This window comes from Rhamphochromis sp. 'chilingali', assembly GCF_963969265.1.
Source record: "Rhamphochromis sp. 'chilingali' genome assembly, chromosome: 3".
Lineage (NCBI taxonomy): Eukaryota > Metazoa > Chordata > Actinopteri > Cichliformes > Cichlidae > Rhamphochromis > Rhamphochromis sp. 'chilingali'.
The window spans coordinates 46,307,167-46,579,910 of record NC_137931.1 but is presented as its reverse complement, the minus strand read 5'-3'; the positions used below and the strand labels follow the sequence as shown (position 1 = coordinate 46,579,910).

Here is a 272,744-nt window from a genome sequence, read left to right as displayed (position 1 = left end):
CTGCTAGTCTGAGTTTTAAGGCTATGTTGGGCTTTGCAGCAAGATTTCACAGTGGTTATCCTCCTCTCGCATCCGTCTCAAACGCAGTACTTCCAGAAGCAGGCTACAGGCAAAAAGACAGCATTTTGTACAATGAGCTCATATTAAGTATATTTATAGTGTAATGATTGTAAATGTTAGAGCTTACGTTCTCCGCGTTTCCTTGTTATGGATTTGCCTTCTACCATATTAGCTGTAATCTTCCTCTCCAGCTCCAGGTCCTCCCTCAGCACTCTCAGCTAGAAATACAGATCAAAGTGATTATAACACATCGAGAGAGGTTTTCCAATGTTTTTGTGAATTACTGTAACAACTTTTGAGAATTTGTAACAAAAAATTAGTGCGCCATTTATACACGAGCAGCTTGTTCACATTATAATAACATCGAAATCACATTTTATTAGTGCCAGTTAAAATAAGCCTTACCTCCTCGATCTCAGCTAATTTATTAGCCAGCTCAACACCTGCAGAAAGGAGACCCAGTTAACCAAAGCAGAAATGTACCTGTGCATGTTATCACAGGCATTTGTTTGTAGGTCTCACCCAGAGGATCATCCTTTTCCACTGGGACCAAGCTTTTGTGCAGTAATAGTGCCAGAATCTTGCTCTGGGAATCTGTGTCTTCTTTCTGACTGAAAGCAGGGTTTCCTGGATGTACCAAAGCAAACACACAGTGAGTTATATGCTTATTATCTCTCAATATGTTGAAATTTGATAAAACTGTAGTGATAGACAAAGCATTTAATTAGCAGTTGCATGCATTTGGCATTCTAATTCAAATAAAATGTGCTGTTTTGCACACTCACCTGGATTAAATATGCTCCTCCCGTCTACATTGAGCAGTAGAAACAAACTCAGGAGTCCTAAACAGTAGCTCACAGCTGTAACCCTGTCCATGGCATTCAATGTAATGTTTCAAGCGGATTTCGCACTGTGAGCACTCCTTCGAGCAAGGCTAGATGTCCACTTGCTTAAAACCATCCCGTCAATATATTTATACTTCTCCGAGCTGGGAGGAGGGGCCTGTCGGCCCCTTGATTACTAAATTCACTTCTCGTCACTGTGGACTTCGTCACTGAGCCACCTTCTCACGGGGCCCGTGAATCGTCTGAATGAAATACAGCGATCTGACGCGGACGTGCGGCCCAGAAACCCTACATCACTCTGACACGGGTAAATCAAAAAGAGAGGATGCTATTAATCAGCCTGTTGGTTGTGAACCAGGATCAGATGTTCTTGGCACTCGCAAGTCTTTTTCTTTTACTTTAATTGCTTCCTAAAATAGGTACGCAGGAGTGGGTTGGCCTAGGGAAAGAGTGGCAAGTAAATTGATTCGGTCCTTAAGTGCACCATAACCAGAGACGGGCTCTTCAATCTTGGCTTCAGGACTGCTTTGGAGGTGAAGAAGCATCCATCACTGAGGCAACGCCAAACATCCCACACCTCCCATTTTACCGTATCCTATTCTATGAATCAAGGAAATCACATTTCATACGTCAGCCAGAGGAGCGCACACAGCGTTTGTGCAGGCTAAGGGAAATGAACTGCTTGAACCTGCTAAATTTGGCTGTTATTATAAGAGTCCTTTGAAATGAGACTTGCATACAGGGGGTTTCCACAAGCTCGCTCCTTTAGCCACTCATCTTCTAAATACACAAATAAAGAGACTACAAACACGAAAGCTAAAGAATCAGGAAAGACTGTGCTGAGGGGATCTTCAGGGTCTGTAAATGAAAACCAAATGTACCGATAAAGAACTGAAACTAGGCTACTGAGTCTGCAGGAGGCAGTCACTGTTCACGCCAACTAAATATCATTTGGATGCACTTAAAGACCTTACGATGCATTCGTAACTCTGTAACAGCATAACCCAAGCAGTTTAAGCACTCCTCAGAGCCCCACAGCCTCCAGTCCAGCTTCTGTTCTATTTCATCTTTAACATCAGAGGTCAGGCCTTTGTTGACCTCATTGTATTTCACTGAAAAACTAAACAGTAAAACTGCTTTGCTTAAGCATCACTTAAGGAAGCCGTCTGTGCACGCGACCACAAACAATCCCATTGATTTATCTGCAAATGGACCGCTACCATCGACTTATTTTAGGGATGTTATCTCAATTGGAAGCGGTTGTGGTAGAGCTGAACACCAGAGGGAGCAATTAGATTATCATAATCAAAAGAGCAGCTGCAGTGAGCGTGTATTTTATAGAAGGCATGACGCGTGTAAATGCGGATCCATTCACTCAGTCTGCCTTGACGGTTCCCACACATGAATCGTTGCTCGCGTGCACCGTAGTGATGACCCACGGTTGCTTCGTGGTGAAGACTTTCCGAAGCTGCACATGCAGCACACGTCTACAGCAGCTGAACCTCGAGAAGAGGGCTGCGTCAATTCAAAGCCTCTCGTAAGTCAGCCGCAAGTAGTTAGAAACCAACCGGAAGTGTGCTCACTCACTTTTCAGCTTAAAGCAGACGTTAATAGCAGCAGTGCATTCTTATGTCCCTGAATTTATAAACGGAGCAGTTGTATCATATGCTGCTGACTTGTAATGATCACTATGAAAATATACACTTAAAACTGCAGCACTTTCGTGTACTAATCATGCCAAGTTTAGAAAATCCACAATTATTACTAGCTTATTTTGGTGATGTATTTCAGCTATTTATAATGTAAGGGTTTAAATTCAAATAGTCTCATTTTCCGAAACATAAGTGTATTCTTAGACAATTTTTTACCTCAATGGAGAGCTTCGTTAAACGTTTCTTTTAGTTTAATAATATATTCAATAAATGTTTGGGAAGCTGGCTGTATGTAAAGGTACATTTCAAAAAACCTAAAGTATAAAGCTAAATCTAAATGTTGGCTTTTGCACAGTCAAAGGTTAAAGTTATACTGGCTGGGCTAAGTTCGTAAGCATGTAGGTCTGGTGTAGTCAGTAGCATGGTTCAGTTGTATTTCTTTATTTATTGTGTCACGAATATATAAATATTTTTAATTAATATTTATAAATAAATAAGGGAACTCTTGAACAATCTTCACTTTGATTTTCTTTTCTTTTTATTCGAGTGTGTGTGTGAGTCGCCTTGAGGCGACTGTTGTTGTGATTTGGCGCTATATAAATACAATTGAATTGAATTAAATTGAATTGATTTATTTTTCCTGCACAAGTCTTGCGAACGCTGGTATTTTATTCTGAAAAATCTAGACAGGAAATATCCTCTTACTCCGTTGGCCGGGTGTAGAAGGGAGGGAGGGACGCTAGCAATCTGACAGGCAGCTAGCTACAGCAGAGTAACAGCCTGGCAATTACAGCGGCGACGTATCAGGAGAGGGTGGTTACCGAAACTAATCAAAGGGTCGTCCAGCACCTGAACCATCAATCGGGTTTATGAGTTAAGGCGATCAATCAGGCTGCCGTTAACCTTCGGAAAAAACGCTGAAGTGTAATTCACCGTCAACGGGTTTTTTTCTTTTCTTTTTCTTGTTTTTACTTATTATCCGTGACAACATGGCTGAATGTAACGTTAGCATCGACCAGAATAAACTACCTGGAGTGAAAGAGGGTAATGTCCACATAACATGTTTCCTGGAAAAATATAAAGCAAGCTAGCTCTTAAACAGCCAGCCTGTTAGGTTAGGATAACTCTAGCGAGGCTAATGTTAACCGAGTAAACGCAGGTGTTTATTTGTTTGTCTCATGCACTACGGCTAATGTGGCTCTTAGCACACGCTGCTAGTGGATGCTAGCACACTTACTGGTCTTTTCAGGCTGGAGTTAGATGGTCAGTCTGGGTGCAGGTGTCATCCAGGCAGGTTTACAGTGGGAAACACCGTTTTATGTGTTGTGTACATGTTGACACAGTGAGAGCCGCCTCATATTAAACACAGTGCTGGGCTGGTGAAATGTGCTGTGTTTACATGACTTGTAACTTTGTCACCTGAGTTGTTTTCCTGTTTTAAGGTATGTGGTCCAGCCAGAGTTTTGAACACAAGCTCTGTTTGAGTTTTGTTTGTTGTTTTGCCCCCGGTCTCATATTCTCTGGTGCCATTTCCTCCTGCTTCTTATGACTGTTCAGAATATGAATCCCACGAGCTCTTTGCCACATAGACACCCAGAACCAGGTCTGCTATTGTTTGTGGATTTGAAAAGCAGAATGGAAACGGGGGTGTTTATATGGAAAAGCATTATGGATGGGATGCTTTGCTGGTGGGAAGCACCTGTTAGTGTGAAGCAGCTGCTGGGCAGGATGTTTGTTATTCTGGTCAGAGAGAGAAGAATCCTGCACTGCTTGTCTAGTCTGCATTGGGAAGGGATGGACTCTACAAAACTGCTGGAAAAGTTAGAAAACAGTAAAAACAACGAGGTGCAGAAATGAACTTGAAATATTTACTTATATTTAGATGTTCTTGTGGTTTATTAAACGCAGAAGTGTCCATCTATTTGCATAGTGCACACATGTTAGACCTATTTTCTATTTCAGGTCCTGAAGTGAATGATGGTGTGAAAACCTAAACCGTGAGTGCAGCTGTAACCCGTCTTTCACTTGTGCTGAATTCTTCTGAAGTCTGTTTAAAAGCAACTGTTAAAGTACTGTTGACGTATAAAGCAGCAGCAGCCACGATACAGTCTCTTTGCTAAGAAGATTAAGCATATGGTTGAGAAAATGCTCGGTGGAGGTGTCGTCATCCTCCTTCAAAGCATCTGTCATTAGCCATCGTGCACAACGAGGCAGTCTGGATGATTTATCAAGTGTGTTTGCCTAATGGTGGTCGATTCCCTCCCAGCGATCTCTACAGTCACACAGTCACAGGCAGTTACTGGTTATTAATATTTCATGTGGCTGAAGTAATCTTTGGACTGTAAGCTTAACAGGGGTGAGGAGACAGTGTGAGCTCCACAAACTGATCGACACTGGTGAATATGTATGATGCCAGATTGCTTTTGCTTTGTTGAAGCGATCTGGTGCCAGCTCCACACTTCTGAAGGCTTTTTGTTTGATGAAGCCATGACCGAGTATTCTGTTTATATGATGCTATGGTAAGTTGCTAAGTAGGGGGAGTTAAGCTACGCTGACAGAACTTTTAAGTCCACATTCATGTTTAGCTGAGGTTGTGAGAAAGGCCTAAAACCGCCTCCTTAGTTCTTCTTAACAGGAAACCGTCTGCTGTTAAAGATCTGGAGCAAACGTGAAGAGACACGAGCTGTGTGCGTCGTTGAGAAGGATCAGGTGGATGTGTCGGGATGACGTTTGGTGCTGGGGGGTTTCGGAGGAAAAAATCCCCACCTACTCCATCAGCCGAAACTGTTGTTTTCAGGATGAATCTTTTGGCAGCACCAGTGATACCGAAACCAAGCCTGGAAAGTTTGCTCTCGGGTTATCTGTAGATATGGAAAATGAGCAGTTCATATTTTTTTCTTTAAGAAAACATTTTTATTCTCTTCCTACAGAGCTGAGATTGTGGCTGGTGGACTTTTAGTCTTTGGCCAGGCCTGAAAACGACAGGAAAAAAGTCCTGCGTCATAAAAACTCAGCTTAGATAGAAAATTCAGGTTAATCTTACTTTACTTACTGTAGCTTATTTGGCTATACACAAACACGTTTCGTTTTACTGCCTTTGGGATGTGTTTTCTGCTAGATGAGCAACTAAATGTTGCCTTTTGAATTGCACTTTAGGGCAGCAACAAAACGTTTTCTCACTTCTTCTCACCTTAAAATAACTTGTCAAGATAAAAAACCCTGAGCGCTTTTTTTAGTCTGAGTGCAGAGCGCTTCCTCTTTCACTTTCAGTTCATCTCAGATCCAAAAACAAATTCCAGAAGGTCAGACAGGATCTAAAATCACTTTGTGTAGCTAAGAATGATGTGCTCATTGTGCAGCGAGGCACTCTGCTCAGCTTATCAGATTAAAAACAGTTTTAGGAGTAGTTTCTCAGTATCGTGACACATTTGATTCCCTGTTGGTGGAATCCTGACACTTTGCCTTCCGTCATGACTTTAAATTCATTTTTATTGATTAAGCACATGAGGGAAGACGTGCCAGATGTTAAACGGGGAAACCGTGAGAAGTCTGATTCAAATTGACGTCTCTTCTTCCTCAAGCTTGTGTTTAACTGGGAGCATAGCTCTGTGTTTGAATACATGGGGCTGTTTGAATGATTGTAACGTTTGCTACACTTTCCAGCACTCGTTTTTAAATGAAGCCTGTTTTTCTTCCTTTCTTTAGTGTGCCGAGACTTTGCCGTGCTGGAGGACCACTCCCTGGCCTATAACCTCCAGGAACAAGAAAGTAAGCATCTACACATTAGTCATGTTTGGGGTTTTTCTTCATCCTAAGGCAGTGGTTCTCATTCATTCTCACATTCAGCTTGACTCTTGATAAAATGAGTTTCTACTCCTGAGGAGTGTCACGGGTAAAACAAGCATTTGACAAACAGTGCTGCCTTCTCCCTCCTTCAGACGTTTGCTTTCCCTGACTGTGTTCAGGCAGACGAAAGTGTGGCTGCGTTATTCACGTGACAGAAATCCAAGTTTATACAGAGAGGTCTGTATGTGGAGAGTCTGTTTAAACACTTGGTGCCATTTATTATTGCACTGTTTTCTGCATTGGGATTTTTCTGTAACTGCAGATTGTTTCTTTCCTAAATCATTTGGTATCACTTTGCTAAAAATCAAGCTTTGAATTATGTTTTATTTGTAGCAGTAAAAGCATGCATGCAGCCCACGATGCTCCACTTTGCTATTTGCAGGGCAGAGCGCGGCGTCAGTGGCTGCAGTCTGATTAAGCCCGTATAAACCCTGGTACACAATTAGTCGAGCCATGTTGCGGGACGCCACAAAGCTCTGCATCAGAGCAGTGAGGTGGCTTTTTTGTGTGCAGCAGCTGTAGCACAGAAAGCTCTGATTGTAGAGCTGAACACACTGCATCTGTGTCTCCTTTTACGCTAGCTGGTACTTTAATGTGAGCACATATGCAAGTAATTAGAGTCATTATAGAGGGCTCCGTTCCCTCGCATCAAGATAAGTTGTTGAAATCTCACATCAACATCTTTTTCAGGTTCTTTCCGTGCATCAGAGACGGGCTGCTGCTGTATTATTATCGAGTCTGGTGAACCTCTGCACTAAGTTTAGAGTGTGAACCGAGAGAACGCGCTGCTGTAGAGGACACTAGTTTGTCTTTCCGTTTCCTCCATTGTAAAACCATATAAAGGTAAATTATGCCACGAGCTCTGCTAAATAAGAGGAAGGCAGATGTCATCCAGCCACACTCTCAGTGCAGATTAGCTGTAATGAATGTGATTGTGCCCTTTTAAAGCTGTAGGGATCTACCACCAAGGCTCATTTCCATTTGCTCCTTTGTTGCCACAGTAACTGATCAGGTTTGTGTTGGCAGAGTGTTCTTTCAACTTTGACCCTGGAAGTCAAAAGGGAGGATGCCATTTAATATATTTCAGTAGTTCTCTAAATATGCAGTGCCCTCCCCCCTGTTTTGTTTTTCTTCATGGATCACATCAGCAGATGGCGTCCAAAAGAAGATTTTAAGCACTTTGAGTTTGTGTTCATGTGCAGATACAGCTGGCTTTTGTTCCCATTCAAAATGTTGAGCATGCGGAACAGCAAAGTGTCCAAATGTCACATGGAAACATTTCTGCAAGGCCGTGTCAGCACTTGGCATCTTCCGTTTCTGTGTTTGCTTCTTTTCACCGTGCAGATTTCCACTCGTGTCTGTTCTCACAGCTCAGCGTTGTTTCTTTTCCTGAATGGCCCGAGGCCTCTTCAGAGGATGTGTTTTATGAACAGATTTCACAATGTCCATTTTGTTTCCTTGAAAGATGAATCCAGATTGCTGTTGACACGGCAAACATGGCAGTGGATAAATGTCCTTCATTTTACGGTGTGACTTCAGTTATACCTTCAGACTTTTTTTTTTTTTTTTCATGGGCTGTCAGCACGTGAAAAATTAATCCCAGCGTCATTCAAGAGAACCCCCCAAAAATCGATGTCAGTCCCTCGACTCTTTATCATGATGGCACAGCTGTGACATGGTTTCCTGTTTCCATCCCACCGATCACAGACACAGACCTTATGGAGCTCCTCGCGTACAAATTGCCAAATGTAATTTTGTCCCGGATCAATAACAAAGTGAACAGAACTGAGCGAGTGAGTGATGCGCTGCTTACAAAGTGCTAGAAGTGCGTCAGCAAGCAGGATTTCTCATCTGTTATGGTCGACTGCATGCCGTCACACAACCTTGGAACGACGCCTCAGCCGCCAACATTCATTCCTCAGCGACTGAGAGCGCAGTCTGTTGAATAGCAGAGGCTGAAACGGCCGCGGCGTTTCTCTTGTCCTCAGACGCTGATGTGTAGACCTGCAAATAACCTCTGCTGTTCAACATTTATGTTATCTCACTGATAGTCAAGCCTGTGTGTGTGTGTCTCTGTGTGTGTGTCAACAGTTGAGAGCCACTTGGCCTCCAATGTCTATAAGAGCCGTCTGGTGCAGAACGACCTGCAGGTGGCCAAGAAGCTCCAAGAGGAGGAGGATGAGAGGGCCAAGATCAAGACTCAGAAAGAGAACGTTGCCATGTAGGTGTCCCTCACACGTCAGCCTCATACACACCTGTTAAATGTAAGAAGAGCAGGAATTCCTGGAGATGTGGCTGATGGCTCAGATAAAGTCCAAATCAATAATGCCATGGAGCACATTTATTCATTGAGCTTTGTGCTAATGAAAAGTCATACTAGAGTCAGCAGTTGCATAAAAGCATGCGCCTGGTTATAGTTGTGCATATGAGCAACATTTGTCCAAGTAGAAAAATAAGGATCTGCTGGTTGGATGTTTGGTTTTTGAAATGATGCACCTCGAGGACTTTTAAAGCCATCAGATTACTCAGCAGTACTCGCTGTGAGCGTTATTAGTTACTTTGATGATGGCATCTGTTTCCAATTAGTCTAATCTCATGTAATTACTCCCAAACCCCGTCCTCGGACAGATTTGTGCTTCAGCAGCGAGGTCAGCCAGCGCAGCGCTCTAGGTGACTCCTGCTGAGTGATTGTTCAGAGTAGGTTTAACACTGTTATTGTTATAAATGAGAAGATCCTGTCATTCAGTATGCTTTCAATCTTGTTTTTGCCAAGGAGCAATCATGAGGTTTGGAGCTGGTTCTGCTGACCAGCTGGTTTTCAGATTATTTAAGAGCAGATGTTGCTGAGCCATGCGTCAATTAGGCGTAGGATGTAACAGACTTCCTAACAGGTCTGTGCTAAAGACATGTTATATCTGTGTTAGGAGACTCATAGACTCAAGCTAACCTACAAAATGCTTTCAGTCTTTATCCTGCTTTAGAAACATGCAGAAACAAACTGCATAAGCAGATCTTCTTCAGTTGTTATGGAGTCTGTGTGGTGTCTTTGTCACCGCTGATGTATAATTATATTCCCCGAGGGGTTTGGGTTGCTTCCAACTGCATGTCCAAAGCAATGCAGCATGTACACTTACTAACCACAGTGGCCTGATGCAGAAACATAAATCTGGCTCCGCTGAACATAGCAGAGAGCTCTGTTGTCTCTGTTTCAGCCCAAAGCAGCAGTTGCATCCCAAGTGTGCAAAAAGGCACTTGGAGTCTTTCTGTGCTCTGCAGTTTTAATCATCATAAAAGCGCTGACTCGCCGAACCCACTTATTTTAAACACACATAAACATGCAGGGCTCGAGTAGAGGGATTGCACTCCCTGGGTGCCAGATGCCTCACCGACGCATGCAGGCCGGTGCTGCCGGTCTTGTTCCAAGCTCACCGTCTATCCCACACTCTCCACTTAGACACCGGACTAAACAGCATCACTTCTTTCTCAGCACGTACTGTTTCAAGACGCTCAGGTGCAGCAGTTTGTTTACATGTGCCACTTTAATTCATCCTAAGCCGTTAACCACTCGGGTCAAATCCAGGTACGGCGTGGGTTGTATAAGCTCCTCCTTCTGTTAGTAAGATTTCACACTCAGGTGCGTCTGCACACACTGTAAGGATTTTCACACACCAGCCCTGCAGGCAGATGGTGTTTTTGACTAAATCGTGCAGCTTCAAAGATGAGCGTGAGCCAAGGCGCTAGTGAGATCAACCCTGCAGTGAGCTAAGATCCTCCTGCTCCTGCCTGAGGCGCGCTGACCATCATTCACAACATGCTGGATGACTTCAAAGCTGAGGGTTCGGGTGTTGACTCCCCTTATGAAACAGAATTACTGAAAACTGTAAGTGACAAAAAAGTGCATCATTTTCACAGTGTTGAAGTCAGTGAGGCTTTTAAACCTTTATATACACAACAATCTAACGTGTGTAGTACCAGAGCCGGTTTCAGCACCACTGTGTGAGTTTGTCGTCAGAATAATTGAGACTTGAAAAGTGTAATAAGGCTTATTTAACAAATGTGTCAGTGTAAATATGCATCTTTAAGCAAAGCTGTGAATTTAAAAATGTCCTTCCATTACATCCCTGCTGTAACATTTTCCCGCTTCTTCTCTTCGTACATGCTTGCAACACATGTGAACCCCAGCGAGCGGCAAGATAACGAGATCGCCCAGGAGATTCAGGAGGAACTGGTCCGACAGGCAGAGCGACAGCGACAGCAAGAAGAGAAAGATGCGGTAGGAAGTGGACCTGAGGCAGTGCTGCTTGTTTCTACCCCTCAGTTGTTTCTAGTCTTCCTGTTTTGGGCGGGTCATTCTTTTCCAATCATTGCGCCTTTGTTTCCACTTTTATTTTATTTTATTTTATTTTTAAGTAATTGGGACCTTTTTTTTTCTTTTTTTTTAAACATTACAATGACATTGTTGATAAATGGGAAAGCTGAGAAATCCTAGATTCTGTTTCCCAATCAGCAACACTGTTTGTGTTAGATTAGTCAGAGTGAGCTAACTTGGGTCAGATCGCCTCCTACGTGCTCCATAAGGTGTACGAAGCATGTGCTAATTGGCCTGAGAAGCGAGCTACTGTACGTGCACCCAAAGAAATATGACCTTTGTCTAAGTGGGACATTTCTATATTGATGCGGGACGACGTGCTTACTGTTGCGTTGTTTTGTTGCAGGCCATCGCTCGTAAGCTGCAGGAGAAGGAGATGAAAGAGGACAGGAGGAGACATAAGCAGCTGGAAACGCGCTTTGATGAAGATCATGGAGGTGAGGAGAGCACCGCTGACTTATGTAAATGCCTCATTTATGTTGACTTATGGCTGTCGGAGCAAAGCTAGTTTTCTATCTGTAAAACGGCTGACCGTTGTATGAGCGGCCCTTTGGCGACAGTGGGAAGGAAAAACTCCCTTTGAACAGGAAGAAACCTCCAACAGAACCAGGCTCAGGGAGGGGCGGGGCCATCTGCTGTGATTGGTTGGGGTGAGAAAAGGAAGACAGGATAAAGACATGCTGTGGAAGAGAGACAGAGATTAATAGCAGATATGATTCAATGCATCATGGGAATCCCCGGCAGCCTACGTCTATTGCAGCATAACTAAGGGAGGATTCAGGGTCACCTGGTCCAGCCCTAACTATATGCTTTAGCAAAAAGGAAAGTTTGAAGCCTAATCTTGAAAGTAGAGATAGTGTCTGTCTCCTGAATCCAAACTGGAAGCTGGTTCCACAGAAGAGGGGCCTGAAAACTGAAGGCTCTGCCTCCCATTCTACTTTTAAATACTCTAGGAACAACAAGTAGGCCTGCAGAGCGAGAGCCAAGTGCTCTAATAGGGTGATATGGTACTACAAGGTCATTAAGATAAGATGGGGCCTGATTATTTAAGACCTTGTATGTGAGGAGCAGGACTTTGAATTCTGGATTTAACAGGAAGCCAATACAGGAGAAATCTGCTCTCTCTTTCTAGTCCCTGTCAGGACTCTTGCTGCAGCATTTTGGATTAGCTGAAGGCTTTTCAGGGAGTTTTTAGGACTTCCTGATAACAATGAATTACAGTCGTCCAGCCTGGAAGTAATAAATGCATGAACTAGTTTTTCAGCGTCACTCTGAGACAGGATATTTCTAACTTTAGAGATGTTGCACAAATGGAAGAACGCAGTCTTACATATTTGTTTAATATGTGCATTGAAGGACATGTCCTGGTCAAAAATGACTCCAAGGTTCCTCACAGTGTTACTGGAGGCCAAGGTAATGCCATCCAGAGTAAGAATCTGGTTAGATACCATATTTCTAAGCTTTTCAGGGCCGAGTACAATAACCTCAGTTTGATCTGAATTAAGAAGCAGAAAGTTAGCGGCCATCCAGGTCTTTATGTCTTTAAGACGTTCCTGCAGTTTAACTCATTGGTGTGTGTTATCTGGCTTCATGGACAGATAGAGCTGGGTGTCATCTGCATAGCAGTGTAAATGTATGCTATGTCTTCTAATGATGCTGCCTAAGGGAAGCATGTATAATGTAAACAGAATTGGTCCTAGCACTGAACCCTGTGGAACTCCATAACTAACCTCAGTGTGTGAAGAGGACTCTCCATTTACATGCACAAACTGGAGTCTATTAGATGGATATGATACAAACCACTGCAGTGCAGTACCTGTAATACCTACAGCATGTTCTAATCGCTCTAATAGGATATTATGGTCGACAGTATCGAACGCTGCACTGAGGTCTAGCAGGACAAGCACAGAGATGAGTCCACTGTCAGAGGCCATAAGAAGATCATTTGTAACCTTCACTAAAGCTGTTTCTGTGCTGTGATGAGCTCTGAAACCTGACTGAAACTCTTCAAATAAACCTCTGCAGATGATCTGTTAGCTGTTTGACAACTACTCTTTCAAGGATTAAAGAATAATTCTCACAGCTTTTCACAGAAGAATATAAAGTCATGAGTAAGGCCACGGGAGGTGATCGGTCTCTGTTTCTGTGCCGGATTTGGTTTTGTCTCCAGCTTTGAGTGCGGTGGGCGTGTCTCTAACACTCATGGCGATTGTTGCTGACTTGAAGATTGTGGAATGCATTTATAAGCACATAATTAACCCTGAAGGAAGGCTTGCGTGTTCCTGCAGAGAAATAACTCGTCCTTTTACTCCCAGTGCAGAGCGGTGATTGAGCCTTTTGTACCAGAGTTGGCATTTAGTGAATTAGGAGCAATTTTAGATTTACTTCTGATGTATTTAAAAAAACAACAACATGTTTTTAGTGTTTTTTGGGGCTTCTAAAACGTGTTAGCAGCTCAGTGTCACAATTTTATGTTTCATGTTGAAAAATTGAAGCTTTGCTGCAAGTCCTAATCCAAAATGTCATCACGATTGCTTCTGTGCCTGAAGCGCTGCGGCCGTTTCTTATTGCGTCTTGTTGAGGCATGAGTGCGGTCGCAGGTCTTGAACCACAGTTGTGAGTGTGGGAGGAAGTAAATTTCCTGTTCCTAATAAAAGCTCAGCTTTTCTCTCTGCAGCTGCTAAATCTAATGTGACATGCTGACTACCAGCTTTGCCATTTCAACCCTTTTGGGTGTTTTGTTTCTGAGATTGACTCAGAACACTAAACCTCTACAGTGGTGTCGCTCCCACACAGGAAGCACAGAGGAAAATCTCTTTTTTCCTTTTAGTCAACAGAAGAAAAATCAGTCTGGTTTTCTAGCAATTTGGTGCTCTGCAAAAATTCAACACACACACAGTTTCTACTTAAAGTGCTCGTGAGTGATTTTTATCTTGTGCTTGTTTGTTCATTTAAACTGTCACGGAAGCTGATTTGAATAGTTTCCGTGTTGGTGTTTGTCGGCGCAGACGGGGACGGGCGAGCCTCTCGCTGTCAGTCCACCTGCTTGTTCTCTGTATCGACTGCAGACTGTGAGAACTTGTGTAACTGCTCACCTGTAACGTCACCACTGGGCGTTTGCACCTGTGACTGTGATGATGTCACAGTCTCTCTCTCTGACGTACAAAAACATGTTGCTTCTCGTCACTGAACAGCTGTCAGGGTAGAATAAAAGGTTAAAAATAGGAGAATATTTTATTTTTTTAAAGTGAGACGAGGTGAGCAAACAGCGAATGCCCGTGGGCGTCTGAGCAGGTGTCAGGCTCTGCTCGTACCTCCCTGCTGCTGGTTGGATAACTGGAATGCCATTGCACTGACTGGCAGTGCGGCGAGGACTGGCCTGAGCTTTGTTCCTCGCTGTGCGTTTCCTTTCATTTGTATTCATTCAAACATTTCTCAGCCACATGTCGACTCCCAACAAACAGGTTTCCTTAAAGGTGAAGTGCTCAGATCAACAGTTTGCTCTGTTGGTGTGTCTGCAGCGTCTGTATTTACAAAAGCAGTGGCATGTGGAGTGCAATGGAGGAGCAGACCATTTGTAACCATTTAAAAACATCATATACTGGTTGATGTCCCATCATGAGTCCTGAGTGCCTTTATATCCAGTCAGACTGTCTGATAGCGGCTAACACTCGCTGTTGCTGTCTTTGCAACATTTTAATTTTCCAACCGTAACAACTGCCGGGACGTTTTGGGTCATTTAATGTCATCTTCTGCATTTCCTCTTTCTTCTAACCACTGCTCTCCTCACAGGTGCTGTATCTAACCCGGTGCTCACTGTCTTGACTTATATTACACCTGTCTGTTGTTGTTAACTTTCCCTGTTTTCATCAACCACCACCATCATCATCATCGTGCCTTCTCACTCTGCTTTGCTCAGCTGCAAGAAGACCTCTAGACTTGGACAAACCCAGACATCACACACCGACGTCCCCCGGGCGATACGATGCTCCGGTGAGCTCACGTCGAGATTACTCTCCAGATTATAGTTCAACAGAACCTAAAAGGAGCAGACACCCAAAACTGGATGCTGCAGCACCCCGTGGTCGCTCCAGATACCCAGAAGGCTATCTGCTGGGAGAAGGAGGCCGTAGCAGGCACGCAGATCCTTTTCCTGAGCACCTGATGCACAACAGAGGCAAACACGGGGACAGGTATCCAGAGCACGAGCCCTCACAGACTGGCAGAGCCAGGGATTTAGGATACGAGGACACAGAGAGAGTGGTGAGGAGGAAAGAGAGGCCAGCTAGACCACCTCCAGTACAAATTCCTAAAGAGAGGGACAAAACGTGGGTCAGAGAGCAGAACAGGCAGTACGACCGAGACGGAGGCAGAGAACCGGAATATGAGAGGTATACTGCAAGAGACCAGAGGAGGGACAGAGATCGGAGGAGGGACAGAGACCAGGACCTCAGGTGGGGAAGAGCAGAGGGGCGGGACGGAGAAAGATCCAGAGACAGAGGACGAAGTTTGGACAGAGAGCTAGAGGGACACGGACATCGAGATAAAGGAAGACAAAGAGCGAGAACCCGGAGCAGGGAGAGAGGACTCGAAGAGGCCTTTGTGGAGCCAGCACACAGCCGGGACCGGCTGAGGGAAGGGAGGGCTTCCTGGGAGGGGGAAGAGGAGGATTTTGAGAGGACCAGGGGACGGCACCGTGTCCAGTCCAGCCCCAATGAGCTGTTTGGAGATCATAGGAGCGATGAAGGCAGAGGAGACAGCAGGGAGTTCTGGGACCTCCAGCAGGGGGAGGGTCGTGGCAGGGAACGCAGTCATAGTCAACCCAGCGGAGAGACAGGTATCACCCCGAGCTCCCTCTGGGCTCTGCGGGGGGGCTGTGTGGTGTGCTAAACCTTTCTGTGGCAGTCTGAGGTGGTGGGTCAGTCTAACAGCGATCGCTAACACACACGTTAGATTCACTGTTTTCAGGATCAGCGATCTTGTGATTTCAGGTTTGAGGCCAATGATTTATTTCGCCTAGTGTGGAGTTTTCTTGTCTCTGTGCTTGGAGTGAGGCGTGTGCTGTGTGCTTTCTTATGGCTTGATGAGCTTTGTAAGCTCAAATGTTTCCTTGATAAAGGGCTTCAGAGCTGGTTGTGTGTTCTTGTCAATTGAACAAGCTAAACTTTACCATTTCATGGTTTTAACTGATCTGAGATCTGCCACAGGTTTAAATGACCCAAACACAGCGAACAACACCAGTGGAGATGCACTGCAGCCCTTTAAAGGTGCATTGGCTTTGATCAAACTGCTGCTGAATGTATTTTTGTGTGAATGTGGCATCAAATTATTGATCATTCAACAGACAAATGATTTTGATCCATAAATCATTTTAATTTATCAAGAAAAATGATACAAACTTTACTTTATTCTGTAATTGTGTAAATTGCACCTTTAAGATGAGATTTCCTTTTGCTGAAGCGAATCCTAATAAATAATCATCGCAGCCCTGCTCTGTTAGTCATGATTTGCCTTTTGCAGGTCGTATTGCGCACCGTGGCGGCGGGTCAGTAATGCCAGAGACTGAGTACGGACTGAGTGAGGCCACCAAGGGTTTGACCAAGCTCGATCTGCGCGAGCAAGAGCTGAAGGACCTGGAGGTGGCCAGGAAACTGCAAGAGGAGGAAATTAAGGTCAGGAAGGAAACCAGAAGAGAAGTACGTGTTGTCCATATGTGCACGCACACCGTGACGTACAGGGAACAATCACATTAGCTTATAGTTAGCAAACAGTGTGCGCAAAGAGCAAAGTTAAAGGTCTGTCGGTCTGTGTGTGGTTGAGTTTCTTCTTCTTTGTTTAGAAATCAGTTTTGTAAAGAAATGAAAATGTTTGAATAACTCTGCCCATAAATGTATTTTTGTTGTGCATTATTTGATTTGACATGATGAAACGTGATTGGCTCCAGAGCAGCCAATGACAGTAAAGCATTTGACTCTGTTATCAAAGCTGTAAAGAACTTGAAGCCTTGATGTCAAAAACCAAACTGAAAGTGTTTTTCTTGTGTGTTTCCAACATCACGTAACATCTGTGTGAGAACGTAACCTTTTCTCTGGTTTCAGGCGAGCCAGATGCACGTGCGTGCAGCCCAAGTGGCACAAGACGAGGTGAGTGTGTGGAAACTCCTCCTCCAACATGGATAAATGTTACGTGCAAAGATGCTCTGCAGCACTGGAGGTGTCGCTTTGGCTGCTTCGTGTGAACCAGGTGTTCTCTGATGACATCTGGGACGCTTGTGTAGAGTTATGTCATGTGACATGTAGGACGTATTCTGGGGTAAATGACCTAGTCGCCTCGCTTTGCCAGGAAATCGCCCGACTGCTGATGGAGCAGGAGAAAAAGGAGTACAGGAAGAATCGCGAATGGGAGAAAGAGAAGGAGCGGGAGAGGCTGGCCATGGAAAGGATGGCAGTGGAGAGGAGGCGGCAAGAGGGAGACTACAGGGTAATTTTCCATGACCGTGCATATTTTTAACATGCGTGCTTTTTCCATATAAGACTGTATTTCCTCTGTGGGACGAGAACCATAATTTCTGTTGGTTTCCAGCCAAACTCCGAGGACGTTGTCCGGCCCAGGACACGAGAGGAGTACGAGTACCAAAGGCAGAAGAACTACAAGCCTCCGAGGTACACGGCTCTCACCAGAAGAAATGTCCAGTCTGTAAAGAAGCAGAAATGTATTAATGTTTTGCACGTGTTTCAGGCCTCCACAGCCGCGCACACATGACTATGAGAATGTCAGTCCTGGCTACGTCTACCCAGATCACCCTGCTGCCCCTCGCGCTCCAGCCAGACCTGATCCAACTTACAGAGGTAAATGAAAACCTAAACAAGGCAGCTGCTGCCCTTTTTCAACACTGTGGTGTTTTTGCACTTTAGTCTGCTTGATGCTAATAGCCGTGTCTCTCCCAGCGTTCCTGGCTGCGTGTGTTCTGCAAAGAAAGAGTTAACTTTGAATCTGCAGATAGAAATACATCAGGCTGTCAGACTCAACACTGGCTCAGAAGTTTAATTAACTAAATATACTAGTAATACTACAGTATTTAACTAAGAAGTTTTTGTTTTTTTATTTGTTTTATTTATATAGCACATTTCAAGACCAGGGGTGTGCCAAAGTGCTTCACAGAATCGATTAAGTGCAGTTACAGATACAAATATACTGACAGGTGGGAGACATAACTATGCAATATACAGTAGGCACAAGCCAAAGGCTGAAGGTTAAACACAATAAGCTTTAATCAGAGCAAAACGATAAAACACAGTGCCATTACGAACACGCAGATATAGGTTGAGATTATTCCAGAGGTAGGGTGCAAGAGAGGCGAATGCTCGGTCACCTCTGGTGTTGAGCCGAGATGTAGGTCACACCAGGAGCATTTGGCCTGCTGATCTAAGCGCTCCCCCGGGGGTGTAAAAGCTGAGGAGATCAGTAAGATAGCTGGGTGTGGTATTATTTATGATTTTAAACGTGAACAATAAGATTTTAAAATCAATGTGATTTTAATGGGAAGCCAGTGCAGGTCAGAAAGAACCGGAGTAATAGACTCAAACCTACCAGTCCCATTTTGAACGACGGCAGAATGGAGACCAGCATAAAGGGAATTACAGTAAACTAATCTGGATGTAACAAAGGCATGGATACGTTTTTCAAGGTGCTTACGTGGTATGTAGGGCTTGGCCTTGGAGATTAGACGTGATTGATAGAAACTGGATTCAACTACCGAGGACACGTGTTTGTCCAGCTTAGAGGAACTGTCCAAGACAACACCCGGGTATCAGAAAGAGTCAGCAAAGGGCCCAAATACATCATTGAGTTCAGCCTGACTATCGACGATTATGATTTCCATCTTCTTATCATTGAGAATGAGGGAATTGCTCAGCAGCCAGTTTTTAACTTCATTCATACAATTGAAGAAGTGTTGCAACGATGACGTGACATCCTCAGCCAGTTCAAAATGGATTTGAATGTCATCCACATAAAAGTGGAAAGAAATATTGTATTTTTCAAGGATTCGGCCCAAGGATAACAAGTATTAAGAGAACAGCATAGGACCCAGTACAGACCCCAGGGGGACACCAGAGGTGACCGGGGCAATGGAGGAGGAGCAGGTACCCATGGTGACAGAAAAGGACCTTTCTGATAGGATTTAAACCAGCTAAGGGCACTGCCCGTGATGCCCACCTTAAGCCTCATTAAAAGGACATTATGGTCCACCAAATCAAAAGCAGAGGACAAATCGAGCAAAGCTAAGACCACAGGGCGCCCCGAGTCAGCGATTGAGAGAAGATCATTAAAGACTAGCAGTAATGCAGTTTCCGTGCTAAAGCTTAGACCCGACTGTATTTTCCCCGATGTTGTTTGCATCCAAATAAGCTTGAAGTTGGGAATGAACAAACAAAAAGTTTACTTGATTACTTTGGTCATTTATCAGTAGGAAAAAAACCAGTTAAAAGTCTAAAGTTTACATTTTTCATTGCTGTCCAGATGTCCAGTCTTCTGGTCCCCAGGCCTCATCTTTGACATCATCAATGTTAAAATGAACATCTTCATTTCTTTCAAGTGGTTTGTTTTGGCCAAATGTCTAAATAGGAACGTCTCCCTTTATTTTCTTAGCACTGCCTACATGAACACGTGAGAGTGCTGAAGGCGTTTAGTTCGACCAGAGCTGGTTTCTCGTCACTCATATTAATAAACTCCTGAACGCTACCTTGGAAAACTTGAGTTCATAAACACTGCAGCATAAATTGCACTGCAGCAGGGCCACGATTAGTCAACTAGTCACGATTACGTCGACTATCAATCGTTTGTGGCAGCGCTACACTGCAGTATATGGAGCTCATTTTCTGTCTCTTCCATCTTTTTCAGGTGCCCATCACAAGCGGTGACTCAGGCTCTCGCCCGTGCGCACACATGCTGTCAGTCCTCCTGTGTGTGTGTGTGTGTGTGTTTATCTTTTATTTTCACCCATTCACACTCTGTTGGCCAGAATCCTTCGGACAGTCATGAGTTGGCAGTGGGATTTTTTTTTTTTTTTTTTTTTTTTTTTTTTAATATCCTCCAAAGTTGAGGAAGTGGATGTGAGTGCTAGAAATACTCATCTTTTTTTTTAATGATCTGTAAAATGTGATTGCATATTTCTTTGAACTGATGTGACATTAAGCCTAGCCAAAAGAAATCTCCCATGATTCTTTGCTGTGTAAATGAAGGAACTGCCCCCCTGCTGTGGTCATTGTGTGCCATCAAAGGGCTTAAAAAGCCTCTGCTGGATGTAACAGTTCCTCGAGACTCTTCATGGGACATGCCTGTCTGGTCCACTGTGGCTGTTACAGTGTCTTAGATACCAACGTGGCAGCTTCTTTGTTACAGCGTGCTGCGCCTCTGTTCTCGCCGTGCTGTGCGGCGAGGCCCTGTGAGGGCTGCCCATGTGCCACACAGCCTTTGACTCTGAAGGGGATGCATTATATTTTGTTTTATTTGCTGTAATTATAAAACAAAGCCTTGATTTCGGTGCTGGTAGCTCTGGCTTTCATATGTTTCCCACCTTGTTCCAGCGCAGAAGAGGTGGAGCTTAGCGGCGATCCGTGGACATCGATCAGCTCGATGTGTTTGCGGTTTTTTTGCTTGTGAGGGGAACTTTTTTTTTTTTTTTCCACTTAACCCTGTCTTTCTTAAACTGTAGTGGTATGACTGTATATGACTTACTGTTTCTATGTGCATGCTTACTGAGAGTGTACAGATGTGTACATGCATCTCAGCTCTGTATCAATATTAACTGGCTCCCTCTTTATTATCAGAAAGGGCTAAAGCTGCAAACAGCCAATAATAATCTCTCTGTAGAAACTAAATATGTGCTCACATATACTGCTGTACAGTATTTCAGTCTTCTGCCAATATTTCATATGAGCTTGTCATTTCCAGCTGGCCCATAAAAGAACCAGTACCAAATGAAATGCATGTGTTGCCTGTGTCAAACCTGAGTTCATGCTCAGACGCTGTGTGTAAATCTGCGTTCTTGTTTTTTTACATTCGACCAAATCATGTGGAAACTGTTCGGTTCTCCCTCCATGAAACTTGTATCCTGCTCGTTGTCTTTATTGAGAAAGGGAGCTTTATATTTATTTTTGTAAATTTCTTTTTTCCTCACATTGTTTCCTCAGTTTTCATTGGCCAAGCTTCCCCGCTGTCACTTCCAGGACTGTCCGGTCTCATACTTCCTGCTTGCAGAAAGGAGAAATTCTAGTGTTTTGTTTTATATTTCTTCAGGTCCTGATATTTTTGGCTATGAGAGGGAAAAAACGGATAATGAAGAGCACATTGCTGAAATGTTTGTGATTGCCACACAATGACTCACTCATTGAGCATTTGGTGCTGCGTAGAGTTTTTGCTTTGTAATAAATGTTGCTGAAATTATAAATCTGCGTGGAGAACAAGCCCCTGTGCTGTACGCAGAAACTCTTCTCTCGTAGTGCGTTGAACAAACATGCAACTGTCATTGAACTACAGTGTGTGCTACTTGCTGTTGACAGAATGAGATGTGCCATATACGTGTTGTTTTTCAGGGACTTTACAAATTGGAGCGATTAAAAGTTGTGGTTGTAGCGGAGCTAGCGCACCCACTGTGGTGGGTCTCCCTAATTTATTCTTTGATGAGAACGCCACCTAGTGGACGTGCTTCCAGTTGGTGAGGGTACAGATCACAGTGATGTGTATTTGTGTATGTTGTGCTTCAGATATGACTTTACTTTCATGTGTTGTCTGTTTTCTTTGATTTAGGGCTTTATGCAATCTACCAATCATGAATCAACATGTTGGACTTTTAAAGTAAAATGAATTTAAGTTGCTTTTACTTGTAGCATCTCAAAATGTAATAAATTGCATCAGCATTTACACCATGAATACGTGTTTGTGAAGCTGTAGGCCACTCAGCACATCTCACCTGACATGCCCGCTTCATCCCACAGCTTTAGTTGATAAGAATACGGGGGGGGGGGGGGGGGGGGTTAGTGTTAAAGGTCACATTAGTTTATTGGTCAAGATATTCAGTGACCTTAGTTTCACTCCTCTGCTCATGACGACCTGCAGTCACCCCCTCTGGGGCCCGCTTGATGTGGGAGAACCCGTAATGCAGAACGTTTGAAGCCTTCAGTGACCTCTGACCTTGGCACATGTAACCACAGAGTTACCTGTAGTACAGGTTTTGAGTTTCCAAAGGCAGAAACTGCTCAAAGCCTCTGGGTTTGAGTCCTCTTGAAAACCTTAGACTTCAAGAAACTACACCTACTACTTAAAAAGTCAGTTTGAACTGAGACTGTTCGTATCACTCCTCCTCTTCAGTTTTTAGTGTCACTTGGGTGATTTCAGCCATGCTAAATGAAAGGAAGACACAGTATAGCAGGAAGTGCTGCTTTATTTGTATTGCTGCATAGGGAAACAAGCAATCGTTTTTCCTTTCATTATGCTAAAGTCATGTACTCAGTGTGCGATAACATCCTTATGTGAAGTGTTTAGTGCCAGCAGCAGGTAGCCTTTTATTGTCAGTTTTACTTAAATTCTGCCACTCTAAAGTACAGTCACACCCTTCCTCTGAGAACAGAGCTGGTTCACCAACATACCTGAAATACTGAAGGTTTGTCTGCAAGTGGTAACACCACTGCCATGCCCTCCATGGGATATGTCACAACTGAACTACTGGAAGTACACCTGAACAGCCAGAAAAGCAGCTGCTGCTGTGAACCTGTGATCGGCTTCAGTTTGGGCAGTCTTAAAGGAAACGCTACAATCCTCTGGAGATCAGACTCTGCTGGGACAGCAGATGCATGAGGAGGTCAGGCCCACCAGCATGCAGCTGTTGGGTTGTAGTGCTGCTAAATCAAATGATACAGTGGCGACACTGATGTTGACTCTGCTCGTGTAACAGTCAGTGACGCTGGAATAGTTCAATTATGCAGCCCAGATTTAAAACATGATTTACAGAAATCCCTCCAAACCATGTGGCAGGCAGCCCTGCGCTAAAGGCCGGGATGGGAAGTTACACACACGACCAGAAACAATGACTGAAATTTGAGCACAGAAATTCCCAGGCAAAGTTTCCAGCTGTGCGGATAACACAAGTTCTGCAGGCGGGAATCTCTCTGCGGACAGAGGCAGGCGTTTGGTGCTCTTCCTGTACCTGCCGGAGCTCACAACTGCGGGCCTACCGAGGTGTTGGTACCCGGTTAATGATACTGAGCACTGCGGGTCGCGCTGATAATCGCAGGTCAGCCGGACGCAACAGGTGTTTTTGATTGTCTGGGGGGTTTTTTTACCTGGAAACTGGGGAGGGGAAAAACACGATTACATACATCCTGATCAGCAAGGCAGTTGGTTAAATGGTTAGCATAACTGCGCAAACAAAACAGCAGCACGGTGTGTGTCTACAGGTAAATGAGCTCACCTGTCCGGCGTGCAGGGTCAGCGGACCACTCGCGTTCAGCTCCTCTCAGAATGGTGAAGAAGCGGGTTTACTGCGAGGACTTGACTGTCTTTTCCGTGTCTCACCTGGCAGGTAGAAAGGTGAATGCAGCTGTCTATCTACTGGAGCACGCCGTGTTCAGACACGAAGACACACCCACTCATGAGAGAGAGCGAGAGTCACCGCCTTCTTACATTTCTGTCAATCCAGATTAGAGACGTTATTAAAGAGTAAATCATCTCGGGAGAGAGAGAACAAACATCGTTTCCTCTCATGACTCGTTGATGTGAGTCTGCAAAGAAAAAAAAAGTGTCCGTCATCTTTAATCTAATTCACTGCATGTTTTAGTTTGTGTGCTCGTCCCCGTGAAGCCTGGGGCGCATCTGCAGGAAAAACCGGTAGAGGTTGTCAGAGAACTATTCTGTTAAGCCTTCCCGAGCCAACCCTCAGAGAGACAAAGAAAACCCCAGCTCTGCTTTTATGAGAGTTCAGGCCAGAAGTTACAAAATGTGAAGTGAAAAAAAGAAAGAAAGGTTGTCATTATTATTATCGTTACTTCTACACCCTTTGGCTTGGTGTATATAAGCATGTTGGAGATTGTAGGCCGGCTGGATAAGGGCTACATTTAATGTGAACACTTTAAACAGTAATAATATTTTTCATGCCAACAATCACTCCTACGGCAGCCTTGCATCAGCTGAGTTGCTTCTAGGGCCCCACCCTCAGCTAGAAACGAAGAAAAATCATTAACCATTTACGATCAGGATCATCAAATCTGCCACTTGAAGAACAAAGCTCATCATCTATCGCGACTTTTTCCAGAAACGCAGTTCTTAATCTGTAACGGGAGCGACATGTTTAGCCTAGATTTGGACTGATGGATAATGTTTATCTTTTTCAAACAACCCTGACTCAGAATTATCACAGTCCCACTGGCGGTTATGTCAAAGCTGTAGAAAGTGCTCAGCGCCTAAATGCTGACAAAAGTAAACCTTCTCATCTCATCTAAAATAAAAAAAATTAGCAGGCCGTTTGGCCCGAGGCGCTCTGTGCTGTGCCTGATGCAGGAATGACACCCGACTGGTTTGAAGCAGCAGCTAGGCCCATCTACGGAGGGAGTCTCTGCTGAATGCATGCCAAGGCAGTCCTCCAAGTGTTGTTAAAGCAGGCACTGAAGAACATAAACGTACTGAATTTGTTTTGCCACACTGACCAGCCAGTGCAGTTACAGGACGCTGAATAATTGGATATGCGCAGAAAAACAAAAAGCGTGTCATATTTATGGAAGTCAAGCTAAAAACCGAGTGAACCAATATAGCAACTGCACATGTAAGAAGAAGTCACCTACGAATCTGCAGCCTGAGCGGATATCAGCAACATGGTGTGTGTGTGTGTGTGTGTGTGTGTAGGGGGGGGGGGGATTTCTGGCAGGTTGTTCCACGTTGTCCGTGTGTGAAACAGTCACTGCGTAAAAGAGGCCTTCTCTTCGTTTCTAAACATTTCCTACTAGCTGGGGGATCTGCTCTGTTCAAATAAAAGCTATTGTCTGCATGGTATGAGAGGACCCCGAGGAATTAAACTAACAATGGAAATGAATGGCACATTTATAAGGGGGGAAGCCTGGACCATCTTTAAGGGAAACCATGTGTCCCTCTGAATTACATCGGTGCTACAGCTGGTGGACATGAGAAGATTTACTGTCGCCATTCGTTTGTTGAACGGTTTTATGAAGCTTTCTAAAATAACCAATAAGCACTGAGAGCATGTGCGCACATAACGTTAATGTTTCAAGCCAGAGACAAGTTAGGAGCAATGAATTATTTGTGGGCCAAATAAAGTTTTGATCAATTCATTTTTGTCGTTTGGCTTTATTGCGCAAATATTCTTTTGATTGAACAAAGAAAAACTTGGTTCATGGACTGGAGCCAGCGTGTGCCACGCCAAACTTTAGCACTGAATCAGCCAGTGGAATGTGCGCATAATGAACGTGGTTAGCTCCGGTGTGTGGGGGTATACATAAATACGTACGGACATGTCCGGTGATTTTGCCGGGTCCCCCTGTAAACCCGTAAACCTCAGTCTCACTGTGTTCTCGGTGCCTCCTGCACCTCGTCTTGCTCAGTGATGCCACTAGATGGCGTCTCACTCACATACTGTGGCCTGATTTTGAGCGTGGCACTGATCTTCATGTGTCTGACTGTGGCTGTGGAAAAAAGGCTGGTTTAGTCACCCATCTTCTTGGAACAGGTGTTGGCTTCTTTAAGAATTCCCCTGTAGTGCACTGCTACTTCACATTCTTAATGAATCAGGGAACGAGTTCAACTTTCTCCCACAGTTCCTGCTCCTCTCTCCCAGCAGCTCACGTTGAAAACATTTGGCTGTCATGTTGTTGGTGGCTCACTGCTTTTCTCAGAAACGAGTTTACAGCGTAGCTCCTCCCAGATGCCCGCTTCCTCCCTTTGTGTGATAAAGGCCTGCATTATTCAGTATTTGCAAGGAAATCCTTGAATCTTTCCATTAAATCAAAAGTTATAACCTATGTTTACTGATATTTGGCAGGTGCTTTGCGTTTTCACGGGAAGCGAAGCCTGCAGTATTTCTGATCAGCTGCGCTAATTACCGACTGAACTCTTTAATCTGGCAGTTTAGTCCAGTTTAGTCCACTCAGGGTTCAGGGACTTTTCTGTTCACTGCACCAGTTTACTTTGAAGCATGCTCCTGTCAGCTTTTCACGTTTTGGGCTCACACATCTCACCGTGTGCTTGATACAGAATAGAAAACTCAAGAGTGAAAACTGGTTTGGCCAGCTCGGGCACAAACGGCAAATCAGATTATAAAGAATCGCATTAAAGACACAATGGTGCTTAAAAGAAGTATAGATATATATTTAAATTAAAGAAAGATATAGCAGCTTTAAAAACTTACTATCATGTTACACAGAGCACTAATGCCCCAACACTGCTCAACAACAAGGTGCTGGAAATGAGGTCATTAACAGAAAACTGATCTCAGAGGATTTTGTTATCCCAAGAAAAACAGCCTAAAGTGTGCCGGTGAAACACAGCATTTCTGCTTCTGAGACTTTTCCCATCCAAACAAACACTTTTACTTGTTAGAGGAAACAATCACAGCCTGCTGGAATTCGATAACAATCAAAATAAGTGCTGCTTTCTTTGTTTGGGAAGTAATTCCAGGGAATGTCGCTGTGTGATAAAATCGAGCTTTTTTCCCTCAGTGACAGTGAATTTTTATTTGCCTTTTATGTAAGCTCGACCTTTTGTAAAGGTTACTGTTTATCACTGTTCAAGTTGAAAAGCTCGCCTGTAAGAGTGAGAAAAGACCATGTTTAGATTTCATTCCAGAAGCTTAAGTTTGCCCGCTTTATCCAAAAACTGGTGTTATGACCCAAGATCACGTAGGCCGTGTGTGTGTGACTCCTCCCACCAGAGGATGGCTGTGGGCTTTTTCTCTCCTCTCTCTCAGGTGTGGACACCTGGATGTGTCTTACTGGAGTCCAGTGCCGGCTGAGTGGAATTATTCCTGCTCTGCGATTGGATAATTGGCTGATCACGCAGTATTTAACAACAGCCATGCTCCAAGCCACCACCCAATAAACCACTTGTGGGTCTGATTACTTAGACGGTCTTTGCCTAAAACCTTTTATCAGTTGGTATCAAATTGGTATCAGTGAGTGTGTGTGTGTGTGTGTGTGTGTGTGTGTGTGTGTGTGTGTGTTCATTGCTGTTGTAAATAGATTTGTAAAGTAGCGTTTGTGTCCCTCTGTCACTGTGTCTATATTGCAGCAGCCTGGTACGGGTCAGTTTTCTCCTGTTTGGGTAAAGTTGTCTTTTGGTTGTTGTTTTCACAGGGAAGCTTCGGGCCCTTCAGGGATCTTTTGTTTGTTATTCTTTTTGTTTGCTCGCTGCCAATGTAAATGGCTGCATAGCACTTTGGAAGGTAGTCTGTTTTTGCTCTTGGGTGGTGTGTGTGAGTAGGAGGTCACTTTTCTTGTTGCGTTCACTCCAAGAACATAACACTAGTTTGGATGTGTGTTTGGGACCATTGTCCTATTGGGACACCCAGTTGTCCCCAAGTTTCTGCCGTCTAGCTGTTGATTAGAGGTGAAGTTGAATTTGGAGTTGGTCCTCCTCCATCATCCACTTTGTGCAACACCAGCGTTACTGGCAGCAAAACAGCCCCAGAGCACGATGCTGCTCTGGGGCTGCACCACTGTTTGTACGGTGTTCTCAGGCTTGAAAGCCTCACTTTTACTCCTCCAAACATACTTTTTAAGCCTGGAGCCAAATAACTCAGTCTTTGTCTCATCTGAGCATAAAACATGTCTCCACATGGCAGCCTCTCAGTTATTAGCATCCCCTCATTGTTTCCTGAGGTCAGTTTCTTGATCATTAATAAGCAGTCAGTCATTTCAGTCGTTATGCAAATGCACTGTTTAAAGGGTTGGGAAACCTGCAGTCAGCTGAGACTGAAGAAGTTAGTTTTGAATTAGTTTCTTTGTAGTTTTGATACGTATTTGTATAGTCCTACTTTCCTGCTTTCTGCAACCCTGCACTGTCCTCACAGAGCCTGTTTTTGAATCAGCTAAACCAGGCTTGTTAACCAGTCGGATGCAGGAGTCAATAAAAAAAAAAAAAAATACAATTCTCCAAATAGTTGCAGCCCCATCTGTGTGGGTGTCGGCAGACATTTACATAACCAACAGAGGCTGAAGGCAGCATGTTAGTCTTGAAAGTCTGTGCTGGTACGAAAGCTGAAAAACTGAGTGGAGTAAAGATGAGCGACTGCAGGGTCCAGATGTCTGAATCCAGCCGCTGGATCTGGTGGGCTGATTGAAACAGATGCTTACTCTATTTTCACAAACACAAAAATAAACGATGATCTGCAACGTTCTGCAGAGAAACATTAGTTACTGACAATCACGTGGAAAAAGGTTATGATACCCAAACAAAGTCACAGACCACTGTTCCCATGGCAACAGCGGAGGACAGTGAGTCACATCCCAGCACAAACTTCTCAGGAAGGGTCCAAACAACATTACAGAAGCTCAAAGCTCTTTGGGATTCAAATGTTCCCCTAATTGTCTGTTTTTAGTGCTACTTACTTTTCCAGCCTTTGATGCTCCTGTTTGAACTTTTTCCAAGACATTTTGCACCACCTTAGTTAGAATTGGGCAAATATTTAAACTGTACAAATGATGGAGGAGGATCCAGACAAACCAGAGGATGGGGGCATGGCTCTGACATAGCCAGGATTTCTTTGTGTTCGCTGGATCAATAAAACCTAAATCCCAAAAATTGTTTATCTTGTGACTTTATAAGTTCATAAATCTTTTTTTTCATTCAGTACACTCTCAGTGCTGGCCTTTAATTTCCAGTGTGACAGATGCATATTAGACCTCTGAAACACAGAAGCTGCTACATTTGAGCATTGAGATCTGGCCACAAACACTTATTTTCAGACTCAGTGAATCTATGCAAAGTCCTGTGACCATGCAGGGATTTCGCATTGATGTCAAGATGTTTTAAACTTTAACCAGCTGGACTCAAAGGGTCTGCTGCCAACTGCACAGGCACCACAGGACACTCCTGAAGGCCTTCTGACAGTGCGCCAAACAGTCAGAGCTTTTCTGACAAGTAAGCATGGACCTGTACGTTTCTTACTTTTAGGGACACTTGTTGCACACACAGCACACACTGGAACCTGCTACTGTTGCTGAATGGCACATATTTAACTGCACAGTTACAAACCATCAGCTTTAGACTGCATTCCTTATTAAACCCTGCTCGTATGGAGTAAGGCTGACAAACACAGTATTATTATAGTGGGAATAACGTGTGCTTAGATGAAAGATGACATATTATTCTTCAGGCTGGCATATGCTTTCAACTTGCTGTGAGAATAGAAGGAAGCCGGCTTCTCATCAGACAGTTTCACTTCAGGCTTCTGTGTTGTGCTGAAGCCAATTCAGATACTTGACGGGTACAAAAAAGCGGGTTTCCTGATATTGTCACCAACCATCTGCTCCCTGCAGGCTCATAACGCGACCCCCAGTGACCTTTATTTCCTTGTAAATAAACAATGACCTAAGCAGACTTTAAATAAGTTAATTAATAAATAACCCAAGTGCTAAAGGAAGGACAGACGTGATGTAATTAAGGCAAAGTCAGATGAAATCTGGGACTTGAATTGCAGCAAAATGTTTTGATGAAGCCATATTTCAGGAAAGGGCGGAGCCTGAGCCAATCTAGCAGGCGATGCAGGCGACGTGTTTACAAACACGTATCCTGTGAACCAAATATGCTCGAATAATTTAGTAACTGTCAAAGGAAAAATAAAGAGTTTGTTCACGTAAGCACGAGCCTGCTGCTGTGCATCACAAAGGAAGAGTCACAATGAGGATGCTGACCGTCAGCGTTTGCTTCAAAGACCTTTAACGGATGTTTGGGACTCAAGAACAGCGCTGTGCAAAGACCTTGAGACATCCTTCATTCCTGTATATTTGGCTGCCAAAGACGCATTCTTGCAATTTCTTAAAGTGATCTGGAGCAAAGTTTCTCCCGACTTAGCAAACAAGCAATTTTCAATTGTGCCTCTAAGTTAGTATCGTCTCTTTAAAGAAAACAAATCATTTGTCTGTTTTTAGTTAAATCCATAAAAAAATGTCAAAGGAAACAGTTTGACATCCCCAAAGAGCTTTTAGGGGAACACCGGCCAAAATGTCAGCTTGGTGAGGTGTGCCCTTAAAAAACAAGTAGAGGACAAATCACAAGCCTCAACAGAGATCAGCAGCATCTGAAAGTCACATCCTTACAAAACATGGAAAAGTCCAGTGATCCAGTGATTACAGGCTAGCAGGCTTTCAATGCAAATACATGTTACAAACCCAAAAAGAGAAACAACACTATTGTGACTCTCTGAGCGGCTGCAATGAGAATTAGCCAAAGCTTTTCCTGTCAACATGACTAATCGGCCAATTCATCCGTGACAGCTCAGAAACTGCGTCCAGCAACCTGACCTGCAGACTGTTCGGCTCAGGGCTGATCATACGGCGCTAACTGTGTCAGCGTAGATTATACTGGATCAGAGAGTCAGTGCCCTGATGTCCAGAGTAGTGGCACATGCAGGGTACATATTAGGTGATCGTCATCACAACAAATTAGGGGATCATGTAGGCTAATATTACATTTCTGCAGATTTGTAGGCTCAAAAGTTAAGACAGACATCAGGAGGTGTCTTCCAAAGACCGTTTTTATTGTTTGTTTGAAAAAGAAACAACTGAACTATTAAAAAGGGACTTTCTGAATTATTTGAAAGAAGATAATAAAGAAATCGTGAACTGATTTCCCATTTGGCTTATTTTGATAGGAGCCTAAGCAAAGAACTGCAAAGGCCACGTGATGTTGAAGCGACTCTTCTTTAGAATAGTCGGTGTGATCCAGTCATCACTTAATTAGCCCGATACCACTTCCAGGAAAACGTTCTTCCCATCAAAGGCTGCGGAAGGAAAAAGGGGGCCTCACCCTTACACTTTAAAAACAGGAGGCAGCAGCGCGCTCGCACAAAGGTCTGAGCAACTACGAGGGAGGGACTCCTTTAAATCAGCAACTACTGACTTCAGCGGCTGCTCATCACTGTTCTCCATCTCACAACAAGTCTCAGGACTTATTAATCTGCTGGATAACATGGCCGCGTCCGGACTGCAGCTCCTCGGCTTTTTTCTCTCTCTGGTCGGAGTCGCTGCCACTGTTGCCGCCACTGTTATGGTGGACTGGAAGAAGCTGGTCCAGGGCAAGCACCGCTCCTATGAGGGCTTATGGATGTCCTGCGCTGGTGTTCAAGACAGAATGACCTGTGAAATTTATCAGTCCATCCTGAAAATGCCGAGTAAGTTTGCATCGCACCTACAATCATCTCAAAGCAAGACGCTGCTTTTTGGGTAAAGTAAATGTAGTTACAGTTACTTCTTTGGATTTTAGCCACCGAGCCATCAGAGAACAAACCAAATCTCTTTCTCTCACCGGTGTAATAAAGCTACGATTTCTTACCGATATTTGTGCTTCTGTTCGCCGCAGCTGAGATTCAGGTTACCAGGGCAGTGCTGCCGGTCAGCCTCCTCCTCTCTGCTCTGGCTGTACTCATCTCCACAGTGGGGATGAAGTGCACCCACTTCATGGACGGTGTGCCAAAGAGCAAATCCATGATAGCGATGATCGGAGGAATCACGTTCATACTTTCAGGTGTGTCCAAAGCCTGTGCTCAGACTGAAGACAGAAGTCATAATGAAGTTAGCAGCTGAGAGCGGCTGTTATTGTAGTGAACAGGTGGGTCAGGATCCATGAGTGCTGCAATGATCAAAGATGTTTTCTTTCATTAGGCGTGTTGACCATCATCATCACCTCCTGGTTTGTCAACATGGTTCTTTCTTACAGTGGACACAAGCTGTTTAGGTACTGTCATCAAGACACACACACACACACGTATGCATACACATTGTAAATAAACACGCAGTGTGCTACATTAATGTTGCTCTGCTCTTTTTGGCAGACCTGAGTTTGGTAATGCCGTGTTTGTGAGCTGGGTTGGTGGACTCCTCACTGCGGCCGGTGGTGCTTTCCTGAGCTGTCGGAGATGCTGGAGGACCAACCCTCCAGTGTCCATGAGCTCCAGCCACTTTCTTTCTACCAATCACTCCAAGTCCAACTACGTCTAGTTGAAAAGGCCACAAGAACCTGAAGAAGGAGCCGGTTTCCCTTTGTGGATTATTTAAAGAATACGTCCATTCACTGAGAGGTCTTTGAGATCGGAGTGAGGATCGCTCAGAAGAAACTCCTTTGAATCTCCTTTGTCCTGGGTTTAAATGCCACCACAGCTCTGGTTTCTCCTGCTGTAAAGATGTCAGGGTTCAAAGTTTAAAGTCTGAAAAAGTCCACAAATCGATAAATATACAAGTGAGCATGTCAGGTGGAGTTTCTTCATAGTAGCACTGAAGACAAACAGTTTTTAATAGTTTGAAGTGTGGCCGCATGTAAAGTGGAGACAGCGTCATTTCTGATACTTTTCCGATATACGGATTTGTTTGTGTGTGTTTTATGTGTTTATTTGTATCTGTGATGCTTCCCCTGATCAGATAACATTTTGTATATTTTGAGAAGAAAAATAAAATAATGTTGTTTTTTATAATCTGTGTTTTCCTGTTTTTAATTAGCCGCACAGGCTAAGTTTCTGCAGAGTACCTGACAGGTTACATGAAATCAACAAATCAGAAGCAAGTGGGCAGAACTGAAAGACAGAAACACGTGCAACAAAACATCTACACATATGAAACATTAATGCAGTTAAATCATCTATAGAAACTCACAAAGACAAAAAGACATCATCGATTTGATAGATAATAACCACCAACCAAGATTCTTCTTCTTATTATTATTAACTGATAAGGCTCAGATCATTGAAATACATTTTTAAACATCATCCTAATGTGAAGCTATGTTACTGTGGCGAGGTGATGTGGCTGGAGAAGCGAGCTCAGACCTGACCAGCAGTCCCGTTCCCACAGCACCAAAGGATCGTTCACTGTGGATATCAGCTGCTGTCAGTCAGATGTGACGCCATAATGTCAGCACAAAACTGCATAAACATTCATAAGACTTGTTTACTGTAACCAGGCAGTACTTATCTTAAGCGCCGCCGTGTACGAGTAATGATGTCATACTTTCCTTCCTTTCACAGATACTGTCATTAAGCCCATTACTCCAGACCATTAGGACCATATAAGAGTTGCCAAGGTCGCTCTCAGAGAAACCTACTTGCTGCATTCAGTCAGCATTTAGTGGGTTTAAGATAAGCACTGCCATTGTTTAGGAAGTAAGTGATAACTGATGAGATTTGACTATAAGCTGCATTTTCAGGAGGCAAATACACAAAAACAGAAGCTGTTTACCGACTTTGGTTCATGTTCATGTCATGAGACTGGGCTGCGTCCCGAGTGTGAGGGATACGCGAATGCCTCGTTCGATTAAATAATTAGCAAGAGTGAGAAGATTAACACAGGTGAGAGTTCGTTTGCTTCCGAGTTTCTGAGTCACAGTGGGGAGAAATTCGCTCACTCTTCACTCGAAACATAACAAAGAGCGGATGTGGACGTGAGTGGATGCAGGCCGTGTCTGGGAGCGACTGTGTGCCGCTGCGATGCTGATTGTGACAAAGCAAAATGGGATAAAATAAAGCAGTTAATGGATATTTGATGTTACTGTGCTCGTTTGTTCATGTCTAACTCGACTGCTGAGAACAACAATTTGAATCAGATAAATAGTTTTATTCTATAGAGGATCCAGCACTGGACAGCTTGCTGTTACTTGTCGTTGCTCCAATAAATAAATAAATGTCCTCCACCCAAATTTCTCTACAGGAACACCGATAAGTAATCCTTAACTGCCCCTTGTTCAACACTAGCAGAGCTGACGGATCATATGACTAATTGTGTGGCCACTTTGGAGGTGCCACCTTGTTGGATTTGTATTGTGTAGCATTCCTGTTTCACAACTGCACTGTGGCGAGGTGTGGTTTGTGGCTCAGCTGCAGGGGAGGAGTGGAGCAGCGGGTTTGGGTGTGGCCCCCACAGATGACCCTCCATCATTCCTTTCCTATTTGAGTAGCTGCTGGGGCCCAGAGGAGGGTGGAGAGCAGGGCGGAGCTGTGAGCTGGGAACCGTAAATAAACACTCACGAATCCTGCAGAGCTGCGTGTCCCTGTTTGTGATTAACGAGGCTACCAACCTCTTTCAGTGAGTCATCTGTAGATAATTACATCTGATCTAACTGATGAATCATTACGTGAACGTGTTCTCTGCATATACTATTATATATTGTATTATATATTATATATTGTACATATATTTATTAGTTTCAGATGTAGCCATTCTTGTATTTTGCTTGTTTACATTATTGTATTTTGCACAACTCTGTTGCTTGTGAAGCTCGCACACAAGAATTTCACTCACATGTGCTGTACCAATGTACCTGCACATGTGATGTGACAATAAAAGTGATTTGATTTGATTTGATCCAGGAACACTTTAGTAATTATGTATCGAGATTCTTCATTTGTAGGAACCCAGAGATTCTTAAATAAGGAACATATATGCATGTGTGTGTGTAGGTCAGACATATAAGCAGAAGCTGCAGTGGTGAAGGACCTTCATGTACATCTGCTATATACAGTTTCACTTAGCTTCAGAAGTTTTATTGTAATTATTTGTTTTCAAACAAGTATTTAATAGTGGGTAAAGTGGATCTTTGAGCCAGTTGTGTCCCTGCCCAGAGTGGGACCCCCACACTTGTAAACCCATGAAAAAGTGAATTTTCAGTTTCTTAATGAGTCGTTGAAACCCAGCAAACCCTTTCAGATATTCAGAAACCTCAAGCTGCTCCTACAGGTCACTGCCCAGGTGTGCTGTGTCTGTTTCTGTGCAGAGGGGTCATTAGGGTAACATGTGGATGCTAATGGTGTGATAAAAGGTTTCAGGGTGTGCTCTGATGATCACTGATGTTTACATGCTCACACCAACATTTGTTTTTCCAGCTGTGTCATGTACATATCACACATATGCACAACCAGTGTATGGCAGCTTATATGACTGGTGCCCCTCAACACTTACTGGCATGTCTACAGCTGGTTATTTAAATTCATTGGACTGAATGTCAGAAAGACAAACATCTGTCTATATGAAGTGAAAACGAAACTGTGGAACTGAGAACATCATCTGATCAGACAGGAGAGATGGAGCTCCTCAATATTTCCTCCTGAGGATCCGGGAACAAAGAGTTTAACTTTTGTGTGATTTTCTTCCTGTTTACCACCCAAACACACCAGATGTCAGTGTGGCAGGATGTCGTCTGCTAAATGCATCGGACTTGGATATAGACCAAAAACAAATTTCCATTACAGAGGACAGAAATGTCCTTGTTCTCAGGAGGATATTCTCTTCAGCTGCAGGTGAGTGAGCTCTGTGGTTTTAGCGCCATCTACTGATGCAATCCAAACATAAATTCATCCACACATAAGGACGAACTTTCCTTCCGGCTGCTTAAAGGCAATTGAAACATTTTCCAATAAGGTATAAATATCAACCAAACAGACACATAGAAAGTGTCCACACACACACACACACACACACACAACAAAGCTCATCTGCACCTGTGAAATACAGAACTGTTCCCTTTAAAAAGTTATTGTTTTCAAAAGCTTTTGGTGCCACATCCTGCCAAAACGTCACTGAGGTCAGCCTCCCAGCAGCTTCCTGCTTCACACTGGGAACGTTTTGTTGAAGCTCTTTTTTTTTCTACTTTTGCTTATTTATCAGACTCATTTGTTAATCCTTGTTTTTGCTGTTTTATTCATTCATAAAACTTTCTCATTATTGAAATGTTTTGCTTTTCATTTCCATCATGTTAACGTGTCTCTTTGTTTCCCTTCTTTTTTGAGACCTGCATGACTTTTATTCATAATAAGCAGGCTTATTATAAGCAATCTGAATATCCACACACAGTGAATTCTTTGCCTGAGAGGTGCATCACAGTCAGGGCAGACGTGGGCCAGACGTCCCAGCTCTCCGTGGAGGGAGGGACTGAATCGAGCCTGGAATGAAATCTTTGTTTCACTTTGTCATTTTTTTATTTTATAAATGTCATAACCTACTCAACCAAGGTGATGTCATTTTAGTGTTACAGTTTGATCAACACAAATACCGTAGTTTTCGGGTCATAAGCCGCTACTTTCCCCCCACACTGTGAACACTGCAGCTTGTACTTGTACTTGTTACCATGTTTATGTTACCTTACGGATTAAATTAAACGTTAAAAATCCTCACGTGTAATATTTCTGTGTAGATATCTCATATTACAGGTGAAACGCATACGGTGCGGCCTGTACAAGTACAAAATTGATTTTCTTCCTACAATTAGAGCATGCAGCTTTTAATCAGGTGCGCTCTGTAGTCCAGGATTTACGGTAAGTTCATACACTCTGTTCCCAGGATTATTAGTGTAGCCTGGTCTCAAATATCTATTTTAGACCCTACAGGTTAAAAGGATATAAACATTGTCATGTAAAGACTTTATTGTAAATATTTCACATGTGTTTAAAAAACAAAAAAAGAATTCAAATGCATTAAAAACGTGTTTAAAATCACAATAAATAGAAGTCAATCATAATTTAAGTGTTCACGGAGTTAAAAGTTACAAGAAAACCAAAGGTTTGTTTTCTAATGTGAAACAAGGAAAACTTTGTATTTGCTGCAAGTTGTTTTACGAGTTCATTTTGGCTTGTCAATCTTGTATTTTCGTCTATCCCATTGGGTGATGTAAACCTATTGTCCAATCAGACGTAAGGAAGGCGGGATCTAAGCGAGGCGAAAGAAAAATAAGCACTAACTAAACTGGTGAGAGTCGGCAGCTGCACGTTACCGGAGGAGGATGGCGAGCTAACGGGAGAATAGTCAAAAACAATAGCCGTGGATGCAGAGTCTACCGGCGATCGTGGCTCAAGAGTTGGGAGTTCGCCTTGTAATCGGACGGTTGCCGGTTCGAGCCTCGGCTCGGACAGTCTCGGTCGTTGTGTCCTTGGGCGAGACACTTCACCCGTTGCTGCCTACTGGTGGCGCCAGTGTCCGGCAGCCTCGCCTCTGTCAGTGCGCCCCAGGGTGGCTGTGGCTGCAATGTAGCTGCCATCACCAGTGTGTGAATGTGTAAAGCGCTCACAGGCTATTTACCTTCCTGCTATGCGCTGTTTACCCTGTGATGAGTGAGTACTGAATGTAGTATTGAGCTTAAACAGAATGTAGAAGAACTTAAAATGTATCATGTTAGCATTTTAGAGCCAGCAATAGCTATGTATGCCGAGTAGTAAGCTACAGATTACTCTATGAAACTAAATAGTAATCTCTAACGCACAGTGGAGGAATCCTCTGGACCCTTCTGCTGTGGATAGGATTTCCGTGGGTTTGTCCCAGTGTACTCAGCAGCGTTGCCGGTCACAAAGCGAGCCTGCCCCTCAGCTCGCCCTCGCATTTAGCCCAACGGATTTGGGAGTAGACCTGAGCACGTGCGTTTTGTTTTTCTGCTTGTTTAACAAGTGAAGCGGCCGTTTGTGTGTTTTCTGGCCCATCGAGCCCGAGCAACGACCAGGCCTGCAACGGTTTCAGTACATGAGCTCGCAAAGGTTACAAATCTGAACTGAACTTAAAAGGATTGTGGGATAAATGTGTTTTCTAAAACATTGACTGTGAGTGTGAAGAGAAAACATCCAATTGAATTGTAAGGAAACGCTTCAGAACTTGGAATATTGTATGTTTTTTTAAATCATACTTTATTTTGACTAAATACATTTTGAATTTAAAGTTTTGTGTCATAATTATTATTTACAGAGTTTGTAAGTGGTAACGGTTACTACAAAGTAACAACGGGTTAACATGTTAGATAAATTCATGATTCTTAGTGAAGATTAAACAGAACTCATTATTTTCACTGAGTGGAGGCACCGCCAATATCAAGACAAGATAAGATAAGATAAGATAAGATAAGATAGAACTTTATTAATCCCTCGGGTGGGTTCCTCTGGGAAATTCGACTTTCTAAGACTTCTAAGTACAAAGGTTAAAACTGGTTAATTGTTTCTGCTGTTTACCAGTAAAATTAAGTAACGTACCAGGGCCCCGCTCATAGTACTATCATCACCTTAACCGAGAGTTAATCCTGAGCTATAAAATAATATATAAAAAAATTAAAGTTAAAAATGAAATAACTTCATTCTAATTTGTGTTGTACAGTTATTTCATTTTTAACTTAAATTTTCATATTTTGTTTTATTCCTTCCTAATTTTCATATTTATTTCCTATCTTATTCATAGCCTTTTCTTCTTTTCTTTTTTTTTTAGCTCACGAGCAGTTGTCTAAGCATTTCACTGCATATCGTACTGTGTATGACTGTGTACGTGACAAATAAAATTTGAATTTGAGCTACGTGAGTTGGGTGCTACATTAGTGATGATGCAGCGCCCCGATGATGGTTTGACCTCTGAGGCACCAAAAAATAGAAAACAGTATGAGGCTATAAACAGGTTAAAAAGCTAATACCAGTCCTGTGTACTTTATCATAGTGGAGGGTCTGTCTGCGTACAGGATCGTTAGCACGAAGACAGATTTTGAAAGATGGTAAAAACAATGAAATCTCCAGCTTGATGCTCCAAGCAAAACTCGACTGACTACAGTGTGGAGTTAAAGAAAGGTTAAAAAGTGTCAAACTGTGCGGACCGTTGTGTCGACTTCTTGGTGCAATCATTTGTTAAAAATAAGTAATTTAAAAAGTCATGTGGCACAAAAACATCCTTCCTGCTGCTGTCACCAACATCTTCTGCCTGCAGGCAACAACAAAAGAAACTTCCTTGGAAATAAGATTTGACTCAAGCAGACCTTGCAAGTCAAACTTAACAATGCTGGAAAGAAAAAAAGAATAATAAATAAGTTAAGTGGCACATTCAGATGGGATCTGTAACTTTAATTGCTGCAAAGTGTTTGTGCTTATTTCAGGAAAGGCTGGACCCTGATCCAATCTAACAGGCAATGCAAATGTTAACAAACAGGCATCTTGTGAACCAAATATGGTCAGATAATTTGGTAACTGCTGAAGTAAATGAAGAGTTTGTTCACGTAAGCGCGAGCTTGCTACGTTAAATGGAGGAAAGGAATGACAATGAGGACGCTGACGTTCAAATGTTTGGTTCAAAGATCATCTTTAATGGATCTCGTGGGACTCAGAATGTACAGTACTGTGCATTGTAAATTGTGCTTGTGCAATAGTTTATCAGTTGAAGCATGCAACACAGAAGTTACAGAATAAATTCAACAAATGTTTGCATGTGTAAGATGTGCTGCCTTAAAGTAACTCTGCTTATTTTCTTCATTCACTGTAAAATTATACTTAAAAATGTAGATCTCAGCACAGTTTGAATCATGCAAAGCTTAAAGTTTAAAGTATGTTTTGTATCGTACATCAACCCAAAGATGCATCCAATAAATACATATTGAAACCCGTTAGATAATCAGGCCATTGTTGTGTGATGGGCTCACAGTTTAGTTCCCTGCACGTAGCCTGTTGCAGTCTCATATAGGTGCAGGTTAAATGCACTAGGCATGCGCCACACCTGAAGCACATGTTTGATGCAAAGTGAAACTGCAGAAAAATCAGATTTGCACCGATCTTGAAATCCATTCTTGTGTCTGTGCACTTTGAGACCCAGTTTGATCATCAGGCCAGATTTGCAGAAACATATTAAATGCTAAATATTAAACTTCTACTCATGGAGGTCATCAGGAGGACTCATCCAAAGAAGAGGAATCTTTTTCGTATTTGTTCAAACATGTTATGGCGGTCTTTCCTTAGGATGTCAGTGTAATCTATGTTATCATCATTAGTTAATTAGCAAGATAAGACTTCCTGGAACATTTTCTTCCCATCAACGGCTGCAGGAGGAAAAAGGGATCTAGAGCGTGACGCATCTTGGACTTTAAAAACAGGAGGCAGCAGCGCTCACGCATAACTGTGAGCAACTACGAGCGACTACTGACTTCAGCGGCACTCATCAGCATTTCAGATCATTTGGACATTCCCAAAGACGTTTCAGGACTCGTCGATTAAGTTAACTCCTCTGCTGGATAAGATGGCCGCATCTGGATTACAGCTGCTTGGATTTTTTCTCTCCCTGGTCGGAGTCGGTGCCACTGCTGCCGCCACTTTTATGGTGGACTGGAAGAAGCTGGTCCAGGGCAAGCACCGCTCCTATGAGGGCTTATGGATGTCCTGTGGTGGAGTCCAAGACAGAGCCACCTGTGAAATTTACCATTCCTTTATCAAACTGCCAGGTAGGTTTGGATTGCACCCCAGCTTACAACAGGGGCTGTAATTAGTCAGAAATGTCTCTTTTTGACAAAGTAAAAATGTTTGTGTGGAATTACTTCCAGCTTTTTGTTGAGCTTTTGCAAGCAAAAATGTTCTAAATCTGATATTTAATGTATAATCTACATTTACAGTTTAGCAAACGTTCCCATATTTGTGCTTCTGTTTCCTTTAGATGAGATTCAAGCAACCAGGATAGCGTTGCCACTCAGCCTCTTCCTCTCTGCTCTGGCAATGCTCGTCTCCACAGTGGGGATGAAGTGCACCCACTTCATGGACGGTGCCTCGCAGAGCAAATCTGTGACAGCGATGATTGGGGGAATCATGTTCATGCTCTCAGGTGTGTTCAGATCTAAACTAACACATGAAACCAAAATTAAATGAGTGGAGAGACGACTAATGTATTCACAACAATGGGCTGCAGTGATGGACAATATCATGTGCTGTCTGTGATTAGGTTTATTGACCATCATCATCACCTCCTGGTTTGTCAAAGTTGTTCTTCAGAACTTTTATCATTCGCCTCCTCTAATCAGGTACAGCTGACACATATTGTCACACATGAACCCTGTGAGCAAACATGCAGCACGCTAAGTTAGTGTTTATTTGCTCTCTCCGGCAGATCTGAGTTTGGTAATGCCGTGTTTGTGAGCTGGGCCGGTGGACTGCTCACTCTGACTGGTGGTGCTTTCCTGAGCTGTCGGAGATGCACGACCATGTCCTCGGTGTCCATAAGCTCCAGCCGTCTGCTTCCCACCAGTGATCCAAAGTCCAACTACGTCTAGTTGAAAGCAAAGAAGAAGAAAAAACTTTCTACATTCACTGAATAATGAGGTCACATCAGGATCGGTCGTCGTGTGTTGTTTCCCACAGTAAAGATGTGAAGGTTCAACATTGAAATTTCTTCTGTAATTACAGATTTATGTTAGTGAAGGACCCTGTCGTCCTCCTGCACTCTTATAAAATCATCACGTTTATAATAAGCTTTAAATAAGATTTGCTTTCATAATTTAAAGTGTGGCCATAAAGTGCAGTACTTTCTGTTGTACTTTGATCTGTTTGTGTCTAAAGTGTGTGATTCATTTCGTAACTTGTCAGTTTTTTTATTGTTTGCATAATTAAATAAAATTGTTTTGTTTTTGTTTTTTTTCTCGTCTGGGTTTTCCTGTGTTTGATCAATGATATTTAAAGCTTGAACATTTTAAAAAGGTGCCTTTGTGAAGACAAACTTTATATGAAGTTATTTAAGTTTGTTATTTATTATTAGATGCTGACAAAAACAAAAACCCACAACCATGAAGCCACTGCACTTTTTAATGGAGGGAGAATTTGGAGGTTGTGCCATACGTGCAACAATACAAAAGCATCATGTATCAGCTGCATACTCTTCAGTAGTCTAGCCAGCGTCATCCTCTACGCTGTTGCATGCTGGGGCAGCAGGTTAAGTGTCGCAGGTGGCAACAAACTCAATAAACTGATTTGCACGGCCAGGAATGCTGAGTGGACGGAGCTAAGGTGGTGTCAGAGAGGCGGATGTTGTCCAAGATAAGGACAACGCTCCATGACGTGCTGGCCAATCACAGGAGCACGCTCAGCGAGAGACTGAGATTACCCAAATGCGCCACTGAGCCACACAGGAAATGATTCCTGACCGTGGCCGTCTGGCTGTACAGCTCCTCCATCTAATGAACAGTCACACGGCAGTAGTCGTACACATCCTTCATCGTGCACATCCTTCATCGTGCACACCCTTCATCGTGCACAAGCTTCATCGTGCACACCCTTCATCGTGCACACCCTTCATCGTGCACAAGCTTCATCGTGCACACCCTTCATCGTGCACACCCTTCATCGTGCACATCCTTCATCGTGCACACCCTTCATCGTGCACAAGCTTCATCGTGCACAAGCTTCATCGTGCACGTCCTCTGCAGAGAAAATAACAAGCTTTACAGTTTGGTAAGAGGGCGCCTCAGTTTCCACCATATAAATTGAACTTGTGTTATCTGCAGGGATATTTATAACTGTTTTGTTACATTTTGTAACTTTGTAATATTTGTCGTTATTGATTCAGTTTTGTCAGTCGCTGTTCTTACTGTCTGGGAGCAACTGTGGTCGCATAATTTAAAATATTATTCAGATTCCAGTTTTCAGTAATACTCTGCTTGCTAACCACCACAGCTGTAAAATAAACACAGTGCCATAAGTTTAACATGTGTTCAGACTTTGCTTTAACACACAAACTGCATTTGGTTGAATATAAAAAGTCCATAAGAGTTTGTTGTTTGCTGTATCCAGGCAGCAGTTATCTTAAACGCCACAGTGTACAAGTAATGAGTGTGTTTTCTCCAGTGTATTCGTTTCCTTCCTTTCATACACTGTCATTAAATCCATTACTGTACACCAGAAGCGTTGACAGGGTTGCTCTCAGACTAGACAAACTATGGAACGACAGTAAGAAACCTACTTTTGTTCAGTCTGCATTTCATAGTCATCAGTGTGTAAAACCAACCATTTAAGATAAGCACCATGTGAACATTTGTGTGGGCAAATATACAAGAGGAAGATCGAAGGATAAATACATGCTTTGATTTGATCATTTGCTCGGAGAGAACAGTGAAATTAATTATTGGCAAATACACATTTGCTCCATTAGTGCGTTTCTAATTTGTGGAAACAAATGATCTCGCTCCTCACTCGAAACATAACAAGACGTGGGTGTGGATTTAAGTGGATGCAGACTCTGGAGGGAGTGGCCGTGTGCCGCACAGATTCCTTCCTGAACTGCCAGCAAAAGACTAACAGAAAGAAAGCAGTCGTCATATCTAATCACGGCCCTAATTCTCTCTGGCTAAAATTTAACGAGGTGCTGAAAACATTTTGGTTCGTAGTAGCACGATGCCATCGCACAGCTGCCGTACAGCCATGATGCAAATGGCTGCATCCTGGAAGATGATCAGGAAGAGGAGTACAGAAGTCTGGTGAGGAACTTCCTCACATGGAGTCACACAAACCACCTGCAACTCAACACCTCAAAGACCAAGGAACTGGTTGTGGGAGGTCCAGAGCAGGTCCACTGCCGGTTCAGATAGAGGAGGTGGAGGTGGTCAACAAGTACAAGTACCTCGGGCTGTGGGTGGACAACAAACTGGACTGGTCATGCAACACAGAGCACCTGTATAAAAAAGCCCAAAGCCGACTGTACGTCCTCAGGAGGCTGAGGTCTTTTAACATCTGCAGGAAGCTCCTGAGGATGTTTTACCGGTCGGTGGTTGCTGGAGTACTTTTCTATGCTGTGGTGTGCTGGGGGAGCAGCACAGCAAAGAAGGACTCATCCAGGCTGGAGAAACTGATCAGGAGGGCTAGCTCTGTGGTCGGCATGAAGCTGGACACTCTGGTGACAGTGGCAGAGAAAAGGACATTAAAGAAACTGCTGGACATTATGAACAATGCCAGGCATCCTCTGCACACGGCCATTAACAACCAGAAGAGTCTGTTCAGTGACAGGTTGCTTCTCCCAAAGACAAGAACTAACAGACTTAAAAACTCCTTTGTCCCACACGCCATCAGACTGTTTAACTCCTCTCTGGAGGGGAGAGGGAGGGGAAACAGGAGGACAAAGGAGGGGGGACAACTAAGCTGTAGTGCCTCTTCACTGTGCAATGCTTTTTGTTAATAGTCAACGGTGCAAAACACTTCAATACTTGAAATGTGCAATTCCCTTGAAATGTGCAATTCCCTTGTATTCTTATTCCTATTTATTCTATTTATCCCTTTCATATATTTTATTCATATATGTCTCTGTATTTATATATGTGTGTATATATAAAATATTCTGCTCACGTTCTGTAACTTCTGTCGGTGCTGTGCTTTTGGAAACCGAATTTCCCAGAGGAACCCACCCGAGGGATTAATAAAGGAAACGGGAAACTGCAGGATCTAGGACTGAGCAGCTCCCTCTGCAGCTGGATCCTTAGCTTCCTGTCTGACAGACGCCAAGTGGTCAGACTGGGCAGCATCACCTCATCCCCCATCACACTGAACACTGGTGCTCCACAGGGGTGTGTACTGAGCCCTCTCCTATACTCACTCTACACCTACGACTGCACGGCCACTAACAACTCCAACATCATTGTGAAGTTTGCGGACGACACTACAGTGGTGGGTCTTATCACCAACGGTGATGAGACGGCTTACAGGGAGGAGGTCAGCGCCCTGACCCACTGGTGTCAAGACAACCATCTCACCCTCAACGTCGCAAAGACAAAGGAGTTGATAGTGGACTTCCGGAGGTGCAGAGAAGTACACACCCCCATCACCATCAACGGCGCTGCTGTGGAGAGAGTGAGCAGCTTCCGGTTCCTTGGAGTACATCTGGCTGAGGATCTTACGTGGTCAGTACACACAAACAAAACAGTGAAGAAGGCGCAGCAGCGCCTCTTCTTTCTCAGGAGACTGAAAAGATTCGGCATGAGCCCCCGCATCCTCAGGACCTTCTATCACTGTGAGTAGTGCGGTGCCCTGAACGGATAATTGGAGGTGAGCTTCCCTCCCTCCAAGACATCTACAGGAAGCGCTGCCTGAGGAAAGCGGGGAGGATCATCAAGGACTCCAGTCACCCCAGCCATAAACTGTTCAGACTGCTTCCATCAGGAAGGAGGTTCTGCAGCATCCGGTCCCGAACCAGCAGACTGAGAGACAGCTTCTTCCATCAGGCCATCAGACTGCTGAACACGTCATAGACACCTCAGCTTCACTACTGGAACTTCAACATTATGCACTCCATACTGTACAGTAATGCCACTGTTTTGCACATGTCTCACTCTGTATATTTTATTTTATATATTCTATTCATTGTTTACTCTATTTAATTTGTAAAATATGTGTACACACACACACACACGTAGAAAAATATTTAGTATACACATCCAGAAATGCATATACTATTATATATTGTACATATATTTATTAGTCTCAGATGTAGCCATTCTTGTATTTTGCTTGTTTACATTATTGTATTTTGCACAACTCTGTTGCTTGTGAAGCTCGCACACAAGAATTTCACTCACATGCGCTGTACCAATGTACCTGCACATGTGATGTGACAATAAAAGTGATTTGATTTGATTTAAAGTTTAATCTTATCTTATCTTATCTTATTGTTGGTTTGAGCCCTGCTGATAGGAGAGGCCATTACAGTACAGTGAACTCACAGGCAGCATAGATACATGCTTTATGGTTGTTTACACCAAAAAGTCTCATTAGAACAGGCAACATTTTTACAGTCTTCTCTTGTCCAGTTTATAAAGTCCACGTCAAGTCTAACCTCAGTTTCCTGTTCTTAGCTGACAGGAGTGACACCTGCTGTAGCTCATGTGCTTCAAGGTTCAACTTGTGTGCATTCAGAGATGCATGGCTTCGCTGTTAGAAGTGGTTATTAGAACTACTGTTTCCTTCTTATTGACTCACAGCAGACCAGCCTTTGACCTCAAATGGCATCAACAAGGCATTTCCACCCAGAGAACTGTTCACACTGACAACCCTAGAGATCGTTGTGTTGGAAAATCCCCCATCAGCAGTTTCTGAAATACTCAGAGCAGCATGTTGGGCACCAACAACCACCTTTCTTCCCCATTCTGATGCTCGGTTTGACCTTCAGCAGCCCATCTTAGCTATGCCTGTATGCCTTAATGCATTGAGTGCATTGCTGCCATGTGATCAGTTGATTAGATTTGATTCAATCTGATCTGACATCCTTTGAACAAGCACTTGGCAACAACGGGAAGAAAAAACTCCTTTTTATCAGGAAGGAAGCTGAACCAGGCTCAGGGAGGGCGGAGCTTTAAATGCTCTGCCACCGCCAGCATAGACTGTCATCTACATTTCTTCCATTGAAATAAGATAAGATAAGACTTTATTGATCCCACAACGGGGAAATTTTTGCGTCACCTCAGCTCAGGTACAGATATATGAAGGAAATACAAAAATACAAATAAGTACAATCAATGAAAAAAGTAAGATTATACACTATATACAATGGTAGCATACACACAAATAATTGACTTACTTTCAAAGATCATCTCAATATTAGAATATTGTATTCACAGCATATAGTAAACATGTATACAGCTCTAGTTTAGCTCATTGGTGTGTCTAAAACGTGTTGCACTGCGGTGTATTACATTCATTGGGCTCTTGTGGTTCTTCATATTATGAGTGATCGGTGTAAATCTCCTTGGTTTGACTGCCACCTAGTGGTGCAATCCACATACAGTGGCTTAATTAAATTAAGTAATCACATATTTCAGTTTGGCTTAATTGGTAATTAGGTCAATAACAGATGAAATAACATTTAAAAAACAGACTCACAAAAAACTGTCCAACTAAAGACAGTTGGACAGTTTTCTTACAGCTCTTTTATTTCGACTCTTCTTTCTGAAATTATATGTTTTATTTATATTCACCTTACTTCTCCATTTATTATTTATTAGACTTTCCCCCCTATTTTATCGATTCATCACATTTTTATTATCACTGAAATATCTGCTTTGTGTGCTTTTTATTTCTGTCACGTTTGGTTTCTTGCTTCTTTATAATTTACTTGTTTGGAGACCAGGAATAAAAGCTATGTAAATAAGTGACTTGACTTATCAAAGAAGTCTATGCAAGTGCTTTGACCTGGACTCTACTTTCATGTCGTTTTGTGGTGTTTTTAAAAAAGTGTTTGTACATCGAAAACCTGAAGAGGGAGACAGTGTCCACTGATGTGGGAAAAGCTGTGGGTCTGCGTCTGGCGGGGACTCGGAGCGAGCGCGTTTTTCTTTTGTTGACAAAGAATTTTCTAGTTGTTTCCTGCGCTCGCAGTATAACTGAATTTATTCTTAAACAGCGTAGCTGAGTTAACATGAGAGTTATTGAAGTTGCCCAAACAGCGTGGAAACGAAGTTTCGTTGATGTGGATGAGCTGAAGAGTTTGTTGTTTAGGACTCCCAGAAAGTTGATTCTGTTCATTTGGAAGGAGTGAGCGACGAAAACGTTTCTCCCTGTGAAGGCGACACATCCAGTGAACAGAACCAGCTTTGGGGGATTTGCTTACCTGTTTGAATGTCTCTCGGTTACTTTTGGAAACTCTTTAGGTCTGAGAAGTCAAATGTCTCCTTTTCAGTGTTTCTTTATGACTGAAAACATCTTCAGGTTTGTCTCAGTGAGCTCAAATTGTCTAAAACTGGAGATTTTGTTTTTTATCTCAATGAACCCAAACAGTTTAAACGGTGCATTCCTCCTTTAAACGCAGCGTTTCGTGTTGAATAAACGGGACCCACGGGACTGCCCGTGCTTCCCCGTGGGGGCTGTTTCCCTGTTACGAAAACGAGCTTTGAGTGTACCCTGGCCATTCATCTCGGAGGGGAGGAGTTAAAGGAGCGAGAGGGGGTCGTAACAAGTGCGTCCTCGATAAGTAATTATTCCATTTCCGCCTCGCTCGGCTGATCCCTCTGAGAGGAGCGCTTGGATGAACTGGAAAAGGAGGCTGGGCTGATTTTTGTGTGCTCTCCGCCTGCAGCTCCTCGCAGCCTGAAGAGAAGAGGATGGATGGAAACTTGTTTCGGACTCTTATCTTCCTCCCGGTCCTGCTCTCAGCCGTGTTGCCATCTTCCGCCGGTGTGCTGGAGCCGTACGACCTTTTATATGATAACGCGGTGGAAGCGTTTTACAGTGCCGATTATGAGAGCGTGGTGCGCTACATGGAGGGAGCGCTCAGCAGCCACAGACAGGTCCGGGCCACCAGAGTCCGATGCCGGCTGAGGTGCCAGGACCAGCATCCGTTAGATGAAAGCTTCTCGGATCTGCGCTTTTTCGACTCGGTCCTGCGGAGAGCAGCGTGTATGAACAAATGCATCGAGGAGAAAGTTGGCACGCAGTCTCTGCACAAAGTCAGCGAGGATGTGGTGCAGGACTTCAGCAGGAGGATCCCGTACAACTACCTCCAGCAGGCGTATCAGAAGGTAAGGAGGGGGAGAAGGAGTGAACTGCTGGAGCTGAATGAGCACTATTGTTGTGGACTCGGCGGGGGAAGGTTTGTCTGGCTGGTCTGCTCAGCGCTACCTGCTGCATTCCTCATCAAAAAGGAAAAAGTTTCTGCTGCCTGACAACAAGAAGCAGAGAGACGAGAGAACAGCAGAGTTTTGCTTGTGCCAGTGTTGCGCAATGTACCCCACGTACACGGTGCGTGCAGTAGGTGTGTTATTGTTGCAAGACACGTTAATACACATCAAAGGGAAATGAAAGTATTTAGAAAAACACTTGCCAGTTTTCTTTTACTGAAAACTTGGCAACCATCACTTTAAGAGTCAAGATACGCTTTATGATCCCCGAGGGGCAATTTGATACCCCACGAAACACACCCACCCAGAAGACTCTACACGGAGCGCTGCTGCTTTGCGACAGTTTCACAAAGTGCTTCAATCCATCGTTGTTCTTCAGGCTGAGAGACCCAGACCAGCAAATATTAGAAGACTTGGTAAAACACAAATACAGCATTTTCATAAATACATTATACAGTAGATACACTGCTGAGCCAAAGTGACACTTTGTAATCAAGTACAAATACTTGGATTTTTCCACCAGCTCAGTTACCTGTAGATCAATCATGCTTGTCACGATAATGCAGCTCTATACATCTGTAGGCTGACAGCGATGCTCTCAGTCTCCATCCACAACAATGTGCTGTAACATAAAACTGTGTTGCTGTGAATGCTGTCGTGCTGATCTGTGCACTTTGTTTTACAGCAGTGCTTTGCTTTGTTTGGCTTTGTGGCTTCTTAGCGTGCACTGTTGGTTTTTCAACACGTTTGTGGGTTTTCGATCTCTCTCTTCCCACATCCACAGTGTTACAAAGCTGCTTGTTTGTATGAAGCGGATACATCAAGGTCCACTTGAAGTGCGCTGAACTAACAAATTCAGCCTGTCCTTTGACTTTTTTTCTTTGGACAGCTTCAGGTCTATAAGAGGCACAAATTAAGATGACGTCTGCATTATCACAGACTTTCTAAATGGAACTTCCCATGAGGCTCATCATTTGGTGAGCGCAAAGCAAAGCGTGGGAACAATCTGAGAGAGAGATAAAGCAGGAGAGTTGGGAACAAAGTGTAATGGCTTATTCAGGCTCCGTGTGCTGCTTTTTGTCCCCCAAGGAGGAGTAGGTTTGTGTCCCTGGCAGTCTGTGAATATTTGTGGGTTGTCTGTGCACGGTTTCACCAAACTGTAAACACTGCTGGTCATTCTCATTAAAGGATGTTTAGAGAAAAGTTGGAAAGCCCCGTGTTGGTTTAGTCAGTCCAGTCACTGTTCTTCTTAGTTTGTGTGGGAGGGGGGAGAAAAGGTGAGGGAAGCGTCTCCTGGAGTTTTGGATGGATCGTGAGGACCAGAACTCTTCAACATGGCTACAGCTGTGACACGACTTCTTCATGTGTCCCTCAGCAGTAAACGCGTTAGCTTGGACGCTTTAATTCTTAGTGCAACTATCACGCGGCATGTGATTGTGCCAATCAAGCTAGGGCTGCCACGATTAGTCGACTAGTCACGATTACGTCGACTATCAAAATCGTCGACGACTGATTTAATAGTCGACGCGTCGTTTGAAGCTTTGTAAGATCACAAAAGACGCAGGAATAAGTAGTAGGATTTAAGAGTGTAATAACGGACTGAAACAGAAGATGGCAGCACTGCAAGTACAAGGATGCCAGCTGCCCTTAAACCCCGAAGGAGAAGAAGCTGTGTCCCAGAATTCATAGCGCCCAGCTTAGTTTCCAACAATGGCGGCAGCTAGTTAGTTTTAATATTACTCTTATTATTCTTTCTGGGTCACAAAATAAACGTTTAACATATTTTCAAAAGCGCTCCGACGTTTTCGGAGACGTCTGTTACCCACTAGCTCGATAGCTAGCCGGGGGCAAGGCTCACTAGAGCCGTGAGAACACCGGACTCCCGGCCGTCACTTAGATAACTTAAAAATGTTATTGTTTGGCTTTTTTTAGTATTTTATTTGTTCCTGAGTAAATCGGTTTGGCTGAGATTAAAGTTATAGTTTTTACACAGCTGAATAAACGTCAAGCAGACAGCTGATTATCAGAAGTGTGAGATGCTCCAGAATTTACTCCGGTGTCCTGTTATAGTTTAGATAGCAAGGAGTTTATTAAACTTCACCGAAACAATCTGCAAGTTTAATTAAAATTTAATAAACTATCATCTTGTCTTTATTTTTAGTTAGCACCTTAAACACTTAAAGCTGTAAGCTAATGACAGTTATATAAGAGCAGATGCTGCTGGTGCAACCTACAGCTTGTAGGTTTTACGTCCAATGGGTGATGATCTGATTAGTCGACTAATCGCAAAAATAATCGGTGACTAGTCGACTATCAGAATAATCGTTTGTGGCAGCCTTAAATCAAGCTATAAAATGTAAGAAAGGAAAAACTGGAATAAGATTGTTTCACTGAAGTCAGATGAGGGCAGTTTGACCCAGCTGGCTGACAGCTGGCACCGTCCTCCCACATGTGGACTGCTGCTGACTGTAGACCAGCCCCACATGCCCAGGTGATGACACACAGCTGCTACTGTGGTAGGAAGTTGATCGTGTTAGGGCTGCTGCTTCGCTGTGAGGTGGTTTTTGTTCTTTCTCCTGAATCAGCAGCGAAAGATTCAGAGCTGAGCGCTCTCTCCTGTCTAGACGTGACTATAGACTCGACTTTACAGACAGATGCTCGTCCAGATATGACAACGTTTCTCTACGTCTGCAAAGAATCATGTTTTCTCTGTTTTGAGAACAAAATGGCACATAATGGTTCGTTTTTATTTCCCCACAAAAGGACGCACACACGCACACGCGCACGCACACACACACAGCCCTGCCTTTGCTGTTTTGACATCTTTGTGAGCCCTTTGGAAACAGCGAGCTCACCACAGGTAAGGAGGGGCAGAGCGGGGCTGCTCTGTTTGGCCACATTGACCATTAAGTGCACGCTGTTATAAAAAGGCGTGTTCCTGTAGTCTCTGACGCTCCGCTGTGCCACACCCTCCTCCTGACGCTGTACGGCATAATGTTGCTGTTGGGTGAAAGTCTCCGGCTCGCCCGTCGTTCAGCGGGGCAAATATTTTATTTTCCTTTTGTGGTTTGTGTACCTTTCTAAAAAAAGATGCACATCACCTTTTTTTGTAAGTATTAAGGGAAACTTGTGTAGCGGTCTTTGTGCGCTCGCTGAACTCTCCCAGCAACAGTTTGTTTTTAATCCACTGTTATTCCAAGAGCTGCTTTGAAAAACTTAAAACTTCTTTTTAACTTCTCAAAAAAGTTTCATGAAAGATTTTTCTTTGTTATGACAGTCGGTGGGGCAGCCATCATTCAGTCCCACACCACACATTTTAAATCTTCAAAGTTCACACCAAATACTGTGTGTGCTCAGGAAGTTTTCTCGTCCACTGTTTACGTCACCATATTCTCCCTGTGCATCTCTGCGGCGAGTCCAGCACTTCTACTACAATCAGCTTTTCTGGCATTTCACACTAGACCTATATCAGGGTTTCCAGCAGTTAACCAAAAACTTGGATGAGTCCGCAGTGTGCTCCAAGCCTGAAGGCAGCACGCTGGGAGTGAGGGCCTCAACCACAGCTCAGAGAAAATGCCCACAAAGGGCGCTGACGTGGCACTTTTGGATTTGTGTCACACCAAAACAATTGTTACACTCTAACTTGGCTTCATTGCTTTTGTCAATGAAATTCAAGCTGAAGGATGGCCTTTTTGATAAAATGGAGAAAATCCAGCACACGTGCAAACTTTAAAACAGGACACCAACTGGAAAGAAGGAGACCACGCTGAAGGGTGCAGAGAAAACCATCGATAATGAAACGACCTCCTATCAGCAAGCGCTGGGTGACAGTGGGATGGAAAAACTCCCTTTCAACAGGAACAAACTTCCCGTGGACCCAGGCTCAGGCAAGGGCGGCCGTCTGCTGTGAGCGGTTCAGGGTGAAGAGAGAAAAACACGACAAAAACACGTTGTGCAGGAGATTATTAATAACTAATGGTTAAGTTCAGAGTGATGCATAAACACACAGTGACGAAGAAAACACTCACCAGGTCACCTGATCCAGCCCTGCAAGCTTTAAAAGTAGAGATAGTGTCTGTCTCCTGAACCCAAACTGGGAGCTGGTTCCACAGAAGAGGGCCCTGAAAACTGAAGGCTCTGCCTCCCAGTCTACTTTTCTGTAGTCTGAAAGGGAAGTGCTGTGATTAGTTAAGCAGGTAAAAACATGTTGCATTAAAGTCAGCATAGTGGATGTTCTGGTCCAAAGTGAGCTGCGTCTCCCTTTCTCCATCGTGTACAGGTAATGGTCCATTATTACTGCTGTGGAGACATTTTCTCCTGCTTCACATAATTTTCATCTTACTGTAGATTAAGCCGAGACTTTTCAGACCCAGCAGGGCTCGTCTCAGACTGCCCACTGTCATTAGAGTTGTCACGTACAGATTTGGGACAGTGGGATGGTCTAATGACCCTGTTGATGGGCTTTGTTCTAATAATGAACGGGACTGAATGCATCAGCAGTGATGGGAAAAATGCAAAGACTTGGCAGGAATCATGTAAATCTGTTCATTCGAGTTTACTTTTCTCTGAGAGATGAGAACAGAGGGAAAGCAGCTTTCTCACGATTTGTCCGACTGTCCCATTGATCTTTTCTGCTTTGAGGACTTTCCCGTGTCTCCCAGCATGGTGCTAGAACGTGGCAGCAGGTCAGGACACTCAAGTCTGCTGCTGTTCCTTGGGATAGTTTAAAACTCGAACTCATTCATGAGTACGATGATTTGATTACAGCACAGCTGGAAGGTCGTGATTGCGATACTACTCCATACATCCTGTATGCTTATATAAAACCTCGGGTGTGTACGTGAATCAGAGAAAAGCTAAATGAAAAGAAACTGACGAACCTGTGAGACTCAAGCGCCCTGGGAGGCTGGGCCGGGGTCTGCTCCTTGTTTTGAGACGTCCACATTAGTTTGGACTCGAGATCCTGGACAAAGTGATTGTTTGTTAAGAAAGAATGAAAAGATTTTGTATTAAAAGCAGTGAGCCTGAGTCTGAGATGATGGAGTCGTCATCTGCACATAATAAGGGGACACGAGGGTTGAAGCACACAGAGAGTGAGCTCTGCATCTGGCACAGTTACAGCAAACAAAAACAGTCCAGCTGCTGCTGAGTCTGAGTCGTGCGTTTGTGTCGGCAGCACTCGTTCTGTGGTTGACCTGAGAAGTGAAGGAAGGAAGATGAGAAGATCATTGAATTTAAAGGTCTCATCAAACGTCTGGGTGCAGCAGCGCCTTGATTTGTTTGTCACTGACACCCAGACTGTTTTTAATCGTGATGTTTAAGAACTGGTTTGACGTGTTGGAGAATTGAAAAGAGGAAACTATGAATGGCGTGTGTGTGTCTGCTCTTGGTCTCGAGCGTGTTCTGCTTTAGTCTGAGCACAAACTAAAACCAGCAAGTTCTAGTTTTAGGTATACAAGACTTGGCTTGCCACTTGGTAACCATCTGTTAAATGGCGAGTCAAGAAAAGGTTGCCTCTGGGCGGTTATTTGGGGTTAACAAGACCAAGCTGCTGTCCAAATGAATGAGAGCCGCAAATTTAGTTTCAAGGGCTACCAGGACACGTGCACGCATAGGATCACCAGCAGGTTATGCTTCCACTGCACGTGCTCAAAGTTGCAAGACATTAAGCCCTCAAAGATCGCGGCTTATCTCACCAGAGCCAAAAACTTTCATCATCTACGCACGAAGCCAAGAAAAACGACTACATCTTCTTGCATCTTCACCGTCGTGATGCGTTGAGTTTAAACTTTAGTCAGCCTGTGTGTGTGCGCGAGTCCAACAGGCCAACTGGCTTGATGCTTCAGGTCCACCTTAAAAGGTTTTAGCTGTGCTGCTGCTTGTGATGGATTCACTGGTGTTTCTTTAACTGTCACACAATGAAGATTAAATGGAAATGTTCCAAAAAACAAATGCGCTGCTGTGTTGTTCCAGTAACGGGGAAACAGGAGTGGTAAAACTGAACACCTCATTCAGAGTCAGAATGCTCCACACCTGCACCATCATAATGCCCTCCTGGGTGAAGCATGCTGCGATTTGCCCAGATGATCAGACATTGTGGCACTTAGCAGTGCCAAAGGTCTTCTGCATGACTGGATTTCAGCAGAGAACCCATGACAGGAATGTGGGGGCGTGGCCCTGATTAACAAACTGCTGCCGCAGAGCAGAAGGCTGGTTCAGGATCAGCTGAAAACACTGCGTCGGTTTGCAGTCATGAAAAAGACAGATGAATGGAGCAGAGTTGGCCTCTGTGGAAATGAGTCCAAGTAGAAGAACAGACGTAGTTGGATCTGACAGGAATCAGGACGCCTTCAGTTTGGATTCACTGACGGATTAGTCACACTGACCACATGGTGACTGCACTGTTTTCCTTTTTCATGAAAGTTCACAATATCCTCTTTATCCGATAAGCAGGATTTGGGCAAAAGCGGAAGAACAGTATTTAGACGTGTTCATGTGGATTTTGTCCCCCTTTTCTCACATTGAAGGGTTCGCATGCCTCTGATGGGGGCTGTCGATCTTTGTTTGGTGGCTTTGAAACGTTTCTGTGGTGTCTGAGCACAGAAACCTGAGTTAGCGTGGAAAAAGTCGGTTTGCATTTACACACTTTTTTTTTCACTGATTTTGGTAAATCGTGAGGTGTGTTTTGGTAGATGGGTGGGAGCCACATTTATTTCAGTCAAGTGTGTCAAAGCACACAGGGAGGAGACGTGTGTTTGCACAAAGTGTGCCTGAGTAACGTGTGTTGACTTTCCCAGAAAAATACTAAAGTCAGCTTTGGATGGTCTGGAGGATGCTGCAGACAGAGCTGATAACAGATAATGAATTACAGCCTACATTGATCAGTTGCATACCCACTGGCATGCCCGCTGCTAAACTCCATCTCCCCTGCTGCTGTTTTCTTTTAATCAAAATGTTTGCTTGCGCGTAGCCAGCGGTCACTTCAAGAGCTTTACTCGTTTGCTTATTCAGACTAAACATTTTGAACAATTGAACTGTTGGCACTGGTTTAAGCCACGTTAGCCAACCTCTCAAAGGAGGTAGAATACTCATCGGGTTGTGATGTGTCTCATATCCAGCCCACAGCTTGTTCTGATAAATTGTGCGGTCGCATTAAGTTGGTTTTGTGCTTGACCACAATAAGTTGTGCGCCGTTAAGAGTGGAAACCGCAAAGAAGGGCGAGTGCACAGGAACCTGAATCTTCCTCACTAAAGTGGGTAAAATGACTCTTGATGGCAGGAGGTTTGTGGTGCTTTGTGTGAGGTCCCAGCTGCACAGAGCTGCAGGCCTCAGAGCAGAGTAAGGTCACATGCCTGTTATCCCCTTTGTCTGTTTGGTTAAGCACACACGACAATGGCAAGATGTGAGTGTATACATTTCCACTGAACTAGCAAAGCAGAAGGTAACTGATACTGTTCTGCTGTTGTGGTTCTGCTTGGGCCGAGCTGTGATCGTCTCCACCCTCTCGACCTCGCTGTGTTGACAATAATGGGTTTAGCTCGAGGCTTGTGCAAGTGTAGTTTGGCTGTAGCGCTCCAAAAGGAGTGCAGGGATAAAGCAACACAGCTGTGCTGGGCCCAGTGTGGCTTGTGTCTTAATGCATAGTGAAGCTGTGTGGTAACCTGGCTGATGTTAAGAGCTGAGGATCTAATATGGGTCCAATAGTCCTTACTGACTCTGGAAACTGGAGACCTCGTCACCAGGAGATGGGGTTTGCCCAAAACTGAAGCATGCAAGTTAATTCTGAGGTCTTTATCTTAAATTCCAATGCAACGTGGAAAACACATCCCCTAAATGCTTGGGGAAATGTTTGTCCTCTGTTCTGCCTAAAAAGCTGACGTGACTGTTGTCTTTGGTTCAGTTGTGTGGTCCACACCAAAGCTCTCACACCAGTGTGAGCAGGAAGTAGCTGAAAGTGAAGTGTGTCTAATGTCCTTTCCTTTTGGAGCTTTCACCAGGCTTCTCATTAATATTAAGAGGACAGTTTATTTTCTTTGACCCACAGCTGTTTCCAGGAACATCCAATTTAAAGTGTTGATCATTTATCAGCCCAGTCTGCTGTCATCAGGCTGCACACAGGGTCCCGACATGTGCACACATTTACGTAGCATTCGTTTTACCACAGGAACAGCGGGCAGTGTTGGGAGATTGTCCGGAGTTGTCTGGTTTTTATCACAGTGGGCACACGCTGGGAGGTGGTCTGCTTCAGCGAGGTTTTGGTTTAATCGAGGGTGTTGAGCAGAGCACGTGCTTCTCACATGCTTCCTCTGAGATGACCGATCATGTAGGAAGCTTGAAGACTAGAAATAGGTTTAACGTCCTGCAGAGCTGCAGTGCATTTGCTGAGTTTAGCACAGAAGAGACTGGCATACTGTAGACGGTTATCAGACTGTGCTGTAAATGTCCCACTGCAGATGTTTTTCCTGAGCATACAAACACAGCCATGCAGCTGCATCCACCCTATGCTACACATCACCAAGATGAACAGCTGGCAGGGCCACGCCTTCCTATTTCCAGTTTGCTCAGATCGTTCCTTTTGACTCTTCACTACCAAAGAACCAGCGGGACATCCTGATGCTCAGCATTGCTCAGACCTGCTCCTTTGTCTTTAGAGAACGTTTTTTCTCCCCGTGTTTTCACGATCCCATGTTGACCTGACCCTGGGTGTTACTGACCTCGGGGCCTTCACATCTGCTGTAGATCTCTGAATTGTAACGAATAACAGAGTTCAACAGGCAGCCAACGACAGGCCTGTCTGCTTCATCACAGTGATGTGACAGCAGTGGGAGAAAGGAGGAGAAAGTGTGCAACCAAAGGAACGTTTGTCCTTTTTGGCTGCACATTATGTCATCTGTAGCCAAGCAGAGATCCTTCTCTGAGGTCATGGACCAATGACATCATGGGTAAGCTGCTGGTCTGAATATTTTGGGTAAACTTCATGTCATTTGTAAGAATAAGCCGTCTAAAAGCACTGGCTGTCATATCACAGAGATGCTTTATAACATCACATTTCCCCGTCTTGTTTACACCATTATACATGGTGCTTACACTAAAACAACACTGTTGATTACAAAAATAATGCATTAGTTTCTAAATGAGAAAATAGCACAAGAAAGCTGCGAGCAGTTATTTTAAACCCCAACATATGTGGAGTTATGTCTCGAGCCAAATGAACCTTTGCTATAAATGAAGGATTTCCACCCAAGCAGCCGCATCGCATCATCTGTGAAACCCAAATCAGTTTTTACATCAGCTCCCGCTCGCACCTTTTTATTTTCTTAGACTGATTAACGGCTGAAAGTGTGAGACAAACAAACGCATGCAGGACTTAAAACCTGGACTGGGCAAAAGTAAAAAGTTCAAAACAAATGAATTTATGCGTCTAATGGAAAGAGTCTGTTCAAAACGGCCAAGAGAAGAAGGCTGTGTGTATGAAGACGCCCGCTGGTCTGGAAAGCTGTGAGCTGCCTTTCATCGTGTGGACGTGAGCGAGGGACTAAGGGACATTGCGTGTTAGTCAAAAAACAAACGTTTTATGTCATGAAATGCAACAAATCCATTTCACTGCGATGTGTCAATCAACCCAAACATACTTTCGATGGAGAGGTCGGTCAGACACAAGCAAATCCACTCGTACGCCTCAGAATTCGATCAGTCTGCCGCGCGCTCGAGCCAGTGAGACGCAAAAACCGGTGCACGCACAACGTTGTCCTCAGTGCCACCACGGCGTGTCTGTCCACGTTAAAGGAAGCCCGCTCTGACTGCAGAGGTCTGTCAGGTCTGTTGTAGCAGCAGGACTGTGCACACTGACAGTAGGACGGGCCTCCTGTAGGTCTCCTCTGAACGGGCCTGCTGGGTTGGCACCACAAGCATTTCGCAGCATCATGTTAATTAATAGCATTATATTAATAATGCTTTCTCATTCTTTATTCTCACGGGACGGTGATGCATTCAGTGAAACTCTCCTGAGACCTTAAAGGAAAGAATTTACTGCGGTGACAGTGAGCAGGCGAGCTTTTTCTTTTACACTTTTATAGTTAGACTTCTGTTTGCAACAACAGATATCCTCTCATGGCTAACAAAAGCGAGTTTAGGCACATCCTCATCGGCTTCATCTTTCAGGACTAGACGCTGTCTGTTATTTTTTTATTTTTAATAATACAGTGTACAGGTCTGTGAATTCTAGTTAGCAGAACTGAATGTGTATTTATGTGTTTGTGATGATATAATGGCAAATGAATTAAAACCAGAACCTGCAAAGAGATAATGATAAGTAAGATATATAATGTAATATGAAGTAATAGTTACATTTTTGTAGGTAACATGATGATGATCCAGTTTTAACCTCGCTGAGTCACATCCAGAGATCCAGTCTGGCTGATACACACGATGTAATGTTTGTGTACTGCGGCGTGTTCGGCCTGTTTGAAACACTGCACCACTCTGATGCTGTCTTTTGGTTCGCTTTGGATGTGTTTGCATTCAGTTTGACAGTTTAGCAGTGGATGGTTTGGACGAGCGGCTGATATGAAGCGCTCTCTGCGATGTGACGTCACATGAACGTAAACGTTTTTTCTCCCATTGGGATTTTGAGAGCTGCCACTTGAAGACGATGCATTACATCCTGACACTCAGTGAAAGAGAAGACACGAGTGTCGACATGCAGATGGCATTGTTAGACGGAGCGATACGGGAACAAACGCTTCCTCCATGCTGTCTTTATTTGTCACATGCATAGTTATACAAGTATAACACACAGTGAAATGTAGCCTGACACGCTCCTCGACATGTGCAAAAATTTGGGGGGGTGTAGAGGAGCGATACGGGAACAAACGCTTCCTCCTGCTGTAATCGTAAACATTATGCTGAAAGCAGAGTCGCATTCGTTTAGTCTGACGTCCATCCCGAGCGTCTCCAGTGTAACCATAGCTACGCCTGCTCCGTATAGCGAGGTGGCGTGTTTACAGTCGTTTATTGTCTTGTGCCTGGAGCTGCTTTGTTGTGCCGTCTCTGCTTCCTGTTTGCTTAATCTCTGAGTTGTGTGGTTTTAGTTATGGAGGATATTACTGATCCTTACGAGTCCTGAGAAAGACGCGAGGATCCGAAGGTTCGCGGCTCAATTGCACAGAGGACAAAGGAAAGCCTCTTCTTGTTTCGCTCAGTCATTTTCATAATTAAAACTGAATTTGAGAATTGAAACTGAATCTGCTTTTGATGAATATGTTGCCATTTTCTTCTGTCCATGCAGAGGTCGTAATTATCGACAGGTCTTTGCATTTCCACCCGGTAACTAACGATAATGAGGGTTCAGCCAGTGGAACGATGTCCTTCTTATTTTCTTCTCCTGAACAGCAGCCAACTATTTTTATAGATTAGAAGGCTCCAGTGTCTCTTCTCATGCAGCAAAATGTCTGTTTTGTAGGAATGTAATAGTTGCACGATTATCTTTGTTGCCTGGTGTGGAAACATGGCCCATCCAATGGATTCGACAGGCCTCTTAATTTAGCAGACACAAATACTTGGAGTGCTTTAGGTCTGGCACAGAGTTACTGCTCGGGCGGGAAAGGTCGAGGTCCCGACCAGCCCTTAGTTTGTCTGCAGCGTACGTTTCTATTCACAGCCACGGTCAGACTCAACAAGAAGCAGCCCACAATGCATTGCAGTATTGCACATGAACATGTATGTCGCATTACCTCAAGCCTGATGTTGTTTTGTGCTCATTGTCTTAGAAAAGCTGCCCTACAGCGTCGTGTTACTGCTGTCGTACTTGTTATGGTGTTACAGGACATTTTCCTTCAAGAGATGATAAAGAACATTTTTAAGTTTTAGATTTGAATCTTCAATATTTACTTTGCTTCAAGCTAAGTCCTAGAAGCATGCTGATAATAAACACATCAGCTTAGGCTGAATGTTTCTAAGCAAGGGTGTTACGTTCCCCTAGAAGGGTCCAGGCGGTGAGGGGGAAGTAACAAAAAGTGTCCGGGTCAGAAAAAGGAGTCAAGGAGGCAAAAGGGTTAAATTAAATAGTTTTATTAAAGTAGCTCAACTAAAAGAGACGGACAAGCCGCTATCACCATTTAAGAAAACAAACAAAACTCAGGCGTTGGTCAATAAAGTAAAACGTAAGCCAAAAAGAAAGAGAGCAGCTCACTAGCTGCAAACACAACAAACACTCAGCTCACAAGCTGTAACCACACTAACGGCACTCTGGCCCAGAGCTCACCTTTCCCTGGGCTTAAATACTTTTAATTACTGATGTGAGTCAGCTGTGTAACAGGGAAAGGTAGCACCTCAGGCAGAAGAGGTGGTGGGACACGCCCACACAGGCATCTTCAGGAGGAGGCCCTGCTAGGGCCGTAACAAAGGGTCCGAACTCTGTTTACAGCCACAGCAAACTGCAAGTAAACGGCTGATGTATTGAAGCAGGCCAAGCTCACTGACTCAGAGAAATATATTCTGTGTTTGGGGGTTTGAGTAGTGTCGTGTGGCGCTAACTCGCAACAGTAAGTGTACTGTGCCATTCCAACATAATGGTTACTTAATGATTTTCACTACATATTAGAATATGCTGTGATTTACAGCCTGTGCTGTTGTGTAACTGTGCTATTAAGTGGTGTAAATGTGGAAACTATGCGCTGCAGAGTGGGGCCGTGGGCTGAGAACAATGCATCGTTTGTATACACTTCATGGCTGCATCAGAAACAACATCTGTAGAGCAACCATGCCGCTTATTCTGGATGAGGTCCTGCTGTTTTCACACCCGAGCAGATTAGAAACATAAATCCAAAGAAGCCTTTTAAGCATATACTGAGCAGACGTGCACTTGGTTTACAGCGAGCTTTCTGTACATTTTTCCATGGAGCCACAACGTGCTGACATAGCAGGAGATTTCCTTTCATGTCGCTTTCCTGGATGACCAGAAACTTGTAAAATAAAACAGATTTTTTAAAGGCCATACAGTGTAGTTAGTGTTTTTGTTAATTATAGGTGTCAAGCCCTAAGATTATCTCACTGGTTCATGGTGAATGTTTGTGAGAGTGTAGTGTTCCTTGGCACAGCTGAAATCAATCATAAGCTGTGTCTGTAATTAACTGACTTTCTTACTTTAACCGTGACTCACGTGCAATGGAGCCCATCAACATTTTGGATGTCGGTCAACAGTGTGGAACTACGCACGACCGTCTTTTACTACTTTGCTACTTCTTCTCATTTGGACCAGATCAATATATTAGCTAAAAGATGGACATAGCCTGTCTGTAAGCCACTCTTCATGTTGAAGCACTTTAGCATCATAACTCTCACAGCTTGTTTTTCTCCAGACAGAAGTGACAAAATGTAAAGAATTACAGTTATCAGCTGCTCGCCAGTGTTGTGGCGATACAATCTCAACGATCTTCACTCGCTGTGTTTATGCGCCACATTGCCTTCAATACTTAATTATTAAACTCTGTCTTCCACAGTGTCCCTCCCGTCACCACAGATTTCTGGATGTACTGTACTGTCAGCTGGTTCTGCCGGAGGTTTCTTCCTGTTAAAAGGGAGTTTTTCCTTCCCACTGTCGCCAAATGCTTGCTTATGGGGGGATCATCTGTATTATCACATAGTGTGTACCTTACAATATAAAGCACCTTGAGGCAACCATTGTTGAGATTTGGTGCTATATACTGTATATATATTTAAAAAACTGAATTAAGATGCATTAAGATGTTTTTTGAGGTGTTTTTTTATAGGATATAATATAATAAAAATACTTGGAATCATTTAGTAATGGTGTAATATCGCATGAAGTAGGGGAAAAAATAAATTCTTCCTAAAATTAGCGTCCGCCTCAAAAAGGCTGGCATACGTCTGGCGATATTAACGAAACCCACACAGAAACTCACCTTGTGGGTTGGTTACTAAGCAGCAGTGGGGATACAAACAGACCCAATGACAGGGCTACTTCTCTTTGGGTCAGTGGTTTATAGCATCTCTTCATCCAAGAGGAATTTTTACATGGTTTGGGCAGAAAGCTGAACCTTTGAAACTGTGTCACTCTGACGAAATGAGTGGTTAGTTCCCCCAGAGAGTCTGTACCATGGACTCGTATTAGGCCCAGCGACTTTCTATACAGTGCAGCCATTGTGCAGAAATGTCTTCATGACATCATGTGGATGTTGGACAGTAAACAACTCTCCTTTTGTTTGCTATAGTCTGTGGGGAAAACGCTGCTCTGGGCTAAAAACGTGAATTTAAGTTTTGCAGCAATGACGACTTCATTTGTTCATCACGATGGAGCTGGCACTAGATTCAGACAGCAGGCCGGCTTTATCCTTAAATAAGAGCACATTAATACCTTCTTAGAAGATGCTCCATGTATAAAGCAGCCTCTTCATCCTGTCTGCCTCCTCACTCAAACTCCAGTGTGGGCCTCCACTCGGTGGCTCTGTCACAGCCAACAATCACAACCCCTCTTGTCCTCTTACTTGCCGTTGGCGGTGTGGTTTTCAGCAGCATGCAGACGTGTCATACATACAGTGCAGTCTGGGTCATTCATGTTTCCATGGCTTTACAGTACAGCCTGGCTGTGGTTGATGGCACAGGCGGTGAGGTTTCGGTGCACCGACAGCGAGTGGGAGGCTTCCACCCGGGCTGCACGTGTGGCGTGAAGGGCAAGCTCTGTAATGGCCTCAGACGCTGCACTGCTGCCAGGTCAGAGTGAGCTCATCTGAATCCGTGGTTCCAAATGTTTGGATGGGATTGTTCCCAGTTCCCACCAAACATATGAAGGAAATTATACAAACTTTTTTTCCGCTTTTGTTCAGTATGTGTCAGCAGGTATGACAACAAAACAAATGAAGCTGTTTATAGCTGGCTATAAAAGCCATGACATCATGAGGAGTACTCCCCATTGGATGTAGGAATGAATGAACTGGATCGTCCAGCAGCCAGTAGACAGTTTTCCTCACACGATAACAACTTCAGGGTCTCGTTAAGGAACTGTGGCTTAGATCTATAAATATTTCACTGAGTGAACACCATAACAACAAATTTACTGAAGTATACGTGATATTGATGACATCAGCCTGCATTCTTGCTCATTAACACACCAGACACACCTCCTGACTGGCTCTGGTGTCTCCTGTAAAGGTGATCTGGTAGTAGATCAGTTCAACTCCTCTGTTATTTGGGTATCACCAGTTCAAGCACACATTTGGCCTCAATGCAGTTTATACTGTATAAAGTTTATAAGGTATAAACCTTACAGTTTATACTGTAAGGTGATGACCCTACAATATTAGAGGGAAAACCTCAACAATCTAATGATCACGATGAACAAGGACTGGGTGACAGTGGGAAGGAAAAGCTTCATTTTAACAGGAGAACCAGGATAAGTGCGGGGCAGCCACCTGCCTGTTGGAGGATGAGGATGGTGTATAAACAAAGAGCCTGTAGGAGAATAACAGGGAAGGTTCTGGATCAGCTGATCCAGACGGTGAGCTTTATCTAAAAAAGCAGAGAGTGTCTGTGTCCTGAATCCAAACTGGGAGCTGGTTTTACAGGACACGGGCCTGGAAGCCTCTGCCTCCCATTCTACTTTTGCAAAGTGCTCTACTGGGATATTGGGAATATGATGGGATGAATTTCTTAAGGTAGGCTGATGGAGCCTGGTTATTCAAGGCCTTTGTATGTGAGGATTTTTAAGTGAAGCTAAATTTGTCCTGTGTTTAAGTGTTAAGTAGACCTTCACTGACTTTTGTCATGTCAGAGCAGGGCAGGGGGATGTTTCTTGTCTTAGGTGTGCTTTATCAGTCCCACCTCTTACAGCTGTCATGGCTTGCTTTCAAACATCTGTGGTTATCCTGCAGGCCTAGGAAACACGTCGGGGGGGTTATTACCTACGGCACCAAAGGGTTTTTCCAGCACTCGGAGCACGTGGGTGGATTCCTCAGTGAAAGTTGAGACACATACTCGTCACCCCCGCTTTGTAATTTAGGCATTGTGCTTTGGGACAAACACACATGTTGTAAGTGTGTTACTATGTTTTCAGCTGCTAACACAAGCATTCCTGTGCAGCGCCTCCTCGGGCTACATCACCCAGTGTGCGTTTCCACTGACGGTGAAGAATGTGAGCCTTTTATGATGGATTACTTTTTTCCTTCTTCTTGCCTGTTTCCATCTATTAGTCTTCCTCACAATACTGCACATGATGAAGATCACAGCGTTGACACTGAAGCCAATGAAACCCAAACAAACGTCTCTGGAATATCGTGTCTGTGGATCGCAGCTAATGAAGTTAATGGAAAGAGCAGTCGTGGCCGGAGGCTGTGTCACATCTCTGTCCTGGGTGGATGCAGACAAGAAAATGGGAGAAAAAAAGGCAACATTGGAGCTGATTTCTTTCTCAGGAGCTCAACAAGAGCCAGCTGTGAATGGAGAGGAAATGAGATCAGCCTCTTCTTAGGAAGTCATATTTCTGGATCTGCCCCCACATACATCAGCAGTAATGATGATGCATTTCTTTCCCGTGTTTGTGTAGAAGGTAGCGTAGGAAAAGCACCTCATGTTGGCGACACTCAAACTTTTCCACACAGCTAGCTTTGAGAGGTCTGGTGGTATGTTTCCTCTCCAGATTGTGGGGGATTTCCTCTCGCCCCCCCGGGGACATCCTGTTATCTGAGCTGTGACTCATTGGAAAGGCCTCATTTCAGTGACTGGACTTTTTCTTCCCCCTAGATTAGTGTAGTTGATTGATTCGAGGGCAGTTTTTCTTATCTTAAACTTCACGTTACGCGGCCTCGCTCTAGGTGTGAATGCCGGTTCATGCAAGGGTAAGACAAGGCAACCGATCCATCATTGCCTCGTATCGCTCGAGCAGCTGTGTGTGGGATGACTTTGGTCTGGCCAAGAGTAAACACATTCTTGTGCAGAAGGGAAATTCAAATAACAGCTCCAAAATTTACTTTTTGGTTGTGGAAAATACGATTTTAAGGAATTTGGACGAAGTCGCTGTTCACCTACTTGGACAACAAAAATAGTTTTCAGTCTCGTTTTGAGGTTATTGACTGATTGGTGTGAACGTCAGCGCAGCTCTGACACTGTCGTCACATCTTTAAGTCCTGCAATACGTCCAGCATTGTGGCTTTAAAATTCCTGAATGGACTGAGATGGGACGAGGATTTGTCCTTCAGATGCTACTTCTTTGTGTCCTTTAGTTTATATTTCAGTCGTCCAAATGGGATTGACGGTTTAATGGGGCCTCGGCAGATCCCGCTCCGCTATAAAAGTCTGACCTCAGAAGTCTTTTTGCCCTCGGCTCCTATAATTAAGCACCATGAAAACAGATTGATGCTTAATGTGTCACATAAGTTTTCTCTTTGTGCTGTTAGAGAAAGTAGAGCAATGTAGGCCAGCGGTGCCCAGCTGTGTCTCTTTTTGTTGCTCCCCCCCTCCCCGTGGACTCTTATTTATGTTACTCTTGTAAAGTCAGACCCCAAATATGCTTTTTTAGCGCTGACACTAACAACAAAAAGATCCTGACGAGTTTTTAAGACTCACTGTTTTTATTTTCTAAGCCATCATCCAAAGGCTGAGACCGATAATATGTTTGAGCCAGACACAAACATGTGGATGCTTCAGCTGTCTGCACACAACATCCACATGTTTGCCTCTTTCTTGTCTGAAAAACCAAATCTCAGGTTCATGATTAATCTGGAGTTCCTGGAAGTCTTGGCTCAGACTCTGAGTCTTGTCCAAGTTTAGCCTCAGACATTTTCCACTCTTCATTTCCTCCTTTGCAAGAACTTGGAGCAGCGATCGCATGTAGTGTGTCTGCGTCTGAAGAATGATCTTCAGGATCAATATACAAAACAGTCTTATGTCATGTTATGTCTTATGTCGCACATGTGCGTGCGCCCCAGGGTGGCTGTGGCTACAATGTAGCTGCCATCACCAGTGTGTGAATGTGTGTGTGAATGGGTGGATGACTGGATGTGTAAAGCGCGTTGGGACTAGTAAAGCGCTATACAAATACAGGCCATTTACCATTTACCATGTTTGACCTTTGACCTTTTATCTGTAGGTACTGCATTCTCAGAGGTCTTCACAGCTACAAATCTTTGGCTACGATCTGAAACAGACCAATGAAACGTAAGACGTCTCAGCTCCAGCCAGGCCCCAGAAAGCTGGACAGTACATCTTAGTTTTCTCTGAGATGTTAACTTTGACAGTGCTTTTATCAATTATGTAATTTCAGCCTAAAAACTTTCCCCAAACCAAACTCCTCCAACAGGAGGATATTCAGTTTAGTTATTTTGGTGTTCAGCAGCAAAGCCCTCCTGCACTTTGGCTCCTCCAATCCTGCGTGCTGCACACGACCAGTTTATTTAATGTTGTTTTGAAAGTTTCACTGGCACAAACACCCGCTGGACAATCTGTTTATTGTCCCAAAAGTCTGTCAGCTTTGGTCGCCAAATGTTTTGTCGGGAATTTCCCTTCGTCCTGGATTTCTCTGGCTCGTTTGTGAATGGTATTATGAGTTACGAGTATTTCTGGGCCTTTTGAAAAGTTTTCAGATGTTGAACACATTACTTGATAATTCTGTGAACTGGAGCGACGTGTATGTGAAACAAAGGGAGTCGTGAAGGGTTCTGCTGCCCGCTCTGCCATTGATGACCTAGATTTTTCAGAGAACAGAAGCAGACCTCTTGTAATGAATAGATGTGTAATTCAAGTCCTCCCGTGTGTTTATCTTTGCCAAACCACTTCCTCACAGTTTATTAATAGGGCAGAGTCCCAGACCTGGAGCTGAGACGTCACCTCTGCATTTGCAGCTCACGCCCGACAAACATCTCAAAATATTCTCCGGGGTTTTATTGTAGCTGAGGACCAGAAGCTGCTCTTTGAAATGTTTATGACAGCTGGCAGAGTCGTCGCCCTGAAAATAAGTTTGAAGTCGAGCAGTGTCAGAGCTGCCAGACTAACAGAGTACACACACGAGGCCACCTGTGCCCCTCCCACCCAAGGGTCAGCGCTTATGGTAATTTAACCTCCTCGCTCTGTTACTGAGCAGCCTGTAAGCTCTCAGTCCCTGTCGGGAAGCTGGAGCACTCACGGGTGTAGTGCAGATGCACAGGATCATCCACGAGCAGAGGATGCTCAAATAAACCTCTGCTGAGGTGTAGACATGCAAGGCTGCACACAAACACATGCGGGACATGCTCTGTGGCACTAAATCAACACTTTTATCTCACTCTGCCTACACACATCTCCTGACCCGATACTCTAGATTAACCTCTGCAGATGTTTCGGTTGCATTGCCTGATACTGCAGCACTGCAGCAGGACCAGCGCAGACTCGGGGGTGCTGATGGAAATCTCGATGTGCTTCATGACGGCTGATACTGAGGCTTCAGCTGCCGTCAGTCACTATCACGAGCGACACTTAGAGACACATACAGAAACATTTACCAAAAGGACGGGCCTGTGGTCGATCCTGGATGTATTTAAAGAGCAAAGCAGCAACAGTTCAAAGGCTGCAGCTCTGGGTTCATAATGTTGCTGCAGAGGCTCTGTGGCTGTGGGCTTTATGGGGCCCAGAGGCCACAAACACCAGAGTTTTAGCCACTTTGTCCTTGTTTGATTTGTGTTGTCATCGGAGGGCGGGGCATTCCTGGTGGTTTCCTGGTAACGTCCACGAGCTCCACCCTTCAAACGCGGTTGTCGTGGTGTCATTTATCTTTGCTGTGGTGACAGTCATGAAATATGAACACGAGTCGGATGGATTTGAATGTTTGTGCTTAATAACTCTGTTGGCCTTTTTCTCTTTTGGTTGCTTTTTTCCTTTTCAGTGTTTCGTGCAGTCCTGCAGGTGTTTAATCAGGAAGCAGAGTTTGAGGCGCTGTGAGGCTTTCAGTGTTTGTGGCCACGTAGGATTTGTTACAACCAGTGGCAAACAGTTGAGGACCATCGGCAGACTGCTCCGTGGGGGGTCTCTGACCCACTCGCTGTCCACTGTCACCTACCTCGCTGTGGAGACGTATTATTCTGAGGGTTACAGGGGCTCAGCTTTTTTTCAGTACTCATGGAGACACAGACACACTTCATATTTCTTTAATTTTGCTGTGGAATAAATACCAAACGTGCTCTCACTCAAACTTGGGGGGCAAGTTAATGGAAACGCAGAGCGGAGGCATGCGAGCGCTGCCCTTCTAACAACGAACAGAGGACCTGAAGTCGAAACAGGTTTCTGTAGTGAGGCAGGGAAATCCTGTAATCATATTTAAGGCCTGAAGGAGGAAATGCACGCCGCAGGTCTGGATTCATGATTGTAAGATAGGAGCAGTAAAGTTTTCTAGATCATTTCATCTCTGTAACTGTGACATAAATATTCAGCCGCCTCACAGTTAACTTGTCTTTCTTTGTCCTTCACGCTTCCCAAAAACCACAAACAAGATTCCACTGTGCAGTTTAGGAGCACTGACCTTTTAAAAACATCCTTTCTCCACGGCAGCACTATCACATCTCACCCTTTGTAACACTTTTTGAGCCTGTCAACACTTTTGATGACGTTTTACATCAAGATTTGCTTTAGAAATGCAAAAGGAAATAAATAGTCCTTATCTAGGTTTCAACAGTGGAGATCAAAGTTAGCCGACTACCTGTTGATTTGATGACAGAGAGCATCACAAATACTACAGTAAAAGATGCTACGATTGGTCCACAGTAAGATGAGGAATTAGGTGCACAGACTAGAGTCGAGTACTTGACAGTTTGTGCTGCGGTAACTTTACAGCCGGGCCTCAGCTGTAAATTGCATTTGGCCGAGCAGAGAACCTGTAAAGATGTTCTGCTTCCAGCTGATTTTAAACTGAAACTCTGAACATGAGCAGCTTCAGGTTATGTATTCAGCATAAGGTGATTCAGCCAAGCAAAGGCTCACTAACCCATTAGTCTTGCCTCATAAAACAACTGGTGGTGAATGAAGACATGTTGTCCTATTGTTTCTGTTACCCATCATCTGTTCCTCCTGACTGTTGGACACGGACTTTGAGTCAATAAAATCCAGAGATTTCATATTAAATTGACTCTTAAGCTAAAGATAATTCAATAAATATGGATTTTTAGGTTATGTTGTATTTATGTTGTAATTATAAATGTCACTAACCAGTGAAGCTGGTTTGGATCTGAATCGACACCTGATATTCTCTTTATTGGACAGTTTCCCCCCACTATGCTCCATGCTTCCTCCATGACTACCTGAGAATGCAAAGCATGCAAAGCATGCAACGTGTCACCTCTGGGTCATCAGCCCGACACCTCCGCGACCCCTGACCTCAGACCTGTCCAGCTCCTCGCAGCCAGGCCCATCAAATAACAGGGCCGGTAGGGGGCGAATGCCTCTGCAGAGGATGTGACCACAAACAGGAAGAGGGAGACAGGCACAGACCTGCTTGGTTAGACTTTTTTCCTTCTTTTTACGGTGACTGCAGCACAAACCTCTGAATTCCACTGCTGTGGAAAGATGCACAGACACAAACAAAGCCTCAGGTCTGACAGGTTCCCATTAAAATGTCTCATAACCATTATCATGTGATTTTACGTGTGTGTGTGTGTGTGTGTGTGTGTGTGTGTGTGTGTGTGTGTGTGTGTGTGTGTGTGTGTGTGCATGCACTGGCAGGCTTGAGCTGGATTCCAGTCCCCATGCTGGGTGTCAGGAATGTTACATTTGTGTAATGTGACAGCATCAGCAGTCGTGCTGTGTGTGAGTGCAGAGCAGCATTGCTCTGTATCTGCCTCATAACTGCTTCCACTAAAAAATGTTCATTTCCAGAAATCACAGTAAAATATTTTGGTTTCACCGTGGACGGACTGGATTCCTTCTCTTCATTTTCTTTTCTAGGCAAGGATAAATTTAGAAAACACGTGTGAAGGTATCCGACCAATGAAATCACAGCCCTTTGAACTGACTTGTTAATGCAGCGCAGAGGTCTGCTCAGCTGTACCCTCAGTTTGACATCACATGTTTTCACCCTTTTCATGGGAGCGGGAGTTCCTCTCCACATGTCCCAACACATCCTGAACGTGCGTTTGTGTCCACACTCCGCTGCAGTCCCCAGCAAATGTGTGCAAAGAGCCACGCTCAGCCCACAAAGGCTGGGGGGGCATTCAAACAGCCCCCAAGAGGGAAGTGGCGACATGCGGAGAAAACGTCTCGTCCCAGTGCTTCCACTGAGGATTCATGTGCTTTTCTTTGCATCATCCCATTATGTGCAGAATGTATTTGGGCTGTTAAAAACGTGCTCATGAATCAGAGTTATTGTCGCTGTCATGTGCAAGCAGGCTGTGCTGAAATCTCGCAGCGGGAGGACATAAAAGCGCGTCTGGTTTGGTTTCAGCTACATCGAGAATTTCTTCTACGTCTAATAATTGTTCCAGTCTGAGTGGATGATGCAGCTAATTTATCCTGAGCTTTTCATTCCTGAACAGCTGCTAATCGAAATTCACTCCTATGTTCATATTAGCTGACACAGATGTGGCTTGATTTATTTATTTGTTCACTTCTGTAGTTCCCCAGAGTGTCTGCGTAGTGTGGCAGTTTGCACACTTGGCTAACACGCCAAAGATTCCTGGTTGGATTCCCCGGAGACGACACACGTCTTCCTGCTGTGACGAGCCCTTTGTAAATAAGGGAGCAGCAAATAGTTTGTAGCTCACAAAACAGAGTCCGCTGCCTTTGTGGCAGATTTATAACAGAGTTATAATAAAAAGCACTTTTAAACTAACCTGGAAAAACATCCTTAATGTGATTGGTTTAAAGGAGAACAAGCGAACGCCACATCAGAAGAAACGCCAAGTGTTTCTCTCTGCGTCCAAAAGTTTGTAGTAAATATTTTATGAACTCGGCGTTTTGCCTCTTACTGCGAGCTGAACTCCCGTCTGCGTTTTCTCCCCATTCCCACCTCCTCGCTGCATCGCTCTCCAGTGATGGTGGTTTCTGCAGGAGATGCGAAACTCAGCGGGACGGTCGTGAAAGGGAAGAATTAGACACAGAGCGGTCATAGCTGGTTTGAGACGTTTTTCTGTTTGGTTTCTTGGAGCACGTCAGCTTAGAGAGACGAGGCTCCGTCTTTGACTCACGCAGGTTTTATTGTTTCTGCTTCTTTGGACATTTCTTCACCTTTCCCATGCAGTAAAAGGGTTTTTCTTTCCCCCCTGACTGAGGCTCAGAGGGTTGTGGTGTGATTTATGGGCTGTAGTCTTTTTACGACACTTTGAACAGAACCACTCCATCATTCTTTGTTTTTCTAATCCCGAGGGAAAAGGTGGGTCCATTACTCCAATCAGAGTGAAGCTGAACCAAGTCTGAACCGGCTCCTGACTCTCGGCAGCTGAGTGCATTTTTGGATGTTCCTTCTGCCGTGGTAGCTGATGCGCTCAGTTTTACAGAGACGTGGGGAAATGAGCTTAATTGCACATTCAATGGAGATTTCTATCAAACTAAAAGGACACAAGTTTGAAGGCTTCAAGTGTTTCCAAATTCCTGAATCTTCTGTTGAAATCTTCTGGTCCAGCTGTGGCTCTTGGATGCATTTCAGCCTCTCAGCAAAGGCCCCACAGAAGAAGTAGGTGGGTGTCACTGAAAGGCAGCTGGTAATCAGCAGGTTTCCATGAACTAACATATTTTCTGTTCCTCTGGGGAGTGCGGGCTGAGGGGGCAGCTGGATGCTGTCTGCAGAGGCAGTCTCTCCCACACTGACAGTTTCGCTCATTTGTTGCGCTTCTCTCGTGTAAACTCAACATTTGTCTTTATTTTAGCTTTGACACACAAACGCCACATCTGGAAATGACCTTTGACCCCTGAGCCTGATTGGCATGCAGTGTGTTTAAATGTGCCGTTTCTCAAAACATCCTCCAAAATGGAGGATTCCTCGCTCTGTGGTTATTCAGAGAGAGATAAGATGAGAGCAAACAGCTTTCAGAGGTTACTGTGACATCTCGTCTCTTTCTCACCAACTCCAAGGACGAGTTTGATCCTCGGCTGCGTCAGCCTGTTTCATTTGCAGCGCTGCATGCTGGGATTAGTCAGCTCATGTTACCCATAACCTCTGTGTGTAGGTTTCCACCTGTGTGAATGTAAAGCTTTTTTTTAAACTCCTACATACCGAACGTTTCCCCTTTAATCTTGTGGGAGAGTAAAAGCTGAAGTAAGTTCCTTGAATCCCGTGCAACATGGTAGAAGCTGCTGAGAAAGCTGGGCCGGTGGCACTTCGTTCACGGGCTCCTGTTTCTGTCAGGGTCTAAAAAAAGATCTACACAAAGCAACAGACAAGACTGTTTTCACACTTCTTGGACTGGTCAACACTTTTCCAGTTTGGGAAAGAGGCACCTATTTTTATGTGGATGAAAACCGATGGAGTGTGAGATTGCGGGATAATAACCAAATAAAGACGTTGGCTAAGCTGGCCTGTTTCTCCCTGGAAGAAGAGAGCGTGTTATTGTGTTTCAGGCAGGAGGGAATGTGAGGAAGGTGTTGGGAGGAGGGGGAAGGAGAAAGACATCATGGGTGATTTTCCACCCCGTCTGCACTGCTTCAAACATTTGCACCTAATGTTTTCTTTAACGTTTCCACACAAAGTCGGTCCTGTGTTCCCTGACGCTGCCCGGGAAGCACGATCTGACGTGGGAAAGAGTGTGATGGTTGTCCAAGGATACAGTAGCTCATGTGGTGGCGTCAGCATAGCTTACAGGGAAAGTCAGGTTGTCTTGGCGTTCCTGCAAGTCTTTCCTTGGATGTCGCTGAAGTTGGAGGGAGTGATGCTCCCCCTGCAGCCCGGTGTCGTCAGTCGCAGCCCAGACATGCCTGCAGATTCCAGCCGCCTCAGGTCAGGTTGTCTGATCCACTTGAGCTCATACATGGACTCGTTATGTTTGGATAGCTAATGAGATTCTGGATCATGAGCGCCTGTTGTACATTATGAGTTCAGACCACTGTGGTTGCTTACGCTCACCCTCCCCTCGCTCTCTAAGGACAGCCAGCAGTTTCACAACACGTGTCTGAAGCTCGCTGCTGAACAGTGGCGTTATTATCTACTGCTGTTTTGTCTTCAGTGTACAGTCTGAGGCACTTTCAGGAAGAAACACGGGACTCCTATCTTGATGGGTGGAATGAAAGAGGCTTTTTAGCAGCGGTGAGGGTTTATTTAGGAATTCCTTTGGCGTGACCTTATTAGATCAGCACATGCTGGGCCGAGGACGGGGAGGGTCAAGGACGGGCAGAAAGAGGCCACTGTGCAGATCTGTCAGCAGGAATGGACAAATGAGAGAGGAGGAGGATGGAGCAGATCAAAGCGGACCACTTTAACCATGACATCACTCAGAGGAAAAGTTCCACTGGCCCACTTTTCTTTTTTGTCTTCTCCCACAGCGTGTGCTTCATGCATTAGCCGTGTTTCATGTGCACCTTGAGCGTCTGGCTGCTTTCCTCGCTAGCATGGAAAAACTGAGCTGGAGTCCAAATAATGTGTTGGGCTTTTTGATTATATCAGTAGAGCAAAAAAAGTCAAGCCTTGGTGTAGCTGAGATGAAGGTGCGGCTCGGTCACTCCTCCTCACACAGTAAAGACATTATGTGGCCGTGTGTCCAGCTAGCTCCTACTGAAGCAATGTTTTGTCCATCAAAGCTCCAGAGATTCAAAGACTTAAGTGTGTGAGATGGAAAGGCTAATGTGTAGGTGTAACAACATTTTCCTTGCCAATTAGAGTCGCGTGAATCAAAAGCAAGCTTTGTAATATGTTTCTGTTAAAGTTTGTGTTTTTTAAAAATGGGCTTCATTCCTGTTAATGTTGGCACGTGGTCTCAAAACGGGCACTGAAAGCGTCAAACACGAGGTCTTTTCCAGACTTCCTTCCACGCTTGAATTATCAATCAAAGCGCTCGCTGGTGACCTCTGAAGCAAAGCAGAAGGAAGCATGCGCTCGCCTCATCGGAGGCGATCATCCATTTGGACACATTTTCCCACGGTGGGTTTCTCTTGCAGGCACTGGTGTCAAGTTTTCACTCAGTATAGCTGCAGCAGCTTTCACTGGCAGTAAAAAGCCTTAAGAGTCAGCAGGTGTGTGCAGGTTTCTTCACCAGGTGAGACCAATCCCAGTCCTGTCCTCGTTTATTATTGATCTGCTAGAGCCAGCCATTGCTGAGCCATTACAACCCTGGTAAGGAGACGTATTTTGAACCATGACTGACTCGTCTCCTGCCAACTATGACGGCGTTTCATATCTGCATCTGGCAGATAAACCGAGGTACTGACATTTTCATATCCTAAAGATCTGTATAGCTCTGTGTAAATAATCATTTTGTACAATACGATAATTTTTAATTCTACAACTGTTTACAACTTGCATAGTTCCCATTTCTGTATAGCTGTATATCTCAGATTCTGTAAAGTTATTTATTTCATATTCTGTATAGTTTTTCATATTTATATCCTGTTCATATCCTGTACATAGCTTGTACTCACTACAGCCTGTACGTACTTATAGTTATAGAATATTCACAACATACTTCATACCGTGTACATTATAACATACCATAATAGACCCATTTCTGTAATATACTCACATATCTATATTATTGCTAATATATATTGTAATATATCTATATCACTAAAGCACTTCTGGATGGATGCAAACTGCATTTCGTTGCCCTGTACCTGTGCATGTGCAATGACAATAAAGTTGAATTCTATTCTATTCTAATTCTATCAGGACAGATGCACACAAACTGCAGTTTCACTGAGTGGCTGAAGCATACAGCAGCGACGCCTTTCAGCCTATGGCGTTATTTTTGTGCCACTATTCTGAGCGCACGTGAACAAACTTTGCAGGTGCAAGTGTTGCATTTTGAGGAGAAATTTATTTCGAGCAAAGAAAAGCTGAATTTGAGTGAACAAAATTCATTGCTGCGTACAAAAAATGTATTTCAGTATTTGCTATTATCCACACACACACAACAGCAGCCCCTCTCGCTCAGTTTTTGCATTTGTGCTCGCTCACAATGTGTTGCTCACGCTCTCAACATTTCTGCCCGTTCGCGCTCAACTCTTTCTCTACACCGTTATATTTGTGCCACAAAACCAAACTTTTTTTACGTGCGCTCAGAATAGTGGCAGAAAAATAACGCCGTGTTCAGCCTGCATACCCTCAAGTTTCAAAGCTGTAACATTTTGGGAGGAGTTTGTTTGAAACCTTTGCAAGAAGAAGTGGAATAGGAGAGGAGTTGTGCACTATAATCTTGAAATTGTTACTATCCTGCAGCTTTTCCTGCCCCTACTTTTGACGTAAACACTAAAATCTGTGTAACACTCTCAAAGCTCAAACTTCTTGGTATCTAGAAGCTTATAAAGACTGCTCATCTCTCAGCTGTTCAGAACTGTGTGCAGAGGAACTTGTAGCGCTGCCATGTGTGCACTGTGTCACATCATCACTGCGTCTTCAGCGCCAGCCCACACCTATCTGCATACTTTTGACTGGAAGGTGCAGCCCCAGAGGAGAAAAGCATGCAAATGCACATTTAACTTGGCACTAACACGTTCCCACATCAAGAGCACGTCTCTGAGTGGCAGGGCGGTCCAGCAGCTCGTACACAGGTCGCTCTTTTCAAGGCTGGACACACTGACTGGTGCTTATTCATCTCTACAGGTGCGGCTTTGAAATTCACGAGGGAGGAGAAAGTCAGCACAGTTTACATCTTGTACATCATAAGATTTGCTTTCTGTGGCAGAAACTGAGTTTTAAATGCACAGGAAAAATATTCCTGCTGTGTTGTTTTGGAGAGAGTGAAAGCTGAACTCTGTTCACTGTGACTGACAGTGCAGTTTTCTAACAATCAAATGAATACGTGTAATATGGCTAACTCATTTAAAATCCGTCAGTTTTCACAGTTGCCATCGTTTGTTTGACAGGAAAAGAAACTACCATCAGAAAGTCTGCCTGTAACATTTGCCTGTAATGTCTCTGGTTTAAGATAAGATAACCTTTATTAGTCCCACGTGTGGGAAATGTGTTGTTTCATGCACGAGTGAGGACGACACTGCAATTCAATTCAGCTTTATTTATACAGCCCCAAATCACAACAGTCACCTCAATGTGCTTTATACTGTAAGGTCGACCCTACAATAATACATACAGGGAAAATCCCAACAATCATATGACCCCCTGTGAGCAAGCACTGTGGCGACAGTGGGAAGGAAAAACTGCCTTTTAACAGGAAGAAACCTCCGTCAGAACCAGGCTCCGGGAGGGGCGGGGCCATCTGCTGCAGTCAGGTGCTTGATTTGCACGGTCAGCAAAAAATGAATTGTTTCAGCATTTAGTCTGAGTGTAGTCAGAAGTGATACCAACGATGCAATATTTGCACCACATGCAGAAATATTGCTGCTAATAAAACATCAGTTGGCTTTACCTACACATGACTGTCTTTATGCCGAACGTTCGGCCGAATAGCGTGATGGAAATCCCACAGCCGTGATTGATTCGGGCTCCGTCATGCTGAGGGAGTGTTTGATATATGAACATGTGTTTTCAATGCAGAAGCTTCCAGCTTGGACTCACTTGGGGGTTTCGCAGTTTGAGTCAGTACACCGACTCTCAGAAATACTTTGTTTTATCTCTCCATAAAATGGTAGCGAGCATCTCAGACTGATGACCTCCGGCACTATTAAACTTTGCTATTTGCTAATGAACAGTATATTTAGTCCTGAGTGTGCAGGGGTCCTCGCACTGTGTGCTGTGTCTGATTGGCTGGAATGATTCCTGCCTTGGTAAAGCAGGCCCTGAGCCCTGAGCCATGTCGTCCCTGTGAATGTATGTTAGCAGCTGGGGAGAGAATAGGTGGCTGTACTGTGTACCAAGCTGCTGTGACCTGCTGGTACTGTGCACAAAGCAGATGATCAGAGCTGACAACAGTGTCTTAAAGGAGAATGTTGTATCTCGAACGCAGCAGCGTGTGCTGTGCCATCAGCTCCTCCCTCTGGTCCACTTCAGACCGTGCACTCCAGCGAAGGTTGCATTACTCGTCATCGTGCATGTATGTGCACGTCGTGGTTGTGTAAATTTGATGTTTCCGTTTCTTCCTGTGTGGTTTTCAAAAGCTTTCAAACCTTTTATGTTACGCTGAGTTAAAATGTGGAGTTCCCAGTGTTTGCAGCAGGAGTGGGCTGGTAGCCAAACTCGTGCCACAAAGATCATCCATGCTTTTTTAAAATAAGAAGCTGATCTTGATCTTCATGATGTACACTTCTTGGAAGATTTTATCCCCCACAGAAAACACAAAGACGTCTCTGTTTGTCTATCTTCAGCATGTGAGTTTGTGCATTAAGGTCCCTGCAGGAAAGGATATCCGTGCATACATGTGGACTTTCCCGAACTTTATCTAATAAAGAACAAAGGAGCACAAAGCGAGACCTTTACTGTAACAAATGCCTTTTTACTGGCAAACATGAATCGGTGCCTGGTGGCCAAATGAGGGGTTGGCGTGTGTGGAGTTCTGTTTTTGTCAGTCCGACATACTCGACTGGAGAGAGGTTAGCTTGTGAAATGCTGGGGTCTGCTTTAAATTTGCACCTGTTGGCGACATGATGGATTGAGACAATTAGCGTCAGATGGCTCTGCTGCTGAGCAGCCTTCCAGGGGATACGCAGCCGACATCGTCTCCAACCTTGTCAACTTTCACCTTTCTGTGTTTTGTTCTCTTGTAATCGTTCTGCTCTCTACTCGGCTGCTTCTGCCTACAGTTCGGTCACTGTCGAGCACTTCATTTGAATTTCGAAGCTCTTTATCGCTCAGTTTTGGCTTTGTTGGTAGCGTGTTTATAGCCATCCAACAGAACGGCAGATTAAAACCTGCAGGCACTTATCATGTTTGAGTTCAAACAGAGTGACATCCAGTGAACCAGATCCAATGCAGGCTGGTGTTTAGAGCCCTTTTGTTTGTTGACTGTATACAGAGTTGGCTGCAGAGAGAAATGTGTCCGTGTTGAGGCTTGAACGCGATGACTATCTAATCTGAAAGGCACCAGGCGCGTCCTGATAGCCGACTTTTACAAACCGTGTGGGTCGTTTTAGAGATGAAAAGGGCAAACGTTGGAATTCAAATTGCTCAAGATGCCCTTAATCTTCCCCCTGATCCGTTTGTTTGGTTTGTTGCTGTTCGGTTGAGGCCGGAGCCAGCAGCGGTGTTTTGTAAAGGTTACATCTAAAAAAAGCAGCTTAATATATGCTGAGCCCAGCGTGGCTTCAACCAGCCCCACCGTCGCAGAGGGATGGACTTGGTTTGTAACAGTAACCAAGTGCTGCCTTAGTACTGAGCGGCCCAAAGTGTTCAATCCCCCACATCATTACACCAGCAGGAGTTATTGATACAGGGATCCAGGTTTTCACATCGTTTACATCAAATCCTCAGCCCACCGAGAGCCAGCAGACCGGCAGCGAGTTTCCTCTCTTCTCCAATCTGGTACCGAGTTTCCTGTTGTTGGCTCAGCACTCTGTGGGCTCTGTGGCTGCTTCAGGATTCAGTGTGGTGTGTGTTCACAGATGCTCTTCTATATTCGTTGGTTGATTCCTTCCTATCAGCTTGATTGTTGTTTGGTCAGCAGCTTCTGAAATACTCTTATTAGCCTGTCGGGCAATAAAGTCTCTCTCTTTCCTATTTTGTGCTTGCTTTGAACTTCAGCAGGCGATGGAGAACTAGAGGTAAAAAGCATCAGTGGTCACGCCCAAATGTTCGTCTCGTTGAATGTCTAAACCTCTCGTTGTTTGGCTTTATGGGCAGCAGTTGTTCAGGTGCAGCGTTGCTGCTTCAGCTCCTGCACATGCTGAGCGTGTGCTTGACCCCCCGTGTTGCTGCTTTATGGCAGACGAGCACCTTGGATGCATTTGAGTTTGAGTGTGTCAGTCTGGCGAGGGCAGACTGTATGAATTGAAAAAAAGGACCCAAAATGCAGACTCCAAGGAACAGGGAACAAAACTTGAATGTTAACAAAAGGTGAGCCGTTTAATATGGCTGGTAGAAAAGGTACAAACAAAGGGCAAGGCAAACTGAAGCAAAATTAACACAAACCTAAACTGGGGAATCTAAACAAACAATAAGAAAAACCTAGACAAGAAACTTGGAAGCATGGCGTGGACAACAGACGACCTGACAATCACACACTGAAAACAGAGGACTTAAATACACAGGAGGTGATTAGGGGAAGTGGAGACACATGAGGAAACAGCTGGCACACATGAACATAATGACGTCACAGTGGGAGAGTAAAACTGAACATGATGAACACAGAACACCAGACCTCTTCACAATAAAACAGGAAACATAATGAGACATAGACATGACAACCCGAACTTGACAACGTAAGACACAGACATGAAACGCATGAAGAGCAGGGGAGATTTAACATGGTTGGAAACACGAGGGGAAAATAATAACTAGAAACACTTAGGCATAATAATACAAACTTGATAACATAAGACACGCAGCATGAAACACGAAGGGTGAGGGGAAGCTTAAATACAGGGGAAGAAAACACAAGGAGTCTAATAACCAAATGAACTTAGATAACCTAATGAACAAAATAAACTCAAACTTAAAACGCTGGGTCAAAAGACCCAGGACCATGACAGAGTGAGGAAGAAACACTGTACAAATGATTATTTTATGAGTTCAAAAATCGATGCCAAACATTTTAGGAAAGTAATCTGTTTCTTCGGGCAGATGCTTCAGAAGAACGGCTGCAGATTCTTTCCAGGTATAGCACGTCAGCTTATGGATAACAGAGAGCTGTCCATCTGTTTAATGCTGCAAACATGAAGATAAATTTATTGTCTGAATTCTACTGTAGTTTGCTCCAAAAATGCCCGTCACAAACTTTAAGTTCTTAATTCTGCTGACACGACTATTTCAATAACCCCTTTTTCTTTCTGTCTATGCTCTTTTTATTTCCAGTTGCAGCGGCCCGACAAGGCTGCAGAGGCGGCTCACACCTACTTCCAGGCCAATCCAGAGCATGTGGAGATGGGCCGGGACCTGGAGCAGTACAAAAACCTGCAGGGCGTCGAGGAAACTCACTTTGTGGACCGAGAAGCCCGGCCTCACCAGGCAAGACACAAAACCTTAATCTGTCAGACATTTCAGTTTATTTGGGTTTCATGTCCTGATGCATCTTCATAAACCACGTGTACTGAATTTAATACAAAAAGCATTTCTGCCCGAGGTTTCACTTTTCCTACTTTGCTTCTTTCCAAAAGTTGGAAACCATGGGAAGCGGCGCTTCCTGTTTGAAGGGGCTTTGTGTTAATGGTGCTTGCAGTTTAATGACTGGAAACATCTCAGTGGCAGCTGTGGTGAAGCTGCCTCTGAGTGTCTCACTGAGTGAAACTTGTGCTTCAGTTCAAAGTTTTAACTGTGGATGAGTCCCAAGTGTTTCTGCTGAAGCATGTGCTGCCCCGCCCTTCCTCAGCGGCAGAACGTGACGTTCACCAGCTGTCATCATTATGGGAATCATATTGCTCTGCGACTATATGGCTGAAATCGTTTTTGTCTTGGTTATCGCCTCCTGTCGCAGCGCTCCTTCACAGCGGCAGTGCAGTTGTACGATAAAGGCGACTACGAAGGAGCGACTGCTCTCTTTGAGGAGGCGTTGGTGGAATACTACAAGGCAGACGTGGACTGTCGGGCGCTGTGCCAAGGCCCGCAGAAGTTTGAGGGCCAAGATCACCTCCGATACCGCTACAGCCTCCATGAAGTCGTATCAGGTAAGAAATCAGGCGCTCTGTCGAGGAGGCGTCTGGGTTCCAGTCTGCCCTTTGACCTTTGCTTTGCTCTCCCGCTTTTCACTGCAGTAAGCAAACAAAAGAAAGCAGTTGAGATCCAGAACCGAGGTCACGTCTTCTCTCACGTGTCCCGCGCAAAGTCAAAAGCTATGGCACGTCTGTCTGCACCAGTCAGAGTCGAGTTTGAGCTGCATGTTTAAGAGTCCCAATAAATCCCAGTTTAGTTGAGTCTGTTCAGAATTATTAGCAGAGCTGTGCGGTTAGCTCTGGGAGGCAGTCGACATGCTTCATAACCATGTTTGGCAGAAACAGCCTGAACCCAGGCCAGCTCTCTCTCCCGTCACCTCATTCCACTGCTGCGATCGTTGTTCTTGGCGTCTTTGCTTAAAGGAGCATTAGTTACTGGGCTGGGCCTGGGCTCATTAACTAAAATTGTAGTGACATCCATGCAATTATTGGATGTGTTTTGGTTTTTATTCATTCAGAATATGAAGGTTTCTGTAGCTGAGACTCGAGGTGTGACAGATAAAAGGAAACGTGTTGTGAAGCTGACTTTTAGGAGCTTTTATTCTTGTACCTGAACACACCACGAGATAAGCTTTTTTAAACGGTTCAGTGTTTTTCCCGTCGACAGTTTTGGGGGATTTTAACCACAAAAATGAAAGTTAGTGTAATTTACACAACTTTATCTCCCTAATGGCGTCTCTCAGTTCAACTCCAAAGGTCACTGGCAGCCTGGCGTCCATCACACTGACAGCTGGCGAAAGGTTAACCGCATAGCTTCATCACAAAATATTGTTCAAACGTTTTTAATGAGCTGGATAAATAACAGGCATTTATCTCATGCTTCACATACTGCTGTCAGTTTGTGTTGTTTCCGTAGACCTTAATGATCTTGTTGAACCAGATCACAGTTATAATTTTAGTATTATTATATTACACTGTGACTGGGCAGGGTGTTATTATCATTATTATTATTGTAAGAGTTTTGGAGTTTGAGCAGTAGCTGCAGGTTAGTCGTATCCAGGATGCATAAACGCTGAGAGGCTTTGTTTTACTTACAGTTGGAGGCTCATTTTCCACAGCGCTGCCACGGCACAGGCTGCGATCGTCATAATGCGCAACATGACTCGCATATACGGGAGTTTTAAAGGATTACTTTCTCCTTCACTGACCCAGAAAGTCAAATCCCTTTGCATGATTCAGATCCGACCTTTGCTCCTGCGAGAGAGTAAGGAAAGCGCTGCTGCAGCTGCTCAGACATCGCCTCAGTATACTTGCACATAAACGATGAGCACACGTCCTCATAAAGCACGCTCATCGAGCTCTGCTGGCTCTCCTCTCAGGGATCAACATGAGGAAATCATGTGCTGAGCCTTGTTTTTTGAATTTCCATTAATGTTTCATTCTACAAAGATCTGCCAAGACTGGAAACTGCGAGAACCTTTTTCATTTATTCATCAACGTTTTTATCCAGTTATTTTCCAAATTTGGACTCGGAAAGTTCTCAGATGTTCTGTGTTTTAGATTAGACTTTACTGGGACTCGTCAGTGTTTTGATGCCCTGAGATGAGCTCGGGCTCTTTTCCATTAGACCAGCTGAAAGTCGGCCTTTAATGTGCGTAAATCCCAGATCTGGTCTCATACCATCTGTATGAGTTGCAGTAACTATAACATGAAGTTTGTTATGTGTGTATGTTGGAGTGCATTTATGGCGTGTCTGTGCACTTTGAACACAGGACATCCTGTAACAGGATCCCTCCTGCGGCTTCTTTCAGGCCTATTGTCAAACATCTTTTCAGTTTCTGGAACTATGAACATATAAAGCAACAACATGAGAGTTCGTTCTCTGCACGACCCCGTGGTTACCTGCCTGGAAGAGTCACGTCCTCGTCTCACAGCAGAAGGAATTTATGCTAAACTCAAATCAAAGACCAGCTCTGAGATCTTTCGTTGTTTGCAGATCACTTCACTCAGGTGCTGCACTGCGAGCACGAGTGTGTCAGAGACCTCGCCACTCGACCCGGCCGCCTCTCACCTATGGAGAACTACCTGCCTCTGCACTACGATTACCTTCAGTTTGCCTACTTCAAAGGTAGGTTGTTCTTTAGTGTAAAAAATGGTGACTGCACAATACTTTCAGACACTGTCTGTGTGAAGCTCAGTCTGACTGCACAATTATGAAGATGGATCCACCCATGAGTCCAACGCCCACACAAACACAGACATGTGTGTACACGAAGGCCCCACGACCACAAAGAGCTGCAGACGAGTGGATCGGCACGCCGGTCGAGTCTCACCTTGTATCACGAGCATCAACGGCGTGGCTGAACCTGATGCTGGTGCTCTGTGGTGCGCGCGAGTGTGAAAACATCTAAACGAGGGAGTGAAGAGTTCAGCACAGAAGTGTTGGCACGGCAACAACGCGTAGACGGGAAAAGATGGCGCTGAGGAGTTGTGACATCACTGATTATCGTGATGACCTGTAAACATGTGGCTCCAATAAGGAATCGTGGATCAGTGGGTCTGAGTGTGGGTGTGTCTCTTTCTTTGGCTGCTGTGTGATAATAATGGGAATGACTCAAAAATCAGACTTAAAAAGTTTGAACTTTTGTCCGACATTGTTTTCTCGATAAAAAGTTCATGCGCGGAGCGCTCGCGCTAACATCCTGTTAAAGGTTGGAAGTTTAAGGCAGGTGCTTGTTGCCTGCGAGGCAGGAACGTCGCTGCCTGTGACCTCCTGCTGTTTCACTCCTCAGCACCAGCAGGACTCATACCGTTGCAGCTTTTTCCTAAACACGTCAGTGGCATTTTCTCAAAGCTCCACACTCTGACGCCTGGGAGGAGATAATAAACTGCAGCAGAGGTAGGAGAGCTTTGGTTAACCTTCAGCCTCTCGTCAGGAGTGCGTTTGTGCTCGCAGATGTCTCAGGAAGCGCTCGGTGACGGGCGCTGGTCTCCTTCTGTTGTAGCAACCTGAGCCTGTGTGTGCGCCGTCTCCACTACGTCAACCTTTGGCTTTGTTTGTAATGAGAGTTTTGGAACGTCAGCTGTGACACATGGGTCTCATATACTCACATACTCCAGTCCTTTCACAAAACACTCGGTACACACTTTGCACATGTGTGACATGCATGATACAGTCTACTCCTGTGGAAACTCCAAGATAAAACTCCTTCATTTGCTTTGTGTGTCTCTCTGCAGCGGGCAGGCTGGAGGAGGCGCTGCAGTGCGCCCTCACCTACCTTTTGTTCCACGAGGGAGAGGAGTTCATGAAGGAAAACGCCGATTACTACAGAGAGGAGCTGGGACATGATGCTGAGCCACGAGAGGTAAGGAGCTGATGTGTTTGGACGTGAAGACACCAGATGAATTTAGTGAATGGGCCTCTAAATTAAACTTCATAAGAAGAGCAACGTGTCGAGTGTGTTTAGTGTCTGTGCCCGGCTACGTTACTGCTCGAATATGCAGGATGTTGCATGAGAGAGCTGCGATCATTTGTTTTGGCCTCTGTTTGTTTGAGTTCGTATGTAAAGATGGAAGTTTTACCGATGAAAGTAAAAATGCAAATAAAACACCAACAAGTCATTTGAGAAGATTTCACTGAAGCGACTGGAAGGCAGGTGGCGTGGACACAAAGTTCGAGTCTCAGTGACCTCTGACCTCAAGGTCAGAGGTGATGTTTCCTGAAAATCTTGTGAATGCGATAACTGGGGAACAAGGTGACGTAGGATTTTGAAATTCATCCCATATGTGCATCACTAGGAGGCTGAGGGGTAGCACTGATCGCCGCCGGTACTTCTTAATTATCTGCAGACGTGATTCTGCTTGTTCTTTTCCCTCTTTTCAAAGACTCAAAGCTGGACGGTGTAATCAGGTTAATCGAGGCGCTCCGGGCTTTATGCGGTTTCTTTTAAGTTATGAGAACAAACTCTTTCAAACACCTTTCTGCGCTGAGAGGAATGAGGCTGAGGTAACTGGCAAGTGCGTCAAAGAAACAGTAAAGATTAAATAAAGGCTAAAGATTCCACTTGAGATGGATGTGCAGTAATGTAACAGGAGTGTTGGCGTGAGACGTCCGGGACTGGAGAGGAAAATCAGAATCAGAATCAGAATACTTTATTGATCCCTGGGGGAAATAATTTTTTGTTACAGTGCTCCATTTTAAACCAACATTAAGACAAGACAGACAATACGCTAACTAAGAATAGTACAATATATACATATATATACATACATACATACATAAGTCACTTATAAATAAATATTTGGAAAAGAAACATGTGTAGTTGTAGCAGCAAACAGTGTGTTAAGAAAAGTGTGGATTTAAGGAAACCCGAGGAGACGAGAGGCAGCGGCCCTCCTGCTGTATGTCTTGGATGAAGCAGCTACTTGCCACTTGGCAGCTGCTGCCTCTTCAAGTTTGCTTTTCACTCGTGTACGTTTTCCATCCAGCTGGCAGCACTCGGCACATTTCACTCTATCGACATGCAATGTTTACGGCAACATAGTTTCCCCTGCCATCTTTTTTATTGTTATTCTGAGTAACTAAAGGCTAAATGTCTGCAAGCTAGTGAAAATGAAATCTGCAGAGGCTGACTACTGCTCATCAGCTACTTGTGCGCTGAGCGTTTGTTCTTCCTAAACTCTGATCAGCTGCTTTAAGAGGGAAACGCTGCCTCAGTCCAGCTCCAAGTAAACAGCTTTTCTCCTAAAGCCTGTTATTCATTAGAGACACTGTGTGTGTGTGTGTGTGTGTGTGTGTGTGTGTGTGTGTGTGTGTGTGTGTGTGTGTGTGTGTGTGTGTGTGTGTATTGTCTTTCCATCCCCATCCGTTTACAGAAGAGTCTCTGGGCCGCAGACTCTCTTCTTCTGCGTCCTCTCCCTCTTTTGGGGAGAGTTCGTTTACAGAGTCCGGGGTCCCGTGCCACGTCCGACCGCCTCCCCGCTGATGAGTCTGGCTTCTTAGGCACTCGGGAGGAGGAAAAAATCACAGAAGTGTGTGAGACACTGTGGGAGCTTTAGATCTTATACAATCCACCTCAATGCAGAGCAGCTCTCTGTGTTACTGCAATATTATTCTTTTTTTACCCTGAGGAGGGAAAGTTTCCCTCTGAGAAAATGAGCAGAGTTCATCACAACCATTAGCCCTGGCACTGAAGCGCAGAGAGCCAAAGGAAACACGGTCTCATTCTCATTTCCTTCATACGGACAAGAGGAATACCCTGTGACTTTTAGAGCTTGGAGAAATTATGGACAGACCTCTGAGTTATCTAGGACTCGTATTAAAATATGAATAATTTTGTCTGAAGGTGTTTTATGCACGAGAGATCAAAATAAAACCGTTATTTATTATTTATAACATAGAAATAAATCAAATGTTTAAAGTGAGACATGTTTACTGTTTGCTGCCATCTGATGCCGTTGTTGTGTCTCTGCAGTCGAGGGTTGGAAAAGTAAGTGGAACTAAAACAGAAACAATTTGCAACTAATTAGTTTGGTTGTTATCAGGTGAGTCGACAGCAGGGTTTTAACCTCAGAGAGGTGGAGTTTGTCAGAGAGCAGAAAAACAATGCAGATGACATTTTCCTTTACTCTGTTCACCATAAATCCTTTTTTGTTCAACAGAAAGCTGCATGGTACCTGAGGAGGCACAAACAGGAACTAAAGCTCCTTCTGATTGGCAGCAAAATCATGGGTGCAGAATTCACAGAAGGGGTAAGTTATGCTATTAAACCCTGGAGCAGCCTTTGAGCGCTTAATAACAAACCGACGTTCTTTAATTTTGTTTTCCCCCAAAAATGAAGGAGATTTAGTTTGTAATTTAACGAGCAGTTGTTGGTAAGTGAGTCCGTATGTTTGTGATGCAGAGCAGATCTCCTGCAGAGTGTGTAGCAGCCTTAATGCGCCCCTGCTGCTGCTGGCTCATTCAAAGCAGGGGTAACAGGTGTCTGGCATGGCTGCTGCACGTCTATCTGCTCAGCTAACAGCGCCACCTGCTGGCCATGCCGCCACACGTAACAATACATGCACATTTACAGTTTCTCTTTTTCTTTCAGAACTACTGGAGGAGCACAGGTGGAAGAGATGACTCAAACAGGTGAAACACTGTAAACAACGTGATGTGTATTCATCCTTTTGTTTATATTATATTTGTCTGGTAATGAACTGCCTTCAGTTCACAAATCCAAAGTTTCTAGATTAAAGGCATGTGCTGGTTCGCCCTCGCCACGCTCGCTCAGCTTTATAGACGGACGTTTTTAAATCTGTGTGTCAAACCTTCAAAGGGCACGCTGGTTTGTTCCAGCTCCAGGCAGGTGGAGATGTCTACGAAGCTAAACACAGTTCCAGTATTTGTGTTGTGAGCTTTAAATTCAGAAAATGTTCGTACTGCTGTTCCTGAGTGGGTATCTTCACACCAGGTTCTCTCCACATTCAGCGTTCCCTCAGGCACCGATGGCTGGATGGAGTATGTTCCCATCTCGCATAAGAAAAATGTCACCGTCACGTCTCCGCAGAGTCTCAAGGAAGGTAAAGTTTGGTGCTAACACAGCAGAATGAGGAGCTAAAAGGATGAAGACCACCACTGGCTGAGATAACAGTCTGCATTCTTCCCATGCTGTGATCTGGGCAGGGGGCCCCTTGTTGTACGAGGGCGTGCAGCTGGTGCAGAACTCGGCGGCTTTGAACGGGACCCAGCGGGTGCTGCTGGATCATGTTTTATCTGAGGAAGAGTGTGCAGAGCTCAGACAGCTGGCACATGTAAGGACAGTTTTACAGATCGTGCATTTGTTTCTGTCTCAGTGTGTGAAACTGTATTTAAAGTGGTTTTTGTATTCTTGTCCTAAAGACTGTCACGATGGCAGGAGACGGTTACAAAGGCAGGATGTCCCCTCACACTCCCAATGAGAAGTTCGAAGGAGCCAGTGTGCTTAAAACCCTGCAGGTAAACACTGGTCACTAAACAAACAAGTCTCTAATTTCCAGTCTGGTTATGAATGTTAGGACAAGCTTCATAAACTGTAAACAGGACTGTTAGGTTACCTTCACTCTGATGGCGTTTACAATTTCCCTCTCTCCTCCCAGCACGGCTTTGAGGGCAGAGTGCCAATGAGAAGTGCTCGCCTCTTCTACGAAACCAGCGAGCGGGCGAGACGAATCATCGAGTCGTATTTCGTGCTAAACTCCACGTTGCACTTCTCCTACACACACCTGGTGTGCCGGACAGCCATCAAAGGTCTTCAGCTGATGCCAAAACCAGTGTTTAGTAAAGGAAATAAAATGCTGCCTTTCACACCAATGATTTCAAATCTGGTCGTTAAGTGATGACGTGACAAATCCTACTTCCGGGCCTAAAGTAGTCTGCGTTTAATATGGCTTTTGTGTTGTTAACATGTTTAATGTTTTGTATTTTCTTCTATTTGATCTCAAAAAGCTCCTAAAACAGTCAGTGATTGCTGTTGACCTCCCTCGGCTTTTATTACCGCTAATCATTTATTTAAGCTCAGTTTTTAAAACCTTAGGATGTAACTACAGCCCAGCCCATGCAGCAGTATATGAATGACTAACCTCGTATTGTGGATGGATTATCTCAGTTGTTCTCTGGCTGAAGTTTGGTCCTTTTACAGCATCCTGCCATGCGATTACATTTGTTCCTGACCACCGAGAACACTCACGGTAACTTTTATCGAGTGGAAAAAAAGTTAGCTTGTTTATATTATGCTAACATAGCTGTGTCGCTAGCGGTCACGTAGCACATCATTATATACCAGCTAGCCCAACTTCAGTAACCCTACAAACGTCACTGCTGTTTAGTTTTCTGTCTTCATTTATGCTGGAAGTGATAGCAGAGCTGTACGTTTTAATTTGTTTCCAAAACCCCACAGTCAGGACATGCTATACTGTATTTAGATAGAAGCTAGCGAGCTAACTCCCTGCTAACTTCTAACTCCGTTAAATGTCATAAATTCCGTTTTCATGGATGCCTGGATGATAAACTCAATTGTTACACCTGGTAGAGCAGAACGCTGATCATTTTATTAAAGATGAAAGACTTTAGACAGTTTTTCAACTCTCAGTAATGCCACAGTGATCGTTTGATATATGGACCTGCAGCGGAGTTTAGGCCCAGACACGGCTAGTGACGTCAGACTTTACGACCGGATATCCAGGAAGATGGATGGTTGTTGCGTTTACCGTCACATGAAAAGCAGTGTTGTCATTTTTCCCTTAGGTCAGCAAGATCACAGGAATGACCTGAGCCATCCCATCCATGCTGACAACTGCTTGTTGGACCCTGATGCCAATGAGTGCTGGAAGGAACCTCCAGCTTACACAAACAGAGACTACAGGTACGAGGTTTATCCAGACTAAAGTGTTTGTGAGGTTTGTTTTATACTGTGAGACGTTCCTGTTTCAATGTCCTTCTTTGTTTCAGTGCACTGTTATATCTAAATGCCGACTTTGAAGGAGGGGAGTTCATATTTACAGAAATGGATGCCAAAACCGTCACGGTGAGAAGTTTGCCCAGCAAAGATGATTTCATAGCTTTTATTTGTTTTGCTTCCAAACACGTTTACTTGTAAGTTCGTGTTAAATGTTCTTGAGCAGTAGTTCTTCAGGCTGCTTTATCACTAGTTTTCAGAGGAATGTTTTTTTGTTTAAGCCATTTAACACATTAATCATTCAAAGACAACCTGGCAAGGAACTCATTTTAAATTGAAACCAGCCAAAGGACACATTGTTGCCCTTTTTTTTTCAGCTGAGTCTAAAATGCTAACATAGTCTGACAAGCATGAGTATTTTTGCACCAACAAGGTGTTTCACAGAGTTGATGGCTGGAAAGCTGGAATATCCCAGCATGGTGTGCAGGATCTGGACCGTTGGAAACCCAAAAACTCATGAACATAATATTTACTTTAAAATCCTAATAATGTGTGAAGTTGATGATTTTTAAGTGTCACGGTTTATCTTCAGCTTTGTGCTCACATCACAAGATCATCGTAGCCTCACATCTGTCCTTCTGTCGTCCCCTTCAGGCATCAGTGAAACCAAAGTGTGGCAGAATGGTAGGTTTCTCATCAGGAGGGGAAAATCCACACGGCGTGAAGGCCGTTACGAGTGGACAGAGGTGTGCTGTGGCTCTCTGGTTCACCCTGAACCCACTCTACAGAGAACTGGTAAAACGTAGCTTCTTTGTCTACATCTGCTGGTGGAGTGTCTAGTTACCGTCTTTGCAGAATAAACTGAGAGAAGTAACTGGTTACACTGTAACAGTGTCACATTGTTACTCAGTTGGTAGAATAAAAACTACCTTAGTTTCTAATGGAGGACGCTGTCAGAGGATTCAGTGCTGGACACTTTGTTTCGTGCACTTTGTTGTCGTTCTATCAAGAAAAGGTTCAGGTGTTCTGTCGATATGTCAGGACCTCTTAAGAGGCAGGAGTCATGTGCCAGTGATCACTGTGTACTTAATTACATGCTGCTGTATTAAAGTCTCAACAGTAGAACAACTTATTATGAAAAGTAATCCTGTGTGATACTGGTTATACGGGTAGAAATCACTGGGACCGTTTGGAAAGGAAGAATGTTTTAACCAAAAATGTACAAACACAAAAAAATCTCACCGAATTTGTGCTGTTTAATAAGTGTGTTGGACAAACTGTTTCCTGCTACAGGAGCGACTGCAGGCGGACGAGGTGGTCCAGGCCCTGGACACGCAGCATGTGTTCGGTCAAGGTCTCAACATCAACCCCAAAGATGAGTTGTAGAAACGTCAGAATGGCGCCACCTTCTTCAGTCAAACACTTGTATATGTTATTTATTGAATGACCTCTGGATCAGAACATTTCTATTTTTCTACTGTTTTGGAAGTGCAAGGTCAATGTCGTTTTGTGTTATTTTGATTTTTCCTCCTGCTTCTCGTTCAACCTTGAGTTTACATTTTGGTTCTTGGGCGTTCGATCCAATCACAGCCTCCGTGTGTTTGGAACGACACGATGTCGTCAGCTTGTATCTGTAATCTCACTCAACTGTGAAGTATCACTGCTTTGGTCAACAGACTTAAACACCAACATTTTCACTGTATGTTCATATATTAACTTGTGTCTTCACAAATGGTACAGGCAAGTATGATATTAAGCACATTATCCCTTTTTATTAGTTTGTATTTCTATGACTGTAATATATTTTTAAATATGCGGTGCACTGTTGTTTTCTCAGTCTAAAATGAGACTCATCTGAATAATTAGTGTCTTGTTGAATATTTAAGTGAAACGGGAAACATCTTTAGTCAGTTTAGTTCATTAGTTGTAATAAATCACTGCACAACACTGCCTAAGATGCTCACTGACACGAGGACAGAGTGTGTTTGGTTTTTCATTGTGTTTGTCTTGTAATGACAGCTGCTGGCTACATTTAATATAAGAAACTTTTTTTCATAAAAGATGCCAATTATTCCTGTTTCAAGGAATACGTGTTGAATAACGGTCTTTTATTACTTTGTGTGGTTGGTCCAGAACGGTCGAGTCGTGCACTGGAGATCAGGTGGAGAAGAAAAATAAATAAGAGTAACTTGGCTTTTCTACGTGGGTTCAAAATGTTTTACTGTTTAATTCTGAAATGCTGAAGAACACATGTATGTGTACATGCCTATAAAGTAAAAATATTTCACGTGTTTTGTGTCCCTATTGTTTTGTGTGTAATTACGTATAGCAACTAACAATACTATTTATCAGAAAACGTATTTATGTAACCAAACTCTCAGAGAAAAGACAGACGATAGGAAAAAGGTCATTTTTATTCAGGATTACATCGCAGCACTTTGTCAGGAGCTCCGCCCATACTCACAACTTGTGCAAGCATTTACTCAAACCATGCCACACCTGTATTTCCTGTTATTCAGTTATTTACAGAGGAGAGGTCACTGTGGTACTTTTACAAATGTACTCGAGCTCAAAAATGACGAACAAGAAACTCCACCAGGGCCCTGCTACAGAAACCAGGGTCAGTAAACTCTGAGCTTGTGCTTCCCGCTGATCAGAACTGATCATGATTCACCATAGCAGGGAATCCAGCCACCCACCCATCTACCCATCCATCCATCCAAACAGCCATCCACCCACCCACCAATCCATTCATCCACCCATCCCCCCATCCATCCATCCACCCACTCATCCATCCAGCCACCCACCCATCTACCCATCCATCCAGCCATCCATCCATCCATCTTCCCAGCCATCCACCCACCCATCCATCCATCCATCCCTCCACCCACCCATCCATCCATCCACCCACCCATCCATCCACCCATCCATCCATCCATCCATCCATCCACCTACCCATCCATCCATCCATCCATCCACCCACCCATCCATCCATCCATCCCTCCACCCACCCATCCATCCATCCACCCACCCATCCATCCACCCATCCATCCATCCACCCATCCATCCACCCACCCATCCATCCATCCATCCATCCACCTACCCATCCAGTGGACTGAGTCATATTTATCGTAAAAAAGAAAAGAGGTGGACAGAAAAGTGTCATTGAGATATTTAGCAGACAGCTGCCTTACTGACCACAGAGTCAGCATGTTACAAACATGTAGCCAACAGATTTTGAGTTGTTAATAAATCTACAGTGTGTGCTGATCACATCCATGATCCAAGGCTGGTTGATTCTGAAAGCACTCGTGTTAAATGCACCACTAAACTAAACCTGGGGTTTCATGTGCATGTTAATGCATTCTGCTACACACTTTGATATTAACCCTATCAATGAGGAAATGAAACAGTGTGTCGGGGGGAGTCAGAGTTTCAGTTAACCCTCTTTCTGGAACAAATAACCTGGATTTCGCTCATCTCGTGTTTAACAAACTTGGGAGTTTATACCTGCTTTCTGTAACGAGCCCGAGTCCTTAGTTTGAGTTTGTGGGGACCCTGATTAGAGGTAACATGTGGCTTTGGTCGGCGTGCCGGGTTGGTTCGGCTCAGAAGCGGTAGGCCAGCTGTTCAGTGACTCTGAACGGTTTGCTTTCACTGGCGGTGCACATCAAGTCCCTCATGCGCCGCGCACGCCGCTCCTCTAACACCAGCCTGCGGGAGTGCTCTCGGGCCGCCTGCTGCTCCGCTCGCTTCTCCGTCCGCTTTCGCTTCAGCCACCTGAGGGAGGAAAAAGGTATCTGTCAGTCAGCTGATACTTCCAGCACGCTTTCAGAATATTTGCCCTTTGTAGCCAGATGAGGGCTGCATCATTAGCCTGCTTTTTATTATTAATATTGTCTAAATGTAACTTTACTCCTGACAGGATATAAATCAACGAACCAAAATTCAACCTGTAAATCTTTAACTTCACCTTAGAGCAGAAACAAGCAGTGACAGACGTGATTGTCTCTACTCTTACGTGTGCCAGGAAGTCATCATATGAAACTTTCTGCAGGTTACGAAGTTTAAAAGCAGACGTACAGTTTGAAAGCCTCGTCGCACTCCTCACGGCTGTGTAACAGGTACCCACTGTCCTCCTCCAGCCTCTTGAACTCCACCAGCTGCCTCTCCTTGTGCTGCTGCTCCTGCTTCCTCTGAAGCCATGACCTGAAGGCCTCCTCCGGGTCCGGGTTGGAGTCTCTCTAACGGGGGACGCAGAAGCAGCGTATTACCATCCTCAGTCGGGTCACTTTTACCGGACACTTTCTTTGTATTGCATCAAAGTTTAAGACACGGAAAGTGTTGGGGGGAAAAGTGGTCCTCGTGTAGCGACTGTGTTATGAGCTTACTGTGCCCCCGTGTGGCCATACTTGACAATTCATTCTCTCGATTTCCTGGGCTCTGTGGATCCTTCTCTCCTCCTGAAGCTGCTCTTTCTTCCTAATCAGCCAGGCTTTGAAGGCCAGCTCGTTCTCCTGCCTCTTCAGCTCTTCTTCCTCACGCCTCCTCTGTTCTGCCTGAGAAACATAATAACTGTGAAGAAATGTAGCAACCATAGCCAGACCTTTTTTTGAAATGACCTAATTCGCTGCATTTCCTACCTCTCTGGCCAGCCTCTGCTTCCTCTCCTGGATCTTCTGCAGCTGCTCTTTCTGCTGTGGGGTCAGGGTGTACGTGGCCTGGCTGGGTGTCTCCGTGGCAGACTGCACCCGCCTCTTGCTGCTTTTCCTCTGACTGCCTCTCTGACTCTGGCTGGCTGAGCTAGGCCTGCTCTTTGGTTGTGCTGGAGGTCTGGGGGCCCGAAGGTGATCTATTGCCTGTGGAAACAAGGAGGAGGCAGCCCGAAGGCGAGGAGAAGAGGAGGAACTGTGGATCTTAACAGAGTTTACATTTTGCTCCTGAACACGAGGCGAGGAGCGTGAACTGTCACTGAAGTTGTTCGCTAAAGGAGGGAAAAGGGCTTGACTCTCCACCTCTTTCAGGCTGACCAGGTCAAACTTCCCGTCCTTCTCCACAAGGACTCTGCCCTCCTTCATCCCCTGGCCTCCCTCGCTGCTCTCCCCAGCCCTGCCAGAACCTCCTTCAGAACTCCTGCTTTCATTGCGAGGTGAAATCTTTAGCTCGGACAGCTTTCCCGACACTTCAGTATCTGCCGGTGCATCCTCAGCTCTTTCCTTGCTCCCATTTTTCCCCTTTACTTCATCGCTGCTGCCATCTCTCTCAAACTGCAGCGGAGGCACCACCAGGTCCACCAATGTCTCTTTAAAATGCAACCGCCTCCGTCGTGTCATATCTGGCACTTCCTGATCCTGCAGCTCCCGGTTAGCCTGCTGGATCTTCTCGAGGATGTACTTCTTCTCCTCGTCTGTTTGGTCATCCATCCCTGGAGGAGGTGGGGCTGTAGGTGATGACTTACTGGGACTGTCCCTGTCTGAGTCATACTCCAATGGTTCCATGGGAGATGGCCACCTCTCTTCATCTTCTTCCAGTTGCTCTGTTTTGTTGTCTCGCTTTGTTTCCTTGTAGTTATTCTCCTTTCCTTTCATTCCCTGTCGTTTCTCACCCTCCTCCAGTTCTTTGTCAATGTCTGCCTCTATGTCCTCATAGTCAGAGCCCTGTGGGGGATAAGACAGACGTACTTTGCATGCATTAATTAAGTCTGCATATAAATGAAGGTGCAACATCAATACTGAGCAACAGATAACAGGTATGTTTTATTTTGCTCATCAATATTACATCCAGCAGTGGAACAGTGAAAGTATGCCGCTGCATTTCAGCAGCATAGGTTTCACATCCAAACTCGGTGTGCCAGGTCTGGTAACTCAACACTGCTCGCTGTCACACTTTCACAGAGCAGGCTCAGGTATACACACCTCATTCAGCCTGCAGCAAGTAGAGCAGCATTCAGATATATACTGCATGCTAAAAAGGAAAGAAAGATTAGAAAGACGAGATGCAGGAGATGTAATGTCAGACCTACCTGGTCCCCGCTCCGGCCTTCCTCACTGATCAGCCAGTCCAGATCTTTCTCAAAGTCGTCCTCGTACTCCTCCTGAGTCTTTGTGCAAACTGTTTCGCTCATCATCTACCACCGAACTGAAAGAGGGGACGGAAGGATGTGACGTAATGCTTATAAAAGTTTTTCTCCCTGCACACACTCACACTGTAGCACCCAAAGAAAGTGAAGTCAAGCCTGAGACAGCACAGTGACGATGCGATCATCGCTGTAGACCGTGGAGATCACCTGTGCAGCCCAACCACACCTCAGGTTTAAAATCACTGATGATTATTTTCTGCTCACTGTTTTCTGTGAGAGGGTGACTTGGCTTCAAGAGAAAAGTAGCTGTTTTATATTATTCACTGAAGTCTAATAAGTACAGATCACAGTGCAGAAAGCACCCTGCAGGATACATCTGGGATTACACGGTGAGCATCTTTCCTGTAGAGTAAAACGTGCATTGTTCTCAAACTTGAGGCTTAAATTTCCCTTGATTTAAATCTTAGTATCTGACCTGCTGTTTATGATGCTGCATTTGTGTGGATTGTGTTGTTATATTGTTTTTATCTGCTGGTTGTGTTCTCGGGTTTCTCTTGTAGTGTTTAATCACAGAGAGGCTGCCACCAACAGGTTGGATGATTTCTTGACTGGTGCTTAATACATGAGACAAAAAGTGCATAATCATAGTCTTCCTCATTAAATACATTATTTGTGGTGATCACACAGAAACCTGAATAAATCCAGTGTCCCTCTATAATATGTGCTGTTTATTTTATGCCGAAATATAACAGTAAAGGTCAGAAAACAAAGGAGGTACATATCAGCACAGATAACCTTATTTACCCAAGTGTAGGAACATGACATCCAGCCAATGATGGCTGATGTCCAACGACCTGGGCACCACTAACAGCTCGTTAACATTAAGTATAAAGAATAATGCAAAGATCAGCACATAGAGGCAGACCGGCGTTATTCACAGCGGGCCTGTGCTTTAAGAAAACTAACAACAGACAATCCAAAAGAAATATATTTCTGTGTTGCAGCGTTTGTGAGCACCTGTATTTGCCATGTTATGGTAAAAACTCCATCACAGCCACTTTTAAGTGGGTTCATTTATATGTTAGGTATAAATCTGTAGCAGGGCTTTGTGCCCATCTCATGTATTAGATCAAAGTTGAATAGCTGTCAAAATCTACAATTCTTTTTGGCTTTAATACCTATATAATATCCCTCACTTGCTAACATCTATAGATTTATACGCGCTTTTGATTCAGTGCATGTGTGTTTGGGTCACAGCCGCTTCCACCAGGCAGCTTAAAACACAGAAACAGAGTCGAGTCGTCTTTAGCTTTTACTTTATTTGTTTCAATCGCTTTATAGCGTATAGAGGGCAGGCTGAGAGCAGACTGGACCCAGTCGGATTACATCGATCGGTTTTAAAGCAGCAGTGTAAAATGTGACAACAGTGATGTTAAACTCACCAGCAGCAGCTCTTCCTGTTTCAGTAAAACAACAAATCGACCGTCTAACTGGCCTGCGTAGTCCCCGCCGGCCTGTGGAGCAACACCTGTGCACATAATCTGCTTCAAGCCTCTCCACGGCCCCTAAAAGGTTTAATAGACACGTCGTCATAGAGACCAGCAACACGCTTTACACATGCGCATGCGCACGCCACCTGCTAAACGCATTCACAAAAAAGAAAATCTCCATGAACACAGCGTAAACATGAGGGAAAAGCCAGGGGGTGTTAAAAGGCCGTAAATATTTAATAAAGTAAAGTTATTAAATGAGTTATCTGTTCCTCCAGGCTGAGGTCGATTAAATTTAAAGCACTATAGATAAACTGGGTCCTTTTGTGCGAGTCTTTCCATTATTGCACATTTTTATGACTAAACAAAACTAAAGCGCACATTTGAGCCCGGATAGGCTGCACTTAGAAGATTGCCTCTTTATCTACGGTGAGAATAAAAAAACAAACCAATTCCAAAAATGTCAGGACGACGTGTAAAATGTAAACAAAACCAGAATACGAAGAGTTTAAACACTGATATGTTTTCTGTGTTATGTTCTGAATAAAACTTGGGTTTGTGAGATTCGCGAGTCTTTGCATTACGTTTTTATTTGCATTTTATACGTCGTGACATTTTTTTTATTTAAGTTTGGGTTTTATTAAAGAATAAAAAAGGCAGGCAAGTAAAACAAAATCAGGCAACAGATGAAAGATTAAAAAGTGTCAAGAGGGCAGAGAAAAGAGAAAATTTACAAGGAAGTCATTTATCTCCAACCACCTCTCTGATAAGAAGTATGTGTACAACACATCAGTGTAAATGGTTAGCACCGGTTAAAGTAAGTAACTCTAGACTTTCACCCCAAAGTAGTTTAAAAAACTTGGAAGTTATACTTTTGCATGCTCTCATTTGTTTATAACAAGCCTTGTGATTAAAGGGTGAACCTTTGCAAAGATGTTTCTCAAAAATGAAACAACTGAAAGGAGCCTTCAGCAGGAAGTGTTGTGGCAGCAATGCTGCAGATGCTGGTGAATGATTCAGGACTTTATAAAAACGAACACATTATATGATGTGTTTACTTTTCAAAAGTAAATTTCGTATTTCTTTATGTATGAGTCAATAAAAAAAACACTCGTGGATGATTAGAATCAGCAACAGTGCACACTACGTGGGTACAAGTTTCTGCCTCTTTGCAGCAAGAGAGCTCGATTTTATCAAGCTAGCAACTGGATATATATACTTAATAATAATGTCACAGTATTAAGCATTAGTAAGGTATTAGTAAGTGTTTAATTCATCATTTATACATCATTACCCAGTATGTCATTTATAAATACAGATATGTTTATCTCTCTGTTACTGTTACACCCTGTATGACTATATTTTAATCATAATCGTCGTCATCACCGTATTCCCACTTTGAATATGTATTTTATTTTATTTATTACCTTCCTTTATCTTCCCCATGCCTCTGCCTTGTCTCCACCCTTCCCCTAACATTTTTCCATCTACCCCAGCCTTCATCCATCCCATCTCTTTACCTCTTATCTGTCCACCTCCTCATAACCCCTGTTTTTTCTTTATTGCCCCCACCCTCTTTATTACCTTTCTACCTTTCCTGTGTCACTGTCAGACCCTTTCTTTTCCCGTTTACTCCCAACTGCCTCTTCTTTAAGTGCGGAGAAACACTGAAGCTCCACAGAACTGACCACCTCCAACAGTGCAGCTCAGTGTGTCAAAACCCTGAACACAAACTTTACACTAATCCGAAACTCTTTCGTTGTTACAGATAATGATAAAAATGTATAAGAAGGGAAGCCATAGAGCCTGGGGATTTTACATCCAGAAATGTTGTGTAAAACCAGACACGTTATAATTAAAAAATACTGAAGAAGAAGATATGATAGGGAGTCTGTACGCACAATGCCAGGACGATCAAACCAGTTTAGATGGATGAAAAAAATTTAATCATTACTTGTTATACTTTTTTCTTTTTCTTGATAAGAAAAGCGGGGATCCAGAGCAGAGATTTGTAATAGTTTTAAATCAGTTTGATCTTATGTTTGTAGGAGCAGTGAAACTTCTGTCAGTGTGAAAATGTTTAACAACACATTTATTCCTGCATTTATCCTAATATAAGAAAAAGAAGTGCTATTTGAACAATATGTCTTTTTTGCACACGATAAACAAATGATGCTATCAGCATGGCTCTCTGGGCTTAAATTGTAAGAAATTACTCAATTACAGAAAGTTCTGGTAGCTCATTGGCCAGGTGGTGCTGTAATTATTAAACACAAAGTTTTTGCTAATTTTCAGAAGCATCCACTTTTAAAATAAAGAAATAATTATAAATATATATAAATATTTCTATAGTAGATGGTCCAAAAAATGTTTTTCCCCATCTTTTTCTTAATTACTTTGGTGTAGTTTGAATGGCCATGGTGGTGTTTGTCAGTAGAAAAAGCTGTTAAACTTATGAAAGCACAGTTAGAAGTCCAAACTGCCTCCCATCACATTTTCCAAAGACATCCAGTGGGCCATACTGGAGTTTGTGGTGGGCCTATTCTGGCCCTTGGGCCCTATGTTTGACACCCCAAGCTAGGGAATCAGCTTGTTTTATATTTCGACTCACTGATAAAGAGTAATGCCTGATTTACACTTCTGCTGCAATTCTAAGTCATAACTTATGAAGTAAGCACAAACTCCTTTTAACGCTCCCCGATAAACTTCCATGTAACCGGATGTGCACCTCCCAGGATATGTAACATGTAGCCCGCAATGACCTGAAAGCTGTAGGAGGTTGCAGCGTTAGGGTTAAATGGGGTTTCCGGTTACGTCGTCGAAGTTAAGACGAAGATTTCCCGCAGAAGTCTAAAAAATCAATCAATGTTATGAACAATCGTATGAGAAACAGAGGTCCTTAAATGCCTCCCCAAACAGAGAAGTCTTTGAAGTCTTTGAATGCAACGTTTGTGTGGCGCACTGAACTCTGGGTCTTGGAGTTTTGTGTAGGCATGCATCATTCTGAGCCCCGCACCGCGATAATGGAGAACGACATTTCCCATGTTGCGTTTATCTCCTTTGACAAACCACGCCCCTTCATCTAAGACATGCCTGATATCACGTAGGTGAAACTTCTGACACAGTTTTAAGTTGGTGGTGAGAACACAGTGACAGGCCGGACACACGGACAGAGAATCGTGTCTTGTCCACAGATGGCCACCATCGTCTTTTACTCGGTGAACAAAACGGCTCACAGCGCCGCGAGACGATGTTTAACTTCTCCGTTAAAGAGGCTCGCTAGTGCCGGAGAGTCCGTTTCGCGGCTAGCCTCCACTCACAGTCGGTCAGTGCCTTTGCTTCCGGGAACGAGATGGTTTTCGAGGGGTACCGGCGTGAGGTTCATGTCCCATGGGACCGCAGGCAGGTCCGGGAATACCAGGAGGGGAGCCCTGGCGCTCAGCGGAGCCGCAGCAGTAACAGCGGCGGCGGCCGTAGCGGGGTTTCTAGCTAACACTGACCACTTCCAGCGCGCAGAGATGGCAACGAGGGAAGAGACGGGGGAAGAAGCGGACATTCTTCAGAGGTGCCGGGGCTTCATGTCTCCGCCGGTGACTGACATTAGTGTGCTGCAGGGGAACAAGGACGAGATGCGTACGAAGATGGAGATGCTGATCATGGAGACTCAGGCCGACTTCTGCAAAGCCCTGGAGAAAGTGGACGGTGGGACGTTCAGGGTTGACCGGTGGAAGAGGAAGGAAGGTGAGGCGCTTCTGCCTGACATAAAATATCCACGTACAGCGTAACAGAGTGTAACATGATTATATTTGCTTAAAGAAGAACCAAAAGTAAACAGACTGTGTCTGTGTCAGGTGGTGGAGGCATCAGCTGTGTGATGCAGGACGGAAAGGTGTTTGAGAAGGCGGGTGTTAATGTGTCGGTGGTGTTTGGGAACCTGACAGAGGAGGCGGCGAAGCAGATGAGGAGCAGAGGAAAGGTCCTCAAAGGGAAAGATGGTGAGTTTTGACTACTGCGATTTGTGTTCTTGAACACAGCGGTTTAAACTTTAATATTGGTATCTTTATTTTTCCCAGGTAAACTGCCATTTGTTGCCATGGGAGTAAGCTCCGTTATTCACCCCAAAAACCCCCATATTCCCACTGTGCACTTCAACTACAGATACTTTGAGATTGAGGAGGAAGATGGTAAGCATTAGGCCTTCATCACATCAGCAGTTGGCTCTCAGTGTCAGTGACACAGCTGAGTGTGGAGTGAATGATAACCCTTGTTTCCTTCTTCCTTGTTCTAGGCACTAAGCAGTGGTGGTTCGGTGGAGGCACAGACCTGACCCCGGTGTATATAGATAAGGAGGATGCCTTTCATTTCCACAAAACCCTGAAGGAGGCCTGTGACAAGCACCACCCACAGCACTACCCCGACTTTAAGAAATGGTACGGTTTGGTTAGCCCCACGCTCGTCCCCTGCACTTGCACGTGCGTCCTTCAGCACGTACGCTGTGTGTGGATTTGCACTGGGTGTATCCCCACTGTGGAGTTATGATAAGAGGAAGTCTTTGCCTAAAATCTGCAGTTGCAGAAAAACCGTTGAAGCAAGACGTTAGTCAGGGATTGACTTCAGTGGGAAATGATGGGTGTGGTTTATCTGATGTTTGCTGTATGAGGTAAAGTTTTACATTTAAGGAATAATGTGATGTTTTCATAAATATGCCTTTCCTGTTACAGAGACGATTGGCACCCCTCTCATCCACTAAATGTAGCACAGTTTACTGTCTCTACAGACATGCTTTCAGTCGACTTGCTGTTAATTCATTTAGAGCCCATTTGGAGCTTTGATACCTATACTGACGTTTGATGATTTAAAAGTCTGATATATTGGCCGATATTTTTCTTTTTCTCTCAGGAAAAATGGAACATAAACACAATTCATATTTATTTTTAATCCTCACTAAGATATTACTGCTGTTTTGTTGAATCTGCTGAGTTGGTGTGTTTGTGGTGGTCCAAGCAACAGAGAAGTTGCAGAGCTCCCTCTGGTGGACAAACTGGAACATCACTGCTCATAACGTGGTTGAGAGGACATTTTCTCTTTTTTTTAAACGTTTTATTTTACTTTCTAAATTTTCATTACTCGGTCATTATAAATACTGATATCAACATACAGGCAAATCTGTCTTTCAGACTTCATTTGTCGTATGTCATATATTTGGATATTTATTTGGCCCTGCTTCTGTCTCAGTATATGTTACTGCATGTTGCCCAGGTGTGACAGGTACTTCTACGTCCGCCACAGAGGAGAGACCCGCGGTATAGGAGGAATCTTCTTTGACGACCTGGACTCCCCGAATCAGGAGGAAGTGTTCAGCTTCGTCAAGAGCTGCGCCCGCACGGTGGTGCCCTGCTATCTGCCCATCGTGTACAAACATCTCAATGACTCTTTTTCTGATGAGGAGAAGGACTGGCAGCAGGTTCGACGAGGCCGGTGAGTAGCACCAAACGGTAAATAAGAGAGAACCCATCTGATCAGTTTGATTTTCAGATCTTTGTGGAAGTCTACAAACAAGACTTCTGAGGTCTTCAACAAAGAGCTGTTCATGCTCGTCTTGGATTTTGCACAAATAATAAAATTCACACATCAACACAGTGACCTTAAACACACAAGTCTTTGTATCATAGAGGAGTCGAAGAAGACTAAAGGGACCGTTTTGAAGTCAGAGTGAGCGTCCTGACACGCAGAAATGTTGCAGAAGAACCTGCAGTGAGCACGTCATGCAAGGAAACGCAGACGTCCCAGAGGTGATGCTGTGCTTTGCAGAGGAAGAAGCTACAGGTCGGATCGACACAAAGCTTTAGTTACAGTTACTGCTGCAGGAGGGATCCACACTAGACACCGAAACAAAGCTTCACTTATTTTTGCACCTTTGCTCATTTTCTACCACAAGTAAAACATCAAAGTTTGATATTATTTTTATTCAGATTTTCCTTTAAGAATATTTGAGCTCAAATAAACACAAAATTATAAAGGGTTCACAGACCAGCTGATCCAAGTCAGTCCGTCCTGTTTTTCAGGCCACACACTTGCAGTGACTGCCAGTCTCAGGTTTAGTCTTCCTTCACTTGTGTGATTGAGCTACTTAATGACTGCAGTGTGGTCTGAAGCTGGAGTGGATCCTGGCAGGGAGTCGCTAACAACACAGAGACTGACTTAAAGGGCGAGTTTGAGAGGGAAGTACATAGCAAGCTGGAAACCAGTAGAGTGATTAGACTGTTCAGATTAGCTCAGTGTGGTATGTGTTGACACATACAGAAAGCACCTCACAAAACTTGTGACATGACGTAATTCAGCTCATAACTTTCGCACGTCGGGGCAGTATGCGTCACGTGACAGAGCGGCTGTGGCGTGCGAGGCCTGTCGGCAGTCTGGTTCAGCATTTGCTGCCTCGCTACCAACCCGGCATTTCATCTCCGAGGAAGTTATCCCAGAGAAGTAAAGCAAAGGGGCGGATCTAGCAAAGTTTAGCCAGGGGGGCCGATAGGGCATGAACAGGGAAAAGGGGCACAAAGACATACTTTTCTTTCTTATTCTCATTTAAAATGTCGAGCTTTTAATAAATAATTATCTGAATCTTACACCCAAAGTTTTAATCTGATGTATAGAAGTCCATTACTGTATATACACTCAACAAAAATATAAACGCAACACCTTTGTTACTGCTCCCATTCCCCATGGGATGGATGTAGAGACCTAAAATTCATTCCAGATACACAATATAACCATCCCTCCCAAACAGTGGTCACAAATCAGTCCAAATGTGTGGTAGTGGGCACATCTGCCATATTGAGATAATCCATCCCACCTCACAGGTGTGCCACATCAGGATGCTGATCTGACATCATGAGTAGTGCACAGGTGTACCTCAGACTGCCCACAACAAAAGGCCACCCTGGAATGTGCAGTTTTGTCTCACAGCAAAATGCCACAGATGCCACAAGCAATGAGGGAGCGTGCAATTGGCATGCTGACAGCAGGAATGTCAACCAGATCTGTCGCCCGTGCATTGAATGTTCATTTCTCAACCATAAGCCGTCTCCACAGGCGTTTCAGAGAATATGGCAGCACATCCAACCGGCCTCACAACTGCAGACCTCGTGTAACCACACCAGCCCAGGACCTCCACATCCAGCAGGTTCACCTCCAAGATCGTCTGAGACCAGCCACCCAGACAGCTGCTGGAACAATTGGTTTGCACAACCAAACAATTTCTGCACAAACTGTCTGAAACCGTCTCAGGGACGCTCAACTGCATGCCCGTCGTCCTCATCGGGGTCTTGACCTGACTCCAGCTCGTCGCCGTAACAGACTTGTGTGGGCAAATGCTCACATTCGATGGCGTCTGGCACGTTGGAGAGGTGTGCGCTTCACGGATGAATCATGGTTCACATTGTTCAGGGCAGATGGCAGCTGAGAATGTCCCAGTTCTTGCATGGCCAGCATACTCACCGGACATGTCACCCATTGAGCATGTTCGGGATGTGCTTGACCGGCGTATACGACAGCGTGTACCAGTTCCCACGAATATCCAACAACCTCGCACAGCCATTGAAGTGGAGTGGACCAACATTCCACAGGCCACAATTGACAATCTGATAGACTCCATGCGACGATGTGTTGCACTGCATGAGGCAAATGGTGGTCACACCAGATACTGACTGGTTCTGGGTCCCCAGACCCCCAACAGCGCAAAAAACTGCACATTCCAGGGTGGCCTTTTGTTGTGGGCAGTCTGAGGTACACCTGTGCACTACTCATGATGTCAGATCAGCATCCTGATGTGGCACACCTGTGAGGTGGGATGGATTATCTCAATATAGCAGATGTGCCCACTACCACACATTTGGACTGATTTGTGACCACTGTTTGGGAGGGATGGTTATATTGTGTATCTGGAATGAATTTTAGGTCTCTACGTCCATCCCATGGGGAATGGGAGCAGTAACAAAGGTGTTGCGTTTATATTTTTGTTGAGTGTAGTAACTGTTAAGTCTAATATACCCTAGTAAGCTATAGTACTTTTTCCTTTGGGAAGGTACCATCTGTGCAGTCTGCAAATCTGTTGAAGGAAGATGTTGAATCTGTTTAATATTTCTTGAAAAATAATTGATTTCTGTGAATTTTCTTTTACACACATGAAATGAAAGTTGATTACGTCGATTAAGCATCACGAAGCGGAGGGTGGGGGTGGTTCCCTAGTTATTTATTTTTTGTGGGGCGTTTTCAACCCTATTAGTCAGGTTGCTTAATATTTCTGCTAAGTACTCTTTAAAATACCAGAATAGGGAGGATGGAGCAGGTTTACGTTTATTAGATTGATCAGTGTTGCTGAACTATGAAATAGTTTTTACACACAGGTTCAACAGAACAGCTTTAGTGTTTGTTTTTTTAAACTTGAGTATGAACTTGTATAAAATGCAGCAAGATATTAATAAAACAGTCGTACTGATTAAAACACTATCGGATTCATGTCGGTATCGGCAGATATCCAAATTTATGATATCGGTATCGGACATTAAAAAGTGGTATCGTGCCATCTCTACCACAAACCTGTCACAGTAACAAAGAAAACAAAATGAATAAATACGCATTACAATATTATTCCTGTGAAAGTAAACCCAGAGCATGGGCTGCCTTGGTTTGTTCTTATGTGTTTTCATACAGCACCTGATCACCTTAAACAATGAACAGGAAGTTTTGAGCCTACAGTGAGGATGTGTTGCTCTGCAGGTATGTGGAGTTTAACCTGGTGTACGACAGGGGAGTGAAGTTTGGCCTGGCCACGCCCGGCTCAAGAATCGAGAGCATCCTCATGTCCCTCCCACTCACCGCAAGGTAAGCTGCTGCCTCTTCAAAGCACTGTTTGCACCTCGCTTGTGTCAACAGCAGGCTGCCCGCGTCGCGTGGTAACAGAATCACTCGTCATCCTCAGGTGGGAGTACATGCACGAGCCTGCCAAAGGCACCCGGGAGGCTGAGATGCTGGATGCGTTACGAAACCCCAAAGACTGGGTGTGACCGGAGCGCCCCCGGGTTTGGACGTCAGTATGGACAAAAACATCTATTTTATAAAGCTGGCTGATCGACCAGCTGGGCAACATTTAACCCTGCTTTTATAATATGGAGCTGCGCTGTAGATGTCTGAAGAGCTTTTTCATTTTGTCAAATGAGCCGTGGTAAAACGGACCCTGAATAATGTCAAACTCAGTTCATGAGCTTGGTGCCATTGCTTACTGCAAGACCAAATAATGTGACTTAATGGGCGACCTCCTTTTCAGGTCAGCTGCACTTCCGTTGTGCTCCTTTAAACGTGTGTGTTTTGTTCTATGACCAGCTAAATGTGGCTCGCTCTGCTCAAAGCTGTTAAAGCCGTCCTCTGCTCGCTTTCAACAAACACCTGAAAAGGACAAACTGAGCCACTGTGTCAGCTCTGCCATCTAATGTTAATAGAAGCTGGTTTCAATGTCCACAATGACTGTTTCTGCCACAAAATGAATAAATGGATATTCGCCACTCTCTGCTGAGGCCCATTCACTTTGTGCTGGTCTTTGATTTGTGGTTAATGAATCACTTTATGGTTTGTTTGAACAGCAGTAAACAATCTCTGACCCACAGAGGACGAATGTGAGTCACAGGCCAGGTGGAAACAAGAATCTGTCTTATCTACAGTTTCTTCTGTTCCTTTAAAATAAAGTGAAGCTCACACTGGATACATCTGTATCCTTGGTAAGAATCTCACTTTGTGAGCGCCTGGAAAACCACCAGGCGATGAATAATTTGTCCCTTTGTGAGTGATGATGGTAACAGTGCGGGGGGGGCAACAAGTGCTCACCCAAACAAACTGAACATGTTCTCGAGACGCTGAAAGATTCATGCAGCGAGTTTTAAATATTTTATTACAAATTAATTCAAGCTTTTGCACAAGTGAAAGATTTATAACAAGCTCCTTACTTTTAGTGTTATGTAACGTGTTTTTCCTCGATAAGGCTTTGTAAAAACAGGGTTCGGTTAAGTAACAGTACAACAAGTGGCCGAACCAAAATTGCTACCTCTACCAGCACGAGTCAGCTCAGTGTCGCAGCGAGTGCTGAGGCTCAAAGGTCACGCTGCAAACGTTCAGTGCTCTGCTGCGTGACAGTGATCAGCATTAGTGACGACATATTTGGCTTTAGAGTGTATGCAGCAGCAGCAGCGTTTCATATAGACCGAGCACTCTGAGGATTACAACGTCATTGTTACTGCTGAGTGACACAGCAAACGTGAAACAGACTGTCCTACTTTCCATGAAACAGCTCATTCTGAGCTTCGCCCCTTCATTATTCACAACCGACTGTACTACGGTTACATCAGCACCGGTGCAGTCACTGGCCTTTAAGCTTTAAAAAATGCCTCCCCGTAATGTTTGCACACAGATACACAGTTACATAGATACATTACTCATGCTAAACATAGACTTTATCCACGGTGACTGTAAATACAGAAGCTTCCCCTGACAACCCGTCTCTGCTGCTTTCTGCCCCACATTTATGTGCAAGTCAGTAACTGTAGCACAGCTGCAGCTTCACATCCAGGAGGTCCGTTTGGGAAGGAGGGCGTTCCACAGTTAAAGCAGCTGTCAGAGGCCCCACTAGTGTTCATGGGCCAGTGAGTCCTGACCATTAAATCAAATTAGACAGTACGGAGACACCTCTAACCTCACGAGGACAGCATGAACTACAGGCGTTACCGAAATATAAGCAGGTAATGACGCATAACTGCCCTCCTTCCCTTAACCCTTTGTGTTTACTAAAGATGGACCAATGCTTTGGTTTGGCGTGTCACCTCGTGGTTTAAGGCATATTAACTGAGTCATTTCTGTAACTGGGAGACACTTGCTGCTGCCTATCTTGGCCAGGTTTCCCTTGAAAAAGAGGTTTTTAATCTCAGTGGGATCTTCCTGGTTAAATAAAAAAATATATATTATGCCTTGACATCTGTTTACTGTTTACAGGTAAAACCCTCATTGGAGCCACATGCAGGCTCCCGGCCCACCACGAGAGACCGGCTGGTGAATAATGTCCTTTCTCAAAAGTCTGCATTATGTTCACTTATGATCGAGTCACACACGGCAAATGTACAACCACAAACTTGTGGATGAAGTATTTTTGACAAGGACGTATTCAAAGATGAAAAACAAATGATGTGACGCCGCCCACTCGGGTCTCAAACTGGCATCAGTCGGTACCGAGCGCCACTAAAGCATTGGTCTCACACCTGTGATACAAACCCTGTTTGTGAATCTGTAGCTGTGACACAGCGTGAGGAGAAGCAGCAGCGTGGTATTGCACCATCACTCGTTCCTTCAACGGTTAGTGCAACTTCTGTTCCAGCACTGATGATTGCATTAGTCCACTGACCAAACAGTTATTAGTGTTTCTGTCGTGTGTGTTGGATTGCAGGGGGGGGCTGGTGAAACCACAGCAGTAGCACTGCTAAACAATAAGTCTTAGTGTGTGTTAGGGCTTTTGTTAGGCTGCTGGTTAAAAACACGTTCACTTCCCTTGGCCCCCACTGACACTAACAGAACTGCTGTTGACTATGTCCTCATACTGTGGGGGCGGCTCAGTCTCTATTTGGACGTCCGTGTGGCCCACAGCCTCTTCGTAAGATGGCGGCGGGTCGCCGGCGCTTCCGCGCCCTGACGTAAACTCTGAGCCTGGATACGCTGGGCTGCTGTGGATGCTGAGTTCTGATTGGTCACCGTGGTATTCCCTCCCCCAGTGGTCCATAGAGACCACTGACAAGACGTTGTTGTGATGCGAGAGTCCCATGCTGGGGCTGCGCTGTGAGCGTTTGCGGGAGTGGCAGCGCCACACAGTGATTGCGACGCCGGCGATGATGACCACGACCAGCAGCAGCGGCACAATCAGGTAGAGCGAGTGGATCCCGCCCACCGCCGCCTCCAGGCCTCCAGGCGGACTGCTTTCACGCACATATTCTTCCCAGAACTGCCTCTGCACACAGAACATCCACACTGTCAATAAAACAGCCCAAACGTGCACCCCCCCCACTGCAAGCGCTTTTTATCCACATTACTGCAACGCAAGGAAACCGACAACAGCACCCAAACAAACAAAAAGAGACCACGTGAGCGCACACATGACCTAGCTCCAGCCTCCACACAATGCTGCACTGGGCTGTTCTTCCTGCTGATCGCAATCACTTTCTGACAAACACCCTCGTTCCGCTCTCGGCACAGGATTTCACTGCTGGACACATGAACGCCACAAAATATCACTTGTAGTTAGAGCGGCTGGCGTGGGTTACTCTCCACCGGTGATGCTGACCTGTGGGATTTAGCTGCAGTGGAAGCCATGTTTTCATGTTTCAAGTTTCCCAAGTGCTTTTAAAAAGGGCGAGCAGTTTCAATTATCCAAACATCCTAGTTTTTTGGATGATCATGTTATTTTACTACCAGGGTCAAAATGATTAGCTCCCCAATGCTAACACGTGTCTTCTTCAGTGAATCTCCCAAGATCCTCCAGACTTGATCACCTTGGCCTAGATCTTCAGGCCCCCCCACAGACTGGCACTGGTGTCAGGGCTCCGTGCAGACCAGCTGTTCTTCACCAGGCATGTTTTGGGTTGTTGTCGTGTTGGAAGACATTAGGACCCAGATTTGCTGCTGGTTGCCTGAGGTTTTCTTTCTAAAGCTTCCTTTCAAGTTCAAGGGATAGCTCAGTAGGTAAAGTGGTCGCCCCATGATCAGAAGGTCGGCGGTTCGAATCCACTTAACGGCTACCCTGAGGTACCCCTGAGCAAGGTACCGTCCCTACACACTGCTCCCCGGGCACCTGCTTAGTGGGCTGCCCACTGCTTCACTGAGTGAATGGGTCAAATGCAGAGAAAAACAAGTAATTTCCCCATGGGGATCAATAAAGTATCCATTATTATTATTATTATTATTTCCTTCTTTCTTCGCGATTCCTTCCATCCTGAGACTCTCTGTTTAAAGTGGGCTGAAGCATTCCCACGGCATAATACTCCCACCCCCGTGTTTCACTGTGGCGCCAGCGCTCTTTGGTTGTACACCTCTCACTTCTCTCTCCAAACATAAGCATTGTCTCTGCTTTCTACTCTGGAAACTCTGTATGCTTTCTCAACTGATAGCTCAGACCCTCGCTGAAGTTTTTATACTGAGTGAAAATAGGAAAATAACCTTCAGTTTTATCCTGATTCTAGAAGCTCTGAGCATTACCAAGTTAAATCACATCATTTCCCAGCAGTGCTTTGTGCGGTGGCACGATAAAAAGGTCTATTTTTCCAGAAGGGCGAATAATACTGACCCCGGTCAAACTAATCTGAAACAGTTCTGTTATTGTGCACAAACATGCTCTGTTGAAGAAGCACCCGGGAAAGACTTTAAATTTCATAGGTGGGCTAATAATTTTGTCCTCATCTATAAGAATCAGGAAAACTTTAAGCTGTTTATTTCCAGCACTCCACAAATGTGCCCCAATGGGAAATGATTTCCTGTTAAAGAAAAACGACGCGTGGTTCATGTTGGAGTTCTGATGTGCACTGTGTGATGCGACACGCCTCCTCATCCTCTCACCGTCTTCTCTTCGTTCTCAAAAGCTTCCCGGGCCTCCTCATAGGTGCAGGTCTCCTCCCGACACTCCCTCTGGATGTTACCCTGCTTTATTTCCTCCAGAAAAAAGTTGGCCCTGCGCAGCCTCCGCAGGACCGAGTGGGCCGCTTCTGCTGGCAGGAACACTGAAACGAGTGGAGGAGGGAGGAAGCAAAGACAGGAGCGAGTAGGGGAAAGAAAAAAATGCATTAATCAACAAGCAGAGACAGGAAAGGAATGAAGATGACAGGAAAGTGAGGGCGAGTCAGCAAGCAGAACAGCATGGGGGAGGAATTTAGACGGCATTGAAAGGGCGGCAAAAAGGAAAGAGATGCTGGGAAAAGAATAATGAGGAAAATGGGGAGAGGAGCGAGGTGGGGACTGAAACAAAGGCAGCCGAGCCGAGCGCTGGTCAGTGCCCACATTTCTACATAAAGACAAAAGCTCCTTTGATTTAGGCATCCGTCCCTCTGCCAAATAAAAGAAACTGGAAGAACGGACTTGAAGAGACAAGGTGGCTCTCTGTTTCTCACACCCAGAATATAAACATAAACTCCCCCAAGGAAACAGTCAGATGCCACAACATGCCCAAATTAACAAGTAACGGCTGTCTGACTCATAACTTCGGGAATGGGATCAGCAAAAGGCTTAAAAGCAGAAAAAAGGACAAAGAGCAAAATCCAAACAGGAATTTCCCCCCGGACAGAATGGGAATTGTTACTGTGTCAACAAGGGGGGGCACTGCAGTGGTTTAGTAGCATGGACAATGAGGAAAATCAACACAATGGAACAGGAAAAACAAGCGAGAGTAGGAAAAAGAGGAATCCGTGTTTCCGTCTCTGCTTGTGGGTAAACTTACCACTCCCCATGATTCCCGCGGGTCTGTTTGGGGGGGTTTATCTGCAGAAAAGCAAACAGGCATTAAGCTTCAGTTTGAACCTGCTGATGGAGTAAGATGACAGTTAACAAGAACTTCCACCTCAGCAGCTACACCCTTCCTTTGGTCCTACTTAAAGATGAGCAGCACGGTTTCCAAGCTCCTTCTCAGGCACCACATCTCTGCTGTTCTCACACAGACCGACGTTTTCTAACAGGGACACGGTAAAGGGCGTCGTTACGCCATGACCACGAGACATCCGTGGCTGAAGTGACAGCGACCAATGGCGGCTGCCGTCCAGCGCTCCGCACGGATCCAAAAATAGATGACCATCAGCACAATCATCCATCACAAAGCGCCTCCGCCCCAAACAGCCACCGGGGACACGGCGCTGTGCTAACGGTCTCTATCGGGTTAGGTTAGCTTCGGTGGTGTGTGGCTGAGCGGGTTAGTGTCCTGGCAGGTCGATTAGTGGGCTCACGGAGCCTTCACCTTTAAATTCAATCTGGCCATCAACACAGGATCCAAACAAAGACTTCCCGGGAGAGAGTCCCGCCAAACGCTACGGGCTTCACTGCTTCTCGAAACCGCGTGTTGCTGCAAACACAACGCCTATCGCTGCGACTTACCTTTTTTCGTCCCCAAATATGCGCATTAGCGACCGTTCGTCTCTTCCGCTGCCCGAAAGATTTGTTGTACAAACTGCGCAGGCGCACAAGGTCTGTTTGGTATCGCGGCTTCACGAACTGCCCCGAGTTAAAGAGACACACCGCCGTTAGCACGAAGAATAGCAGGTAAATGTGGAAAAAATAACTAAAGATACATAAATGTAACCAATAATCTAATTATGCAAGTTAGTTCACAAATAGGCCACCCAATAAAAATCAAAGGTCATCGATGAAAGGCGGCAGTTCTTGCTTTCTCCATCCTCCGCAAGGTTAATTAAACGAAGCTAAAATCGTATGTGACAAAAAACATAAAGAATAATGAAAAATAATGAAACTATTTTGTGAACTTGGAAAACTAGCTCAAATAAAATAAAAGAAAATAAAGAGGAAATATTCGTAGTTTTAGGTAAAACATTTAAATCTTATATCTAACATTTTTCACGTTTCTGATAAGGCTTTGATTGACATGTTTATTGAGAGTTTGGACGTCTAAGACTGAGTCAGCTGCTTAGATCTTTCCGCACGACAATAAAAAGACTGAAACTAACGAAAACCAAACCTACATGCCTTCAAATCACAGACGCTAAAATGAAACTAAGCAGAACAAAAAGTGAAAGAAAATATTTAAATAGAATAAATCGAACCCTTGCTATTGTAACCGTGTGTTCTTGCGTGCCTGACAAAGAAAGGTAAAGGAAAGAAAGACGTCCAAGTCATTAACTTACTCGCTCCAGCTCCTGCAGCCAAATACAAACAGGGGGGGTTAGCTCAGCCCATCACAACTTCCAAGCTAGCCAGAATTATATATTCAGCGTTAACGGCGCCTACAACACATTTGTGGCACACACATACTACACATTTATCTAACAAAAACAGGCACAATGATGACAATAAATGAACTAAAATAACAATCAGAAACATCAGGGTGGCTAAATATACGTTATATGTGTGTTGTACAGTGTTAGGAAAGCAATGACGCCAACCGCTCCCACAGGAGAATTGTAGAGGCCAAAGGGGTACACTGTATTTCAAACCCAGTGGGAGTTTCCCCCCAAAGAGGGACAAAGGACCCCCTGATGGTCCTCTTTGGGGGGAAACTAACACTGGGTTTAAATCTGGGACTCTCCACCAGTTAGAACTGAAGAAGCTTCTCGGATGAGAGGTGAAACGTCTTCAAGCAACTTAAAGAAGTCCAGACGCTTTTCTTTCCAAGCTCCTTAGACTACGATGACCTGGATCACTGAGAACCTTCACAGAGACCTTCTGTTTGGTTTGAGATTTTGGGACGTTAATATTTGCCAAGCTGAGACAAATTTCACTTCAAATCTCAGATAGTGAGGATGATTCTAAAATGCAGATCCAGAAAACCATCCTCTTTCACACACCTAGTCAGTTTTGAAGATTAACAATGGCTAACACTGAGCAGTGCTGATTTTCTAACTCTGGAAAATAACTCAAAATGTTAGAAATATTCCAGTGTTAGAAAATCAGCACTGCTCAGTGTTAGCCATTGTTAATCTTCAAAACTGACTAGGTTACTTTTAAACATATAACACTGTCAACAGTGTTGTATTTAACACTCAGAGGTGTGGACCCATATAGACACTCTCCAGTGTTAATTTAACACTGGAGATTTTGCTGTGCAGCGACGTTAGTATTAAAGAATATATTTATCTCTAGCGTTTGCCTGACATTTCATTTTTTGCTCACGTCACCACATTTTCCAATTCCTCGTGGCAGAGGAAGATACAGTTGTTCATTTCACTTTGTTTCCACATGGTTTCCCTCGTGCTCAGTGTTCTGTGTCAGTCATCAGTTCAATCTAAGCATTGATATTTTGTGCCTTAGACGTGCAATCAAATATGCAACTCCGAGCAGTATATTAACACTGATGAGTTATGATGTCGTGTGGTGTGTGTGTGTGTGTGTGTGTCTTACCAAAGTGTAGGTCAAATGTTCCTGCCGGCAAAGTCTTTCAACATCATTACTGATGAAAACAGATTGTAATCAGGAGAGGCTGGATGGGTAAATACACACACACGCACACACACACGCACACACACACGCATGCACACACACACACACACACACACACACACACACACACACACGCACACACACACACACACACACACACACAGTACAGACCTGCATATAATATCAATGTACTGGTTCATGAAACTTCAAACGTTGTGTTTTATTTTCAGTTTCCTTTCATGCTAACTGCGGTCTATAACCTAAAACTAACAAGGACTCCAACACAGATGCTGATGGTGCATTTCTAATTAAATGTAGCTATGAAGTTAATTTACTCGTCTACGTCTCTCTCAGGGTGCATTTGTGATCAATATGAATTAATTCCAAGATTCGTCCCTGGGGACAAAAATCACTGAGTTCAATTAGAAAGAACACGAGCAGCCTTCTAACCGTAGCTCTGAGTCTGTGTGAGACAGAATAAAGGTTTGTCTCACAGAGTGTTTAAAGTGATACAGTCGGTGTCTGCGCTGTGATCCACAACCTCGCACTGCTCAAAGCACTCTTGATGATGTCATTGTGTGGAGACGTCCTTAAAGTAGTTTTATCAGCACAGCAGCTCCACCTACCAGCTTCTCTGTTTGGGAAGGGCAGCCAATCAGAACAAAGCTGGCCTAAAGGGAGGATGATCTTAAAGCCAAAGTGAATGAACAAAAGCCGAGCCCTCATCTTCCACTTCTGGTGACTGCAGAAGATTTGCTGTGGGGTTCACCGTAGCAGATCATCTGCCTCCATCTCACCCTGTCTCTAGTATCCTATACCGTCACACCAACCTTCTGCATGTCCTCCTTCACTACATCCACAAACCTTCTCTGAGGTCTTCCTCTTTTCCTCTTTCCTGGTAGCTTCATCTTCAACATATTTTGTCCAATATATCCACGACCCTTTCTCTACACATGTCCAAACCCTCTCTGCCTTACCTAAGTACACCTCTTCAGCTGCTTGTTAATGCAAATATCCAATGAATTAATCCCATGGGAGCAACATACAGGCATGTAGACATAGAAACGAAAACCTCCTAAAGTTCAAACTGAGCATAAGAATGAGGAAGAACAGAGGATTTAAGTGACTTTGAGCATGACATGGTTGTTGGTGCCAGATGGTCTGCTGGGATTTTTCCCACATAGCAATATCTGGCATTTACAGAGAATGGTCTGTACACGTCACGCGGCTGCAACTGTGTGATGCTATCATGTATGAACCAAAAGCTGCGGGGAATATTTCCAGCATCTTGTTGAATCTATGCCACAAACAATTAAGACTGATTTGAAGGCAAAAAGGGGTCAAACCCAGTACCACCAAGGTGTACCTAATAAAGTGTCCAGTGAGTTTATATTGAATGGTTATATAATGCAATTTGAACAATGATTTCATATAACATAGAGATCACAGACAGCATCTCAGGAATATTCAGCTATGCTTTTTGGACTTCCTGTATCCTACAATAAAACACACCTACTGTCACACTCACACTATGACATGTATTTAGGCATCCAGTGAAAACTGATGATAAATTGTACACAATACTTTAAATTTGTAAAATAACACACAGTTAAAGAATAAAAATTAGTTAATTATTAGCTCAGATTCTTGCACTAACATGCTGCCTTATGGATGCATTGGGCATCCATTGTTGCAAGAATGTAAACTTTCAGAAATGACTTCTTGGCCTATAATCCGTCAAACATATGTCAAACATGCCTCTCGGGAATAACATCAATGCCTTTTGAGCCAGAAAGAACATTCCTATCACCAGGTAGAAGCTGCAGTCAGTTTTTGGAAAAGTGACTTAAGGGAGTGAAAAACTTAACAAAACAACATCGGAAGGCTGCGTCATTAAAAGGTTTTAAGTTGGGGCTTTTATTTGTAAGGTAAAGACCCTACAATGATAAAGAGAAAAGAGAGAAAACTGCACCCAATCAGATGAGCCCCTATGAGCACACGCTTTGGTGACAGTGCGAAGGAAAAACTCCCTTTTAACCGGAAGAAACGTCCAGCACAAGCAGGCTCAGGGCTGTGACGGGTCCCTGGTGAGGGGAGGGAGACAGGACAAAAGACAAGGTGTCGAACAAAGCCAGGGATTAATAACAAAATACAGAGGGGTGTATAAACACACAGGGCGGGGAGAAAAAACACTCATAGCATCATGGGAAGCCTCCAGCAGCCTAGGCCTTCTGCAGAATAACTGAGGGAGAATTCAGGGTCACCTGATGCAGCCCTAAATATATGCTTCATGAAAAATGTTTTTTTTAAGCCTAAGAGGGTGTCTGGTGCCCAAATCCAAACTGGGCTAAAGCTTAAGTCTCCCATTCTACTTTTAAATATCCTGGAACCACAAGTAAGCCAACAGTCTGAGAACAAAGCGCTCTACTGGGGTGATAAAGCGCTATAAGGAGGTGTGTGTGGTGGACCCAGGTGCGAACACAGGTGAGGAGACGGGAGTGAACTTAAACTGAAAGCGAGCCTTTATTTGGGCTGATATAGAGGGGAGTAGACAAAACATAACAGGGACAGAGAGGCAACTAACCAGAAACCTAAACTGGAAAAACACTAACACGACTGAAAGGGAAAACTATGATCACTGTGAACAGAATGCTGTGCAGATGCATGGAAACTGTGAACCAAATGGCGTGACGAAACAGACATGAACATGACCTGCACGGAACCTCATCGTGCGGCTGCATGAAAAACAACATAAACCAAATGGCAAACACGAACTGCACAGAATCCTGAAAAACACTTAACTTGACCAGAGGGAAGGTACACAGACTAAATACCCACAGGGGTGATCAGGGGAACACATGAGGAAGAACAGCTGCCACACATGAACCTAATGACAGGACAGGGGCACTAAATGCAATGAGCAAGAACACCAGAGCCTTTCAAAATAAAACAGGAAATATGGAGACAGACATGAACGAACTTGACAACAAGGACCACACAGACATGAAACATGACAGGTAGACAGTACAGGGGGAGATGCCAGAAACAACTAAGACACAAAGGACTAAACTGCAACTTAGAAATTAACTAGATGAGCTAAACTAGAAACCAAATTAATACAAAAGATACATAAAAACTCAAACACTGGGTCACACGACCCAGTACCGTGACATTAAGGTCTGTAACATAAGTACACACAGATTTAACTGATCTCAAATCAAGAGCAGGACCACAACAGCTGGGAGCCCCCAAATATCTGAATATGGAAACATAAATCTGTCTGGTTATCAGTGAGAGCATTAGAACACACACACACACACACACACACACACACACACACACACACACACACACACACACACACACACACACCCTGGCACTAGGACCCAGCAGGTGCAGCCCCGTTATTTTAGAGCTCCGTGGCACGGTTCCGTCGGCAGAGCGCCGGATCCACAGCACACACCGCGGCAGCGTCCTCTGGGCTCAGGACGCAGAGTGAGCGGAGGCTCGCCACCACACTGTGCGCGTTCAAGAGGGAACAACCGCAAGTTATTACTGGTTCAAGGTTGGCGATTTCCCGCATTTGTTTCATTGTTTTTTGCTACTATTTGTTATTTAATGAGTAAGATACTTTAGACATGGCTTCATCCGTGAGCGGCACAGAGGAGGTGCGGGTGACGGCGTTGACGCCCCTGAAGTTGGTGGGACTTGTGTGCGTCTTTCTCGCTCTCTGCCTGGATGTCGGTGCCATGTTGAGCCCGGCGTGGGTCACCGCGGATGATCAGTACTCCCTGTCCTTGTGGGCGTCTTGCTGGAAGCCCGTCAGCTCCGAGGATTGGTCCTGCAACAGCACGCTGGCCACGGGTGAGAAAGACGCTCATGTGCCCGCACAGACACGCTTAACACTGGCGGCTGCTGGCGTGACGTGCCACCATGTTGGCTGAAAGTTTTAAACCAGTTGGGTGTTGTAGTTTTAAGGGATGCTTCACCTTCGAAATCGCAGGGTTGTGGGCGCAGACAGACACCTACATTCATATTCAAATGAAGTGCGATGCACAGCTCTCAGGGATAACAAAGGGTCCCCGCGGAGAGTGCGCTGCTGAACCAATCTGTTCTGTGGGTGAGAATTATAAAACATCACCCCAGAGAGTGCTAGATGTTAATTACTTTATAATTAGCTATTGCCTGTTTAATTTAAAGTGCCGACATTTTCTGCATGAAATAGGATCTAGAACGGTGTGTTGCGCACTGCTGTCCAATTGGGAAATAATCGAGTACAGGAAAAAGTGAAGTCTCACAAGTCTGATGAATAAGACGCGTTGGTTTCTTTCTAGGCCGTTTGACTCTTTTTTGCTTAAAGCGTTTGCTCAGTGCGCCACAGAATGATGTGGGAATGTTGCCTCGCCAGGAGCGGTCCAGCTGGGGTTTCATTTGGCCTTTTGTTGCGATCAAAATGAGCCTTTGTGTGGGTTTCTTCACCGGCCAAGGAGCAGGGGCAGCTCAGAGCAGAGAACTCCCCCGAGATCCAGATGCCTGCAGATTAGTAACCAGGGAAACAAGCTGAAACACTCCAGAAATTTTCTCTATTAGGGAAAAAAAATTATTTATGGAGTCCCCTCACTTAGCTTTTTTTTCTAGAAGCATTTCATATTTCCATCATAGCTACTAATCCACCGAGAGAAAGGAAGAGAGAAGCTGGCTGAACTCTCAGAAAATTGATCCTATCGCTAGTTGAGTGTTTGTAGCGCTGTGCAAAATATCTACTGCATATGTAAAGCAGTGCAACAGCCCTTTATGACATTTCTAACGCACTGGCAGGCTTTCAAGCCACAGTTTGTAGATGACGATCCATCTTGCAACACAATAAAAGCAAAAAAATGTCGAAACTGATCGCACAGAGAAGGTTTGTCATTTTAATTTTCTTGTAAATGTGCCTAAAGCTTACACGGGTTTATCCTGCTGTATCCCTGAGCAGACTGTCTAACATTTCCTGTCTGTGTTTCTGCTGTCTCTGAGCGGCTCCTGCGTGCTGACTGGTGAATTGCATTTTTGTTAGACTGACAAAATGTTTTCTTTCTGTCTGAGATGAGTAACTGCGGGCCACTCTGGCCCCATTCCTCCTCTGTCAGCGCAGACAAAGTGCACTTTGGTGCCATATAAAGACACGTAGTCTCCGTGTCAGCTCCCAGCAGCAGCAGCATACCACAGTAAATGCACACAGTGAACTTCCCATTTCCTCAGGCTCGTGCTTGGCTAGGGCTTATTGATTTGAATCCCAGTAATCAGTTTCTAACCACCCCCTCCCCTCATCAACCCGCGATATTTCCTTGGTGTCATGCTTCGGGCATTAAATAGATCCTGTTAGTCTGAAACAGCAGCTCAGATGTTTTGAACTTGTTCTGCACAAAGTTCTCTTTAAACCGTAATAATGTGCTGTAAGGTAGACATCAAGTATGGCCTCATTACGTGCTCTAGTGTTTGTGCAGATGCATATAGGTTATCCTGTCTGCGTGTTTCTCTCTCAGACAGACACGCACACACATGTAGTCAGGAGCTGCCGGTGGTCAAGTATAAATGCTACAGACTCCACATAGAGCCAGGAATGCAGCAGCAGCAGTGTGTTCATGCCAGGGTGGTGCGAGATCAGGATATCAATGTGGAGCCAGAGTGTGAGCACGTCCAGCTCAGTGAGATGCAGTGATGGCAAAGCGTATTAATAATGTAATATGTTAGCTATCCCATTCTGGGGGCCTGCTTCCTCTTTACGGGAGGTCACAGAACTGTGCAGGCCACATACCGGCTCTGTGGGACAGAGCCTCAGCTCAGCGACACAGAGGACACGAACCTGGAGCCTCCGATTGAAGATGGTGCTTCTTCAAACAGGCTTTCATCCTGCTGCCTTGAGAGAGTGAGGCTGAGATTGTGTGACAGTGCGAGAGAGAGAGACACTCGAGGCACTTCTGTGACACAGATCTTCCACAGTTGTCTGAGACAAAGCAACTGAATCGGGGGCCTTGAAGGATTTATTTGCTTAACACTTCAGCAGTTCCTGACATCCGTACAGAGGACCATAATTAATGCTCAGATTGGATCTTGTGTACTGTATCTCCTTTTCCATCTGTTATCGTGCGGGGCTCAGATTAATAGTTTGGCACTTCCTGCTCGTCAAAGCCTTTAAGCACCCTAACTCTGGCTGTGTCTCTCGCACAGCGAACAGGATCCGTTCCAATTCTGAGATGAGATGACTTTCTGCATCCTGCTGTTTTCATGATAAAGTTGCGCGCCGGCTGGGCTGCGGGCACCAAAATGACCCAGGAAAGATACAGTATCTCAACAGTGATGGGTCTGTGACAGCTGCGGGTCAAGTCAGTGTAACCCTCCCTCTTTGCTGAGAGGCAGCAGCAGCGAGGGGGTCGCTGTGGTTGTGAAAGCAGGGAGGCTGAAGGAAAAGTGGTGCTCTGCTTTTTGTGGGCTCGCTCCAGCATCCTGTGGTGACAGGACCCATTTTTTAAACTCTAAATCCTGAGCCATATTTGGTCAGAAGTGGTTGATGTTTGTTTATATTTGAGCGGCTTGGCCCCTCCAATAAAATTTCCCTCCAACAAGAGTGGGAACTGTATTTTAAGCAGCTTATGTTCCGTCACTTTCTTCTGCTGTTTTAATGATTTTCTGCCTCAGCAGAGAGGAAGTATTCTCAGCCATGCTTAATCTTTTTTTATTTCCCAGACTCCGTAATAAACAATACCTCGTACACGTACTAAAAACAGACTAAATAAACTTTAGTCAGTCACTGTAAACTTTTCCACACTCTGTAATACTGAGCCGCGTATACAGAGCCCAATCCCCTTTATGCTTTGATGTTTACCTTTTTCCACCCACCGTACTTTAAATGATTTCCTCCTGTGTAATCAAATGCTTCATCATAATATCCTCCTCCTGTTTACATGCAGACCTCCTGTTTCCGCAAGTAAACAGTAAAGCAATGAAAGAGACCCCTAATCTCTAAACAATAACGTATATTGTCTCTCAACAGTCAGTTGGTGTCCCGTGGCTAATTTAGACTAAGAAAAACTGTTTTCTCAAGAAAAAGGCAAGGCATCTAAAAAAGAAGAAGAAGCCTACGATCGTATTTTTCTGCCTTTCACAGCTGCGTCTGTTTGGGGCAGACAGCTATTTCCACTCAAGTGTGGATGGGATGCTGAGGATGCTGCTGAGCAGTCATCAGCCGACAGGGATATACTCATTGTCAGAGTCACCTTTCTGCTCCATTGGGATCCATTACTGGACTGTTGGAAATGTGCACGTGTAACCAGGCGCGTGTTCGTGCCAGAAAAAGGGCTGTGCTCAGTTTGAGGGTTTGCATTCCTCATCTGCACCCCGCCAACGGGTCCCCGGTGGCTCAGAAATGTTCCGAGCCATCGCCGCCATCGCTCAGCCTCCGAACCACAAATAGTTTGTGTTTACACTGTGGCAATTCACCACCAGTGTTATTTACTTTTGAGGGACTGAGTATTGCACTGTTACTGTGGCTAACCACTGCAGCCTGTGACCTATTCTGCTGCCTCTGTCTTCTTCCCTTTATCCGTCCTCATCTTGTCTCTCCGCTTCCCCCCTCCTGTCAGCAGCGCCGACACGGCTCTCCAGAGTAACCTTTTTTTAGCTACCTGTGTCACTCTCTGTTTCAGTGTGATTTCACGGTTTTCCTCCCTCCCCCTCTCCCTCCTCTCTGCCCCTGTGTTTGTGCTCGTCTCAGACTGGCAGATCGCCACCCTGGCTCTGCTGTTGGGGGGAGCAGCCCTCACGCTGCTCGCCTTCCTCGTGGCGCTGTTCTCCCTGTGCTTTGGCTCCAGGAGTCGCTGCTACAAGCCTGTGGCCGTCATGCTTTTCTCTGCAGGTATGTAAAGAAAATACATTTTCATCGAATGTGCACAGGAAGACCCCAACTTTAATGATGCATCTTGCGTCTGAACTGTCTGTTTTTCTTGCAGTTGTGCTCCAAGTGTGCAGCTTGGTTCTCTTCCCCATCAAGTTCATAGAGACGGTCAGTCTGAGGATCTACCATGAATTTAACTGGGGCTACGGCCTGGCATGGGGATCCACCATCTTCTCTTTCGGAGGCGCCCTCCTCTACTGCCTCAACCCCAAAAACTATGAAGACTACTACTGAAAAGACAAGAGGAGAAACCTGGGACCTCACCCAGCTAGTGTCCACATTAGTAATAGCACCTCTGTTACACATCGCACAACCAGACCAGAAATAGGAAAAAAAATGCTCATTAAAAATTTCAGGACTGGAAAGGAGCTCTTGTATTTGATACTGTGAACTTGTCTGAAATGCTGTCCTTGCTCATTGGACTGAAGCCCTGAGGTCTCTTAGGAGGGTTGGCAGCGAATCCAGTCATATAAAGAAGCGAGGCACTTTCATTTGGGAGCGAATGCCACCGGTCAGATAATCCTGCGTCCCCTTTAAGTGTAACTCCAGTAGGTCTTAGTTCTGGACACAAGGTGTGTTGTGAACAGATGGATTCGCTGGCCCCATACCCGGAGGAATTGATGGACTAATTAGCCAATCAGAGAAGAGAAGGAGATGTAGAGAGGAAGACATTCTTTTGAAGTGATATCCTGAGGATGACAAACTGAGGAGGCACACCTAAAGAATGCAACATGCCACATTTCCCCAGAGACGCAACAATAACTGGAGGCTGGCCAAGCTTTCTTCTGCTGCCAGCAGACTTTAATATATCGGAGAAAGCATGTCACGGAGCTCCCTGGACTCACTGCATTTGTCCTGTCCTGCTTGTGTCTATTATAACTGGGTCAATAAACAAACAGAAGCTACCTAAGACAGCTAACACCTTCCAAACGGGTGGAAGTAACACAATCCTAGTTAATGACTCACGAGTGTCTTCTACACAAAACCTGATTTACAAGATGCGATCAAGAAGTTCTGAGAACAAAACTATAAAAAAAATCCAAAGCATTGCCTGAATTTAATTTGGTCATCTAACGTTCAAAGTTACCTTTTACCCGCGACACGCCCACAAAGCTTCCAGCACAGCTGTTATTTTTAGATCGCTCCCTGGAATTCCAAGTATCCATGACCACAGACTGCAAACATTAGCTTCTGTTTTCTTCCTGTTAAAAGGGAGTTTTTCCTTCCCACTGTTGCCAAAGTGCTGCTCATAGGGGGTCATATGATTGTTGGGTTTTTCTCTGTATCTATGAAGCGCCTTGAGGCGACTTATGTTGGGATTTGGCGCTATATAAATAAAATTGAATTGAATTGTTTGAACCTGAGCCCTCCGTAGGGAGGACAGCCGCTGGTTTAAGATGTCCAGCTACAGGAGTCGAGCTGAAGAGGTTCCTCAGCATTTCCCAGGATAAACTGGAGGAGGTGGCTGGGCTGTGGAGGTCTGGGCATCCTTGCTTAGGCTGCTGCCCGGCCCCGGATCATAGCTTTTACACTATGGAAGATCCAGCATCAGTGTCAGAGGGCGATCTAAAAGTAGCGGCCGATCGTGAGATCACCTGAAGTCTTGGCTTTAGTAAACCTGCTGTGAGAACCTTTCAAATACCCCCAGTCATACCTTCTTTTTCAGGAAACTGCATCATAAATAAAATAATAAAGCTTGTTAGTTACAAGCACAGCAGTAGGAAGGTAGAGGGCAAATGACCACGTCTGCTGAGCGAGTGTGCATGATCATACCACCCAGCATGTGCTCACAGACCTACCCGTGTGATGCCTCCTTATCTTCCCTCTCAGTAGGAAATGAAACGCTCTCAACAGGCACCATTAAAAATACATCTGCTTCCCTAGACTGTAGCTGAAAAAGGCAACAGACTCGGTTTTAGCGTCTGAGCGAAGGTGCACGCCAGAGTGAGACGTGCTGTGTACGAGTGAAACGAGGACCGCGAGGTAGACGACCTACGGCGGCGTGCTGTGGTAACGGGCGTCTTCTTAAAGCTCCTTTATAGCGTTCATGAACTCCCTCCTGCAACATCAAAGTAAATGAATGTGTGCATGCATTTACAATTCCCACTGGTCTGATAAACACAATAAACATGTAGTAGAAAATAAATCAATCGTGCGTGTTTCATTTGGGAAGGAGAGAAACTCTGCACCTGCGCAGGATCAAGTCACATAGAATCAGCTCTTTTATTAAGTACAGCAAGTTGAGGCATTTGCACAGGAAATCAACATCTGTTGAACACATAATACAGGGTGGTAATAATATGCATAAAAGTACCAGGAACATACTCGTATGCAAGTGTCTTTAGTGTTCTTTCAGTGAGCTCTCATACAGAGCCAGATACAGTGTAAAGTCTACATTTCGCATTAGTCACAACTTATATACTCATTGCTTTCATTGTTCCACTGTCAGAATGGGGGAGCTGGAGGTCCTGGATAAAACAAGTGTCTCCATTTGTACTTCGGGAATGGGCACAGTGTAAACAGGGCAGTCATTAGTTCTGCATGGAATGGTCGCCAGGTAAACCACAGCTCCTCCTCCTCAATCCTTAAAGCGCTCTGACATCTCTGAAGCCTGCTGCGCCCGCCGTCTGAGCCGCAGTATGCTCTTACATGTCTGCCGCCGGAAGCTCCAGCCCTCCGTGGTCATTATCCATCAAAGAAAACAAAGGTCAAAGTGCACAGGAGTAGGGGACCAGAGCAGGACGAGAGGGATAAGTGGCTCTTCCTCAGCAGGTAGGAGGGGACGTATACTGATTGATGGGATGAGACCTCTACACAGATTCTGCAGACTGTAGAGGGGCGGGGCTTATAGTATCCAGGGATTTGCAAGGGATGAGGCAGGAGTGGAGATACAGCACAGTGCGTAAGCTCAGGTGTAGCGTGGCATCTCGCACTGTTCACAGCGGTTTAGTGCAGGGTGGTTGAGGAAGGTGCAGCTTTCACAGTTCCACTGGGCGCCTTCAAAGTCCTCGTCCGTCTGGGGCACCCGCTTCGAGGCCTGTGTCCCTTCTGACAAAAAGAAAGAAGCTCATTCACGTGGTAAAACATGCGCATCAGTAATGAAAGGCTGCAACTCAGAGCTGCATTAAAACGAATGCAGGTAATCATTCAAATGGTAAAAATGGTAAATGGCCTGTATTTATATAGCGCTTTACTAGTCCCTAAGGACCCCAAAGTGCTTTACATATCCAGTCATCCACCCATTCACACACACATTCACACACTGGTGATGGCAGCTACATCGTAGCCACAGCCACCCTGGGGCGCACTGACAGAGGCGAGGCTGCCGGACACTGGCGCCACCGGGCCCTCTGATCACCACCAGCAGGCAACGGGTGAAGTGTCTCGCCCAAGGACACAACGACCGAGACTGTCCAAGCCGGGGCTCGAACCGGCAACTGTCCGATTACAAGGCGACCTCCCAACTCTTGAGCCACGATCGCCCAAGGGTGAAACCTGACAGAAACATGCATTTACTAAACCGCAGAGCGAATCTTACATCTCTGTCCGAGGTCCTGCTACACTCAGCAGCTGAGCAACAGGTGCATCGTCTGGCCCTGAAGGTTTTTCTCTACATCAGATATTATGATGCTAGATGAACTGCTTCTCATACAGCACCTTCCTACTCTACTCCTTTTGTCTACGCTAAACTATCATTTTATCGAATGTGAGTGAAGCAGCTCTGGGATCAGTATCTGCTATCAAACTGGAGAAGCTAAGAAACCACCAACTTTCCAATTAGTGGATGTCCTGCACTACAGCCAGTTCTACTTTTGGGTGGGTAGTGTGGGAAGTGCCGCATGTTTGTTTTGGCCAACTTTAACTCCAGATGCTCGAAAGGGTTTCAGTGAGGCGATCGTGTAAGCTGTGGGGCCACCACAGCACCTTAGAAAAGCTACACAGCATTTTAATTTCACAACAGTGAAATCAGATTTTTATCCACTAAAGTTCAGTTGAGTCTGATATAATGTCGACACGTTGCCTAGCAACTAAGTAACCTAAACTGACCTGATTTTAACGTTTATCTTCCTAAAATCCTTTTTTATAAAAGACTTTTGTTTTAATCTTAAGGCAACAAAAACTCGTTTATAGTTGAATTACACACCTATCGCATCACGATGCTGCCGAGCAACCACATGTTTAAACGGACACATTTTTATGCATCTGCAGCACTTTATAAAAAGCTCTGTGTCATTTAATTTCACAGCTGTCAGCATGAACAGACCAAACAGTAAGAATTAAGACCAAAGTGAGACAAAGATCTGAATGAAGCCTCAAATCTGCACCTTGGTAAAATATTAAAATGTCTCTGACTTCTGCAGAAGTGCTTACCTTTCTTTCCAGATGTGGGTGGCACCACAGGACCAGGCTGAATATTGTCATAAAAGTTGTTCATTGCTTTGGGGTCAAACTTCCCTGCAGAGATCAGACAGAAAGCTTTAGTTTGTTTTAAAGAGAGCCTGTTTCAGCCAGAACTGTCCCAACAGGCAACGACAGACAGAGGCAGCTGTCACAAAGACTCAGTTTACTCAACAACTTGTCGGCCAATCAAACACCTGGAAGAAGACGAGCATCGTGCAGGCCTACTTGAAACGTCTTATCCTACTTTGGGAGCATCAAGTAATTGTTGCTTTAACTGTTTGATGACAAATAATTAAGTGTTTTATCATCTATAGGAAAATATTTTTTCTCAAAGATTTTTATATTAAATTGAAGCAAAGAAAAACAGACACACACAGAATCGTTAAACAACAAACAAGCAGGCTTCACAACGATTGTTTGAACTGAAATAATAGATTACAGATTAATGACACATTCACACATGTTGTGATTGCTTTTATCAGGCTGGTGAGACGTTTACTTAAATAACTGTTGGATTTTCTCTGTAAGCAAAGTCCTCGAGTTTGTAGAAGAAAGTTGTAAACAAGTTTTATGTAAAATGTTTGCGTGTTGTCAAATTAATTTTACCTTTAACAGCTACCATTTCAGGACAACAAGAATCTCACGATGTGACATGAATAACATGAGGCCACATCTCACAGGCACACGAGCTTATCTTGAATTAACGGCACTGATAATCTTGTCTTTGTTAGAAAATTAGGTATCAGACTCCTAACGGTGCTGGCACAGGTGAACACGAGCACTGTGATTTGCTGCCATCCTGTTGAACGAAACGTCTGATCGCACAGGCCAACATTTATGTCACATCCACAGACACACAATGTGCCATGGAGTGTGTTGTGGCAGCATCGAGTTGTGGGGCTGCTCTCTGCAGCACATCTTGCAAAGCAGAGGGTCAGACGAACACAGCCAAATGAATCCTGAAGGAAACGGTCCCTGAGAGTGTGCTGCTTCCATCATCATCATCACTCCTGCTAAACAGATAAAGGATTGGAACTAATGTCCACACGCTGTGTTGTAGGCCAAGTGTTTCAACTGCAGAATCAACAAGAATCATGTGCCAGCGAAATACTACGCAGGGCCCAGAGTGGAGGTCGAGCACAGATCAGCCCGAGGCCTGCAACGCACCGGCCAGTCATTTCACAAGCCTGCATCTGCATGCGCTGCAGCGGATACTCGTCCATCATTCTGGACCCGACACCGTCTGCTTCAGGCCTCGGCTCTTTCAAGATCAGTGCTTTCAAATAAATCAGAGACACTTCAAAGCTTTGTGTGGGAATGCATTTGTGTGCGAGTGATGCGTACATACCTCTAGACTGCAGTAGATCTGTTTCCTTCAGTGTACAGTCAATATCAATTTGAAGCTGTCGGTTCTGACTGCGTAGTCGGGTCATCTCCTCAGGCTGCAGACAGTAAGCACACGAGCCGGTCTGATTAGCCCACTCCCACACTCGCACTCCACTTTCATATGTATTAGCAGTGAAATCAAACCAGTCTTAACACCAGCTTGACCGTCTCAGTGATTTTCTAATACTCCTTAAATATGGTGTTTTTACAGGCAACATATCACCACAAAGTGGTGGCAATATACCTTAACACCACAAAAAGCCATTCACTGCAGGTGTTGGACCGGTGAGGCGTGTGCAGCGGGTGAGATTAGATAATACTGCACAAACAGGACAAACATGCACAGACAAGTCCTTCAGCACATCAACGAAAATGAAGTCAAGTGAAAACTCTGCAAGGTAAGCAGCAGCCACGAAGGTCTTGGGAGAATAATCAAGCAGTTCCCAGTGAATAAAATAATAATCAATAAAATCAGTGATCATTTCACAGCTTGCCTTTATAGCTTTGGTCAGTGAAGCAGCACACAAAGACTGACATGTAAGACAAGCACACGTTCAGGCCTTACTCGGGGGATAAGACTGGTGGAGTTGACTCGTCGGAAGCGTCTTTGAAGGGCATCGTATTCCATGTTGTTGACGTCACCCTTCAGCTGCTCGAGTTTCTGCTGCTCCAGCCGCAGCTCCTTCATCAGACGCTCCATCCTCGCCCGCTGGTGGAGCAGGAGAGCTGAAGGGAAACGCACCAAACACAAAAAGGCTTTTTTTAAAAAGAAAAGAAAAGCTGCAATGCTCTGCTGCGACTCCAATCTGCTATAAGCCTGAAAGTGGTGCAGGTAGAGGGCGTGGGGAAGACTACAATCACATGAAAGCAGTGTCATGTGTACTTAACACGTGCAAAAGACCAACATGCAGCCTTAAATTAAAAAAAGAAAAGAAAAAGGCTGACAATCACCTTTTCTCATCACAACACGCAGACAACCAAACATACTTAAAGATGACAATCAAGCACAAAGCAGTAAAAAAATATCACAAGGCTGAAGGTGCAGCTGCAACCACACTGTCCAAACAATGAGCAGCAGAAGTTGTCACGCTGCTTAATAAACCCATGACAGGCGAGATCTTAAGTATTGCAAAGCATAACATATATAAAATGATATGAATATTGAAATATACGATTTTGATGGACAAACCAAAACAAGAAGCCCTTACCTTGCGTGTAGGCATAGTCATCAGAGCCCGAGCTGGAACGTCTGGGCATTGGCTGAAACTGACTGGTGATAGTCCCCGGTAGAGCGGAGATGGGCAGGATGGGTGCAGGGGCGGCGTTGTGCGCCCCTTGGTCTACTATGTTGAGAATAGGCTCGGCTTCAGTGACGGGTGGTGAGCTCGGGGGCCTCTGAGCCTGGCCTCCTGGGGACACTTTGATTTTGAACGTATAGGCTGACTGCCCCGGTTGAGGGGACGAGGCGGGCCGAGGTCTTCCCTGCATGTACACCCCAGGGTGGTACGACTGCGGACCTGCACTCATTGCAATGCCCCTCGAAGGGGAGCTGGGCGAAGAACTGGTAGACATGTAAAGTTGTCCCTGGGGGTGAGGAGTGTGCACAGGTGAATTGCTGCGAGGCCGCGGACCCTCCAGAGTAATCTCTATCTGGTTCTTAAGGAGGTTCTTTGTTTGGTACGGCCTGTAAACAGGAGGCTGTTGCTGGGGCGGCTGCTGGTGATGGTAGGGCATGCTGGGAAGAGTTGGGGAGCTAATAGGGAGGAAGACATACTGCTGGTGCTGGTGCTGGGGTTGCAGCTGGGGTTGCAGCTGGGGTTGCGGTTGGGGCTGCGCCTGGACCTGATGCTGTGGGGAGCTGTAAGGTGAGCCGTATGTGGGAGTGCTGTAAGGGGACTGCTGATGTTGATAGACAGGTGCACCTGAGGAGGACCAGGGTGCTGGCTGCGGGCTTTGAGATGGCGAGGGTCGAATGTACAGGCTTGGGTTGGTGTTGTTTGCGTAGTGTCCAGGAGGGATCTGCAGAGCTTGTGGGACGTTGGGTATGCTTTGCGAAAGAGTGACTGTTATAGGGTTCATGGTGTAATGTGAAACAGAAGAGTATGTGGGAGACATGCCTGGCATTGTGGGTGGAGGGGTGGGAGTACTGGCCGAGCGGCTCTGATCATTCATGAAAAAAGGATTGTATCCAGGGGAAGGAGCCATGGCGGCAGGGGCTGACAGCGGTTCGGGGTAGTTGGGTCGCTGCGGATCGATGTGACTGTCACTGGTGCTGTGCACTAGGGAGCGCCCTACTCCTCCTGCTCCTCCATTTGATTTGCTTGCATCTGAACCTGGGTAGCCCAAGCTAATGTGTAGCATGTGATTTCGGTTCAGCCGCCCCTCCTCTGGACTGGGATGGAAATCACCATACAGGTATCTGTTACTCTCCTGAGCCAGCAGATGGCAGCAGAGATCCAGGTTATTGTTGTTCTGAGGCAGAAAGGAGTGTGATTAATAGGTATCATGTTCTGATCATAAATATCTTCTGCAATGTTTTTACGATGCAAGAATTAGTGCAAACACATGATGCACTAATACATATATTATAACAAGTCTCAATCCAAATAGCAGCTTTCAATATGTACCTGCAGAAGGCACTGTGACACTACCCCCTCTGGGATCTCTGGGAAACGCTGCTTGAGGTCCTGCAGGATGTGGTAGTCGAGCTGAGAGCCTCCCTGCGCCATCCTGAGCCAAAACAGAGAGTCAACGAGCCCAGAGCTGCAAATGTCGAAATAACCGATCTCGTCTCATCCCCTGATGACAAACAAAGCAAACAAATAATTGAACGTGGAAATTCCTGCAATGATCCCATCAGGACTGTCGGCCTGCCAAATGACAGTCACACACCCTATGTGTCAGCAGTAATCTTAACGCACGTATCAATTAAACAGTCACTGTGCGGCATGTCATGTTGCTTATTTAACCGAATACAGTTAATCCGTGAATGGAAGACACAGACTAAACGAAAACATGGATTATTGTGCCATTTATTCCCATTAGCACACGCGTGCTAAGTAAGGAGGTGGCTGTCAGTCTGTTGTTTGTTTGCCATACTGTTGCACCAAGCAACGACGACATACCAATGCTAGCTAGCAGGCTAGTTATCAGCATCAATTAGCCTCCGTACATCACTCACATAAACAACCGCACCTGTGCACCCTAAAAGACAATCATGCCACTCCTGGAAGACGCTCCGATGTCACCTGTCACTAACGCAGCGTCATAAACCCCTAAACCAACAATGCGTTTAAACCAGGCTAACTTAATTCAACAGCCTGTCAGCTAAATATGCTAATGCTAACCCTAGCTCGGTCCGGCTGGCTGGTCAGCTGCTGTCACAAGCCCGGGTGTTGATGGATTAGCTAGCTAACTATGCTAAAGCCAGCCAACGTTAGCCACTAAAACGGCTCCATGGCTCTTACCACACGTTAAGAGTCCCCTTCATGTCTCGGGCTGTAGCGGAGTCCCGAGGGATAGCTGTGATACTTCTGAAAAGGTGCGCCGACGTTTCCCGGTTCTTTGTTTGGGCTAAATAACTTATGCTTTTGCATTCCAGCGTCAGGCCCGTGCCGCTGAAGTGCAGAAGTACTAACAGATCAGCCCGTCTATCGCGATAATGTCAGATTTTCCCGGACCAGGAAGTTGTTTATTCGACGTGATGGGCGCTGTCAATAGTGCGCATGTGTGGAGCGCGCGCGCTAAACTGCTTTCAGTATTTTGTCTCGGCACAGGGGCACAAATGCTTGTGAATAACAATGTATTTCCTGTAAATACTGAGCCAGTCCCCCCCGACACACACACACACACACACACACACACACACACACACACACACACACACACATACATTTTCATACAGATATATAAATAGATTCTATCTTTTTATTTTTATTTTTTACATATTTGTCACACTCAGGCAAATAACAATAGACAGTTTAAATTATTACGGGAAAAAAAGCCATCCAAACCTACCTGGCCCTGTGTCAAAAAGCTTTCCACACAGGGCTAAAACAATGTCTAAGAACTGCAGGCCTCACCTGTTAAGTTATTGTTAGTGTTGATGATTCAACAATAAGGAAGACAGAGTGGGCAAAAACGGAAAGAGCCACTATTAACCAAAAAGAAGACAAAGGCTCGTCTCACATTTTCCAAAAAAAAAACATCTTGATGATCCCCAAGACTCTTGGAAAAATAATCTGCGGACTGACGAGACAAAAACTGAGCTTTTTGGAAGGTTTTTCATAAACAGACCATCGTAGCTAGTCTGTTAGTATGATGGTCTGAGCTGCTTTGCTGCTTCAGGACCTGGACGACTGCACACTGTAATTGATGGAATCGTGACTTCTGCTCTCTATTAGAATATCCAGCCATCAGCTCATGCCCAGAAGGTTTAGTGAGACCTTCTATGATGTATAGTTCAGAGATGGCAGCACTGACAACAAGACAGAAGAAGGAGCTGGAGGTGGCAGAGTTAAAGATTTTTGGCCTGAGGGACCAGAACGGACAAGATTAGAAATGAGTACATCAGAGTGGAAGCTCAGGATGACCAGCTTGGAGACAAAATGAGAAAGGAAAAGCTGAGATGGTCTGGACATGTGCAGAGGAGGGACAATGGATACGTTGGAGAAAGGATCTTGAATATGGAGCTGCCAGGCAGCAGGAAAAGAGAAAGACCATAGAGAAGATTCATGGATGTACTGAAGCAGAGCAGGCAGAGGGTTGATGTGTTGGAACCCAAAAGAAGAAGATACTTTAACTCTGGAAGCTGAAAACATGTCAGATGTCACATTTTAGTGAAATAAAGGTAGGTGGGGTATAAGAAAATTGTACTTTTTTCTACAAAAATCACACACACGCACACACACACACAAACATATATTTGTCATCATTTTATGACAACAAACATCACATTCATTTAACTTATTTTCAATCGATATTTCCACTAGTCCACACCCACACGTCCACTGGCTCTGTGCCCAGCAGCGCCCAGCCCACAGTCTGAAATCCACTGTTTATGATTAATGTTTGACTTTCTTACAGCACTACCAATAAAGCATAAACACACCTGTAGACACATGTTTCACAACATTATGGAAATAAAAGAAACAAGGGTGTTAGTATTCAAAGCTCAAATAAAGTAACAAAAAACCCCAAAATTCAGCAACAGTCAAAGAAAATCTTAATGTTCTCTCCATAAAATCACTTAATTTCACATTTCAGTGAGACTGAAAGGCTCTGATTCTAAAGTGAAGTAACGTGTTTTGTTACTTAATAACTGGTTCAGCCACAGTGACACAAACCGACGACATCAATGCAAACACATACACACAGGCTTTTAATGAAGGGGCTTCAGGTCAACACATCATAATGAGTTTCTTAGTTTGCTCAGGTCGTTGAACAACCTTTAAACTGAAGCATAAAGACATCAAGTGCAGAATAATGAATATTTATAATTAGTCACCAGCTCACATGATATATTTCTTGCCTTTCATTTTACGGTCAGGACTGTTACAGGTATTTTCCCTTTGTTTCCACTAGGGGGCAGTGAGAGACGCTCATATTCTGCATCCACGCTGACAGGAAGGCGCCTCGATGAAGGTCCGGAAAAGAAAAATGTACACAAGGTTTAATTTGTTTAACAGCACAGGAGGATAAACCAGCTTTCCTCATGATTTCAGGTAATAAATGTACACAAGCCCCGGGCCATGAGACCAGCTGCTGACTGATGCACGATTACATATAAATCTGTCCTTGTTAATATTGTGTCCAGTCATGGGTAGTACCATAATAACCGTCCCTCGGAGGGCTGTCACCAAGCCAGTGGTGCAGAGTGGAAGCCAGTGCCTGTTATCAGATAACTGGAATATTTTAACTTTGGGCTGTTTTGAATCATTATTACGGAAATGTTCTAAGTCCCTACTTTAACACAGAAGAGCCAAATAAAACCACATTGATCTCATGTTTGTATGTAACATTAACCCAAATTAGTTATAATGTAGTTCAAGAGAGAAACTGTTAAAAAACAACAACAACAAAACAAACACGGATGCTAACAAGCATTCATTGTGATTATTTTGATTTAGACACACGGGGGCACGAGCTGAACAACAGTCTGCTTGTTCTTCTGAAAACAGCACAAACATCTGTTCATGTCTCAGCTGATGAAGGGTTGTTCTGTTCTTTCCGGACCACCTAATTTGATCTCATTTAACTATGTAGGCTGGAGAAAAGGCAGAGGCATCACAGAGTTCATGTCCTACAGTGCATTGCCAAGTCTGGCCAGAACACAGCAATTTCTTCTAAAAATGCAATCATCCAGCTCAACCTGCAGATTAGTACTGCTCTGGGCCCGAGCAGGCTGTTGCTCATGATCACACTTTGTTACTTTCCATTTGCCTTTTAACTGTTTCCAAAGCACAACTTTGTATCATGATTGCATGCCACTGGACTGGCCTGTCTGCTCAGGAGGGATTGCTTCACAGTCCGACATGGCTGAGCTTCATCATGACCAAGTGTCAGGAATATATTTTATATGAGGCGTGGATGGAAGAATCAGAGGGTCGCTGAAATGTGTTTTAACTGGTCCAAGTCCTGCTTGTGTGAATCAGCCTGTTTATAAGTGACTTAAATGAAAAGAGACATAAAAGATTTGATGAGTTTTTTTCCTTTTGCTGAGCTCATGAGCGTGTCACGTAGCGCCGGCCTTTTCTATTGACTGCTTGGTTATGTGGTTTGAAATTTGCTCATAAGTTATGTGTACCTTTGCTAGAGGTGTGGACAGGTGTGTCCATTCAGCAGCACATGGCGCAGTTTTGACCCGGTGAGCCACTTTACAGGGGTTTCAGCGTGGGGGCGCGGGCTGTACCACCATGAAATATCCACAGGGGAGTCTGAGTTGTTGTGCTGCAGCAGCTGATGCTAAGGCCCAGTCTGACTCAGGTTAGCTGTCCTTGCAGTGCTGATTAGTTTCCACAGCTGTGGTGCTATTTAAAGCAGTCCCCTTGTTGTCCCTAATACCCCACCGGACTCGGAAACAGAGGAGGACCACGACCCCAGTGCCCCGAGAGCTCACTGAACAGTACCCCTGACCAGCTAATGCTTTAATCTGGGCAGGAAGTTCATGTGATCATTCAAATGCAAACATCAGTCAAAGTCGAGACGCAGATACAACAATCCAAAGTTCGATGCCTGCTTGAAGACGTGTAGTGACCTTGGCAAACTCTCTGTGTTTATTATCTACACTGTGCACTTTTGATGAATTGTGTGCACCGAACGAGTTAACACAACAGCTTAGTCTTAATGTTGTTTCCTCAAAGGACTCCTCGAGCTTTCTTTCTTTTCCAGAGGCACTGTGACTCTCATGTTTCACTTAGAAGTGCAACACTAGCCCGAGTTTTAGCTCTTCAGTTTGGGAGGGGGGGGGTCCAAAATATCAACACCTCTCACATAGTCACAGTGTAATTGCTAGAATCATGAAGCTTTCCTACATTTTTGGCATGTCCAAAAAGTAGATATGACCAAAGCTTTGACAAATGAGCAGCATGATCAGCAGAGCCTTTTGTGCGCAGCCTCTCAAAAACTGTCTGCAACATTCCTGGGCCCGTATCCCTAAAGAATCTTTGTGCAAAAAGTGGCTCCTAGCGGCCAAATTCTAAGAAAATTCTCAGAGTCATGACGTTTTCTTAGAATTTCCCCTAAAAGTGACACGACAATCCCAGTTAATATAAAAGCTATTCCTCAAGATTCCTAACGCTTAAAAGGGCTCCTAAGGCAAGATCTGCTAAGAGCAGGGAAGAGGACTTTTAGTGGCTTAGGAGTTCCCCTAAGCAGCTGCACAAAATGGCCAACAGAAGAGGCAGGAGAGATGTCCTGCAAACACTGGATGACAGGGAATTATTGAGACGCTACAGATTGGATCGTGCAGGAATCATGTTTGTGGTGGATCTCCTTAGAGATGCAATTACTTCACCAACTCGACGCTACAACGCTATTACACCGGAGACGAAAGTAATCACAACCCCGAGGTATTTGGCAACTGGGAAAATGCAATAATGCAGCAGTGATGACTTGGGTCTGCAATCACAGACATTGCTAAAAGCTGAGCCGTGTTACCCTTGTTAAGACCACACTGGACTTGTAACGTTGTGATTTCTACTTCATTAAGGACAGCCTCTTGAGATAGGCCATCTTGTTTTCAACAGGGTCCATATGGGAGTGAAAGTACAAAATATGTCAGCTAGGATATTAATATGAGCAAATAAGACACGAATCATTATTTGAACAGGGTGTAATGAGTTTAAGTTTTCACATATTTTAGATTCTAATGGCTATAACCCCTACAGCTTACTATTCATTTTCCAGATATTTTCTTGAATGTGAAATATTATTTACAATTACAGTCAGCATAAGATTAGAGTGTATAATTATGTTTATTGATTTGAGGGTACATCCTTTGCTCATTATCACCAAAAGCTCATTTCCATCAAACTTGTAGGATCAACCAATCACGGCTTTTGAAATGATGACTCATACCTAGCAACGGGGTCAACCACACCTCCTCACTAAGATAGGATTTTCCATCCATTCCTTGCTCAGAGTTCACTGAAAATGTTCTGGAATCACTTCTAAGCTAAAACTCCTGGCAAGGAATTTTTAGGTTAAGTTAGGAGCTCTCTGAGAGGATTCTCAGAATCCTTAGGGATACGGGCCCTGGAGTGCTTGAATGGGGACTTAACTTTGTGCACTTTCTGCCGGATGCCTGTGTGGTCAGTGAGTCAGCAGCTGTGCATGGGGGCATTAGAGCGGGCTGTCTGCAGCCAGGTTTCTATTTACATCCATCTACAGTGAGAGAAACACTTTGTCACCTCAGTTTAAAGAAGAAGGCTTATCAGCACTACCGTGGAGCTGTTATTCAGTTATTTGACTTAAGATAAGTTAAACAGATGCCTGGTTCCTGAGCGCATGTGACACACTGAACAACTGGATTTGTGTTGGCACAACAATGTCAGCACCAACTGTCACTGCATAGCATACTGACAGCAACATCTAGGTCATTTTAGAAAAAAGGAAAGGGCAAGCTGCTGTCCCTCTGAACTGATAAGTCCTGAATCTGCGCTGAACTGGATAACGAGCAGATAATTATAATCTGTCTGCATTTAGACTCCAGTTCTACCAAACAGTCCAAACGAGCTGCTCTTATCTCAGCAGTGCGTCCTTGGTTAACAACAACAACAATAATAATGATGATGATGATGATGATGCTCATTTTGTTCATTCTAAAAACAAAACAAAAACGTTAATCAGACAAATTAATAAAAACCAAAAATGATAACCTATCCATCTGTTGTCATTGGTATAAAATCAGCAATAATTAGCTCGCTAATTACACTTTTGTAACGATCTTTTCATAAATACATAAATAATAATCTGACAAAAGTAACGCTGAGTCTGCAGCCAGAAATCCTCCAAAACAATTACTGTATTTATTTTTATTAAAAACAAAGGCTTCGAGCTGTGAATAAATGACCGGGATAGGGCCGTGCGCCGGTGCGCGTGCATGTGTGTGGGAGCGCGTGCGGGGCTGAACAGCTGAACCTGCAGCAGGCGCGCGCGGAATGCAGTGTCCGGTAGAAAGTAACGGTACTTTTAAGGAAACTGCTCACCAACAGGCAACCAGCAACCAGAAGCCAGTCGAGTGGGTGGAAGCGGTCGCTCCTCGCATTGTTCCGCTTGGTCTCACTTTAGGTTTTGTGGCTTCCCAGAGGAATAAGAAAGAAAATCAATCAAAGCAGGAGGACGAAAGCACTGAAGAGGTAAAGTCTGGTTTCATAATTCTGTAGCACGAGGGGGATTGGAAAAGACCAAAGTGTGTGGTTTTAGATTATTTACCTACACCCTGAATTAGGATTAACCAGCTCTTTGGTTACTGCGGGTTTAGCCATGCTCATTGGTGTCGCTCTAGCTTCACTGCTTAATAATAGTTTTAAACGTGACTGAGGTTAGAATCAGGCTTTTATGGCATGATTTTGCCAGCTGTGCACAGAAATCACACTAGCGTTTGTTTAAATATTGAGAGTATTTATTACAAAGCAGGTTCTTTTTATTTATCAGCAGCAATAGAGTTATAATGGATTTCTTTCAAAATCCCTCTAAATTGGAATTTAAACAGTCAGAATATGGCGTGAAGATCCACAAAGGGCAACAAACACTGTCACTGTCTGACTTTGGCATTCACCTCTTAAAACGAGGGTGGAAAATCAAATCAGCCGTCCCTAAATCAAGCTACAACCTACCCTGGCTCCAGCAGTGTGTTGTAGGCCTAAAATTGACAACTATAATTGCTTCAATTAGCCACTCTCTGCTATAATGTAAAAGTGCTTCGAATACTTCTGAAGTCGGGCTGAACCCACCTGTGAGGCCTACAGTGATCCGCCTCAGTGCGTTGACTGTTGGTTCAATGGCAGAGCTTCTGATTAGCTGTGCCGGGTCACAGTGAGATCTTCATATCTGAGTCTGAAAGGTATTTGGGGACGCTGATACACAGCAACAGTTTTAGTGTGGGGTGACTAACAGTCCAAACAGCTCTCATTCATCCAGTTGTCCTGCTCTCAGTTTGGCCATTTTGTCGAGGGTCTGTGGGGCGACATGTGGGTGCCAGCTCGAGCTGTGTCCAACTGCCTATCAGTCATCAGAAATAGTCGCAATCACATGCCCTAGAGCCACAAGTGGGCTATAAATAGGGGCCGGCAAGCTTCCATTGCACTCTTTCTCCAGATACTGAGTAACAGCTCTGTTTGCAGTGGTAAAAATGTGACAGTGCAGACAGACAGTAACTGTGAAATGTAGCAAAACGACAGTAAAGTGCTACGCTGATATTCAGCTAAAGGATGGAAAATCAAATTAGGCAAAGATAGAAATGGCATTAAAATGATTGATTCAAAACACAGATTAATTAAAAAAACAACTTTAAAATTAGGATTTTAATCATGTAAAATTAATGTAGTCTGCCATGTTGTCGGCCAAAGGGAGCACTTATGTGCGGCACTACATGGCAAAGGTTAACAAACTCAGCATGTATCTGTCAGTTTAGTTTTAAGCTTTTATTCTGCTGTGATGAGTGAGTTGTGTCTTTGTGTGTTTAACAGCAGATTCTTAAAAACACGTTTGGTGGAATAAAAAAGCAAGGTTGGCTGGTCATCAGTGTTTGAACCGTGACTTGTGTGCTTTGCAGGTGAAGAACTTTAAACAGAGTGTGTTTGTCGGCCTGTCACTGTGGTACAAACATGACTGAGGTGGCAGCTGTAGATGCCCACGACGTGGAAGATAAAGAAAGCGATGTGACAGCCAATGACGTCGAGGGTAGAGGTGAGAGAGCATCCACAGAAGATCAGAAACCTCGTGGCAGGAATGAAACGGCGAGCACCGACAAGACACACGTGAACGGCTTGGAGCACAAAGAAAAGAAAGGGCGAAACGAGAGCTCGGGAGATGTTAATGGTGTTTCACAGAAGGAGGAGGACGAGGAGGAGGAAGAGCCTGAAACAAATGAAGACCAGAACATTTCTGATGTGGCATTCAAAAAAGAGGTGAGATGGAAAACACTGGCAGCATCTTTACATTTCTGGTACCATTTTTTCCCACAGTTACATCAACGAACTCATCATTTTTTCGACTGTTAAACCACAGAAACTCCTCAGATCCAGAAAGCTGGTGGCAAGAAGCTACGTGCCAAAGCTCAACAAAGACAAGGAGAACGTGACGAGCAAATTTGAGGCCATGCAGAAGGCCAGGGAGGAGCGCAGCAGGCAGAGGAACAGGGAGGAGCAGCAGAAGAGGAAGGAGCAATACATCAAGGAGAGAGAGTGGCATCGCAGGAAGCAGCAGGTCAAAGGCTGATAACCCCACTAACCTCCCACTGTGATCTGCATGGCATGATGAGGCATGGCGCCGTGACAGAGACTGCGGTTTGTGAGAGAACTCGATTTTTACACTGCACCGACACATCTGTCACATCTGTCACATCTCATGTATTAACCTGCTAAACGTTGTAGATATGAGCCCATGTTCAGTCAAACTGGCCTGTGCTTGTTGTTAAAGTGACCTTTTGTAAAAAGCCATCTTTAACCATATTAATATGCACTGAAACAGTCGTGCACTGAACAACTTTCTCACCACTACTTTAAATTCAGAATTCACCATATGTCAAATATCCAGCGGGTCACGTGATAGTGAAGCAGCATGAACGATGCCCGAAACGTCTGAATCCAGTGATCAACTAATCAGATTAGTCCACGATGGTAAATTGCTTTAAATTGATTTAATATATCACCAAAACGTCATTAATCCATTAGAAAAAAGCAGACATCAGTCCCACTGAGAAGGTCAGAGATCAAGAATTCCAGGGTTCAGCTTTTCTTCCTACTCGACTGCAGTGAAATACAGGCAGTGATACGGTGTTGTGTGATTATCAGGCACTCAGACAAAACGCCCTTCCTGTGTACTGCTGTGCCGTAGCTGGCCAGGCTCGGACACCTGCACTCATCCCCTATCTGTTCAACAACACGACGGGCCAATCAGAGGCCTGCTGCAAGCCACATGACCCTGCTATTAGCAGGGATTAGGCTCGTGTTCTTGCTGGGACCAGCATGGCTCCTGAGTGGCAAAGGAGATGATCCCAGCTAAACCGTAACCTCACCTCGTCACACTTTCTATCTGCTCGATCACAGATAAAAGAACTGCTTGCTTCCAGTGATGAGGAAGAGGAGGTGAAGCCAGCGAAGGTGGAAAAATCTTACGTCCCCAAAATCAAAGGTAAGGGATGGTAATGAGCGATGACTATCCAGGAGGAAGACGAGGCTTAAGGCTTGTGTCTCGCTTTGTGAAATCCTCAGGTAGCGTGAAGGGGAAGTTTGCAGAAATGGAAAAACAAAGACAGGAGGAGGAGAGGAAGAGGATGGAGGAAGAGAGGAAGAAGAGGGAGGCCCAGGATAAGCTGGAGAAAGCCAAAATCCAGAAAGAACTGGCTCAAAAAGCCGCTGAGGTCAGTGAACCTGGGCTCAAGCAAAAACAAAGTGTGTTTTGGTGTTTGAGAGGCTGCGATGAACCAGTGTGGTTACCACTGTAATGGTTAATCCTCAGCTGCCTCTCGGATGAGTTGTAATGGGCATTTGAGGTCCAAAGAGTTGGCACAGACTGGATGTAGGTCTGAATCCACCAGTAGCATTGCTAACATGACCAGTCTGTGAACTGCTGGCACACATTTAACCTCACTATGCAGGAAAACGATTCAAGCTAAATCAGACGGAGATTTCCAATTAGTCCACTTTCAGGCTTCTTATACATTCAGACGGTGCAGTTCTTGGAAATGGTTACGTCAGTGATCTCGTGCCAAATAGGCAATTACAAGCAGCAGTGCACTACTTCTTTGCCCTGATTCTGCTGCTGTAGCAAAGCAATAAGGTTCACAATGCTGTCTGAAAATGGGACTTTTATATGGATCCTGTTCAGTGTGAAACTTTGAATGTGGCTGCAAAGCTCTGCCTTAGTCATCACTAATAACACTGAGCCTGAAAGACCAGGAGCGTAACACTGTTGCTTTCACTGAAACACAATCGGAAAAAAACAAACCCAAAAGATGTTTTCTCCTCAAACTTGAAACAATAACTTTTGCTTATTCAAATATCTCGCTGAATCTGTACCAGTGAACAGATTCCATTGTACTTTGTACGTTACGTTACACAATTACGTGTATCTGGGACCCTGATTACGGTAAAGATCAGATCATGAAGTCAAATCAGTTTCTTCAAAGCGTGTCTAAAAAGCTACTCTGACCCCTGACTGCTGCTTTAACCGTTTCCTTTGTGCCTCGTTGACCACATAAGACAATGACGCTTCAGATCACACCATTAAAAAGAGCCTGTTCACATATAGGAATGCACTGATCTGGAAACAGCTGGAACAGAGCTGCCAGGTGTAGACAGCAGATGACTGGCAGCTGTTTCCCACACCTCCCACAGACAGAATTAGCTCGAGCCTTCCCTGCTGCGACTGCTGCTATCTTAGACTGACACCCGTACACTGACCTACTGCGAACTGCAGAGTCGCTCCCTACCCACACACAGTCCCAGTGAACGTGGGAGGTTTGCTCTCTCAGTGCTGCAGACAACACACATAATAATAATAATAATAATAGTAATAATAATATCATATCTGACTCGTCACATTTGCTTTAATATAAACTGTGATGATATTGTTGTTGTGAATTCTCTAGACCGTGATTATCGGCTGTTTTAACTTTTTAGGAAGGAGATGACACAATCCTGGTGCGTGTGGTCCCGGCGAAGCCGTCACGACCTCCCGGCAAAATCAAAGTGAATTTTGAAGACATGGAGAAGAATCGAGAGGAGGAGCTAAAAAGGAAGGCAGAAGAGGAGAAAAAAAGACGCTACGACGAAAACAAGCGCTCCTTCCGGGAAGTGAAGAGACGCTCAGTTAATCAACAGGTAAATGAAGATGTCAATGTGAACGCAGTGTTAACAGGAGATATTGTGTTTTACAGCCACAGGTCTGCTTTCTTGCTTTCTTTTGCTTTAGGATGAAGAGGAGAAAGCTTCCGATAAGGTTCAAGTCACTCCTGGAAAGCTGAAACTGACCTTTGAGGAGCTGGAGAAAGAAAGGCAGGAGCAGAGGAGGAAGCAAGCGGAGGAGGAAGCCAAACGCCGCCTGCTAGAGGAGAAGAAAGCTTTTGAGGAGGCCAGGCTGGGAATGGTACACATGACTGCAAAACAGCAAGCATAGCTTTTGTACATGTGCGATTCACTGGCAGATCTCATGAAGGCAACAAGTGCGCTTCAGCAGCTTTAGCATTCCCATAGTTGCTGTACATCTGCATGTCGCTTTGCAACCCTCCTCTGGTACCGCCCTCAAGCTTAGGGCGGTACCAGAGAAACCACACATACATATCTACAGACGGATATAACAACCTTCCTTCTGACTGCCAGCATCTTCCAGTGTACAGTTACTTCAAGCAAGATATAAATCACGAGCCATGTGAAAATATTTCAGAAGTCCTCCTGGGATTAACATTTCATAAAAACAACTTTAGGGGATTTGTGTTTGCGCTTCCAAATCACTTTTGTGTTGTGAAGATGGCCTAATCACGTTTGCGATATGTTTGTGTCCCATCAGGAAGAAGACGAGGAAAGCACAGGACAGGAAGACAAGGAGGAGTTTCGCCCAGGAAAACTGAGACTGAGCTTTGAAGAGCTGGAGAGACAAAGGGTAGAGGAAGAGCGCAAGAAAGCAGAGGAAGAGGCCAAGAGACGGATGGAGGAGGAGAGAAGAGCTTTTGCTGAAGCCAGGAAAAGCATGGTCAATATTAAATCTGCATTTAATACAAAACCTTTCTCTCAGAGTGGATACATATCTGTTGATTATATCAATGAATTTGTTTGCCTTAAAAGTGTAGATTGAACTTTTGTGCGTGAGGAAGCGATCATCTGCCAACTGAACGTTACACTCTAGTCAGCAGCTGGTTGGCCTGGTTAGTGAAACAAACTAGTCTGGATAATTATCGAGCTTTCTGTGCAGAGCTGCCTTTACTGTGTGTACAGGCGGTGAGATCAACTGCTTTTTAAAACCAGGCAGACATTAATGTGGTCTTTGCACCGTTGGGTTTTCACTCAGCTTGTAGACGAGGATGACGAGGTGCTGATGGCCTTGCTGAACCTGGAGGGCAGTGAGCCTGGGAAGATATGTGTCAGCTTTGAGGAGCTGGAACGCCAGAGGAGAGAGGAAGAGCAGAAAAGGGCAGAGGAGGAGGCTAAGAGGAGACTGGAGGAGGAAAAGAGGCTGTTTGCTGAGGCCCGCAAGAGCATGGTAAACGTCCATCACTTGGTGACAAAAGCGTTGCACAGTCTGCATGTATTGGACTGATCACTAATGTGTTACTGCTTTTTTGTGCTGTTAAAGCCTCAAGTTGATTTGCTGCTGCTTTGCTGCTCAGCTCTCTTGTTACAGAGCAGGAAAACATGCATGAAAAGCAGTTTTACGATATTTGTAAAACAATCAAACACAGTTTCATTCAGCATCAGTGGATTAAGCCAACACCTTCTTTAAGTGACCCTGCAGAAGTGTTGCCTGTAATAGATTCATGCTGCACATCAGTAATGATGGGCTACAACTGCACTGCTGTTTCCTTGTCTCAATTATTTCTTCAAGAGCCCTGGTCTGGATCAGGAAAAGTCTGCATTTGGAGATGAAACAGTAAGAGATTTTCAGTTTCAGATATAGTATAAATTATTTTTACTCCAAGAGTCTTATTATCAATGTGTTCCCTACACATACAAGGACACAGTGGCCTCCAGACGATGCATCTTGTTTTTTTTGCATGCAGCTGTTTATCTAATGTTTGTAATGCTTTAGATTTGCACTTGCTTTTGCAAATTGAAGATGTTACTGCTGCAGGATTTCATTAAACATTAAAATACTGAAACACTTTTGTGGGTGCTTGTGTGTTTAGGTACTAGATGAGGACGAAGGGATGGTAAAGAGCGAGTCTCAGGAAGCCCTGCACCCCAGGAAACTGGAGATCAACTTTGAAGAGCTGCTGAAAGAGAAGGAGGAAGCTGAGAGGAGACGCAAGGCAGAGGAGCGCAAAAAGAAAATGGAGCAAGAGAAGCAGGAATTCGAACAACTCAGACAAGAGATGGGCGAGGTCAGTCTCGAACAGCTGAAAATATCAGACAGCAGCCAGTCGAGTCGACAGCGTGTTTTACAGAAAAATGTGACTAAATGTTTAAAGTTGTGTTCCACATATCGTTACAGGAAGAAATAAATGAAAGCTCGGATGTTGTAAGCAAAGAGTACGAAGAGCTCACTAAGCTCAAGAGAACCGGCTCCATTCAGGCCAAAAGCCTCAAGTCCAAGTTTGAGAAGATCAAGCAGCTGACTGAGGAGGAGATTCAGAAGAAGATCGAGACGGAGAGAGCCAAGAGGAAGGCCATCGATGATGAAATTAAGGAGAGAGAAGCTGAGCGGTTCCAGGAGGTAAGAGCACTTTATAGCACATGTGGTTTTTTTTCATATCAATGGAAGATGATCTCGGCAGCATGTATTACAAGTTTTTGTTTTTTCCGGAGGATGAGGACCAGGAAACGACTCCAGCGAGGGCCGAAGAGTCACCGTTCAAACAGAAAGTGGACATGCGAGCCCGCTTTGAGCAGATGGCCAAAGCAAGAGAGGAGGAGGAACGGAGGAGGATAGAGGAGCAGAAACTGCAGAGGATGCAGTTTGAGCAGCAGGAGATTGATGCCGCGCTCCAAAAAGTAAATCTTCCATTTTCATGACAAACTGCACCGAGATAACAAACGAACAACTTTTTGTGATTGTTTTGTCCTCTGTTTGCAGAAGGATGACGACGTGGAGGACGAGGGCAGCATCATTAACGGCTCTGCGGCTTACGAAGATGAGGAGGATCACGCCAGGTCAGGGGCCCCGTGGTTTAAAAAGCCCCTCAAAAACCAGTCGGTGGTAGATTCTGAGCCAGTTCGGTTCACCGTAAAGATCACCGGGGAACCAAAGCCAGAGGTGACCTGGTGGTTTGAGGGAGAGGTGCTTCAAGATTGTGAGGACTATCAGTACATAGAGAGAGGAGAGACATACTGCCTCTACCTGCCGGAGACCTTCCCCGAGGACGAGGGAGAGTACATGTGCAAGGCCGTGAACAGCAGAGGCACGGCAGCAAGTACCTGCATCCTCACAATAGAAAGTAAGACCACCTTGGTGTGATTGCATGCCCGTCTGGATATGAACCTCTCTTCACGAAGTGGATCGCATGCTCCTCTTCCTCGTAGACTCTGCCAGACGGCGAGTTGGATAACCGTCCTTCTGTTTCTTTCTTGCAGCTTACGACTACTGATGCCGCCTCGTGATCTAGAGAGTTTCCCTCTGTCTCTCACTCCTTTTGTAAAACGTCGTCCCTCCTGGCATTGTCAAACAGAGGGAAGGAAATAGCAGTATGCTTGGCATTCCTAAGGGAGGGACACATAACACACATATGCAAAAAACAAAGACAAGATGTTGTTTACGTATTGCTCAAATGTAAAGCTGCACTCCCCTCTAGGATGGAAGATGATACCTGTGCCAAAAACACGTGGTTCTTGTTCCCACGACAAGGGCTGCACCAAAACTTCAAAACGATCTCTCCTGCGCGGCCCTGACAATACTCGTCATACCAGCACATTTCCTGCATTGCTCTGGTACTGTTCTGTAAATATCACACGTTTTGGTCCATAAATGGCAAATGTTAAGCTTGAGGTATTGAAATGTTAAATGTAAGATGTGCATTCACTTAAAGAACAGCAGTTATATCGACGATTTAGAGGCAGCCACATGTTGCAGGAACAAAACAGCTGCATCCCTGAGTTTTACTTGCAGCCTCTACAGATGAATTTTTCATGCACCAGCCATTTTTGTGTTAAATGTACTACACTTAAAGTTGTCGAGGATTGATAATGAATATAAAAGTAGACATGTCCGATTATTTGTCGTATATTATAAATAGAAAAAAAACCTTTTAATAAAATGAACACAAAGAACTGCATTGTTGATTTCTTTCACTGTTACAACCTTTGCAGCAACAAACTGCAACCTGTTGCCTGAAAGGACGGACTGTCCCGTCACGAATGAGTAACCACAAGCTACACCTGAGGAAACCCATCATCACTCCACAAACACTAGCATCCCAGTGTAGCATGCATCCATAGTACAGCACAATGAATGGAGCTGTATGCCATGGAAATTCAGTGGGTGGTAATTTATCAAAATGAAAAGTTCCCCATAAAAACCATGAAAATGTTCGAATACTCAGAATGATCCGTTAAGACATGGACAGCGCACCATGGCTCCAAACCGTCTGAGGTGGACATCTTTTTGTCCAACACAGAGCTGTGCAGAGAAAACATACAACAATAAAGACATGCACATAATAAAAGAACATTATACATGTTCATAAGAAAAGACTGTGGGAAGGAAACTGCAAATACATAAATGTAACCTTTCTAGAATGAAATGCCAGAATAGGTTCATTGCTTTTTTCTATAAGTTTTATTTTAAGGCAGCAAAGTATTTAAAATGTCTTGTGACCTGACATTGTAAGTATTGTGTTCAAATGCAATCAAAGGGCCTTGTAACTACAGGATAACACTGCTGAGTAAACTGCAACACGCTGTGAACACAGGATGAAGCAGTTTCAAGAAGGAGGCCGCACAAAGTTTTCCTCCCTTACAAAGACATGTTTGGATCCCATCCTTGGTTGACTACACATTAGAGCAGGGGTGTCAAACTCAAACACACAGTGGGCCAAAATTCAAAACTGGAACAAAGTCGCGGGCTAACGTTAATATTTATTGAAATATATTTATTCCTCCAGATATAAGAATGAATCTTTTCTTATGGACACGTTTTGCTGAAAAACTGAATATGGAACAAGCCGAGCTTAATACTAAACAATATATATATTAGCTGTATAATACCAGTGGGCCAGCTCTAATAGTAATTTGGTATGGCTTCGCGGGCCAAATGTAATTAGGCTGCGGGCCAAATTTGGCCCGCGGGCCAGAGTTTGACACCTATGCCTTAGACAAAGCAGGCAACTGCCCTCGAACCGCATCGTCGCACTGCCCGTTCATCAGCTGCACTTGATGAGAACTGCACCTCTTTAGTTGTTGTTCTGTCACAAAATGTAGGTATTAGTTTTGTTATTTTTCTTTATCTGCATCTCTACATTTGTATTCAGAACACGTTCAGCTGAAACGTGATTTCAATACAGTTTGTGTTCAGACTTGAGGAGTTACACAGCAGGAACAGGGCCTGTGGTCATAATGTTCAACCAAGGAGCAAGTTCCTCAAAAAGAGGTTTATAGTCTTAGCAATTTACACACTGTCAGTTTAAAAACATGCATTTGATGTATTTTCTTTTTTAATCATTCCACATATTTGGAGGGTCTACGCCTGTGGTTTGGCGGCCCCTCTAGCCCTCCTTGCTCTGGGCGAGGTTGTGCTAGCATAAGCTTAGGCTAATACTTCTGTATACAGTGCTGCTGCTCATTGCATCCTGCACTTTGCAGGAGGAACTACGTCACTGTCAGACTGATGGAAAAGCTTTTTGTTAATTCTTGCAAGAACACTCTCACTCTTATAATCTGAGAGGAAGATGAGAGCCAGGCCCCTCAGCTTTTCCTCATAGTACTTTCAGACACATGGTTTAGATACAGGGTCACATACAAGTCAACAATATTTCTCTGCACAGCAATTATTTCATGGTCAGTCTGTTCCTTTGTCGTCTCTCATGTCCTAGAACACATTGTTCCTCGTGCACAGCAGGAGGTGAAACAGACGCACTTAAACGAGCGTTTATAAGCACACAGATTTCTCAGAACTTCATTAACTTTCCTTCTGTTTATAATTTAGCTACATATTAATGAAAAAGCTTAAACAGTAGTATATAGAAAATATAACAAAGACCGCCTTTTATCATTTGAGGAACATCGCCAAAATCAGACAAGTTTTGTCAAGCGACACTGCAGAGGTTCTTGTCCATGCATTTGTGTCCTCACGTATTGATTATTGTAGCGCTCTTCTTTCTGGGCTACCAAAGAAAAGATTCAGAGGTCTACAGATGTTGCAAAATGCAGCTGCTTGCATTTTAACAAGAACTGGGAAATTTGAGCACATTACCCTGTTCTGAGATCACTGGCTACCTCGTCAGGTTCGAGCAGATTTTAAGGTCCTGCTGCTCACCTACGCGGCTCTAAATGGATCGGCACCTTCATACCTCTCCGACTTTTTACACCTTTATGTTCCATCTCGTGCGCTCCGATCTCAGGACTCTGGCCTTCTAAAGGTTCCTAGAGCCAGAAAAAAGACAGTTGGAGAGCTTTTACCTTTCGTGCCCAGTTTCTGTGGAACAGCCTCCCTCAAGATATTAGGCAGACCTGCACTGTGGAGGTTTTTAAAACTAAGTCAAAGACATGTTTGTTCACCCTATCCTACAGGTCTTAATTCTTTGCCTTTTAGTTTTTAAATTCTTACTGTTTTTACTTGTACTGCTATTTATCTCTTTTATTTATTCATCTTCTTACTGTCAAATAGCTGTACAGCACTTTGTCTGAAGGCACTTTATAAATAAAGTTATTATTATTATTATTATTATCTAAACAATATCAAGAAGATCAAAATACATGAGTATAAAGGGTAATAATACCTCACATGGAAAGCCATGAACTATGGAGGAAACGTAGAACACACAGCGTGAGGACACGTATGACAACAATGTGAGAAAGAATAGAGGAAGACTGAAGACGTAAACACACACATGAGGTAAGAGCAGAGTGGAAACATCTGGGGAACACAGCTGAACAGAACCCACAAAAGAACCAAAGCTAGCAAAGCAGAACATCACACACGAGACGAAGGACCATCGACGGCTGGGGAAAAGGATCACAAAGGGAATCAACTTAATATGACTGAACTCGGAAGATTAACCAGAACCCAAACAGACCGCAAATAAAATATAATAAACGCAAAAGAAAAGCTACAACCAAGTTCATATGTAAAGGAGCTAAACCAAACACAAAGCTATAGATCGCCAATACTTGGTGTCATCATGGCCACCATCTGCCCATCATGGGTACCTCTGTATACAAAATTATATCATCTATGCAATCTACCTTAATCAGTGCTGTAATAATAATTCTCTGAATCAGTCCTTGAAGACACGGCACACAGCAACAACCAGTAATGGTCAGCTGCTGCACATCACTTAGTTGGAGCTTGGCCCAGTCTGGTTGGAGCAGGGTGATTTTTCACTCTTTGGTTCCAATGCAGTTGAAAGGTTGGAAGGGCAGAGCACATCGTACACCCTTGCTGTCTTCCTCAGCATCACATAGAAATCTTTCTAACCTTGTACCAGCCCTCCTGTTTGTTTAGGCATAGCATGGCCCATGGCTCAATAAGGCTCTCTACAGTTAAATGTGGCTATGTTATCTCAAAGTAGTTCCCAGTGCATCAGACGTCATCTCTTTGTGTGTGGCTTGCTTCCCATTTTGATCTGTTGATCATTTAAATCAGGTCGGGTATCTGTGTTTATAATATAAGGTACAATGTAGTTCTGATAGTTGTTGCTAAGTTGTCTTAAATGGCATAATTATGTCTTGGTTTTTCTGCAAAGATCAGAAGTTATTGAGGATCGGGTTGCAGAAGTTCCCTGCACTTCAATGACTTAACAAGCAAGCTTCTCGTTCACTAACCTGATGGCTCGCTTTCCCTTTGCACTTGGAATTACACTTAAGTCTGATTTTATCGTCAAACATTTTCCTGGTAAATTTATTGGATAAGATTCAGATAACACAAATGTTGTCGGACAGGTCTTTTGAATTTGTGGTCAGTGGGAGTAATAAGGTATCCAGCAATGGTCCCAAGGCCTCCCACAATTTGCAGGTTCCTTATTTTTGGCAAAGGGCTGGGATGTAGGATCTGACTTGAAGGAGCGGAATGTCAGATAAATCCAAAGGTGACACCACTTTAATAAAAACCAAGGCAATGGAGACCCCGATCGATGTGCTGAAAGAGCTTTTTCTTTTATTCTTGCAAGAAGAAGCAAAATTGTGATAGTCTGAGAGGACGCTGAAGAGCAGTCCTGTCAGCTTGTTTGAACCGTGGGTTTCCCAGCATAGTTTCATAGCACTTTCAGACACATGGATTAGATACAAGGTCACATAAAGCTCTAAGATATTTTTCTGCAAACACGATTATTTCATGGGCAGTCTGTTCCTTTTGTCTTCTCTCATCTCCAAGCACACATTGTTCCTCTTTGTTGGCAGGGTGGTGTGGTAATTGAAATAGTGACAGTTTACAATCACACTGATTTCTCCAAACTTAACAGTCACGGAGGGGAAATGATCATGAATCAAATATTTAAAAAATCACAGTGGTGATATATTTAAATGAAGGATGAAACATCATTTCAGCAGCAGCTCCTGAGCTGTTTGTTGTCCGTAACAATTTATTATCTGTGGTGTATCTCTGTGGTATTTAGATATGAAATCATCCCAGACTGGTTTCTTGAACATGAGTGACTTCACTGTACTCACATGGTTTCCACAGTAACCACATCTCAATCTATAGAGCCGCTTTGGGATGTGGTGCAACAGGAGATTTGCATCATGTGTAGTGAACAAATCACTACACAAATTGAACGAACGTAATTCAAAAAAAAAAAAAGGGGGGGGGGGTCGAATCCAGTGCTACCGAGCTGTACCGGATAGAAGCTGTACCCACAAACCTGAGAGAAGGGCACCAAGGCTAAAGTAGCCCAGGGCATCAAAAAAGCTCGAAGCGTCCGTGAACGACTAGCTTTGCCATGGTAACGCAGCCGTACAGGGTCAGAAAGGGCCGCAGTTTCACGGAGCTGTAGCCCCCGCGAGGACACCCCACGACACCGAGTGGAGATTGCATGTTTTTCACCCTGTTTGAACCTAAACTGTACCCAGCCATGATTTATTAAGACCTTAACAATAAGCAGCTAACTCAGCTCTTCAGTGCTGTCGGCGCAGCATCCCGCTGCTGTTTGCTAACACCATGGCCGCTTCTCGTTGATCATGTATGCTAACACGGACAGACTCGTCCTCGGCATGGTCCCTTCAGTCGAAGAGGTGTCTTCGTCCCTTGTACGGGAGTATTTGAGTCGTAAGGTGAGTCGGCTAACGTGTGGTAATTCAGACTGATAGCCCATCACAGCGTTTCTGTGCAAACCGCTAACACTGCTAGCTAGCCAGCTGCAGCTCCGCTGCGAGTTTGTGTCGATGCGATTCTGGTCCAGCGAGCGTGTCTGTAAGCAGCCCTGCTTTATTTAAAATAAGAAAACGTGCATGTAGTCGTAGCAGCAGTGCACGAGGGAGAGCATGCGACCAAGATGCAAGCTTTCGCAATATGAGGGGAAATAAATAGACTAATTCCCAGTTTGTTTGTTTTTTGTTGGAAATGTTGTTCAGGGGCTGAAGAGGACTATTGCCTGCATGGATGAGGAGCATCCACGCACAGAGGCCAGTATCAACAACAGGTCGGAGCTGAGGCAGATTCTCAGCATTGAGGATCTCTACAGGAAGAACAAGGTAAGCGTTAAAGCTGCAAGGTGACTGCTGTGGTGCGCAACAGGTAACGTGTGTAGCTGATCTCTCTGTCACTGCAGCTTCAAAATAACCCTCTGAAAACATTACTGGAGGTTATTGTAAAGCATCTCATTGAACAAGTAAAGAATGAGAAACCAGTGAGCAGTGAGGTTTCCCCACGGAGAGCCCAAACTAGTTCGATGGATAATGGAGGAGAGGAGGACCGCAGCCCGGCTTCTGTTCCAAGCAAACAGACCAGATCGAGGTATTTTACAGGCAGCGTTTGTGATTATTTTCTACTGATTTTACTTTCTTTTTTGTAATAATGTGCTTAAAGGAATATGCTGTTGTCTTTCACAGGCTTGATATAACAGCAACATTCCCTTCTCAAGCTACAAATGCTTCACTGATGCCAGCAAACGATAGAAAGTCCAGTAATAATCAGACAGGTTTCCGGGGTCCTGACTTAGGAGTTCAACAAGACCATCCAGCGATGGATTCCCTCCAAGACAAGAAGAGCTTAATCCAAAAAGAACCAGAAAAAACCACCTCTGAGACCACCCAAAGGAGCAGAACTAATCGCATTAGGAGAGGCATATTGGTTGGACCGGTACCCCAGGTACTAAAGCTTTTATGCCTAAAAACACATGTGATCGCGTGCTCATCTGCTGTTAATCCTCCACTTTCTCCTTTCAGGAATCAAACAGAAAACGTAACAGTCGAAAGGTGTCCCAGCCGCTACTCAGAGGAGAAGAGGAAACCAGACCCACTCAGGATGGACGTTTGGTGACTGGAAGTTTACAAGGCAGCAGAAGTGAAATCGGCTCAGCTGACCGTGTACGAGCGGGGCGCGAGGCGCTGAGCGTTTCACAGAGAACACCGAGTGAAAACAGCTTTGAGCGAGTGAGACTGAGCATGGTGACGACAGCAAAGTAAAATAGCTTTAAGTTGTTTGACTCCACATAATAAGTAATGGCCTCATGCTCACTGCTTTCCCAGGCTTTGTTCTCAATATTTACACATTGTTTTCTTTTTTAGAGCAAAGACCAGGCCAAGTGTGGCTGATCTGGATGCGTCTGCGATGGTCTTGGGTAAGTGCTGTGCAGTACAGGGCTGTTAAAAAGTGCTTGTCCCTTTCTGATTATTGATTTCTTGATTTCTTTTGCATATCTGTCACACCTAAGCATTCAGAAAACCAAACAAATTTTAACCTTAGAGCGTGATAACCCGAGTAAATGCAAAGCGCAGATTTTAAAAGTTATCCAAACCTTCTTTATTCATAAATTACCCGTGGTTAATTCATTTTCGGGAAAGCTGAGGTGGATGTCAGCAGCCACACCCTGACTCTCCCTGATGAGTTAGTAGCATTAGTTAGATGGCTGCCTCGCTGCTTTAAGACCCGAATGACTTGCTGTAATTGATGGAACCACAAATTCTGCTCTCTGCTATAAAATCCAGAAGGAGAAGGTTTAATCATACGTTTGTTTGTGAAGCTCAAGTGCACAAAGCCCTGAAGCACACCGGCAGCAAAACAAACAATCATACTTTTGGAATGACCTTAAACAAAAAGGGGCTTGCAAAAAAAAGCCCCCATTGTGACTGGATCAAAGCAATTCTGCCAAAAAACGGGTCCAAAATTCCTGTTGGTGGCACAAGCAGTTATTAGTTTAAGGTTTGGATAATCTTTTCCCATTAAAAGTGAACTCATCGTTTAAAAACGGCGTTGGGCTGTCTTCATCTAGTATTAAAGTTTATTTTAGGGCAAATACTTTCTGTATGTGCGGTCCGGGGCTTCACTGATTGTTTCTCGCCCTTTGAAAACAAATCGGTGCCTAACTTTTGATTTTCAAGGATATATTTGTGTTAATTATTTAGATGACATCGAGGATTATGATGACGATCTGCGAGAACTCTGCGACGCCCCTCTGCGGGGAACCTTACCCGAACACAGCCTCGCCGGTCGCCCGATGGACCAGGGCACTGCCACGGTGGGTGATTTACACCAGGGTTTCTCTCAAGCTGCTGCGCAGACTTTCTGCAGTTGCCTTTGATTATGTCTTTGTTTTCCGTTTATTCCCTCTAGGAATTAAAAACACTTCTTCTTGGATCCAGCCTAAATTGTTTCAATATTGAGTGGAGGAATCAGGGTTTCACATTCTCAGACACGCATGACCTCCGATATGGGATTGTTCAGAGAAAGGTGATTTCAATCAAGCCGGATGCTTAAATTGTTTTTATTTTCACAGGCTTTATTTAATTGTGGCTTTGAATTTTTTAAGGGAGGTCCTTGTGGAGTTCTGGCGTCTGTTCAAGCCTTTGTTCTTAAGAAACTGCTGTTTGAAAGCACTGAGAGCTGTACCACGGGCCTGCAGTAAGTCACCCTTTAGTTCATGGCATGAACCTGCGAGCACTTTATTCCAGTCACTTTCTAAAGCTGTTACTTCACACGGGGGAATGATGTTCAGCAAGTGACTTCTGTATTTCAGTTTCAACCGTACTATCACCAGAGAGCTTCTCGCTCAGATGAGATTTTTTTCCCCCTTCAGGAGATTAAGACCGTCCAACAGCATCAGGAGAAAGTGTCTCGTTTTGGCTCTGGCTGAGATCTTGTGGAGGGCTGGCGAGGAAAAGCAAGCCACAGTTGCAATGTGAGATCTCCAGTTTTACTGATGCACACAGCCGTTTTATTGGTGTTGTATCTGCAGATATTGTGCAGATGTTAGGAACTGCGTTGGTGTGAGTCTGCTCTCGCGTCGCTACGTTTATGAAGGTGTTGCTGTGGTTTTGTTGTTTGGAAACAGAAATTCAGGGAGAAATCAGTTCACCCCAGCTCGACCCTACAGATCTGAGGGGGTGCTTGAAAAGGTACACATTTTTATATTTGCACTGAAGCTAATCAGAATGAATGTAAGATAACTGGTGAGGTTCATGAAATGATATTTGTCAAACTTACGTAAGATTCAGAGCCGTAACTTTGTTCTGTTGACGTTTTACGACTTGTCTTTGTTCTAGATCACCTGTTTGACTGTGGAGAACCTCAAAGATCTGGAGTTGATCCTTGAGCAGCATGTTGAGCAAGTGAGAGAAGCACATTCCTTCTCCTTTTCCCTCTCGAGGGCACAAACGTTTATCCTCCACTTTCCTTTTTATCTGTTTTTTCCCCACAGTTTGAACCTGGGATGTTGGGCTGCGTGCTGCTGACTGTGTCTGCTGTTCTCTCGCGGTCCATTCAAAAGTACTTTTTTAAAAACATCTTTTATGCAGAACAAAGTAGCTGGAACCAGACTGTGAAACAACTATGATGTGGTTCTTCTTTCTTTAGAGTACAGGAAGATATGGATGTGCCCACCACCACGCTGATTGGAGCCCATGGGTACTGCACACAGGTATTGTGCTAGTTGGATATAAGAAGATTCATTAGCTTCAGCTTCTAAGCTGCTTTTAAAGCTGTCACAGTGTTGTTGTGTTTCTGGGCTGTGAATCTGCAGTGATGGTGCGACATCAGGTGTCTTTGAAGTGTAGCTTGGAAGATTCGCCTCTAGGTGTCACTAAATCCTAAACAATACTCTTTAACTGAACAGTGAAAAAGCAATGAACCCCTCGGCCGAGGCCGCTCGCTCTCTGCGCCGTTTGCTGTCAGAGGAACATTTCTTCATTTTGTCTTTGTTGTTTTTAAACATACGTGTTGACAGTACGCGCCACGCTGTCTAAGCTTTACAGGAGGTAACAGAAACACGACGCAGTAATAACTGTGTGTTTTCTCACCAGGAGCTGGTCAACCTGTTGCTGTGTGGCAGAGCAGTTTCCAATGTGTTCGATGATGACGTGGAGCTGGACTCGGGCAACGGCAACATGACTCTGCTCAAAGGAATCAAAGGTCACTGCGACGTCGGCCTGCTGTCCTTGTTTGAACATTATAACATCTGTAAGGTGAGAAACACCGAGCCTCTAACAGACCACATCCCAGTTTGATTCATGTTACACCGACAAGCCCTGACTTCAGGCCCATTGTTCACTCTGATGATGGGAGCATCGCCACAAGTATATTCTTAAACTATTATAGAATCTATATGATATTCAAGTAAACGTATGTGCCGCAGCATTTGGAAACCAGTACTCAAAAATCTTCATTTTTAACTGGATTTTTCGTAATAACTGGTAGCGTGTTGGTAAATGAGTGAACTCCTGACCAGTTGGTCCCCGTCCACGCAGACGGGAAGGCCACCAGCATTATTCTGGGGCTGAATTTCACAGACTGTCTGGTCAGGTCACACCCTGAGGTGAGCAAGGTTTTCCTCTCATAGTTGAAAAGTTTGAATAAGGGGGATATGGGTTTGCGTCACGGCTCAGCTGTTTTTGTGCACACCCGGGACACCAAAAGCTCCAGAAACACCCAAATCCTTCAAAGCTGTTGTAGTTGTTTCTTTGGCCGGTGCAGAGCTTCCAAACTCATGAAGTCTTGGAGCACCATCTGTGTCTGACTTCACTCCTCTGCTGCTCTGCTCGGCGACCTGTTACGTCGACTCTGTCGTAGTTCGCTTCGTTGGCGTCTTACACACGAGACGTCTTTACATCAGGTCGTCGGGAATAAATGGTTAAGATGGGTTTGGCTTACGTACAGAGCAGTAATGCCTGCGTTGCTTTCAGTACACGTATTGCATCACTCAGTGATTCTGTATGGCTGATGTGATCAAAGACAATTGGTTTTCTCCTTCTAAGGTAGGAGCTTACCTGAAGACGCCACGCTACCCCATCTGGGTGGTGTGCAGTGAAAGCCACTTCAGCGTGCTGTTTGGCCTGCAGAGGGAGCTGTTGACCAACGAGGGCGGCGGCACGGAGTTCGACCTCTACTATTTCGATGGACTGGCCAACCAGCAGGAGGAGATCCGCCTCACTGTTTGTACGTAGCATCGTTTATCTGATTGTCTTTGTCTGCAGCCCCGTGTGTCCAGTCTGTCTTCTTACAACCCCCGGGCCTCGGACCGGTACCGGTCCGTGAGTCGTTTGGTACCGTGCCGCGAGAGTAGAGGCTCGGGTGTGAAATGTCTGGTTTTCAGGGTTTTATCGGTTTTCAGCATTATTTTGTCATCGTTTTTATCGTGTACTCGGTTTTCCTGGGTCTTTCCACGTGTGTTATGAATAAATCTTCTTTTTTTCGGTACCGGTACTGGTTTTATTTTGTTGTATTTATCCGCGACACCTTAAAGGCCGGTCCGTGAAAATATTGTCGGGCATAAACCGGTCCGTGGCGCAAAAAAGGTTGGAGACCGCTGCCTTACATGACGTCTAAAATGTGTTGGGTTAATCGTGACCTGTTTTCAGTCAGATTTTTCAAGTCGTTGCTTCTGAGTGTTCCTAAAGCTGCGAAATAAAAATGTTTTTACTTTTAGCGGTCGGCAGATTGTCCCAGAGCAGTCAGGAGGTGGATACTGACCTCACTCCTCCTCTGGAGCTCTGCATCCGAACAAGGTGAGAGCCGTCATACAGACAGATCCCTGAAACAACCATAAAATGTTTCGGCATGTTTTGCTTTTCCTTTTAATCCTGTAACGAGTTCTGAAGCTGTAATAGACGAGTCTGCTCTTCTTGCAGGTGGAAGGATGCATGTGTCAGCTGGAATGACACAGAGCCTATTCTCTGAGCGATCATCTGTTTTCAGTTTGCTTTTGTTATTCTGCTGGTTTATTTCACGTCGGTTTTATTACGTACGAACTTGACAGTGGATACAGAAAAGTGCGATCGAAAGGTTCAGAGCCTGAGCCCGTAAGAAAGTGAAAACTGTGACCCGTTTAAATTTGGCCGCTGTCCTTTTCCAAGTAGTTGCTTTGTTCCTCTTCTCCTGCCATGCCTGACACATTCCCTGGAAGTCAGCTTTTTAATGGATGTATATTTATTTATTTTGAATGCCCAAAGTGCTGCTTCTGAGGTCTGCAGTTAAACTTTTAGAGGCACATCTGGCGCTGGTCACAAAAATACGTGCACTCCTGATGTTGGTTGTGCAACATGTCTCTGAATAATGACTCCGCGTGTTTTTATTATTTACTTTTTCATTTGTTTTCATTCAACAGGGATGATTTACAGACTACTGCCAGTAAATGCCCTTTAGTAAAATGAAGCCGGGGCGGTCCACGAAGAGCCGCAGAGCTCGCCATAATTTGCAGGTTTTGTCCTCAGTTGGCTTTGAAGGTAACAAAGTCACAGAAACATAAAAACGGAGCCGAGAACAGGGAAAGGAAACACTTTGATCAGAATCAGAATCAGAATACTTTATTGATCCCTGGGGGAAATTATTTTTTGTTACAGTGCTCCATTTTAAACCAACATGTTGACACATTTTGTTCAGGCCAAAACGTTTCCTAATAATAAAGACGTTCTTAACATGACGTTTTTATTTCTGATGGCAGCGTGTGAGCTGATGCACACGACCACGACGTGCTCCATCCACACGTAACGGGAACACTCCCAGAACCTTTCGATTGCACTTCTTGCGTTGCTGTTTTGTCCGTCTGAGACGAAGCGTTGTGCAGACACATGGAAAGCTGTCGGCCGCCATCGTGTCGTCTGTCACAGCCTGATTCTGCTGCCCGCACATTTACCATATTTTGGGGAATAGTTGGTCTTCTAAAGTTTGGCAATAAGAACATGTGCATGTGAATATTTTAGATGTGTTGCTGCAGGACAGTGTTCACCACAGTGGCCTTCTGCTGTCAGCTGGTCCTTTTAACATAAAAGCATCGTATCCACATTTTACACTAAATTAATTTGATTTCTCTGCTGATAAATATTTGGTAAATGGACTCAAAGCGCTCTATACAAAATATATGTAACATTTTATTATTTTAAGGACTTGTGACACATATAATCTAGATGAACTTTTAGTGAGTGTGACATTCCTCATCATTGCCTTGATGCTTGTTCACGTTGGACAAACCACCTGTGTGGACAATAAAATAATTGAATACCTCAGCTGTCTCCATGCTTGATGTTTTCTACACTAAGCACTGTGCCCTCCTGCTGCCTGCCATCCTGATGGAAACTGCAGAACACCGAGTATGTACTGAATACTGCAGTGCAGTAACTTTGTTATGTAAGCTGCTCTTTGTTGTCTGTATCTTGGTAATCAGAAAAGACCATGAACATGGCCTTAAGGGTCAGACTGGGACAGGAAAATCCACGGATACTTCACCGCCGCCCAGGTGACACACATACAAAGACAACAGCTTTAATGGAACTACTGGGTTGATGCTCTGTTTCAAGAGCAAGTCTGTAATAGCAGGTCACCGCTGTGAGAGCATGTACTTATTGTTTTTAAAGAGAAATAAAGGAGCAGTCCTGAACACAAAGCCACTTCAGTCAGTGTTAGCTGCTGACTGCTCGACAGGCAGCCGAAGCTAAAACTATACCGAGCTTCATCTTTACATTTATCCATCAAATGCATCCAGAAACGTTTTGGACCCAACTCATAGGAATGCTCTTCAGCATGTAAATGAGACTCATCACCTCTTAGAGCAAATGATAAAAATTCAACCACTCAGGAACAAAGGGCTAAATCGTGTTTTTTACACGCCTGTTTAACTGTTGTTTTGTTTTAGGTAATGATTAAATGTATTTTGGGTTTATTGTTTATTAAATAAATGGTTTTTTGTACCGTTTTAGAGCGCCTTCATTCAGACATACAACCCAGAGAGCTCACAGGACAATATTATAAAAGTATAATAATAATAATTAGAAAGGCTTCATGCACCGTTCACCACAAAGTGAATTCCGATTTAAAGGTTATACAGCAAATATTCTTTACATTTATCAAACATTTCGTTAAAAGTTTTGTTTAAAGCTGTTAAACAAACCAAGGAATCCTTAGTTATGATACAAGCAGCCAGGCTGCTGGGATTCCCATGATGCACTGTGTTTCTTCACATGTTTATACACCACTTTAATTCAGTTATTAGTTCTTCTCTGGCTCTCTTCTCAACGCTGCTTCGTCCCTGTTCTATTTTAAATATGAATAGATTTATCCAGACATTCACGTCATTTTCATGGATAGTAGCTATAAATGACTAGTGGGCAATAAATTAAAATAATCCAGTTCTATGAGGAAACTCTACGGTCTGGAAGCCCATAAAGAAACTCTTGCATTCCTGTCAATTGAGTCGCTTGTCATGAGGCCTCTTGCAGAGCTATGGGAACTGCCTGCAGGAATTAAAGTGGATGGACCGGGCACCTTTCTTTTCCATAACGGGGTGCTCAAAAATAAATAAAATGTAGATGAAAAACAGGCTGCACAAGCAAACCTCAGAGGGACATGACCACAAGGATTTCTGCTAGTGCTCTGTTCATCGGGGGGATTCTCATTAAAAGAGATGGACATGTGCACCCACAGTTTATGGTTGTAAGGTAGCCTGTGGCTATTGCCATGTTGTTTTCTGTTGTCTGAAATAACAGTCTTTGGATGAGAGGACAGCTGGAAAGCTGGAGCCAATAGACAAACCAGTGACAAAATGCATGTCCACAATTAATGCCAGACTGACCAGATCTGCCTCCTGGATACTCTTTGCAAAGTTGTTGCCAGCAAAGTTAGCGTCCATGGGCAGGTTAGCTTTGTTAGAAATCACTGAACTCTCACATCCAGATGCAAAGTCTTTTAAGTAGTTCAGGCAGTTCTCAGGTAGCCAGACCAATAAACCCGCTGAGTCTGTTAAAAACAAACAAAAGAAAGTATCTGAGTACATTTACAATTGAAACGTGTCTGTGCGTCTGTGTGCAACAGCTCATAAACATGTCCTGCGCAGTACTGGAGGCAAAGAGTCGTGACTTATGAGATGAATCGTTATCAGTTTTTAAAGTCACATTTTATTGACCATTAAATCAGTGTGATTTTCACTTTTCTCAATAATCAGTTAACACAGCAGAGCTCTCTAAGATCGTGCTTTTCTCTGTCTGCCTCTAAAACTGTGTTTGAAGCCCCGTCTCGGATGAAATCAGCGATCAGGACTCGATCGTTTCTAAATGACTTGCAACACAATGTTCCCTGGAATAAAAAAGCTTCCCTCACCCTCTCACATGTTCCCAAAGTCATCCAGCTGGCTGGGCCGGACTCGGCACGGCTATAAAACTTCAAACCCGCATGGAGCCGTTATTGTTTCCATGCACAGGTTGAGAAGAGTTTGTAATTATATGATAGATCAATTGCTAAATAAATGAAAGCATCTTGTGGAAAATGACGTGTTTATCGTCGGTTGTCTGTGGCTCTGGCATGAATTCAAAACACAGTAAAATCCCCAGAAACATTACTCTAAACGATATTCCACGTGCACAAATCACTTTCATTGATGTCGCTGATGTTCTGTGATGTGAAGCATTTATTTTTAACGATCATGAAAAAGGACGGTTTATGTAATTTCTCCACATAATGGGAACAAACTGACCGTAAATTAACTCTTAACTATATGTCACGTCTGGGTGAAAAAAAAGATGCCTTGAAGTTAATCGGTGCGTTCAGACCTAACCGTGGCAGCACACTCAGTGTGGGGCATGCAGAGGGGGTGGCAGGAAGACAGCTCCAACACCTCCAGGACACGCGATCAAAGAGGCTGGCGCACAGACAGCTGCGGCGGCGCACTTCTCATCAAATTACACGGCACGGCACGGACCGGCCCAGGCTGCGCAGGGGTCACAGAATCCCCAAACAATCTTTTTATAAACACACAAAAGAACAACAGGTGTTTTCTTCACATCACTCAAACCCACAACGGCTCTTTCAGCACGATGGAAAAAGCCACGAAGGAACTGGACTGTGATGATGAAGATGACAATGCAGTCGTCTTTCAGCTGTCAGATTCCCGATGAAGGATGTATTATCTGAATTGACATTATTGGTGACTCATGTAGGATTTGTGCATTTCGCAAAAGACATGAGAAGAGAGATGAATTAATCATGAGACATGAAGTGAATCAATGAACCCTCGACAGCAATTTTACAGTCATCAAGACGACTGCGATCACTATAAATAAGGCGGTTTGACTGAATGAAGCCTTGGGGTCCAAGCATTTGGATCAAAGTGTTCTTCTGTGGATGGGGCAGGGCTTTGATATTTACGTCATAAGAGCCCATATTTAGGTTTTAGCATGAAATATGTTAGTAAGTGCCAAATGGCTAACAAAACTGCAGGAATGGGAGCATTGCATCCACTTGGTGAGCTGGTATCACATCCGAACAAGGCCCGAAGTTTACAGCAACGTGTCCTCCAGCCTCCATCTAAACATGGCTCCATGAACACGTTTCTCCTCACTGGTCTTGAGCTCTGATGGAGCTCGGTACCGCCTGACAGGAAGGAAATGGCATGGCTTTGGTCTCTATTTGCTATTTATTACAGCAGCATTTCTCAGAGGCACCAGAGGAAGGATTTGGTGCTTGTGTGTAATTGTATTAACGCCCTCCCACATACTGTCCCCTGTGCATCTTCTGTCTCCTCTCCTAATCTGTGCTGTTTGTCTCCAGATAAGTGATATCCTCCTCAGATTAGGATCCGGTGTCCCTGCTCTGCCTGCCCGAAGGGAAAGGGATCCCCAGTGTATCCCGTGGGGTGCGAGCAGTATTTTTAGCTTCCTAATCCTTTTATAGTTTGGGCTGAAAACATCACCCTTTTGCCTAATTGGTCCAGTTCATTACCGCACAGTACGCCACAGAGGAAGTGCTTCATCTGGATCCTTTCGGCTATTTGGTTTTGCAATATGCTGGTTTTTGGTGGGGCATAAATTTCTGAGCCGGATTCGTCTGTTCCTAAGCAACTTTGATTTGTGGAAGGGAGGCTATCACCGATTTTATTGCCCTGCAGCACAAGGACATCTCCTATCATGCTGGAAACATTGCACTGATAGGATCTGTACATCATCAGCACTAAAAAACAACCCAACCCGCCCCCCACCCACATATTTTCAACGGAGTTTAAGTTCACAACCCTTTGAACTGATGTCCGCTGCAGATGATTTTTTAACGATCCCACAACAGGCCAAACTTTGTTGAATAATGCATGATCCCTTGTAAGAAACACTTTCCTGCTAAGTCTGCAGAGACATACTGACGTGAGAACAGAGCTGTTGTAATCTTTGGCTTAGGGTATGTTTTCTTAGCTTATCAGCATCCTCACGTGTACGTGGGTCATTTATTTCACTCCCCAAATAAAAACAGCAATCACTGTCACTGTTCTCAGAGCACAAATGTACGACATGAAAAAGAGAAATAGATTTCTGACCTTTTTATTTTGTCAGCAGTTTAAAGCGCTCTGTACTGTAACCACAGCCAAGTTGACCCCCGTCCCCGAAATTCACAGTGAATTCAATTAAAGCAGCTCGGACGCCTCCATCAGTCACTGAACAACCTGCAGTTCTCATACGGTGTTTGCTGCTTTAAAAGAAAACACGAGAGAACCTCTGGAAGAAAAAAACACACATTTCTTTCTTTCCTGGCACAAAGTCAGACGAGTTGGAGACTACGCTCAGTTTAGCCTGTTAACTGATACAGCAGGTGGCCTGAGGCTTGAACACAAAGCACATTTCAATCAGTGAATTTTGATGATCGTGAACAAACTTTCTTCAAATGGTTTTCTTTCCCTGCTTGATTGCACTTGTAAACTGCAAGAAACTTTCGCCAGAGCCAATTTGTCAAGTCTTCCGCACGGTACACAGATGTTTTCAAAGCCCACCATCAGCCATCGTGCAGCTAATTTAGATTCTCCCTATCAACAGCTACAACTCTGAAAAATGCCTTTCACGTGTGACTACTTGAGGAGTTCATCAAACCTTTGCTGAGCTTATCCAAAGCTGGTTCTTTGGAGCTCGGGTTGCTCAACATCACGTCGAGTCCAAGATATCTGACAGCTAAGATTGAGTGTGTGATTGCCAGAGACAAGCAGAGGAATCTGCCAGAAATTTTGCAACAAGCTCCAGTTAGAGGAGAGAGTTTAGTAATGGTGGTCCCTGTTCAGAGAGCGTCAGAAAGGTGCTGAAAACTGAAAGAAGAAGAAATACTCGGGCCAGAAGGAGCATAAAGACCCACTGGCTGTGGCTTTCCCACAGCATAACAGCTGTAATGAAACGCAGTCTCTTTCAGGACACCGAACGGTGTTTCCTCTGCAAACTGGAGAGGCTGGCTTAATCCTGAGCTCATCACACTGCTCTCCACCAGCTTCCCCTCATCTTCAATGATGGCGACATGCTGTGCTTCAGTATTCTTTATTGTTCAGTACTGCAGTGCATTATCACCATTGCTCTTATTCCATATATTCTCAATGTCAGCCACATCCTTTAGTTCACTCCAGTGCCAAATAAAATGTAATGAAGTCAATGACAGAGCGTAACATCAGTATAACAGTGGGAGTCTTATATATGGATGAGAAAAGAAGCTTCTTCCTCATCCATAACTGTAATAACCAAAAAAGAATCAAATTTTGAATGACTGTGAAATTATTATATACATTCCTTCTCAATAAATAGGTGCATTTAATATTAAATTAATATTTCTTTACAGATACATGGTATATACAGGTACATCCATTCAAAAACAACCAACGGCGTCCGTCGATGACAGCGAGAACAACAGAAAGTAGAAACACTAGAAACACAACCACGTTCTCATGACTGCTGTGGGTTTGAAGGCACTTCCTTGGCACCACGTCGATCCTTCTTCTGTTATTCTGGGACCTGCAATCAAAAGAAAATACAAAACCTCGATGAGGATGAACCATCACTCCTTCCTGCATCCTTTCAGACTGCATGTTTGCTTGTGGCTCCCAGAGTTTGTAGAATGGGAGGCAGAGCGTCTTCTGTGGAAGCAGCTCCCACTGTGGATCCAGGAGATAGACACCCCCAGCGTACATGCAAGTTCAGGCTTTTCCTTACAGTTAGGATCAGGTGACCCTGAGGCATCCTTTAGTTCAGCTGGAACAGGCTCCTTTTCACTCCCCACGTGTTTGTGCACCACTGCTGCACGCCATTACACTGCTTCTTCTTCTTCCTGTCTCCCACGCTCTATTTCTTTTCTATTTGCAAACGTGATGGTTTTCAGAAGCTCCTCTGCTAACAGTTAACGACTGCTAGGCTAGCTACAGTAGATTTGTTCATTACTAAAATTTTGCAAATCAGATTTTCCCTGCAAGGCAAACAGAAGAAGGCTAAGACGCCCCCGCAAAGCAGGAACTGTATTTAGAAAACTAAAACTAGAAAACTAATTATACTTCCACGTTCACCTCCAACACCTCCATGCAAATTTTTGTTGTTTTCCACTCAACGATGTAATTCTGCTAACATCTCTATTAAGAAATGACCAGAATGACGACATAACGAATCCTTTAATATTCCCTCTGATTGTTACATTTGTCAGATTTCGCCGACAGGATCTTATTATCTGATTCACTTGAGAAACTGAATACCTGGGATGTGTCAGCCTCTTCAAATTTATAATCACCAACTCCACTACAGAAAAATCCAATGAACCAAGATGACCGCTTGTAGAGATGAACTGTAAGAGCAATCACTCTCCAGCTAATTTCCTGTACTGAATGTGTGCGTTTACGCTGCAGCATTTAGACAGCAGTGAACCCTTCAGACCTGCTGTCACAGAAGATCAATTTTAAAAAGGCCTGACAACGACAGCGTCGTAAATTACTCCACTGATGTCCGTCCTCTGTCCTGAGAGCGGTCGTATTAATAGATTTAGTGTGAGGAAGTACACGAGTGGCGTTTCTCCCACGAACGTCGGGAAGCAGTGACGTTCATGGAAAAAGACTATACACACACACACACACACACACACACACACACACACACACACACACACACACATATATATATATATATATATATATATATATATATATATGTATTTTTACTTTAACCCCTCTGTTGTTGTGGATGCAGGAGACCACGGGTGAAGTCTTATTATCTCTGTGTGCCATTTCCTCACATGTGCTTGACAACATGAATTACATGCTCTAATGTGCATGTTTGGCATAAAGAGAACTGAATGTATAAAATCTGCATCTCTGTTCTTTCTGACTCTCACTCCACTACAGACCTAAATTTAAACCCTGTTCTGACAGGCTAGCATGTCATCAAAGCATACAGTCTTCTTACGTAAAGAAATGTTGAATTTAACATTTCTACTTACGTGAAAAATCCCCCCCCCCCCCCCCCCCAGCTCTGTATCACACATTCAATTAAACTGACCAAAAGCAACAAAGACCTCTGAATTAATATTTCTGTCTTCTTTAACATCGTTTATTGTCTATTCAGAGGATGATGACAACAAATGATGACAGTCAGGAAAGCAGGAAAAACTTACATGCAATATCTAGGACTGCATGCAGAGTGGACTCATTGCTAATCGTGTTAGCAATCTCGCACATCGTTTGTAATCTGGGGAGAAAAACATGATGTTAATATAACGCCTCCCTGGTAACCATATCAGTAAAAAACAAACATGAAACGTTTTGATTTGTGGTAAAAATAGTAACGTAGACATGAGGTCTCAGGTTCACAGTGAAATACTTGTTAAACCGTGTTCTGCTGTGGCATCTATAGTAAAGTATACTTAACTTACTGGTAAAAGATAAAAAGCCAATTATATGTATGTATGTCTGTGTATATATATACATACACATACATATATAAAAAGAAATAGACCTAAGAGAAGGTTCTGAGCGCTGCTGCCACATGATAACTCCTGAAATACAGAGTCCCGTTTTCTGACCCTGACATCTGTAATATCTGCGTGACATGAACTGCGTCCCACAATCCTCTGGGCCAACCCAGCATCCTGTATGTGATCCATTGGCCAGCATTGTCTCACTATTGTCAGGCTTTAAATAAACTTCCTTAACCTCGGGACAATCCTGATTATGTGATGTAGTTTGATGCCTGTTTGACTCGGTCACATGTGTGAAAGGCATCAGGAAGAGGAGGAGCTTCTCGCTCTAATTTATTGTGTGACAAACGCACACCACCCAGCATTACCGTCTGCACTCACTGATGTCTGTGGACGGTTTCCTCATAATTCCCATATCATTAATATCCCAGAAGGAAGACCGGGATTTTCATAATACATCACCAAATTGTCTTAACAACAGAATCAAATAATAAAACATCGTGTTTGAGCTTTGAAATCCCTGCAGCGCGTTAGCTCTGTTTACTTTTACTAGAAACCCTCGGCGTTATCGTGTACAGCTCAAGTGTCAAACTCGTTTTATTTCAATGCTGCGTGTGCGCAGGTTTGATCTCAGAAGTAAGAACGATTGCATGAGAACTTAAAAACACACTCACAGTTTTTTTACATAACGTGAACGATTCATTTCCAGTGTAGCTGCGATTTCTGCAGTCAGTCTTGTAAATCACACAGTTTAGTGTGGTACTGCAGGCCGTGGGTCACATCGCTGTCACAGAGAAGGCTGACAGTGATTCAGGCTTCTGTTTGGACGGCCGCTCTGATATGATCCCCTATTCATTAGGGGTGGGGGAAAAATCGATACTGTGTAGTATCGTATATTTTGTTTGCTGATAATGTATCGATGCAGGGACGGCACAAATCGATATTTTGTTACAGAAAAAGTTTGTGCTCTGACTTCAGAGCATGTTGATCCTTTTTCTGAGCAACAATCCTGACGCTGTCCAAATGTGTTTAACTGTTTTTTGGCAGCAATAAACATGACAGTTTACTTATTTTAATTTAAGACATGTTTTATTTTAATTACGTTTAAAACTTTTTTATTTAATGTAAAATTACATTTTGTTTTAATTTACTTTCAAATTCTTCAGTTGCTGAAGGGGCTGCATAGTTTTCATATTGCATAGTTCAGAATAGCTGTAATTGTACCAGATGGTTTCAGTTAAGTTGGACTAGACTGTAATACAAACCGTTCAGTTTGTCAACAATAAAACTGAGATGAGAGAAAGACTGAGTGTGAGACTTTGATATTAGATAAAATTAATATTGATGAAGTTTACCTTTATGGACAGAATCTGAATATCGCAAAATATTTTAAAAAATTGCAATAATATCGTATCGTGCGTTAAGTATTGTGATAATATCGTATCGTGGGATGTTTGGTGATTCCCACCTCTACTATCTATGCTTCTGGCATAAATACAGATACGATATCCCTCAATCACTACAGTTTTTACTCCCTAAATGTTAGCCAGCGGTGGTGTATATCCCCCTCATCCACAAATCAAAATGACTTTATAATTTAAGAACAGTTTAAAGCAATAAAGTTTGTCTTATTAAGCACAGAGTTTAGCACTCATAAACTGAACTCGGATCAGGTTTGACTGGTAGTTGATTTAAATGTCATAGTGTGACAACTCCAACCCAAACAAACTGTTAAGACGTTACAGTAAACCCGTAAAAGCAGGTTTTGAGGAAGCGCAGAGATCATCGAGCACATCAGCAGAAACAGAACAGGAGAAGAAGTCATACATACATGCTGGTGTCGAGCAGTCCCTCGTGTTGTGATAAACTCTATGAAAGTGTGTTTTGCACTCCGATGAGAACTTGACTGGTCCTGCTTAACAGAAAAAGGTCTCATCAGATAAAGCAATCATTTTTGAATCTTATTTGCAGGTGTAATTAAGCTTACAGTTAATGTGAACAGACATGTGCTAACTAAAGCTGGACCTGGCCTTAGTGTGCAGGGGAATCGAGTCTTCAATTAGAAGCACATCTAACATTTAAGCTTCCAGATTTTCACATCACTCATGAACCCTGCACATAGTTCCTGAGACAAATAATCAGCTTAATGTGCCGCTGCCTTCAGCTTAATACTGTCAGCTTCAGACCATGTGCTGTTTCTCAGCACTGCTGCCCTACAAGCAACCCTTTCTTAACTTACTGCAGCCCCCAGTGTTCGTGATGTTTTCTATGACCTGAGCAGACTGCATGCTGGCTTGGAAAGAAAAGGATTTTTTCACAGGGGCAAAAGGAGGAATTTGCACTGGATTAGTGCCATCAATGCTGGGACAGTTAGTTGTCAGAAACAAACGGTCTTGCATTAGAGACAGAGTTTGTGCTCCTAGTGTCGTCTTTGGTTTCTTACCTCCAAAATGCTCAATGATTTTCTCTTTCATGTTTGCATCTCTGGAAAAGATTTCTGGAAAAGAAACTCACTGTTAGCTTCTCACCATCTGAGCAAAGTTATGCATGAACCACAGTGACGGAGGGATCGTCAGTGTTAACAGTCTCCCTCCTGCATCCTGCATTATGTTTCAAGAATCTCAGCAGTGTCGCTGCTTTACGTGACGATGCACAGCTGCTTTGCATTATTAATAACTTTGAAATGTTTTTGGATTTTACTGCACACGTCCCAACTGCAGAATCATAAATGAACATTATTCATTCTCTATTAAGTTCCTCAGATGTGCACCAAATGTAGTTTTTCTCCAACTGATTGACACACTCGTGTTTTTGTCCACGGTTTGCACTCTGAGGAAATTTTGTGTATTCATAAAGACACCAAGGACCTCTGTTTGTATTAACTGTCCATCCAGGCAACACAATGGCCATGCTTACAGGCTAAAGAGATTATTTTATGGGAGTTTAATGCCCATCAGAAGAAGTAAGTAGCTACATTAACCCTCCAGCAAGAGATTTGTGCAATGCTCTACGGGGGGATAAATATGGAAGAAAATCACTTAGATGCACTAAGAAAAATCACAGAGAATATTACAAAATTAATTTAGGAAGACGGACAGAAGACAACCCATAAGAGCAACACGGGTCAGGTTTTCAGGGTCTACATATGTGGAGGATTAGTGAATGTGTCGACACTGTTTTTAGCTGCCAGTCCTAAACTGTAACGATGTAACAGATAAAACCAGCTAGAAAATAAGTGCCTGGCTTCATGGCGTGTTTCTTGAAACAACCGTAGCTGTAGAGGAAGAGGTGAGTGTGCCGCACACATCAGTGGATTTATCGATGTTTCTCTTTCCTCCTCGTTGTGTTCAAAACATCCATCCTTGCGTGACCACAAATCTTTGGTAGCGTTGCACGCACCGCTTGCTAATGTGCTGCTTTTTATATCCTCAAAAGATGAATTCCATCCAGTCAGTGGTCTGAAAGGTACTTTTCCAACTGCATGAGCTGGAGCCAAGATTTTAAGCTGTATAACGCCTGCACAACATCTCTACGACAGGATCTAATTGATAGTGGTGTTGGACACAGTCTGATATTGGAAATAAACAGCACATTATGTTAACTTAGCCCTTAATATACTCCCACACATACCAGTGAGGCACAGCCCTCGACTACTCTCTGAGTCTGTTAAAGCGATAAAAACAGTTGCATAAAAGGATTTTCTGGATTCCTTTTCTTTATCACATTCGAGCGCACCTTCTTTGCCAGGTTTTAGATATTTGAAGAGTTGCAGCATTAATGCAGATTTACTGAAATGTCTGAGACGACTCAGTTTTAGTAAAAATCCTGTTAAATGTCGCAAGGGCAACATTCAGTAACATGCTCTGGATAGTCTTCCCAGATAAATAAAGTCCAGTGTTTATAGTCTCCTCATACAGGCTCTTCATTCCATAACGGTCAAAAAAGTATTTTAGTTAGAGTATCACTGATGCAATGCCGTGTACGTGACACAGCACAACCAGTCTGCTTTATCTGCTCTGTCTGCAGACGTGAATGTGACCGGAGATGCTTTCCAGGACACTACAGCGCCTGTGTGCATGTTGGGCGCTCATCACTCACGTTAAAGAGTCCAATCATACTGAATGACTCATTCACAAGTTTAGCATCACCATGCCCCTCCTACCTTAATTAGCCTATCCACATCTCCATCTGTCCAACAGTCAGTTAAACACGTGTTGAAGAAACATGGTCAGAAAACAGGTCTTCAAAATGAAGCACACCTGCATTGTGTTCATGGAAACCACTTTAAATTTAGCTGGACACTTGAGGCCAGACGGATGTGGATGCTGACCTCTCTGAGCACCAGTGACACACAAAATTACAAAATTTAACTCGAACAAACCAGTTTCCATTCAGCTAAAAGAAGCTCTTGAATAAGGCGTGCAGCACTGCCCAGAACACTGACAGCTGTCCCCAACTGTAAAATGGGGATTATGCCTTCATCATCAGAACCTAAAAATAAATCTTATCAGCTTACCTGAGAGTCTACTGTTATCCAGCCTAGGGACATAGAAAGGCTTTTCCCGGGAGGAGAACTTCATGTCTTGTGCTGAAGTGAAGAGTCCACTGCTACAGCGCCTGGAGATGGGTTTCTCCCGTTGCTGGCTGTCTCTGATAACCTGTAAGATTAGATCCAACAGGGTCCTTCGTTCTTTCTGCTTGTCCTCCTTGCTGTCCATACACTGACCCGAAGTGATGAGCAGAAAGAAGATAGTGAGCAGTACGTGCCATTTCCTTTCCACCTGCATGACTTTACTGTCTGAAAGCATGAGCAGACGGGTTTTGTTACACGAAAGTCATTACACGAAAAGAAATGCCTCATTTGTTTGACTGGACTGACCAAAAACACACTTGGACAGTTTGCATTATGATTTACATGAAGGGACGAATCAGCACTGATATTTGAAGTCCTTCACATTTTCATTATTACAGCAAAATTAATAAAATCTGCATGTTGGAGATAAAATAGGTAACTTCTAAAAAATCTCCACTTTCCCCTTGTTTAATACAAGAGTAACGCAAATGCATTTAATTGAACTTCAAACTTACTAGTTTAGGAGTTAAAGATGCTTATGTCCTGGAGGGTGGACACAGTTGTCTTCAGCAAATTCTTCCGATCCGATAGGAGAGAAAGCCAACAGACTGTGCTCACCACAGTCTTTCTTGAAATAATGCGTTCCTATTTATACGAGGAGCCACCTTCTTGAAGGTAATACAATCGATTTTGAGTGGGTGGTAAAGCAATGTTGACATCTTTGGTGTAATTTCTTCCAGTGGCACTCCCTCACTTAGGCATGAGCCACTCCTTTACGCACCAAAAACATCACTAGTTGTAGTTGAACGGGACAGGCTACTTGCAAATAAAAACGACCCTCTTATAGATGCAATAATGGGCGAAGATCTGAAAAAGTCCCCCGTGCACTATAACTTCCATTAAAAAAGAAAGAAAAAAACCCGACAAAGACCGTGGCGCGGAAGCGCACGAGTGTCCACTTTTCCAAAAAGAGCGACTTGTTGGATGTTGGGTGCAGAGAAGTGAAGAATCTGTGGGCATGTGAGCTTCTAGCTGACCTGTCAGCGTGCCGATGTTTTTGCTCACCGATGTCCAAGTCTTGTGACCGCCTAAGCGCCGCAGATATTGCGCCTCCTGGAGCAGCCATCCGGCTTTTTCCCACACATGCTGAACAGAGTCATGTCCGTGTATAACTCTAAAACTTTACCTACAGGTGTGGCAGGGTTACGGAGTGGTGTAATTAGTGGGTCGCTACATTTCAGATGCATCTGATACAGACACACCTGCTGACTCAGCTGCTGGAACTGTGACTCCAATCCAGTTTAAAATACAAAGTTTGTATGAGTGTAACAATGAGGCAAATCTATTAATGCGTGAAGTCTTCAGATTGATTCATTGTTTCATGTGTAATCAGTTATTAACAGGCTTCTATTTGTGCTTACAGAGATCCACGTTTGCACTTTGCATGCATTCACGTCACCTAGTTGCGTAAAGAGCTCATGTGGAAGCTTTAGATGTGCATTTCGTCATTCGATGTTTATTGGTGGTTTAAAAAGCACAGGAGGAGGAAGATGACATTACTGTTTTTATTATTGTTGTTGGTGTAGATGTTTATATGTTTTTATATTAATTGTGGAGAAGAAGCACTGTGCGTCAGGTGTTGGTCCCCATCGCTTAGCTTTACCTGAACATAACCACTGTCTTCTGGGGCGCTCAACTGGAGCCCAAAGGTATCTTGACACCTTTGGAGGGTATGCGGAGCGAAACACGACTTTCAACGCGGACAGACTTCCTGTGTTACTGTTACTATGGAAACAGACCACGCACTGAAGGCTGAGCTAACGTTAGCTGTAGCTAACCTTGGTTTAGTTTCGGCTCCGTGGGACCTTTCTTTGGTTAGAGACACGTTTTCTATCTAAATATGTCGCAAAGGTAACCTGTTCAAAAGCCACGTGCTTGTTGTTGTGAAGTGTTTAATGTTTGCTTGTTGTGCGTAAAACGTGAAAATATCTGTGCCCAGTAAGTCAAACTAAAGAAAGTATCACAGCAGGGATATTTCAAATTTAGCAGCATATTTGATCACAGAATAAATAAAGGGTCTTATTATTATTGTCAATCCCAATGAGTAATGAGACTCCAGCTGAATAGCAGCGCTGACACGTGTGCTGGTTTCTGCTCTTTAAATATTTAGCTTTGTTGTTATTCGCATTTGCAAGTCATGATCGTTTATTCTTGTTATTCTTTGAACAATCACTAACCTGCATTATGTACCTTTCAGGATTCTCACTCACAGACTGTTCGTTCTGGCACAAACTCATCAGATTGCTTCCACTTTTTCAGGACATACAACCAGCTGTGGGCAGATGCCCAGTTAGAGCTGAGCTGTCTGCTAGAAGAAGAACTACCAGCTGAGCCCCCGGGCCCTGAAAAAGACAGAGTCGTTTTCTTCCAGCGTCTGGCCGTGCTTTTTGTGCGCTACACCCAAATCTTCAGACAGCTGGAGAAAGCCTATGACCTGGTGGTCCACCCTCAGAAGAGGAGATTTATTCACTCAGCTCTTGAAAGTGTGATGGGAAGAGTGTTAGAGCTGAAAAATGAAATGGTGGAGAAAGAGTTTTCAGAGTACCACTACATGGATGATGTGCTTCATGATTTGAAGCTCATACCTGTACGTTTGATTTCTGAGTTCAAGATAAAACCAAAATAAGCTTCTGCACACCGGCGCCCAGGGCCAACATAGTAACCACTGTTTACTCTGATGTCCTGTTAGGCCGACCTCGAGATCCCCATCCCTCGCTACTTTCACAGTGAACGCAGCAAAGAGGTGCAGCAAAGAAAGGCCATGCTGACTGACATCCTGAAAATGGCGGAGGTCACTGAAACTCCTGAGGTGAGTGGAAAAGCAGCCAAATCTTTTAAAGCCCTGAAACTTTCTCGCTTAATTTGTTCCTGTCATTTTGTTACACGCTTATGCAACAACTGTTACATTTAATGAGCCGGCGTCATGCAGAAGGTGTTCCCGTACTTTTGTCTGTTCTATTTTTGTCCCCACAGCCTGTAATGGCCAAGAAGATGAGTCAAGAGGAGGCAGTGAAGATTATTCAAGTGGCAGAGCGGGCACGACAAGGACGTGAAAGGGCAAAGTTCAACATGGAAAACTTAAATATGAACACCATGTACAGGATCAAGGAACCTGGAGCAGAAAGTGCTGAATCCGCTGCAGTCTGCATCCAAAAGGTCCATCGTTACTCACACACCACGTGTCACGTGCCATCTTCTTTTTCTGTGCAAGCACTCGTTCATGCTCACAGGTACAATTGAATGTACTCGCAGGTGTGGAAGGGCTACGTGCAGAGGAAGAGGACAAAAACTGCCAGAGAGGAGGAGATGATTCTTCTGGGAATGGTGGGTAAAATGCGGCTTCATCAAGATACTTTTTAATGTTTATAAGAAAACACTAGAGTGCTGAATTTTTGTTCTAGAATATGGATCCAAAGTATGAGGAGCCACGCCCTGCGGAAATGACGGCCCAGGCCATCGCGGCTTCCACACGAGTAAAACAGATGGAGCACGAGGAGGCTTACCAAAAGGCCACAGTGGATGTCATGAACCAACTACGGGATGTGGAAGGGGACGACATGAGCAAAAGCATGAAGGTGCAAATTCAGCAGTGGTTCACTGAGTGCCGGTAAGCTGGCAGAGAGTTTGTTTCCATGATTTTTCCCTCTGGTCACGGAGCTTTTTCACACTTGGTGGGTTTAGTTTCACGTTTGAATCTTCGATGTTTTAGCAATGCTACAGGAACATTTCCAGACTACCCAGATGAAGAAGATGGAGGTTCTGCCCTCATTTTTGCTGAAAAGACCCCTCAGCAGGTAGAATCCAGTCTGATTTAAAGGTTTTATTCGTGCTTTAATATTGTTCGTAAACAGTGGCGTTGGTGGGTTTTTTAGTTGTTGGAAGAATTTGCTGCAAAAGAAGAAGAAGAGGCCAACGCCAAAGCTAAAGGAAAAGAAGAAAAGAAGGAAAAGGGGAAAAGTGACAAGAGGAAGGAAGACGAGGAGGTGGGGAGACACCGCTGTTTTTAATTTAGTAGAACAATCTGTAAAATGATTATTACTGTATCTTAGATAAGAATATAGCAAAATATTGAGCTCAATCAAAGCAAAACCAAACGCTTCACTTTGTGTTCATCGCTGTAACTGCATCACGATCAGGTGGAGGAGGCAGGGCTGAAGATGCTGCCTTCTGCATTTCTGCTGGACCTCGAAGTTGAAAGTAAAATCTACGCAGGTACGGTCCAGCGCCAAACACTGACAGTTTGTTTAAATGTTAAAAACCTTTAACACTAAAACTCGTGATTCACATCCAGTTTGCAACAAAGCGTAAAGGTTTTTGTTTGTTTTGGCCAATCATGAGTCTTTGTGAGTATCACAGTTTATCCTGATGCATGCTGAGTCATGCAGGTAAGTAACTCTGTAAGTTCTGTTCATCTGGACGTTTTCAGTTTCGTCACTCATCCAGGTGACTTCTTCAGCCTCCAAGTGACGAGCCGCTTCCCCCACGCTGCGTCCTGATGAGCAGCGCCAACCTTTCACGCGCATACTTAGAGTCTGCATCTTTGTCATCCTCAGACTTTTGGCACAATCGCAGTGAGTACGGAAACTTTAACCAAATGCACGACCCGGAGCTGATCAAGGAAGAAAAGAGGAAAGTCATTGAGGCGGAAATTCGAGTGAAGGTGCGGCGAAGGCTCCAGCACACGAGCCAACATTGTAAAAGCAATTCTTGGCTCATTTCACAGCAAAACACCCGTTTGCTTCTGCTTAGCCTTAAATTAACATTTCGTTTGGTCTTAACAGAGAGTTCGATGCAATGCTTGGGTTTGCCTCACTCACTGGTGATGTTTTGCTCGCACCAGGTCGATGAGCAGATGAGACACGAACTGGCTGAGTGGAAGCTGTCTGTGGATAAAGACAAGGGCGGTAAGACGAAAGCAAACGCCAAGGTACCTGACTGAGAGACGGCGGCCGCAGTTTACGCTGATTCCTTGAAGCGTGTTGCTGATTGTGTTTGTTTCTGCAGAAGAAGAAAGGCTCTAAGAGTGGAAAGAAGAAGAAAAAGGAAAAAGACCTGACGGCTGATCGGTGAGGTCACGCGCAGCCTGATTGGATGTTCAGCACAATGCAGAAGAGATTTCATCTTTTATTCACATCTGTAGGACTCTGCAGTCTCTGTGTCGGGAGCTGGTGGAGCAGGGCTTACTGAAGCAGACACGTAATGTTCAGCTGCAGGATTTCTTGGGTAAGACACGACACACTGTGACAGAAATGCTTTTGTCTAATTGTAACTTGTTTTTGTGTGCTTGTGCATGATGTGCTGGTACTCCACAGGAAGTTCACCACTGAGCTGTGTTAAGTAGAAACTATGGCGCGTGGATGTGCTGCCCTCTTCTGGCTCGCGTTGCTAAAACTAATCTCACGCAGTCGTTCGATGTAATGTTGATGATTTTGCACCGACTGTCTATATTCATACGTCACAGTTCAGTTAAGTACAGATTAAATAAAATGCTGTAACTTATTACATCATTTTATATCCCAGCCTTTGTTAAGGTGAGATTTATTCACTGATTATGGTTTTGCAGAACATTTGTATTGTGTCGATGTGAAACTAACAAACAGGTGACTTGCTGCATACTCCCTAGGCGACTATAGCTACCTGGGGACCACGCTGAGGCAACACGACATTGAGCCCATGCCGTCATTGTCAGATGTGCGACAAGTCATATCTCTGTACGCAGTTCTGCCGTTAGGTATTAAAGCCAGCACCAATCTTTCACATCAACGGGACAGAAAACATCTGTAGTTTGAAATAACATGCGCGTCACTTTCAGGCTCTCAGGTGGTACACGAGAAGGCTCCTCTGATAAAGTCGGTCCTGCTGGTCGGACCCACAGGTGTGGGTAAAAAGATGCTGGTCCATGCGGTTTGCCACGAGACGGGCGCCTGCCTGTTTGATCTGTCTCCCCTGAACACAGCCGGAAAGTACCCAGGCAAGAGCGGGCTCGCCATGATGCTTCACATGGTGTTTAAGGTGAAACGGCCAACCGCAATCAATGCTTTTAATCTCGCGTGTGCAGCACAAATGAGAAGAATTTGGTGATTTAAAGACTTTAAAAAGGTAAAATCAGACTGCATTCAGATTTTTCTGTCATTATCTTAAAGACTCAAAGTTATGAAGGCAGAACCTTAATGAACTTACATGACAAACTGGTTAATGTCAAGCAGAATAAAGAAGCCAGTGCATAGAAAAATGCAGCGTGAGTGTAACCCAAATAAGGCGGAAGAAAGAGGGCTGAGGCTCACAGACTAGAGTGCATCTAAAGACAGGCTTGTGTTCAGCTGGCGTAGCAGCAGAAATGACCCACATCACCATGAACATTTGCATCCTGCTAAGTTCCTCCTGATCGTTTACAGGTTGCGAGACTGATGCAGCCTTCAGTGATCTGGATCGAAGATGCAGAGAAAATGTTTTACAGGAAAATCCCCAAAGAGGAAAAAGAGGTAAAGCAGACAAAGGGATTGTCGTTGTGTACAAATGTTGTAAAGCTGATTTTTCCATGTGGTTAATAGTTGGACCCTAAGCGGCTGAAGAAAGATTTGCCCAAGTTCCTGAAGCTGATCAAAGGGGAGGATCGCGTTCTGATCATAGGAACGACTCGAGACCCGCACAGCGCCGAGATCAAGTCTCTGTGCAAAATGTTCAGCAAAATCCTCCTCATCCCAAGACCTGACTACGGCTCAAGACGCAGTAAAGACAATTAAACGTCATGTTTTTGTAATGAATGTAACGATATTTCGACGACGTTGGTGTTAAACTTGACTCTGTTTGCCTTCAGTCCTGTGGAAGCAGCTGATCAGAAAACACGGAGGTGAAGGGACCGAGGCGTTGGACCTCAGTTCTCTGGCAAAGATTTCTGACGGCTATACTCCAGGACACATCGTCCAAGTGATTCAGAGCGTTCTTACCAAACATCGAGTCTTCCAGCAGGCAAAACGACCGCTGACTGCAGCCGAGTTTATCGCCCCGTTAGCCCAGATTGACCCCGTGTTCCAGGAGGAGGAGGAGGCCCTGAAGGTAACGTGGATGTCTTTGATGTAAAGAGTAACTCAACGACAGGCTGAGAAGCAGAATATTGAAGCCCGCTTTACTCTGGCTAAAAATAGACTAAAAGTACTGCGGATCACTTTATATAAAGGTTAGACACGAGATTATTAGAGGTTGTTAAGTTACTCTTTAGGATTTGCTTACATTTACATTCTTTGACAGTATTGTTGTCACTGACATTAAAATCATAAAAGGATTTCTTTTTCCAACAGAGCTGGTATGCAAAGACGCCCCTGGGAAAGAAGAGAAGTAAAGCTGCGTCAGGAAAGGAAGAAGAAGAACCAGCTAAAGACAAAAATACCAAGAAGAAAGGAAAAAAATGATCTTTTATTTGTTGTCTTTTACTGAAGTGTGTGAGTTGTACCCTCAGTGAGGCTGACGCTGTCCTGCGTCAGTAACACACATTAAGCTGCAGTCCCTGTGTTTGCAGCCACATCAGTGAAGTTTCTCTCTTGTGCAGGAGTTACCTGTAAACAGAACGCAGTCGTTTTCAAATCATTAGCATCCTACATTTTATTGAATGCAGTAGTTTGATGATTTTCAATTTTATGTCAGTAAAATGTTTCCAAAACGTTGGGAGGTCTTTTTTTCAGTATGCACGTGGGAACAAGGACGCCCACTTCTGCAGTGCGTTCGCTTTTTCTGCGTTTCGCTCGCTTGGTGTCGGATTTTATCCTCTCAGCTTTGTCATGTTTGTTTGGGTGGATGCCAGGCCGAGACTGTGGGCTTCCATACAAAGAAGAAGATCTAGATGCAGGTTCTTCATCCTTACTTCTGAATGGCCTGTTCTCTCTGAGGTGCAGTTTGTATATATATGTAAATATGACCCTTGACCTGTCAAACTGGTGGCTGTAGCTGTGAGACTGAAGGCTAAGCTGTTATTAGATGTGCCAAGGCGGCTCAGTCAAGGACATTTAATGTTCAGGCTGTGGCTTCCTGGCTGTAGCGCTCAGTTATGAAGGTTAAGGAGATCCTCTTTTCTTTAGGTGTCACACACAAAGCCAGAGTAAAATTCATTTCCAGGGCACCGAGACGACGACAGGAGCCACATTTTAAATAATCACAGCGTGCTGCAGAGTCCTACAGTGTGCTCTTTGTTATTGCCTCTGTGTGGTGCAGAGAGTCAGGCTCAGAAGAAATGCCAAACACACGAGGGGGAGTGTTTCCAACATGATCCAGAGGCTTAGTTCAGCTGTTTCGTCAAGTTCTAAATTCCCTCGGCAGATCTTCACATTGACTTGGTTCCTTTACCGTGACTCTATTTTTAGAGTTTGTACACAAAGATCCACATTTCATCATGCAAAGCTCGTCTGTTGGACATCTTCACAGGATCAAGACATCAGAGGCTGCTCGTCTTTCATCTTCAGAAACAGCGACAGCCTTCGAGTCAGAAATACAACGAAATATTTGTTCCTACACCGACTCGATATTTTACCTGTTAAACATTGCAGTGAATGAGCTTCTGTAAACTGAGAATGGCTTCTGTGGACCACCGTTCTCCTTCGCAGTGATGACAGGTTATTTTCTGTGCCCCACAGAGATAATCTCTGCTGATACAGTTTCACTGGCACATGGGACTGTCTGTCAGACTGAGGTTTACACAATGCTGCCTGGCTCTGGCTTTCTTCTTTTTGATGAGGGATTCCCACAAATCTGAACTACGTAAAAATGGTTAAAACAATAGCATAAAGGCTGAAGCACGGTTGGCTGCTGGGCTTTGACCGTCTCATTGTAATGTTTCCTGTATTTGGTTTTTGGGGCAAACTGAGCTTTTCAGATCCCAGATGCAGCCACACAGACCATAGTTGTGGTCAAAAGGTTACATACAGTAATCACGGACATGGATGTCAGAGTAATTTGAGGTTTTAATGATTTCTTTGAACTTTTAAAAAACAAGAATTGGTGCACAAGTTTGGATTTATTCTGTGTTTTCCTTAACCCCCGCCCCAAATAACATTAGGTTAAATGTCCCTTAGCAAAATCTATCCAACCATCGTGAAATTGAGGATTTTGGAGGGTCTCCTTCTTAGGGCCTCCAGTACTACTCACAGCAAAACAGCCCCAGAGCATAATGCTACTACCACCATGCTTGACTTTTGATCTTTTGGAGAAGGCATTTGGTTTGTCCATGTGTACGCCTGCAAATTTCAACTGCACTTTAAGGCTTCGATTATGGAGCAGTGGCTTCTGTCTTGGTCGGGATCCTCTCAGTCTGTGTAAAACTTGTTTTGACTGTGGACAGTGACGCTGGTGTTCCAGCGGTTTCGAGTTCATGACACACTTTAACCCTGGTGGTTTCTGGGCTGTTCCTGAACATCCTCTCAGCGGAGGGCGACAGCTTGGCTGGTCTTCCTCAGCAAAGTGGTGACATATCCAAATAACTGGTACTTTTGTCCAGTTGTTTGTGTTTGATCTGCAGCTGTTCTGATGTAGCTCTGTGATGCTTCTCTGATGGACCGTCCCAAAACCCCAACTTCAAATTTACTGACTATGTTTAAAAGGAAACCCACCAGGCCGTGATGAGTGGTGAAATATGCAGCCAGAGTTATGCCCGAGGCTCCAAAGGTGTCTTATGAAGGTGGGACTTGATTTGATTTTACATGTGCGTATGTATGCTTTGACCCCGTGTGGATGACAGAAAATCCTACATTCAAACTTGTTTTGTAACGATTTTAAGGACGTATGCATCTTTCATGACCTTTTAGCATTAACAGTGGAAGAAACCACCTCTTTCCTGTTACCTGTTTGACGTCTGTATCTGTAACAGGTTTTAGACACTGTGGCACCCAATGTGTGTGTGTGTGTGTGTGTGTGTATGTGTGTATATATATATATATATATATATATATATATATATATATATACACACACACATATATATATATATATGTATATATATATATATATATATATATATATATATATATATATACATACACACACACACACACACACACACACACACACACACACACACAGCAGCTGGATAGCGTAGTGGTTAGACTACACGCCTTTGGAACAGAGGATCGCAAGTTCGATTCCTGCCTGGGGCGTCTGTATCCAGTAAGGGTCCTAAGGCTAGACCCCCTATGCTAAGCAAGCCTACCGCAGACATGAGCGAGACAGATAAATATGAAGGCATGCCGGCTCGGACGTCGCCCGGATCAACAAGGTCCGCGTCAGGTGTTGAGGAACCAGGGCACCCTGACGAAAAGTGGGCTACTGGAACAAGAAGGCATCGGTGGGCAAGGGACGAAAACAGGGCGTTGTTGGAATGCTACTACGCAAGTAACCCCGGCGGAAGGGGCTACATGAATAGGATGAGGGACCTATGGATTCTTCGATACCCAACATCCACAATGACGGCGAAACAACTAGTAGCTCAGTGTTCCAACATTCGAAAGAAGGGACTGCTCTCACAGCTAGAGATTGACGAGGTACAACACAAATGCTACGGCAAGGAGGAGTCAGGACGCCAGGTCAGGGGGGAGATATCATCACCCCCACCCGAGATTGGGTACATAGCCCCAAGTGCGATAGGAGAAGGATCGTTGAGTGCGAGAGGAACTGACCTGAAAAATAGGATCATGGCCAAGCTTGAAACCTGGATCCCCCGTAGCCGGTTACCAAGATTACGTGAAGTACCCTCAGAAGGTCTGCTAGATGATGTTAATGCAGCACTACGGGCAATACCTACAACCACGATTACCGACACTAACAAGCTGATCTACAATACGGCAGCAGTGATCAGTGAGATGCTTGGCTACAAGTTGAACAGCCACAAGGGGCAGTACCCTCCATGGAGAAGGAGGCTAGAGGGCAAGATCAAAGTAGCACGGAGGGAGGTTAGCCAACTAACGGAGTTGCAGAAAGGTGCGACGAATAAGGTGCCTAAGAAATACAGCAAGCTGTCCATACCTGAGGCCTTGGAAACTGCCAAGCAAAGACTCACAGCCTTGGCCAGCCGCTTGAGGAGGTACACCAGAGAGATAGAAGGCAGGAGAATAAACCAGCTGTTCTCCACAGAACCAGCAAAGGTGTACTCTCAGTGGCAAGGGAACAATAAGAGAACAGCACCACCAAGGCTGGAGACAGAACAATACTGGAAGAGCATATGGGAGAAGGACGCAATGCTCGGTGGCTAGTGGATCTGAGGGCAGACCATAGCGACCTCCCTGAACAGGGTCCAGTAACCATCACAGTGGCAGATATCCAAGAAAGGGTCTCCAGTATGAAGAGTTGGACAGCACCAGGGCCCGACATGGTTCACGCCTACTGGCTGAAGAAGCTGACTGCACTCCACGAGCGTCTGGCAGCACAAATGAACCAGCTGCTAGTTAACGAGAGACACCCGGAATGGCTAACTGAAGGCCGGACGGTCCTGATCCCCAAGGACCCCAAGAAGGGACCGGTCCCCTTCAACTACCGACCAATAACCTGCCTCAGTACTACATGGAAGCTCCTGTCAGGCATCATATCGGCTAAGATGAACAGGCACATGGGTCAATACATGAGCGGGACACAGAAAGGAATTGGCAAGAATACCAGAGGGGCAAAACACCAGCTACTGGTAGACAGAACAATCAGCCGAGACTGCAAGACCAGACTGACCAACCTGTGCACTGCCTGGATTGATTACAAGAAGGCCTATGACTCAATGCCCCACAGCTGGATACTGGAATGCCTAGAATTGTACAAGATCAATGGGACCCTAAGAGCCTTCATCAGGAACTCAATGGGGATGTGGCGTACAACACTAGAGGCCAACTCCAAGCCCATAGCACAAGTTACCATCAAGTGCGGGATCTACCAAGGAGATGCTCTGTCCCCACTGCTGTTCTGCATAGGCCTGAACCCCCTCAGTGAGATCATTAACAAGACTGGCTACGGATACCGACTACGGAACGGAGCAGTTGTCAGCCACCTCCTGTACATGGATGACATCAAGCTGTATGCCAAGAGTGAACGAGACATCGATTCACTGATCCACACTACCAGGCTATACAGCAATGACATTGGAATGTCGTTCGGACTGGAGAAGTGTAGTCGGATGGTAACAAAGAGAGGGAAGGTAGTCAGAACTGAGGGGATTGAACTACCAGAAGGCAACATTGCAGACATAGAGGACAGTTACAAGTACCTGGGGATCCCGCAGGCAAATGGGAACCATGAAGAGGCCGCTAGAAAGGCTGCAACCACCAAGTACCTGCAGAGGGTCAGGCAAGTCCTGAGGAGTCAGCTGAATGGTAAGAACAAGATCCGGGCCATCAACACATACGTGATCAGGTACCCTACTGGGGTAATAGGCTGGCCAAAGGAGGAGATAGAAGCCACTGACATAAAGACAAGAAAGCTCCTGACCATGCATGGAGGGTTTCACCCCAAGTCCAGCACCCTGAGGCTGTACGCTAAGCGGAAGGAAGGGGGCCGGGGACTGGTGAGTGTCAGCACCACAGTCCAGGATGAGACAAGGAACATCCAAGAATACATTGGGAAGATGGCCCCAACTGACCGAGTGCTCAGTGAATACCTCAGGCAGCAGAAACCCAAGAAAGAGGAGGGAGACGAGGAACCATCATGGAAGGACAGGCCCCTGCACGGTATGTACCACCGGCAGATAGAGGAGGTGGCTGATATCCAGAAATCCTACCAGTGGCTGGACAAAGCTGGACTGAAAGACAGCACAGAGGCACTAATCATGGCAGCACAAGAACAAGCTCTGAGCACAAGATCCATAGAGGCTGGGGTCTATCACACCAGGCAAGACCCCAGGTGCAGGCTGTGTAAAGATGCCCCAGAGACAATCCAGCACATAACAGCAGGGTGCAAGATGCTAGCAGGCAAGGCATACATGGAACGCCATAACCAAGTGGCCGGCATAGTGTACAGGAACATCTGTGCCGAGTATAACCTGGAAGTCCCGAGGTCAAAATGGGAGATGCCCCCAAGGGTGGTGGAGAATGACCGAGCTAAGATCCTGTGGGACTTCCAGATACAGACGGACAAAATGGTGGTGGCTAACCAACCGGACATAGTGGTGGTAGACAAACAGAAGAAGACGGCCGTAGTGATCGATGTAGCGGTTCCGAATGACAGCAATATCAGGAAGAAGGAACACGAGAAGCTGGAGAAATACCAAGGGCTCAGAGAAGAGCTGGAGAGGATGTGGAGGGTGAAGGTAACGGTGGTCCCCGTGGTAATCGGAGCACTAGGTGCGGTGACTCCCAAGCTAGGCGAGTGGCTCCAGCAGATCCCGGGAACAACATCGGAGATCTCTGTCCAGAAGAGCGCAGTCCTGGGAACAGCTAAGATACTGCGCAGGACCCTCAAGCTCCCAGGCCTCTGGTAGAGGACCCGAGCTTGAAGGATAAACCGCCCGCAGGGGCGTGCTGGGTGTTTTTATATATATATATATATATATATATATATATATATATATATATATATATATATATATATATATAAAAATAATGTTCTTCCTCTACACCCCCCCCCCCAATTTTTTTGCACATGTCAGGCTACATTTCATTGTGTGTTATACTTGTATAACTATGATGCATGTGACAAATAAAGAACCTTGAACCTTGAACCTGTGGGTCGGGGTTGTACAGAGCAGGCGATTAAACCCCATCAGCCTCATGGTGCAGAGGCTCGTCTGATGCTGTTCGGTCATTTTGGTCTCATTGTTGAGAGAAAATGCTGCAGACCTTCTGATGCAATACAAAGGTTGCTTTAAAATAAGGTGAATCTACGTTTTGTTGTCATGTTTCTAAGCTGGTCAACCCCTCATTGATGCACGGTGGAAAACCATCAGAGACACTGGGACCACTGTTTACATTCTGATTGTTTTTCATGGTTCCAGTGATGTCGAGCATATGGTGCCTTGCACCATTAAAGCCAAAGCTATCTTTGCCCTCATACTGACAGAAGGCTATTTTGGAGGTTAGTGTGTGGGGAGAGATATGTCAGCTGTTCAGCACTATGCTCCATAACAGCAGGAAAAAAAGAGAAAGCACTATAGCCTGTCAACTTTGGGAACTGGGATGCACAAGGAGGCATGGACACGCTCTTTGGTGGATTAAATGCATCTTGTTAACCTTAAAGGCTCTGTGAGAAACAGCACAGCACTCCCAAAGGATCAGTGGCCACGCTGGAGGTTTCATCCAGCTCGTGTTTGCTTTGGATAAAGTAGTTTTGCTTTTTTGAAACAGGTGCAGAAACAGTGCATGCAGGCATGTGTTCGTCCTATAGATCACCTGCTTAGTTTGAGAGCTGGTGCATTGGTGCAGGTAAGCTTATGTATTCTTCTTTAATTTGGAAATGTGTATAGAAATGATATTTTTTATTTTTGCAGTTGAATATAGCCAACAAGAAACCCTGTTGAATAGAGTATCACTGGAATATAGTTGAATTATATTGCAAAGTTGTATTAAGCTGGTTTGCTGTATTGCTCTGAAAGGATTTCAGTTTTTATTTCTCTGGTGTTTATTTTGCAGAATAGATTTTAATAGGCTTATGATAAAATATTAGGTAATCTAGATAACTGGTTCCAAAGACAGTGGCGTGTGTGACGCATCATAAAATACCATTTTAGCTGTAGGTAATGTAATGGAGCAGACTGGCCTATGCTTGGAGCGCTGCTGGGAGGAGCTGGCGTGTTTGATGATCTCAAATATCATATCAATCGGTCGATCGCTTGTTGGCTTTTCAGAGCTTTCCCTTCCTCTGAGTTCAGCTCATGTTGCCTTATGGAGGTTTGATCACAGCTGAGTCTATATTGGTGGGGATGAACTCAGCCAAGTGCGGTGACAGAGATTACTCTGCTCTTCATTACTGACTGGCACGCCATCACAGGGATCAACAACATGAGACACTGATGCCATGTATATCAGTTTGATGGGGTTACCATTTTGGACGTTGTGGTTTGATGGTTAGCCTGAAAGGAATTAATCTGTTTTTGCAATGATGTCCAAAAGATTTAAGCACTTATGCAGAAATCAGTAATGTCTGTACCCCTGAACTGTGAGCTGAATGAGTTCGTGGAAAAGCTGATTTCTCTTTTTGTAACACGGTTAGACAACATATCATGACTCAGGGTCACCTCGGGTACGTTTGTATTTGCAGCCTGCTGACTGTGATAGAAAACAAACTTCTCCAGTCAAGAACAAGAGACATGGGAGACAATAAGCCTGGAGGAATAGTAGCAGCTGCAAGTATGTTTATTTCTAAATGCATTTGTGCTTTTTCAACAGAGTTCTCACCATGAGTCAAAGGCCTTTAGGCCTCTAACGCCGCCTGTGTGTGTGTGTTTGCCAGAGAACCGTCTGCAGGTGGTGAAGGGATTGGATGACGTAGAGGTCTCAGAGTGTGAGAGCTGCTCCTTTGAGGTATCTCTTAACCTAGCCTACATAGAGGGCGTGTGGATGAGGGATGGGACGCAGCTCAAATCTAAACCCAACTGTCGCATCAGCACACACGGGAAGAAACACTCCCTCTTACTGAACAGGGTGGCTTTGGGAGATGCCGGTTTGTTCTCTTTCCAAGCTAATGGCATTCAGACCTCAGGCCGACTCACTGTCAGAGGTAATGTGACAGAACTACTTGCATGCTCACAGGATTGAATGTTTTTATATGGCCCAGACCATCTCTGTGTTAGATCCCAAAATCAGGTCAGTGACTTTCTCCGGGGCTTCGATAACCTGAACCACTAACTCGAGGTTCATACGTGTCTTTAAGAGGCTGTAGTTTCTGCAGTGAAGTGCATGCTGTAGTTGAAATGTCCAACAACTGCTGGACTTGGACAGACGGTGTTAATCAGTGTTATGAACCCAACAAAGCTATGGAACCGCAGAACATACAGTCACAGCGCACCGTCTTTCATTTTAGTTCGTTCAGGCGATCGTGGCTCAGAGTTGGGAGTTCGTCTTGTAATCGGACGGTTCCCGGTTCGAGCCCCGGCTTGGACAGTCTCAGTCGTTGTGTCCTTGGGCGAGACACTTCACCCGTTGCCTACTGGTGGTGGTCAGAGGGCCCGGTGGCGCCAGTGTCCGGCAGCCTCGCCTCTGTCAGTGCGCCCCAGGGTGGCTGTGGCTACAATGTAGCTGCCATCACCAGTGTGTGAATGTGTGTGTGAATGGGTGGATGACTGGATGTGTAAAGCGCTTTGGGTCCTTAGGGACTAGGAAAGCTATACAAATACAGGCCATTTAGTTCAATAAATAAATAATGATATGGAGTAATATGTCAGATTGCAGTTAGCCAATATTTTAGTGGCAAAAAGCTCTCTTTGGTTACTTTCACTAAGTTTCGAGTCATAGTGTGGATATTTCCTGCCAGCTAGGGACATTCACATCGTGAAGGAGCTGGAAGATGTCGACACAGTCGAGCGTCAACCTGTAACCTTCGTGTGCGAGGTCAGCCAGATGGATGTGGATGGTCGGTGGTACAGAGATGACTGCCGGATCCGTCCTGGGGACAGCATCAAGATCAGACACCAAGGTAAAAGATCAGTTATCTTAGCAGTAGGCCTTATTTTGGGGGAGCTAGCCTTATAGTTGCTTGAACTGATGAGCTTCAGTCATTGGTACCTGAACCATAAGGGGAACTCTGAGAATTAACCGAGGAAAAGGTAATAAGCAGAATAAAATACTGGGTTTAATGTGATTTCAGGTGAAACTCATTCTCTGTCCTTCAAGTCAGTCAGACCAGAACATGCAGGAGAGATCAGGTTCACGGCAGAGCGGGTCTCATCCTGTGCAACCCTCACGGTACAAGGTGAGCCCCGAGATTCATACCTCACACTGGGCATGAAGGAAATCCTGATGAACACACAAGAAATAGCTCTTATAAAACAATAAAGATCATAAAACCTGAGTTTATTCTTCCACTCTCAGAGCTTCCAGTCCAAATAGTGCGTCCTCTGAGAGTAAAAATCGCCATGTATCGCCACCGAGGTCTGCTAGAGTGCCAGGTGTCACGGCCTAACGCTGAGGTCAGGTGGTACAAGAACAGGAAGGAGCTACTTCCCAGCAAGAAGTATCAGCTAATCAGCCAAGATATCTACAGGCAGCTTGCTATCAATGACGTCTGCTCGTCAGATGAAGACACCTATACATGTGACGCACAGGATGATAAAACCTCCTGCCAGCTTCTGGTGGAGGGTGAGGTTCCCACACTTATGAAATCAAACTATGATATCAGGAGCTGTGCAGTAGAGGTAATATGTATTATGCTGTACGTGCAGAGCAGGCTATCACCATAGTGCGGGGGATGAAATCGGTGGAGGTGATGGAGCCAGAGCCTGCACGATTCCAGGTAGAGACCAACTTGAAATCAGGGAGGCCACCAAAGTGGACGCTGAACGGTGAGGTCATGGAGCCATGCGCGGCAGTGGACATTGACAGGGAGGCCACCCTCCACAGCCTGTGCTTCACCTCCACAGAAAGCTCCATGTCAGGCCCGGTGGTCTTTGTCGCTGGCAAGAGTCGTTCCACCGCTCAGCTTACGGTTAAAGGTGAATCTCCCACACCGCCTCAAACTGATAACATGGTATTCTCCAGTGAAATAATGGAAACACGCTGCTGAACTAAACCTGTCTCCCCTTTTAGAGCGGCCTCTTCAGGTGGTCCACCACTTGGATGACGTGGAGGCAAAAGAGAGCAGCTCTGTGACTCTGAGCTGTGAGTTTGCCCCATCTCCCAGGGTGGTGCGCTGGTTTAAGGGCCGCACAGCTCTGAAATCCTCTAACAAGTACAGCATGAAGAGGGAGGGGAAACGAGCAGGGCTGACCATCCATGGCCTGACGGGGATGGATGCGGGACAGTACCGCTGTCTGGCTGGAGGGTCACAGAGCTCGGCACACGTTAAAGTAGAAGGTAGGTTCAGTGTGATGCAAACGTTAATATGAAGCCTTTTCAGGACACGTTGATGAATTGAGCCTTTGTATTGCAGTGCGGACGCTGAAGTTGATCAAACACCTTGAACCGGTGGAAATTGAGGAGAATGGCGTCGCCACTTTCTCGTGTGAACTCAACTACGTGGTGGCCAATGTGGAGTGGCTCCTCAATAATGTCCGGCTCTATTCCAACGCCATCAACAAGATCCACCACATGGGCACCATGCACAGCCTCACAATCAAAAAGCTTCGGCCACAGGAGAGCAGGGTTACCTTCAAAGCGGGCCTTCTCACTGAGACAACCACCTTAAAGGTCAAAGGTCAGTGACAGAAGGAGTTGCTTAAATTTCTCAGAAACATAAATTGCAATGATAACAACACAAAGACTAACCTGTAATGTGTCCCAGAATGCCCAGCAGTGTTCCTGAGGCCTCTGGAGGATGCAGTTGGAGAGGAGCAAGGGGAGCTTTGTCTTCAGTGTGAGATTTCCAAAGAGACGGTGAGCCCTGCTTGGAAGAAGGACGGTGTAGTTCTGACAGCTGATGACAAACACGAGCTGCTCCAGTTTGGGAAGTCCATGGCTTTGATCATCCATTCACTGAGCAAGGACGATGCAGGACAGTACACGTGTGATCTCGGCACAAGTCAGACCAAAGCCAAAGTCACAGTACATGGTGAGTAGAGATGGACCGATACCACTTTTTCATGTCCGATACGTAATATCGGATCGGTCCATCTCTAATGGTGAGTAGAAGAAGAAACGCCATTTCTAATAAGCTCTCAAACCACAGGGTAAATTGTTTTATGCGAGTTTATCAGTAAAAGCTCTTGTATTTCTGAAACCATTTAAGAAGTTAAATAAGGTCATTATTCCTTTACTCTGCACCATGTTTAATGAGTGTTGGTGGCATTAAACCTTTCTGAGCTCTCATCCACAGTTAGTATAGCATTCAGCTGACATATGTGGTCATTCACTGATTGTATTTATTTACAGACTTACACATTACAATTGTCCAGCGTTTGAAGACGACGGCTGTCCTCGAGGGAGACACCTGCACCTTTGAGTGTCTTCTCTCCCATGATCTTGACGATAAACCTTCCTGGACCATTAACGGCCAGCTCATGGCTACCAACAGCCGTATTCAGCTCACCAACAGCGGCCGCATGTATATGATGACAGTTAGAGATGCGTTACTTACTGACGCTGGAGATGTGGTCTTCACCATTAAAGATCTAACCTGTAGGACCATGCTTTTTGTTCAAGGTACATAATCTTTCCTAAGATATGGTCACGCCTGGAGAGTTTATACACATTATACATATCCTACACTGTAAGTTGTTTCAAGATGTTGAGCGAGCCAATGTGCCCTTTCTCACACAGAGAAGCCAGTGCACATCTTCAGGGACTTGTTGAACGTCAAGGCCGTGCCTGGTGAGGATGCAGAGCTGAGCTGTGAAATCACCAAACCAGAAGTCACCATCCGTTGGCTGAAAAACGGGCGTCTGATCAAGGAGAGCCCCAAGTATGAGATGAGCGTGGAGAAACATCTGGCACGGTTGGTGATCAAAAGCACCACTATCCGAGACTCTGGAGAGTACTGCTGTGAGGCCGAAGGCGTGGCCTCCCGTGCCAAGCTTGAGATCAGAGGTAGCCTCGATTTGACTTTTCATTCATTCTTGGTTAGCAACCATTTACAGGTAGTGGTAAAACACAGGCTGCAGCAGATTGAAAGGATCGATATTGTCTCCACGCTTATATGTCTTTGGGCTTTTCATGGCTGGATCGGCTTTACTAAGCTGCCTTTTCATTTCAGAGTTACAGCACACATTTGCCAGGGAGCTGAAAGACACTCGAGCAGAAGAAAGAGGAAAGGTGACACTCGAGTGCGAGACGAGGCAGCCAGCCAAGCGTGTGACCTGGCTGAAGGGCTTGATTGAGCTGCGGCCTGGAAGGAAGTATGTCATCAGGCAGAAGGGCGTGGTGCTGTCGCTCGCCATCACCTCACTGGAGAAATCGGACACAGATATTTATATATGTGACGTTGGCACCATGCAAAGCCGGGCACAGCTGACTGTGCAAGGTGAGCGTGGATCATTTAAATCAAACTGGGCCATATCAGGCAGTGATGGAAAACACTGTAAAACAAAGGAACCAACACACTGGGAGAAATGCCAATACGATGAGTGCTGCAATGCAACGTTTATCATTGCTGAGTAAAATGTTTGGTAAAAATCTAATGGTGCTGATCGGGTCATGTATGCTGCAAGTTTGTCAGAGTTTTGTCTTTTCCGTCTCGCAGGTCAGAAGGTGGTGATTCTGGATGAACTGGAAGACGTTGAGTGTCTGGAGGGGGACACGGTCACGTTCAGGTGTCGTATCTCTCCCAGTGACTACGCTGGGGCCAAGTGGTATTTGGATGAGACTTTGCTTTATACCAACGAGCTCAATGAGATCCAGGTGCTTTCAGGAGGCTTCCACACCCTGACGTTTAAACAGCTGGCCCGTAAAGACACCGGCACCATTTCCTTCGCAGCAGGGGACAAAAGATCGTACGCCTCGCTGTTGGTTCGAGGTAAAGCTGAGATCTTTGGGTTTTAACGTGTATTTTTTGTCACATCTTACATGTGCTGTGCTTCATCTGCTCATGACACCAGAAAGGCGTCCCACCATTTGTAAGTCACTTGAGGACTGCGAGGCCATCGAAGGAGGTGGTTTGATTTTGTCCTGTGTGACCTCCAAGCCGTGTCACATCCTGTGGTACAAAGATGGCTGTCTCATGTGGAACTCCTCAAGATACTTTACCAGTCGTTTGGGGTGCGAAGCTCGGCTGACCATTCGAGAAGTTTGTAAAACAGATGCAGGAGTGTACGAGTGCAGTGCTGGCTCTGTTACAACCAGGGCCGCGGTCGCTGTCAAAGGTACCAATAGGGATTTATTTGTCACGTGGTTGCTGTGGGTCGAACATTTCTGGTAGATTGTATATGATTACATTGGAGAAATTATAATAAGCAAAGACCTCCTCATTGTCACTCCTAGCCATCCCAGCAGAGTTCATCCACCATTTGAAGCATGTGGAGGCCAAAGAAGGAGAAGCTGTCACCCTGACCTGTGAGTACTCTCTGCCTGGGGTCCACGTCCACTGGAAGAAAGGTTTTGAGAGCATCAGGCCAGGAGACAAGTACGTGATGAAACAGAGGAAGACGATCAACTCTCTGACCATCAAAGCCCTGAAACCCGAGGACGCTGGACAGTACACATGCCAGTGCAGAGACCACCACACTACAGCAAGTCTCAAAGTACACGGTAAAGTCTTCATCACACTACAAACTCACCTGACACAGCTTTACCAAAAACTTCTTCTTTTTTAGCATTTACAACATGTTTCACATCCATTGCGAGCTCATGCAAGTATAAAAGGAGCAGTGAGAAATACAGACGCATGCAACATGCAATAACTTACTGTGCACTGATATATGGCAGTTAGCCACACACAGGTACAGCTGCTAATGCAATAAACTATCACACAAGCTTTTATCCTCTTTTATTCACGTCTATGATGTCACTCCTTATTTTCCAGCTGTTCCTATCACATTCATACAACAACTCAAGAATATGCAAGCAGAGGAGGGCAGCAGCGTCATACTGCGCTGTGAAATTTCCAAACCTGGGATCCCGGTAGAGTGGAGGAAAGAGGATGAGGTGCTGAAGAACAGTGTGAAGTACCAGATAAGGAAACGGGAGACCACACTGGAGCTCCTCATATGGAAACCTGTGCCCGAGGACGGTGGGGTCTACAGCTGTGTGTGTGCTGATCAGATGACATCTGCCACTGTCAGGATTACTGGTAGGACTTTATTTACCAACGAGCTGATAAAGGAATATGAGGCCATCTGTGATTATTTATCTGGTCTTAATGGGTTTCTCAGCTCTCCCAGTCACCTTCAAGCAGAAGCTGAGGAACGTGTTGATAGAGGAGGGCAACACTGCCACGTTACGCTGTGAGCTCTCCAAACCCGGTCAGTCGGTGGAGTGGAGGAAAGGCGGGGATGAACCGATTAGAAATGGAGAGAAATGTCACGTACGACAGAGAGACATGCTCGTCGAGCTGAGGATCTTTGATGCGACCCCCGAGGACAGCAGCATCTACACGTGCATCTGTGGAAACGTGGAGACCACCGCCACTCTGACTGTTAATGGTAACTTATGTTCTAGTGTTTTCTGTGTATCTGGCAGGTACAGGCAGTCACACATTTGAAACCCACACATTACGGCTTTAATTAATTACCTCAGTGAATTTCAGAGCAGACCCGTGAAAGAAGGACGTGCTGCATGTTTGTTTTCAGGCGCTTCACTTATCTCGTCCACTTACTTTGCCTTTCAGCTCTTCCCATCGTCTTCAAACAAAAGCTAAAAAATGTACAAGTCGAGGAAGGACACAACATCACGCTGTGTTGTGAGATCTCTAAACCTGGTGTCCCAGTGGAATGGAGGCTCGGAGGAGATCTGCTTGAGCACGGAGACAAGCACCAGATAAAACAGAGGGGCTCGGTCCTGGAGCTGAGCATCAGAGATGCCGTACCAGAGGACAGCGGTGTCTACACATGTGTGTGCCGAGAGCAGAGGACAAAGTCTACGGTTAAAGTTATTGGTGAGTTTACTCTCGGTGCCACATCTCGTTATTACTTAGCCCTGCTAAATGAGGCCTGCACCGTCTGACCTTTGCTCAGGTGTCACAGACCCGAATGCTCACACTAGCAAACTTCCATCGTTTCTGCTTCTGTCGGTCACACTTCCTGAGGATCAGTTCGTTAAGCACATCACCTGGCTGCTACTTACCTTCTTTATCTCTGTGGAAGCAGTAACGATAAACGTTGCTTTTCAACGTACTGCACAGAGACCTGAGAAAAATGTCTTTTCACTGAACTTTGACCTGTAAATCATATTTGTCTCGTTCTTGCCTTTGTTTTACTTCACACATATAAAAATATATGTGCCTGCTTTGACAGCGATCCCTGCGACATTTAAGGTGAGCCTGAAGAGTCAGGTGGCCGAAGAAGGGAGCAGCGTGACGTTGCAGTGTGAGCTGTCAAAGAAGGGAGTCCCGATTCAGTGGCAGAAGCAGGGGCAGCTGCTCTCTGAGGAGGGATCTCGGGGAAAGTATCGCACAGAGCTCGAAGGAAAGACGGCTAAACTGACCGTTTTAAACATCCAACCGGAAGACGCAGGAAAATACAGCTGCATCACAGGAGATGAGAAAACCACCGCTGAAGTCAAAGTGAAACGTACGTTTAAATCAGTTTGTGACCTTAACTGCATCGGTCCTGGCTATTTAACCTCTGTGCTACATGAAAAAGCAGAAATAAAGACTGAATAAGAAACAAATACAGCGGGTAGGTGTAAACGGCACTTTGCAAATTCAATCACCAAAAAAGATCCATTTTCCAACAGCACTTCCTGTAACATTTAAACGGGAGATCCGGAGCCTGGTGGTGAAGGAAGGGGACAGCGGCGTTTTCTGCTGTGAGCTCTCCAAACCTGGAGCTGCAGTCAGCTGGAGGAAAGGCAGAGTCGTTCTGAAGCCTGGAGAGAAATACGAGATGAAACAGGACGGGCGCGTCACTAAACTGGTCATCAACCACGTGGAGGAGAGCGATGCCGGCAAATACACCTGCAAGACTAAAGACAGCCAATCGACTGCTGAGCTCACAGTCGTAGGTGAGACGCACCCCCGACATCTGATCGTGATTTCATAAAGCACTCTTCTTCCTTCTTTTTGAATTTTGATGTCATTATTTAACAGAGTCACCCAAGCGCAGACGTCAAAGAGGTCAGCCACATAATAGTCAGAATGAACTAAGTAGACCGTCATCACTGTGTGAACCCACTCATGTTTCCATATCGTCACCCAGTTTGTGTCACAGTGTGTCCTCTACTGTAAAGTCCTGCATCATTGAAGCCAAAGCTTCCTGAATCTTATTATGAGCAGCAGTCCATCATTTGTCTCATGCAGGCATCATGAGACAAACACAGCCTGGAATATAATGGATTAGAGTTTAATCCATTATAGCGCATATCGAATACCCGCGTCTCCTCTGCAGTAGCTTTGTAGCAGAGTGGACACTGGATACTGGATTTCTCCACCTGTAGTCGTGTTTTCCACTCATTGCTGAAGTTGTACCATAAACAACCCTCCTATGCTTTATGGATTTCAGTGTGACCTTTAATTTTATCTGTAATAATTGTTTATGTATTTTAAAATCACATCCCTTTAGTGCGCGACACGTGATGTTCTCTGTGGCTCTTGGTTTTCGTTAGAGTTACCGCCTAGTTTCAAGATACTGCTAGCCAATCAGGAGGTGACGGAGGGCAGCGGTGTGGTTCTGCGCTGTGAGCTCACCAAACCTGCGTCCGCGGTGGAGTGGAGGAGAGGAGGAGAGCTGCTGAAGAATGGAGACAAGTACCAGATGAGGAAAAAGGACCTGCAGGTGGAGATGAAGGTCGCAGACCTCTGTGTGGAGGACAGTGGAGATTATACTTGTATATGTGGAGAACAGAGGACAACAGCTGAGATCAGAGTGAATGGTGAGCGCTGCTGCTTTCACTGTAGCAGTTTTCCAGCATCCTGAATGTCATAAAGCAACATTTAAAGATGAAGATGACGAACAGAAGTATGGTGACTCAAAAATGACGCAGTATATACATATATCTTTGTTTAAATCTATTTTATATGTCATTGACTTCATCTCAGTGTCTACCTGTCAGAGCTACAGCAGCATAAAGCTGACGTGCATTTCAGGATGTCTCCTCTGCTCTTTTCTAGAGCGGCCCATCAAATTTCTTCAAGACTTGAAGAATATTCAGGTGCAGGAGGGCGGTGTTGTTACACTGTGCTGTGAGCTGTCCCAGCCTGGGGTCCCCGTGCAGTGGACAAAGGGAGACACTGTCCTTTCAAACGGAGACAAATACCAGATCAAGCAGAGCGGCTGCATCCACGAGCTCCACATCAGGAAAAGCCTCCCCGAGGACAGCGGCACCTACAGCTGCATTTGTGATGAGATAAAATCCACGGCAACAACAATTATTACTGGTGAGATGCATTCAGCAACATCGTTCACGGGGCGATCGTGGCTCAAGAGTTGGGAGTTCGTCTTGCAATCGGAAGGTTGCCGGTTCGAGCCCCGACTCGGTCTTTGTGTCCTTGGGCGAGACACTTCACCCGTTGCCTACTGGTGGTGGTCAGAGGGCCCGGTGGCGCCAGTGTCCGGCAGCCTCGCCTCTGTCAGTGCGCCCCAGGGTGGCTGTGGCTACGATGTAGCTGCCATCACCAGTGTGTGTGTGTGTGGATGTGTAAAGCTTTGGGGTCCTTAGGGACTAAGTGCTATACAAATACAGGCCATTTATAATTAAGCTTTAACAATCTACAAATGCTTTTGTAATGTTTCTGGCTATCACTCCTTAGCAATACCAGTGACCTTTAAGCAGAAACTGAAGAACCAGGAAGCTGTGGAGGAGGGCTGCGTGACCTTACGCTGTGAGCTTTCCAAAGCTGGAGTCCCCGTGGAGTGGAGGAAAGACGCTCAACTGGTGAAAGAGGGAGAAAAAATACAAACAAAGCAAGAAGGCCGAGTGGCGGAGATGTTAATCAGAAACGTAACTCTGGCAGACTCTGGCGAGTACAGCTGTTCTGTTGGGACTGTTGTGACATCAGCTGACATCAAAGTAAGAGGTAAGCTTCACTACAGCTTCACTACAGCTGGGGTAGAGATACAAACTGTCCAGCTGGGAATGACCACAGGAGAAAACACCCAGCACTTCCTGTTAACCACGGCAGATTTAGAAAATGACTTGTAATTTCAGATTTCACTCACTTTGTTTTCTTTTCTGTAGCACTTCCTGTTACATTTACAAAGGAGGTTGAGAATTTGGAGGTGAGGGAGGGGGACGGTGGCGTTTTCTGCTGTGAGCTCTCCAAACCCGGAGCTCCGGTGGACTGGAGGAAAGGCAGAGTGATTCTGAAGCCTGGATACAAATACGAGATGAAACAGGAGGGACGCGTCACCAAGCTGATCATCAACAACGTGGAGGAGAGCGATGCCGGCAAATACACCTGCAAGACTACAGACAGCCAATCCACTGCTGAGCTCACAGTTAAAGGTAAACCCAGCTCCCACACTAGAAACACTCAATCTGAAAGAATGAACTTTTATAAAAGTCAAATAACTCCATAACTCCTCTTTGGTGCTTCTTGCAGCGCCGCCGGTCACATTCAAGACTAAGCTAAGGAACCAGCAGGTGGAGGAGGAGAACAGCCTGACCCTGAGCTGCGAGCTGTCCAAGCCCGGCCTTGCTGTGGAGTGGCGGAAAGGAGAAGAGCTGCTGAGGAATAATTTCAAGCACCAGATGAAAAATCGAAACAGCGTCATGGAGCTGACGATCAAAAACGCACAACTGGAGGACAGCGGCCTCTACAGCTGTTTCTATGGAGATGTCAAGACTACAGCCAATGTCACAATCACACGTAAGCCAAGAGTGTAGATGTGAAAGTGTCTGGTTCATTCATGCTCCTAAAGCCTACGTTTACCAAATGAAATATGTTATTTCCTGATCGTTAGACTTCAAATTCGATTTTCTTCTCCACATCCACAGCTATCCCGCTCACGTTCAAAATGGGTCTGAAGAACCAGGAGGCCCCTGAAGGAGGCAACGTGTCCCTGCGCTGTGAACTATCCAGGGCCGGGGTGCCCGTGCAGTGGTGGAAGGGGGAGGACCAGCTTTATCATGGAGGAAGGTATCAGATGACGCTGAAGGGGAGGGTAGCTGAGATGACCATCAGAAACATCCAGCCAGAGGATGTTGGAGAGTACAGCTGCGCCTTCGGGGAGCAGAAGACGACAGCTGAAGTCAACGTGAGAGGTATTCGAACAGTTTACTTTTCTTTATTGCATTTTATTGCGAATTGCTACCCTGGACCCATGGGCTATGTTGTCTGGGGGCTTTTGCCCCCTGGTAGGGCCCCGCTCTGGAGCCAAGCCCGAGGCAGAGCGTCTGGTGGCTAGGCTTTAGTCCATGGGGCCCGGCCGGGCACAGCCCAAAAAGGGGACACGGGCCCATCCTCCTGCAGGTCCACCACCCGCAGGAGGCACCGTAGGGGTCGGGTGCATTGTGTGCCTGGCGGCGGCCAGGAGTGGAGGCCCTGTCGGACTGATCCCCTGCCAAGGCTGAACTCTTATCCTTCAGGCCCGACCTGCGCTGTATAACTGTGCATTAAACATGCTGGAGTTGTATTTGTGGAACCGCAATCCCACAATTGATATGAACCCATTAATTTATCCCTTTCCTGAACCGCTTACCACCCCGGTGAGAACTGCGCCTCTGTCAGACCTTCACGCGCCTCCCTGACCACCGGCAGGCACGGATCCTCACGCGCCTCCTCCACAAGTAGGCGTGAACCCCCGCGCAGCTCCTCTTTTTCCTTCCTGTCACCCGTCAGGCATGGACCCTCGTGCTCCGCCTCCTCCTCCAGCGACAGCTTGGCAGGTTCCCCCCGTGCTCGCCGTGTGCTGACCTCCGGCTCGGGCTGAGCAGGTGGGTGAGCTGTTGGTGGACCCAGTGGTTGTTTCGTGGCCCTCCTCCAGGGAGCAGGAAAAGGCAACAACAGGCGGTACAAGCCGTTCCCACCTGAGGAGTGGGGATGGGTGCGGCGGCAGGCTGCGTCCTGGCTGGTTGCAACTTGGGGGCCGGCACGGGCGGCAGAACATTCCCGACGTCGGCCACTCCCATGCATTCGAGGGATGACGGTGGGGGTGGCGGCGATGTCGGCCAGGACTGGATCTGAGCCGCCAGACTCGCGATCCTCTGCATGCGGCACTTAACCAGGTCCTCCAGTTCTTCCTGCTGTGTGGCCACCATCTGGGTCAGCTCCTTCCCCGGCTGGCCCAGTCGCGGGTCTGCTGTGTCCCCTTCCTGGGGTTCAGCACCACTGTAACAAACCCACAGCAGACCCGGTGCACGTTCATGCTTTCAAGCATCTCTTTATTACAACTCAAGGTTGACGTTCACGACACACACTTTTTTGCGGATGCTGTGCAGGTGCGTCCGCCTTACCTGCACGGCAGTGCAAGCCACGCCCACCACACTGTGATCATCGCCTCTTTGTTAAAAAAGTAATCTGAATATCTCTTTCTTCACGCAGCGGCAGCATCGGTGTTCTTTGAAAAGGAACTCGAGAGCCAAACTGTGGTGGAGGGGAAGTCTGTGCTGTTCTCCTGTGAAGTCTCCAGTCCTAATGTGCCCGTAACGTGGAAGAAGGGCAACACCGTGGTGGAAGAAGGAGAACGCTGTATCGTGACAAAGAAAGGCCCCAGTCACACTCTGCAGATCAAGAAATTGCATCTGGAGGATGCTGGGGAGTTCAGCTGCATCACCAGGGGCAAAAAGACCACTGCCAAGTTGATTGTCAGGGGTGGGTGTATATGGCAGTCTAATGTCATTATTTGTTGAAGTATTGGGCTCATTTATTTACATGACACGAAATCCAGAGCTGACCCTTCTGAGTTGAGTTAATGTAAACGTATCAAATTCCCTTTTCTGCTGAAGCTGTATCTAGCTCCTGCTTCCTCCACAGAGCGCGTTCGGATCGTTACAGAGCTTCAAGACAAAACTGTGACAGCGGGAGAGGACGCGGTGTTTGTGTGCGAGCTGAGCCACGCAGACGTGAGCGAGGGCGTCTGGTGGCTTGGGAACAGCCCTCTGCAGAAGAACGAGATGAACCAGATGACGTGTCGCGGCCGCCAGCACCGACTGGTCCTCACCATGACAACGCCTGAGGAGACGGGCACGGTTGCTTTTGTGGTCGGGGAGGAGAGGACCTCTGCACACCTGCTGGTTGTTCCTAAGCCTAAAGGTGAGCATAAGAACACAGTAGAGAGGGTGTATTTAAGTAAAAACTAATAAAATGCTTCAAAGTTATGTACCCCCTGATGATCACTGGGATTTGATATCAAATTCTAGTTTTATTGGAGGAGAAGCCCAAAGACACAGTGGTCATGGAGGGCGAGACGGCAACTTTGAGTTGCACCACCTCTGACCTCACCACCTTGGTTACCTGGAAACGCAACCACGTTCCTCTTCGAAATGGTGATAAATACGAGATGCGCAAGGACGGAAAAGTCAACCTGCTGCTCATCCGTGACGTCGACCCCCTGGATACTGGTGTATACTCTTGTGATACAGGAGATATGCAGAGCACTGCCAAACTCGCCGTCACTGGTACTTCAGGGCAATGAGCTAAACAATCTTATGATCAGCACGTACAGTGAGGCGTTCTTCTTAAACTATTCCCATTTCTGTCCTTTTCCCCCAGAGCTTCCTCCGTTCTTCCAGGAGGAGCTTCAGAGTGTGGAAGCTGAAGAAGGAGCTTCAGCCACCCTGTACTGCGAGCTCTCCAAACTTGGAGTTCCAGTTCAGTGGAAGAAAAACAGCTTGCCCCTGAGAGCGAGCAGGAAGTATGAGATGCGACAGGACGGTTGCTTCCTCCAGCTTCACATCAAGGAGCTCAAACTTGAAGACAGTGGCAGCTACTCGTGCCAAGCAGGGGGTGCAGAGACCAGTGCGACTGTGTCTGTGAAAGGTGTGTGAAGTGTTACTGTGTTAGCATCCTTCCAGTGGCAGAAACATAATGCGTGGTGATGGTGTGACATCACTGAAAACCTTTCAAAAGGACTTTCTTCTCCCTTTTAACACATTTTCCAGAACTTCCTCCATTCTTCAAGAAAGAATTAAGAAGTGTGGAGGCTGACGAGGGAGGTACAGCCTCCTTGTACTGCGAGTTGTCCAGACCTGGAGTGTCAGTGCTGTGGAAGAAGAACAGACTGCCTCTGAGAGCCAGCAGGAAGTATGAGATCAGGCAAGAGGGCTGCAGCTTACAGCTTCACATCAAGGAGCTCAAGCCTGAAGACAGTGGCAGCTACATATGCCAAGCAGGAAGTGCAGAAACCAGCGCAAATGTGTCAGTGGAAGGTGTGTGAATGGCTGATTTGCTTGGTTTGTTTTACAGCATCGTTAATATCTGAGTAGAAATCATTTCTGCATTTCTACATTTTCGTTCATTACTTTCAAGCCATCTTCTTTTTTGCAGAGCTTGCACCATTTTTCCAAAAAGAGCTGCAGAATATGAAGGCAGAGGAGGGAGGTACAGCCTTACTGTGCTGTGAGCTGTCCAAGCCTGGGATATCAGTGCAGTGGAGGAAGAACAAGCTGCCTCTGAGAGCCAGCAGGAAGTACGAGGTGAAGCAGGACGGCTGCCTCCTCCAGCTTCATGTAAAAGAGCTCAAACCCGAGGACAGCGGCTGCTACACGTGTCAAGCAGGACGTGCAGAGACCACTGCAGCTGTAACAGTGAAAGGTCTGTGATTATGGCCAGTTACATGGTAAACGTTAGTGTTCACAAGCCCTTGATCACTGGGAACTACTTTAAAATTACTTTTGATCATCTATACTTGTTAAAAACAAGTGGAGCAAACTTTAGTCATCTTTTTACATCACATGTACTTTCTATAACTTATTTGCCCTTACCTTAATTTTTCTTTTAATGATAATCCCTCAACCTTTTATTTTTGCCAGAGCTTCAACCTTTTTTCAGAAAAGAATTACAAAACATAGATGCAGAGGAAGGAGGTACAGCCTTACTGTGCTGTGAGCTGTCCAAGCCTGGGATATCAGTGCAGTGGAGGAAGAACAAGCTGCCTCTGAGAGCCAGCAGGAAGTATGAGATGAAGCAGGACGGCTGCCTCCTCCAGCTTCATGTAAAAGAGCTCAAACCCGAGGACAGTGGCTACTACACGTGTCAAGCAGGAAACGCAGAAACTGGTGCAAATCTGTCAGTAAAAGGTACGTTAAACTATAGATTTGCATTTGGTATATTTTCAGGACATTTTAACGTCTAAAGCATCACTCGGGTAATCCAGGAACATATTTATTCATTACCTTTACTTCCTCTATTTTTTTGCAGAGCTTGCACCATTTTTCCAAAAAGAGCTGCAGAATATGAAGGCAGAGGAGGGAAGTACAGTATCGCTGTGCTGTGAGCTGTCCAAGCCTGGGATATCAGTGCAGTGGAAGAGGAACAAGCTGCCTCTGAGAGCCAGCAGGAAGTATGAGATGAAGCAGGACGGCTGCCTCCTCCAGCTTCACATCAAAGAGCTCAAACCCGAGGACAGCGGCTGCTACACGTGTCAAGCAGGGACGGCTGAAACTACTGCAAAAGTGTCCGTGACAGGTATGCAAAACAGAATCCACCATACAAACACACACGTTTCATTCTGTATGTTGCTATCTTACATTAGCTGTTGAAAAGATATTTTATACGACTTTTGTTTATGCCTGAAGTATTGTATGTATCCTGTATGTATGATGACTTTTTCTCCAGAGCGCCCACCTGTTTTCAAACAAGATTTGAAAGATGTGGCTGCCGAGGAAGGAGGCACCGCCTTGCTGCACTGTGAAGTGTCTAAACCTGGATTATCAGTGCAGTGGCAGAAGAACAAGCTGCCTCTGAGAGCCAGCAGGAAGTATGAGATGAAGCAGGACGGCTGCCTGCTCCAGCTCCACATCAAAGAGCTCAAACCCGAGGACAGCGGCAGCTACTCGTGTCGAGCAGGAGCTGCAGAGACAGCTGCAGCTCTGACAGTGAAAGGTGTGTGCAGCGAGAAAAGACTTTTCCCAATCATTTGGTAAAGCTCTGATATTAGTGCTGCCTTCTGTTATTCTATCCTGTCCTATTATTTGTTATTCATAATCTATTAGTTTAGTTTTTTTTAATAAACTCACACACTTGAAATATTTGTAGTTTAAAGAGAAAATATAGTTAGTGATGTATTAGCATGGTTCCTTATACATTATGAATTTTAAATTCCTTGCCTATTTTACCAGAGCTGCCTCCTTTCTTCAAGAGAGAATTACAAAATGTAGAAGCCGAGGAGGAAAGCACAGCAGCCCTGCACTGTGAAGTGTCTAAACCTGGGGTGTCAGTGCAGTGGAAGAAAAACAACACACCATTAAGAGCCAACAGGAAGTATGAGATGAAGCAGGACGGCTGCCTGCTCCAGCTCCACATCAAAGATCTTAAACCTGAGGACGGCGGCAGCTACACCTGTAAAGCTGGAGGTGCAGAAACCAGTGGGACTGTGACAGTAAAGGGTTTGTACACTGGTTTTAAACTCATCCACAGCAGACATTTACATAGTAAAACAATCTATTACATCTTCTTGTACATAGTCCATTGTTCACTATGAGCTAGATATTAAAAACATAGCGTTACCTTCCTTCCTCACCTCAGAGCTCCCTCCATTCTTCAAGCAAGGTTTACATAGCATGGAAGTTGAAGAAGGACGCGTGGCTTCCCTTTCCTGTGAACTGTCTCAACCTGCAGTTATGGTGCAGTGGAAGAAGAACGGGCTACTGGTGAGACCGAATGCAAAGTATGAAATGAAGCAGGAGGGCTGCTTCATGCAGCTGCTGATTAAGGAACTCAAAGTGGAAGACAGCGGCAGCTACACGTGCCAAGCAGGCAAAGCAGAGACCAGCGCAACTGTAACAGTGAAAGGTTTGTGCATGAGTGCATTTCAGCTGCATTCACGGAGTCTTAATATCAGTTTCTGAGCACTTGTGGCACTTTAGCATTATGTAAGCTAAATCGTAGCATTCTGTATTTCTTAGTTGACCCTGTATCAAACTATTTGTTGGGCTGTTCTATCCCACCTAGAGCTCACTCCATTCTTCAACAAAGAATTAGAAAGCATAGAGGCTGAAGCAGGAGGTACAGCTTCCCTGTATTGTGAGCTGTCTAAGCCCAGCGTATCAATACAGTGGAGAAAGAACAAGCTCCCACTGAGGGCCAGCAGGAAGTACGAGATGAAGCAAGACGGCTGCTTCCTGCAGCTGATCATCAATGAGCTCAAACCTGAAGACAGTGGTAACTACTCTTGTCAGGCAGGAAGCATAGAGACCACTGCAATGGTGCAAGTAAAAGGTACGTTGATTTATTGCTGATCGGCGAGGTTACAAGAAGGTAAACACACTCATGTTCATTTCCTTTGTCCAGGACAACAACCGACTCCAGCAGAGGCACAACCTCCAACAATCATGCTGCAGGCAAAAGAAACAACTCCTGCTCAGGAGACGCAGAGACCAGTGGTCCCAGAGGGTAAACCAGCTCCTCCTGAGCCGAAAAAGAGGGCAAGAAAAGCATCAATTGCAAATTCAGAAAAAGACACGGAGCTTGTTTTTGACCTCAGACCGTCTGCGCTGAAGCATGATGATAAAGTCCAAAAGGACACTCAGCCTGCAAGAGCTGTAGAAAAAGGCACGGATGGTGCACAGAACGCAGCACATGGACAGATTAATAAAGTGAAGGACAGGGAGGTGAACAAGAAAGCTGATAAACCTGTGAGACTACAGGAGACTACAGACTATAGGGTTGACGGGGAGGTCGAGGAGCCAGCTAGGCATTTGGAAAAAGAAACTGATGCTTTACCGGAGATGAAACAAACAAGACGACATACTGAAGAATTAGCTAAAGCTGACCACGAAGAAGTTCAATCAGACAGGGCTTTGGATAAAACATGTTTTGCACAAAGGAAACAAAAAGAAAAGAAACCTGGAACTGAAAACAGCTCCGAACAACTAGAAATACATTTGGCAAAAACAAGTGGAGTTGAGGAGAAGCAGAAACATCCAGCTGCAGAAGTAGGAACGATAAGCCAGGATGACAAGTCTCCTGTGAAACCACCGCAAGGGTTGATTAGCAAAGAATCAATGAAAGATCAAAATATGACATCTTTAGAAAATGAAGGTGAACTAGACAAGACAGAAGGAGAGCCTTTGAAACCACCAACAAGATCTAAAGGAAAACTGACAGATGGAAAGCCACCAATCAAGTATTTACTGAAGGATGGTGAGGAGATCCTTCCTACAATGTTAAAGATGACACAGATCGATTCTGAAGAAGACAGCAAACAGAGAGGTCGTCTGAATAAACAAGTGTCCAAAGAGTCAGAGAGAGGAACAAAGCCAGAAAAAGAGCCGACTGAACAACCAGAACGGCCGGTAGAAAAGGAAGATGCGTTTACTCATCCAAAGCCTCCTGTGAGGACAAAAAGCAAAGTAAAAGGTGTAGAAAAACAAGTATCACGGGACACGGAGACGGATCGAGAGGAACAAGAGCCAACAACAGCAGTGGTAAAAGTTCAAGACCAACCTATGAAACAGCTTCTAAAGCCGTTAATAAAACAGGCCGAAGAGAAACCAGCATTTGAGAGGAACCAGTCAGCAACTGAGGAAACAGAGCAGCCTGCCAACCCTCCATTAAAACAGCCAGTTCAACCCATGAGAAAAGAACCGGAAATGGACCAGGACGTGAGACTGGCAGTGAAGCCAACGAGGAGGGAGGAAGAACAACAAACACAGGTGGCAGAAGACATTCCCCTCCTTTATATTTCTGAAGATGAAACTTTCTCAGAGGCTCTGACTGAGATACCAGCTGCCCACAGGGATGTCCAGCCCCACGAACCCTTTGTTGAGATTGCACTCCAGACGACAGAACCATTGAAGGAGTCTCCGCCGGAGATCGATATCAGCACCGAGGATGAACCACAAATGCAAGAGGCTGCGGTCAAGATCCAGGCTGCCTTCAAAGGCTTCAAGACGCGCAAAGACATGCGACCTGTTTTTAAAGAGGTTTTTAAGAACCAGACAGCAGATCTTCACAGTACGCTCACACTAATGTGTGTTGTCGAGGGAAAGCCCAGCGCAGTACGGTGGCTCAGAAACGGGCAACAAATTTGCAACGACCAGAGATGCAGGATTACGACCACAGATGATGGAGAATGCACACTTGTGATCAAGAACCTGTTAAACAGCGACAGAGGAATTTATACCTGTGAGGCGGTCAATAAGTTTGGTGTGACCTCCTACAATGGAAACATAACAGTGGTGCAAACCCCCCAGCCTGCTCCTGTGGCACAGAAGCCCGTACACCCACCTCTTGCAGCCATTACTCCTTTGCAGCTCGCCCCAACAAAGCCCGCAGCCCCGCCCAAAGACCAGAATGAGAATCTGCCACCGAGTCAAGCGCAGGTGCCCACGTCAGCAGAGGACTATGCAGAAAGCATGAACGTGTCGCTGTGGGAGGCCTACACGCTGACAGAGCATGCGCCCCAGCAGACCCCCCAAGAGAGGAGACGGTCCTCTGTCATGGCTGCCAGCTCCAGTGAGTGACTTAGCTTTAAAAACTTGACTGGGTCACATTGAAGCACTAATGATTCATTACTCTGCCTTCAACAGTGTCGAGTCCCTCCGATTATGACACAGCTCCCGATATGATGGAACCTGTTGAGATGTCCACAATCACACCGAGGTACCAGATAAAACATTTGATTTATTCTATGAATGTCATTTTGTTCGGCTGTAAAGATGCCAAAAATATGAATATTGTCACAGGGAAGAACCAAAACCAACAGAACAAGCAGCTCCGAAGGATGATAACGAAGAGACAACCCAACCTCCGAAGACGCTATTAAAGATCAAAGGTCAGCAAGGTTATTTATTTAATATATTATTTATGCAACTTTCTGAGCAGGTGTACTGAAGCTATCCTCTATTACAAATGTTTAGGGGCCCATGACAGTAAAATGAGGACACCATCTCCAAAACATCGTGCCCACACGCCCTTGGACAGCACAGTCTCTGGATCTGAGTCGGAGGGGGAAGAGGACAGACGAGAGGTGATTTACGTTGATTGGATGCACGTTATCGTCTATTTTTATGTCCTTTTTAAGCATCAGTGGAACAAATCTGAGAAAGTCACTGTATGACAAAATAATATTGCACACGTCCCAGGCATAAATAATGTATTTGCTGTTTTCTTCCTCAGACGTCTGAAATATATGTGGCTCGAGCTCACTGTAGCCCTAACAGTGGCAGTAAGGAGAGTTTTATTCTGAAGGAGGGCCAGTTTGTAGAGGTGCTGGACTCTGTTCATCCTGACAGATGGCTGGTGAGGACCAAACCCACCAAAACCAACCCTGCTCGGCAGGGATGGCTGTGTCCAGCATACCTGGAGAAGAAGAGAAAGGTGGGATGTAGACATCCGCATGACAAACATGTTGAAAATCTATACTGTTAGTTTATTATTATATCAACAAAGACGTTGAGGATTTAAAAAATGAGCTTTTAATAGTTATAACTGTCATTTTAAACAGGAGACCTTCCCTCAGCTGAGAGCACGTCAAGAGGATCTTGATGGAATTGGATGTACAGGAGAAGAGTACAGGAGAGGCCTGAGGTGCGTCATACTGCCAGATGAGCTTTACTAGTATTGGGATACTGGATGACTTATACTGATGATGACTAAACTGTGTCAGAGTAAATACATGCATACATATTTCATGTATGTTCATGCACTTCTACGATACTTTGGTGTTGGTCATCACAGCTGGTCCTGAATAACATCTTGGCTTCTGTGATGAATCCATTTGTTTCCCTGTATCTTTAGTCAGTTGATCCAAGGCCTGATTGACGGAGAGGAGGAGTTTGTGAGAGAGATGAAGATGTTTATATCTCAGCAGCTAAATTTTCTGGACTCCAGCTACCGCATCCCCGTTAACGTCCTCAACCAGAAAGAGCTCATTTTCAGGAACATCAAAGACATCGTGTTGTTACACGAGAGGTGATACACACGTGCTAGATCAAAGGCAAAACGCATCAACGTGTCAAATCACAGTAACAGAACTCGTGTTTTCTCAGGTGTGTCCTTCCTGGGTTGAGGGAGTGTGCCACAGATGATGACGTGGCCATGCATCTGATCAAACACAGAGAAGACTTTGAGAAGTATCTGCACTACATGGTGGGTCAAGCTCAGGCAGAGGCCTGCATCGCTGACAAGGCCATCCAACAGTTTTTCAAGGTATTCACAACTGAATTCAAGTATAAACATTTAATGCTGCTGAAACAAAGGTGTGGAGAGCAGGATTACTACATCAGTCTAATGTGTTGTTGTTTCCTGGCATATTTCAGGAGTTACCAGAAGCTGGTAAGCTGGACGGTGCTGTTATGGATGTCCTTACATTCCTCCAGCAACCAGTGGAAAGAATTCAAACTTACCAAGCATTACTAAAGGTCAGCATATAGATTTAATACCATTTAACATTTAAGGCTATTAGGGCTAATCTTCTTTAAAGTGTGTCACATGAAAAGTTCAACTTTTTACCTGCAGGAGTTAATCAAGAATAAAGCTAAGAGTGGCCAGAGCTGCCATCTGCTGGAGGATGCTTTCTCTTTGGTGTCCTGCCTTCCCTGGAGGTCAGACAACCTGCACAAGGTGTCTCTGATTGAGAACTACCCGGCTCCTCTTATTGCCCTGGGCGAGCCCGTGCGTCAGGTGGGCAAAAATGACTTATATACAGTTTAGATCTGGTTCCAGCATGAAACAAGCAAACCAAAAAAACTGTCGTAACATTCTAGTTGTGCAGAAACGCACAAATGATTTCACGTCTTCTTCTCTTTAGGGATCCTTCACAGTGTTGGAGGAGACTCCAGAAATTAAGACCACCTCTAGAGGGCATCAGAGACAAGTCTTTCTCTTCAGGGAATGCATTGTACTGTGTAAACTGAAAAAAGACACCAGCATGAACCGAGACACCTACACCTTCAAGAACAAAATGAAGGTAAGGTCATTTGTCGTTCTGCGTTGCACCACGCCGTACACTTACTGCTTTTCCTATTCTTCATGTCGTCCTCCCACTTACTCGTCCTCCTCATTGTCTCCAGCTGAATGATGTGGAAATAAAGGAGACTGTGGGTGGAGACGAAAGGTCTTGGGGCTTGTGGCACGAACACAGAGGCTCCATAAGGAGGTACACGCTGCAGGGCAGCTCCACGCTGCTCAAACTGTCCTGGCTTAAAGACCTGAAGGAGCTACAGCAACGTTCCAGCCTGCCTACTAACAGTAAGTCTGTTAGTCCAGGTACTGAACATCGAACATTTTTATGATAAAACCATAAAACTAAATACTGTTTCATTCATTAACCTAACACGGCAACATTCAGTTCTGAAACGCTGGATTAAAAGTTATTTCAGTGATAAACAGTCAAAGATAAACTGATGGGTCCAGTTACGCTGTGTGCTTGATGTATATTTGTGTGTTTGCATCCACAGGTCCCCCAGTGTTTGGCTCACTGCTGTCTGACTGCACATCGAAGATGGGACAAACAATCAAGCTGACCTGCAAAGTGTCAGGATCTCCAAAACCAGAGATCAGCTGGCTCAAAGGTTTGAAAATAGACACATAATAGAAAATTATACTTCACATGGTTGCATCTGTTTGATGTTTTATCAGATCAGATTGTTTGCCCTCATTCGCATACATATCTTGTTATTTATGCCGTCGTGTATCCACATTTTGCATTCAAAGTAACTCTGACTTATATGAAGAACTGACAGTTAAGCCAACTTTTACATACTGTGCTGAACACATTTATCAGACGACCACCTAATGTGAGGCTTACACCTGCCCTGAAGTACCAGCATCATTTTTATGCTTCTGTAATGGTTAATCCAACATTTAATACATTTGTGTTTTCGTGTTTTTATATCGGGTTGTCTTGTAAGTTTGTTGCGCACTTCATCACGTGCCAATCCTTTGTCATCTGAACTCGTGTTAGGTATAAAACTGCATTTCACCTTTTCCACTTTAAAAATCAACCCAGTGTCTCCAAAAGTGGATTCTGTTCATCTGGACGCAGCGTTTTGTGGGAGAAACGTTTGGTCACTCATCCAGGTGACTGCTTCAGTCTCAGCTGACTGCAGGTTTCAATCTTATAAAGAGTACATATGATGACTGAAACCAGCCCACTGAAGGAACAATGGGCTGGGAGGTCAGTTCCTTCATCTTAATTATGCAAATTATCTTCTGAAGAAGTCACCTGGATGATGACGAAACGTTTCTCCCACAAAACGCTACGTCCAGATGAACAGAATCAACTTTTGGAGATTTACTTACCTGGATGATTGAGATGCATCAAGACAACCCAAAAAGGTGGTTTCACTTTCAGGTATTACTGTGTTCCTAAAAAGAAAAGAAAACGTGTATTTGTGTGACATGTCACGGAGACAGTGTCCAGAATAGCAGACGAGTTTATCACCACATAATTGAGTGTTATGGTCACAGTGATGAACCTACCTGGATCCTGATCCCTTCCTCCTAGATGGCCTTCCTTTGGAGGACGACCCACGTCACATCATCACCGCAGACCGGTCGGGCTCCTGCAGTCTCATCCTGGACAGCCTCACTGCGGAGGACTCCGGAGAGTATGCGTGCTACGCTACCAGCTTCATGGGCAGAGCTGGCACTCTGGCTAAGGTGGTGGTGCAGGGTGAGTTACCAATCCGAGTTTAAGCTATGCTAACACTGGGGCTCGATTGATATGTGCGCATGCGTCAGACGGCACGCAGCCTGTTTCAGCTGCTGATGCTTTTGTCTCCTTACTTTAACTTTTTCTTACTTTTGTCTTTGTCTTTTACTTTGTATGTTAGTGTTTGTTTTGTCTTTTCAAACATGTGGATCGAGAAAGTTTTGGTTCTCCTTGTTGTCAGGGAACTACTTTGTATAATTTCTCAGCGATTGATAAAGTTTTGTGATGCTGATTTACTTACAAACAAATCTGTGCGTAAATCACGCGACTGTTTCACGCACGTATCCATGATTGATCAATATTAGGAACACAAACAAAGAACTTCTTGGTTGCCTTAGGAATTTAAACACAAATCTTTAAAATGAATACTACACCTACTACTGCTTTCACCATTACTTCTACAATTAACAACAACAACAATAATTATTGTTTTTATTATTGCCTTTTGGTTATTATTTACAAAAATGTCCTTTTTTTTAAACAGCATAAACAACAAAATGCACAGAATTGCAACAAAAAGAAAACATGTAAATTAAACAAATTACTAAATGTAGCGATGTGGCCTTTAACCTTTGTAATTTAAACATATTCCCCTATACGTTATTTTATTTTATCATAGCTTAAACATTACCTTTCTTCAGGATGACTTCCATCACGGCAGCGTGATTTCTTGATGCTGAGAATTTGGATCTTTCTTTTCATTGTAGTGAGTTTTTGTTTTTAGGTTGACACACGGCACCTTGTCCGTGTCTTCCACCTGTTTCTCTTCTTTCTCGTGGTCTGTTGGGCTTTTTCGTATCAACTTTGTGTTTTTTATTTAAGCTGCAGTGATCTCAGGGGAAATCATATTCGTCGCTTTTTATTTATTGATTTATTTTTAAATGTTTCGTCACTCCAGTCGAAACACTTTGAAAAGCTACACCTCTTCCGTCTTACTCCTTGGACCTCAGACAGCATTGTGTAATTTTCTATAGTCTGACCTTATTCCCTGCCTGAGAGGTGCGGGCTTCGTTCTTACACCATAGTCACCTGTTTTGCCATTTCACATCTGTGCTTCTTTCTGCAGAGAAATGGAGCGGGGCAGTATGCAGATAGTATGCAGATAGTATGCTGATTGCACAACGCTGCTGTGTCTGAATGATTTTGATTTACTAACATGCAACAACATACACCGTTATGCACGTTTCATAAATCCAACTTTAAATTTGCCTACAAAGGGTAAGGGTAAGAACATTTCCCCTGAGAGCTCCGGAGTTACTAGAATAGAATAGAATAGAATAGAATAATCCTTTAATTGTCCCACAAGGGGAAATTTGTTTGTAACAGCAGCCAGAAAGACACATATACAAACAAACAGGACACAGGAAAGAAACATACAGTTTTATTCTTACATATTTACATCAAGGACAGTGGTTACTATAAACAGAGTACTGTACAGTTATTAAATTAAATAAAATTACAAATAAGAGGCAAACCCAGGTTGTAGTGTGAATACTTACCTCTTATAATATTAATATAATAGCTGCTGCTTTTGGTTGTTTCTAGGCTAAACCTGATCTTTTCATGCTTCTTTTCTCCAGCTCCACCCAGATTCGTGAGTCGACTGGAAAGTGCTTGTCTCATTGAAGGAGAGGACATCCAGTTCTCCTGCTCCACATTCACCACTCCGTTACCGAGAATTAGGTATCGCAGCGCAGAGCTGACCGCTGTAGTCGCTTTACGATTTTGCAACTATTGTGTTTCTGAATGCAGCGCTGCTTGCTCTTGACAGGTGGTTGAAGGATGGCAAAGAGTTGACTGACCAGCAGAAATACTTGATTATGAATGATGCACGGAGCGGGATCCTGTCTCTGACCGTCGTCAGGGCAACTGAAGCAGATATTGGGCAGTACCAGTGTGAGGTATAAAACATCGTCCATGTGTGAACACAGCTGGTGTCACTAATGTCAGAGCTCTGCCTTTGATATGTATGAAAATGTTTTATTTTGTTCAGCTTTGGAATGAACTTGGTGGCGTCAAGTGCAAGGCAGGTTTATGCCCCGCCTATGTCCCCCCGACTGACCGCGAGAATGACCAATCACAGGACTTACCTCCTAAAGGTAAGACAGTTACAGCCAATGAAGTTAACATCCTCCACCTAGGATGGGAACCCATAAGAGCCTTTTTAAGTGGGTGGGGGTCACACTGTCACTAGTTCAGCTGCGTTGGAGAAAGGGTGAAGCACATGCCATTGTCCAGTCACCCTGTTCTTACATCACACCATGTGACATCTCTTCCCTTCACTACAAACAGTTTGGATCAGTTTCACCTTTCCACCCTTCATTCATTTGATCAAGTTTACACCATTTTCAGACTTTACTCACGTTTTCCTTTCCCCGTTTCACACACACTCACATCATGAATAGTTCCAACCACCCTACCAGCTGTCACTAGATTCCTAAGGATTATGGCGTTGGGTGTAGTCTGCACTGTAGCTGCATGCCACAGAGTTGATGCAGTTTCCATTTGCACTGTGCAGCAAATGCAAAATCCTAACTATTAACTGTCATATATCACACGAGATAAAACCACGTCAACATTTATTCACCATCAACCCATTTCCCATTTGGCACGTCATGAAAAATGCACACTTCATATCCATATCATCTCAGTATCTGTAACTACCATCTTCCAGCAAAAACCAACTTACACATAAATATCTCATCCTCTCTAATACTAATCTAAAACCTGAGTCATTGTCTGTGAAGCTTCTCAGTCATCCAGGTCATCAGAGTCTAAGGAGCTTGGAAAGAAAGGCGCCTGGACTTCTTTAAGTTGCTTGAAGACGTTTCACCTCTCACCTGAGAAGCTTCCTCAGTTCTAGGGTCAAATGGTGGAGAGTCCCAGATTTAAGCCCTGTGGGAGTGTCCCCCCAAGTGTCACCGTGGGGATGTGGGGAAAGGAGGACCCAGGCGTGGTGCTCTGTGTATAAGCAGTGCGTTTATTTACAGTGTGGTAAATATCGATGCACAATTAATCCCCGTGCTCCCCAAGACTCCCGTGTGTGTCTTCCAGTGGCGTCCGTGTTCGTGCTCCCCGCTGTCGTGACTCTGCACACCCTGTGCGTGCTGTCCTTCCTCTCCACGCTCCTCCTCCCGCGGGCAAACACGATCAGTACTTCCTGGATTAACACACTGACTTGGAAGTTTCACGCAATGATCCCGCGTCGGAGAGAGCTCCACCACACTCTCAAGTAGCTCCTCCGACGAGGCCTGATCAGCTGCAGGTGTGTCACGGACTTCAGGTGTGGCCAATCACTTGCCAGGGTCACACCCACACACCTACATACACACATATATCTACAAGCAGGGAGAACGAGGGACAGCAATAACAAAATACATATATAATAATAATAATAATATAATTCATAACTGCTCCGGGACCTTGGGTCGCTCCGACCCAGGACGCTGACACCAAGAGGGACATGGACCCCCTAATGATCCTCCACCTAATCGCACGGCCAAGGTGTGTAAATCTGGGACTCTCCACCATTTGACCCTAGAACTGAGGAAGCTTCTCGGATGAGAGGTGAAAGTCCAGACGCTTTTTTCTTTCCAAGCTCCTCAGACCTGAGTCATTGTTGATCTTCTCTAATAACTGACTGTAGAGCTGTAGCACGTCACCCTCTGCATGTATGGGACGTCTGAAATGTTTTAGGGTCACATGGTGTTCTCAAAGCTAACATTTGTTCTGTTGCCATAACGATGGGATCTAGTGGCTACCATTCAACATAGACACCATACCTTACTGCACAGCATCCCATGAGAAGACCCCGTATGCAACGTTTTGTGTGTTTCATCACATTTCCACTGTTCACAGAAGGCATGGATTCAAACTAAACAGATAAATATACAAAGCTTGGAAGTAGCTGTTACTGAATATTATGCAGTGATTTTCCAACTCTGCTAGTTTTGCTACAGAATCCACACTTAAAGCAGAGCAATACAGTAGAATAGAGCAATCAGTGTAAGTATAGCATGTACGATCTAAGTATATCTATATTTTCTGGACTGTTGACGCCATGTTTGTCCTTCCATTGTCCGTAACTTACGTATTTTCTCATCTTCCCTGTACTGGTCCTAAAGCAGGAGGTTCCTCACATGGACAGTTCCATGTAAGTCATCATTGTCATGATAACAAATAACCACTCAGCATCCTCCTCTCTCCTCTTGCCAACGCATGCCCAGCTAACTCTTCACTCCTGTGAACAAAAGATGGTCATGTGCTGGGCAAGTGTCACTTTTGCACCCGTCTAGCAGGGGGCATGTGTCCATGTCCTGTTGATGTGGTGGGTTGGTAAGATCCAACCCAGAGGCTGAAGGTAAGGATCACAGCACATTGTTGCTGTTCCTGCGCTGTAAGGTAATGTACCCTACGTGTTTCCTTTTTCAACATATTAATAAGAGTAAAATCCTTTGAAATATATAATTACTGCCATTGTTTTCTGTCTGAGTTGGTTTTGATCTTCGTAGATCCCGACTCAGAGGGCTGGTCTGCTGCATTTGTGAAGAAATGGTTACAGGCTGATTTCAACCCAACTTCTATTGCAAGGATGCTTTTTCCTCCCGAAAGTCCTGAACAGTAAGTTCAGCTTTATGCACTGACATTCGCTTCCACATTACATCCCGATCATGTTTTGAATGTTTGTCTCTGTTTAATGGTTTGCTTGTGAAACTAGATCTGGATTTTAAGCATTTACTGTGTAATAACCAGTGTTGGTCAAGTTACTTGAAAAAAGTAATCAGTAACTAATTACTGATTACTTCCCCCAAAAAGTAATCCTGTTACTTTACTGATTACTTATTTTTAAAAGTAATTAATTACTTAGTTACTTTTTAAAAACACGATTTACAACCTGAAGAGGTGATAAAGTGATAGATCTTTCAGCCCAATTCTACTTTTTCTGCATAATCCATCATACAAAATGTAATCAAATGGAAAAGTCTCTTTTTAAAACTTGTTTTATTAGTTTTAATCTTTTAACTTTATGCATCAAGCAAAGATTTAATTATCTGCAACATTCTCTGACTGGAAGAAATTAGTTTAACATTTAAACCTATTTTCTGCACATTCCACACAAAATAAAGTATTTTTTGTGTTTACACTCAGTCTTTCAAAGTAAAACACAGCAGAACATAAATAAAGTCAAAGACTCAGCGGTCCTGTTGCTCTATTTTCACCTGTAAAGCAGGAGTGGGGTAGGCGGAGGTTTACCCTGGTGCAGGTGTGCAGCGGTCAGTGGAAGAATCCGCGAGTTTCTCTGTGAGTTTCCCATTAAGTCGTAGCTACTCGGTGCTTGTTGGAAGTTTAGGGGTTTTTTCGCTGTAAAAAGAAGTTTTCTTCCCACGCACAGCGGACACTAATGTTTTTGTCACTTTTTATGGAATCAAACTCAAAGTAAGGTCAGTACTTCCACGCTTTAAACGCTGCATGCTCATACTCTCTCTGCACTCGATATGTGATCCATTGTTGATCTGCACACAGCTGTTGTCACGAACGACGCACTCGCTTACGTCACTGTCATGAGACATTCTCGCAAAAAAATCAGTTTTAGTAACGCAGTAACGCAGCGTTCCTACGGGAAAGTAACGGTAATCTAATTACCGTTTTTGCAATAGTAATCCCTTACTTTACTCGTTACTTGAAAAAAGTAATCGGATTACAGTAACGCGTTACGCGTTACTGTCCATCTCTGATAATAACTGTGTCCTTAATCTAATGTTTTGTCTCCAGCGCTGAGGGTGGTGCTGAAGTGAGTCTTTACGCCCCCACGTCAGCCGATCCAGCAGCACAGCAGCCCATGTGTTACCTCGAGGAAGAAGAGGAGATCTACATCTCAGAGCAAATACAAGAAATTGCAGATGGTATCCTTGCATCCTACTCATAACATGCAGAATAATATCACATTTTACATGATTAGCTCATGAATCAAATTTCTTGTTTAGCTCCTCCCTCTATCCAGATACCCATGGAGGACCTGTTTGTAGAGCCGGGTCACCTATCGACATTTACAGCCATCATCACAGGAAGACCAGCACCTAAGATAAAGTGGTACAAGGTATGAGCAGAGTTTTTTGAGTTGTTTTCTAAACGGATTTTTTGGTCTATATCAACTCTTCAAAGGTTGTAACAGGGAATCACATTGTTCTAAGATCACAAACCGCTGGTTTCAATCTGAAAGCTTATTTATAAATGAAACTGCTGGTTCACATTAATAGGATGAAGAGGAGCTTGCAGCCAATGAGAATGTGAGGATGGGACAACATGGTGCCCGCTGCTCATTAACCATAGTGTGCACCGAGGGTGAGGACAGTGGGATGTACGCCTGCTTCGCTCACAACAACTCTGGTTATGCATCGTGTCAGGCTGAGCTGACAGTGGAAGAAGGTAACACGGGAGCTCAAAATAACCAAAGGGCTGCTCGTCGCTGTAGCATGCGTTTGTTGTTTCCAGCGCTGGAGTTAGTTGCAGCTTTAGTTTTTGCCTGCAGGACTCCTGGAGTTCCAGGAGAGAGAGCTGGAGCTGGGAAAAAGAAGGAAGCTGTTCTCTGTCTATGACGTCCACGATGAAATCGGAAGGTGAAGCTGCATTTTCTCTTTAGCATTATCTTTGCCAAGATTTCATGTGCAGTAAATCATCTTTCTGTGTTTTAGGGGAACGTTCGGAGTAGTGAAGCGCGTCGTCCACAGAAGGACCGCTGAAGTCTTTGCTGCCAAGTTTCTGCCTCTGCGGAGCAGCACTCGGACCAGGGCCTTCCAGGAGAGGGACCTGCTGTCCCGCCTCGCTCACCCCCGAGTGGCTTGTCTGCTGGACTTCTTTTGCACCAGACGCACCTTGGTGCTGATCACAGAAATGTATCCTACCTCTTACGTGTTACAGTTAATTTGTGTGTTTGACCACATATTGAAGCTGTGAGTTCTTTAACAGCTTTTCTAGCTGCTGTTCTCACGGGCTTCTGGATCATTTATTACTGAAAGGATCGGTCTCAGAAAAAGAGGTATATTTAATTTACTTTATTAAATGATTTGAGTCTTGCAGAAAAGGTGCATGACACGTGTTGTGTCTTCTTATTTCAGATTCAGTCATTCATACAGCAAATTCTGGAGGGAGTTGGTCACATTCATAGCATGAACATCCTGCATCTGGACATTAAAGTGAGCGCTCTGCTGCATTGCATTATTTACTCTGGGATTTATTTTCACGAAGTCTCTTTTTCATGTTTCTTCCTTTTAGCCTGAAAACATCCTCATGGTGTATCCCCCAAGAGACGAGATCAAAATCTGTGACTTTGGCTTCTGCCAGGAAATAGACACATCCAGGCACCAGTACAGCATGTTTGGGACGCCTGAATTTGTTGCCCCAGAAATTGTTCACCAAGAACCAGTAACTGTGGCCACTGATATTTGGTGAGTTTAACGGCTACATGTATTTTAGATATAAATCAAATACTGTATATTTCTCTACATCCAGATGCAGAACCAACCCTCTAGTTTTATACGGAGATTTAAATAAAAGTAAACGATTATTTGCAGTAGTGCACAAAAGTTAAAAGTTGAAACAAAACGTTTGAATCGTTTCTGTCTTGTCAGGGCCGTGGGGGTTGTCGCGTTTCTCTGGTATGTATCTCCGCCTTTTGAAAGCAATCTTGAAATCTTAAAAACACAGAACATCCAAAAATGTAACGACTCTTAAACTTTATCTGGACAGTCTGGTGTGTCGGTGCCCTTTTGTGGGCGAGACTGACCGCGCCACACTGCTGAGGGTGGGGGAGGGCACTCTGAACTGGGCCGCCCCTGATGTCATGTACAGGAGCCCGGAAGCCAAGAACTTTCTCCACACGCTCCTTCAGCCTGACCCAGAGTAAGGAAGCGCTTTTGGTGTTTTACGTGGGCTCGTGAGATATTTTTAAAGTTATGTGCAAACGACAGAAAGTACCCTGTGTCAGTGATGCTAACGCTGCTAAGCTTCTTATAGCTTCATTATGTTGGATCCAGTTGCTTTAAGGTGAAACAGAGAATGTCTCTGATGTTTCTGTACCTAGGAAGCGACCGTCTGCCTTTGAGTGCTTGGGCCATGACTGGATCCAGGTGAGGTCATATCATCAGGTGTTTCCTTTAAACTGTGAATGTCAAACTTACTGAACATTGGGACTGTTGTCAGGATGAACATGCAGGAGAAGACACGGATGAAATCAATACAAGGAGTCTGAAAGCCTTCATTTCAAAAAGGAAGTGGCAGGTGAGTTCCTGCTGCAGCTTTAATACCTGCCTGGATACAAAAGGAAATACCAGATGGTTTCCTGTAGTGTTAAACATCTTTGTCTGAGTGTGCTCTCTTTCTCTTCAGCGTTCTCTGACATGCATTGGGTCGGTGCTCACGCTGAGGCCCATTCCTGAGCTACTAGATGCTCCTCTCAGGGAGACGGCAGTGACGGTGCCCCGAGAGCCCCAAGAACACAGCAGTACCTCCCCGAGCAGTGGCTCTTCGTCGGAGTATGACGAGGCTGACTCCTGGGACTTTTTCCAGCACTGCAGCCAGACTGAAGAGGAAGAGGAAACAGAGGAAGACTATGATCCTTTAATGGAGAGAGCACAGATCCCAGATCCTTTTCCCAGCTTCCACCGGGATGGAGAAGAGGAAGGGGATTTGACACTAGGCGAGGAAGAGGATGGAGAGATAGTAGGAAGGAGGACTGTATTAGAGCGGAGTATGAGCAGGCAATCGGTCGCATCGTCGGAAGTATCGTGTCAAAGGACACCTCAGAGGGAACGTCGGTCCAGCAAGGACAGCAGTCCATCGCTCTACCTGTCGGATGGGGACGAGGGTTCAGGGAGTGACGGAGGTCGTATTCCTCGGGGAAGCGTCATCCGAAGCACTTTTTATAGCAACTCTCATCAGCTTTCGCCGTTGTCTGCCAGACACATGACATTAAGGGACAAATTTCAAGCTAAGAAGCAGGAGAGGGGCCGCAAGCCGCTCAGGAGGAGCTTCTCAGGACGCCTCAACGAGCCTCTTATTGAATATGTGGAGGATGAGACGGAGACCAGCCGTGGCCAGAGACGGGCATCCGTTCAGACCGCAATGCAGAAGTCCTGCTCGTTTGACAGCGGGGTGGGTTTCGCCCATGCTAACGCACCACCTCACAGAAGGAGCAGGTCTCTAGATGAGTATTCACGTCGGTCTCCCACTTCACCCAAACGTGCGAACGCCGGTGAAGAAGAAGGGTCGCAAAGTCTAAAGGAAGATTTCACAGACGATGAAGTGGCCGGGACAAACTTGCTGACAATCCCAAATTCTCAGCGAGCCACGAGAAGAGGCTCTGTCACTCCTGTGCAGGTGAGGCAGGCTTTTAGAGGAGCCTCTGTTCCTTCGAGCTTGGACCAAGCACAGACGGAGGGAGATGACTTTGCTGGCTCCCAGGGGTCTCTGGCTGAGTCTTTTACTTTGGAGCATGGTGGCTCTGAGTCTTCAAGTAGACTCGGCTCCAGTGAAGAACTGAGTCACGGTCGTCTCAGAGGGAGATACAGATCAGGAGACGGCGATGGATATGATGATCAGGGTGAGCGCCTCGTTGCACCATCGCCTCGCTCTTTCCAAGAAGTAAAACCCCGAAGCTCGTTTCCCCGGGCACCACCACGTAATCGCACACGCTCCAATCCCAACCTGTCCACAAACAGCAGAGGTCAGCTGGGGACGCCGCTAATGCCAAGCCCCAGTCCCAGCCTCTCTTCTCTGCAGGCTCCAGAGAGGCCTCCCAGAGCCCGGGACAAGAAAGAGGGTCACGGCCTCCAGAGGCACGCATCTGCTCCAGCCCTCGAAGCTCCACCACCTACAGGAAGGTCACCAAAACTGGGACTGCTTAACATCTTCCGCAGGCAATCCTGGACTGGCCATTCCTACTCCCATCTGGAGGACACGGAGTTAGGACCAACTCTGGGCGAGATCATGAAGCCTGATACACCCACCATGTCTCTAAGGAAGAGAATGAGAGCGTCAGCCTCAAGTCTGACCAAACTCTTTTCCAGATCCTCCAGTAAAGAGGATGTGAGTGAAGGAGGTGAGGCACCGCAGATGCACCTCAGTATAAGCACTACGTTGTGTTACTGTTGTGAAATGATATCCTGTATTATTCAATCTGAAGTTAAAACCATTTGCTCTTTCCTGTTTTATTTATAACAGGTCCAATAGTGAAAGGATCAGCTCCCGCTCCACCTGAAAGGAGGCGCAGCAGCAGCCTCGAGAGTCCCAAAAGGAGGAGCTCAAAGCTCTTACCATCCTTCAAAATACCTGCGTTTAAAAAGAAAGGTCGGACAAAGGTTACATTCTGTGACTGATCTGCTTTAAATTTCACATCACAGTTGTTGCTTTGAGAACATGCTCTTTTGTTACCCTTTGTTAATATTCAGACCTGCCCGTTCGCCCCAGCAAGGCTGAGGTGCTACAGTTGGATGGAGGCGGAGTCCTCCTGGCGTGGAGGCCGGTTCGCTCAAGCGATCCCGTCACTTACTGCGTGCAGTACTGTACGGACGGTGCGTTCGCAGACATGGCAGGACAGAAATGTGTTTTTTGTTGTTTGTGTGAAAAAGAAATTATTTAGTGTTTATTCCATTATGACTAAACTATATTTTTATGGTCTAAAATAGCGGCTCCAACCTTTTTTGTGCCACGGACCGGTTTATGTCCGACAATATTTACCTTTAAGGTGTCGAGGATAAATACAACAAAATAAAAACAGTACTGGTACCGAAGAAGGAAGATTTATTCATAACATACAGGAACAGACCCAGGGGGAAGGGAACAGAGTTAACCATCAAAACGATAAATAAATAAGGCTAAAACCCTGAAAACCATAAATTTCACTCCTGAGCCTCGACTCTCGAGGCCCGGTACCGGGGGTTGGGGACCGCTGGTCTAAAACACCAGGGAATTTTAATAGCACTGTGTTATTGGTGTTTTCCGTTGCCTAAATCAGGGGTGTCCAACTCCAGGCCTCGAGGCCCGGTGTCCTGCAGGTTTTAGATGTGTCCCTGATCCAACACAGCTGATTTAAATGGCTAAATCACCTCCTCAACATGTCCTGAAGTTCTCCAGAGGCTTGAACTCATCATCTGAATCAGCTAGGGATGCACCGATACCAATACTGGTATCCGGTATCGGGGCTGATACTGTAAAATGCGTGTGTACTCATACTCGTAAAAGTTAACCGATACCATGAACCGATAGGTTTTTGTACTCTGTATCGGCCAGTACTCGGATCCAAGTATCGGTATTGTAGCTTGCCATCACCAGTGTGTGAATGTGTGCGTGAATGGGTGGATGACTACTAAGTGCAATAATCCTTTCTGTCATCGTTGTATTTTTACTCAGTTGTATATAGTATTTGTATTTGTATTCTATTTTTATCTTATTGTATATTTATTCTATTTTATTCTACTGTATATAGTATATTATTTTATTCTATTCTGTACAGCTGTGTACTGTATTTATTCTTATTGTATTCTAATTTTTGCGTCATAACTTTTGCACTGTCCACTTCCTGCTGTGACAAAACAAATTTCCCACGTGTGGGACTAATAAAGCTTATCTTATCTTATCTTATCTTATCTTATCTTATCTTATCTTATCTTATCTTATGACTGGATGTGTAAAGCGCTTTGGGGTCCTTAGGGACTAGTAAAGCTATATAAATACAGGCCATTTACCATTTATTGTATCGGTTTGAAAAAATCGGTATTGTTGCATCCCTAGAATCAGCTGTGTTGACCCAGCGTGAGATCTAAAACCTGCAGGACACCGGCCCCCGAGGCCTGGAGTTGGACCCCCGGGCCTAAATTTAAACAGTGTAGTTGAATGCAGCACTCCTTATAGGAGGTCACAGGTTATGAGCAGAGGGTTGGGTGGTGATTGAGTGTGATGCTTACGGAGGAGTGCGAGGAGTGTACCTGTGTGTGCATGTATTGCAAACACATCATTTGTAAAACGGCACCAACACTGGTGTCATGGTTTCATGTCTCCACAGGGGCGGAGTGGACAGTCCTGTCAGAGCACGTGGCAGACAGCTGCTACGTGGTAGAGGACTTACCGAGAGGAGCTTCTTACGTGTTCAGGGTGGGTCGTGTCACAAAGACGGGAGCAGGACCGTTCAGTGACGCCTCAGCTCCCGTTGTTATGGCGACTGATCCTGAAGGCAAGAGAAACGCTGTCTCCTATTGGACGTTGTCTTTTTATGATTTCACGTCATTGTTATTATGCTCTTTTTGAAAACATGGTGCAACAGCTGTTTGTGTTTGTTATACAGAGATCCACATTCCTCTCATTCAGACTGAGTCACTGGGGTCAAAGGTCATTGGATCAGAACAAGCAGCACACAAGAACTACAACTTCCTGTCTGAGATCAACAGGTGAGACATCCAACAACGAGCTGCAGCAGTTCAATAAAGTTATGTTTTGTTTCTCTAATCTTTATAACTGAAGAGCTGACTCCTTCTGTTGGTAGTAACAGTGTGCATGATAACACAGGATACCAGAACCAGGCCCAGTAAGCCAAACCTCACTTTACACGCTCAGGTCTTGGCCTTACTATGCAAAGTGCCCTTGGGTGATTTATGTTGTGACTTAGTGCTGCATCCATCCGTCTTTCAGGGGTCGTTTCAGCGTGGTAACCCTGTGCAGGAACGCCGAGACCAGCCAGGTGTTTGCGGCCAAGATCACCCCTTACCAAGCAGAGCAGAGGCAGCTGGTGTTGAAGGAGTACCAGCTGCTGAGGAGGCTTCACCACCCCCACCTGGTTCAGCTGCACTGTGCTTTCATCACCTCCCGCTACCTCGTGTTAGTAGAAGAGCTTTGTCCCGGCAAGGAGCTCCTCTACAGCCTGGCTGCGAGGTAAGCGACGCTCAAAAACATCAGCCATGAAGGAGGAGCATAGTTCCTAATAACGCTCGTGTGTCCTCGTCTTTCAGTCTAGCTTCAGGTTAGAACTTGTACACATGAATGAGCTTGAGATGGGAAGTCTAAGAATTTAAATAGACGTTATCAAGCAGAACAAACAGAACTGTATATCAAAATGTAAAAAAATCAAGCTAAGCTAATATTTCTGTGCTAATTCATTAGTTATGGCACCTCGGGTGCTGACGTCAAGCTTGACCATCACGTCTGTGTTTGCGTCCTCTCAGAGATCTGTACGCAGAGACTCAAGTGGCCGAGCTGCTCGTTCAGATCCTGAGTGCGGTCGACTATCTCCACGGCCGCCGAGTCGTCCACCTGGACCTGAAGTCGGACAACATGCTGGTGGACGACTGTAACCACCTGAAGGTCGTTGACTTTGGCTCGGCTCAGTCCTTCACGCCCGGACAGCCTTTAAACATCGAGCACATCCAGGGCTTTTCTGACAGCAGAGGTAACGATGTGTGTTTTTTAAATTCACACTAAATGTTGTACGCTGCATTCTGATTGGTCTAACATACTAAACCTCTGACTGTCGTGGCCTTCCGACAGACTCCTGCAGCAAAGGTACACGTTGTTTTACGGAGGACGGATTGATGGAAATAACTCCGCCTAACTCCATCCACCTCAGCTGACCCTAGCTCCCATAGTCTAACAAACCCAAGTCTATTCTTATCCTTTTATCCATTTCTTTTTGGTCTGAGCCTTTTTCCTGATACAGAAAGATGCACTGCCTGTAAATGTGCCACTCTCTATAAAGATATTCTGTCTGTCTGTTCTCTCAGTGTATATTATCCTTCCTAAAGCTCCGGAAATCCTCGAAGGTCAGGGTGTTGGGCCAGAGACCGACATCTGGGCTGTTGGAGTTTTGTCGTTCATCATGTAAGCAAAGAGGTTTATTCAAACTTGGATTACATCTCATCATCTGAGAACAATCCCACACGTAGCAGGGCTGTTCTGTTCTGATAAATGTGGGTTTGTAGACGTCATGGTGTGAGGAGGCTACAGACTGACTTCTGTTATAATAAGAATTACTATCATCTTTATCCTTCCCTACGTTAGGCTGAGTGCTGACAGCCCGTTTCATGCGGAGCACAGCTGGGATCACGACAGAAACATCAGGAAAGGGAAGATCCAGTTTGGACGCTGCTACCCGGGTCTGTCTGAGGGAGCCCTGAACTTCATGAAGAGCAGCCTGAACAACAAATCCTGGTGAGTCTTTTCCCAGAGTGTACTCACTCACACGTTAGCACTCATTCTGACATGATAAAAAACTTTGCAGGGGGAGACCCACTGCAGCCGAGAGTCTCCAGAATCCGTGGCTCCGTGCCCATCGCGCCCCACACAAAGCCCGTCACTCCAAAGTGTGCTTCTCCACCGACAAACTTAAAGCTTACCTCAAGCAGAAAGAGGAGAAACGAGATCAGGTGCGCACCAAGCTTCAGGGTCCCTCCTTCTGCCAGTGACGCCACGATGCCAAAGTTACCATCGTCTTTCTCAACGAAGAAGAAAACCTGCAGCTGCAACGACGTGTCGGTGCAGCAGTTTGTGCTTCAAGTGTTGCTCTGTGTCTGCCAACCTGGAGCCTGGTTAGAAAAACGTTTGATTTTTAAAAGTTGATGCGTCTTAATGAGTTGCTTCTGTGTTCGATTGTGTTTTATAGTCTGGGGATTTATTTTGTGCGTATCAGGGATAACGTGTGATCACATAAGGTGTGCACGGTGCTGCTGCATGAGCTGGAAAGTTGATCAAAATGTTGTTTTGCTCCTCTGGCAGACGGACGGACATGCTTGGCTTTGCAGTTCTGTCTCCGTAAAACTTATTTAACGCAGTATTTTATGTGAAGCTTTACAGGAGTTAGTCGATTAAATCATTATTAAACAACTCAAAGTGCTCAGTCGTTGTCCTAAAACTCTTTATTCTGTCTCGTTTCAGTTCAACACACGAACATTTCAGCTCTAACACATTTTAGATTAAATCTACCACAAACGGTGATTTTCAGATGCTCTGTCGTTCATGTGCACGAGTCCATCCTGATAATATACTCGACTAAGACTGAATTTATTTCTACTTCGGGTAGAAGTCATAGTATCTGAACACTTTCTAGATGTGGAGCTAAAGCAGATCTGTGCCAGCCTGTGAAGACCGAACGTAGCGCTGGATGTGGCGTTTTATTCGTACCTGCTGAGCCAAATGTCAGAAATCTATGAAGTAGGACTACACACCTAATATCAGCCACTGCTTTTACTAAATCTAACACAAAGGACATGTGAGACACGTCGGTCCAGACTCTTCGTTTCCATCTGTGTGTCTGAACTGCAGCTGGATGCAGCTGAGCGTGAGGAAGAGCTTTTCTTATTTCACGTGTTCCAGTGAAGATGGAGCTTTTCCAGTCAGAGACACATCAGTGTTCCTGTCCACCTGCTGAAAGCCTGCTTATTTCCTTATTATGATTTGGCCTCCTGAACTTTTTTAATTTCCTGTGGAGAGAGAGAGGTGACAAATACTTCAACCAATCATCTGATGAGTTTAAAGTAAAAGGAGCAAAGAGACTTTCTGCTTTTACTTACTTCATCCAGGATTTCTTTTAGCTCCTCGTAGGCCTTTTCTAAGTCGTCGTTGATGATCACAGCATCAAACACTCCGGGCTCCTTACCTAGAAATTAAATCAAATTGCAATAATTGGCTTTGCATTCGGGATCACGTTCCGCCGGAAATGATGGGAAACTTACTGAGCTCCATGTCGACGCGTGCCGCTTCCAGACGTTTCTGTAAACTCTCCTCTGTTTCCGTCTGCCTGTCCCTCAGACGTTTTTCCTGAGAGACGACAGAACAATCACAGCACCTACCTGTAACTGGGCACTGCTTCTTACTACCAGGTGAAGTCTTGTCACACTTTTAAAGCACGCTCAAAGTGCAAATATGAAGAAATAATACATCTTAAAAGCGCAAGAAAAGAATCGATATATGCTGTGGATTAATCACAATAAAAGGATTTACCAACGCGTCCATAGATGGAGGCTGGATGGAGACGTAGATGGGGTTCAGGTCGGTCTCTTTGATCCGCTTCACCCCCTGGATATCCACGTCCAGGATGCAGATCAGGTTTTTGGCTCGCACGTCTTCCACAGAAGCCTTACTGAACAAACAGGAGTCAAATAAGCCGTGCCGTTCACGTGAGCAGAAACATCCAAGCAGGTACTGAATGTAATTTTGTGCTTCTCACACGAAGTGACTGGTAAGAGGATAAGAGGATCGCTGCACTGGTCCGAGCTGCTCAGACTCAGAGAGTGAGCGTTATCTTCAGAACAAGAGGAAGAGATTAAATGTGACACAAGGTGCTGAGCCGCAGCGTTGCTCTTTTTGACCTAATGGGGGTTAAAGCTCCATCTGTCACCAGACTATTATGTAGCCGCTTGATCCTTGTTACTAAGCCCACAGTGTGACATTTATGTAAGGCTCGGTCTTCATTTCTAATGACTTAAGTTCAGCCTGTATGAGGACACTGATATCTTATTGTATTTTCAGCAGAAATGCGTTTGGTTTGATCAGTCAAACCCTGAATCCTGGGTGTGGAGCGTCAGGCAGGACCAGCCCACTGGATCACTTTGGAAAATGTAAAGAAAGCTTCAGACTTTTCTCCAGTGTCACAGCTTTTCCTACTGATTTCCACTCACACTCGCTGCATAATTCAATTATAGATTTCTGTCATTTCAGACATTTTCTTCTCACAGTTTAGGCCCAACGAGACGATTTCTTTCATTTACTGCAGCTGCATTTCTGTAGCATGTAGTCAGACTCTGACACACTGTTGACATCGTGGCTCTTTTTCTTACATTAAGATGTCTCATTGATTAAATGTGTCGGTAATTCTCTGCACAGAAAGACTGTGCGTGGCTCGTGACGTAAAACGAGCTTCACGTCCCTGCAAATGTTTCCTCAGCAAAGTTTGATCAGTTCTGCTTTTAAATAAACTCAGTTCAGTTCAAATGAAATCGCGCGAGATTAGAAGCTGTCGCGTCAGAGCGGGTTGCACACGCAGTGTTACAGAGAGCGGGTTAACTCGGGGCTAGCCCCCCTCTGAGAATATGCATGCAAGTCATAGTGTTTATGAATCTGCGTGAAATATCTCACACATATCCATTTACCTTGTTCCATACATGTTGCCAGAAAACTCAGCGTGCTCAATGAACTCTCCTTTGTCGATACCCTCCTGCATGGCCTCCCTCGTTGTGAAGTGATAGTCTGTGGGGAGCAACGTGTGGAATGAATCGAGCTCTGCGTGGAAAACGATCTATCAAAGCAAAATCAAGCAGGAGCTCACTACAGTGTAGCAAAGCTGTCACGGTGTAACAGCCTGTCACAGCTGATCACGCGTGTCGGAGCCTAATTTCAACTGTGATTGTCATTCTCCACGTGTGTCCACACGCGACCCACAGACCCACACAGGGCAGTTTCAAAAGCAAACACGTTACTACGAAGCAATCATTACATGACAACATGAAGGAGTCAGACTGAAGCATCAGTTTGGAGAGAAACACTGTAAAACAACGAGATAATAAGCACGAGAACAGGTCACGGGGATTTAAACAGCGCAAAGTGCGGATATTTCTGCTCATGTTAAAATCCTCGTTTATTAAAAGTTGGAAACCTGTTCATCACTCAGTATTAGTTTAAAGGACCTCGACTAAAGAATGCAATAAAATGGATGCAACAAGTTCTAAAAGGATTTTAAAAATAACCTTTTGTTCTCCTGCATGTTGCCAATGGTTGTTTGCATCTTGCCTATCGGGAAAAAGAGGAAATGGGAACACCAGTGTGGATCTAAAGACGTGTGGGAGTGGAAATGGGAATCACTGCTGAGGCATCACAGGGGGCTATTTTCAAAAGCTTGTTACTCCAAAGTGTAAACTGTCGCGTCTTCCTGAGGTCATTGTACTTTTTAAAAATATATATATTTACATGATTTTCAATTTTTTGACCAGTTCCTATTAATCCAATCACAACGTGCCAGGATGATGAAAGTAACCCCCATCCATCTGCGGTAAAAATACACTGTGATCAGGAATCACACTGAGATCACCTTCATCTGTGGTTTCTGATTCATTTGGACATGAGGCTGACATTTCTATGTCCTCAGAGGATAAGACGGCTGCTACGGGCAGTAAAGTAGCCCCCAGAAGCATGGGGAGCTTGTTCAGTCCTATGGAGAAAACAAAAAAGGCACAGAGAGCTTTATCCCAAACCACGGGAGCCTCACAGGGTGGCAAACCAGTCCTGCAGTTCACTTGGGAGTAAGAAGTGCTGTGGGTGTGGAGTGGGTGGGGGGAGGCTAGGAAACAAAATGAAAAGGAGCTTGTTTGTCAGATTCTCCACTTTTCTCCACTTTTATCTCAGCTCTGCAAGCTTAAATCCAGATGCAGGGCTGATGTTTTGTGATTGATCCTAACACAACGTGAAAGCACTAAACATGAGCACCCACTTAGAAAGTGCCAGCAACAAGCCGGGTTTCACTCATAAGTGTTGTACCTTTGCCATCTTCTTCTCCTGGTCGAGGGTTTCTCGTCGTGTCTGCGGGGAAAGAATTGCAAAAACATCAGTGTCAACTTTACAGCCGGTACTGGCAGGTGCAGAATTAGGCTGCTGCTTCCTCCTCAGACAGGACGTTTTGCAAAGGAAGCCGAGCATCAGTTGGCACAAAAACGTACGTGAGACGCTGAATCCAAAGACTCCTTCGTGCTCTTTCATCAGCCTCTTCAACAGAGTGCTCTTCCCTGCTCCAGAGGGGCCACTCAGCACCACGGGCCTCGGTCCCGACATCGTCCTAAGAGCCACGGACGGACGCAGACGGGGGAAGAGGGATGTCTTAGAGATTTGTACAGACCAACACGTTTCACAGGCGGTGAGCTATGGTGTCTTTCAGGTGCTTTACCTTAATAATCTCCCTTTTTCCTGTGAATCGCTGCTCCTGGCAAAAATCTCAGCTATCCCGTTTGCTCGTCGTAGGTGCCGTGAGGCTAAATCTTTTGATCCAAGCTTCTCGACACACCGTGGGGTTAAAAGCAGGCTGTTCCTCTCGTATCGCTGCTGTTGCAATCTAAGAATTAATTGACATTAATTTCTGTGTCCTTAATTAAAGCATCAAAATGCGTCCACGTCCTAATTGCTGACTGGTTAGACAGCCAGAGGCCTGGAGGTTAACACTAAGGATGTCTGTTAATGAAGCCGCGAGGGGTCAGTCAGCTGGGATAATTGGATCTGAGCCAGGTGGCGCTCAAGGTCCAGGACAGGTGAGTCGTTTACCTAAAGACCGGATGAATCCCGTTAACAGAATTACTTAATAACACAAAAATCTTCCCCAGCTGCAGGTTTACTCGGCACCTTGACTGAATTGATCAGTTCGAGCACTCTTTCATTCGCACACCAGCTGACTGCTGATGGGACCTCATCTACAGTTACATAGTTACTGAGGTAACTGCTGTTGGAGCGAACACACGAGCAGGAGGATAATCCACGGTCTGTTTATCACTATTAACACTTAGTTCTCATCATTTCATTTCCTGAAAAGATAACAACAGCTTATCTATTATTGTTTATTAACATCTTAACTCTGCACCCTTCCTTCCTAATTCAAAGAGCAGACACTGAATTTTCACTCTTTCACTCTATACTCATATAACAGAGCTGTTTTCTAATAAATGTGTCTGTATGTGCACGTAGGTATGTGTGTGTACGTGTATATGTATGTGTGTTATGTATGGGTGTATCCGTATTTGCGCATGCGTGTGTATAACTTGTGCACAAGCATCTTTAGATACTTACATTATTGTGCATTACGCACAACGGAGAGATGCCAAACTGTGTTTCATTGTTCTTCTAACAGTGACAATAAAGAGCTATTCTATTCTATTCTATTCTAATGTTTTACTCTCGTTTTCTTCGAGTTTTATTGATCTTACCTTTTGTCAGAGCGTCTCTGTGTGTGTCGTCTGTGTCGGAGGGACGTGGAGTAACAGATGATTGTGTGCGCGTGTGTGTCACACCGACTCTGTCAGTCTGGATTATCACCGCCTCCCTTCAGCTCACTAACCAATCACGTCGGGGCATGCTGACTTGTTTTGAGAAACACACTCTGCCGTCCAAGTCTAACATAAATGTTTCATTTTTATTAGAATCTGATCAAATGACATTTACCTGGCTGCTGTACATTCAGGTTATACTAGGTTAACTATATTTTTCTTGATGATTAATTATTTGAATAAATAAAAGTTTTATGTGATATAAAATTATTGCTTCGTGTTTGTTGAGGATGAAGAATCTTTGTTTCTGAGTGTTTCGGGTCTTTCTTGGTCCTGTGTGTGTACTGCATGCAGACTTTGTTTCACAACCCCGCTCACTTCAATACGTGTGCATTAATTTTTGCCCGTCAGAAACTGGACTCGTCTCTTGCTCCACTCTACGGCGGAGGCGCATTGCTCTTTTACGTCTCTCTGTGATGTGTCTGAACCTAAGTGGCCTTGCAGTAAAGGCTCAGAATAGCAGGCTTTAGAGTCTTTCAACTCCAGATGAGCTGCGATGGGCTCTGCCTGGCTAATCCCGCAGCGACCCACTTCTTAAAGGGCGCACACACGCCATCATAAGGCTGTCGACAAACGGCAACAACACAGGAATGCACGCCATTCACGCCTCGGCCCACACCTGCGGCAGGTGCAGCAGATACTCTTTAGGTGTTCACAGTTAAAAGCTTTCAGGAAACAACCGCCTTTAGACACAGATTTTATTTTAGTAATGTTGATAAAATTAGATTTGAGTGATCCTATACAAAGAAATACGCCAATAACAAAGACAGAACAAGTCCCCATGTGATGATTATTACTGTAAATGTTTCCAACCTACAAGAGCTAAACAAAGAATAAGTGATCTAAGCAAAGACAAACTCTGTACAGTAAAGTCTGCTAGTCAACATCCTATACACACACCACTCCAAACATACATACACAAAATTATGTACATGTGCTTTGCAGTTCAATCATCTTTCCATAAAACAGAAAAAAAGATTTTTTTTAAAAATCGATAAATAGTCTCAAAGCATTTTTTTCTCAGTGCCTGAGCTCTCAGATGGTTTCAGAGGTTTCTTCTGATCTGCTGGACGATGCAGTAGAAACACGGATATTGTACAGGTCAGAGGTCGCACTCAGTTAGTAGCTGTTAGGAGAACAACGATGGTAAGAAGGAGGAAAAGGAAGAGGGACGGGAGAGGGGAAAGGTGGGCTTGCATGACAGGCCAGCTGCCCAACAAGTCCAAGCCTGATTGGTCAAAACAGAAGAAATCCCTGAAAGTGAGTCACAGGTAAACTCGCCTCAGGTCTCCAGGTGAGGTGATGGTGTTGCACTGAGGACACAGCTTCTTTGCTCCCTTTGAAAAAGAACGGTGAGACTTTTATTACAGACTTTTACTTCGTTCTGGATGTTTTGCATCATTTTTACGTTCAGCTTTTTACCAGCGTTCGAAGCCAACACTCCTCACAGTGAACATGCCAGCACTGGATGGAGGTGAGCGGCGTTGTGTAGGTGTCCTGCACACAGGAACAGGCACAATACAGGTGAGCAACGTTTACCTGCAGTGCGACAAAGCTGCCACTAGGTGTCCACATGTAACTACAATCAGAGCTTTGGAGGAAGCGACTTGAATGTTTGTTGGGATTATCTCTCATTTATTCATCTCATTCATCCCACTGTGATATTTTACTTTGTAACTGATTTTTAAAAATAATTTTTTTTAAATCACAACAAAATATTTAACTTAGAAAAAAAGCCATGCAAAAAATCTGTTCATTACTAATTAATTATATATTTCCAATAATTAATCACTTACATTTTTACATGTAAAATAATAGAAACAAATAAATTGTCTCAGACTGGGGTCGACTTTGAAGAGCAGCGTGTGGTGCATTTGGGCTAAATAAATATTTGAGTGAATAATTGTTCAGTGTTTTGATTCTTTCCGTGTAAAATGGGTCAGTATTTAAAGGAATAAATGTCGCAGAGCTTTATCAGATGCAAACTGTAATATTTGTCGTGTGTATCAAACAGTATTAAGGTCATCTGCAGTACAGTCTGATCATACGAGGAGTCGCAGACAAACATTTTCCATAAAAATATTACTGTATTTATTATGTTAATGAAGAAACAAACATACACCAACAGTTTGAAATTGTGCTCTTTTCTCTTTTGCTTTAATTTGCCTCCACACTCACCATGCAGATGAGACATTTAAATCTGTCTCCTTTAGACAGCTGTTTCTCCAAGTCCCGTATCCGAGCCTTAAGTGCATCTAATGTTGTCAGCGTGGAGTCCTCCGAGAGCCTGTGCGCGCGCACACACACACACACACACACACACACACACACACACACACACACACACACACACAGGAGGACGAGAGGGAGGACACACGAGTTAGGCAGACACTGGAGAGTCATTTATAAATCGAAGACAGATTAAATTATTCGCTGGCCAACATGGACACTGAGCATGAAATTTAGCAGCAATCACATTGCCTGCATTGGGTGTCTCATTTATCATGGGCAGCGGGGCGGGGGTTAGGTGTCAGCGTCCTCACAGAAATAGACATACACGCGCACAATTACAGCATAGACTCTATATGCAAACATACTGTACAGATGGGATGCAATGCATTCAGCGCAATGAAACGTGTACACGCCTGCATCACCTGCTAAGACCCTGACTGACGACATCATCACACTGATATAGTGTGGTATTATGTGCTGGTGAGAGCAGGCGGTCCGAACAGGTATGGCATAAATACAGAGGACCAGGATACAGAGGAATGGCTTCCTCTGGTTGGCTGATGGACCAAGTGCATGCTGGGACAAGCAACAGCTGGATCAACCTGCCTCCACGACGTCAAACTTTAATTTGAAGAGGCACAACTTTGGACGTGGCTGCTGACCACGTCTCCTCTCATGTCTCCAGAGTTACCGGCTCAAAAATCCATCAAATACTCAACAAAGACGGATTCTTTCACTTTGACTGAAAGTCAGTTCATGGGCTCGTTGGAAACTTGAACAAAGTGTGTCAGACTTGCTAAAAACAAACCATTAATTGAACCATTTATGAAATTTGGGTTTAACAAATGTTGGTCCAGAGTGCAGGAAAGCATGAGCCCGCAGCAGGGAAAAACGATTTACCTTTAACCTCTAAAACTTCGTTTTTTATTAATGTTTATCGAACCTTCTGACATGTTTTAACCCTTTAAATCCTGAACCATGAAATAACTCCCTGAAATCTTTCATTTTTTGATAACGGACAGTTTGTTGGTCCTTTAGACAAAAGTCTTAATCGGCATGTGAAAGTTTTAATTTGCTACATGAGCCATGTTTTTGCAGTTTAGTCATTAAAAATGTTTCATGCAATTTATATCATTTTTTGAGGGTAAAAAAAAATCACGCTGATGATGTCACAAAAACACACGTATGAAATATGATACGCTGGGCTTTAACAGAAATTTGCAGATATAAGTTTTAGACTTTTTTATTGCTTAAAAATGTATTGTGCACTTTATTTAGATGGGGGGGGGGGGGCACACTGATGAAGCCTGATAAACTCACAGAAACGTTTCTGCTGTATATGACAGAGTAGGCATGAAAGGGTTAACGACATAATGGATTAAAGGCAAAATACTCTTTGTTTACTTCTTTTTCCAATGACATTTTTCATTAAAATTTGTTTATATGGCGTCAAATCACAACAACAGTCGCTTCAGTGTGCTTTATGTTGGAAGGTGAAAACCCAACAATCAGACCTTTCTATGAATAAGCGCTTGGCGCCAGCGGGAAGGACAAACTCCCCGGGCTGCGACCGGCTTTAACAGTCTCTCAGTTTGTGTATAAATCTGTTAAACTGCAGATCTAACAACAGATCTAACAAACTCACATCTCTATCTCAGCGTTTTTGCAGGTTTGAGTGAGACCGGCTGCACTGCCATCCTGTTTCTCTCCACTGCTTGTAGACGGACTTCCTGGATACACAAACCAATGAGCAGATTACAGTTACATCCATAGTTTTAGGAACTGTGCTCAGCTGCCTCATTATTCCTAACTCACCATCATTTGACCATTTATTAAAGTCCAAGTTTACTCTGGATTCAGGCGGCACGCTGCTGCTGTTGCTGCTGAAAACAAACCAAAGTATATTTACCATCTGAAAGCATCTGAAACGGCTTTGAAATGAATTTAGTTCATATTTATCTAAATGAATACCGAGTGATCGTCACACATCACGGATACGTACTTCACTGCTGTCTCTTTGGAGCTTTCTCCCGAACAGGGAATCACGTCTGTGTCTGTGTATCTGCAAACGAAGTCAGGAGAAAAATACAGCAAAGTGTGCGAGGAAGAACTTTCTCCATGTGCGCGTATATCCCAGTCCCCCCACTTTACTGTAAACGCATTAACATTAACATGCTGTTTAGCGTGCACGCTGGCGTTCTCTTCAGAAGGATACTGTGCCCGGCCGTACTCCAGCGTGTCATCTCCGTCCACGTCCAGGTCTGCATCGCTGTCTCGACACTCCTTAGAGGTGGTGCTCACCAACATTGCACCTGGTGACACAGATTCAAATGGGAATCATTGTTAACAGCCACGTTAGTGATGAGGAAAATGCGACGTTGCCCGTGTATCTGCTGTGACTGCGCCTGTCAGTCAGTTTCCAGGTCAGAGCTGCTCCTCACGCCAAAGAAGCGGTTACTCTTAAGCCAACCTCCCAGGCATCCTGCTGCGCCGTAATCTGGACTGAAAAGTTCAGCGCTTCTTCAGCTGCCACTCAGTCACAGTATTCACCCTCCACTGAACAAGATCACACACGTGGGTACCTCAGTGGTGCACACACACGCACGCACGCACACACGCATGCACGCACACACACACACACACACACACGCACGCACGCACGCACACACACGCACACACACACACACACGCACGCACGCACACACGCATGCACGCACACACACACACACACACACACACACACACGCACGCACGCACGCACGCACGCACGCACGCACACACACACACACACATTCACTTACCTTTAAAGCCTATAGACGCCATCTGTATCCTTCTCCTCTCATTCCAGTCGTCCTCCAATGCCAACAGGTCTGCCGACCCCTCCTGAAAACAACGCCGCGCACACACATGTACACACAAAGACACACATCGGGTCACATGTTCTCTGTCTGGACGAACACGCCCATATGCCTCCTGTAGCCCGGAGCTACATATCTGCCTCACAGCCGTGAACCGGCGCTCGCGGCGCTTTCACGTGGATACACAGCGAGCTGACAGTGATCCGTGCGCCACGTGAACAAAGCCAGGCAACAACGTCTCGGGGTTCAAGGTCAGCGTGTCACACGTTACATATATTCATCTCTGATTACAACACAAATGTCAGGGAAACAAATACTTGCATCTGACTCGTGTGCTTGGAGAGCCTACCTGTGCTTCCTCTGGTTTTCTCCTCTTCAGCTTTCCCATCCTGACTGAACACAGAACACACAGAAGAAATACTGTTAATAATGGTTAAAGGGGACGAGGCATTAGCTTTGGGGTTTAAATCAACACCATCAAACAAGTCGCATGATTTTTAGTAACACTATTGAATTATGTGTAATGAATAACTGGGGTATAACTTATTTGTTCCTGTACATAAAAACGTGCGAGTTTGAGTCGCTGTTCCATCTAAAGAAGCCGAGCTTTGTCCTAAACTGTGATAGGAGGTCACCGAGCTGCGTGAAGACTAACATGACCACGGGTCATTCAAACAGGTTCACACTGAGCCCAGAGCAAAAGAAAGACAAGCCAAAAATATTCATATTAATATTTACAGCTCTATTTATTACCTCCATATTATTATATTTTTATTTAAATAAAAGATAAAAATACTGATAAATAACAGGATAAATTATGCAAAGACTACACTGTGAGTCAGCAGCTAAAAGTAGTGCATGAATGGTTCAAGCTCCCAACGTCCTGCACTCAACACTTCACATGCAAACAGTGAAGAAAGCGAATAGTGGTGGAAGAGGTACCGACAGCTTTCACTTCAGTAGTAAAACCAGTGTGGAAGTATTACAGGTAAAGTTCTGCTCTCACACAATAAATCCAGTGAAAGTGTTCATTAAATAAATGAATAAATTTCTTTTCCTTTCAATATTAGAGCCTCACCTTTATAAATGATGTGTCATGTATTTAATTTAATCTTAAAGGAACAAAAAGTCATGATTGTTCATGTGCAGACAGAGGAAACACTCAAACGTAAAATTCACCTGCTTGTGGAAACCGTCTCGTTCACTTCTAATAACTTCCAACATTTAAAAGCCGGAAATATGGATGCGACACTGAAAACTACTGAGTTCTGTTTCTGTGTGAGCTCACCCCACAAACTGTACAAGCTGGCCGCATTGATGCACGAGGCCCTTAAAGCAGAGACAAGCAGATGCTTCGCGTGGACAGAAGCTGCAGTACGGGATTCAAAGCGGCCCCCCCGTCCCCGTGCTGTCATCCCACCGTCCTCCCCCGCTTTCCTCTCTAAAAATATGAAAGCTAACATGGCAGAACACCAACTGAACCTCCTCTCCTCTCCCTGCCCTGACTGACTGCAGATTGCAAAAGGGGACATTAAGTTTTAAGGCCCTCTAATTCCCTGCTGGATGACAGTGGCCCCCGAGGGGAACGCACGGCGAGCCGGTGGCTGTGACCCGAGTGCCGCAATCCCAGCAAACATAATGAGGGTTAAAGAGACGGTCATAGATGAGGAGGAGCTCATCAAACTACGAAGACAGAGGGAGAGAGAGAGGGAGAGAGAGAGAGAGGTTGATTAATCAACAGAGGACCCCCCTCCTCCTCCTCCTTCCACTCTCTTCTTCTTCCTCCCTGACGTGTATTTAGAAGCTCATTATGCTGTCCGGTTATAAGGCCCAATAAAGGCTAACAGACCTCGACAGCAGTGGCAGTTTGAAGAGTCAGCTAAGAGCTGCAGAGTCTCCGCGGGAATAATAACGGGAGCAGGAAGTCTGCGGCGTCAGCCGCCGCCGGGACGCTGCGCAGGTTTCTGTATTCGTGCAGAAATGCTGTCAGCCTACTTTCAAACATGCTACATGCTATCATTTATTCATTTATTTAGAAATGGCTGGAAACTGTTCAGGGCTGAGTTTCTGTTACAAGCTTCTGTGGAAAAGAACCAGAAACAAGTCCTGATCTGGTTACTGCAGATCTACAAAGCCTTCATTTGTCTCTTAGCGTGACGCACGGCGCGAACACCATCATAAGCTCCGCGGCTGAGCCGTAACGGTAACTACCCGCACGCTTCAGAGGAGAAAATAGTTCCTACGTGAAACATTTACACAACACTGTTTGTGGGTTTTTGTGTGAGAGTAACAGTGTCAGAAATCTCAGTACGTGCCTCTCCCTACCCCCGCTCGCAGCAGATGGCCCCGCCCCTCCCTGAGCCTGGCTCTGCCGGAGGTTTCTTCCTGTTAAAAGGGAGTTTTTCCTTCCCACTGTCGCCAAAGTGCTCACAGGGGGTCTTTATCTTACAATGTAAAGCACCCTGAGGCAACAGTTTCTGTGATTTATAATAAAATGAGTTTGTCATTGGGAAACACGTTTTTTAGATTTTTATTAAAAAAAGCAGCTCAGGTGGAATAAATATTAATCTGGTATCGTAAGGATGTTTCACATTTCATGAAAAGTTTTTGAGACACTTGAAAAGTCAATAGCAGCTATTTCAGGATTAAAAGCATGAACATAATTATATCCATTCAACTAAATAAATACTGACTGATTAGTGAGCTGATGTACTAGTGTCAGAGGTGGGTCTTTTATAAAATAGGAAAAAGTAGAAATGAATAAAATAAATGTTTCTTGTGTGTGTGTCGAATCCTCAGTGAAAAATGCTTCTCAGTGTTTCTTACCAGCTTGTGCGCAGTCTAGGTGGGCTCCTGCGCTGTGGGGGCGTAATGGGGCAGATTTGACGTAGCACCTGCACCAGCAGAGGTCATCGACTGTTAACATATCAAGGGGTCAAAGTTTAAAGGTTAATAGCTCCTCTGCTCGTGGGGGCGCTAGGCCAGCTGAGATGGTGTGGGAAAAGAGGTGATATCTGAATGACTGGTGAGGGTGGGGACGACGAGCGTGAACAAAATATCTTTTTCATCTTCTCAACTTTACGGCGTGACAGTCGCCTGGTCTGGACTCTGAACCACAAACTGAGTGTGCGGCACAGAAACACAACATTCGGTCCACGTGGATCAACGTACCGTTTAACCTGGTGTGTCTGTTGGCCCGGACGCGGAGAAACGTCTGCAACAGAGGAGAAAACATCATTTGCACTCAAAAAAACTGTCCATAAAAATAGAAGATGCTGTTGGAGGAAGCTGTCACGGAAAAAAGAGACTTAATTATGCAGGTAATGTTTGTGCCCTGTGATCTGAACGCTGCCGCTGTGCTTCTCCGTGTTTACATCACTGTGATGTTTGTGAAGATGCTGCGTAGGATAGATTGTATCTGATGAAGCTGTTAGTTCTCGTTCTGAGGGTCGAATGCTGCCTTCGTTCTCACAGATATGCACAAGCTGTTCTTTGTCGCCTGTGTTGTGATCACAAGAGATGAGTCTCACTTCCTACCCGCTGCAGATGGATACTTGTAAAGGCCCCACAGCATCACACAGGCTGAGTATTTCTAACTTAGACATGCGCGCATTTCAACCCAATCCTTAGAAACTAAAGCAGCAAAAGGAAAACAACAACTTTATATTTTTGTGAGGTCAGCGGCACAAGGATGCAGCGTTTGACACTCTGGGATGAGACCCCGTTGGGTTTCATAAACTGGTAATTGTAAGGTTTTATTTAATGCTTTACAATATGTTCATTACAATGCACTCTTTAAAATCCTACCTGGTATCGGTCAGAGTGGGCCTCCTCGGCCGGTTGAGGGGGCGAGGTGGGCGAACTTCCCTCTCGCTTGATGTGCAGGGACAGTGAAAGAGGCTGGAGCCCGAAAAAGAAAGAATCAAGTCAAAGGCAGGACGACGGCTACTGACCGACTTCCTGAATGTGCTGAAAACATCACAGCTACGTGTACCTTTGGCGTCCTTATGAAGTGGTCGTGCTGGACTGGAGTTGCACTATAATAACACAGAAGCTCGTATGTTAAACCTGTTTTTACTGTGCATAAGTCAACAACACAATGTGCCCACAAAACCTACAAACACAATATTGTGTTTTAAATGTCATCTGGTGAACAACCTCTGCTCTTATCTTGTCTGGATTTGTATCCGAGTCCGTGTGTAACCTCATTTTACTCCTTCTCACATTGTGTCTGTCACACGGATACTGTAGACACACACACACACACACACACACACACACACACACACACACACACACACACACACACACACACACACACACACACACACACACACACACACACACACACACACACACACACGGTGTCCCCGTGGGCCAAGTTCAATTTGAAACCATTACTGTCCACGGAGCGGTCGTTAAGCAGATTTGGAGTGTAATGCCTTTATTGGAGAAATCATTCTTCTGTTCTAAGCAGCAGGTAATGTGTGTGTGTGTGTGTGTGTGTGTGTGTGTGTGTGTGTGTGTGTGTGTGTGTGTGTGTGTGTGTGTGTGTGTCTGATCTATGCGTATGTTTTAGACCAAAGCAGCCATTAACAGAACATTATCTGCCTGCTCTATGAGTTGTTGCCTTGAGGCCAGAGGCTATAATATGAAATATGTAGGGAACAATGAGGCGGCTTGTAAACACTGCACGCAGGTGACAGAGAAGAAGGCAGCTACCACCTGGGGAAACTGAAGGGGGGGGGCATCCAGAGAGAGGGATCTGTCTACTTTAATTATCACCTCAAAGCTGAAGAGTACAGCAAGAAAATGACAAACAGATAAACGGAGGTAGTGTAAACTTTTTAGACGGTGGTAAGAGGGAAACGTTCTTTGCCGTGAAATAAAGCAGAGGATCCTCAGGGCGTGAGCGTGATACCTGATCTGCAGCTGGGCGAGTTTGGCTAACTCCTGCTCCATGTGCTCCTGCAGCTCTCCGGGTCGCAGCACGGCCTTGCAGACCGGACACGCCGGGGCCTGAGCGTCATACAGACCTTTGACTTTGCCTGCGAACGTGAGGTGTTTACAGTTAGAGGTGCTGATGGAAAACTGCGTCGTGACAGTCATGAAAACCCTGTTTGCTGTGCACAGACTGTTAGACTCAAATACTTAACCCTTAACTTTAAATGGATACAAATTTTATTAGTCGCATAAGAGACATTTCTTTTTTTTTAAAGAGCATTTAATCTTCCTCCTTCAGAGGGTTTGAGAGGCTGAACAAGAACAAGGTGAATCCATCACTTACTTTATCACATGAAGGATTTTTCTACTGAGAGTTTCAGTTTTATGATTTTCATTAAATTTGTGTTCTGGGGACTTTATACGTAAGGTGGTGCATAAAGACTATTTATTGCACAGCGACATGTCAGCAAATGCTTCTGTTTCACAACATAAAAGAATAAATATTCATTACAGAAACAGAACACAATCACAACAGCATGAAGTGATTCGTTTATTAAAATCTGCAATTTTTATGCTTAATGATCCAGAAACATCTCAAACATCAGAGGTAAGCAGCATTCAAATACACTGTGACGAGTAACTGTCGCACACGTGGCAGATCAAAGTTGAACAGGTGGCTAAAAGCAGAATACTCGAGTAAATGTTGGCTACTTGGTTACTTCAGACATTCAGTAGCTGCTTGGAGCCCTGAGTGTGTTTCTGTGTGTTTAGTGGACCCGTCTTTACTACAGACAGGCAGCGGTGGTGAGAGTAAAATCAGGTAACACACACACCTTAACACGGTGCGACGGCCCCCTGCTGTCAGTGTGTTGGCACCATAGGCTGTCAATAGGAACATTACCCAGGAGGGCCACTCGGCCCATTGGGCCCCACTGATGGATTACTGCCATAAGCAGACAGCTGGGAGCAGCTCTACTATATCTAGATTTTACCTAGTAGATGAGGTGATTTACTCCTGAAAGCCATCAATCATACGGGGAGGGCTCGTAGGCAAGACGCACCTAATTTTCCATCTGGGCACAGCCGAGGGGGAAAATGACGCCGTGTGGCGATCCCAGTTTGTTTTAGCAAAGAAGATGACAAACAAGTTTGTGCTGTAAATATGGGACTGAACTTCAGGACCCTGTCATGACACTGGACTAACACTTTGCTCGGCTCCGAGTCCAGATGACCAGCCATACTCGGGCTTGTCTATCAGCCGTCGTCCCCTGACATCAGTTGCGCTGTGGGACCCATAATGAGGAAACAAATGGGGCAAAATGGCCTCTAAATAAAACATGGGGTTGAAAATAGAAAGTGGAGTCAGGTGTCCTTGAGAGAGTGACAGCTCCCCCCCACCAAACACACCCCCCTGCCTTTTTTGCATCCCCTAGCGGAAGCCTAAATGACTTTTCCCGACACGCATTGAGCGTTCCCGAGCTTTCCGCGCTCTGCCGCCCGGAACATGCAGGCATCAGTAAACAATGAAATCTGTGGGCTGAAATTGAATTTATAACCACATTACCTGCACAGATAACGTCTGTGAATGGCGCCGCGATAAGAGCAATGGGATTTGATTTTCAGGTGTTTTATTGGTCCACTTTTTGGATAAGCCCCCCCTCATCTTACTACACCCCCACCCCACCCTACACCTCTGCTCCACACACATCAAATTTAATGGTGAGGGAGCGAGAATGTTTGGATGCACAGAGGAGTGTGTGTGTGTGTGTGTGCGTGTGCGTGTGTGTGCATGCGTGTGTGTGTGTGTGTGTGCATGCATGTGTGCGTGTGCATGCATGTGTGTGTGCGTGTGCGTGCATGCGTGTGTGTGCATGCATGTGTGTGTGCGTGTGCATGCATGTGTGTGTGTGTGCATGCGTGTGTGTGCTTGCGTGTGTGTGTGCTGCGTTCTTGTAAGTGACAGTCGTTGCTTCATGAGCACCTTTTTACACGTCTCCATCGCCCTGCTGCTCTCCGCCCCTGCCCACATAAACGCTGTCAGTATCAGTCAGCCTCAGCTCGTCTTCAGCCTGGGGGGTCCGACACACACAACAGGGGCTGTAAAACCTGCCTGTGGGGCTTGTTAACTGTTCCCTCACTGGGGCAACTGGCTGGACTGGCCCTCTCTCACTGCACTGTGCTGAGTTTGACTGGCCCGTCTCCTGATGGATTCGCTGTCTGTCTCTGATTGTTTCCTTTTTCTGTCTTTGTGTCTCGCCGCTTCAGCACCTCCTTTCCTGTCTGTCTAGCCTTTGTCCAGCTGCCGCTTTCACCCTTGACTTACAGAGGCCCACTTGAGCTTGTTTGGCTGGATTTGTTGCCTCGTTCATGAGAGAACAAAATGCACGGATCAGATATTTATTTCTTACTGTTTTGTAGTTTATAGACGTGTACAGTGCAGGAGGCGCATGGACAAACATGCTAAAAACAGTCTTCGGCTCACCCCACCCCGCCTCACGGCGTGCCGCGTCTCTGCCTCGCCACTATTAACAGCAAACGTCCACGGCTTGTGCGAGTCTGTTGGAGCTCGAGGGTCCCGGGATCAGAATCCTGCTGACAAATCCTCAAAGCATCAAGCCTCCCCCGGGGCCAGTGTAATGGCCGAAGCCAACGCCCATATGACGGCTGCCAGTTCTGCTGATGCAGATGAAGCGGCGATGCCTAACGTGACCTTTAGTGAATGCCACATCGCATCAGGCCTGGATGTCACCCACTGACATTATGCTGGGGCACGAAACGGCTGTTCTGCAGGGGCAGACGTGGTGACGAGCGTCCCCCTGGTGACAAACCTGTAGACGTGGCGTAATTCTGATTGACGTGAGCAGGACTGGACGGCTTTGAATGGCAACGGACGTACGAGCAAGCGTCCAGGGCAGAAACTGAGGCTTTTTTTGCACAGCCTGGGTCTGTTTTTCTCTCTGTTCACTGGCTGAGTGCTGAGACAACTCACTCCAAATGGCATCATTATCCCAATCATCAAACAATTCTCTAAGCACATCAGAAATCCCTCCATAAAGCTGTAACAAGCACAGACTCTATATAACCAGTAGGCACATAGGGATCGGCGGGGGCAGAAAAGTTAACGCTTGGCGGCGAGCGCTGCAGCGGTGGGTTGTGCAGGCAGGTCCTTGGCACACTTTCAGAGGAGACGGAGGGCTATAAAAGCCATTGGCTCCTGCCACACCTGTACCCCTCCCTGTCCCGCGGCCTGCTTCCTATTTAAAAGCATCACATGCAGGATATTAGTCAGGGCTTTTTGTGAGGTAGAGCAAACCTCTGAGACAGAGGGAGGGGGGAGAGAAAGCATGCAGGCTGCCATTTGTTTTTTATTGGGGAAATAATGGCCTATTGAGAGGTTGGGTATTTAATGAGCAACATAATAGGCCCTGTAGTAACACATCTGCTATGTGCAAAGTCATTTCCTCAGCTTTCAAAGGCTGTAGCAGCAGCCTTTGAAACAGCAAGTCCAGTTGCCTTTGACTTAGTGCTTCTACATATCTGCTTTTTATTAATTGCAGAGTGGCTGCAGCGGTAATACCTGCGAGACAAATGTGCTGCTCGGCCTGGTGCTCAATCCTAACTGCATTCGGCGGCTTGGAAGGCACCTACGCTTCCTCTCCTGGCTTGACCTCAGATTTCTCACTGTCCAATCTAATTCCAGCATCCTTCAAAATATCCCTCCTACTCTGCAATCAATTGTGTTTAATGTATTAAAGACACTCGCCACAACCACGGCGACCTTTGGCCCCTGCGCAAATCAATGCCTCGTTAGACCGCTAATGATCATTCATTGACTAATAAGATCTGTATCAACCTCTTGTAGCGCATTGATTGGCCTTTGGCCTTTGTAGTGCAATGTGCATAACGCCAACAACAGCAGACAGCAGCTGTAAGTTGCAGAGAGTCAGATGATGAAAAAGCTCCTGGTGGGAATGGACGCCAATCCTGAACCCCAAATAGACTCATTCTGAAGCACCTCAGGCCAAAACCCTTCCCTCCTGCTCTGCAGATCAATGGACATAACCTCTCTGACCACGGGTCAATCAGCGCACAGACTCCCCCGCCTCCCCCTCTCGCTCTTTCTCTCTCTCATCTTCTCCATTAGTCACAATTGTTCCATCAGCTGCGGGTGTGGCCCAGCATACATGTGTCCAATCATCTCATTGATGGAGAGTGGACCGGCTAGCTGTGCGACTGCGTCCCTGTGACCATATTTCCTTTCTCAGGACCTCGGGGCAAAGATCGAACCCTGCCTCCGCTCCGCTCCGACCAATCAATCTGCCCCTCATTGAGATGCATGGCTCAATGATCTTTGATAGTGACTCCAGATTGGAGCGAGGAAGTGGAAGCTGTCCTTGGGTGTGTGTGAAAATACAGGCTTTAATCTTAATCAAGACCAAATGTAATTAAATCTTGTGGCTTTAGATTAGAAACGTGGGCTCCTCGCTGTCTTTACAGACCAGCTTCGTTTACATAACCTGACCCTGAATCTATTTTCAGGACTTCTGGACCAAAAGTCTTTCAAGTCCAACATGAAATGTGTTACTGTTTCCAGTTCACTGATATAGCAACACACTCAATGCAAAACTTCAGCTGCTGCTGACGCAGGCAGCGTGTCTACAAGTGTGCTGTTGTCTATCCTGATACGCTGAAGAAGAAGAAGCACGCCAGTGAGCACGGGGAAAGATGGTGACTGCAATCACTGATAACAAAGCCAGTAAAGTCGTGTACTTTGTTGTCCTAAAACACACGTTAGTAGTTGTTTTAGGGTTTTATTTAAACAGGTTTGTGAAATCAGCTGTAGTCCACAGGTCAGGATGTTTGCATGTACTTAAATCCCTGTAAGAAGTTCAAGAGAAAATCCTGTTTTTAACTTTGGAGTCAAACTGGGTGTTAAAAACTGCGCAAAACTGTGTGAAACTGTGTGAAACTGTAAAACTGTGTAAAACTGTAAAACTGCGTAAAACTGTGTAAAACTGTAAAACTGTGTAAAACTGTAAAACAGCGTAAAACTGTGTAAAACTGCGTAAAACTGTGTAAAACTGCGTAAAACTGTGTAAAACTGCGTAAAACTGTGTAAAACTGTGTAACACTGTGTAACACTGTGTGAAACTGTAAAACTGTGTAAAACTGTAAAACTGTGTGAAACTGTAAAACTGTGTAAAACTGTAAAACTGTGTGAAACTGTGTAAAACTGTGTAACACTGTGTAAAACTGTAAAACTGTGTAACACTGTGTAAAACTGTAAAACTGTGTAAAACTGTAAAACTGTGTAAAACTGTGTAAAACTGTGTAAAACTGTAAAACTGTGTAAAACTGTGTGAAACTGTAAAACTGTGTAAAACTGTAAAACTGTGTAAAACTGTGTGAAACTGTAAAACTGTGTGAAACTGTAAAACTGTGTAAAACTGTAAAACTGTGTAAAACTGTGTAAAACTGTAAAACTGTGTGAAACTGTAAAACTGTGTAACACTGTGTAAAACTGTAAAACTGTGTAAAACTGTAAAACTGTGTAAAACTGTGTGAAACTGTAAAACTGTGTAAAACTGTGTGAAACTGTGTAAAACTGTAAAACTGTGTAAAACTGTGTGAAACTGTAAAACTGTGTGAAACTGTAAAACTGTGTGAAACTGTGTAAAACTGTAAAACTGTGTGAAACTGTAAAACTGTGTAACACTGTGTAAAACTGTAAAACTGTGTAAAACTGTAAAACTGTGTAAAACTGTGTGAAACTGTAAAACTGTGTAAAACTGTGTGAAACTGTAAAACTGTGTAAAACTGTAAAACTGTAAAACTGTGTAAAACTGTGTGAAACTGTAAAACTGTAAAACTGTGTAAAACTGTAAAACTGTGTAAAACTGTAAAACTGTGTGAAACTGTAAAACTGTGTAAAACTGTGTAAAACTGTGTGAAACTGTAAAACTGTGTAAAACTGTAAAACTGTAAAACTGTGTAAAACTGTGTGAAACTGTAAAACTGTAAAACTGTGTAAAACTGTAAAACTGTGTGAAACTGTAAAACTGTGTAAAACTGTGTGAAACTGTAAAACTGTGTGAAACTGTAAAACTGTGTAAAACTGTAAAACTGTGTAAAACTGTAAAACTGTGTGAAACTGTAAAACTGTGTAAAACTGTAAAACTGTGTAAAACTGTAAAACTGCGTAAAACTGTGTGAAACTGTAAGACTGTAAAACCGAGTTGGTACTGAGCGTGCACATTTGTCCCTGTTTAAAATGAGTTACATGATGCGACAAAGTTAAGGTTCACTTAAGGTTAAGAGAAAACTGAGTTTCAGTAAATATTGAGGTTTAGAGGAAGTCGGGGGACAGTCAGGTATAACCCCCCCCCCCCCCCCCCGATCTTTTCACACTATAAAAACAGACTTTTTTAAGCTGAGACTTTAATATTTTAATGAGCCATTAAGACTTAAATATGTGCAGGACATTTGCTCAGACTTACTGGTACTATTTTACGCTTTTTAAAGAGCTGTGATGTGGTTCTTTGTTCACGTGAGGATCAAACGCAGTGTAATTTGGTAACTGAGCGTCTGTTTGGGTCACTGGATCAGCCAAACTTCAAATCAGGTCAAACTTTCCTTTGTACATTTTCAAAGTGGTCCTGACTTGATGTAACTTCTTTGTATTAGTTACTCTGAACACCTTATTCCTGAAACAACCATTACAGGGAAAAACCCAAACCAGCTGCACAGCAATGAAATCAGCTTACAAGAAAAGGGCTAAAGCTGCGGGCCACAAAGTGTCAGCTCTCGACTCTGGCATGCTTTTGCTGAGCGCTGTCTGTCAAAGTCATGCCGTCACTTTGGATCAGGAAGCCAGTGACAACGGACAGCGACAGCGCCGTTCACCGGCGGTCTGTCAGTCATTCTGATGGCGACAACCTGCACTCACAAGACAGCCTGAAACACACAGATATCCGGCTCTGTCTCACTCTGTCAAAACCTGAAGCTCTCTCAAGACTCTAAAGGCAACCAATCTCCCTCTGCAGTTTTCAAAGTTTAACTTAAATGTATTTTTGCCAGGAGGGAGAAGAGAAATATGACAATTCGATGACAATATCTACGACACAGTGGCCACCACTCTCCTCTAAAGTAAGGGTGGAATAAGCAGGTGTTTGAGCTGGCCTCTGAAAGTCGGGAAACACCAGCAAATTGTCAGAAAAGCCTTCCAGCAGTAGCAAAGGTTTCCTGCACGTTAGCAACTGCAACTCCTCTGATCTGGTTAATGCAATATTTCTTTTATGTAGCAAACAATCATTAATGTTCAATCAATGGATCAATGAGTTCTGCAGTGTTTCTTTAGCACAGGTGTTTATGAGAAAGAGGCAGGATGACAGAAAGAGACGCTACCAGACACATCACTCCAAAAATACAGATCGCTATTACCCAGACCGCTGATTAATACACATTAATGCTCGCTCGCTCTCCTATTATTCCGTGGCGTCCTCATCACGTCTCATTTTCATTTCCCTTCTCACTCGTTCTCTCAATTAGTGCTTAATAAGGAGAAAATGAGGGGATCGCTCTGTTGCTTGCAAGGACTCGACTTTTCTAAACAGATCGAGACAAACACTGTGTGTGTGTGTGTGTCTCACACTCACAGTTTAATTAGTGCAGCAGGACACTGACACTGACACCGCGGACTTTTCTTTTACTTTATTACCTCGTCTCCTCGTCCGGTTCTCCGGTCCGGAGACGAGCGTGGTTGACAGGTGTGACACGCAGACGCACGCACCGTAGCTTTGCCTCATTAAACAAACGTAAGGCCAGAATTTTAGTGTTTGTAACGCACCAAAACTCGACAGGAGCAAAGCCTGCCACTCTTATTTAAAACAGGAAAGAAAGATTAACTCGATTTGAACTGTTGCATGAAGCACGCTGTGGAAACGCAGACGAGGTCCACAGACGGTGCTGAGAGGCTACAGAGAAGCTGTTGGAGTATAATAAAAACAGAGATAACATGAGCTCTGCTGTTACGACTGATTGGACAAAAAGGAGAAAAAATGAAGATTTTGCTTCTACAGCTTCTTTAAAACACTGCTCTCTGAGAAGGAATCAGACCGGCTGAGAAGGAAGCATTTTTTATAAAACTGATCGCATGGATCAGCATCATTATCATCATCATCACTCTTCATCAATCAGCCTTAAGAAGGCTGCTCTTAAATTACCTGAACTAACTGAATTCAAGCATTTTTCTTGTGATTTTTCTGTTTGTTCTCCTGTACTCGCTTCATTTGTTTAAAAGTGGAAACATACAGCATGAAGACTGGCAGGAAAAAAGGGGCAATTAAAATATGCTCCGATTAAAAGGAGAAAGATGAGCTCATAAAGAAAGAACAGAATTCATCTGGTTAGCCAGAGAGGAAATGATCGCACATTTAGTAACAACAGTCAGAGAAATAATAACTTACTGTCTTTGAGGTGATTAATACTAAAAACTCCTGAACGTGAGGAAATCGCACAGTTTGCTCAAAACCAACAAAAACCCTGCAGATGCTGTTTCAAAGAATCTGTTTTCATTCTGAAACGACTGCAGTCGTGCATGCCAGCGTTTGCCAAGAAAAAAGCCTGATCAGTCTGATCCACAGCTGTTACTGTGCCGTCTTTTTACACTGGATTGTTGCTTTAGCCAAGTCATTTTGACACAAACAAGCGCATACGCTGCCCAACTCGCTCCCACCTGTTTTCCCATCACACACCTGTCCCACATGCACTTTGTGCAGCGCAGGTGAGCAGTGGAAACCTCACCCATCAGGCAACAGCACTCTAGAGAGACTTAACTAGTAGCACACTTCAAACAAAGTCTGAATGGTTTGTTTTTTCCAGGCAATGTGTAGCCGGAAAAAAGGACCCCGCATCGGGCCTGAAAGCAGTGTGAGCGGACAGCATCCTACTTTGGCTTCGTCCGTGAGCATCGCTGCAGATAAGACCTATCGCTCTCATCTCTCTCCTCGAGATAAGATCTGATACTGTCAGAAACGCCGCGCGACTGCTGCTGGTACGAGAGCACCACGAGCACCTGGTGTGTGATACACCTGTGTTTGGGTTAGTCACACTTCCTGAGGATGTTATTGTGTCTGCCTGGAGGAGCAAACAATTACAGCAGATGACGATGGTTTTATCTTCAAATGCTGGAAAGATACAGATGATTGAGCAGCTTCTCTTCAGTGACCCGCAGACACAAAGGCGAGGTTTTTAAGCGCTGATCGTGATAACTCATCGTGTACAAAGCGCCAAATTCTACAGAAATCCACGAGGACGACGTATTCTTCAAGGAAGGAAAGCACTTGCTGATGTTCGTCGTTCTTGTTTTAGCGTTCACGCTTTTATAGGTGAAAATAAAGTTTTACATTTCAGTCCATGTAGAAGTAAGAAAACAAGAGACAAATTACAACAGGACAAACAAGCAAAGTGAGAACAACTGCCTTAGAGGTGAGTCGTTGCATCAATCAGCCATTACAGTGCAAACAAAGGGCCGTATATAACGCTGCTGTTTTCTTTTGTGGCAAAAGGGCGCAACAGCTCAGCCTGCAGTGTGAGGCACCCCGGCACAGACGGGCGCCTCTCCCGAATTAGATGCCTTGTTAGGAAAAAGATATAGTGAGCTTTAATACAAGGCTCTGAGCAGAGGGGACAAGCTGGAAAGGCTTTTGCTGTTTTTGTGTGCGACTGGTAAGAAATGTGTCTGCAAACACACATCTCAGTGTGTGTGTCATTTACACTCACTGCCGTGTAGCCGTGGTGAGCGCAGCGCCGTGTGAGCCCCCCGTCAGCAAACACAGGAGAACAAAGAGGCCGGTGGCAGCGCCAGCGGGTGTAGATCTTCTCCGCTGTGTTGTCACTCCGCGAGGTCACGCAGGCGCCGCTCACAGTTCACTCTCCTCCACATGACTGATCAGGAGACTGGACTGAACCGGGCAACACGCACCAAGGTCGGCTCAGAAGCAGCTCTAACCCTCAGCTGATGTGATAATGATCCAACATCAGTCTGATTTATTTATTTAATGCAGCAGCAGCTGCCTCGAAGCACTTTATACGGAGCCCGGCGCTAACACGAGCAAACTTAGAAGAGCTGCTTAGTGTTCTTGTTTGATTCCATGGTGAGCATTCAGGGCAATCCTGAAAGGATCTCATAATGTTTCGAGTAAGCAAACACAGATTTCTGGCACTTTGAACTTCCTGTTTCCTTACACGACAATCTTTTTTTTTCTAATAACAATATAATTACGCCTTCTTTTGAAACCTGTTCAAATAAAACTCCTGGGGATTCACAGCTGGCACAATTGCACTGCACATCTGCGTGCGGATCTCATTTTTCAGATGTCGGCGGGATTATTACAGAAGCGCTTTGACAGCGTTATGTAAGATCAGCCTCTGTGAGTCTCAGGATGGCAGCATTTGCATTGAAACAATCCACAGCATGTATCCCATAATCATTCAGCGATTGATTTGTGATTGGGCTAATAGGGTCGTGACCGAGACAATAGGACATATAAAGAGTCTCTGCTCTCACTCGGCTTCACAGACTCGCAGCCGGCCTGCCGAGCGCTGCCTGTGTGGTCTGCGGGGACAATTAGCACAATCTCCATACTAATGGCAGTTTGTAATGGACACTGCTGAGCCTGCCAGCCGCTGCGTGCACGCCGGTTTCCTTGCATATGCATGTGTGTGTAAGGGAATGTTTGAATATGCGCATATCCTTCCTCCCTGTGTGCAGCTTGGCATCTCCTCAAGACGAGGTACAGATGATGCACTGAGCTTCTGTGCTGATGTATTTTTATGTGCGTGAGTGTAAGTCGCCCGTGTTTTACTGAGGCGAACCTCGTCTCCTCCCCTTTTGCTTGCAGCTCTAACCCTGCTCCACGGCCACTCATTAGCACCATAATAAAGACCTGAGACGACACGTAAAAGGTTATATACTGCTGGACTGCTGCTTTCCTACCAATTATCAGAGCTGTGATTTATGGCTGAGACCCAATGCAGCTCTCTGTGGAGAACTGGGGGAGTGTTTACACCTCTACACAGCGGGGTGAGGGGTCAGTCCTGCTAAACTTTGACCTTTCAGGCAGAGGTGCATAGCAGAGAGTTGGGCAAACAGTAAAGCACCGCTGGAAGCGACTTGATCGATCAGAGGGTCTTTAGGATGCACGTGGAAGTAATCTGTGCCGTTTCCTGTGCAGGAACGTGGTTATATAATTATTTAACCCCCCCACCCCAACTTTCAGTGTGTAAAATCACTCCCTGTTTGCTGAGTTGTTTGAGTTTCCCAACTCGGAGTGTGAAATTTATGCACTACACAACGCCGTCAAGAAGTTCCCACACTGGAAGGCAGAGACAGGAGCCCGTGGTGTATAAACCACTTTGCGCTAACAGTCCCACAGTGCATAACGCTGCATTTTATAGCAGGAGAATTTACCATCACACTGGGCAAAATGACAATTATTCATAAAAGTTCAAACTCTCAATTTGTTGCTCACTGGAGTAAACTGCTGGTGTCTCTTATATGGATACGCTGACATTTTCCAGGCCCCTGAAGTCATTTTCCTTTTATTCATTTTTTATTTTGTGAATCACCCCAAAAAATGCGCACTTGTTAATCAACAAAAAGTGCCAATCCTGCTCCCTGAGCCACTGAGTGATGTCAGGAAGTCATGTATCTGGGAGGTGAAACTACCACGCCTGGCGTGCCTTTCACTTATTGGCTTTTGTCGAGCTCCTCCACAGCTGGGAGACTTGCAACAAGCACAATTGACATGCTGTAATGAGGTCTGTGTGTGTCACTGGCAGACAAGCGCTTACACACACACACGTATAGTTTCCATCATATATATGTGTTGGTTGCTGGCTGTTATCCAAGCATGCAGGATTGGTGGGGTCTTGCTGTCTGTCTCCTCAGCGGCATGTGTTTAACCCCAGAATTTGGCCTTCATGCCCTCCCTATCTGCCTCGCTGATTTGTTAAGCTCCAGGGACAGGACGAAGGACGTGTGTGTGTGTGTGTGTGTGTGTGTGTGTGTGTGTGTGTGTGTGTGTGTGTGTGTGTGTGTGCTACTTCTTACCAACACGGATTCAATCTAGCGAAACAGCATCTTTACCCCGAGCGTTTCCTATGCGCACACACACGTACGAAGGCTTTGATGTGAGATCACAGGCAGCAGGTCGATCAGCTGCACGTATAGAAAAGCAGAAACGGAGCAAAGAAAAGATGGAAAGAAGGCGTTCGTTTCAACGAGGAGGCTGTGTTAACGACCTCTGAGCCCCGCGCTCGTTACAACTCGCGCTCTTTACCTCGATGTCTCACACTCGAGCCTTCCACTCTGCAGCCACACCAGCTCGTGTGGGACGATCACGGCAGGAGACGGAGGCAGAGGCATCAACTACAAGATGTGTTATGACTCATGTTCTGTTGACCGTCTAACAGGTGCTGATGGTCACTGCAAAAAAAGACCCCCTCCTCCCCCCTGCTACTGTAAAATCTGCTTCCAGACCCACAGAAGTCTCGTCTGTCTGTGACGAGCAGTGTGGTCCACAGCCTCCTGAAGACGCTGGCATGTGTAGAGAACGCCTACACACACACACAAATGCTGCACACTCCATTTGCACATGCACAAACATATATGGGACCACACAGCGCACTTCTACACCAAGACAAGCTCCCTGCTTCCAGCCTTCATACGACGGAGAGAAGGAGGTAGAACAAAAAAAGCTGAGAAGACTTTCCCCTCCTGCCAGGATGAAAGCCTCCTTTAGTTGGGAGAACATTAGGAGGACAAACCACCATCACAACAGGAGGGGGAACAGCCAACCACGACGTGCTCTCACATCAAACGCAGCCACCATTAATATTGTAATGCTTCCTCCCCGAGCGCCGAAAACTAGGAACAAGACTGCAGTGTGGTCAGCGTACGAAGTGCTTACACCATGCAACTTTAAACAGACTCAGCATCGCCTCTCTGTGTGTGAAGCTGCCCGGTGACATTTCAGATCCTTTTTTATTTTCAGTCGGGAGAAAATGATGCTACACTTTTTTTCTACACCGTACTTTCCAATAAATGTGGTCTTATTTCCTTTAGTTCTTCATTTCCTGCCTCCTATTTTTACAAACCGTCACTTTTTGCAATGAACTTTTCTCACAGCACAGAAAAACAAAATCATAGCAAAGAACAAACCCTGCCCTGACGCATAAGGTTAGCGTGACTGTTGATGCATGCAGTCCATATGCTAGTCTGCCAGATAAGGAGTGTACAAATAGGGAATTATAGCAGGTACTATATGTGTATGCATGAGCATTGAGTGGCTGCTATTGATCTCCTGTGGTCTGCTGGGGGATGTAAACACTGCGTCTTTCAACGAGAAGCTCAGCTCGATATGAACAGCCTTCAACGACAGCTGCACACAAAACACGGCAGGCGAGTCCTTCTTATCAAATCAGCAGAAACAACTGCAGTACGAGAGAGGCAGAGGTGTGAACGTGTAAGACAAGTTACAAGCACAATAAGTACATTTTTTAAAATGTGCGTTCGTGGTGGCTGCAGAAGCTGACAATATTCATATTTTCATGACCGAAGCAACACCAGCAGTCCTTAATTCACTTCCTAAGAAATGATAAATAAACTCATGTTCACCCAAACTCGCAGCAGCTTCGTTTGGAATGAGCTCAAACCATCATGTGCCACGCGCCACGTCTAAGGCGAATATCGATTCTGCTCGAGCCGCACGGCGTGCCAACAACCCGTGAGTAACCAACCGTGGAGGACACTTGCACACTGAGCGCATCTGGTGGCGACTCCTCCGAGTGTGTCATGCTTAAATGTTTCCCCGCTGATACCTTCCCGCGGGACGTCGTTTCACGCAGGTGAGACTCTCGGAGCCTTCTCTTCCGAGTGAGGGTAACGCCTCCAGCGGCTCATTCAAAGGCCGAGTGTGGCCCTTCTTGCGTGCAGGCTCGGCACTCGCTCAGGAGATCGTTTAGGCTTTCATTCATCATTTTTTCCAACCTGACACAAGTAAACATGCAGTATAAAGTACAGTCACGTTTTGGAGAGGCCGTTTGTGAAATACACCAAACAGTGCTAAAGATTTACAACTGACAAGGACGTTTTTTATTTACCAAAGAAAAGTTCAATTAAAAGTTTTGTTATCTGCTGTTTTTAATATTCTGTTTGCCTTCGCATGATTTCTGCAGGTGAAGGTGTTCTGGCAGCTGAATCCGCCGTTTAAGTGCTGCATCACAACACTAGTGCTCTCAAACATCTGGCTCCCATTATCACAGCTGTCACTTAGCTTTGCCACCACTGTGAGACGCACACACATGCACGTACGCACACACATGCACGTACGCACACGCAGCATCTGGCCCTGGCATGTTTTTTGCCACTCTACTCCTCCGGTTTCCCAAACTCGTGTTTCTGGTAAAGGAGCATTTTAGTTCCAGCTCAGTCCTGCAGTGGGAAGCGTCTCCCTGAGGAAAATAAGCACGACTCGCTCCAGTGAAGACATCTGCCCTTTGAAAGCGAGCGTGGCTGTTTGAACAGCTGTCAGTGCACACCGTGCATCTCAGACCTTCCCTGATAAAACGGCGGCGAGCCTGGGAGGGGAAATTGACACGAGGAAGACACTAAATGGACAGAAAAGGTGGCCGATGGCAATGACAGGCGACGCAGGTGGGGAGAGGTACGGTGTACCCGCTTGCTTGTCTGGACTGACAAAGAAACATGAGAGGAAACAAAACGCGTGGTCACCTGTGCGCACTGCTGGAGACAAAAACTCCTGCAGATCTTTCTGCTGATGGAAAACACCGAGGAGGAAGCTCACACAGGGAAAAGCCATTAGTTACTGTGCGTTCTGACAATGTAAATGTTTTGTATGTTTACAGGACCCAGTTTAAATATTCAGGTGTGCTGCGGAGCCACAGAGGGTCTCAGTACAAAGGGCCGAAAATGTTAAATGAAGATTTAAAAAGAAGCAAAACTCTGCACTGATGAAAAAACTAAAGGTAGGATTTTATGGTCAGCTTCGTACTTCCGCGAGAGCGCCTGCTGCCGCTGTGTGCGAGCAGCAGGCGCTCTCGCACCCAAAGAAGATTTCAAGCTTAACACTTAAGACTTTTGGTCCTGAAGTGACTGTCTGTTACCCAGTCAAGAGGAACAAGTGTATGTCAGACTTAGGAAAGTGCTGGGAGCTCAATTGCATTAAGGCTCTTAGTTTGCCCGAGCTGCAATCTAATTGGATAAAGCTGGAAAAGCAGCTTCCAATGTGCATGAATCCATTTTTCCTTTGGCACAGAGATGCTCCCCATGTTCCAGTCGACCCCATCTTTTGTCCTTGTCAACATTCCCCAAATGAGATTCCCAAAATCAGGAGGTAAGCGCGCACGCACGAGCGCGCCGAGCAAACACTGTCAGGCAGACACACCTCTCACACCAGCGCGCCGGCTGGCATCTCGTCTTTCCCTGTCCTTATTAAAATTCCATATTGAGATTCCTCGCTGCCACTCCGCCTCCCTGGCCCTGTCACTCAGCTACCAGCCGACGACAAAATCAGCAAGTTTGCACAAAGACGAGCACATATGCATAGAGACACACACACGGCGCACAATCCAAACTTTTCTTAAGACGACTCGTCCCTGCTGCCGCCCTTTATGTGTGGGATGAAAGTTTCCTTTAGGTGAAATGTACGAGAGCGCGTATCTCCCCCCCCCCGCCTTTGCCCCCTCTCCATCTCACCCCCACCCCCAGCTCCCTCTCATTGTCATTATTTTCGATGGTGTCCCCCTCTGATCTGCTGAGCCTTTGGGTGCTCTCTCCTCTCTCTCCTCCCTGGTCCCTTTCATCTGTCAGGCGCTCCCCTTTGGCGACCGCCACTGAGGGGGTTTGATTTCCCATCATGCCTAGCATCGCCTCCCCGACTCTGGCTCCTTCACTCCCTCCCCGCTGCCTCTGAGGCGAGTGTTGTGCCCCCGCGTCGTTGGGCAATTATCCCTGGGAGTAATGAGGAGCGTCTCTCCCTCTGCGGCACGCTGACTGACACGTCTCCCACTCATTTGTCAACAAATCAGACGGCTGGTGTGGGCGGCCATATTGAGCTGAGGGTTGTCGTAGGGAAGCTCAGGCTGAGGCGCATCGCCACGTCTCCCTCTCTCTTTTTCTGTATCCTCCTCCATCCCTTCCTCTCTATCTCTGCCACCTCGTTATCTCTGACAGGGTGTCATTCGTTCCAACTCTCACTCCTCCCGTGTTAACCCTCCACACGCTCCCATGTATTTGTGTTCCTCAGCCACCAAGAGAAATCTGACTTCCAACAGCCCTAATGGTCATATGTGGCTAATGATCACTGAGCTGAATAAGTGACAGCGTTCAATTTATTTGTGTGGAAGCCGCTCACAGCCTGCCTCTGTAAACACTTTGCCCGACTACATGCTGACGACTAAAGTGCAGAAGGGGGAAATGTTTTCAGATATGCCTTTACTCACAAAAGCTCCTTTCAATTTGTCACCTTTAGTGGATGCAGCTGCAGAGGATATGTTACCCTCATTGGCCCTGTCATGTCAGGGGCGAGCAAAGCCTTTGATGTGCTGGTTAAACGCTGCATACTTTAAAGAAGCCCGATGAGTGACTGCGCTTTCTCTTTAGATACGAGCTGGGAGAATTGTGCAAACATAACAGCGCGTCGTGTGCGTCTCACTCACTGTGCTCTTTGCGCTCCTCGGGGCTCGATGAAGCCTCTCCATCAGACAGCAGGCCGGACATGGAGAACAGCTTCCTCCCCGACTCCTCCCCAGCTTTGAGGGAGCCTCCGAGGGAGCCAAAGTCAAACTCCTTCCCCTCCACCTCTGGAAAGCAGCTTTTCAGCCTCTTGGCGGGGGTGAAAGCAGACTGGTAACCCCCGGACTCCCTCTCATCTTGAGGCGAGGAGAAAGGCCGGAAGGCGCCCACACCGCTGTGGTTGAGCATGCCCAGGGTGGAGCAGTCCAGGTTTGGTGGGGTGAACTGTGGGTGCAGGTGGAGCAGGGAGGCCGGGAAGTCTCGGGACGAAAAGGTGCCTGACATGGGGCCCTGGCGCTGATACATGGAGGTAAACGTGTAGGAGGCTGAAGGGAAGGGGAGGTGGAGGTCCTTCTCCACAGAGACGGGGACGCCGAAGGGCCTCGGCGCTTGGCAGGGGACAGAGGCGTCTCGGCCAGACTCTGCAGTGGAAGCTAGGACCATCAGGGCAGGGGACGCCAGTGGAGCCGGTAGGTAGGAGGGGCTGTCCATCTTGAAGGGGCGGTGGAGGTCCATTCACCTCCTTTATGCTGGTTCTGAGAAGACGAGGAGACAAACGAGAGGAGAGAGAAAAGTGTTTGGATGAGACACAAGAAGAAATGATTCTCAGTGACTGTTGTTAGGCAGACAGGAAATTATTTCATTTTGTCAAATTTACAGGAAATTGTTTGATGTCCTCTTTAACGACAAGATCTTGATTTCTTCATTTTGTGAAATACACCCAGCTGCTTTTGTGAGGCATTTTTACAATTACAGGTTTCGACTAATTTCAGCAGAAAAATGGGTTTGAGGAGGCCTACTGCGCCTGTAAATAATTACGACGGGAATAAATTGCCAATAAAACACACACGTAGCTGGAGCCTGCAAAGGATCGTTTTGATAGCGAAGTCTAAGCGATTAAATTGGGGAAATCATGCAAACGCATTTGGGAAAGACGACGATTCTTTTTTTCTCCTTCTTCTTTCAGACTTGAAAAGAGAATAAATCAAGACAAATGTGTCCGGTAAAATTAAATTCTAGGAATATTTTTGTTGTTGTTTTTATTCTTTTTTGTTCTAAGGCACAAAAGTAATCTGTGCTGACGCGCAAAAGACTGATCCGCTTTAGTTATTGAGAAGTTTGAAAAAGTGCGCTTCATATGAAATGATGAGAGGCCTCAAACAGGGAAAAAGGTTTGGGCCCACACAACCACTTTTTTTTTCTTACATCAGAAGCAAAACTATTCAGGAAATTTACCAAAAACAAAATAAAAGTTGGGACTCTTAAGAGGGACAAAAACGACTTAATTTTTTTAAAACAAAAAAAGCCCCTAAATGAACAAACTGGCAAAATACAGACGAAACGTTGCAAATTACTGACAGTTTTTCAGCGCCTCGAACTTTCTGCTCGCGTCCAAGAGCGCAAATGCGACCCCGGTTTATCCCAGGAATTAGCCTCCCACCGTTTTTCCAAGTCTTTCCACGAGTGTGTTATAAAAGTGGGGGCTTTTTTCTCAGTAAGCTCACAAGTTCCCTAACTTTAGGAAAACACACGCAACAAAACCTCACACCAGAACACATGGCAATCAAAAAGCCAATTAAACCAATTAAACCAAATGAAGGCGTAATCACTGGAATTATCGCGAAGCATCAGTCGGCACTTACCGTGATGAAGTCTCGAAGCGCGATTTATTTCGCCGCCAACTCTCTCTCTTTCTCACTTTGCCTTTCTTCCAAGTTACAGTTAATTTCAAGGACGCGGCACTTTCTCCCGGTTACGCAGGAATGAGAGAGGGAAAAAGACCTGCAGCTGCGGGCAGCGTCGGCTTTTTCGGTCCTCCTCCAGATGTTGTGAGTGTTTACGAGTTAAGGCTGAGATGAGGCGCGTAGCTGCTGTGTTCCTGCGCAGGATCGAGGCATCAGTGAGTGGACTGGCTGAGGGTCGGTCTGTCTCTGTTGGTCTGTGCGCTCTGTGTGACAATCCCCCCTCCACCCCTCTCTTTCCACTTTACCCTGCCCTCTTTCTCTGTAGCCTCGTCCCCCCCCACCCCTCTCTCCTCCGCGCTCTCCCCCTGAGACACGCCGCGTGCGATGGACACATTCAATTTCTCGTCCTCGTTTAAGGTGAGTTACAGTGAAATTGAGTCAAAAGAAAAATGCACTTATCAGCTGCCCACAGAGTAGGGGTGGGTGTGGATAAGAAGAGAACTTGAGGGATTAAAAGTGTCAGATTATATCTGCGAATATAGAATCAAACGTGGTAACTTTCACTGAAAACTCGTGAATATCCGGTTATTGTCACCTGCGCTTCTTAACTCGCAGAGTCGAATCCACCACATCAGTCTGAGTTTATGAAGGACATGCATGCACCAAAATTAAACCTTTCAGCTGCTTTCAGTGCATTAGTGCTATATACTAAGTTCACCAACTCATCGCTTTCCGTGCGCCCGCGCACGCGCGAGCGAGCGCGTGTGGCGCCGCTGCTTTGAATGGCAGGTAAATGAGTTATCTGCTCCTCCGTGGCTCACTGAGCATGTACAGTCGCCAGCCTGTGTGATTGACACTTGGGAATATTCCCTTTTGATGAGACACAGTGCAAACCAATGGTATTATTTGTCACAGATAATCTGCTTTCAAGTCCAACACATTACGCGCGGCGTAAATATCTACATTATTCATATCTGATTTCCAGCACATTGTCAGAAAGAACAGCTCAGAGCGCCACAAATCAGCCCAAATCACTCTTAATTTGTTTTTATCGGTATTGGTATTGCTTAAAGACTTTTTGAAATAATGTAATTGAAATAATTCCTTATTCCCTCGAGCCAATCCAGAGGCTTTACACTGCTAATCTAATGTGACACGCAATTTCCGTCTCTCAGACGATTGCTTCCCCTCAGGTCCCTGTCTTTAATGAACAGCCATTTGGCTGTGAGCCTGTGTGCCTGCATTTGTACGTGTGTGTAATCAGAGAGCGAGACACAGTCCTGAGATAGGAAATGAGTGAAATGGGAATATCCCGGCCAAGAAGACACAAGGAAGAGGGTTGTGGGGAAACATAGCTTGAGATCAGTGGCTTCGCTGTACTAAATCAGCCTGAAAACACACCACATAATTGAGATGTAAAAATAAACACTGACTCTCTCGATGGCATTAGCCAAGAGTGAAGAGGGCCACCGTTTAGCCTGGACAGTTCAGCTGTCTCCCGCATCCTTAAAATGCTCCCAGAGATGAAGCTTGCCATGTGCACCACTTCCTTTCACACCCAGCCGCTGGTGGAGAGGTGGAGGGCCAGACAGCAGATGCAGACCTTTAAAGGGACACGTAAACCAGACCGACTCTGTCGCCGTGTTGCCCTCGGACCAGTACGGGAGCGTGCAACACATGTGTCCCTCGTGACAAAGCAAGGTCACTGCTCCGCTTAGAGAGCTCCCTCTCATTCAGTCCTTGTTGTTTTGAGGTCACACATACCGTCACACACCCGCACACGCCAGGGGTAAAGGCGAGGATTAAACGCAGAGGATTCCCAAACTGAATGACCTCCATTTAATTGCAAATGTGTAATCAAAAGTCACCTTTTTTGGAAACCCCTCCTCTGTTGTTTGGCTAAGAAACACCAAAAATATCCTAATTTGCCAACTGATCAGTGAACACCCGCTCCCCACGAGTGGCTGCATTGACATTACGATTATTATATCTTCCCCGTTCCTCCAATTTGCCCCGTGTGCTAGTGGCCGTGGGGGGTGCGCAGTGGATGATGGGTGTGTGTCCTGCAGGCCCAGTGAAGTGTTAATGATGTCCCCGCTGCCTCAGCCAGGTTACGGCACAGGGACCGTTAGCCGCCCAGGGTAACTGCACGGCTCCCAGAATAAATTGCCACCCGAAGCCACGCAGGCTGGTCAGCCAGCCAATTACAGGCCTGCCCGCTCAGCTGAGGATGATGGGATGCGATGTTAATTGTAAGCTTTCATTTTCTGGCAGGAGGTGAGTCACTTGGCTGTCTTCTTGACTGCCGTACACACGCAGAGCATAACATCTTAATGCACGCAGTTTATGCTTAGAGAGTGTGTGTGTGTGTGTGTGTGTGTGTGTGTGTGTGTGTGTGTGTGTGTGTGTGTGTGTGTGTGTGTGTGTGTGTGTGTGTGTGTGTGTGTCTTTTTGGTTCTGGTTTATGTGGTCATATTCATCTGCCCCATCTCGCTCTGTTTTTTTCTTCCTTTAAAAGAAAATTGAGTTTTGAATCATTTACAAGCAGTTTTAATGGTATTTAAATGTTACAGCTTAGTTTCTGTGGTCTTCAGTGTAATTCCCAGCAAGTAAGAGATGAGATGAGGGGAATTAAATCAACATGATGAGAGTTCTTCACTTCTTTTATTAGGATGCCAGAGGTCATCTGTAGAGTCTTTTAACTTTCTCAATTGGAGTAGTGAACAGTAAATCGTCAAGTTTTATTTTTTTTACTCTGCCTTTCATATCAGTTGTTGTTGCTTTTTTTCTGGGGCACTGGATAAACTAAGTTACTGCTGTAATCATTCCCACAGACCAATTAGAGATAATTACTTTTTGCTGTGAGACTCACAATGTCCAATTACAGCAAAATGGCTTCAAAATTCATACAATGTTGCCAAATTAAAAGCAAAATGATATAAAAACGGGCCGAATGATTATTGTTTTGTTTTGGTGGGTGTACCTGCTGGTGAAGTTAAAGGAGAGCCGGGCACAATTCAAAGTCTCACCGACGGTGACGGGAAGAGCCCCGGCAGCATCAGCAGTGAAGATGAAGAGCGCTCAGTTCTCTGGAGTCAGTCGGGTAGTAGTTGTGCAGCCGAGTGCCACACTCTTCTCAGTATATCAACATAGAGACTGTCTGGTAGCAGTGCTATGGAGAGAGAGGTTAGCTACTATATTAACATACAGAGAGACAGCGCCAGAGCAGAGCAGTCTGCCAAAGACTCAGCAGTGGAAGTGAGACACAGAGAGGCCATCGACCAGACAGCTGCAAGATGGAGTGGAAGAGAACGTGTGAGAGATGAGCTGTCGAACATGTGACGGGTCCCCAAAGCAGCGTGTGAGCGTGAATGTGAGCAAGAATACAGAGAGGTGCATTATGGTCTCAATCATTGATCGCTTCCTCCCGAGGGGGCGGGCGTCTGCCCTCCGCCACACGTGTAAACACACTCGGCTGTGTGTGTTCACATTCACAGCACACTGTTGTGTTTCCTCAACTTTTGTCGCTACTCTGCCGCCAAATGTGTGACGGTTTAAGAATCCCACAACTTCTTCAGCACTTTCAGGAATGTGTCTCAGACACATGACGGCTTTTACTCGAGCCTAGTTTTAGGAAACGTGACGGTGACAAACTGAAGGAACGTGTTACCTGTGCGATGCATCGCTGATAGGTGTGGTGGGATACCAGGTGATGTAGGACTCATGAGTGACAGGAAGGACGAAAGGATTAGAAAAGAAAGACAAAGTGACGCGGTGGTTAAAGGTCACGGTCCAGTAGAGGCTGCAGATGCAAACAGCAATAAGAAATCATACTGTACACCAACACGGTTATTTACATCGTGCTTTCAAAGACACGGGGACATTTGTTTTTGTTACCTCCTGCAAAAAAATAACCATTATCACCATTATAACCATTATAACCACATACAATGCTGATCATTGTTTGTTGTTTGCAGTGCCAGAGGGAAATATATGTAACGCATTATTCAGAATAATGTATTTGACTAAATGCATTTAGGTCTTAATAAGCAGAATTAAAACAGCTGATTTTCCATCTTCTGTCTCATAATTCTGAAACAAGTCGTCTAAGTTCCCACATCTAAAAAAAGAAATATTAATAAACCCAGCAGAGTTAAACAGGCTGTTGTTTCATCGAGAGAAATATTTAAATATCGCAGAAAGAATAAAATACAGATCGTCTGTTGGAGGTAAACAGGCCTGAAAACAGTCCAACTAAATTTGCCAAAACAATTACAGCAGCTAAATTCAGAGTTTATTAAATACAATAAAAAATTTATTTTATATATTTATTATTATTATTCTTACTATTAATTAATGATGATTTTACCCTAATTATTATCAACATATAGCCAGCACAATATTTGTGTCGAACAACACCAAACATCTTATTTCTAATGTCTTATTTGTCAATATACCAAAATCTGCTGACCTGTTGTTCGTCCAGAGACTCGGCCTGTGCGTCTGCACACAGCTGACAGGCGAGCAGAAAGTTACACGTGCAGCACGTTCAGTGTTTCAGAAATAAACAACACAGATTTGAGCCAATAATGACGAATTTATTCTTCAGGTTTTCACCACGTTACAGGAATGACACGTCACTAAAGTGAAGTACAACAGCCAGTGAATCCAAATGACTCAAACTGGGCTCTGAAAATATCATTTTTATAACGACCGCCGGCTCCAGCGCTCCGCTCACCCAGCTGATGGTTTAAAATAGGCAGCCTTGTAATCGCGCACTTACACTCTTTACATCTGGAGGTTAAATAAATGGATTACTCATCGTGTGTGCATTATTCATGACCTGCTGCCCAGCTGTCAACACTGTAGTTAAGTTGCTGAGCAGGTCTCTTTAACAAACGAACTAAGCTGAGACGGGCAAATTTACCAGTAACAAGATGTGTTATTCTCAACGATAAATATCAGGGAATGTTTTCAGTCCCACCCGGGAATCATAATCCGTTGATGTGGAAGCTGCTTGCCTGCTGTGTGCGTTTCCTATCTTCTGGTCATCTTTACCTAAACGCTTGTTTATCCTCCTGACTTTGGAAAAACAGAGGTCAAGAAAAAAATGGGCGTTTGTCACAGTCAGAGGGATTTCTGGGGTCTACTTTGGGTGGCACTAATTTAACAAACATGGACGACGAAGACTCTGAAAGGCAGCTGGTCCTGCTTTCTGCTTTTCATGTCTTTAGCCGGCTGGACAACAGAACACCTTTGAACACTTGTTCAAACCCGTCTCGAGTGGCTGCGCCTGGATTTTCTGCCCATTTTTTGGTCATAATCTTTCCACCTTTTTAATGTTTGGATTTTAAAGCCATGTTACCTGTAATCCAGGTGAGACTCGAAGGGGAAAAGATGGAAACGTGTAAAAGCTTTTGCAAACAGCGCTGTCAGCCGGTGTCCTCAGCCCACCATGCAGTCTGCACACATAAATACAACACTGCCCACCACCAAACATCACACCCTTTCCCCTCCCCTCACTCTGCGCCGAGGCCCCGTCCTCGCTCCTCTCTCACCGCCATGAGGCTGACACTAATGTGACACTCTAGAAAATAATTACCAACAAACGCACTGCTGACTGCAAACAGCTCGCTCCCCTCAGTGGACTGTCACTAGTCATTAGTCTGAACCCTGGGTGAGGACAGGACCACAGAAATGGGGGGTGGGGGGTGGGTGGGGGGTTAGGCGATGAGGAGGAACATCCACGTGAAGAAGAAGAAGGAAATAAAGAGGAAGAAGGGAGATCCGACAGGTAAGATGGAAACAATCTGCTTTGCAGGTGTAAAACCTGATAAACAGAGTTGTGAGATAAGATAAGATAGAACTTTATTAATCCCTCGGGTGGGTTCCTCTGGGAAATTCGACTTCCAAAAAGCACAGCAACGACCGAAGTTACAGTTACAGAATTGTTATATATATATATATATATATATATATATACACACACACACACACACATATATAAATACAGAGACAATATAAATAAAATATACAAAGGGGATAAATAGAATAAATAGGAATAAAAATAAAAATACAAGTGAATTGCACATTTCAAGTATTGAGTCTATTGCACCGTTGACTATTTACAAAAAGTATTGCACAAGGTATTGTACAGTGAGGTGCAGAGGCACTACAGCTTAGTTGTTCCCTCCTTTGTCCTCCTGTCTCCCCTCCCTCTCCCCTCCAGAGAGGAGTTAAACAGTCTGATGGCGTGTGGGACAAAGGAGTTTTTAAGTCTGTTAGTTCTTGTCTTGGGGAGAAGCAACCTGTCACTGAACAGACTCTTCTGGTTGTTAATGGCCGTGTGCAGAGGATGCCCAGCATTGTCCATAATGTCCATCAGTTTCTTTAATGTCCTTTTCTCTGCCACTGTCACCAGAGTGTCCAGCTTCATGCCGACCACAGAGCTAGCCCTCCTGATCAGTTTCTCCAGCCTGCATGAGTCCTTCTTTGCTGTGCTGCTCCCCCAGCACACCACAGCATAGAAAAGTACTCCAGCAACCACCGACTGGTAAAACATCCTCAGGAGCTTCCTGCAGATGTTAAAAGAGCTCAGCCTCCTGAGGACGTACAGTCGGCTTTGGGCTTTTTTATACAGGTGCTCTGTGTTGCATGAGTTTGAGCGTCCTGTTGTTTCGGCCCAGTCTTCATCATTTGCCCCCTCTGCTGGTTTATATTATATTAACTGGGGCCCAGTAAAAACACCTGCCCCAGTTTGCCCTTTAAACTGAGTGCTCAGTATGCTGGCTCTATAGTGCTGAACCCTGATTTTCTGTGGTTTCAAACAAAGCAGGTTGTTGTCGTTGTTGCTTCACGCGTCCCCGTGACAGGAGCTGGTTACACGGTGCAAAGGAAGAGTGCGGCAGCACTGGAGAGGCTCGTTTCTAACAGGGAAGGAGCCGACACAGTCAGAGGCACCACAGCGCCCGTGAGAGGTGGGCGGATCGACAGTGTCGATGCTGGTATTGGTATCGGATCGACGCTAACGTGACAGGATCGATTCTTTGTCTTTAAGTTCAGTGGATAATAATAAGTCAACGTGCAGACGGCGCGTTTAAACTCCAGTCTCCAGAAAACGTTGTTGAAAGAAGCTGAAAGGTCGTTGTGTTATTTAATTATTTAATTACTGTGGAACGAATTGCAGAAGTGATGACACGCTGCTCGCTGTAAGGCCAAAGTGTCAGTGCTGGAAACTGCGGCCCAACGTGCAGTATCACAGAGCACTAATGACTATCGTGCTTTCATAGAACAATTATTTTCATACAGTGATTCTAATTTGGATTCATGTCGATGAAAATGCACAGAACCGTGAAATATTCAATATAATAATTATTGTATTTCTATATGAATCATTTAATATGTTGTTTTGCTCTCATTGTGACGGTTTGACTTTGTTGCTCAGATTTGGATATAAAGTGATGCATTTTCACTGAGCTGTCCACGTTTATTTATCCTGCATGAAAGAGCGCAGCAGAGACACCTTTGCATTATTATGTGTAAGCGTACCTGGATGATCTCAGCGGCTCGACATCTTTTCTGGAGAAAGTGAAGATTTCAACACTTGCAGTTAGAAAACAGAGAAATCTGTGGTCCAGGTAAGCAAATAGTTTAAAAAAAGAAAAGCTGCTCAGCCTGAAAACTGTTCAAGGTGGCAGCAATTCCAACACAATTATCCAAATGCCACAGGGTACATCAATTCTTTGAACACCGACCCCCCTCCTGAAGACTGTTATTTGAGTTGCCTTAGGGGGCAACCGTGCCAGAGAGAGATTAAAATTTTTTACAGCTTCCACAATGGCCAATATTAAAATGTCTCGATACATCTGCCTGGCTATTTTGATTGGTAACTTAACCCCTGACTCCTGAGCAAAAAAAGAGCCATTCTCCGTGCTACTGTCGCCAGGCTGCAGTCTAATTCTTGTATGATTCAGGCTAATGAGGCAGTAATAGCTGTGTGTGTGTGTGTGTGTGTGTGTGTGTGTGTGTGTGTGTGTGTGTGTGTGTGTGTGTGTGTGTGTGTGTGTGTGTGTGTGTGTGTGTGTGTGTGTGTGTGTGTGTGGATGAGAAGGTTATTACAGTGTATTGGAGACGTGAGCAGGAGGAGGGCCTCTCTGAAGTAGGGATGAAGGGTTCTTATTGTACAATAATTGGAGGGTGGGTTTAATCTGTGAGCAAGAAATGGTTTGCCCTCTTTAAAATATAGCGAAGCTGCTCGTTGTTAGTCTTCTTCTATAAAAACAGGCACACTGGACTGAAGCAAGCGCCCCTGTTTCAGTTCGGTTTCAGTCGCAGAAAGCAGGAGACGAGGAGTTGAAGGAAAGTGAAAGTGTGTCTGTCTCTGTGTCATCAAGCCAATGGCTTCATCCAGCCTTATCCTGAACCATGAAACCATAGTGCATGACACCCTTCTATGCTCTGCACAGATATGGCTATTCACTGTTAGCACAGAGATTTGACAAGCCAGACTGATCTCACTCAACAGCCTGGGTCAAATGGATGACTGTCACAGTCTTTTTGTATCTGTCTCTCTTTCTCCTCCCCCCATCCTCTGTTCCACTTTGCACACCCTCATCTTTACTCCTCACTTGCTGCCAATCTCCCAACTTTGCCTGTTCAAATTGACAAATTCAACCAGCTACAAGAGAATAAATGGAATAGAGAGAAGAGACCCCTGAAGGGGATAATCTTTCCAGAGGAAAAGATGTGGTTGGCTGGGAGGCAGGTGAGCGTGTTCATCTGTTATTCGCAGTGTAAACAGTCAGATGTAAATGTTTCTCACAACAGTACAAACACTGTGAAACATAAATCTCCCCAATGTAACAGGATATGTTTGTGTTTTTAAAGAAAGGTGGTCCGAACTCTTCTGTCCTCTCAGAGCAGCTGTTTGTTTCAGTCTTCAGCAGAGATGGGCAGTAATAAAGTAATCTGATTACTTTTTCAAGTAACGAGTAATGTAAGGGATTACTATTGCAAAAAGTAATTAGATTACCGTTACTTTCCCATTAGCACGCTGCGTTACTGCGTTACTAAACCGTCGTGATGAGTCTCATGACAGTGACGTGCGAGCGTGCGGCGTCCGTGGTAACAGACGTGTGCAGATCAACAATGGATAACATGGAGCGATGGAGAGAGTACGACCGTGCAGCGTTTACAGCGTGGAAGTAATCACATTACTTTGAGTTTAATTCTGTAAAAAGTGACACAAACATCAGCGTCAGCTGCTCACTCTGCGTGGGAGGGAAACTTGTTTCTACAGCGAAAAATTAAACTTAAATCTGAGCGCGCAGCGAGCGCGCTGCCACGGGAACGTGACGCTCACAGAGAAACCCCCGCATCCTCCCACTGACATGACCGCTGTGGGCAAACCTCCACCCGCCCCACTCCTGTGAAACAGCTGACAATAGATTTAAGAGCTGCTGAGTCTTTGATTTTATTTATTTTTACTGTGTTTTACTTGCATCTATTTGAAAGAGTGAACACAAAACGTGATTTGATTTTATCTGCTGGAACATGCAGACAATAGGTTTCAATGTTAAACACATCTCTTCAAGTCAAAGACTTGCATATAATTACATCTTTGCTTAATGCAAGGTGCAGAAAATTAAAAAATTAAAACTAATAAAACAATTTTTAAAAAAGAGATTTTCCATTGGATTCAATTTTATATGATGGATTATGCAGAAAAATTGAATTGGGCTGTGTGACAACAGAGCAGTTGCAGTGCTCTGCATGTGTCCCATATGTGTTGACCTTTTTTTTGCACATTATTCTGTTTCTGTGTATTTGCTATGATTTGCTATTTGTCACATTGCTGCACTCACTATCTCGGGTTTGTTTGTGGAAGCGTTCTGTTGCCTTCAAATCAAACATTCTGCAAATTACACTGAATACTCAGTTACACGTTTCTTTATATTTTATTATGTTACAGATTAAGTCATTTGTTCATACTTTGTTCTGTCTTTTCAGTCTTCATGAGGTCAGCTGTGGGGAAACGCCCGCCTAGCATTTCCTCATTTTAAAGTGCTGCTGATGTCACACATGACATCAGCAGGTCGAACCAAGTGGAGGGGTTTCTTTTTCCATAGAGACGCTTCCTTTTGTTTGAGTCAAGGTTTAAAGGGATTTGTTGAATCTTTTTCCTTTCGTTAATACTGCCATTTAGTTGTGTAAATGTGCTAATTAGAAGTGTGAAGAGGTTTTGTGTCTTTTTAATCATCTGTGTAGAGTTTTAGATCCCTCAGTGTGAGTGAGTGGCACTGGCTGGGCTAATTGAAGGGAAACGCTGGCCCTATTTAAAGCCAGTCTGCACCAGATTCAGGGGAGAGAGGAGAATTGTGTTGTGTTGTGAGATCCATGTTCTGTTGAGTTTTGTTAATTGAGTTACTTTGGGGGGAAGTTTTGTTAAGTTACAGATTAAATTGAGTTCACTGTAAATAAATTGCTCGCCTCTGGAAGCCTGAGGTGCGTAGTCTGCTTCCCTACCTCCTTCCCTACCTCCTTCCCTACCTCCTTCCTTGACATTTGAGTGTGACTACCTCACAGGCTGAAAGATCTGTTACTTTATTACCTAGTAACTAATTACTTTTGCAAATGAGTAATCAGTGAAGTAACAGGATTACTTTTTTGGAGAAGTAATCAGTAAGTAGCTACTAATTACTTTTTCAAGTAACCATAATACTGTATATATATCAGTATCATAATACTGTAACAGTATCATAATACTGTATCAGTATCATAATACTGCGGTATTACCATAATACTGTATATATATCAGTATCATAATACTGATACAGTATCATAATACTGCGGTATTACCATAATACTGTATATATATCAGTATCATAATACTGATACAGTATCATAAAACTGTATCAGTATCATAATACTGCGGAGGGTGAAAGGTGCAGAGAGAGAACGCAGAATCCCTTTTCACTGTATTTTTCTCTTCTTACAAGCTTTCAGGGATGGATTGCGTCATCAAAGCGATTGTCGAAACCTTTAATTTCCTGTGAGCCAGCGGAGGTCCGGACACGGACAATAAACGATTGAGCCGCAGAGCTGCGCTGACGTTTGTCTTGAGTTACGGCAGCAGATTGACTGAATGTGAAAACATCGGAAACACAATTTAAATTGCACTTACTTTACATAGGACATCACTGGCTGTTCATGCATCCTGCAGACGGTTCACGAAATGTGTTTCCACAGTGCGTTTGTGCTTCTTTACACTAGAAGAAAAAAATGTTATGAGCTACACGTGGTCCCAGAAGTTTGACACAAAAAAGTTTACGTTTTTCCTGAAAATGCCTTCGAGCCAAACCTAATAAGATCCAGCTTACAGGTGAATGCAGACTGCAGTATTTCACGTCTGTAAATGTCAGAAGTGTTTGTCTCATTTTAGTTTCTCTTTTCCTTTGAAGGTTGGGGTTTTCCTGTTCCTGTTCTTCCTGCCCCGCCCTGTTTCACCTGTGCCTTCTTCTTATCTGTCTCACCCTTTCTCCAATAATCTGTACTATTTGTTTTTTTCCTAGTGTCCCCGAGATTTTCTTTGTTTGCTTTACTTTCATGAAACCGAGTGTAGAGAAGAAGTTGACATAAAAATGCAAACTTTGGGGAGAAGGAGAGTCTTCAACCTTGGGCCGATTAAAAACCACAAGTCATGACAGTTAAAAGGCTTTTTGTGTTTTGAGTCCTGTGTTAAATTAAAATTGCAGTAAATAACTGCTTTTTAATATAATGTAAGAATGAGAAAGCACAGCATTCACCTCTGTGGAGCAGAAGTAGATCAAATAAAGGTGAAACAAAATCATTAGCAGCACTAAAACGTGAACACGGTTAAGAACGATATGATGACCTGCCATGGATGTTTCTCTCTCCCTCATTTCATACCCTCAAAAACAGCTTTGATCCTGTAATGTTCAGTAATGTAAGGAGCTTCTTCTGGACCCGTGGGACAGATGTTCATACATGTTCTCCTGGTCTGTTCCACCTCCCTGTGTAGCTCTAAGGCCCTGGAGGCACTTTCACGCAGCCTGTGGTTTTGTGCATGAAAATCGTAATCACCACACCGTCCTCAGCCCCAACCGCTCACACACACACACACACACACACACACACACACACACACACACACACACACACACACACACACACACACACACAGTGTATTGTGCGTTCAGTCAGGAAAAGGTCTCTGAGTCGTGCTCTGTGAGTGGCCTCTGCTCAAACAGATCAATAGACACTGGCACGTCCCTCCACCAACCAAGAGAAAACAATTAAAAGCCATCGATCCTGTGCCAGGCTCCTCCATGAATATTCATGTGTCCTTGACCTTCCCTTGGAAAGGAGAAGAGAGAGCGAGATAGACAGACAGGTGTAGGAAATCTCACTCATAACCCTCCCACGGCTGGGGGGGTATTATCTGTGGCCCCGTGCTTTTCTTTTCCACTTTTCTTGGGCTTACTTCAAGCAAACCGTCTCATTAAAGCTTGTTGCTCTTTTAGGAGCCAGTTTTAGGCACAGATTGCTCTTTTCTGAGCTGTGTTGACACCAGAGATCAAGTGGTCCCACAACAACTGTCCCCTCCAGCTCTCCCGCTGCCTCTTTTCTAATTACAGATGTGTGACATGCACATGGGGACGTCTCCGTGTTAGCACATCATCGTGCCTGTCCTGACACATCCTGTGGTCACAACAGCAGAGGCTGCAGGGGACAGCCCTGCCCTGTCCCCCGTCACTGGGGATTAGCATTAGCATGCTAACAGGACCCCCAGGGGACCATCGTGCAAAGGGTCATGTTGACAACTGTCAACAGCCTGCTTTAATTAGCTGAGCTGTTGGTAAGGCTAATCCTGCATTCTAATTTCTGCTCCCTGAGAACGTATCGTGCACGGTTTCATAGCAAAATAACGTTTTGTGTTTTCATTGGTTGTAACTGGGAAGATGTGGGTGACACCGCTGCTGCAATTCAGCATAAAAATACAACTGTTTCCCCCGCATCTCCTCTAATCCATCATTCATCATCAGTTCCCACTCTCTCCTGACCCAGCCACCTTTGCGTTTGCTCTAATATTGAACGTCGGGAGCCAGCAGTGCGAGCGCTGACATATCACACCGGCTGGTTCCAGACCTGACAGCATCAAGTCGGCATTG

At 44.8% G+C, this 272,744-nt stretch overlaps 16 protein-coding genes and 1 long non-coding RNA gene across 31 annotated transcripts; 9 read left to right on the top strand and 8 right to left on the bottom strand.

Moving 5' to 3' along the window:
- On the bottom strand, window positions 1–2,415 carry uts2d (urotensin 2 domain containing). The gene is made up of 5 exons (XM_080877804.1): window positions 846–2,415; window positions 583–687; window positions 466–503; window positions 188–278; window positions 1–103 (listed from the first exon to the last, which is right to left on the bottom strand). Exons 1-5 carry the CDS (start codon window positions 934–936, stop codon window positions 78–80), a joined length of 351 nt encoding a protein of 116 aa, XP_080733930.1. The 5' UTR covers window positions 937–2,415; the 3' UTR covers window positions 1–77.
- Window positions 2,416–3,294: 879 nt separating this feature from the next.
- ccdc50a (coiled-coil domain containing 50a) lies at window positions 3,295–21,704 on the top strand. Of its 2 annotated transcripts, XM_080877803.1 has the most exons (11): window positions 3,295–3,601; window positions 6,263–6,325; window positions 8,495–8,624; window positions 10,586–10,676; window positions 11,119–11,209; window positions 16,293–16,444; window positions 16,871–16,915; window positions 17,115–17,252; window positions 17,355–17,434; window positions 17,511–17,620; window positions 19,674–21,704. In XM_080877803.1, the coding sequence occupies exons 1-11, from the start codon at window positions 3,547–3,549 to the stop codon at window positions 19,691–19,693; spliced, it is 975 nt and encodes a 324-aa protein (XP_080733929.1). In that variant the 5' UTR covers window positions 3,295–3,546; the 3' UTR covers window positions 19,694–21,704. The 2 variants fall into 2 exon arrangements, with proteins under 2 accessions (XP_080733929.1, XP_080733928.1); XM_080877802.1 differs by lacking the exons at window positions 3,295–3,601; window positions 6,263–6,325; window positions 8,495–8,624; window positions 10,586–10,676; window positions 11,119–11,209 and adding an exon at window positions 14,772–15,609.
- A 9,163-nt stretch (window positions 21,705–30,867) lies between these two features.
- On the top strand, window positions 30,868–41,430 carry LOC308393738 (uncharacterized protein). Its single transcript, XM_080877693.1, has 8 exons — window positions 30,868–31,164; window positions 31,353–31,517; window positions 31,655–31,727; window positions 31,825–31,984; window positions 39,908–40,196; window positions 40,406–40,570; window positions 40,688–40,766; window positions 40,853–41,430. Exons 1-8 carry the CDS (start codon window positions 30,963–30,965, stop codon window positions 41,013–41,015), a joined length of 1,296 nt encoding a protein of 431 aa, XP_080733819.1. The 5' UTR covers window positions 30,868–30,962; the 3' UTR covers window positions 41,016–41,430.
- Window positions 41,431–46,642: 5,212 nt separating this feature from the next.
- Window positions 46,643–91,849, top strand: p3h2 (prolyl 3-hydroxylase 2). Of its 4 annotated transcripts, XM_080878955.1 has the most exons (16): window positions 46,922–48,233; window positions 80,348–80,500; window positions 80,967–81,156; window positions 83,138–83,269; window positions 84,379–84,506; window positions 86,017–86,172; window positions 86,803–86,892; window positions 87,234–87,274; window positions 87,614–87,705; window positions 87,809–87,936; window positions 88,025–88,120; window positions 88,261–88,411; window positions 89,408–89,525; window positions 89,612–89,687; window positions 90,213–90,353; window positions 90,852–91,849. In XM_080878955.1, exons 1-16 carry the CDS (start codon window positions 47,817–47,819, stop codon window positions 90,942–90,944), a joined length of 2,202 nt encoding a protein of 733 aa, XP_080735081.1. In that variant the 5' UTR covers window positions 46,922–47,816; the 3' UTR covers window positions 90,945–91,849. The 4 variants fall into 4 exon arrangements, with proteins under 4 accessions (XP_080735082.1, XP_080735081.1, XP_080735084.1 ...); XM_080878956.1 differs by lacking the exon at window positions 83,138–83,269 and having other exon boundaries at window positions 46,643–48,233; XM_080878957.1 differs by lacking the exon at window positions 86,017–86,172 and having other exon boundaries at window positions 46,938–48,233.
- Window positions 91,850–92,616: 767 nt separating this feature from the next.
- On the bottom strand, window positions 92,617–97,271 carry ccdc181 (coiled-coil domain containing 181). Of its 2 annotated transcripts, none has more exons than XM_080878960.1 (6): window positions 97,080–97,271; window positions 95,581–95,696; window positions 94,202–95,215; window positions 93,971–94,117; window positions 93,642–93,802; window positions 92,617–93,338 (listed from the first exon to the last, which is right to left on the bottom strand). In XM_080878960.1, exons 2-6 carry the CDS (start codon window positions 95,683–95,685, stop codon window positions 93,167–93,169), a joined length of 1,599 nt encoding a protein of 532 aa, XP_080735086.1. In that variant the 5' UTR covers window positions 95,686–95,696; window positions 97,080–97,271; the 3' UTR covers window positions 92,617–93,166. The 2 variants fall into 2 exon arrangements, with proteins under 2 accessions (XP_080735086.1, XP_080735085.1); XM_080878959.1 differs by having other exon boundaries at window positions 93,950–94,117; window positions 97,080–97,270.
- A 2,925-nt stretch (window positions 97,272–100,196) lies between these two features.
- cpox (coproporphyrinogen oxidase) lies at window positions 100,197–106,690 on the top strand. Its single transcript, XM_080877784.1, has 7 exons — window positions 100,197–100,868; window positions 100,979–101,122; window positions 101,201–101,311; window positions 101,416–101,557; window positions 102,387–102,605; window positions 105,906–106,010; window positions 106,108–106,690. The coding sequence occupies exons 1-7, from the start codon at window positions 100,322–100,324 to the stop codon at window positions 106,190–106,192; spliced, it is 1,353 nt and encodes a 450-aa protein (XP_080733910.1). The 5' UTR covers window positions 100,197–100,321; the 3' UTR covers window positions 106,193–106,690.
- Window positions 106,691–107,053: 363 nt separating this feature from the next.
- prrg1 (proline rich Gla (G-carboxyglutamic acid) 1) lies at window positions 107,054–112,716 on the bottom strand. Of its 2 annotated transcripts, none has more exons than XM_080877786.1 (4): window positions 111,763–112,716; window positions 111,643–111,683; window positions 110,769–110,929; window positions 107,054–109,167 (listed from the first exon to the last, which is right to left on the bottom strand). In XM_080877786.1, the coding sequence occupies exons 2-4, from the start codon at window positions 111,650–111,652 to the stop codon at window positions 108,706–108,708; spliced, it is 633 nt and encodes a 210-aa protein (XP_080733912.1). In that variant the 5' UTR covers window positions 111,653–111,683; window positions 111,763–112,716; the 3' UTR covers window positions 107,054–108,705. The 2 variants fall into 2 exon arrangements, with proteins under 2 accessions (XP_080733912.1, XP_080733911.1); XM_080877785.1 differs by having other exon boundaries at window positions 112,290–112,395.
- A 5,012-nt stretch (window positions 112,717–117,728) lies between these two features.
- tmem47 (transmembrane protein 47) lies at window positions 117,729–124,384 on the top strand. Its single transcript, XM_080879017.1, has 3 exons — window positions 117,729–118,169; window positions 122,059–122,199; window positions 122,294–124,384. The coding sequence occupies exons 1-3, from the start codon at window positions 117,944–117,946 to the stop codon at window positions 122,470–122,472; spliced, it is 546 nt and encodes a 181-aa protein (XP_080735143.1). The 5' UTR covers window positions 117,729–117,943; the 3' UTR covers window positions 122,473–124,384.
- Window positions 124,385–124,437: 53 nt separating this feature from the next.
- Window positions 124,438–131,785, bottom strand: tab3 (TGF-beta activated kinase 1 (MAP3K7) binding protein 3). The gene is made up of 7 exons (XM_080877432.1): window positions 131,493–131,785; window positions 130,653–130,824; window positions 129,234–130,497; window positions 128,591–128,751; window positions 127,988–128,081; window positions 126,610–126,693; window positions 124,438–125,286 (listed from the first exon to the last, which is right to left on the bottom strand). The coding sequence occupies exons 2-7, from the start codon at window positions 130,752–130,754 to the stop codon at window positions 125,147–125,149; spliced, it is 1,845 nt and encodes a 614-aa protein (XP_080733558.1). The 5' UTR covers window positions 130,755–130,824; window positions 131,493–131,785; the 3' UTR covers window positions 124,438–125,146.
- A 5,939-nt stretch (window positions 131,786–137,724) lies between these two features.
- nexn (nexilin (F actin binding protein)) lies at window positions 137,725–146,664 on the top strand (the record flags this gene model as incomplete). Of its 3 annotated transcripts, XM_080878399.1 has the most annotated exons (15): window positions 137,725–137,882; window positions 139,301–139,655; window positions 139,756–139,953; window positions 140,796–140,880; window positions 140,961–141,109; window positions 142,371–142,571; window positions 142,663–142,836; window positions 143,257–143,439; window positions 143,755–143,946; window positions 144,289–144,333; window positions 144,590–144,784; window positions 144,895–145,116; window positions 145,209–145,394; window positions 145,477–145,837; window positions 145,974–146,664. In XM_080878399.1, exons 2-15 carry the CDS (start codon window positions 139,353–139,355, stop codon window positions 145,985–145,987), a joined length of 2,508 nt encoding a protein of 835 aa, XP_080734525.1. In that variant the 5' UTR covers window positions 137,725–137,882; window positions 139,301–139,352. The 3 variants fall into 3 exon arrangements, with proteins under 3 accessions (XP_080734525.1, XP_080734524.1, XP_080734526.1); XM_080878398.1 differs by lacking the exon at window positions 145,974–146,664 and having other exon boundaries at window positions 145,477–145,857; XM_080878400.1 differs by lacking the exons at window positions 144,289–144,333; window positions 145,974–146,664 and having other exon boundaries at window positions 145,477–145,857.
- A 4,721-nt stretch (window positions 146,665–151,385) lies between these two features.
- Window positions 151,386–159,203, top strand: mindy4 (MINDY lysine 48 deubiquitinase 4). 3 transcript variants are annotated; one of them, XM_080878402.1, is made up of 18 exons: window positions 151,387–151,820; window positions 152,121–152,240; window positions 152,318–152,502; window positions 152,598–152,856; window positions 152,934–153,169; window positions 153,276–153,328; window positions 154,113–154,225; window positions 154,321–154,437; window positions 154,517–154,608; window positions 154,784–154,885; window positions 155,039–155,102; window positions 155,250–155,315; window positions 155,405–155,460; window positions 155,560–155,623; window positions 156,006–156,167; window positions 156,957–157,137; window positions 157,628–157,706; window positions 157,830–159,203. In XM_080878402.1, exons 1-18 carry the CDS (start codon window positions 151,728–151,730, stop codon window positions 157,876–157,878), a joined length of 2,091 nt encoding a protein of 696 aa, XP_080734528.1. In that variant the 5' UTR covers window positions 151,387–151,727; the 3' UTR covers window positions 157,879–159,203. The 3 variants fall into 3 exon arrangements, with proteins under 3 accessions (XP_080734529.1, XP_080734528.1, XP_080734527.1); XM_080878401.1 differs by having other exon boundaries at window positions 151,389–151,820; window positions 155,405–155,472; XM_080878403.1 differs by lacking the exons at window positions 157,628–157,706; window positions 157,830–159,203 and having other exon boundaries at window positions 151,386–151,820; window positions 155,405–155,472; window positions 156,961–157,108.
- A 5,276-nt stretch (window positions 159,204–164,479) lies between these two features.
- alkal1 (ALK and LTK ligand 1) lies at window positions 164,480–172,686 on the bottom strand. The gene is made up of 6 exons (XM_080877058.1): window positions 171,967–172,686; window positions 171,395–171,676; window positions 169,322–169,375; window positions 168,710–168,790; window positions 166,576–166,649; window positions 164,480–164,936 (listed from the first exon to the last, which is right to left on the bottom strand). Exons 2-5 carry the CDS (start codon window positions 171,663–171,665, stop codon window positions 166,585–166,587), a joined length of 471 nt encoding a protein of 156 aa, XP_080733184.1. The 5' UTR covers window positions 171,666–171,676; window positions 171,967–172,686; the 3' UTR covers window positions 164,480–164,936; window positions 166,576–166,584.
- A 540-nt stretch (window positions 172,687–173,226) lies between these two features.
- LOC308393353 (dynein regulatory complex protein 11) lies at window positions 173,227–179,176 on the top strand. Of its 2 annotated transcripts, none has more exons than XM_080877051.1 (19): window positions 173,227–173,362; window positions 173,771–174,098; window positions 174,201–174,320; window positions 174,485–174,667; window positions 174,764–174,835; window positions 174,913–175,118; window positions 175,221–175,305; window positions 175,384–175,494; window positions 175,648–175,723; window positions 176,065–176,171; window positions 176,352–176,438; window positions 176,516–176,577; window positions 176,652–176,734; window positions 177,135–177,242; window positions 177,324–177,523; window positions 177,907–177,993; window positions 178,063–178,240; window positions 178,329–178,567; window positions 178,810–179,176. In XM_080877051.1, exons 1-19 carry the CDS (start codon window positions 173,352–173,354, stop codon window positions 178,918–178,920), a joined length of 2,454 nt encoding a protein of 817 aa, XP_080733177.1. In that variant the 5' UTR covers window positions 173,227–173,351; the 3' UTR covers window positions 178,921–179,176. The 2 variants fall into 2 exon arrangements, with proteins under 2 accessions (XP_080733177.1, XP_080733178.1); XM_080877052.1 differs by having other exon boundaries at window positions 173,253–173,325.
- Window positions 179,177–185,633: 6,457 nt separating this feature from the next.
- Window positions 185,634–225,406, top strand: obscna (obscurin, cytoskeletal calmodulin and titin-interacting RhoGEF a; the record flags this gene model as incomplete). The annotated part of the gene is made up of 79 exons (XM_080877059.1): window positions 185,634–185,886; window positions 186,722–186,810; window positions 186,914–187,180; window positions 187,934–188,095; window positions 188,267–188,371; window positions 188,491–188,757; window positions 188,841–189,110; window positions 189,205–189,471; window positions 189,548–189,811; window positions 189,899–190,165; window positions 190,486–190,755; window positions 190,873–191,139; window positions 191,306–191,572; window positions 191,792–192,064; window positions 192,147–192,410; window positions 192,529–192,795; window positions 193,070–193,336; window positions 193,419–193,688; window positions 193,874–194,140; window positions 194,499–194,774; window positions 194,941–195,207; window positions 195,808–196,074; window positions 196,313–196,579; window positions 196,952–197,218; window positions 197,380–197,646; window positions 197,744–198,010; window positions 198,139–198,405; window positions 199,685–199,954; window positions 200,117–200,395; window positions 200,503–200,760; window positions 200,855–201,121; window positions 201,244–201,510; window positions 201,629–201,895; window positions 202,114–202,380; window positions 202,502–202,768; window positions 202,919–203,185; window positions 203,422–203,688; window positions 203,828–204,094; window positions 204,254–204,520; window positions 204,593–206,758; window positions 206,833–206,905; window positions 206,989–207,077; window positions 207,163–207,272; window positions 207,422–207,622; window positions 207,750–207,832; window positions 208,043–208,216; window positions 208,294–208,453; window positions 208,564–208,665; window positions 208,763–208,927; window positions 209,055–209,213; window positions 209,317–209,494; window positions 209,704–209,817; window positions 210,753–210,920; window positions 212,540–212,642; window positions 212,731–212,860; window positions 212,953–213,058; window positions 215,471–215,579; window positions 216,732–216,862; window positions 216,944–217,056; window positions 217,217–217,385; window positions 217,489–217,576; window positions 217,652–217,852; window positions 217,935–217,995; window positions 218,075–218,152; window positions 218,232–218,404; window positions 218,588–218,614; window positions 218,706–218,858; window positions 219,040–219,085; window positions 219,159–219,236; window positions 219,345–221,055; window positions 221,178–221,303; window positions 221,405–221,527; window positions 223,018–223,185; window positions 223,297–223,399; window positions 223,641–223,880; window positions 224,171–224,394; window positions 224,726–224,822; window positions 225,003–225,152; window positions 225,223–225,406. The coding sequence occupies exons 2-79, from the start codon at window positions 186,771–186,773 to the stop codon at window positions 225,404–225,406; spliced, it is 18,510 nt and encodes a 6,169-aa protein (XP_080733185.1). The 5' UTR covers window positions 185,634–185,886; window positions 186,722–186,770.
- LOC308393359 lies at window positions 207,472–210,864 on the bottom strand. Its single transcript, XR_013970967.1, has 3 exons — window positions 210,728–210,864; window positions 210,548–210,613; window positions 207,472–207,604 (listed from the first exon to the last, which is right to left on the bottom strand). It is a non-coding gene; the product is annotated as an uncharacterized lncRNA (long non-coding RNA).
- An 874-nt stretch (window positions 225,407–226,280) lies between the features above and the next one.
- Window positions 226,281–231,111, bottom strand: guk1b (guanylate kinase 1b). Of its 2 annotated transcripts, XM_080877056.1 has the most exons (10): window positions 230,900–231,111; window positions 229,873–230,037; window positions 229,649–229,764; window positions 229,470–229,511; window positions 229,024–229,143; window positions 228,089–228,185; window positions 226,941–227,079; window positions 226,673–226,757; window positions 226,511–226,596; window positions 226,281–226,420 (listed from the first exon to the last, which is right to left on the bottom strand). In XM_080877056.1, exons 3-10 carry the CDS (start codon window positions 229,758–229,760, stop codon window positions 226,388–226,390), a joined length of 714 nt encoding a protein of 237 aa, XP_080733182.1. In that variant the 5' UTR covers window positions 229,761–229,764; window positions 229,873–230,037; window positions 230,900–231,111; the 3' UTR covers window positions 226,281–226,387. The 2 variants fall into 2 exon arrangements, with proteins under 2 accessions (XP_080733182.1, XP_080733183.1); XM_080877057.1 differs by lacking the exon at window positions 229,024–229,143.
- Window positions 231,112–231,706: 595 nt separating this feature from the next.
- On the bottom strand, window positions 231,707–259,797 carry rnf220b (ring finger protein 220b). Of its 3 annotated transcripts, none has more exons than XM_080877053.1 (16): window positions 259,513–259,797; window positions 257,794–258,405; window positions 241,031–241,157; window positions 240,104–240,146; window positions 239,917–240,009; window positions 239,281–239,323; window positions 238,936–239,025; window positions 236,459–236,502; window positions 236,053–236,134; window positions 235,467–235,563; window positions 235,254–235,313; window positions 235,067–235,134; window positions 234,897–234,981; window positions 233,198–233,306; window positions 232,442–232,516; window positions 231,707–232,356 (listed from the first exon to the last, which is right to left on the bottom strand). In XM_080877053.1, the coding sequence occupies exons 2-16, from the start codon at window positions 258,383–258,385 to the stop codon at window positions 232,285–232,287; spliced, it is 1,680 nt and encodes a 559-aa protein (XP_080733179.1). In that variant the 5' UTR covers window positions 258,386–258,405; window positions 259,513–259,797; the 3' UTR covers window positions 231,707–232,284. The 3 variants fall into 3 exon arrangements, with proteins under 3 accessions (XP_080733179.1, XP_080733180.1, XP_080733181.1); XM_080877054.1 differs by having other exon boundaries at window positions 235,067–235,131; XM_080877055.1 differs by lacking the exon at window positions 238,936–239,025.
- Between the last annotated feature and the right edge of the window lie 12,947 nt (window positions 259,798–272,744).

Bases quoted from the DNA above. Each gene is read 5' to 3' on its own strand.
- tab3 (XM_080877432.1), bottom strand. From the start codon at position 130,754: ATGGCGCAGGGAGGCTCTCAGCTCGACTACCACATCCTGCAGGACCTC. The intron at 128,082-128,590 runs GTAAGGCCTGAA...TACTGTCTGCAG, and splicing joins CCACCAGTCTTATCCCCCGA to CCTGAGGAGATGACCCGACT. The intron at 125,287-126,609 runs GTAAGCACTTCT...TCTTTTTGTCAG, and splicing joins ACCCACATCTGGAAAGAAAG to AAGGGACACAGGCCTCGAAG.
- p3h2 (XM_080878955.1), top strand. From the start codon at position 47,817: ATGGATGGAAACTTGTTTCGGACTCTTATCTTCCTCCCGGTCCTGCTC. The intron at 86,173-86,802 runs GTGTGTGAGACA...TTTGTTCAACAG, and splicing joins AGGAGGAAAAAATCACAGAA to AAAGCTGCATGGTACCTGAG. The intron at 86,893-87,233 runs GTAAGTTATGCT...TTTTTCTTTCAG, and splicing joins GTGCAGAATTCACAGAAGGG to AACTACTGGAGGAGCACAGG.
- cpox (XM_080877784.1), top strand. From the start codon at position 100,322: ATGGCCACCATCGTCTTTTACTCGGTGAACAAAACGGCTCACAGCGCC. The intron at 101,123-101,200 runs GTGAGTTTTGAC...TATTTTTCCCAG, and splicing joins GGTCCTCAAAGGGAAAGATG to GTAAACTGCCATTTGTTGCC. The intron at 101,312-101,415 runs GTAAGCATTAGG...TCCTTGTTCTAG, and splicing joins TGAGATTGAGGAGGAAGATG to GCACTAAGCAGTGGTGGTTC.
- rnf220b (XM_080877053.1), bottom strand. From the start codon at position 258,385: ATGGACCTCCACCGCCCCTTCAAGATGGACAGCCCCTCCTACCTACCG. The intron at 234,982-235,066 runs GTGAGTTAGGAA...TTGTGTATCCAG, and splicing joins TAATAAATGGTCAAATGATG to GAAGTCCGTCTACAAGCAGT. The intron at 232,517-233,197 runs GTGAGTGTGGAG...TCCTGTGTGCAG, and splicing joins TTAAATGTCTCATCTGCATG to GACACCTACACAACGCCGCT.
- ccdc50a (XM_080877802.1), top strand. From the start codon at position 14,937: ATGCACAACAGAGGCAAACACGGGGACAGGTATCCAGAGCACGAGCCC. The intron at 17,435-17,510 runs GTACACGGCTCT...CACGTGTTTCAG, and splicing joins AAGAACTACAAGCCTCCGAG to GCCTCCACAGCCGCGCACAC. The intron at 17,621-19,673 runs GTAAATGAAAAC...CATCTTTTTCAG, and splicing joins ACCTGATCCAACTTACAGAG to GTGCCCATCACAAGCGGTGA.
- ccdc181 (XM_080878959.1), bottom strand. From the start codon at position 95,685: ATGATGAGCGAAACAGTTTGCACAAAGACTCAGGAGGAGTACGAGGAC. The intron at 95,216-95,580 runs GTAGGTCTGACA...TATCCCCCACAG, and splicing joins AAGGCCGGAGCGGGGACCAG to GGCTCTGACTATGAGGACAT. The intron at 93,339-93,641 runs GTACGTCTGCTT...TTCCTCCCTCAG, and splicing joins TGCGACGAGGCTTTCAAACT to GTGGCTGAAGCGAAAGCGGA.
- uts2d (XM_080877804.1), bottom strand. From the start codon at position 936: ATGGACAGGGTTACAGCTGTGAGCTACTGTTTAGGACTCCTGAGTTTG. The intron at 688-845 runs GTGAGTGTGCAA...TGGTACATCCAG, and splicing joins GAGGAGCATATTTAATCCAG to GAAACCCTGCTTTCAGTCAG. The intron at 504-582 runs GTGAGACCTACA...TCCTTTCTGCAG, and splicing joins GGAAAAGGATGATCCTCTGG to GTGTTGAGCTGGCTAATAAA.
- tmem47 (XM_080879017.1), top strand. From the start codon at position 117,944: ATGGCTTCATCCGTGAGCGGCACAGAGGAGGTGCGGGTGACGGCGTTG. The intron at 118,170-122,058 runs GTGAGAAAGACG...TGCTCGTCTCAG, and splicing joins CAACAGCACGCTGGCCACGG to ACTGGCAGATCGCCACCCTG. The intron at 122,200-122,293 runs GTATGTAAAGAA...TTTTTCTTGCAG, and splicing joins CGTCATGCTTTTCTCTGCAG to TTGTGCTCCAAGTGTGCAGC.
- alkal1 (XM_080877058.1), bottom strand. From the start codon at position 171,665: ATGCAGGTGGAAAGGAAATGGCACGTACTGCTCACTATCTTCTTTCTG. The intron at 169,376-171,394 runs GTAAGCTGATAA...TTTCTTTTCCAG, and splicing joins GGATAACAGTAGACTCTCAG to AAATCTTTTCCAGAGATGCA. The intron at 168,791-169,321 runs GTAAGAAACCAA...TCTGTTAAGCAG, and splicing joins AATCATTGAGCATTTTGGAG to GACCAGTCAAGTTCTCATCG.
- LOC308393738 (XM_080877693.1), top strand. From the start codon at position 30,963: ATGGCCGCGTCCGGACTGCAGCTCCTCGGCTTTTTTCTCTCTCTGGTC. The intron at 31,165-31,352 runs GTAAGTTTGCAT...TGTTCGCCGCAG, and splicing joins GTCCATCCTGAAAATGCCGA to CTGAGATTCAGGTTACCAGG. The intron at 40,767-40,852 runs GTACAGCTGACA...TCTCTCCGGCAG, and splicing joins CATTCGCCTCCTCTAATCAG to ATCTGAGTTTGGTAATGCCG.
- guk1b (XM_080877056.1), bottom strand. From the start codon at position 229,760: ATGTCGGGACCGAGGCCCGTGGTGCTGAGTGGCCCCTCTGGAGCAGGG. The intron at 227,080-228,088 runs GTAAATGGATAT...CTGTTTGTTCAG, and splicing joins GGCAACATGTATGGAACAAG to TAAGGCTTCTGTGGAAGACG. The intron at 226,758-226,940 runs GTAAATCCTTTT...GTCGTCTCTCAG, and splicing joins CTCCATCTATGGACGCGTTG to GAAAAACGTCTGAGGGACAG.
- prrg1 (XM_080877786.1), bottom strand. The intron at 109,168-110,768 runs GTGAGAGGATGA...TTCTGTGTGCAG, and splicing joins TTGAGAACGAAGAGAAGACG to AGGCAGTTCTGGGAAGAATA.
- LOC308393353 (XM_080877051.1), top strand. The intron at 175,119-175,220 runs GTAAGCTGGCAG...TCGATGTTTTAG, and splicing joins CAGTGGTTCACTGAGTGCCG to CAATGCTACAGGAACATTTC. The intron at 176,735-177,134 runs GTAAGACACGAC...CATACTCCCTAG, and splicing joins TCAGCTGCAGGATTTCTTGG to GCGACTATAGCTACCTGGGG.
- mindy4 (XM_080878401.1), top strand. From the start codon at position 151,728: ATGTATGCTAACACGGACAGACTCGTCCTCGGCATGGTCCCTTCAGTC. The intron at 153,329-154,112 runs GTAAGTGCTGTG...TTAATTATTTAG, and splicing joins TGCGTCTGCGATGGTCTTGG to ATGACATCGAGGATTATGAT. The intron at 155,624-156,005 runs GTATTGTGCTAG...TTTTCTCACCAG, and splicing joins CCCATGGGTACTGCACACAG to GAGCTGGTCAACCTGTTGCT.